The sequence below is a fragment of the Athene noctua genome, chromosome Z (assembly GCF_965140245.1).
Source record: "Athene noctua chromosome Z, bAthNoc1.hap1.1, whole genome shotgun sequence".
In the NCBI taxonomy this organism is placed as follows: domain Eukaryota; kingdom Metazoa; phylum Chordata; class Aves; order Strigiformes; family Strigidae; genus Athene; species Athene noctua.
Window position 1 is genome coordinate 16923227 of NC_134077.1, and position 288358 is coordinate 17211584.

At 40.2% G+C, this 288358-nt stretch overlaps 6 protein-coding genes across 16 annotated transcripts; 2 read left to right on the forward strand and 4 right to left on the reverse strand.

Moving 5' to 3' along the window:
- Positions 1–663: 663 nt before the first annotated feature.
- Positions 664–28305, forward strand: NIM1K (NIM1 serine/threonine protein kinase). Of its 3 annotated transcripts, none has more exons than XM_074933043.1 (4): positions 664–887; positions 19141–20295; positions 25275–25558; positions 27559–28305. In XM_074933043.1, the coding sequence occupies exons 2-4, from the start codon at positions 20004–20006 to the stop codon at positions 28303–28305; spliced, it is 1323 nt and encodes a 440-aa protein (XP_074789144.1). In that variant the 5' UTR covers positions 664–887; positions 19141–20003. The 3 variants fall into 3 exon arrangements, with proteins under 3 accessions (XP_074789144.1, XP_074789143.1, XP_074789145.1); XM_074933042.1 differs by lacking the exon at positions 664–887 and adding an exon at positions 18526–18995; XM_074933044.1 differs by lacking the exon at positions 664–887 and adding an exon at positions 18715–18995 and having other exon boundaries at positions 25290–25558.
- Positions 28306–28455: 150 nt separating this feature from the next.
- Positions 28456–42778, reverse strand: HMGCS1 (3-hydroxy-3-methylglutaryl-CoA synthase 1). Of its 2 annotated transcripts, none has more exons than XM_074933040.1 (10): positions 42677–42778; positions 37565–38022; positions 37053–37178; positions 36374–36538; positions 35489–35657; positions 35207–35377; positions 34274–34380; positions 33801–33926; positions 33368–33531; positions 28456–32970 (listed from the first exon to the last, which is right to left on the reverse strand). In XM_074933040.1, exons 2-10 carry the CDS (start codon positions 38010–38012, stop codon positions 32878–32880), a joined length of 1569 nt encoding a protein of 522 aa, XP_074789141.1. In that variant the 5' UTR covers positions 38013–38022; positions 42677–42778; the 3' UTR covers positions 28456–32877. The 2 variants fall into 2 exon arrangements, with proteins under 2 accessions (XP_074789141.1, XP_074789142.1); XM_074933041.1 differs by lacking the exon at positions 42677–42778 and adding an exon at positions 39409–39513.
- Positions 42779–46734: 3956 nt separating this feature from the next.
- On the reverse strand, positions 46735–92312 carry TMEM267 (transmembrane protein 267). Of its 4 annotated transcripts, none has more exons than XM_074931209.1 (6): positions 92209–92312; positions 89137–89284; positions 86817–87204; positions 62759–62834; positions 50777–50903; positions 46735–49915 (listed from the first exon to the last, which is right to left on the reverse strand). In XM_074931209.1, the coding sequence occupies exons 3-6, from the start codon at positions 87138–87140 to the stop codon at positions 49753–49755; spliced, it is 690 nt and encodes a 229-aa protein (XP_074787310.1). In that variant the 5' UTR covers positions 87141–87204; positions 89137–89284; positions 92209–92312; the 3' UTR covers positions 46735–49752. The 4 variants fall into 4 exon arrangements, with proteins under 4 accessions (XP_074787310.1, XP_074787312.1, XP_074787311.1 ...); XM_074931211.1 differs by lacking the exon at positions 92209–92312 and adding an exon at positions 91808–92020; XM_074931210.1 differs by lacking the exon at positions 92209–92312 and adding an exon at positions 91766–92020.
- A 2412-nt stretch (positions 92313–94724) lies between these two features.
- On the reverse strand, positions 94725–107269 carry CZH5orf34 (chromosome Z C5orf34 homolog). The gene is made up of 12 exons (XM_074931882.1): positions 107054–107269; positions 106656–106745; positions 102709–103325; positions 102005–102100; positions 100587–100710; positions 99655–99746; positions 99375–99444; positions 98900–99070; positions 97813–97901; positions 96986–97078; positions 96159–96199; positions 94725–95394 (listed from the first exon to the last, which is right to left on the reverse strand). Exons 1-12 carry the CDS (start codon positions 107246–107248, stop codon positions 95201–95203), a joined length of 1872 nt encoding a protein of 623 aa, XP_074787983.1. The 5' UTR covers positions 107249–107269; the 3' UTR covers positions 94725–95200.
- Positions 107270–121575: 14306 nt separating this feature from the next.
- On the reverse strand, positions 121576–146463 carry PAIP1 (poly(A) binding protein interacting protein 1). 4 transcript variants are annotated; one of them, XM_074932154.1, is made up of 12 exons: positions 146189–146463; positions 144301–144418; positions 140586–140767; positions 137773–137961; positions 133012–133124; positions 130262–130373; positions 129232–129357; positions 126892–126998; positions 125427–125544; positions 125237–125291; positions 124579–124672; positions 121576–122896 (listed from the first exon to the last, which is right to left on the reverse strand). In XM_074932154.1, the coding sequence occupies exons 2-12, from the start codon at positions 144329–144331 to the stop codon at positions 122803–122805; spliced, it is 1221 nt and encodes a 406-aa protein (XP_074788255.1). In that variant the 5' UTR covers positions 144332–144418; positions 146189–146463; the 3' UTR covers positions 121576–122802. The 4 variants fall into 4 exon arrangements, with proteins under 4 accessions (XP_074788255.1, XP_074788253.1, XP_074788256.1 ...); XM_074932152.1 differs by lacking the exons at positions 144301–144418; positions 146189–146463 and adding an exon at positions 141991–142429; XM_074932155.1 differs by lacking the exons at positions 144301–144418; positions 146189–146463 and adding an exon at positions 141560–141973.
- Positions 146464–146704: 241 nt separating this feature from the next.
- NNT (nicotinamide nucleotide transhydrogenase) lies at positions 146705–205488 on the forward strand. Of its 2 annotated transcripts, none has more exons than XM_074931359.1 (22): positions 146705–146723; positions 147778–147975; positions 166694–166923; positions 168061–168278; positions 169717–169804; positions 170492–170580; positions 172151–172338; positions 173066–173199; positions 174867–175058; positions 176171–176324; positions 177205–177366; positions 178136–178246; positions 179057–179202; positions 180680–180875; positions 181483–181716; positions 183610–183770; positions 184481–184660; positions 188869–189028; positions 190276–190357; positions 200869–200987; positions 201934–202049; positions 203314–205488. In XM_074931359.1, exons 2-22 carry the CDS (start codon positions 147825–147827, stop codon positions 203461–203463), a joined length of 3261 nt encoding a protein of 1086 aa, XP_074787460.1. In that variant the 5' UTR covers positions 146705–146723; positions 147778–147824; the 3' UTR covers positions 203464–205488. The 2 variants fall into 2 exon arrangements, with proteins under 2 accessions (XP_074787460.1, XP_074787459.1); XM_074931358.1 differs by lacking the exon at positions 146705–146723 and adding an exon at positions 146761–146952.
- The last annotated feature ends 82870 nt before the right edge of the window (positions 205489–288358 follow it).

Genomic DNA, 288358 nt, shown 5'->3' on the forward strand with positions numbered 1-288358 from the left:
AGTGTTTAATTTGGTTGCTTATTTTTAAGGGTGGAAGTATCTCTTCTACAGGAACTATCACGAAAATGTAATGTGCAGTTAGATTTTTCTTGTTGTTAAACTGTGTTTGCTGCTAGCAAATAATTAAAAATGAAAGCAACTTGGTTATTATGGAAATACAAATAATTTGTATCTTGTCAAACAAGGGCCAGCTCAGATGCGTACAGCAGAAGCTGCAGCCCTTCCCTGACTCACCAGATCAGACCTAGCGCAGCTTCGGCCACAGCTGGACCCAACTTTGTGAGGGTTGTTTGCACGCCCCCCATGGCTTTGCGCACACGGTGAGAGATGCTGACGCTGCGCCCTGCTATTTTGTGCCCGCCCGCTTTCCCTTCTACCTGGAGCCCTACATCTAGAACGGTCTCTGCTGGAGCTCGTCTTTACCGTTCCTTTAAATGAGGGCTGGCGGCCTTTGGAGGAAATAAATTATACCGCTAAAAGACCTGAAGCTTGGCGTGGGGTGCGGCCTGTAGCTCTAGGGTGCAGGTCTCAAACGTGGGGACGGGAGGAGCCGGAGGGCGTAAGTGCGGTGCGGGGGGCAGTGCCTGCCGGCCCGCCGCCGCCGGAGCTGTCCAGGGTGTGGCGGCGGCGGCGCCCCCAGCCGGGGGTCCGGGAGCCGCGCGGGCCCCGCCGCCGCTCCCGAGGGCAGGCGAGGGCCGCGGTGGGCAGCAGTCCCGTCCGCGCCGCGGCGGGGGAGCGAGGCGGGAAATGGCGGGCCGCCTGGCGGGAGCAAATGGCGGGCGGCGGGCAGGGGCCGCCGTCCGGGGCTGGTCCGCTGGGCGGCGGGAAGGGACGGCGAGGGCCTGCGGAGCCGGGGCCGGAGGCGGCGGGAGGCAGCCGGCTTTCAGGTACCTGCTCCTCAGCGCAGCCGCGTCCGGCAGCCTTGGCCGGGGGTCGGCGGGGCTGCGGGGAGGCTCCCGCCGAGGTGGACGAGCCTCCCCTCCAGCCTCTGCTTGTGCTGCTGGAGGAGTTTTAATAATTCCAGTAATACTCCGTCGCTCCTGTTTTAATTCGTACGTCGATCTGCCTAGAGAAAGCATGCTAGCTAAAAGGGATTATTTCTCCCGGTAAAGCTACTGACATAACGTCCCACATTTTTCTCGTTCTGACTTTTCTTCAAAATACTCTAAACAAAATAAAGTGTAAAACGTTCCAGTTGCAGCTCTACCCTGTGCCGGGCCGCGGGACAGGAGCCGGGGGTCCCACCCGCGGCGCAGGGGTCGAGGGTCGGAGGAGCTCTCACTGCTCGAGCGGCGGTGCCAGTGCCCGTGGGTTTTAAGTTACTTAAATGACGATTATTTGAGACACACGCGTATTGTATCTGATGCCCTCCTCTAATGCTGGGGCTAACTGGAGCCTAAGCAAAAATATTTTCAGTCTAACAAATCCCATATTGTGTTTAACGTACAAAATATATGACTAATTCCATGGAATGAGCAAGGACATGCTTCACTGTTTTCTGGGTTGGGTTATTATTCCTTAAATAGTGTAACCTGTTCATATAGCTTTAGAGCGGCTGGAACAGTTACTGTCAAACGTGTAACAGTGGGCGTCACAAGAAACTTGTTGGTTTGGGATATTCTTGTTTAAGGATGTAGACTGACATTTCAGTTGATTCACACCAAATAGGTTTGTTGACATCGTGGTGCACATGTTTTACAACGTATTCAGATTGTCCCCTGCAACAGTTCAGGAGGAAAACTAAAAACCAGTAGTCATTTTCAGGGAGAGAAGGGTGTTTGTGCATATGTGTAAAAAAAAAAACAACACCCAAACAAACCAAAAAAACCCACCCCACAAAAAAAAAACCAACCACCCAACCTGTACTTAAAAAGATCATTCTATGTAAAAGGATTCTAAATTACATATGTAGTTTGGGGGTTTTTTGCACTGGGTAATTTATTTTAAAATATTTACTGAGATCTAAAGCAGTTCCAGGGGCTGAGCAATCCCATGGCTGTAAATGAGTGAATAATTTGGTGCAGATACAAGGACCTCAGGATTTTAGTTAGTCCTAAGCAGTTGGTCTGTTTGGAAATTAGGAACTAAAGATACCTGAATATGCTGGGTTTACTATTCTTACAGTTACTTGTTTGGGATCTTCTGTGAGTGCTGCTTTAAAAATTGCAGCTTCTGGGGTATTTAAAAAAATGTTGTCCAGCTGTGGGGTCCTTAGCTTTATCATTTGAAGATACTCAAAATCGTTTTGTAAACTAACACAGATTCTACACTATTGTAAATATAAATAGTTCATTATAATACATTCTGATCTAGTGACTCTGTTTTGAAGGCAGTTAAGTTGCACTGGAAAAGAAATCAGTTGCTCATGTTGTAGCCACATTACCATAGACTGATCAATTAGCCCTTTGCTAAAAAGGATTTTTCTCTGGATCCTGTAGGTTGAACTTAATGGGAGGATTTTCTGGACTCCACTGCTGGGGAAATTAGATGCTTTCTGGAATGGAGCTATTGCAAATTCCCACTCCATGCGATATGGAGCGCTGACGCTAGCAGATACGGCATTGCAGCAGCTGTAGTACTTCACCTAGAATATGTTTGCCTAGGTACATATTCAGAAGGTGCTCTTTGTGGGGAGATCTGGAGATTTTGCTCTTTTTTTTGGAGGTGAAGTTACACTGAGGTGGGGAACATAACAAATGAGAGAACATTAATTTGAACCATCCTGACAAGTGATGGGATTAGTTCCTTACAGGTAGAAACACCACACAACTTTTATGTGGCCAGTCTTGGCCTCCAGTATTATTCCAGAGCCTGAGAAGTCAGGAGTAGTTGTTTTTTTCTTCCTGATTTTTACTTCAAGGCAGGGAATAAACTTCAACCTTTGAAACTCTTGGCTAACACTGAGAAAACCTCCAACATGGCTTTTCTGTGTATTTGGAAAAAAAGACAGTTCTCTTTTAGGACACTTGGCAAATGTTAATTAACTCAACCTCTGACTGTTCCTGTAACGTAGGTAAATGGCTTTTCTTTTCTTTTTTTCTTTTTTTTTTTTTCCCCCTCTACTTTATTATGGTTACACAGAGCAAATAATTCTGCAGGTTGGCAGTAGTGGAACTGAAAACACTGTCCAGCTTCCTGACTTCCTTGCCTAAACTAAAACCAAAGAGTCTTATCCTCATTGCAAGGAAAATAAGTTATTGAAAAAGATAACTCCAAAATAGAAATCACTGTGTCTCTTACTTGAAATATGAGAGGGCTCTGTCTAATGTGGGAAGCATGGTGTAGTAGTCACTTTATTTTAAAATATTGTTATAAAATAAATGCATATTTGCATACTCAACACCCTGGAAAATTAATTTGTATAAATTATACATTTCAGATAACATCCAAGGATGTTTCATTGCTTCCAGCATTCATTCATAAACTGAGCCTCTCTTTTCTTCTGTTTGTGAATTGGTATTTTAAACTGCAGAGTTTAGAGATGATACCAGTCTAGATACCTGTGATGAAATCACTGTAAGTATGTCTGTGCTACTGATAAAGCTTGTTAATGCTGCATGGAGACAGATCTGCTTGGAGAGGATTAGTAGGATACATTTTCTGCTGGTTGTCATGACAACCATAAATCCATGCAGCTGTACAGTGGTGTGTTAATCTGTTCAATTTAATCCAGTTTCCAAATTAGATCATCAATACTGAGCTGCTAGATAACAGCTGGTTTAAAAAAAAAAACAACAGTGCCTGGAGTCCAACCGATGCACCTCCAATCTTCTAGGAAAGACACAGCGTTCAATCATGGAGCAATTTGTTGCTGTAATAGCAGTGTATGACTTGGCTCAGTGTTTCAAGCCCGGTATTTGCCAGGTGTTTATAATAAATCATTGTTCTCAGTCTAAATTATTGTGTCATTAATGTTTTAGAGATCGTATCAAAAGTTTAAGGACTCTTTAGTCCCTCATTAAGATAATCTGGTATTACACTGTGCAACAATGAATGCTGATACTATCATGACTTTTAAAGATTTTGTTGCAAAATAAGAAAGTATTTAATCTGGAAGTAAATTAGAAAACGTGAGTATTCTCTGACACATACTTGAAAATTCATCTGGCACTGAACATTTCAGAACTTGTTTGAATTGATCCTTAGTTACAGATCCCTCTTTTATTATTTTGCAATTACCATGTTACTATATTCATAGTTTTTCCTGGAGTTTGCTGAGATGTACTCGTGAAATTCAGTGTTTACAAAAGCTGTAATGAAGTCAAGGTAACCAGGCCCAGTTCATGTGTGTAAGGTGGCCTCTTTGAGATGCTGCATTTGTGTAAATGGACAGCCATCTCCTCCACAATAGGGCCATATATAATGCTGTTTTCTGTACAACACAATGGAAACAATCAACTTTTTTGACTCCTGCAGGAAGTGATTGCACTGGTGGCTGTCTTCTCTGCCCTGTTAGGCCACCATGAATTGAGTTAATTTTGGGCTAGAGGGATAGCATGAAACTGAGCTAATAGGTACAGAGGGAGAGTTCACCAGTGCTTCTCATTTTGGTTTCATTTTTATACATGACAGAGTTGTGTAAGCTGTTTTTTCTTATTGGTTACAGGTTTCACAGAACCCTCATTTAGAAACTTGGTTTTGCAGAATTCAAGTTGCAGAATCTCAGACAGGTCATTCCTACGTCTGATTGATATTCAGAAGAAAAAAAAAAAAATAAAAAAGGCACTGTAGAATTAAGCCTGGGGCTCTGCTCTTAGATAGAGCTCCACTTCTCTGGCCAAGCATGGCATAACTGCGCTGAAGAAGAGCTGATTGCTTACCAGCATCACTAAATGATGGTTTAAATTATTTTAAAATTATTTAAAATGAGTATTCAGTGTTTAAATTCCAATGGCTCATTTCTGATGGCGTTTAATACAGAAGTATTGCTTTTCAAAATGCAATGAAACAAATAAAGAGGAGCAGGAATGAACATTAGGAAGCAGTTTATATGCTTGCTGCCCAGCCTGGTGATAAACCCTGACAGTCCTCTCTCTTTCCACCTCTGTGACTTTCCCTGGGTGTCACGCTGCAGTGTGTATGGGTGGCTTGGGCAGCTCTCTCCAGGCTCCTGAGGCTGCCTCTGTAGACAGCTCTTTCCACTGTGTTTGCCTACAGTGTTTGCTTCACCCACAAAGTGTACAGCTGTCACTGATCTCATACCCATGTTAATTTTATTAATTCATTATTAAATGTAAAATATTTTTATCAATTTTTATTTTGTTGACCTTAAGCATAAGAAAACATTCTTGATGAAGTACTTATTATAGATCTGTAGAATGCCAAAAACCTTCTGCTATCAGCCATTGAAAGCATGTCAGGTTTTCATCTGTAACTTGCTCTTGCTGATGATTTTTTGTCCTTATAGTTTATACCTTCATGCCAAAATAGTATGGGGTTTTTTTACAAACAGATTGTCCATCATTTTGCTCCCAACTCTCCTGCACCATATGGTGGAAATTCCTCTTAGTTTTACGGCTGTGCCCTTGGGCTGGGAGTGGTGCCTGGAATGCTCTGAGGTGAGGCTCAGTCTGTGGATGCCTCCTTAGATCCGTCACCCCGGTAGCTGCCTGGCACCGCGAGGCCGTGGGCCACTCCCTGCAGCACCCAGGCCTGTGTTTGCTCTCCCAGCACCACTATGCAAGTCCAGGATAGGATTTAGCTCTACAGTTTCATCATTTGGGTATTTTATATGTCAAAAAATAGTTATTGCTTCTGTGTCATCACTGTTTCCATCTGGATGCTGGTAGGCTGTGAAATGTTGTAGGCCCCCCAGGGGCCTGCACTTATAATGACAGGTTTTCTTCATTGTAACGTAGTTAGAAATATCTATTCCTTAGGCAACTATTTATGACTCAGTTAAAGTGGTGCTTCTCTTGGAGCACAGTATTTATTGATGATTTAGATACTTTTTATATTTTCAAAGTGTTAGTATTCTCTACATACTTGTTGAAAGAAAAACATTCTATGTTTTTCTTCTATATAACTGGTTGACACTTGGAAATATCCTGAGTGTGCTACTGTAAGCGATTGCCCCTACCCCAGCTTAAGTCAGAGAGGGAGGTGGAGGGTGCGAAGCAATGAGATTGTGCAACGTTTTCTTCTTAAATTCTGGTTTCTAGATTTACAGGACCTTAGTTTTTTCTTTCTAAGAATGGAGTGGAAGGAGGAAACACTTCTCAGTTGTTTTAATCCTCTGCCTGTAGCTCTGATGTGAATTTCTCATGTTTTTTACTAGAGAGTATTTTTGGGAACAAAAGTATTTAAAAAGTTCTAGTAGTCTGGAAGATATAAATGTTGATTTGTGAACACAGTGTCAGCTGCTGTTTCATATTTTCCAATTAGGAGCTTCTCATTGGTGTTACCTTCATAAAGACCATCATTATCAAGACAGCAAAGTGCAAGATTGTAGGTGCTCATAATGTGTGCAGGTTGTCTGGATAAAGAGCTAAAGCTTCAGAGCGAATGGCATCTGCTGTACTTGCTTCTTGTTTAGGCCTCTACTGTACAAATATATCCCCTCTTGAAAAACACAGCCTTAGGATGAGCCAGGCAGTAAATCTCTTGAGCATTACTTATTCTCAGCAGTGCACAAGGCTGTTTGAGCTACCAAAGAGCATGCCACAGGGGCCATGGGGACTTGAGTTTTCCAGGAATGATCAGCCATTTGGAGTGTCATGTGTTCTGCTCTTGTGAAGAGCTGCCTGGAAAAGATGTAAGTCATTTACCAACAGCTCGCTCCTTGCCTCATAGTCCCTCTCTTGTTTATGTGTGGATGCATTGCCCAGCTACACCACCACACTAAACACAAACACTGCAGACCTTTGTGGCTGTATCTGTTGTATTTTTCTGCTTGGAAAGAGTCACATTCAGGTAGGCTTACTTTACCTGTGCTGCTGCAGCAAGGGGAGAGGGCAGCTGCACTCTTGTCCTTAAGGACTTGTGTTTATCACTGGAACTGCATTCCTGCAGGTATCATCTAGAGACTGGGAGTGCACATGGAGGGCTCCCCTGAGGCTGGGGACATTCACCACATCTTGAAAAATGCTTAGATTCTAACAGGATCCGATTTTTTTAAAAATCAGGAAAGAGTTTCAGAAGTATTGCTAATGCAAAATATCAGCTCTTCTACAGTATATTAATGACCGATTTTTATCTTAATTTGAAGTGTAATCAGCTCTATTTGGTGGAGGGGATTTCTCTTGACAGCAGTTCAGTTGTAATTAACATTGACAACTTCTTGCATCAGTAATTAAGATGTTTAAAAGTATTTTATTTCAAAGCCTTCTTGTTTATTCTTCCCTGAGGTTTTTTGTGCTTTGTTTTTATTTGGGTTTTTTTAAACCCCAGTGCTTTTTTCTGTCCCTGACCCCTTTTGGCTACTTGATGCCACTTGAAACAGCTGATATCTTGCTAACTAGAAAAAAAAACATGTGAGTTTCCCTTCAGAATCAAAGTGCTGGAACATCCGTTAGACCTGTGTTTGGCCGCTTTCCCAAATGCAGATTACATTATCCTCTTTGCTGCTCTGGGTCTCTAGTGACCCAGGATTTGATGACCTCCTGAAGACATATCTGGCAGAAAAACAAAAGCTTGAAGTTAAGAAATACCTGGAAACTAGCCTTACACTTAACATGAAAATGTAGTCATCAGGCAAAATATGTTGAATACATATGGGAATATAGATCAGAGTTGCCAAGACTTCTGTATTCAATGGTCAGAACAAACGCATTGTAATGAGGCTTAATTCTTGCTAAACATCACATTACTTCATTTGGGTATCCTGCATAAAGCTATTCCCATAGTCTTGATACCAAGAAACTATTTTTTTTAACTTTTACTCACGTGAGAGGGTGATAGTCTGGTACATAAATTTTATTTTTCTCTGTTCAGTCTGATCTGATGACTTCTTAGTAATAAAAGCATTTGTATGGCTGAATGAGTACGTTATTTTGGATGTGCTGTGCTGCACTGGGCTGCCCACAGTGACAGCAGTATTTAGCTGGAAAGTGCTGCAACTGTTAGCTCTACAACATTTGGGAGTGAATGGGAGAAGCTGTTTCCATTGACCTCCATGCCATGCTTTGCTCTCTTCAGGCAGGTGAGGAACAAGCACTGACAGTTATCTCAGGAGTGAAAAGCCAGTGGTAACAGTAGAGGGTGCTTAGATGGTGGTCAGAGCCAACATGGGAAGAGAAATTCCAGCAACTTCCAGTTCTCTGGTGATTAGTGGTTTTCCTTGGATATTGCACATGTGAGTCTGTGGTGGCCATCTGCCTACAAGTTGTGTCTATGTGATAGACATATTGTAAGATTTAGTTGAATTTGGGACCCAAAGGATGTGAAATGGAAATGTTGAATTCAGGGCTGAAGTACAGGGGAAGAAAGCTAAGCAATAACCCTTGCATCTGACCCCACTTTTGTTTTGCTGGTTCCATTGAAGGAGCATGCGTTTCTCTGACATGTGTCCACACAGTAAGAAAGACTTTCCTCTGATTTAATGTAACTGTTCAGGTCACCTTAGAGCCAAGTGTAATTATCTGAAAATGTGAAAAGAAATGCTGAGAAAAGTTTAAAGTCAAAGCAAGTTTTGGAGAATGCCTTCAGTATGTCTGGTCTTCGAAGTCTTGCAGACTCAACAACAATCTTGATGTTGTGACTGTTAGTTTACACAAAATGGTGCTACAGAAGAGCCTGGTTTCTGACTGCTGCGGCTTAAAAATGAGAATTAATTCCTTGCTCATATCAGAGTTTTATTCCACCAGAGACCTGAGGTTCAGCTGGTAGATACTGAGATATAGGATAGTTCCACAGAAATTTTATCTTTCAGAAGTGCTTTGTGAAGATTCCCTAAATTTGGCAGCTTTAGCACTGGGAGTTCACTTTTGGTTTTGGTGTCTGCTAGTCCTCCCAACAGTAAATACAACATAGCATATGTAAATTACTTCAGTACTGTGAAAAGGCGCTGTCTGCCAAGGCCTCCTGAATTTTAAAGCTGATTTGGACTCTGATCCTGTTTGTATTTATAGGCAAGTTTTACATCTGCTACTGCAATTTTCATATGTGTAAGATGTTCTGCTAATAGAGGGATTAACAAATGTGTCTCAGTACAGAAGGGATATGGAGATGTTCAAAAAATGTGTTTTATCTGAATCTTGAGTGCAAACACTAGGTCATCTGGTGAAACCACTTGAGGAAGGATGAAAAAATGCCTCTATTTTCAATATTTTTTCTGTCTTCCTTGAATTAGTATGTCAGAAACTAAAATTAAAAAATCTAAGTTACTCTGAGACAATAACTGAAAGAAAATTGTGTTACAACTGGAACTCTCATATGGGCTGAAGGAAGAGAACTCAGCTTCATGAGGCCATATTAGAAGTTCTAATATAAATGTTTTTAATCTGCTTCAATAGTATTACAGAACTTTTCAAAATAAGATCAAAATTCTGTCTTTAATTTAGTGTTGTGGTACAAGAAATTCAGAACTGGAAAATGTATTGCCAAGACTCCTCTACATGATGAGAAATTCCACACTGGTAATAAAATAGAAAAGGTGAACAGATTCCATTTTCATTAGAAATGAAACTTCATCATTGCATCTCAACCATCAAGGTCACAGTCTGGTTCCTCCAGCAATCTTTCAAGTTCAGCTCCCACAGCTTATGAAACTTTGTGGTCATCTGTGTCTCTGTTTTAGGCATACAGTAACAGCTCACTAAAGCCATTGGCTTAACCTGTTTACTTCTCAAAAGAAAACTGTACATACAAGCAGTAATTTTGTGCATTTGTTTGTTATAATGGAAAAATATGAGAAACACCTTAAAGGAATATCAGGAGTATCATCATCAGGGGTGGTAAGCAGGAACTGTGACATTGCCTGGAGTGAACAGTAAGTTAGTCTATGTGCACATCTAATTTTATTTTCTTTTCATGAATGAGAGCACAGCATGGAAGGAGGGGTTGTCTTTTTGCATTGCTTTTGGTTTAACAATGCCCACAAATGGCATAAATGTTCAATTTTGTTCTGGAGTTCTATGTGAAGAGTGCAGAGGGTGCAGGATATAGGCTTGATGCTGGCTTTGAGATGGGAGCAGGCTTTCAGAATAATGGTTCTCTGTTTTTAATGCTGAGTACTATGATGATCGCTGTGGTAAATGACTATATCATTGGTTTTTGAGTGGTTAGTGATATCCCCACGTTTAAAAATGAGAGACCAACATGGATTAAGTTCTTTCTTCCAGTAAACAGAGCTGAGAAACTGTTCATTCATGCCAACCAAATGATTTAGAAGTTATGAGAATGTCTTTCCAGTCCTGTTGAGTTCTGCCTGTTGTCACCAGATTAAGTGGTGTGATTATCTGGGTTTGAGTATTAATTTTATGAAGACGATGGAAGAGACATGCATTTTCTTTCTTTTTCTCTCTCACCTAGTGCTGTGGCACTTAGAAATGGTGCTGCTGTGGAGAGACAGGAAGGCAAATATTGTTGATGAAGGTTCAGTCAGAGACCAAGATTTGGAGGAGTCAGAAGAACCTCTTAATCTTTACATTAGAGGCTGAACAGCTTAGTGCCAGCAAAGCAGGCAGTTCCAGCTCAAGGCACTGTTCACTGTGGTACGTCATCAGGCAAAATTAAAGATGGCGTTGTGTCTATTCTGAGCTGCTTGCTGGAGAATGACTTCCAATACACCTCTTTAGGAGCAGATCGTGAGTCTGCTTCCCAAAAGGTTCCAGACTTTTAATGGAACATGCTTTCTAGACTTAGGATATAGGAGATCAAACAGGTTAGAGTCCCCTCTTCGCTGTAAATACTGCTATCTGTTACTGCAAATACTACAACTCTTTGCATGTCTTAACTTCCAGACCTGTTTTCTGCTATTGCTTTGTAGTGCTAAAACGATGTAATGTTATCTGTAAACTGCTGTGAAGAATTAAAGGTTTTGGTCCTGAGTTTACAGTTCTTCATCATACACTTTTTTAATAATCAGGATGTTGGAAGGATGTTCTCCTCAAGAAAAGAGTTGTCATCATGCCTTTGAGCTCAGAGGCAATGCATCTATCATGTGGGAACTTGGCCTTTTATTGCCAGAGGCTCTGGCCATGTGCAGGCTGCCACCCTGTCCAGCACCTGACCGAGTTTGCCCTGAGAGAATGTGACCTGGATTGCCAGCTGCACTTTGTTCCGATTTCAGGGCATTTCTTGTCTCGTTTCGTCTTGTTGGTCTCATGGTGTTAGCATGCTCAGTCTGGAAAATCTGAACAGGCTGTTCTCTGTATCTCTTTTTCCCATTTTCCTCTATTCACAAAAGCTGTCCTAGAAACCTTATCAGGTCTTATAATTTTATATTTTTAAATGTGCAGTCATTTGAACTGCAAGTGACACTGTCATGTGTGTTGTCTTTAGTATTATACAAAAGTATCATTATGGTTTTAAAGCCAGCTCTTTTTTCCTCAATATGTTTTCCTGTGAACATATGATTTCATGTGCATACCACTTAAACAGCAGTTACATTCTTAAGTGCCTTGACAAAACCCCCACCCAATAGATTTTCTGGTTTCCTTATAATGACAAATGGAAGAAGATCTGTTGTATTCAAGCAATTATCACTGTTAAAGTAGTACAGACTCTTCTAATATTTTGACTCTCTACATTTTCTTTCTCTTTTCATTTTCTTAAACACTAATTATGAGCTTGGTCCACTAATCATTTTCCTGTTGGTTTTTTCCCTCTTCACAAAGCGAAATGAAACTAGAGAGTTTTTTCCCTTTCACTGAGTTCTGCTGCACTCAGACAGCTGCCTTTTCCTGTGCTGATAGAAGGCAGTTCTGTTGATAGAAAGGGGTTATAACAAAGCAGTTGTTGATAGAAAGGGGTAGAACATTACGCAAATCCAGGATAGATTAGTCAGTGAAGGAAATGCTAGAAGCATTATATTGTCATCTATTTAAAAATAGATTGCTATTTAGTCTAATATTAATAGCTTATAAATTCTCCTCTGTGTCTGTGTCCTCAAATGCATTTCTGGTTTCTAATCTGAAATTCTCCTGCAGATTTCTTCAAGGAGGAAATTGAGGGAAGGTGAGGGGAACTGAAGTATCTTACCCATAGACTTTTGCATAAATTTGGGATTTTGGATCATGTGATGTGAATGGTGGTTCTGAAAGTATAAATGCCACATAACTGTCTGCATGTTTGCAGGGAAGATTACAATTTAAAGATGTTCTAAAATTGGTTTATTCTCTACTTCTGCATATCTTGGCTTTTTGCTTCATTAATGAACCTATGCTTCTTGAAACCATGGAACATAATTTGTATCTGTGTAATACCATAGAGTTGGACTTATTCTTAATTTCCATTTTTGAAAGTGCGTCAAAAACTGATCCCCAAACTTGAACACTGAATGTGTTATTTTGTTAAAATGTTAACGAGTATCATCTGTCTTAGCTTTTGAATTGGTTTGTGGTCTTCCGTGTGGTAAATTTTACAACCTTTTGTATGACAGTTCAAATGCCACATGATCCATATTTGGCACTTCCAAAAATCTTTGGAACAACAATTCCTTTTCCAGTGGATTTAATTAGAAAAATTAAATGGAAAAAACAGTGACTGTTTTCCTAATGCTGCTGAATACTCAGATTTACACTATTGTCTCTAATGGAACACAGTTTATTTAAGTCTTCAGTTTGACAAAAAAAAAAAATAGTCTGTATTCCAGGGAAGATACTCAACAAATCTCAATGAGATCAGCTAATGAAATTAAATACTAGCCAAATTTAATAACATTAATATTCATTCAAGTCAGGACAGCTTTTGCTGTTCAAATGTGATATGAAAAGCAGGATGGTTTTAGGGATTTGGACCATAGCAACTTTTTAGCATGACCCAGACTTTCAGTGGATCATGAGCAAGCTGTGTATTGCTTGGACCTCTGAAGTGTTCCTCTTCCACACTTTCCCAGCCAGAGGAGTATTTGTCTATGCCTGTTCTCAAACACTTGACAGCCTTCCTTGCCCTCAAACCTTGGCTTCCCTGCTGATCCTTGCAGCAGGACAAGGCAGTTGCCTAAACATGTTGGGGTACAGACTCCTCGGCATACACTACTGTATGTGTATATTTGGTTTGAGAGACAATATTATGAACTTTTCAGGGTTCCAAAACCAGACAGGTTTAAGAGAAAAAAAAAAAAAAAGCAAGCTTATTTTAGTAGGATGCATATCAAAGCATTTAGTTGCAATACTGAAGACAAGGTTGCAAAATAAGAGTAAAATCTAGAGTTGTGCTCTATCTTGAGTTAATATCCCTCACTTAGGATCCTTAATGTGTGCCGCAGCAGCTGTAGCTGAGAAAACAGTTCAATTCACAGCCGGCTGTCTTGAATGTTGCTTGCTGCCATTATACTGTTTCTCTGGATCCCAGTTTCAAAAATACCTGTCCTAATTTAACTTCTGTTCTTACTCCAGTGGAAGGGAAGTCTTTAACGGGCAACATTTCTTTGATATGCAGAGATTAATAACTTATGGTCTGTAGGATGTCAAATAAAATCAGATCGCTTCCTGCTAAGCTTCTTGCCAAGTCTTGAAGACTTACTATGCATTAAGCAGTTTCCAGAGGTTAGTTGAAGCTTCGGCGATTCTGGTAAGCTTATGCTTATTCCCCTACATGGCTCTGTGCCTGCAAAGGTCGAGGAGGACATATGGATGGCAGATCTGGTAGGGTTTCTCAGTACATGGTATCCAAATACAGGTTCAGAGGCAGGAGCTGGTGTGAGTAGCGGGTGGTCTGCATGGTGAGAGGACCACGTTGGTCTGAGAAGGCAGCATGCTCATATATTCTTAGAGAAATACAGCTGGGACTGTTTTCTATTTCAGTGTTATTTTCTGATGGGTTCTAGAGATTTCCAATCTAATTGTCTATTAGATAAACAGTACAAATACATGTCTTTCTATCTAGATTTTTTCCTCTAAATGTTCTAAAAGTCCTCAGTACTGCAGTCAGTTTGGGACATTTTAATTGGCAAGGACAGAGCACTTTCAGTGACACTTTCAGGGGATAGTTCTTCAGCATTTGTAAAATCAAGCAGACAGTCTTTATGGCATCGCTCTGTTTCTGCATGGCTCCTGCTGTTTTTATGTGGTTATTGTACGTCTACATGTACACCTTCTTTTAGTCAAGCTCAGGAATATAATTATTGTAAAGTGGCTCATTAATGCCAATTCAGGATAAATCTCGAGTGTCACAGACATTACTCAAAAAAATAGAAATGCCAGGCAGTATAAAGTACATTTCAAAGCGCAGTGCAGGATTTATAACTTTCCAAACACATCCCTGGAAAATAATAACAACTGCTTATCTTCTGCCCAGATCCATTTAAAATTTTCCTTATGAATACTTAACCTTTTACTACTCAGTGATTTTGAAGAGTACATAAATATTGATGCAGCTAAAGTTGATTGCCTTGTAAGAGGTAACCAGAGTTACTTGTTTTTGCTAGGGCCCATCTAAGAAGTAATGGGAATAGTGAAAGAAAACTGATAGACAATAGAACATTTTCTATTTTCTTCTGCATGGAAACACATTTCATGTTTCTCTTTCCTGCAAATAATGGCAGGGTGATTTTATTGCAGGCCATCTGCTTAGCAATGTACATCTGCCTAAATATACAGTCATTTTGTTAAAATGAGCAAAGACTAATTTCCTGTCCTAATTTCAGTGGGACTCAAAGTATTGCCTACTTCTTGTACTATCACTTGCTTTTTTGAGAGAATTTATTTTCTTTTTACTGAAAGCCTATGAGTCAAATTATTTTTTAGTGAAGTAATTGAATTAGATGCAAATTTTGTCCTGTCATTTGAAAGGCTAATAAAGACATTGTTGGATCTCTGTTTCATGGAAGCTGGTTTTACCTTGGAATAACAATTCTGAGGCAAATTGACCAATTTGCATTATTTCTCAGAAGAAAATAAAGAAGACTGGCCAGGTTAAAGTTTTGAGAGGATAAATTTTATTTCAAAATACAGTCAGACTTCAAATTAATTGCTCCCATGTATTTCAAAGACCTGGGAAATCAATGGCTTCTATTAATTAATTCTTTTTTTGTCTTTGCTTTTAATGCAAGTTTCTGTGTAATTCAAAGACTCATTAATCCTCTAGCTGTTTTTATCATGCAATACTGCAAAAGGATGAAAGGGATTTTTTTCCCCATATTTTAGTTTCTACTTCACAGGTCATAATGTATTAGTTTAGTATAGTTTGTATTATGTTGATTGTTGTGCATTTATTTTCTTTTCAATATACCCCATACAATCTGCAGACCATGGATTTGATGTTAGACTTCACCGGCTGGGCTGTACCCAACCTGTTTTGGTGTCAGCTCAGCTGGGATTGGGGGGGTTGCATCTCAATGCTGAGGGTCTGTGCAGCCTGTCTTCCTTGATGCTCTAGTCCAAGAGTTTATTCCAGTCCATCAGCAGATAACACTTGAGATGGAAAGGTGAGTCTGTGCTACACCCTGATACCAGTGTCGCATGAACTGGCTGTCAGTAGCCCTGCAGGACTGCTCTGAGCTGCTGCTGTCTCGCAGATGCTGGCACAGGTATTGCCTGGCAGAGGAGAGTGTGTATACTGGCCCAGCCTGATGGCCTGTCTACCAGGTGGCTCTCTGTGAGCCAACCTGTAGTGCTCCCTGGACACAGCCAGTGACTGCCTATTGGAGATCACAGGGAGATCTTCTAGGGATGGATCACAGATTAGGGCACACCTGTAGGGTTTTCCTCTATTTCTTCTCACTGTTCTTGGCAAGAAGAAAGTTGGACGAAATGAATGTGGGAGCTTGCTTGGATCTATAATCTTCTGCCACAGTGGCCTGTGCTAGGTGGTGTTCTCCATGCTCCCACCTGTCTCCGGTCAGCAGTTCTGGGAGCCGGCTGGTCAGGTGAGATCCTTGCGCGAGAGCTCATCTTCCATTAGAGAAACATCCATGTTTGTCTTCAGGGGTCCATCACAGCCATCAACCCAAAAGATGAGGATTTCAGTCCTTCTGATGAGGTTGTGGGGGACATTTCATCAAGCATCCACATGTATTCTGCTTCAGTATGCAGGGCTCGGGCTTATTAAACTTCTAAACAGGTTGCAAAGTCCATTGTCTTCTCCTCTTAGTTACAATTGTAGAATAAGCTGTGGGTTAGCATGTTCCAGGGTGGGAGTTTTTTGGTTGGCTTTTTTTCCTTTTTACATCAAGGTTTCTTATTTTGTTGGTTTGGCATCAGCATGTAGACTAGGCCTTTTGTTGTGGTGAAGGATCAGCACAATTTGTTACCTCCTCCTGCTTCCCCTCTTGGTGCCTTGGCCATCCAGTGAGGTTTTGCAAGTGATGAAGCTATTGAAGGTGTTGGTACTGTTTCATCAAGTAATGTGCAGCATGAAAAATAATAGAGTCCATGATCTTTAATAGTATTTTTTCATTAGCCTTCCTTCACTTTGTTGTCTTGGAGGTAGTCTTGCATCTGTGGCCTAAGATGTGCATAGAGGACAGCAGAGTGCTTTGACTTGACTCTAGTTGATGTGCTGGCACAGCTTGTCACCCCATGTCCTCACATTGTTGTATGGCAGCACTGGGAGGTTCATGGAAGAGGTGAAGGTGACTGCCCTTCAGGTGCTGTGTCAGACCATCAGAAGATCTGCTGTTGCAGTGTGACCCATATTTGGTCACTTACATGTTAGTACCATTGTGCCTTGTTGCAACCTAAAATGTGCTAAATGAGGTGATGGATGGAGTGAGCACTGTAACTCACTAAAATGCATGTTACAGTCGTTGTCTTACAATATTGTGTCATATATCTTGTATTAAACAAATAGGCTTCATTTAACTGAAAAAGTAAATACAGCTTATGTATAGTCTGTTGTAGAGGGCCTGGCCCTCTTTTCACTGTCCTAAACAACTCTTATTTCCAGCTGGTACAATGCCCGTGTGGTTGTGCTTGCATGGTTATAAGTGTGTGTACAATGTTTTATATTGCCTTGGCCAGGGATACTGCAATGTGTTAATATTCTGCGTCTGGAAAAACAATGTCATATCTTAGGCAGGGACACTTATAAGGTTAGGAATGATGTTGATCATGTCTGTTTCTCATCAAACAATAATTGGCAAACTGAATGCTATGCTAACTAACAGTAGTATTTCTGGGATGCTCTGAAATGGGTGGCATGTGGGCCTGGACAGGGAGCTCAAGTTGTTTCTGGAGGCTCTCCACAGTCAATGCTGAGCATTTCCTCCTACTTGAGTTGGGAACATACAAGTCTGTGTTCAGCCTGTAATTGTGTGTTTTGAATCTTTTTTTTTTTTTTTTTTTTTTAACAACTCATAAAAAACTCTGGGCTGTGTATTTTATATAGTCCCCCTGGTTTCTGGCATTCACAGAAATAACACTGAGAGCACTTCTTACTCAAATCCAAAAAAAGTGCACATGGCAAACTTTGAACATTGATTTCCTTCAGCCACAACAGCCATACACTCAACCAGTATTACTTGAGCAAAAGTACAAAAGAGGAGCTAGTACTTTCCCTGCATCAATAAACATGGTGTGTGGCTGCACAGGAGACCTTTTGTGTCATGTTCGGTCTCTGGTACTTGTGGTTTGGTCTTATGGACTATTCCGCTGGACTCTCATCTTTTATAAAATATAGGTCTTCTAAACATGGGAGTATACTAGATTGTTGGTATTTTCTTGTCATAACTGAATTTTCTAAGCTATGGTTAAACAAAGGGTCAGTAGTTTTTCTTACAGATGACAGGTTAAAATAGAGAACAACTGTGGGCCAGGATTCAGGCAATCCTGCAAGAAATCTTCCTTTCCCCAAAGGCAGAAGGAGAACAGAGAATGTAAGGTTTAGGTGGGGTTTTGGTTTGCTTGGGGATGGGGCATCCTTCCTCACAGATTTTTCTTCCTTGGTATCAAGTAATAAAGTTAGAGGGAATGTTTGATGCTAAGTAAGGCTGGTTTGATGGGAAAATACTGAAGACTTGTTCAGTTGCCACTCAGTCTCTCCTCTACTAACAAAATTTCAGGATTTGGCCAATAGTTGTTGCACACATACAGTATTTGTCAGGGATTTGATTCTATTTAGATCCAGAGAATAAGATATGATAATTTATTATTATTTTACACTTTTTCTCTGAACATGAAAACAGCCTTTTTCTTCAAACAGGAGTAAAACAAAAAGAGTAACGAGAGTTCAAAGGTGTCAAGGGACAAGTACATTCTCCCTCTGCTCCAGTTATAAACTGTGTCAGCTCTAAGTTTGCAGCACGCACAGTAAGAAGCATCTCTGGCTTGGAGAACTGACAGGGAGAAGTGACGGTCCCTCTTGTACGTGGCCGCAACACAGTGAGGTGAAGCAACTTGCAAAATCACTCACATGTGTCTCAGGGCAAGGAGCAGCTGCACAGAGGCTGGGTCTGTCACTTTGTCCTCTCTGTAGAAGCAGCCAAGCGCTTCCATGCCACTCCAATTCCCATTTAATGAAATTGTCACCAGTTGCCTTTTCTTTGCCCTTATGTGGTGCCTTTGGCCTCTCCTTCTCTTGGTCATGCAGGAGAGTGGGGTTTAGAGGGCAACTTCACCTGGCAGTGTCATATGCCCTCTTCTAGTGCAGCACCTTAGGTGACTGTCTGCCTTCCCTAAGCTCCAGGCATTGAGTTACTGGTCTAATTCTCTCCCTCTCAGTCTGGTGAATCTACACAACGGGAGGGAGGTGTCTCCCGCGTTCATCAGTCGGGTGGTGCTGCAGGCTGAGAGCAGGGGAGGTGAACGTTGCCGCTGCCTGTGCTACCTCAGAGCTTTCCTGCCCAGCTCACTACACTCAGGCATGTGGCTGCATGATTAGCAGTTGCTGATCAACTATTTTTCAAGGTTAAAGAAGAAAGGTAAAGAAGAAAAAAATGCCATACTGCTTTAAAGGTAAGTGATTGCTTGTGTATTTAGAATAAGGACTTCTTCGTCTGCGCTGCCAAACTGATGAAATGGTATGTGGTGTGCTGTCATTTAAAGAAGTGTGTGGCTGTTATGTAAAGGTTTTAATTACTTTCTTCATCTGTCTGCTTAGGAACACCATGCGTCTGGCAAAATTTTGAGAAGGCTCAAGGCGTTAAAGAAAGCTCATCTAAATAAAGGAGGGTTAACGTGACATTGCAGTTACTTAATCCTGTATTGTCCTGCCATGTGACTGCAGGGATACTGAGGCGCAGTGTTTCTTTTGCCTGGTGCACAGATTATGCTTTTCCTGTCGTCTTCCAGGATCAGTTGCTTTGCTAAACCTGTCATGAGGAGGAAACAGAGGAGCCACAAACTTTTTACAGGAAGGCTTCAAGGCACAGTGACATTTCCAAGGCACAGTGACAAGCTCACAGGCTGAAGAACGAATCAAAGGCAAACCCTACGTTCAGCTCTTGGACTGATACCAGAATCAAGGAGAGCTACGCTCTTTAAGTCAGCTATTCAAAATGAACTGGAAGCATCTGGATTTATTCAGAGTAGTTAATCAGCTATTTGTTTAACCTTTATCTATCCAGTTAGTTTTCAAAGCAGCAAGCTAAAACCTGAAAATTCCTGTCAAATGTTTTGCATGTGTCAAATGTAGTGCACAGACTGTGAGCAACTCACTGCTTTCTTGCACAATGTTTACAGTTTTAATTGCAAAGCCTCTTCTACCTTGTAGATGAAAATCCTGACATACTAAATCTGTGAGTGAGAGATGGATGCAAACAGTTTCCAGTTTTAGCTCTGATTTTGAACAAAACTGCAATATGTAGGTACGTAATTTCCAAACTAATCTTTGGACTTTCAGTAAGCCATTTTTGCTAAATTTGTGACAGTGTCCATTATGTATAGGACTGCATATTCATACCAAATTATTTCATTTAAACTCCTTATTGGGACATAAATGGGGAAGTGACTACCCTGTAGACTATGACAACAGAATATGTGAATGGAGGAAGTCTTGGAAAACACCGTTATTCCAAGTGGCATCGTGAGGACAGCAGAGAAGACAATGGGCACCCGGAGTGCTGTGAAGGAGATGAAGAGAACAGGCAGCACAGGCTGACCCCGTTTGAGAAACTAATGCAGGATATGTCCCAGAATGAAAAAGTGGTGAAAGAATTAACCCTGGGAAAGAGAATTGGCTTTTACCGAGTCAGAGGAGAAATAGGAAGTGGGAATTTCTCTCAAGTGAAGCTTGGAATTCATTCCCTAATCAAAGGTAGGCACTGCTGTGTGGGTCACCTGCATGTTGAGTACCCTAGTTCTGTAGGTATACAAATTGCCCTCTTTGGGAAGAAAGATGCTGTGTGAACCTTAAATACACATATAGTTTGTATGTGTCATCTTTTTGTTGAGTGAATCTATAGGTCACAGATAAATGCTAAGGTTTGGATTAGGCTTTAAAGAAACCAAAAACATTTTCTCTAGATGCCAGCTATTACAAGAAAAGTTAATCTCTGCACTTCATTGAGTTAACACGCCTCATCCCATGGCTCAGACACTCCACCCTTTGAAGCACGGTGTTGTGCCTCCGCTCCAACTACTCATCCTGTCCATCTGCCCTCTTCCCTGCCCAGCTCATGGACTGCAGGGCTATAGGTAGTGAACCCCCAGGGCAGCCTGGCTAGGCATGTACCTGACCACAGACAGGCTTGGCAAGGCTTCCTTTGATTCATCACAAATTTTACTAGTATGGACAAAGCTTTTATCTGGTCACAGTAATTTTGGTGAGAAATTTTATGTCTGCTTTAATCATTCATTTGCAGGTGGTTCATTACTGTAAAATGCTGGGACAGGGCTATAGGTGTGGGCTGAGAAGATGCAGGGAAACAAGCTCTGGTACAGCCAACCTGGGGTTTGTCAATTGTTTTTTTAAGTACAGAAAAGCACCCTCTATGCTGCTTCTAGGAAGAAGTAGAAAGGCTAGGTAACTGCAGTGACCACTTCAGTTATAGGTATAACTCACTTCAGTTATAGGTATAACTAAGAACTTCATCTGTCTTGTTTCTTCTTCTACTTCTGACTGACAGTAATAGAAGCTGTTCTTGTCCTTCAGGGATGACTCGTTTTCTCCACATCTTTGTACACTACTATCTTGGTTTTATCTCATAGTCTTTCCAGTTTGATTGACTCTCCTTCCCTCCATCATCTTACAGGTGAGAGAATGAGGCACGCCCCAAAGCCTTCATGCTGTTATTACTTGTGGTTGTTTTCTCTAACCACCTCTTTCAGCTCGGACTGCAGAGATGTGAAAGCTCACATTTATCCCTCATGTGCAGCAGTTTGTGCACTGGGAATGAAAGTGTGGAACTGATGGTATTTATTTTTTCCAAATTTAAGCTTGCTCATTCCTAAGGGTTGCTTTAACTGCGTGTGGATTTTTTGGTTTTGCTTGTTGCAGAAAAGCATCTCTGTTCTTCTTGGCCCACAACTTATTCTTCTTCTGTTCTTCTATTTCTTCCAGACAAAACTGTCTTGAGCTTACTGAGGAAGTGCTGCTCCTGTACTGGGACAGGAGGAATACTAATGAAAGGAGGTTATAAATTTGATCTGGATTAACTTTTTATCTGTTTAACTTCAGAGACAGGTTGCTTTAGCATTTGAATAGAGCTGACTGAAAAATTTGAACTTCAGTGAATACAGTAAGCTTGGACAAACTAGGTACCAAAACCATACATTTTTATCTTGAAAAGGTTCTTTTTCAACAGAAATCTCTCAAACTATTTTTCTTTGTTTTGTTAGTAGCTTTTTTGGTTAAAATTTCACTGGGCAAGGAGTTAATTTCTCAGTACTAAGTTTGCACCTGTCTTGATGAAGGATAAATTTCTTCTGACTCATCTCTGCCTGTGAGCTTATCTGCCCTCATAAAATACACTGTGTGGACAGGAGAACAGGAACACGCATATACACCGCGACCACCCACAAAAAGGATTCTGTTTTTTCCAGTAGATGCACTGTGTTGTGTTGGTAATGAAGTGGTGTTTCTGCATAGTGCTAATGAGTACAAGTCTTTTTGCTGATTATATAAATACAAAGGCCTCATTATTAATGCTGGTTATGTCCCTGTGGTAGGGGGAAGTGTATGGGTTTGGGGCTGTTCAGCTCTTCAGTTATTCTCATAGTGTTAAGTTCTAAGTATGGTCTTTCTCCTCCCATGTCACATCTGTTCTTTACTAAGATGGCTTTTTTTAACAATTACATGTGTGTGCTGTTCTGTAGCCCTTCTGATCTGTTGCAGCAGGGTACCTGAAAAAAGTTTTCTAGAGGGAGAGAGGAAAAAACTGCAGGATCATACTGGATGAAGAACCTTGTTTATCTCACAGGGTCTATCTTGGTTGCTTAGAGGATGCAGGAAAATCTTCGATGCTATGATAAATATTGGGTTATCCTGGAGCATTGCCCACTTTATTAACCTGAATGTTGGCAGAGATTTTCTCCAGAAGCCTGTGGAGTAGCTTGCTAAGGACTGTTAGGTTCCTAAGCTCTGTGTAACCTTTATTTTACATACCTTCCAGCTGACAAATGTAGTGTGAAAAGACAGCTGAATAGATGCAATTAAGAGCATCCAAAATTTACAGCTAGTAAAAAGCCAGTCTAGTGCCAAACATCAATTGGAAAGGCAGGAATGTCCAGGCACCTAGTTTGCTTTTTTTGAAGCAATTTTAACTTGCTTCTGTTTGTATTTTGTTTCCTTTTGCCATCATAGTATACACCACTTCTTCCTGAAATTATTTCTCAACCTTTTCCTAACTTCTCTTATTAAGATTTCAGCTAGCTTTTTTCAAACCTCAACATACACTGTGTATAGTCAATCAAAACCTCTTGCTACTCAGTCTTAATGTTTTGGTAAATAAGCTGCCAGCTAAAAATGTCCTTCCCTCCAGCACTGCTGCCATGCAAGGGTAATACAGGATTTCTAAAGCAAGCATTTTTTGGAAGCAGAGGGAATGAGTTTAAAAAAGAAAGGGAGGGGGTGAGGTTTTTTATACTTTAGGTGGGCTGGTTTTTGCATATCATGCATATGTAACTATAATGATGTAGATTTAAAGGTCCTCAGTCCTGATTTATGGTGGTGTGTGAACAGGAGTGGGGCCTTCAATTCTAAACTTTTTTTTTCCCCCTTTCCTTTTAAAACTTTGCAGGGAAACTGACCCAGAGGAATTGTGAATTCAAGCAAAAGGAAAGGGAAGGAATTTAACCTAGAAGATATTTTTTTTAAAGCCCAAATGCTCCCAACTTTTATGAATCAAGATGTAACAATGCAATTACATAGTTAAGATTGTAAGAATTGTTATCCCTATAGTATCTAAGCATTTAGTTGTGCAAATGCTACCTGCTGCGAGCTGATGTTCTTTTTTCCTCTTGGTTTAGGTGATCAGTACTCTACCAATGTGACAAGGGTTTTAGTCTTTCATCCCTAGGTCAGCAGATCTTTTCCAGGATCGGTGTCTGTGCTGTTACCATTTAATAGCTGCATTTCCTCCCAATTCACCATGCCACCATCAGCACCACACAGGAGTAGGTACCTGCTTTCCTAAGGGGCTCACTAGAAAGCATGGAGCAGGTCAGAGGGAAGCAGCGTGGGGAAGACTGACCTCTACTCAGCACGGGCTCCTTCTGAAAATAGGCACATCAAAGGATAATTCAGCACCTTTCACAAGAATCACATTTGCTTGGAGTATCTGCTGCAATTTAGCAGGGAAATCAACTTATGCACATATGTTACTAAGAAAGGTAAACATACCAAACATGGAGTTTTTTTGGTCTGTGCAGATAGATGCATATGTATCCTTAACACTTCCTTTAGAGATGTTGAAATACTAGAGTTAAATAACTTTATAATATTAAGTAAAAATATTTTGAATGCTTTTATACCAGAAGACATGTACAAATGTGACAGCCTTCTCACTCTTCTCTTAAAGCAACAAGTAAACAATACTTTTAAAATTTAAAAAAAGTTTTTTTCTGAAAGACTTCAAGAAAGTGGTTAATTGTTAAGAACTCTCTGAATGTTTGACTAAGATATTCTTGGGGAAAATACCTTCTTCCCAGGAATAAACTGTTACTTTTATTGCTGTGATCCAGTTTAATTCTACTGTCCTGACAAGGTATACAAAGCCACTGTAAACCTATTTTAACCAGACTAATCCTTCAAATACCAGCTGTATTCAAGAGAGTAAAGACAAAAGCCATAACCTACCAATTAATACAGAAACACAAGGGCAACTGTCATTGACCTATTCATACTGCTCTGAGCTACCCTGGAGATATGGTGCAGCTGCAGAAGTGTACCTGTGTTTTGTGGCCCTTGGTTTCACTGTAGATATGCTCCAGAAACATGTAGAACTTAACAGCAGCTTTACATTACCAGGACAGTGCAAGACAGCTAGATTTGCTGTGTTACAGAATCCCTGCAACTTATTCCACTGGGTTTTTTTTCCCTTCCTCAGAATAAAATCTGTGTGTGATGTGGATTCATGGTGCACTGTGGCATACAGACGTAAAAATGTACTTTTCCTGTATTCTGTACAGTACCAAGAACTACTCACACATGCACATGTTTGAAAAACTGGCACAGCTATCCTGAGGAAGACAAACCTCTACAACACAGATGTTAGTCACTGAGAGTTTGTCAGTGTATGGAATAAGAAGTGACATATGAGTTCTGTATGTTGCACCAACTTAAAAGCACCTCTTCATTATAAACTTGCAGGGTTGTAGCCAGAGCTCCTAAATTACCCCTAAGTTTGTCTGTCTGCTCTGAAACAAAGCACTTAATTTTGGCCACTCCATTAGTCTGCAAGTACCAGGCTCTGGCCTAGCTCATCTAAAGAGCACTAAGCTAACAGAAAGAAAAAGTGCAGAGTTTCTTTACCAGCATTAGACACTGAAAGCAGATGCTGCAGCTGTAGCCATCCGACATGTTATTAGCCTGGCAGCAGCAAAGCACGCTAAGACAGCAGGTGATTTGATTAGCTCTTGCAATACTCTACCAGCATTTAGCTACCTCAGCAGTGTGTAGGATGCCATAGATGGAAAGGGGCATGGGTGTGTGTGAAAGATGGCTGGGTTTAATAGGCCTCTGCAGCTTAGCTCGTACTGATCAGAGGTGAAATTTTATTGCACTTCTATGGCCAAGCATTGTTATAAGTAAATAGTATTACCATTTGTACCTGTGGCATTGACAGCATGGAAAAGTGTTTCTTTTTTCAGAGAAAGTTGCAATTAAGATTTTGGACAAGACGAAGCTAGACCGGAAGACTCAACGTTTGCTATCTCGTGAGATATCCAACATGGAAAAACTGCACCACCCAAATATCATCAGACTATATGAAGTGGTAGAAACACTCTCAAAACTGCACTTGGTGATGGAGTATGCTGGAGGTGGAGAGCTCTTCACTAAAATCAGTACAGAAGGGAAGCTGCTAGAAGCAGAATGTAAAATAATCTTCTCCCAGATTGTGTCAGCTGTGAAGCACATGGTAAGTTGCTCTTCTTTCACAGGCACATTGCCCGTCACTACTCTAGCAGATTTTGTGGATGTATCTTTTGGTTTTCAACTAGTAGGTTTACTGTTACCAGGATTTCGAGCCCACATTTCTGAAGAGCAAAACAGCTACAGAAGAGCTGTCTTACAGGGTATCTGAGAAAGATTTCACATCCACCTCGAGTTACTGCCTCTCTGTTGACAGCTTTTGGGAGGAGACTGAACTGGGAGCACCTGATGGGTGGAACCATCCATTCAGCAACAGCATTCTCCTGGCTGCTTTAAGTTGTTGTAGGCACCACCTAACAAAGCTTAATTTCTTCCCTCCAGCTATTTCAAAACGGGATCAGTCACTCTTCCGCTAGAAGAAAGTGTTCCAAAGAAGAGACTTATTAGGTGTTGCAAACATCCAGCTTGCTTATTAATAAACATGGGAGACTGGCACTTAAGACAGTTAATTCCTGGTCCTTGCTTTGGTGCAAATCTGTGAAGTTAACACCCAGCAAGTCACTTCCCCTTGCCTAGTCTTCAGTATCTGGATTTAGGATGATGCTATTTGTGTAGAGCCCAAAGCATCTCATAAAGGCAGAAGAGGGATAATTAACTATTTCAGCATCATCTTCTCTGAACCTTGCACAGTAACTACAGCTACTTCAGACAACAGCATAAAAACATGGGAAGGCTGTTCTGCAAGCTTGAGAAGTAGTTATTTGCTAAGCTTGGCTCAGGGTGCCCTCGGGTGGCTCACATTCTCCTGCCACCTAACAGCCTCAGGCAAAGTCAAAAGCAAGGGTGCTGTTCCCAGGTCAAACCTGTAGAAACCACATTACAAACTGCTGGTGGCATATATAAACAGTGTGCATTTTTTATATATTTTGACAAAATGATCATATGTCCTGTAACTGATGGATGAGCTTCAACATCTTTTCCATAGGACAGGTACTCTGCAGCTACTGGAACTTACTTTACATTTCAGGATCCCATCTATTTCTTAGCATTAAATCAGACTACAAAACTGATCAACCTCTTCACTTGTACACACAGACTTCTGCAAAACATTTTACTTTTGTCATCAAATCCAGGTTACTTAAATCCCATCTCACTGCTGCCAGTCCATAACAAGGACAGAACATCCCTGCCTGTTATCAGCAGCAGTTCAAAAATCTTAGGATGCCAAAGGGTTTCCTTATTGCCTCCAGATACTGCACCTTGTCACTTCAAACGGTAGGGCAGAGAGTGCTCTAACACCTCCATGCCTCCTAGTTATTTCAAAGATGAAGCTAAACCCTTACCTAAACAAGACCTGTACATCGCCACTAAGCAGAGCGAATTAATTTTCAGTCCTTGGCTACTACTGCCATTTCCAAAGGAAAAAAGTACAAGGTACACCGTATTTTAGACTTCTAAAACTAGAAGACACCATTGAACTTGGTGTCCTGCAACAACACAGTGTACCATGAATCTGTGGTCCTTTTCTCCTGCCACCACAAGATCTTCATAGGATATTAGATCACACAACAGAACTGAAGTAACTTTCTTAATTTAGCTGTGATTATGTTCACTTGGTGAACTAAACACTTTAAATCCACAAGCTTACAGTATCTACAAAAATGGAATTAGTTAAAATTATTTTTGTTACTTAAATCATTACAGAAATGTAGTAACTGCAAAAGCAAGTGTTCTAAACCCTGAAAAAACAGATTTTGCACATGAAGATATCTAGTCTTGTAGGATTCACCACCATGCTATCACAAATCTGCTTCATGAAAATAGCTGCTATTCTTAAAAAAAAAAGCATTCTTTTCCCCATCTTCTCCACCTACTGTATTAGGTTTTTATCAGTAGAGAATTGTTTAATTTTTATTGCAATACTTATCTCTGACTTTGTCCAAGATAACTCCTTTCTCCTGTGTGGCAGTTAATCGATGGTAAGAGCTAGACACTGGAGAATTGCCTATGAACAAGCTAATACCAATTTTTCCTCTTGTTCTACAGCATGAGAATAATATCATTCACCGGGACTTGAAGGCAGAAAACGTCTTCTACACCAGTAACACTTGTGTTAAGGTGGGGGACTTTGGATTCAGCACAATAAGCAGAAGAGATGAAACTTTAAATACTTTCTGTGGCTCTCCTCCTTATGCTGCCCCTGAACTCTTCCGAGATGAAAAGTACGTTGGCATTTATGTAGACATCTGGGCCCTGGGAATCCTGTTATACTTTATGACGACAGGTATCATGCCATTTCGGGCAGATACAGTGGCCAAACTGAAAAAGTGCATTCTTGAAGGGACATACAGTTTGCCTCCCTGCCTCTCAGAAACTTGCCAGAAACTGATAAAAGGAGTCCTTCAGCCAGTACCAACCGAACGATATTCTGTCAAACTTATTATGAACAGTGAATGGATGCAAGGAATACAGTACCCCAGACCTTTACAGCCATTTAAACTGGATCCAAAGTATTTATCAGACATCACTACACTCAAAGAGGAAGAAATCGAAGTGAAGAATATTCTGGAAGATCTGGGAATCACAGAAGAGCACATTCAAAATAACCAGGGAAGAGACACACGCAGCTCAATAACAGGGGTCTACAGAATTGTTTTGCACAAAGTACAGAAGAAAAGGGCACTTGAATGTGTTCCTATCACGTCCCACCCAGACCCCAAAGAAGACATGAGGAGAGGAATCCATTCTTACAGCGGGATGAAGCACGCATCCAAGCTGTGTTCTATTTTATAAATTGCACTGCAGGCTGTATACTCGGCACATTTAACAAAGGGTTTTATTCACTTTTCACAAGTTCTGGTGTTACATTTTTTTGCAATTTTTGAATAAACCAGAAATGCCTCATCTCCTTTGCAGTTCTCAAGTCACAGTGAAGCGCTCAAATACAGAGCTCTCATGCATTTGTTTGTCCCTTGCTCCAGAGACATGGTATAGCCAGTGCAAGAATCCCAGTAAGCAGAACAGGTGAGGGATCACTAGTGGAGGTGATCTTTTAGTAAAAATCAAACAGTACTGCATTTAACACATTGGGAGATTCTGAGTACAGACATGTAACAGCTAACTTCTTGAAAAGTTGTACCTCAGCTTGACACAACTTTACCACTGCAAACCAGGACAGTTTTTGCAGAGAACTAAATTTAAGCAGAAATCAGACTATAATCTAAACAACTGCAAATTCTTCTTTAAAACTTCTTCAGCAAATTAAACATGGTAAAATGCATATCAGAGCTTCTTAATTTTATTTCAAGAAACAGCAGTTCTGCTATTGACCACAGTTCCCAGTTTTTCACAATTCAGAAAGGCAAATTAGGATATGCTGCTTTAACCCTGATGGGTGGTTGCATAACTGGTTGGGCTACCAGCTACTAACCTCCTGACACCTTCCATTACTAGCACAATTCTGACAGTCTAGAACTACTTGGACTCCAGCTGCACACCAAAAAAGAAAGATTTAAGCATACTCCAAACCCCACAGTTTTACATTCTTGCTTTAGCACTAGGCATCAGTAAGCTGAATGAAACAAAATACGCTTATATATTGAGCATTACAGGCTTGTACTATCTCCTGCCCTACTCTGGCAACAAAGGCTGGCACCAAGATAATTTTGACACTCTTAGCCACTGCAAATTAAAAGCTGGATAGCCTTACAACTCCAATTGTTCTGAGCATCACCAAGATGTAGATACTGATTTTCAGCTTTAATTGCTTATTTTATACTTTAATCTTCAACACCATCAGCTCCAAATCATACGATGCAAAACTAAAGTAGCTGTCCTTCTCTGACAGGCAGAGCTGACATGCCTAACCTAAGAGGTAGAGCCTATATGATTTTAGTTAAGGCAAGTAAATGAATACAAGGTTTAGAGAGGTACAGCTGGTTCTTTCAAATTTAAGAGCAGGATGCCTTACCTATTATGGGGACTGATGAGATGATCAGTTGACTTTAAGTAATGTAACTAAGCAACAGAATGACTCTGAAAAGTCACCCATGGGAAATTGGACGCGGTGAGGCTCAGGTAACTACAGAGCAAGAACCAACCTCCCTTCACAATATTTGAGGGGGATAAAACAATACCATCTTTTATAAGACAGTAATAAAGATTGATTGTATTTCATAAGCTGGGAATTAACTCCTCCACTATAAACTGTTTCCATATGAAAGCATGTAAGTTATCTTGAAACATGGCCCTGAAATAATTGTTATGCACCAGCCTAAGCAACCCTTTCTTTCCACTTTTGTAATGGAATGGTAGTAGGAAGAAAGATCCAGAAGGTCCACACAGATTGTGAACTCACAACTTTGGGTTTTCACAGGGCCAGTTCCCTTTTTCTTCCTGAAAACCCAACAAGTCAGCACTATTCTAACAGGTTTCAAATATCTCAAACTTTATTTTAATAAAGGATCAGCCTCACAGACCATGAAGTCCCTGTGGTTAACTTTGTGCCAGTAGCTCACTTCTTGGCTTGTCCACTGCCAGCAATGGACTTTGTTCCATGGCAATCTGTTTTTCTGGTGCCAAGATAAAGTTTCACAAGGGCAACCTAAACCAAAATACTTGCAAATACTATCATCATGCATCATCGCTCCATCATTTCCAGCAGAACAAACAGATTAGTATTCATCAATTTATAATAAACAACTATTTTACCAAGGCTTGACTGTACAAATACAGCAAGTTATCAAATCCTAGTGAATGACATAATACAAACACTTCATTACACACACAAAAAAATTGTAATTTAACAGACAAATCATTTTTTGCTACGTTATATTAGGCAATGTAGCTTTGTAGAATTAGCAAAGAAACAAATTCAACAAAACTTAATTCTGTACATTAGCTCAATTTAAGTATATATTACAAGCTTACAAGGCTCATGTCATAGTTCATTTCCAATCTGGGCTTTAAAAATCTACCAGAATGGACTCCCCATTAGCACTGTATTTCTACTACTTGCAGAATGGGTAGCTTTCAGCTTGCATGTTGGGAAAAAAAAAACCAGAAAAGTAAAAGACTCCACTCCTACAATATTACCAATAGTGAGAAAGACTTCAAAGTACAAAGCCAAATTTAAAGTTAGAAATATTGGGCTGTTCGGAAATTAATTGCCGATTTCAACCTGTATGTTTGAAGTGGCATATCTCAGCTCATAATAAAATTTATTAATTGAAATAAAACCCATTAGAATCAGCACATTTTTGCCAACGAGAAACAAGCATATTTATTCTGGTTGCATAAAATTGGAAGCGATGAAGTCATCGAAGGCAGTTTTGGCCTCCCCTTGGTTTCTGAAGCGTCTCCCGCACAGGAAGCTGTTGAGATGCTTGAAGAAGTGATAGTCGGTGGGCGAGAGGTCTGGTGAGTACGGTGGATGAGGCAGAGTTTCGTAGACCAACTCGTTCAACCATTGCAGCATTGAAAGTGCAACGTGTGGCTGCGCGTTATTGTTGAGAAGGATTGGACCCTTTCTGTTGACCAGCGCCGGGCGCAGCTGTTGAAGTTTCTGGTGCATTTCATTGATTTGCTGGACGTGCTTCTCCGCTGTGATTGTTTCACCCGGATTCAGGAAGCTGTGATGGATTCAACCAGCAGCAGATCACCCAACAGTCAGCATGACCTTCTTTTGGTGCAGATTTGGCTTTGGGAAGTGCTGCGGAGCTTCATCGTTGTCCAACCACTGAGCCGATCGTCACCGGTTATCGTAGGGTATCCATTTCTCGTCGCACATCACAATACAGTCCAGAAACAGGACGTTCTGGTTGCGAAAAAGAAGTGCCGATGACACTTCAGAACGGCGATTTCTGTGATTCTCATTCAGTTCGTGTGGCACCCATATGTCAAGCTTCTTTGACTTTCCAATCTGCTTCAGACACTCAGAAACAGTTGATATGCTTACCCTGAGTTCTTTTGCAAGTTCTCAAACAGTTGTGCGTGTATCTGCTTCCACCAGAGCCTTCAATTCATCATCATCATTAGCAGGACATCTGTGACCTTCTTGACCTTCAAGGTCAAAATCGCCACATCAAAATTTTTGGAACCAAAGTCGCACTGTCCGTTCGTTAACACTTCCCTGGCCATATACCTCATTGATGTTTCGAGCAGCTTGCGCTGCATTACATCTGAGTTTGAACTCGTAGATCTGTCGAAATTGCTGTTTTGACATCTGAACTTCAAACCTCCAAAATTTGTCAAAAATGCAGTTTATATTATAATTATACAGCATGCAAGTTCATAGCACGAGCTTTTCAAAAATATATAACAGTATGCCAGTCGAGAAGGTACTATTCCTGAAACATGTACAATGAAAATCACATTTCAAAACAGAAATTAATTTCCGAACAGCCTAATAGTCTTTCAGAGATGTATTATATAAAGAATAGCGAGAGGCCAGAGCTCCAGACAAAGTGATGTTCCACCCTTCCTTCATTTGCCAATTAAAACAGCTCCATAATATCTAGAAGTTTTATTCTAAAATTCTGCTGCCTTAGATAATTCTACTAAACAGTCCTAAAAGATGCCAAATCAATGAACCCATTTCTTTAAAAAAGAATTTCTATTTCCCTTCTTTTTCCTCCCAAGCTGCTGTGATTTATCATGCAGGTATAAAACACGTAATATGGATGTTAGGAGAAATTATGTATAACTTAGCACAGCAGGTCACAGAGTTTCTTGGAAGAAAACCACCTGTCAGTCTAGTTGCTCTTGATCCAGTCATTTTGACAGGGGAGATTCTATTCCAGCAATGAATGTTACTTAGTTCTATACCTTTCCCAAAGCAATGGGGTGATGGGAGGTAGACTGGGAGAAGAAAGGGAAGGTGATAAAGGGAAAGAGAAGAAGTGCAGCATTGAGAAGATAGACTGCTTACTGTCAAGGCACTGAGAACCCTAACATTAAAAGCTTGGACTATTTTGCCACACACTTGAGTACAAGTAGAAGTTAACAGTGTAGGTTTCAAGTCATTTTACATGGAAAGAGCAAGCAGAAGATTCTTTTTTTCCTCTGTACAAAGACCTTGTAACAGACTACAGCTACTACTCAGAAATTAAAAAAATTCAGACATGTCAGGGAATCCATACAGCCCATGGCAAGTCCTCTATCCCCAGTATATTCAGAATTTTAGTGTTCTGAAAATACTATAAATATCAGCACACCATATTATGACAAATCTTTTCAAGGGGCTTAAACAGTTTTTCCATGCTCCAATGAAGTACTACTGTATACTGAAACTTTAGCACTACTGCAATCCTTTCTCTCTCACCCTACCCTCACACCTCATGTCATTCCCCACCTCACAGAGGTATCTTAATGCTCCCCATTGGAAATGGCAACAGTAACGCCTTCAGATTCTGTTGTTGCAGGGATTCTTGGCACTTTCTTAGCAGGGCTTGGGATGTGCTAAGAAGAAGGGAAAAAAAATCATTAAATACAGTTTTCTAGTTCACAGACATTCATACTTCATGGCTAGTCCAACTCTCAAACAACATACATGCCAAATTGGATGGCTTGGTCTTAGTCAAGCAAACCGCTCATGCCTCATGCAAACTGATTATGTGAAAAGAGCCAGTTTGTTCTTGCATCATTCTTGTGAAGTTTCATTCTTGTTATGATGAAACGTACTTTTTAAAGTCCCACGTTCAATTTTTTACTTCTGGCTTGTATGTTACACGTTAACAAAGTATTTAATGTAACTTGTTAAACCACTTCTTCTTTTAAAATACATGCACATGCTAAGGCAAGCACATAAACTGTTCCACCATTTGTATCAAACTTTAAAAGAGTGCTGAGTGTTCACCTCATGGACAACACCTGGGTGGACAACTTCAACTCCTGCCTCCAGAGGTCCATCACCCATGAGCGGGCGCCTCGCATAAGTTCTCCTGTGTTTTTCATCCACACGCACAAGGTACCATGTTCCCTCGAAAAGATCTTCTACTGAACACTGTGGAATATAGTTGGCTGGAAAAAAAGCCAGTAGCACACTGTTAGTTGGTTCCTGGTAAGAGTTTTACACAACCCAGGCCTTTGCAGTTTAGACACAGTAAGACAGAAAAAACAAGCCTGCATTTTCATTTCAGCCACACTGGGCCAATGAACATGAGCTATTCAAAGTAGAAAGGGTTGGACATTTCCTTCATTCTACACCTTAATCATTTAAAGTCAGGCAAATTAAGTGATGAGCATTTTGCTGTAAGAATAGGAATGATTTATATTTATAAAGTTCTTACCCAAATGATGTGTCTCCTGTCTAATCTTCATGTTTTCAGCAAAGACATCAGGTGCAATACATTTTCTTGAGTCAAGTCTTGTTTTGAGATCAGAAAGACTGGCGGTTATTTTGTCCAGTGCAGAACCTACAATATAAGGCCATCATGTAAGGTAGCACTAGTGCTGAGAACTGCACATGAGCATGTTATCATTTCAAGCCCATTCAAAATATTTTGCATTACGAAAGCTAAACTTTTAGCCATTTAAAAATATTCCCAATTACTCAATCAAAATGTTAACAGAGTTTGATGAATATTATTTATTTGCCTGAGGAGACACTTTTGAACATTCCCTGGAGCTGGGACATCTTCAGTTTAGCACTACTGTCATTAGGCACTGCTCTGCAGGTTTACATATGCTGGCGGGTAGCATAAGGAGGCATTTAGAGGTGAGCTGTGTAAGGGGGTTAATAAGATCTCTTCCCTTCACTCACCAGGAGTGGCATCCTGTGTAACTCTGATAGAATACAGCGTAGCAGCAAAGCCAGAGCCATAAGAGAACACACCAACTCTCTGTCCTGCGAGCTGCTCTGCGGAGTACCTGCAAATTGAGCAACAGTTGTTTTAAAAGAGAACCAAGTCAAGGTGCCAATTTTAAATACCTAGAAAGTGCAGCTAGCTTAGAAAAGGCAGCCAGAAATTATACTGACTACAATACATATTTAGTACGCTGTGTGCATAAATGGTGACTTTCAAAAACAGTTTCAAACACTGTTGCTACGTGATGAGTTCCAAAGCTACCTAACCAAAACAGAGGAAAGAAATGCCCAAAATATGATTATCTAGAAGGCAGACAGTTTTCATTAAGTGACCTAAAGCCCAAAATGAACAACCACATCTTGGAAGGCAAAGTCAGAATAAAGAAAAAAGGATCCAAGAAGAATGGTTTAATTTAAACTTAACGTGATTTTCTAAAGTCCGTCGTAAAAAAAAAAAAAAAAAAAATTTGTTAAGGAAACACTAATTTAATTTGGCTTTGCTTATTATAGTGAAACAGAGAAGGCATTCTGATTCTCTTTTCCACTGCAGGGGGTTGTGGGTTTTGGCTTTTTTTTTTTTTTTTTTCCTCTTGGGGAACAGGAGCAGGGAAGAAGGTTGAGACTGGGAAAAGACACCACCTTACAAATAAGATCCTACTTCAGAAGGCAGTAAGCAGCTGTTTCAGATCAGCTTCCAACACAGAAATTTTGAATCTGCTGGTTACTTTGTGTGCAGAATAATTTTTTTAATTTTAGTCTTTCTGCTTAAGGCAACCTAGTAGGAAAAGGTTTGCTAGATAGTGCTTTTACAAAAGGCTTGCTGAAACAAAAATCTTTTATGACATTATATATAAAAAGCTATGACTTTTTTCTGATTTTTATGCTTACTGTGCTAGAAGAGAGGCAAGGCAACCATAGACTGAAGGGGTATACATATTTCCATTCTGATTGGATACAAGTAATGAAGCTTTGGTTTTCTGACTGAAGAGCTCTGCACTAGCTTTCATAAAAGCTTTTTCCACATCTCTGTCAAAATATGTATCTTCAAGTTTTACATCCCTATTGAAAGAAAAATTCAGAAAGTTACTAAAATAGCAGAAAGTAACAACATACCTTGTATGTGTAACAAATTAAGATTATATGAATAAGGAAGACAGCAGCCATTCTCACCTGAAAGCTTCCAGACCACTGAAAACACCGTTTGCTGTTTCTGGGTTCTGGTCACTGAGAAAGTCATTCAGCAAGAGTCTAGCCACAGATTTCTGCACCAGTTTACAGTAGGGAGAATGAAAGATCATGAATCCAAAGTCATTCAAGGTGAAACGTCTGTCTGTGCCCTCTGGAAGTGGCAGAAATGTTGTGTTACAACTTATGTTTAGTACTCGCTTCAACTATGAAAATAAAATAGGGGAGTGGCAGGATACCACTCATCATAACATGTCAGTGTACAACAGACAACCATTAAGACTAACTATTGCTGTTAAGTTCATTTAAAACACTGCTGCTACTTCTATTTAAAGATTAGTTTCCTGCTGATTTTTTGCACCAACTAACAATGTTCACCTTTCTTCTAGAAGAAAAAGCTAGAAAAGCTTAATAGAATCTCTGTATTTCTACCCAACATTTGACATAATAATCACCCACTTCACTTAACTAGCTAAACTTCATACCTATGTTTCTTAACATGAGTGAAGTAATTACTAAACATATGGGGTGAAAAAAATCAGTATCATTATGTAACATGAAAATATTAACTGCACTATCTTAAGAGCCTGGGTGGATGGAGGAGTAACACGCTTTTAAGCAAGGTATCATACTTAACACTAACAAAAGTGTGTAGAGACTACTGGTTACTATCAGGTACTCAGCCATACCAAAACAGAAATAAGACATTTCTTATGGGGGAGAGCAAACATTTCAATTGCCTCAGAGCACACAAACACGAAGAAAGGGACCCATACATTAGCCTTTCCATGGGATGTTAAAACTTGTCTGTGTAGTTACATGGTCTGGCATCTGACAAATCTTGCAATATCATCAGGTGAGGCTACATACCCTTTTGCCACTGGGCGTGGATTTTGTTTCGATAGACAGTATAGCAGCGATCTAACGCACTGAGGTAGCACTGTATAGATAGTTTGCCATCAACTACAGGATATTCAGAAACCATATCTGGTTTGTAGAAGTCATATGCATGCTGCATGTGAGTTCCCCGCAACCCTGATGGACAGAAATTGACAAAAATAGAAAATTATTTTATTCAGCTGCTTTGAGTCAATTTGAATGCATCACTTAACATATGAGGGGAAACAAGCAATATTTGGCTCCAGTCAAGCAGGCATTCACAGCATTTCAGGCCCTTTAAGGTAACGTTTCACACAATTCTCAACTGCTTGTTCAGTACAGTAGGAACGAACATAACAAACACAAGTAACAAATCATTTTCATCATTTTGCCTTGGAAGTAGAGCACTCTGCTACTCAGCTCTAGTCCACTCTTCGTCAACTTTACCAGAGAATCCCAAGGAAATACATGGATAGGAGCATCTCTACCTATTCTTGCTGCTTCCTACAGCAAGAAGAGGAATTGCCCAGAGCAAGAGGAGACCAAGTACAACTTCTGACATGAGTGGAAGTTAATTCATCTCCCCAGCAATGCACAAGAAACAGGAGACAGGCTTCAGAACAGATCCAGTTATCTGCCTGACTGGTATTAATTTTCTCACAGGACTAACCTCTCTCAAAAATTAATGGAGCATTTGGACCAACAAGCATGGCAACAGCACCAGCTCCACCTGTTGGCCTGGCATTTCCTGTGGCATACACAGCGATGTCTCCAGCAACAACAAGTGCATAGCGCCCTGCGAGAAACAGACAGAAACAATGAGAAACAGACAAGAATCCAGTGCTTTTTAACATCCATCAGCAATTTTTAGACTTTGGTTACAGAAGAGATGACCCCAAGATTAAGGGGGTCTTCAATCCTGACTTTTACCCCACATTTCAATTTCCTGGCAGCCACTAAAATTTACAAGAAAAGACCAGTGATTATTAGCCATGCCATTAGTTTTTGCACTGTAACTGAGCTAGTGGCAAATGTCCACGGCATTCAAGAAAAAGGTTTCAGAAGACAGAAACACTTTACGCTCTGGGTTTTGTATGGTTAAACATGAACACTGTCATTATAAGGCAGACTACTGAAAACCAGAGGATGATGTAACTTTTCAAGAAAATTCCCTGGACTTACCATCCCAAGAACTGGACTCAATCCAATTAATAGCATTAAAAAGAGCAGCAGTGCCTCCATAGCATGCATTGGTGGTGTCAATTCCTTCTACATCAGTATTACCAGATTCTTCAAAAAGCTGCATCAGGACAGTCTTTACGGATTTTGATTTATCAATTATCGTCTCCGTTCCAACTTCTAATCTCCCGATACAATCATAGGAAAGGCTGTTCCTCTCCATGAGCTTCTGAACCACAGTCAAGCAGAGAGAATTGATATCCTCACGGTCGGAGCAGAACCCCATCTTTGACTGGCCTAGCCCAATGGTGTATTTCCCAGCATCCACACCATCGTACTTCTCCAGCTCTGTCTGGTCAACATACTGAGAGGGAAAATATATTTCCAGTGCAACAATCCCCACATCTTTGGGCCAACATGATTCAGCATTCACTGGCAGAGACCCAGGCATCGTGGTAGATCTTAAAGAAAAACAAGAAAAACACAAAACCAGCTGATTTAGTCACATCCATTTTGAGAGACTTACTTTCATTTTCTTTACTTTCATTACAGAAAAAACTAAATTTCAGGTATTCTACAAGGTCATCTGCAAAATGCAGGCCTTGGCCTCCAAGGAGACTTTAGTCTCAGCATACTTTAAACATCATTAGAAGTCTTGCAACGTTTTAGATTAAGTACTTTTAAGTGAAATTACAAATTTTAGCCCTGGAGATGAATAGATGTTAAATTAAGCCCAGGTTATTTCATTGAAGCAAAACACACATTTAACAAGTGTTAAAGTGTCTGAGAAATTAATGCTCATTGTTCTAATTATGCTTATAAGCAAAGTCTCAGTTTTAAACAACCCAGCTAAAAAGATTGGAATTTTTTTTAAATGTTGCTAGTTGAGAAAAGTTTAAAATCTATTCTTACCAGGAAATTTCAGACTTAAAACAGGGCTTTTCAAAATTGTTTTTATTTTTAAACCAAGTGACCTAAGTTGCTCCATTTTGTTTATACTTGCAGCAAAGAATAGCAGAATTGGTGGTGGTGTGTGTTTGTATTTTTGGCTGGGTTTTTTGTTTGTTTGTTTCAAGCATACTGTGTTTTGGCAGTCCAGAACACTGGAACCCCTAACACCAGGCCTGAAGGAATATTTCACAAGCTGAGAAGAACAGGGATTCTCCCTGACAGTCCAAGTTTTTTCATTTCAAGCCCATAACTTTAGAGTCACTACACTTGAGGATATACTATTCTCTAGGACATTCTACATCCTATTACTTTCATCCTGTCCCTACTGCGCAGACAGGCACCACCCTCCCGTGCTTTTGCTTACACGGTGCTCCTCCCTTCTCTTCTGTGCCCAGCTGCAAGTACCATCACACTGACCTTACACAAATTCTTCCATAAAACCACGATGAGCTGTATACGGGAATAAAGCCTTTCTCTGCAGGAATGACGACTTTGCAGGATGCGTATTAAGACGAGTGTTAGGAAAACATTAAGAGTATTTTCTGTAACAACTGTAGTCTTATGTATGACCTAGAGTAAGAGTGCATGGCTCGCCATTCATTTTGATGGCCTCTAACAACGTTTCAACCACACCTATGATGTACCTAAAATAGCTTTTAAGAATTTATCTCGCAGCCTTTGTTCGTATTCCCGTGTAAACGGGAGGAAAGGCTATTTAAAGCTGCTTACTGCGGCGCTGCAGAACAGCCGCACAGCGCACTGCCACGGTTTTAAGAAAAACAACCGGCGCCGCGTTGCTCGCACACTCCGCCGCCAGCACCGCTCGCGCGTCCGCTCCCCCCGTGGCCGACCGGGACCTCTTCTCCCTTCACCCACCCCCCCACGCAGCCCCTCACCTCAGGCGACCGCCGCGCCGCGCCGGCCTCCCCGAGGGCGCCGCGCAGCCCTCTGCCCCGCCTCAAGGTTACCCGTGACCAGGCCGCGGGGACGGCGAGGAGCCGCGGCGCGGAGGCGTCACGCCGCGCGGAGGAAGCCCCGCCCCGCCCCAGCCAGGGCCCGGCCACCGCCCCCCGGCCCCACACGCCGCGGAAGCCCACGGCCGCTACCGGCGCGGAGGGCTGCGCATGCGCGCTGCGGCGCCCGGCTGCGGCAGTGCGCAGGCGCGGAGCGCCGGCCCGGCCCCGCCCCCCGCCCGGGGCGGCGGCAGCGTTGGGAGCCGGCAGCGGCGGGAAACTGAAGCCAACGGCACCAGCACCTCAGGTCCCCGGTGGCCGTTGTTTCGGGTTTCTTTGGGTTTGCTGGGTTTTGAGTGTGGGGGGTTTTTTGTTGGTTTATTTTGTTGGGGTTTTTTTGTGGTTTTTTTTTTTGTTTGTTTTTTTACAATCGCTGGCCCCAGGCTAGCCCATCCCAGTGTCACACTTCTATTTCCATTTTGCTTCTAAAACTTATCGAATGCTGTTAAGCCGCACTATATATGTTGTGGTTTTTTTTTTTCCCATTGCTACTCCACGGTGAGCAATGCCATCTCTTGTTTTAAACTAGCTGGATTGCAAGAAAAGCAATGAAAACGTAGTAATTTCTGCCTCCAGGAAGCTAGAGGGCAGGATTAAGGATTTGCCATGGCACAGCATCAGGTTTATGCATTACAAATGGGACGGCCATCGCTGCTTTCATAAAGCCACGGCCAGAGAAGGGAGCACGGTGGTCCGAAGACTCCTCAGGAGCTGCAGGAGCAAGCTCACGTCCCCTGTTGGCAGCACAACGAGCAAGTCACATCTCCTGGGGACACAGAGCAGTGGCTGGAGTCCAAAGCTTTCTCCAAGAGCTGCGTTTTACTCCAGATCACACAGGCACTGTAGGGGAGGAGGATGCTTTCCAGCTCCCCATAGGAATGCCGGCATACCACTGACAGCAAGATCCCAAGATAGCAGCTGGGAAAGGACTTTGGGATTCAGCTCTCTTTCTGGCATAAAAACACAGAAGGGGACAAAAAGGAAATACAGACCAATGCCAGCCCAGCCGAGTGTCTGGCAGCCACCCCGAGGTTGAGCCTTGCACCCCTTGGTTCTGCTCCAAGAGCCAGAAAGCTGAAAGTTAGAAATTTGTGGAGACTCTTAGATACTTAGTAATACACTAAAATCCAATGCATGCAGCACATAATGAACTTGACCTGTAATAGCCACGGAACAAGTAGCTTTTAACCAGGCAGTGAATTACTTGGAAGCTCATTATGACAAAAGGACTTTCATTATTGGTGAGGGCTGACGATAAAACTGCTCTGTGCTTGCTCCTTACAGAACCTTGAGATCAAAACTGGGATTTAATTCATATTACTCGCTGCAGTTCTCATGATAAAGCTTTTCACAGAAGACAGTTAGAGGGAGGCTCTTTTATTGTATTCTCATGGCTCACCAAACACCCCCCAGATAGTGGTAGTCAGGGCCATTGGGCTGCACCGCAATGAAAAACACTGCTTTATAAGCTTGCTCTGATCACTGAAGGAAATGGGACATATGGCATCTCAGTCATTACAGGAAAAAAATTGTTTACTTGATGTAAAACAAACAGCCTTTTGTCCTCCTGGTCAAATGGCAAACAACATCCTGTCATTGATTTTTTCACCTAAAATGAAACTTTTCTCAAAAGTACGACTTCTTTGAAGAGACTGAGAACCCCAAATGCTTTAATATAAAGAAATGACAAACCTGCTTTGTTTTGTGTCCCCTTAGGATTCTGTAGGGAATGCAGGAGCAGTGTAAAACAGCCACTACTTTCTGCTATTGCTGCCAGATACATGTTCTCCCACAACTGGTGGCTTTCACTGCCTTCGTTAAAAATTTGAGAATATTCTGTCAATAATTCGAGTTTATTATTTCCTGCTTAAGTTTTTAATTCATACAGAACACTTGGCTGAAAGTCGGAAAACAAGCCCCCGGCCCGTTTGCTACAGGCAATGCATTTATTGGGTAACTCCCTGCGGTGGTTTACCTCTGGAGGAGGAGAGCAGACCTTGCTGGTGACAGCAGAGCCACTTTAGGCTGTTTTTCAGCAGTTAAACAGTGATGATCTGGCAGCTTCAGCTATGACATCATCTAGTTATCCCCGCAGAGCTGAAAGGTTTCAGGTACCGAGCGCATGCGAGACAACCGTCACGCCACGAGAGGTCACTGCCTCTACCCGGACCCTGGCGACTCGTCACGGCCGGGCCGTGCGCGAACGTGGCATCCCCGCGACCCTCACCTCTGAGCCGGCGGGGCGTGACTACGTGGGAGACGGGCGAACTGCGTGAAAACACTGAACCGCCGAGACGGTGCCTCGAATTACGTCGTAAGAACCCACCCGCAGCGCCTCCCCCGCGGGGATGCCAAGCACCCTCCCGCCGGGCGCACCCCCGGCCGGGACTCCGCTAGCAACACGGGTGGGTGCCGGGATGCCTCCACCCGTGCCACATACGCCATCACTAGTGAAGGCGACGGCATCCCCGGGGGCAGCACCCGGCTGCTTTTGCCCTGCGCTATGAGGGGGGGTGTCGCGGGCAGGGGGACACGCCCGCCCCACCCTCCTCGGCTTGGGTGGGCGCCTCTATCGCGACATAGAGGACATTAAGGGGCTGCCTTGTGTCCCTCGGTGCGGAGGCAGAGCCCGGCGCAGCCCCGCAGCAGCCGCCCACCACAGCTCTCGCAGCCGGGGGGCTTCCCCCGGGGGCAGGGCGGGCGGCAGCACCCCGGGGCCCGGCAGCGGGGCGCCAGCTCTTGGGAAGGCGTTTGGCCCGGCCGTCTGCCCCGGGCAGGGAGCGCCGCACGCCCCGCCGCGGGGATGGTCCGGGCAGCGTCCGGGCTGACACCTACGGTAAAGAGACACGCAGGCGCGCCTCTGCTCCATTTTTCTTTCTCCCTTTTTTCCCTCTTTCTTCTTTTTTTCCCCCCCATCTTTTTGTCTTGTCCTTCCCACCCCTCCTGCCGCACTGCAGGCACTACTTCAAACGCGCCTGCGTCCACTGGAAACGCCGCTCCCAGCTGTGCCGCTCCATCCCCAAGCCCCGCGGGTGGCTCCGCCGCCCCACGCGTGCTTCCCCCACGCGGCTACGCGGCCCCTGCCGCGGCCGAGCAGAGAGGCAGGGGCCGCCGCCCGGGCCAAGGGCCCCCGGGGCCGAGCCGCCCTCACCTGTCGGAGGCGATGGCTCCCGCTGTCGCTCGCTGATCCGCGCCCTCGCCCGTTCGCACTCACGGAGGAAAATACAGGGCGCCGGCGTGCGGCGCCTTTAAACAGCCCCCGCCGCCCGGGCTCCGGCCCGCGCCCTGAGCGGCAGCTCCCTCCGCCAATCACCGCTGCCACCGCCCAGGTCCCGCCCGCCGGCCGGCCCGCCGCTGGCGGAGAGGGCGGGGGGGATGGTGTGAGACAGTGACGCGGCGTGGCCAGAGGGCGGCGCGCCAATGAGGACGCGGCAGCGGCGGCGGGCGCTCAATGGGAGCCGAGCGCAGCGCGGGGGCAGCCAATGGGAGCGCGCTGCCGACCGCGGGTGAGAGTAGGACGGCTGCCGGGCCCCGGCTAGGCGAGGAGCCGGTTGCCCGGCAACGGGAGGCCCGGCCCGCCCGGCCCCGCCGAGGGCCGCCCGACGTGTCGCCCCGGCCCCGGCCCCGGCCCCGGCCCCGGGGGTCCCGGCCGCGCCCAGGGCTGGGACCGGGCGCGCAGGGCCGCCGGGTGAGGGGCTGAGAGGCCGTGCGGCGCGCGCCGGGGTCTGCGGTGCAGGTAACTCGCCCGGGGAAGCGCAGCCGTACGGCCTAGGCCCGTGACATCGCCCTTGCCCGTGGCGATGGACGGGGCGCTCTCGGCGGCTGTGCCAGCGAGATTGCTTCACGTGGGATATGATGTCCTGCCCTACCTGCCCCAGATCCTCCTGGAACAGTCTCTTCCCAGCTTGTTAAACCCACAGTGTGCCAAGCCGTATGTCATGGCATTATTCTTATTTGGCAAATTGACAATTAGCTAATGGATGGGTTTCACATGCCGACCTCTGTAGCTTTCAGGCCTTGTGATGATTTATATCTAACTAATTATGAGTGTCCCCAGAGGCGTCATCCCTGCCAGTACTGGGAGTACAGACCTTTGTTGCAGATGGGAAACTGCTTGATAAAAATCACACACAGATTTTAATGCCTGGATAATTTGTTGGTAAAACACTGCTCAAGTCAAAGAAATACACTCCCTTAGCAGCTGCGGTCAGGTTCTGTAAGATTGGATTACCACAGCAACAGAAGACACCGCCTTGCTCACCCCACACAGTATCGGGGTGTCAGAACCGTGTTATTTCCACCGTCTAGGGACAGGTGAAAATAATACAAAAGAAAGGGAAACACTGTCATTGAAAGTGTTAATTTCCTATCCTATTTGTTCAGTCTCTTTCAACTGTTCTATCATGTAAAATCATGCATTTATCATATAACTCTGTAGTGCAAGGATTGAGAAATACTACTGAGAAATTTACACAAGTTTTTGTTTGCCCATGTTACCCTGCAGCCTTCTGATAAGCTTATGCCAGTCCATGTACAAGCCAGTTCCATTTGTAATTCTTGAAAAACACGTTGACAAAATGCAGATTCAACAGAGGATGGCATAGTTACATCATGTAGACACACTGTTACCTTCTGTACCTACAGAACAAACGGACTTCTTGTTAGAAAAGTAGGTCTTCTGCTCTGAGAACCTAAAACTTCAGTTCCTCCTTTTTCCCATCCTACCACAAAAAAAACACCCAACAAATGAACGAACAAACAAACAAACAAAAAAAAACCCCACACCAAAAACCTCAACCAGTACAAACCCAGAACTGTGTCCTTGTTCTAGACTTCAAAATGGGTTCCTAGGGCAGACTCTTCATTATATGCTTTGGTGGCCACCAAGTCCAGACTTGGACTGTTGTGGCTTTAAAGAACAGATGGTCAGGAGGAGATGAAGCAGTCCATCTCTCTGAATTTCTGGGAGCTCATGTTAGGGCTTTTGTGTGCACCCTGAGATCTTGCAGCTCCTCCCCTGCTCCCTGGGAGCTTGGCTGCCTGTGTGCAAGGCTGTGTCTGGTACAATGTGCTCGTGTAGCCTGGGATGGGATTGCAGTGAGAAGAGCTGTGTGACAAGGAGCTGCGAGGACACTCTTTGGTGTCCAGAAACCTGTACTCTTGGCTGGCCCTGCCTGCCGCCACTGGCCCTGCTCTGCTTTTTCGTTTGGGCGCTGGGAGAGCATGCCCTTGTCGGTGAGGTCGCTACCCTGCCTGCCTTGTTGTCACGTCCAGCTCCTGGCTCACCCACCCTTGCAGAGCAGCCTGCCCTTGCTGCTCCCTGACACCATGAATCTGCTCACCTGTAAGCCTGCACTTACATGGTGGTGGGGTTTTTTTCTGATAACTTGCAATTGTTTTTTTGGTGTGTAGTCAACAATAAATGCAGATGTAAATAGCAATCTTTTCATCTTTATTACAGATTTGATTAAAAAAAGGTGCCAAAATGACTAAGATTAGCTTGGGGAGACAATCTGTATTACTGCTTTCTTTTCCATGGTCCATGGTGCAAGATAATGAATGAGGTCCCATAGTCTTTGCCATTAACTTTCTGTGTTATAGAAGATAGTTTGACATAGACATGCATGAAATTATTGCTATTAAAGTTGTGTATTTGCAAAAAAACCCAAACACCAAATTAATCTCTTATAGCCAATAAAATTAAAATATTCTCCTCTTGCACCAGTACTGAAGCACATTTAAAGATCACTTCCTGCAGATGACGAAGGAAAGCTACAAGTTAAAATGTGACAGTTGCTGGTTTTTCACAAGTTTAAAACTGAGGTTAAGGACACAATGCATTACCAGTTTTTTAATAATTATCTGAAGTTAAATTCCGAAACCAGGTATCAAATCTGTGTTGCTAAACCTCCTCAGGATGCTTCTGGATCCAGATGCTAATTTAAACTTAAATCAAGTCCAGACATCCCCCGCTTGCAGACTGGTTTGACTAGTTTTATTCTTTATAGCCTAAGATCTACTACTTTTTCTTACTAATCCGTACAACTTCTAATTGTGGCCAATAGCCTTATTCTTTTTATTCAGCTTTATGAGGCTCCTATCTGCTTTACCTGTCACCAAGTATGTTGCAAGGGAATACTTACAAAAAAATTGCTATTATTTCTTCACCAGAAAGAATCTGCCTATACTGCTATTAGGATAGACTACAATTACTTTATATTAATTTCTTGTCTTGTTGGTGAATTTTGCTCCAAACCTCTTATGTAATTAATTATAGTCCTCTAACCAAATTATGCTCCGGATATGTGATTACCACTATTTCTAGACCAGCTTCTGAGAATGCAGATAATTTTCCTTTCATGGCTCTAGAATTTAACCAGTTGGTCCAGCGAGATTTTCAATCGAGGCTGTATTCGGCAGTTTGGACTAATGTACCAAAATGAATGCTGCACCTCAGTAACCTTAGATCTGGAAACCCGAGAAAGCAGAGGTCCATTTAATAAAGATGGTATTACTAAAAAAAGTCAGAGTAACTCAGAATAACCTTGGAGCAGAAACATTCTCAGATGCTGCTAGTGAGAGGACACACAAGCTTCCTTTTTCTCTGTTAAAATCCAGTTTGAATCTTGAGTCTCTCTCACCATTTTTCAGTCCTGTAAAAGAGGGTGGGATTTCCTAATCCAGTACTGTTTTGAAAGAAAAGTGTTTGCTGTCTGATGACTCACATTTACTTCTAGTTTTAAGCCAGTGTATCAAATTTAGGGTGCTGTTTTTTTCTCAAGAGCTTCTTTGCTTCTGTTTAGTAATTCTTAAGCAATTATATCTGTGACTTTTTTCTCCAAAGCCTTCTAGAGAGATGGAGATTGTCACATTAGGTTAATAACTTTTTAAATATATGAAACAGCCAGATTATTAAAACCATTTCTTAAAACGTTTAAGAGTGAATTTATTGCAATTTTCAAGAATATTATTTACAGACCTAATCTGGATTTAATTCAGTGGGAACTACCCTTCTAAGTCACTAAAATACTCACTGGGGTCTTCAGACGCAGACAAGTACAGCTTTAGGCACCTAAACCTATTGAAAAGAGAGATTTAGCCAGCATCTTCAGGGAAAACAAAATCATGTGTCGCAATAATCTCTTCCACAAAACAAAATGTTGAGATTACTTTACTAAAAAATAGTATTGATTTTATTTTGTTGCCAAGTACATAATAGCAAAGGTCAAAAATAATGCTCAGGTACAGAGGGAGTGAGGTCACCCAAGTGAAGGTTTGGGAACTGGAAGGTTTTTCTTTTACATATTAGTGTGTCAGGGTTCAGGGATAAATGAAACTGCATCTTTCAAGTGCTGTTTTGATATTTCATACACCAATATCAGGGAATAAAGTTTTTTAGGTTGAATGACTAGTAGTTTTTTCTAATCCAGTTTCCAAAAGAAGGCACAGGAACCCAAACTTGAAACACAGTTGATAGCTGGGAAAAGACTTCTTTCATGTCATAATGTCTCAATTTGATCTGAATCCAGGACAATGTAATACAAGGTAACATATACTCTGCAGAACTAGGAGATGTAAACAAAACCATCAAAGCCTGTCTTTTAAAGTAGGTCCAGTAAATGCAAATATTTCAATAGCATTAGAGCCTTAAAATATTTGTGACATAACAATTACAGCTTTTAAAGCTATAAAAGTACATCTAGATCATACTTTGCTGCTTTTATACAGTATGTGTAAGAGGAGGAACTGCAGGAGTGTTGTAATTTCAAATACAAAGCAGTAATGGTTGAACAGTTACGAATGGTAAGATATGGGGGCCAGGAAAGCTGACGGTACAAAAAGAGGTCACCAGTAGGAAGCAGATACCACTCGCCAAACCAGAGAGAGAGCCTCAGCTGTGCTGTGTTCTTCTTACAGCTGGCAGCAGACAGGTCTGTAAGCCAGCACTGTACGGAGCTTCCCAGCAGCCCATGCCTAAACCAACAGGGACTTACTGTAACAGACGGAGCATCCAGGAGTTCCCACTATTAATGGCAGCACTGCTGTGCTCTCATCTAGAGCAACAGTTTCACTTTTTCTTAGCCATACTGTCACCTTGATTTTAGTTCCTTCTTTCTCTAATCTCCCAAACTTTCCTGACTTGCCTTACCAAGTGGCAATACTTAATGATCCCGTAAGTGAAACAGTCAGATGGTTCACAGGGGTCTCAGACATGCCTGCATCAGCCTGGAAAATTAGTTGTATACACTAATCCTGTGAAGTGCTGAGTATCTTCTCCAGTAGAACAGGCATGGAAATTAGGGTATGCTCCATACTTCAGTCAGTACTCTAGGGTACACTCTATATGCTCACAAGGGCACTGGAAAATCCATGATGAGCTGAGATGCCATCATGAACCCACCCAGAAATCTGTGAGGGTGCCTCATCCTTGAGAGAGAAGCATGAAGGTAAAATCTGGAATCCAGAGCAGAACATGAGGAATAATAGTACTGCAGAAACAGTAAGACACCAATACTGTAGTGTAATATATTTCAGCAGTTTAGCGTTCCTGGTGCTCTGCTGATCTGGGCCCAGGAACACTGGATTCTGTGAAACACCCATTTGCTATATTTGTGTGGTGTCCAGGCAGTGCAGCCTCAGAGTGCAAATGAAACGGTGTAAAAGATGTGCCATTTCAGCTTGCATCATCCAGGGTCACTTCCTCTGCCTGCCCAGCACACTGAACCCAGCATTTGGGAGGAAGAGCTTGTGTGCATGTTCAGAGTCAGAGAGAGCAATCCCAGGTCCTGCTCCTGGCAGAAGGCTTCCTGCATGTCACTGCAGAAGGCATGGAGCTGTGCCAATGTACATGGTGTACACAATATTCCCTAGAAGCTGAAAGAAGAGTTAGATAAGTTGCCTCATGCCTGGTAGGAGGCTGTTGGCTCATCAGAGAAGATAATTATGTTTCTTGTTTTCTCTTACCTGTTTTGGAAGGAGTCAGTTTCTTTCATTAGATATACCTCTGTGGGATTATGCTACCTATTCTCTAGTGATCTTGCTACAGTTCTTCATCTTTATTTTATTTAGGGAACCTATCAGCAGCTGCTTCATCTGCCTTGCTTTCTCCCATGTTCGCGGCATGTAGTTAGGCATAACAATTAAAAAACAAATACAAGAGACAACTATGAGGAGCTGATTTAAGTCAAAAGCAGTGAAAACAAACTAATTACGAGGGGAAAAGGAGGAAGAACAGAATTATACTGCTATATTACGTATTTTTGGCTCACTAAGTAAATATTTAACATATGCATTCTATGGCACTTACTCTTTTTAAGATGTTCCTTTACCTCATTTGCTGCTTCCCATGTATATGTGTCTGAGCAAAAGTGTCTTTGACTATGATGGCTTTGTGGAAATACTAAATTAGTTTGAAGTTTCCAAGGAAGGAGGGAGGGAATTGGAGACTGTGCCACACTTGAGAAGGCAGCGCTGTGCAGGGGGACGGAAGCTATGGAGTGGGTAGTCAGACTTGGTATAATTGTTAATCTTCAGAGAAAGGCCTGATGGACATGTGCAGTCCTCAATGCTAATTACAAGAAGTTCAGCAAAGAGGGTAGGAAGGACCCAACTGAAGGATTTGAACAGAGAATTTAATTAACAAAAGCTTTAGAGATTATCTTTATTGCACAGCTTCAGATGCTACACTTTGAGCCTGAAATGATATGTCATGATAATAACACCTGGGAGCAGAGGTTGTTTGGAACAGGTAAAAGATACATGGTTTTGGCCAACTGAACTAGTATCTAGAAAGGTATCTGTAAAATTATGTAAGAAGAAAAGAAAGATAAATGACTGGAAGAATAGAAGCAAAACAGGCAACAGCACAAAGATGATTGCAGACAAGGAAGAAAAAAGACCATGAATGGGACTGGGAAAATTAAGCAATGAGAAGGAACTGCATACTGGCATGTTAAAATAGAAATAACAGTGGAGGTTGTCAAGAAAGCAGAGTGTGAGAGAGGAGGATTTAAGTCTACCGACAGATCTAGTAGGTACAGCAAGCATTTACTACAAGACGTTTGGCTGGTAATCTGACCAACATAATTCTTGTGTGCAGGTGATGTTTTCTGCCGCTGCTTTCTCTAGCACACAGACATGTGAAAGGTCATTTTAATGCTACAGTCATACATCATTGATGAAGTCTGTTATCTTTGTTCGCAGTGCCATATGCCACAGGTATCTTCATCATGGGGCTTGCTTCATCATGTTCCCGTTTCTTTTCTTTTTAATAATTCTTCTATGCTTCCTACCATGAGGTTTTTTTCTGGGAATCTTGTGCTTCTTCATCCATTTTTTAAATTTTCTAATCCGTGGGCTCACACAGAACTTTCTGCCTTCTATGTAGAGACTGCCAGAGCAAAAATTAGTTGTCAGTTTTAAAGAAAAAATGTAAAACTCCCAATGATCATACTTATCACTCACCTATGAAGACCACAAAGTTCAAATTGGTTAATCCTAAATTACATTTTATACTATCTCTGTTCACTTTTGTCTGGTTTCAAATATGTAAAAATTAGGATCTAAGGATTACGTGATTACACTTGTCTTCCAACATCTGAAAAAAGCTTTACTACTTCAGTGGGTCTGAAAAGAACTGTGCAAACCAGTACAATTCTATGGCAAATAAACAAGTGGACCTATTATTATTATTATTATTATTATTATTATTATTAGTGTTGTTATTGTTACTATTATTGTTGTGGTTATTGTTGTTATTATTCTCATAATCATCATGCAAATGTCTAGAAATAAAATATGTCCAGAACATTGTCTTAAAAATTTATCAATTTAACCCAAACACTGTGATATTGTACCAGCCAAAATAAAAAAAAAAAAAAATTTGAAATAACTTATGTTCAAAAGTAAAGCTAATTTAATGAGTTTAGGCAAAGTTTGCAGAGGATCAATAGTTGGAAAAAACCAGACAAGTCTTAAAGGTACATGAGTCATTCTTCAGTTCTGAAAATAAAGCAAGTGTGAAAGTTAGTGCAGGCTGAATAACAATCAATATTATTACTGGAAAGGAAATTAATTTTTAGCAGTCAGAATTTTAAGTAGCACAAGGAAGGACAGTTCTTAAATCACACACAATCTTGTTTTTAATTGAATTAGTGTTAGCATTCTAAGATTCTACTGGTTTGAATGGTGCCTAGTAGGTTTTAACTTGACAACACCCTTTTCACAATGAACGACCCAAAACATCTCTTACATAACAGCTTCTAGGTGACACAGACCATCCGCTGTCTGGATTTCAAACCTCTCCACTCTTCGGAGAATTCCTTTGGGAATTTCATCTGAAACTTTTGTGCAACAGTTAAAGGCCCCAGGAAACAAAGCTAAAAAGAGTAATAACAATGTTAGAAACAACATAGATATGAAGGGGACAAGTCATAGCTTGATTTCACAAAATCACAGAATAGGTGAGATTGGAAAGGACCTCTGGAGATCATCTGGCCCAAACCCCCTGCTCAGGTAAGGCCACCTGGAGCGACTTGCCCAGGACCATGTCCAGACATCTATTGAATATTTCCTAGATGGAGACTCCACAACATAGCTGGGCAGCCTGCTCCAGTGTTCGACTATCCTCACAGCAAAAAAACCCAAACCAAACATTCTCCTGTGTTCAGACTGAATTTCATGTGTTTTAATTTGTGCTCATTGCCTCTTGTCCTGTCAGTGGGCACTACTGAGAAAAGCCTGGCTCCCTCTTCTTTCACTCTCATCAGGTATGGGAATGATAAGAACACACCTTGAATGAGAACTCCCGTGAGCTGTCTCTTCTCCAGGCTAAACAACCCCAGCACTCTCAGCCTTTCCTCATACCACAAGATGTTACAGTCCCTTCATCATCTTCGTAGTCTTTCACTGGACTCTCTCCAGCAAGTCCATGTCTTTCTTGAATTGGGGATCCCAGAACTGGACCAGCACTACAGATGTGTCCTCACTGGTGCTGAATAGAGGGGAAGGATCCCCTCCCTTGACCCTGTGACCAGTACCCCCTGCTCCCAACCCCTGGTAATGCGATCACCATAATTAATGCCATTTTATAAGGCAAGCAGCCATTCTCTGTGCCTAAGCAAGTCATGTATTCGTTCTCTTTCCCTCATTAAAAGGCCCTGAAGGTCCTGTGAACCAAGTAAACAAACCAAACAGATTTCTTCTTCCCTTCCCTACCAGGCCGTAGCATGTACTGCTGCCTAGTGTTATTTGTCCCAGATGCAGGACTTCCCATTTCCCCTTGTTGAACTTCATGATATTCCTCTCTGCCCATTTCTACAGCCTGTTGAGATCTATCTGTAAGACAGCAAAACCATGAGTGCATCAGCCACTACTCCAAGTTTTTTATCATCTGCAAACTTCCTAAGGGCACATTCTGTCCTATCCAGATTATTAATGAAGATGTTGAACAGCATTGGCCCTCATACTGACCCCTGGGGAACACCACTGGTGACTTGCTTCCAACTGGACTTTATGTTACTGATCACAACCCTCTGGACCTGGTTGTTTGTCCAGTTTTCAGTCCACCTCACTATTCACTCATCTAACCTGTACTTTGACAGCTTCTCCATGATGATATTAGGGCAGACAGTATAAAAGGCTTTACTGAAGTTGAGGTAAACAACATCCACTGCTCTCTTCAACAACAAGCTAGTCACCTCACTGTAGAAGGCTATCAGCTTAGTCAAGCATGATTTCCCCTTGATAAATCCATGCTGACTAGTCCTGATCACCGTCTTGTCCTTCAGATCTTTGGAAATGCTTTCCAGGAGGATTTCCTCCACCAGCTTCCCAGGGACTGAGGTGAGGTTGACCAGTCTATAGTTCCCTGGATACTCCCTCTTGCCCTTCTTGAAGATAGGAGTTATATTTGCTCTTCTCCAGTGTTGAGGAACCTCTCCCAGTCACCATGACTGCCCAGAGATAAATGACAGTGGCCTCACAGTGACATCAGCCAGCCACCACTCGTGGGTGGTGCATCTCATCTGTCCATGTGGCCTTATGTAGGTCCAGTTTTTAAAGTGCTCCCTAATTTGGTCCTCCTCCACTGATGATAAGTCTTCTTTGATCCAGACTTTTCCTCTGGTCTCAGGGACCTGGGATTCTCAAAGGCCAGTTTGAATGGTAAAGAACAAGGCAAAGAAGGTGTTGAGTACCTCAGCCTTATCCATGTCATTTGTCATCAGTTGCTCTGCTGAATTCAGCAGTGGGTTCACATATTCCCTTCTCTTTTTTTTTTTTTTTTTCTACTTATGTATTTGTAGCATTCCTTCTTGTCGCATGTCACATTCTTTGATAGATTCAACTGTAGCTTAGCCTGGGCTTTCCTAACCACATTCCTGCATGATCAGACAGCAACTCTATATACCACCTGGGCACTTGCTTCCACCCCTTTGTTCCACACTTTGGTGCTATGTTCAGGTTTAGTTAGGAGCTCTGTGCTCATCCATGCAGGCATCCTGACACTTTGCTTGGTTTTCTGTTTGCTGGGACAGACTTTTCTAGAGCTTGGAGAAGGTGATCCTTCAATATTAGCCAGCTGCCCTCTTCTCTCCAGGGTCATATGCCATGGATTCTTCCAAGCAGGTCTCTGAAGAGGTTGTAAAACTAATCTTGTGAAATCCAGGGCTATGATCTTGCTTTTTGCCCTGATCTTCTAGGGTCCTGAACTCCGCCATCTTATGGACACTGCAGCCAATGCTGCCTCTGACTTTCATGTCCCTGACCAGTTCTTCCTTGTTTGCAAGTATCTGGTCCAACTGAGCACTTTTTCTTGTTGGTTCCTTGACTGTGTTGGAAGATGTCATCAATGCACTTAAGAAATCTTGTAGATTGCTTGAGCACTGCTGTATCATCCTTACAGCAAATATCAGGGTAAAGTTCCCCAGAAGGACCAGGGCCTGTGAACTTGAGGCTTTTTCCAGCTGTTTGAAGAAGGCCTCATCTACTTCTTCCTGTTTAGGAGGTCTATAGCAGAAACCCACTACAATGTCACCCATGTTGGTCTGCCCAATAATCCTGACCCTTAAGCTCTCAGTTGGCTTACCATCCACCCCCAGACAGAGCTCCATGCATTCTTGCCACTCTCTTGCATAAAGGGCAACTCCCTCTCCTCGCCTTCCAGCATGTTTTTCCTAAAATCTCATATCCCTCCATTGCAGCACACCAATTACATGAGCCATACCACCATGGCTCCATGATCCCAGTGAGGTCCTAGCCCTGTACCTGCAGACAGACTTCTGACTCCTGCTGCACTCCCATGCTGCACACCCTAGTGGAAGAGCATTTCAGAGAGTTGCCAAGGGTAAGTTATCTTTACAGGTTATGAAATGAGATACCATTCTCTCAGCTTCTCCCACAAGACAGATGGATGTTTTCGTTGCTTAAAGAACAGTTTCTTCCACCTCTCCTTGTGCACACATATGTAAAGACTTGTTACAGTAAAATAAAGATTTTAAAAAATATTTAAGGTTTTATTTAGGAAAAAAGATCACCAACGTTAATGACACAGGGAGCATCAGGAGTATAATTTAAAAGCTCTGCCTTGTGAGGTTGAATCAGGTCCATTATCTTGTCTTTGAAATTATTAATGCTGTTGCTGAGTTTTGTGTTTTCTTTTGCCCCAAGGGCTCTCATGGCTGAATGTATCTCCACTAGGGAATGATCTCCTACAGATCTTTCCCTGCTTGCTAATGCCATCTCGAAAACAAAAAGTCACTGAACCTTAAAAAGCAGATCATAATTCACGATTTTTTGGATGACAAATACTAACATTTTGGTGTTTGATTTTTTACTGCTTTAGCACAGAAATAGATCTTCTGAAAGTGATTCCCTCCATTAGCTCAAGGCCAAGCAAAGCTATGTGGCTCAGGGATGTATCTAGGGTGTGAGGGTCTCAGGATCAAACCCATGCTTCGGAGTGAGCACAGCAAGGACCCTTGTGTCCCAGGCCATGAACTAATCTGGGAGAAGTGGGGGGAAAGTCTTCTTCCTACTTGTTTTGATTCTTCCTGCTTTTTTTCTTCCTAGCCCACAAATCATGCTGTTTCTTAAGTAATCATTTAACCTTGGAGCTCAAGAGTCATAGAGCAAGAAAAAAAGAAGCAGGAGAAAACAATTTCAGTTCCTGTAAACAGGAGGTAAGAAATCTGCTTAAAAATTTTCCTGTGAGCAAGAAGATTGTGTGCTTTGTTCTTTAGAAGAGTGCTCACTGAGCGCTGGAATAACAGATGCCAGCAAAGCTGTAGCAGTGAGTTTAAGCAGCTGGAAATGTAACAAGAGTTGCCAAAGACCTCTATCCACTGCAGATTACAGGGGACTTTCATACCTGTGGGGCTGCTGACAGAACTGGGATTTCACAGTCGGAAAGGAAGGGGCAAGAAAGCAGCTGGCCTAGTAGTTGCCTCCTCAGCAACCCAGAGAGGACTATAAATGATCATATGCAGCAGAAGGAATAATTAAGTGATTGTTACCTGTTTTACTTCTCTGCTGTCCTTTGCTCTTCTCTCTTCAACAGCATGCTGCTTGTAAAGCCAATGAATTGTTTGCAAATGGGAATTCAGCTCACTGAGCACCACTAAGTTTAATCTTTTCTGAGGGCTCAAGACAGCATTGGTGACACTGAAGTATGAACTTTTGTTGATTGTTGCTGGCAGAAGGATTATGTGGGATAAAAACTCAAGGAAGAGTAGTTATACTTTGAACTCTATGTGAGGTTGCCAGCCATGATTTTTGGAAAGGTCTGGTTCTGTGTTTCTTTGGGGTACAGTAAACTAAAATACTTGGCACAGTCAGCACAGCCAGTCTCCTGTGGAATGGATATTACAGGAGGTCTAAGGGTCAACCAGCTGTCTCCTGAACTCTTCCTCACCTGGTTTCTCCAGTGCCTGGCTACCATCTCTTGCCCTCATCCCACTTTATGCACTTGCTTTGATCCTCAGATCTGAACCATCTGTATTGTACATTATGGTTGTCATGGTTTAACCACAGTGAGCAACTAAGCACCACGTAGCCACTCGCTCACTCCCCCCCCTCCCAGTGGGATGGAGAGGTGAATCAAAAAAAGAGTAAAACTCACAGGTTGAGATAAGAACAGTTTAATAACTAAAATAAAATTAAATATAATAATAATAAATATAACAACAATATTTGTAATGAAAAGGAATACAACAAAAACAGAGAGAAAACCCAGGAAAGATGTGTGATGCACAGTGCAGTTACTAACCACGCACTGACCGATGCCCAGCGAGTCCCTGAGCAGCAGCTGGCACCTCCTGGCCAACATTCCCCAGTTTCTGTACTGAGTGTGACATCCTGTGGTATGGAATATCCCTTTGCCTAGTTTGGGTCAGCTGTCCTGGCCATGCTTGCTTGCTGGCAGAGAATGGGAAACTGAAAAATCCTTACCTTAGGATACGCACTACTTAGCAACAACTAAAACATCAGTGTGTTATCAACATTATCTCACACTAAATCCAAAATACAGCACTGTACCAGCTACTAGGAAGAAAATTAACTCTATCCCAGACAAAACCAGGACAATACTGCAATATAGAACACTACACAGCACTAGGCTAGCAATTTGTATGATTTATAACTGAAAATTAAGGAATTAATATTGTTGTATTTTTATAGATTTATAAGGAAAAATATACACAAACTCATATAAGGAAAATAAAGCAAAATTCTTGACACCTCCACATTTATGAGTATCTCATTGGCCACTCGTGACAGACTGCCATTTTGTGAGAAACTTAGCTAGCAGGAACTGCATCTTCTAGAAACTTGTTTTTAATTGCAGCTTTAGATACTACTTTTAGAACTAGAGTGGCAGCTTTAGAGTGAGTTCAATTACCTGATGGTCACTTAGTCTTTGAATTGGAGCATTAAGCCACTGCAATCTAATTCAGGCAGCTATACAAAAATCTGTGCTTCTCAATATGAGAACGTGCAACAGACTGCACGTGAAACTGGTGAATACACCAACGGAAAGCAAATGGAAATTTTGTGTAAAATGTGAATGAGGCAGTGCTTGTGTTCTTGCTAAAGAGACAGAAGCTTTTCTTAAGGAGATTGAAAGCCTGCTGGTAACTTTTTATCTGAGGTGTGTGCCTGAGGAGGCTGTCTTGGTTTCATAGGTTTGTATGGGTGTTTGCCTTGAGGAATTCTGATCTGCACTCTATTTTTCATGAAAAAAAAACTGTCACTTTTTTGTTGTTGTTGTTCTGTGCATGAAAGTACAGCTACAATATGGGAAAAATAATTATCTTTGAATCACAGATGAATACATTGTATCAGGGTCTTTTTGTCAGATAACATGAAAGTGTCATCAGCAATTTTGTGCTGACAGAGACACTTGTGATAACTGGTAGCTTTTTACACGGGAGGCAGTTTTAAAAGCGATTTTTAAATTTTTTTTTTCCTCCTGAGTCTAAAGAATGATCAGGGCAGTGAGCCAAGGAATTCCTGTACTTCTCCAGAGCCTCAGGAGAGGGGATGCTGCTTTCCTGGAGCACTGAGCCATCCTGCAGCTCCATTGCCCAGGCCATTATTACTGTAATTATGCTCTAATCCCACAAGTGGGAAGGAACCAGGAGGTAATAAGCAAAGCTAATGATTTCAGCCCAACCCAATACCATACATTTTCCATGGTTTCAGCAATTAGATTAGGCTTATTAGTAATCATTGGTCTAAACTGTGGTTAAAAGGAAAGAACTGTGGTTTTCCACAAGGATGTTGGCATGGCCTTTCATGTGCCATTTATCACTCAGAGATATTTTTTCTGTGCTGCCATGTCATTTGGCTCAATGGCGCAATCAGAAATCCACAGCTACTTACACCAGAATTATTTAGATCTGTTTTCTGACACTGAGCCTCTAACCAAAAAGCTGAAGTAGCTGCTGAAAGGACCAAGAAGCTTAGAGATGGATCTTGCAACAGGTCCACCCAGGGATTGCTCGGTCATTATTTCAGAATGTGATATTATCTGTTTTGGTGCTTTTTGCCTGGAAAGTCTCACCAGGGGAAGACCTATTTTAAAGGTTTTGTTTGATATTTTTGAGTGGCATCTAAATACTTCAGTCATTCAGAAAACCCCACTGGAGCAAGTTAAGCACCATTGCAGAGGGCAAGCAAGATATTAACTGGAAAAATACCTTCACTCACCCCACCTTCTCTCTCAGAGATGACTAAAAAGGACCTCCTTTTCAGATGCACGTGACTTGTGGAATATAATACTGCCAATCTTTTAATTATACTGGATTTATTTAGCATGCTATGTATAGCTTTATAAATTTCAGAAGAAGTGGAGAGAAAAGAAAGCTTTTCCTTTCTACTGTGAATAAGCTGTTTAGCACATTTGAAAAAAACCTGCTTGATTCTTTTCTTTAATAAAAAGAAAATTCCTGAAATGCTGAATTATTTTGAAACAGTGCTTGTTGTTCAAGGAATGTAGCACAAGAACTTAATTTAAATTTCCCACGGTGGTTTGTTTTCTTGGAAGCCTGTCAAATCTTGGTGGCACAGTAGTCAGTCAATTTCTTAGGGCTGAAAGGATCAAAAGATCTAGGCAACTAGAGATTATTGTTTTCACCTGCATTCAGCTAGACCTGTTAGAAGCTCTTTTAAGTAAAATGTTGCTCCTAAATGGAAAAGATCCCCAAAGTCTGTGAGACTTGATGAGTTTGAATTGATGTAATTGGAGTGCTAGAGATGAAGCACAGCAAAAACAGCAGCTCTGATGGAAAAAGAACTCCATGAGTACTGGTCATTATATCTGTCTTTACACTTCTGTTGGTAAGTATCAAGTCTCTGACTGCCAGAAGTTTCTTTTTCTATTTCTTATCTCTACCTGGTCAAACTCAGTCCACAGAAACTTTTCTTATTCTTTCTGCTTTGCTTTTTTCATCATCATTCTCAAACCTGAGAGCCACATGTTAAACAGCTGAGAAAGGCCATGTCATGTAGGGTTCAGGAGAGAAGTATTAAAAGCAGTTATTGCTGCCTACTCAGTTTCTGGGGCAAAAAAGAACATTGCCCTCCTTCTTCAGTTTCAAGCTGATATTCTTAGATTTGTCTACCTAGTTAGGAAAACTGTCAGGCCTGATGAAGAGCCCTCCTATGGCATACAGTGGGAGTGCCCCATGGCTGTTCTGCTGCTCTCCGCCTGCAGTTCTTAGGCAGGTAGGACTGGGTTAGTGTCTCAATATGGATAGGGCAGACCACTGGCGAGGAGAAACACAGCAGCCAGGTTTCAGCCAGGCTCTTCTTTAGAAAATTTAATACAGCAGGCTAGGTCTTTGCCTCATGAAGTGGGGCCAGGTGGAGAATGTAGAGAAGAACGCAAATAGCTGGTGAGTGATAGACCCATTGTGTTCCCCACCCCTGTGCTTGCTCTTAACTATGCTTGGTTTCATTTTGGCCTCTTGAGTAAACATGATCAGAAAAGCTGAGCTCTAGGTGTGAACAGCGGGAAAGGCATTTCTGGTCCTTGTCTCCATTTCTCTCTGCACCAGCTGCCTTAGGCAGGCCTTGTGCACCTCTTTTCTTGACAGGTTTCACTCCAGCAGTTAGTGTTTTGACCAGGTCTTTGGTGGTCCCTCCTGAATCCTGCTGGCAGCACAGAGGAGGCTGTCAGTACTGCTGATAGAGAACTTAGCTGGCCTTCTTCAACTGGATGTGACCCATGGACTGCTGAGTGAAAGGCCATGGTGCATATGTTCTTCTATGTAACCAAAAAACTAGAAGGACGGCTTTTGCACTTACACAAACTAAGGGAGCCTAGCAGCGATGCGTATATTTATTAAGCAGAAAGGGATCCCCCAACATACTGTGTGGTCTAAGGAACAGATTCTGTTGCACAGTGAGATCCATAAACCTGGGGCACTTTCTATATATATGCTGAAATATGAGACCTGCTGCTAATGTGTGTCAAGTTCACCATGAACAGATTCAGCTTGCACCAGTTGCACAACTTTGGCACACCTGGGGCTATTAGCAGCAGGCATTAGTGTTTCCTAACGCAATTCTTTTGTGGTAACAAAGTAGGCTTTGTACCTCTGGGAAAAAAAAAAAAACAAACAACCAACTTTGCATTGATTAATGGGATTAATGTCTCGCTTAGTCAGAACATGATATGTACTGAAATGCTCTGGTCTCAATACAGCCATTTCGATAGACAGGTTTCAGCTGTTAATCCAGTGTTGGCTTATGAACAGAGAATCCTTGACAGAAATTTACTATCATATCACCTACCCTTTATATTAATTACTGTAAGGCAGCTCAGTACTCATTTGCTCATGAATCTGCCAAAAAATGTTCCTCTCATCTAAACCAAATTTGAAGCTATTTTAAGAGTTCAGTACCTCAAATTAGGTCTTTTAATCTTAACCTAAAGCAAGTCAAAACCTGTATCGTTATGCAGAAGGCTCTTATCCTGGTTGGCAGGTGAACAAAGCAGGATGCTAGAATCTTTGGCAAATGTAGTATAGCTGTACTCTCTAAAAACAAGGAGAGCTGGAGATGAGAGGGGAAGTCATATGCTGAAAAAATGCTCTAATGCACCCTACTATTTTGACTGCACGGTAATACACCCAGTTAAAGCATAATTCTGAGAAAGAGATAAACAAAAGACAGAAGGAATTCTAAGCTACACCTGCTGAAGTGGTGGAAATAACCATAAATAAAGTATAAATCATAATATATAAATATATAAATCATACTACATAATTTTGTGGCCAAGAATAAATACAAAGTAAGTTACGCAGTGATGCTTTTCCTGTTCTGCTATGAGGACTGCTGTTACTATGGACATTTTGAAGGCTGGAAGGCTGTCTGAAGATGGACAGATGGGCATATCATATAGGTCATGATTTTCAAATGGGTCTTCGTCCATCAAATCACTATCAGTTTGCAAGCTGTCTGTACCCATACAACATTCCTGATGCTCTGGGCAACAGAGCATCAAGGACATGCAGCCTGCAAACTGGCAAAACAGCATGTAATATCGATGTGGTCAGACAAACAATAGTATCCAATGCATTATCAGAAGGTGAAATTTCTGCTATTTCTAGCAAGAAAAAAGCACATAGTGTCTTGCACATTAAGATGGAAAAAGAAGTCATGTGAACATACATCTGTTTTTTTCTATAAAGCAACACAATTTGATAAGAGGGAACCCATCTCCCACACTGTGCAGATCACCCTCTCTCTGACCAGACCAGCATTACTGAAATAACTTTACTAGGATAACTCTGGCTAACTCCTTCAGGAAGACCCAGACAGTCTTATTTAGTTGTTATTCCTACCCTGTAGCATTCAACACTTGTTTTGGATGCTTTTACTATATAGGAATTAACAAATTTTTCTCTTCATCTCTTCAAGATGAAATACATGTAGGAGCTTCTGAAACAGAACTTCTGGCTTCTCAAATTGAAATTCAAACCAACCACCTTTGAGGTAAGTTCCCTTACTGAACCTGCTCCATACTGTGTCATGCAGTGCTGCCCACTTCAGTGCAGGTGTGACAGCATCTGGCACTATGTAAATCCCTGGCACTGTTATGGGATGATGGAAGACTACCTTTTTTTTTTTTTTTTTCCCAAGTAAAACTGCAAAAAGTTCTTTTGAATTACATTATATAAAAAAAAAACCCATCCCTTTCATGCTCTTTAAAATAAACTTGATCTCATTTTCTGGCACTGCCTGGCAGGGCCATGTTCCTGCCTGTGGTTGGGTGTAATTCTGGCCACCAGATGGCTTGCCTGGCTTCTGTCAACCAATTCACATCCACAAGCAAAGGAAACTTTTGAAAGTTTGCATGTACCAGCCCAGATCTTAGTTGTGTATCTGTACAGTAACCCTGAAATAAAGGGATGCATAATGGCCAGACTAAGAAGCCTAAACCTAGTTAGGTTAACCCAAAATCTAATTCAGATCAGGGTAGGGTGTGCCAGTACCCAGATAGCTACATTCAGTTCTGCCCATTTTTACTCTGGGTTCTGCCGTTTGAATATTGTTGCTATGCATGTTTGCATGAGGAAAGTTAGGTGGTAAAGTTATTTTTTCCTGTGCCAGATGGTTCAGTATAAAAGAGTGTCTTCTAAGAGTCTCCTAAGAGAACCTTTACTTTGACCTGTACATGCACATGCCAGTTCTATTGTGCAAGACCTTGCTGAGTGGCCAGATCATAAACCTAATGGAAAAGAACTTGCAGAGTCTTTCCCACACCAGCAAGTGCAGTGCCCATTTTAATAGGATAAAATTTATAGACAGATTTTGCTTACATGTTGTCTAAACCCTCTAGGAACTCCACAATTCCTGCTCCTACTGAAGCCAGTGGAGCTTGAGAAAGGAATATCTCAAAGGCTGAAGTGCTCCAAAATTTGAGTTATCTTCCCTGTGAACACAGTTTATTTTACAATAGAAAACTACAAAGAAAAACTATTAATTTAAGTGCAGCACTGGCTAATTTGTTTTGAAAAATTTTAAATTTTGATGAAAATGCAAGAAGCCAAAAGCAAATGTTATTAGATCTCCCAAATCCTTGAGACATGCTGCACCAAATGCAGAGCAAAGCTGCATGCAAACCCACTTTTCTGCTGAAAGAAATCAGTTACATGAAGTTTGGCATAAAAAGCTTTTTAAATCTTTGCCACCCAGGGTGATTTAACTTTAAAGAAAAAAGACCAAGTGATTTTCTAAATATATTTCCTCTCAAGAAGCTTGGAAAGGAGGAAACTGCAGCTGAACTGGAGAGATCCTTCTAAACAAATAGTGAAATTTTATTAGGTCTTCCCACTGGAAATCACTTCTTTAAAGGTCTTATGCCTTCAGCTACAATGTTCTTGATAATGTTTGCTATGACAAATAACCCACTTGGCTTTTCCTTGCTTAAGCCATTTTACAGAATCATAAACTCCCCAGATTTGTTGTGGAAACATTGAGGAAATGATAAAGTGAAGACCTGACTCCCCTGAAAAAAATGCCAATTGTTCCGTGCAGTTTAAGATACCAGGTTTCATTTTTGTAACCTTCCCATGCTATAGCACAGACCCCTAAGCTATCATCTGCGGTCCTGTACGGATCTGCAAAGGTTCAAGCAGACACAATTCCAGGTAGACACCCTTTGGGTCTTTTTTGCTTTTACTTTTAGAAGATTAAAGTATATAAATAGATAAAGTGCAATTTTACTTACTCTCAGACGTCTGACTAACTGCGACTGCTAGAATAGCCAATACAGTGACCAAGTTCACATCCATTTCTCCTAGTACCTGTGGGAGCACAGCCACGGAGCAGACGGTGAGCTGCAGGAAATAACATCTGACCCTACCCCCTGGCTGCTGAGGATGAACGTGACTCAAAGCCCCACCCTGAGCAGTAAGTCGACGTCGGCTGTGTCCTGTGTGGCACTATGGACTTCAGCAGGATTCCTCTTCTCACCTGTAGGCACATGGCTAAGTGTTTTGCCAGATGGGAAAATAGGCTATTTTTCACATACTACCCCCAGATCATACTGCCTTTATGGCTGGATCCTCCCAGCCCTCCTCGTTAATAAGGCTTTTCAACAATAGAAATGCCAAGGGTAGAAATACTTCAGAAACAAATATTTGCAGGATTAAGGCGGAGGAAGAAAACCTCTCTGCTATTGGGTACCATCTCTGTGAAAGCTAAACATGCAACGTCATAGGCCGAATCTGCTGTAGTATAAACAGGCACAATCTCAAGAAGACCCTAGCCTTGCACTAGCTTTGCATTTGACCTATGTGTTTTCAGCCTGTAAAAACCCTGAGCAAGGGCTGTGTTATTTAGTGCATCTTACTCTCTTACTCCCTTTTTGGCCACTGGTAATGCCAGAGTGGAGAGACACTGGCACAGGTTTCCCAGAGCAGCTGTGGCTGCCCCCTCCCTGGCAGTGTTCCAGGCCAGGCTGGACGGGGCTTTGGGCAACCTGGGCTAGTGGAAGGTGTCCCTGCCCATGGCAGGGGGGGTGGGACTGGATGATCTTTAAGGTCCCTTCCAACCCAAACCATCCTATGATTTGGGGGCTGATAATTTCTGTAACGCTTCTGTGAGTGGCATCGGAAAGGTCTTTTTCTGACTCATGCAGGCAATGGGCAAAAAAGTATCTGGGGAAAATAACTCCTCTAATTTCCTGCTACATTTGAGATACTAGTTGAAATCTTCTAAAAACCAGAAAGATTACTGTGCGGTCTCTGTCGGAATTGAACACTATGGCTGTATGGGTAGCAAGCAGTTCTCATATTTTGCTGTACTCCACCACTGCCACGGAAGTGCAAGCTACCTGAGTTGACCTTTTCCAGGGCTGAATGAGAAAAGTCAGTCTGGGAAGTCCCTAGACTGTTCAACCAAGCTCATCTTTGCTTCAGCTCATTACAGACATTCTTACCATTCTCAAATTTCTAGAACGCAAGGTAGAAGAAATTGCTAACCTCAAGAACTTTAATCTATACTTACACTGTCCCAACACCAGTTTTGCAAGTTCATCTAATAATAAATTAATATAGTGCAATCAAACTTTCTGGCTATCACAGTTCTACTTCATAGCTCTTGGTTCCTGCTTGACACAGTTATCTACCTGGATAAGAGAATGAGGCAAATGCAGAGTATTACACTTTCAAATGAAAGTTTACTGTTAAGAGGAGAAAGTGTAGTTGATAATGATGTGTTCTGTTTAAAGTATGATTTCAGGGAAATCACTTATGTTTAAATCAACAAACTGATTCATTGTCACCATTTAATTACAGTGAAAAAACTGTGTTATAAAAACTACCATGGCCCAAACTAAGACAGATCACACCACCTTTATTAACATGAACTTAGATAAGGACAAGACTATTAGCAGAATTAAAGTCCTTCCAAGTAGCACAAAGAGGAATAAACTAGATTAAATGAAATACAGTGAGACAGGTGTTTCTGGAGTAACATGTTAAAGAAACAGCTTCAGTCAGTATTACATTTTGTATTCCAGTGTCTGCTTGACAATGCAAGACAGGGTGCTTTATGTCCTTGCAGATAATTAACCATTTTGTTCTGACCTATGCTTCACATGAGGTCTCCAGATACAGTTTTAAAGGCCTGATACAGGTCTCAAAAATCCCACCATGGTAAGATTATGGAGTATGGGGAGCTGTAGCAGTGTTGGATTGGGGAAGAACCAAAGCACTCCACCTTTTTAAGACCGGTTCCTACAGTGACAAGTCCAAAGTGTTCCCAGGTGGTTGCTCAGACACACAGACATGCAGTGTTCTCAAAAATGCAGAGTAAATACAGATATCTGCAGGTATTTATTTCTCTGTTGCTGGCAACAAACTACAGCATACTAAAAAAACCTTACTTCTTCAGTCATGTTACTTAGTCTGAACTCAAGTTTTACATATTTCCCTCAGAGTTCACGGTGTCATTTATAGGTCCAAAACAAAGTAAGTATCTACCTCAATAGGAAAGCACAGCAAAGAAACTAGGATTATGTCAGACCCGGAACATGCTTTCCACTTTATGGAGGCTATATAATATGTCAGCAATTTAAAATGCTAAATGTATTAGAACAGAACAAAATGTAAACTGAGGAAACAAGTCTGTTTTATGAGATTGAGAAATTAAAACTAAAAATAAAGCCAGGGAACAATGGTAAGCATTGTGCTATGGCTCCACACAAAGGTGCAGACAGCCATTCGTCTTACAAAGGAAGAACAAGTTAGCCAGAAATTATTTTCCAAGAATTGCATTGACATAGTTGACAATGGCATTAGTTACAAGTACAGCTAAAGGAAAGTGAAGAGTTTTATTGACATATTGACTTGGATTGCATTCAAAGCTCAAATGAAAGTGCAAACCTGCACACAGAAAGTGTTGCAAATGAGAAGGCAGCTCTTCTTCTACCCTGAGAAACAAAGCAAGTGCTTGTTTTAATCCTTTTTGAAGTTCTACCTTTTCCTTGTAAACGTAGGACTGCTGGGAAGGCTAAAACTCACAGCTCTTTTAATCAGAGCAATCAATTTTTGAGCAGAGGTTAATGATTGTAACTTCTATGTTAATATGCATTGTAATATAATGCCTTCAGTTATATATACCTTTTTCCAGTTACTCAAGAAGAGGCAAGAAAAAGCTGTCCTTCTTTAACCCACCTGTTGCCCTCTGTCTTCTTTTGCAACAGGAGTGCTGAATAATGAAGAAGACGACTAAACCCACCAACTCTGTTAAAGCAGGATAATTCATGTTAAAACAACTGGATCATTACTGTCTCCAGCAAGACTTAATCTGATGAAGGCTTCTGACATACTGATAGATGCAACAGGCTTATTTGTTACTTCAATTTTCCTATTACTCTGTAAATGATCATAATAATCAACTCACAATAATAATTTTATTTTTCTAAACTAGCTTAAATCATAAATGGACAGAGGACATAATTTACAGTTATACTTTGGACTTGATAGGAATGTCTCCCATTGTTTGTGTGGATGTCAAAATCCCAAACTGTGACCTCTTCAGATGTTCCCCATTTTAGACTGCATCAGCTGGCCCTGTGCCTATCATAAACCCCCGGACTTTAAAATTCTCTGCCTAACTCTCATTTAGCTTTCTGCACACCAGAAATTTATGTGCATAGTTTCGTGCGGGGGGGGGGTGGGGGTGGGGAAGCACCCAGAAGAAAAATATGAGCTGTGAACATTTTAAATGTTTAATGTACTTGGTGAGGAGCAAGCCAGCCAGATTCAGTCCTTTGCTTGAGTGAGAGAGTATAAATACACTCACTTCTCAGGAAAATTTCCCCAACAGCCAGCTAGGGCTTCAGGGCAATCTATCATACATTCAGCACTACATCTCATTGATACATAAAGCAGAGAAGAAACTTGAGGAGTGACTGGAGTGCCCATTGCCCTCCCATCAGGTGAACGTCCCCACGAACAGACAATGCTCTCATGCTTCTGCTGTGCTCAGACTCCCCAAGAATCCTTCACTCTCTGCTGCAGAGTTGCAGCCCTTGCAGGAGGAACTGAAAGGCTTGTGCCAGCCTGTGCCATAGCCTGGCACTTAGGCCACGGACTTCCCAATCCCTGATCATTAAATTATGATACAATAGGATGGCAGTTGAGTTCTTTGGAAGAATGCAAATTTTTGTCATGAAGAAGAGGTTTTGGGCTTTACACACCAAGAAGACAAAGTTGCTAGCTCTGTCTGCCAAAATTGCAGAGAAATACCTAGTATTTTCTTCTGAAGCAGCTGCCTCCATAGACACACACATACACACAGAGGATTTCAGCTCTTACTGTAGCAGTAGTTGTCATCACTGGAAACAGCACAGAGAAAGCCCTTACCACTAGCATACAGCAAAAGGGATTGTTCCTCACAGGGCAGCACTTAGGACACCAAACCACAAAGAGGAGGAGAAGATGCTGTGGCACAGATGCTAACAGAGAGAAGCAGCTGACTGGCATTCAGAAGAGAAGTGAAAATCTTTCTGAAGTGAGAACTAAGGGAAAGTTGAGGCTGATAAAGTTTTGTGACTCCATTCCTCTGTGAAAGCAAGAAACAGGCACAGCAGGGAAAATGGACATGAAAATGTTGCAGGCTAGAGAATGAGAGGCAGACACTCAGAAATGCATCCCTGAAGGAGCAAGGGGTACCACCTGATAGATAGCTATGTTAGGATCATGTTGCAAATGATGAACTGTTCTGTAAAGTCATCCCTGAGCAGAGCCCCAGTATTCACCTCAGGAACTTTCTTCAGGACTGACAACATCATTGCTGGGGAACTGGAAAGCTTAGCTTCCAATGGCATGTTCCCAGCATTTGAAACAGACAAATTCTAACCCTTTCTGTATCTAATATATTTAAAAGTTGACACAGTATTTTGCAGCTTTAGAAAAGGACTTAGCTGATTAAGTGTGCAAGAGGAGAAACTGAAGATCCTTCCCTTCTCCATCTCTATTTAAAAAAAAAATAATCATCATTTAGAGGACCACAAGAGGTGTGCTGAGAGGATCTGCAGGTGCTGAAGAGAAAGAATGACAGATGTTTTCCATAGCTGCCTGGCTCAGGAGAAAACCTGATGCTGAGATGCACAAGTAGAAAATAAGTACATTGGGATTTGTGTTTTTCAATTGAACAAAGACTAGTAACTCTGCATGCTTTCTTATTATTTAAAAATTTTCTTCACTATATAACTTAGGCATTCTTGCAAACCAAGATGTGATGTTTACATCAGTTGTCCAGAGCCTCTTCCCAACTCTGCCTTGCAAAAGACTTCTCAAGACAAAGCTGAGTACTTTGCTGAGACCAGGTTCCCCTAAATTTTGGGATTTTTTTTTTTTTCCTAGGCCTTAACTGACTTTTTGAATGAGCAAGTGAGACTGTTACTTGGATTCCAAAAGGGAAAAAGCAAAATGGGGGATGAACAGAAGGTCTATGCATAAACATATCATCAGTGAAAGCTCATGCCCTACAGAGATAATATCTGACTACACAGATGAGTGGTCTGGTTCAGCATGATGCTTTGTTTCCAACCTGCTTCTCCCAAGTCTTAAAAAGCCTGAAGCTGGTTTTCAGGACAACATGTATTCTAAGCATCTATTCTGATCTCCTTATCTTTTATAAGCCAACATTATATGTACAGGGGGATAACAAAAAGTGACAAATGTTCAATGGAAACTCGTTAAATCAAGTTTTAAAAAACACCAGTTGGTGTTCTTTCCTACCAACATAAATAAATACACAAATGTTCTGGTCTTACAATTCATCTGAAAACATGTTTATGGTCACAAGAGAATTACGCAGGGACAAGTGCAAACATAACCACTGCACAAGGTTATACTAACACAAGGCTGTGTGGAGTACATGCAGCACATTACATCAATCCATGAGGATCAACAGCCCTGCACCAGTTTTACAGGGAACTATGTGATTCTCACTCTTTCCTGATTTGGGTCAGTTTGACTGTTACAGTGGCTTGTGAAGTCATTATTAACCCTGAACTATGATCTCTTGCAGCCCTTGTTTATACCAGGAAATTAACTTCTTTCTTATAACACCATCAGGCCCACATGTAACATTTTTGTTATTTAGCTAGCACAGAGATTTTTTTACAACTTCATATGATCTCACATCTGCCAGGTAACAGGTAGTCCCCTCACAACTCTGAGGCTATAACGTATATTCAGTTTTCACTCTCAGAGTTGAATTCATACTTACTTTATGCCCAGTGTAGGTATGGAAGCTGGGGAAGAGGAATAAGAGCTTCAAGACTTATTTTATGCTTCTCATAACCTGGGCTAAGAAATAAAAGGGTGGCTCTAATGAAGGATCTTTCCTTTCTGAACAGGCCCTGTGGCCCACTGACCACAAAAGAAGAGTGGTGTGTTTTCACCTCAGGTCCTTGCACAAGTTTCCTATCAATGTCCATCACGCTTCAGGAGCTGCCAGGTAGCTTGGCAGAAGTGGGGAAACTCATGATGTAAGGACTGTTCATCCAGAACAGCTTCTTCCCTAAGTCTTTCTGATTTTTTTAGACCTTTTTCCCCAGAAGGGCACAAAAGAACTTCAGTATACAACTCAGTCATGTGTTATGATGACACATAGTAGGCAGGACAGCAGCTGGGCTAATTTCTACTGCCTCATTTATAGAAAATGTGATATGCTCTGCTTTTGAAAAAGGCCATACTTTACCAAAAATGGGAGACATACATAGCAAATTTCTGAACAGTAAAATGATGCATGAATTGGATATAGATCCTCCCTGTCCTCCTCCATGATGTCACTGTCTGTGGAAAACCTACTTAAGAAGTTTTTTAAAGGATAATTAAAAAAAAAAAGTGTGGGGCTAGCCTTGGCAGCATTGTTTTTGGAATACATGATTTTCAAAAGTTCAAGGGGTATGGGAAATGCCAACGTTTGGAAAAAATATGTACTAATTTGCATGTATTATTTCTAATTTGCATTTATAAAATGTTACTTGAAGCTAAACAAGATCAAAATCACTTCGTCTATTTTCATATTTTTATAGTTAAATGTTATCTACACGATATAAACTACATTATTTATATTGTAAGACTACTTGGGCAGGGACTGTCTTACTGTTACACAACAGCTAACATAATGAGTGACTGAAACCTTCCTGCATTACCCAGAACAAATAAATTATTAATAAGAATGTTGTTAATAATATGCCTGCTTCTACAGTTCTCACTCATTAATACCAGGAAGGGCTTTGGTTGCTGGATTTGGCTCGCTTTTCTTTTGAATGCGTCTTAAAGTAATGTGATCACCAAATAGTCCTCATTTGCAATAAAGGTTACACCATGAAACTTGCACAGTGAACCAAGCTCATCTCTCAGCCGCAGACGGAGGCTGCAAAGATGTAGCAGAGTAAAACTGGATCCAGGAAAATACACAGCAACAAATTTGCACTCAAATCCCTTAAATCATGTTAACCACTTGAAACTGAGTAGATAAATATGCCATTTTGTTTCATGCCATCTACATCCAGGTACCACTGTAAGTTGCCAGTTAACAATGGGACACCCTGACTTGTCCACTCCTTCAGGGATCCAGTCTTTGGGCTGCAACAAAACCCAAACAGGAATGAGAGACAAATCTTTGCAGTAAGTGCTGGCTCTCCTTCCCAGGGTTTTTCTGTGCCCTCCAGAGGACATTACAAACACTTGCTGCCATAATCTCTTTCACTGTCTTTTTTTCAAATTATCCAATGGTCTCCAGTCTGTCAAATACTCGGATCTAAGGCCTGCACATTTGTGTTTATTGACTAACCTGGGACAGGGAGGTAATTTACTTTGGCAAGTGAATTTGGTGTCTAAGTTCCTCATCCCTGTTTCAAACCCTATTTCCTGGCACTGGAAAGTTGTTTGCAATAACCTGCTCTCTTTTTGTAGTTTTAAAACCCAAACTATTTCATCACTTTAAGTCAGCTAACAGGAAATGACTGATATATATCATTTAATCATGAAACTCTTGAGCTAGTAATTACAGAGTTTGAAACAAGCTCCTCTCTAGAGCAGTCTTCTTCTTGAAAAAACTACATTTCATCATTCCATCCTAACATTCCGCAGTCAGCTTTACTTGTTCAGCTTTGAAGAATTTATCTTTGAACACACCTATCTGGCCCAGCTTACCCATTTGTTCACGTAAGACAATAAAACTTTTTTTTTTTTTTTTTTCCTGTAAATGAATTAGGGACCTTATGAGATTGGGTAACGCTTATAAAGCACTTTGGAGATAAATGTGAAATGCTACCATGAGGAGAGTCATGAAGACAGGAATACTAGAGCAAAGAAAAGTGGCAGTTAAGAAGTCCTAATTTGATAAATTATGAAGGGATATAACATTCAACAGCATTAAAATATATTTTATGCATGTCACAGAACACCTCTGTTCAACTGTTTTGATTTTGAAAGCCTAGCAGTTGCTTCCTCCAGAAGGTGGGTAAATCATTTTCTCTCTTTTGTGTACCTCTGCAAGTCCTTTCCTTCTCCATGAAGTAGGCAATTTAATTATTTTAAAAGACCTGCAAGTGTGGGTTACTTTGGGATAGAAAGTAAGCAGAAATAGCAAATACCCTTTGTAAACATAACAGAGAGTGTTTTCAAACAATGTCTTCAACACAAAGTATTCTGCTGATTTTTTTTTTCAAGTCTGGATATAGTACAAACTTGGAAAATTTTAGTAGAAGCTGTTCTCATTACACAGAGAAAAATCAATGTTTTTTACCTCTGTAGATATAATTATGTTGGTGTGCCAAATCAGCTGGAATCTCAACTGAAAACTAAAGCTTTTATCTCTGTCAATAAAGTAACTCCTGCCAGGGAAGCTGGAGTGATAGCCTGCATAAGGAAATATGACTAGTGCCAGGGAAGTAACGTGTTCCCTACCTTTAATCAATACTACTCCTTTTGAGAGATGCTCTCCCCGCATTGGTATCACATACCATCAACAACTCAGGAACAGAGCATTTTGCTCATGTAACTCACCTTCACCAGTGCACTTGAAACCTTTCATCTTTCATGTAAGCTTAGAGTATGTGTACACTATGTGGCAATGCGAACGAACTCACTAAAAGGCCAGTCCTTCTGCAAGCTAGGGAGGTAGAATAACCAGATGAAGAAAAAAGCAGAGCAAAGCAACTCTGTCTTCAATGCTTTGTTTTTCAATAGCCTGTTTTATGACATCAAGTACTTTCTTCCAGAGGAGATGCATCTACAGCCTGTTGTATAAGCAGTTTGGATGAAATGCTCAGTGTATGCCTAGTCCAAAGCATTTTCCACCTTTTATTGTATACCTTTTGCAACTATAATAAGTGAATGCGTGTGAACACGTGCCAAAAGCAAAAAAGTTGTATTCAACTTTTCCAAACCTTTGTATCTGTTCACTACAAATAGGGAAAATGCTCACACTCTTGATGACAACACTGTCTTTTTTGCAGAGCTAATCCAGGCAACAAAGAACCAAAGAAATGTGCCAACATTCATCTCTTTGAAAGAGACAGCAAAAATATACTTTCTTGTAAATCTAGTCACAGCCAAACTGGTTTTCTTATCTGAAACAAGTTTTAAAGAAATTTGATCATTCAACAAGACTTTCAGTAGCAGAAATTAATTAGGAAAAAACCTTTTTTTGAAAGGATTTTCTTTTTAACAGAAGCAGGTTTTAACACCCATGGAAACTGCTGAAGCATGATGCCTCCGTACACCACACACTCAAGCATTGGTTTCCTTAACTAACACTGCAGCACACCTTGGCACTGAGTGTGCATGTGGAAGCAGCAAGTACAACCCAGAACTCCTTGGATCTCCAGTACTGGAGAGCAGTATCGGAAGTTTCTAACTGCAATAAATATTTATCATGACAATAAACAGGTGTTCAGCTTTTATATACTGACATTAAGAGAGACTGACATTACCTAGTACAAGCTCTGCTGTAGGATACACAAGTAGAGACTCTAAGTCAACTTTCAAGGAACAAAAAGGTGCAATACTTTCACAAATTTCATGTTCCAAGTCCCCACACGCTGGCACTACATCAAATCATTTTTTTCAGAGAAATGTAAACTGAAGCAAAGACTTAGCACTGAAAATTTCAGGCATGATCACTAAGTGCAACTATTAAATCTTTTAAAGAGAAACTCCTGGCTTTGGACAGATTTTGCTTTTGAGAAATAAAATCTGTCTAATTTTAGAATAAATGTTCTGCATTTCAGAAGTTACAATTAATTTTAAAAAGCTGATCATCCCTCTACTGAAACATGTCACTCTACAAGTGATGTTAAGTGCCTCGTAAGAACTGCCTTTAGTTGCACTACTTTTTCATGTTTTGCTACATGTCAAAGAATCTCCTGGATAAAATACTCCCTGAAGAGATAGGTCCCTTCTCCAGCAACAGGAGATCATGGTGAATGATATGAAGACAAACCCAATCTACAGTCCCAATTTTAGTCAGCTACCATCTAGTTAGTACAATTTGTGGTGAGTAGAATACACCAGAAGTAGACATCTTTTTAAAGGGATAAATCACGTTTAAGCAGCACTGAGCAGACTGGTTCACTATCCGGACACTAGCTACACACTAAATACAAAAAGACTCTAGAATGGTTTGCTATGAGATAGATGTCTACCATTTAGTCTGCTGAACCCAGCTGAGGTATCTGGGTCATGTACATTGAAGTAGAAGCATACTTTCTATCCAACCTGAGGTAAGTCAAGCACCAGGAGAGTACACGAAACACTACTGATGTCTCTGTAGCCATATAAAATTACTAGAAATACACTTTGTCAGTATTTATATAGACTTGTAAATTTATAAATAAATCATGTGCATACAGTTTTATGGTATGAAGTTGTAAGTGCATTTGCTTTGCTTATTTGTTTGATCTACATGGTATACAGAACATTTACCCCAAAGATACTGGCAAATCACTCCAAAGCACAAAGCACACCTAGAAGAAAGGAAGATGTCTTCCCAGGGACTAATGAAACAAAAAATTACTTGTGCTAAAAGGTTTTGCTAGCTAGAGTAGTCTGCATCAAAACTCTCCAAGCCCCAACCATACTTCCACAGTAAGACTAGGAAATAACTGGGTGCTTGTGTCTACACATTATATAAAGTTAAATAAACAAAAAGACATAAAAGATTTTGTTGAAAATACATTAATAAAGCCTTATTACTTGAATCTTACAGTATGCATTTGGCCCTTAATATTAATATTTTTAGAGCAGTCATCGTACAATTTGATTCTAAATTGTTGGCAGTAATATATAAAAAGAAGTTTGTTTTGTTTGACTATCAGCAATTTAAATTGAAATGCAAAAGTGAAACTAGTACTATAACTTTGTAAATCCTTATGCCATTGTTACGTCTGCTATCTTTGGCTTCATTTTTTTCCCATAGCTCCTGTACCAGAGATCAGAGCTCCCAGCTTCTTTGACTCATCTGTAAAAACTGTTGTGAAAGAGTGGACAACAGTTCAAGCCAACTACCCTACACCAGTCCAGGAACCCTCACTCAATGTTATGCAATTTTTAAGGGGAAAATCGACTAAGACCAAAGTAAGATTGACTTTCCTTTGGCAACATGAGGAAGGCTTCAGGGACATTAGTAACATTCCTTAGACAAAGAAGTTGTTTCTGTGGCAGATATGGCAACAGTTCTGACTTGGTCAATTACTCCTGCAAAAGTTTCAGTATACAAATCCATTTTCACACATATTGTTCACCCATATTTACTAATACAAATTTTTTCAGTCAATTAATTTTGATTAAACAAATCTGCTTTTACAAACTGCCTAGAAATCTACTTAACATTCCCATCAAATGGAATATAGAATATTTTCTTTTCTAGTTTTCAATACTCTGAAGATTTCCTTAACATTGCATTAAAATGTTTCTGCTAAGTAGTAGCATACCTGGGTTTCCTAGTCATTGAGAGAAACACTCTCCCTTACCCCCAGAAAATTCAATACAAAATTAGGTTAAGCAAATAGAAAATTATGATATGACATAGAAGGAAAAAATCAGTGTGTGATATACATATATCTAAAAATAAAAGTACTGTTTATCTTTAATAGAGTTTATGTTGTAAGTAACAGAAATCAGTTCAACAATGAAGCACTCAAATCTGTAATTCAATGTAGAGGACATAAAATATGGGGAATTTTAAGAAAGAACTGAAGGCACCAATTTATTATTTTGAGAAAAGGTATTACTACTGTTTTTTTGTCATGAACGCAAAGGGTACTTTAACCTGACAGCTCTTCCTTTGTTTCTGTGCAAGGTCACCTGTAGCACGGAAATAAAACCTAGTTTATGGACTCAAAATTACCAGTTGTAACACTTACAGTACATAACACAATACAAAACTTCTTCTGCCCTGAATAACTGACAGAATTTAGATTGGCTCAATTAAACAGAAAAGTACTCTTCTGATGCATTTCATCACTTAACTTCATAGTGATAGTATCTGATGGAATAAAAATGCATATGTTCAAAATTAACTGTACTAACGTTTCCTTTACGTTGAATTTTAACCCCTTCCTTTTCTCTTTCTGGAATTTTATTTCCACAAGCAAAGGAAATGCTTGGCTGATAATAAGCTAATAGCAATGGCCTGGCTGTTAAAATTATTTCAGTTTAATTCAAACTCACCAGCATTTTCACTGGAGCATTGGCATCAGTTATGAAAAATTCACTTATCACAGAATCACAAAATCATCTAGGTTGGAAAGGACCTTGAAGATCATCCAGTCCAATCATTAATCTCATACTGACAGTTCTCAACTACACCATATCCCTCAGCACTGTGTCAACCCAACTCTTAAAACACCTCCAGGGATGGGGACTCCAAATCAATAACCAATTAAAGGCACATGATACAATATACTTCACTGTAGAAAAAAGTGGTACCAATAGTCATGTGAAAATACAGATCACATTCTGAACTAGAATATAAACTGATAGGAGATAGTGCTTAGGGATATGGTGTAGTTGGGAACTGTCAGTGCTAGGTTAATGGTTGGACTGGATGATCTTCAAGGTCCTTTCCAACCTAGATGATTCTGTGATTCTGTGAGATGTGTTCACTCTTTCTGTTAAGGCCATTAGGGAACTAGAAGAAATTTTATCTTATTTCTAGAGGACTGGGGAAGAATAAACATTCTAACATTTTTAACTTGGCAATTATTAGTACCTACTTCTTAAGACAGCAACCCATTAAATCAGGAAAAAAAAAAAAAAAAAAAGCAGCACAGTTCTAACAAAAAAGTAAGAAAAAACCTCACACTTTCTCCAAGTTTGTAACTACAACTTGAAAATATATGGAAAAAGTTTAGATTAGCATATTAAATGAACCACTAAAATAACTAATATTTTAGTGATATGTATCACACATTGTGCATGAAATTATTAGCTTGAGTTTGTTAACCAGTTTGTGTAATTCACATGCTTTTTGTACTTCACATTTACTGTTCATTGTAACACATGCAGTAAAGCACAAATTAACTATGTTTTTACTATCTTCCTTTATTTCTGCCATGGTTTTGCTATACATGGCAGGTATCAATGCATAGTTGGAAATATCAATGAATTTGATATGTATGTGAAATACACCTGCCTATTATGAATGAATTGCCTAACAATTCTTTACGAGTATTTCCTAGGTGACACAGGCCGAAATAAATATTTAACTTCTCCTTTGTTCTCTAATCTGGCTACCCACAAATTACAGCATTACATACAACGTGTCAGTTTACCTTGAAAAGTTGCAATGGCCTGAGCTAAAGGTACCTAAATATCAGGAGGTGGCACGAGACTGTCATGTCTCTCTGGAGAGAGAAAGAGATTATATGTCACAAGTGCTTGCTACCTCCCTTAATACATTTCTAAGTGGTGTTCACCTATGGCTGTCACAGAACTGGTATAAGAACATGACCAGAAAAATAACATTTTGAAATACAGATGAAAATTATTGTAAAAAACCTCACGAAAATTGCTAGAAATACAGAAAATGAAAATATGTGCTCTTAAACTACTGAAGATGTACCCATTAACTGATCCTTAAACAGAGCTAGAACAGTACAGTACCACTCTTAAAGGATTGTTGGTGGACATAGTCACCAAAAATGGTACAGCTACAATAAAAAATAAGGAAGTGTAATTGTTCACTTTGCAACAAATTTGGATAAATCACAAAATCATACAAATATTATACCATGAAACAAAAACACAGAAAATTTTCTACATGATTTAAGTGTTCACTTCTTGCACAAATTATTTTCATTATTAGCATTTCATATCCTAGTTTAAAATACAGGTTAGAAGTAAATGATCAGCGCTTCTCCACTACTAACCCATCGTGCTCCAAGGGCTCCAAGGACATTTGTGATGTTGTTTCTGGGAAACTTTTACATATAAAAGCAGAAATCCACAGTATGAGGATAATCCTTTAAGGAATGTTCTGCTTTTCCAATCTTCTTTCCAATGAAAAAAACTTTTATTCATCTTATAATAAATGCTAAACAGCCTACTGTACTGTCAGACAAGTTTCCATAAGCATACATTTCTAACATGAAAAACAAATAGGGCAGAGACTATTCTTTTTGTGTGAAGGCACACTGTAAAAGGGTGAAACACTTTCCATAATGAGCTTAGTGGGCTTGCAGAGAGCTTTTAGTACTTTAAAGACACAGATGATATCTGGTACCCATTAAGCCAGCCAGTTAACACTTTCAGTAGTTTTTCTGTACTTTATGCTAACACACATTTACTAACATAAATGTAATATGAACGTATCACCTAATCTTTGCATTCTTTCATAACTTAAGTTCAGCACATGCTACCCCATATATGGTCTTCCATAAAAATATTAATTTTGTCAGCCATTCGTCACAAAATGTAGTAATTAAGCCCCCATCTCCTTAATAGGCAACGGAGTTCAATGAGTAAAAAATTAACAAAACAATTATTAATAGACAGTTCTCAGCTTGTACACTGTAAACTAGATAGTTTTTTTACTGTTAATTTTTACTTGGGGATTTTTTCTCAGAAATTTCAGAAATGAAAACTGTTACTTTGAACAGTCCACAGTGTAAATTACTACATTATGAACCTGCAACATAATAACATTTTTCCTTAAGTTCCTTAAGGAACTTATTATGAGGAAATTTCTATTTCAATATAATAATAATGCATTTTATTTTACAATAATAATGATGATATTGCAACTTAATGGAAAATACTGGTTACAAGTACCATAGTAAGGTCACATTTCGGGCAATGTTGATTTTCTTGTATGTTCCTGAATCTTCCCTAAAGCTTATGTTTTACTGTAATAAATAAGTTTGCCTTTACACAATCCTCAAATATTTACTAAAATTCGCTAGTTCCAAATTAAATAATATTCCTAATTAGTATATTTTTAAAATTAAACAATTTGGCCAACATACATAATACTGTAACCAAATTGTCTTCTCCTTTCTAACCACAAATAATAGTTAATAGTTATCTGCAAATTGAGTACCAAGCAACTACATAGGAAGAGAATTTAGTAGAAACACTACAGGATAGCAGTGTTCAGAGAAGTGCAGATACACAGTTGCATTTTGTGACAGCATTTCTTTTAAAACAGTCGAATAAAAGAGTCCAGCAGGAAAACAAATAAATTCAAAAGGCTAACTGATGTTTTTTTAGAAGTGCCATACACTACTAAATTCTCACTAATACTTAGCATTTATATAGTGCTTTTCATTTTTAAAATGCTATGCAAATGCTATCTAGATGAAATGTATTGTCTAATGGCAGAATACAAATCCAAAGTGAATGGTGATTAGATGAATGTTACCATGACAGTAAAGTGTAATGTCTACTACAGAGAGAGACTAAGTATTTTATAAGTCAGGTAGCTGTGCATGAACTATAATGGAAGACCACATATTTACAAGGGGAATGTATAGATACAAAATTATTACCATTCATTAAATAGGTTTCTATGACCACAAGTAATCGACACAGGAGCTGTAACTGGCTCCCCAGGCTTAAAACGCCTAACTCTGAAGTCATAGGAACCATAAGGAAACCACTTCAGTGATAAATTGACAGCTTATTTCAAGTGCTAATACAAACAACCTTTAAGAGCTGTCATTCTTATACATCAATGTGGATTCCATGTTTTATAGACATTAATTCTCTAGTGCCTGTTAAATACATGATAAATGAACACAGATGAGGTAAAGATGCTGTAATTGCCACATACAGCCAATATGGCAAAGGAGGAGTTTTTCCAAATGGGCAGATCCAGAGGCCATGACGAATCCCGTCACGGACATGATGAGAAGTCCAGGATATGAACAACATCCAGGGAAGAAAGCACCATGAATCCTTAAGCCTGAAAAGGTGCATAATAAACTTTAATGTCAGAGCCACAACAGGAATCACAGTAGAACAATGAAGAAGTGGTCTCTGTGGAAGAGTCAGAGCAGCCTGCAGAAGAGAAAAATATAATTGGCAATGGCTACAACTGTGACAAGAAAAGGAACTTTTTGTGGATATTAACAGGTGTATTATCAAGTGGCTAAGTGGAAGTACAAAGAAAAACCTACTGTTCCTTTCCACTGTAGTTGATCAGAATCAACAATATGACTATTTAAACGTACAAGAGCTGTGTGTGGTTCTGTCTCTCTATTGCATGATATGAATCATGCATCCTACTAAGCATTACCAATGGCAAAACAGGGAGGGAGGGGGATGAGGTATGCTATTTGTCATATAGTCATGTGGTATGCAGGAACCTGTATAGTCTGCTGCACTGATTATATGTATTTAATTTCAAGATAATTAAAAGGAAAACAAGCATACAATACACTTGAAATATTTAATATGCCTTAATGGCATTTATTTTTCAAAAATACATTCTGTAATATACTACAGTTAGCATCCACGAAGTTGTTTTCACTGGACAATATCTAAACCAGAACAGTAACTTCTGATACAACAAAATTATGATCTAAGTTGCACGTACTATGATTGCCTTGAGAGAGTATTATTTACAGACAGGTAGAAGACGAATTCAGAAGTCAGCATCTGAATCATCTGTGACTGGGGTTTTCATATCAACAACTTGTTTAATGTTAACTCAGTTGAAAGCCTGATATTTGATTTCAATTAAGGTGAATGCCTAGCGAGATTAAATTTAGCCATTTTAAGAAGCAATAATTATCAATTTGATATACATACTTGAGAAAATATTCCAGATGTACTTGCTAGCAACAGCTAGAACTACCTATCTTCACAAATTCAAAGATAGTAAAAAAAAAAACCCAAACATTTTTGGATTTCTAAGCAACAAACAAGTAGATTCTTGTTTCTGTAAGCACAGAAGAAATGATAACACATTACTAAAAGACCTATACAAGTGCTGATGTAATATTAATTGGTTCAATTCAGATACTGGTAAACATTTGAAAAGACTGTAACAGGCACCAGAGTTGTACTCATACTCCTGTACTCTTTGCACATGACAGTGCATTTCATTGTTATGTTGCACATCCCTCACTGCATCTACTGCAGGAAGCAATCAAAGCATGCTACAAGACACTAGCCAGTAACCCATTAATGCTTCAGTTGTGTTAAATGTTGCAGGATTCAACAGCTACTATACCTTGCAGCGGGACTCTGGAATAGTTACATCAAGTTTTCATGGATATTTTTGACAATTGCTTGGAACCCTGTCTTCTCTATAAGAAGACTTTGATGTAGCCTTAGCTAAGAAATAGAGAGATGGAAATTTATGGATTACCTTGGAATATAACAGTCTGTGCTTTAAACCAAAGTCAACATTAAAAGGCTTGCAGAAAGCTTTGCTCTATTAGCTTCCCACTACATGCTTGTCCACAACGCTCTTCATCAGGTGATAGGATTAAAAAGCTCAAAAACTGTCTCAACAACTTTTAACATTAATGGTATAGACTCAAGTCCTTAAAGCTGGTGCAAAGGTTGTATCTTCCACAACTTCATTTCTGTTTCATGTAAGAAGATTGTTCCCAGATTAAAGTAGAAAAATCTTGTGATGGTGAAATTGTTTACCACCTACCCTACAAAGATAGTCAGATTTTTGTAACTGTCAGGCCTAAAAACTCCATACTAGCCTAATTTTGAAAAACCACCCTAAATGGTGATACATTTTAGCAGGTATCTTGTCAACTGGTCGCTATTTCTGCACTTTTTAAAAAATCAGTGGCAAAGTCTAAATGACTCTTTTCCCTCTGCTCTATGGAGGTTAGCTGCCGACATCAACACAGTGAGTAAGGAGAATCTGATTATTAATTACATACGCCACTTATCAGTATTAGTGCCAATCTTTACCCAGTTTTGGGGAGCTGTTGCTTAATTTTTTTTCATACAAATTTTGGCTGGCAGGGTTGTTTATATAGCAAACCTGAGCGCTCACTTTTAGCAAAGAAAGCCCTATTTTGTAATTGTCAGTATATTCATTGGGCTTCTGCTGTTACCCAAGTTTAGGAGAACAGTCTGCTTTCTCTTTTACGTTCTGTAACATTTACATCCTCGAGTTGCCAAACCCAAGAGACACCTAGTTCATTTGGCAATATAAGCTGTTATACTGTTTCTCCTAACAAGCAAATTTGTTCACCTTTAGCAAATTTGTTCACCTTTAGAAATCACCAGATCTTAACACACACACTCCCCCACCCAAATAGTACAAGCTTTCCAAATAGTACAAGCTTTTTCTGTCTTAAACCTCTTGAAAAAAAAAAAAAAAGATCATGGTTTGGGTAGATTTAGCGGTACATCGACCAGGAGAGAGATTAGGCTGCAGTTGCAAACAGAATTTATTCAAAACCCAAATTACTTTTCCATTTGTTTACGTCTTCAATTAGGTGCAAGATTTTCCTGAAGTTCCTGCTCTTCCATCCCCTCTCACACACTACAATGAGCAGCTGGAGACAGGAGACAACAACTGCATGCAGGAGAACCCAAACAAACTGTTTGCTTTAATTCTCAGTGACAACATGGAATGTGGCGCTCTCACTTATATTGTGTGATGTTTCACAAGGCTGAAGTCCTTTCAGTTTTGAGGCTGATCTATAAAATCAATGTTAAATTAATTGTGTGTGCAAATCTTACTCTCCAATTCCAGAAATGCTCCTGTGAGCCCAGGTTGGTCAGCAGTGGCACATTAACTAGCTGCGTTATGTGTTACATATGTTTGCCGGTACAACCTGGTTTGCCACTAACTGTATTCTCTACACTTTTAGAAGCTGGTGAGTCTTAGGTAGCAAGCTAGCAATTTTTGCATGTCTGCTCTCCAACATGAGTGTTTGGGCTACAATCCTGGGGGACACTGGGAGTAGCCCATCATGCTGTTCCTGTTTATCAGCAATGCTGAGCATGATGGCAGGCTGCACTAACTTTCACCTACAGTGCTAGTCAATGAGACAGATTCTTCAAACACAGATTCTTCTACACTTGTGTGCATACAATATGCAGTAGGAACTACAAGGAATATAAAGAACTACACATTCTAAGTAGCAAAGTCTTTGTAGACTTTATACTTGTTGCAAAAATAATGTGGGCAAAAGGGCAGATCACATGCTACTTTGTACACAAGTATTTATCAGAGTAAAAATATAAATACCACAAGTGACTATTTACCCTGAATACTCCAGAAAAATAATGATGACACCATGAAAAACAGCCCAATAGCCAAATAATCCAAGCAAGCTGTGTCAGCAGGAACAGGAGTAGTGTGAAGGTAGCAACTGGAGGTAGCAGGCAATACTGCCTTGTGCTGCATAGAAGGGTTACTTCAAAAAAGTAACCCGTCATCAGATTTAAGAGTGATGATGAAAAGCTTTATAGATAATTGTGTAGAGTAATGTGATAAATACTATTGTTACAAATTAGTAATAGTGGTGTGGTTAGTTAATTAGATTTCTTAATTTATTAGTTACTTAGTAATGTATTGCATAAGCAGTAAACATTGTAGTCTCTTAAACTGGTTAGTCTCAATCCTGCAACCCGAAAAGGAAGAATGGGACTGGAACTAACAAATAGGTAGTAAGAAAGTATCTCACAAAGTAATAAATTACATAGGCAACAGCCTGAAATAGCAACATGAAACTGAAAGGTGCATCATATTAAACTGTGCAAACAAAAATCGTGTATTATAATCAGGTCTAGCTAGCCAGGCAACAACAAAACAGAAAAGTTTATGGGGATTATATTGTATCACAAACTAGAAAGACTCCAATGGCCTTGCAAGAGACATAAAACCTGTAACAGATTTTTTTTTTTCTTTTGAAAGAGACAGAAGTGTTGCATACATGTGACATTTAAACGAATTAATCAATGCTATTTGGCTCAAGTGAAGTCTCACCTAAAATACAATAAACAGTTTGGAACACTGTTACCCTGAGCAACATGCCTTGTTCAGAGTTACTCAAATTTTATGTGCTTGCTATCCATGGGAAAGAATGTATTGTTTACTGGGGAATCCTAAACCACACAACTGTTTCTCATTGCACCCGAGGATACGTAGTATGTATTATTGTCCATGTAAATGTTCCTCATCAAACACAAGGACAGACTGGACACATCAGTTAGGTCAGTCTGCTGTTCTCACCATCAACAATAATTAGTAAGGAACTTCTAATCAGGAGCTACCATTCTTGAAGAAGAGAAAACATCCTGGAACATGAAAGCTTGTTAAAATTGTTTTATGTAAATTAGTTTAATTAGAGATTAGAGTGTCCTTTGGAAGAACTATCCTCATTATAATAGTAAAAATAACACTTACTGCTTCAAAGACCCCTGCCTGAATAAATAACCTCAGCTTTTGAGCTTGTGCAGAAAATTAAAAACCCACTGTAACTTTAAAATGGAGGGGGTATATTAGTAAACAATGAAGGATCAAAGTGATAAGTAATTAACCAATAATCACCATAGTAAATACATAATCATGTAGCTTGGAGTGTATCAATATTTTAAAACTCTTTTGCTTAGGACGCTTCATGCTTTCCACCTACCACCCTTCTCAGAATAAAGCAGCATCTCCTCTCTAAGCCAATACTGGTTTCAAGAGTCTTTACTTCAGGTAACAACAGGACCCTTTAAAGATAATTTAGGCAAAAGGCAATCCAGAGGAGATGAGAAAAATTGTAAGAGATTTAGAAAACATAAATCCAGGCCTTCAGATTTTTTTTGCAAGTGACTGAAGAAGAAAATTTTTGCACAGCATAACAGTTTTGCAAGTTGTTAAGAGTAATGCTGTTACTGCTTTAAGGGTCAAGACCTACAAAGGATATGGTTTACAGATAAAACCCCTTTATTAGCCCAGTTAAAGTATGGAAGGGGGAGGAGTCTGTAGTCAAATGACTCTGGAAAAGCCTTTGGGCATCTTGCCTTCTTACCTCAACTAAGTAAGTTTGGCTACTAAAGGGCTATTGTTCTACCTGCAACATCTTGTACTTCTGATCTGGAGAACAGTTTTGGGGAGAGCGCAGCAATCAGCTGTCTTTTGCAGAGAGGCCTCAAAGAACAAGAAAACAAGATCTAAGTGTCAACAGCAATACTTTGGATGGATATTAGAAAAACAGTTGCTAGCTGCTTGGGAACTGAAACAACATAGGAACAATTTAAGTCACAAAATCGCAAAAGTTTACTTTGTTTGGGATACTAGGGATAGGCTATGCAAACATTCTCCATCATGGAAAGTGTAAGCTTATTTACCCTTGCCTCACTGAAGGCAGTAAAGACAGGTCACCTTCCAATCCTGATACAATACTCAGCTTTCTACACAGACATTGGTGAAGAGTGTCATCTAGTGGTCATAATTAAGAAAAAATACTGGTATAAATCTCAAATGCAAGAAAAAGTAGCAACAAAATTTTAATAACTAGCCATTCAATCATTACTTGCATTAATTGATTTTAAAATAAGAAAATATATATGAGAATAATTATAGATTTAAATGCTATACCAAAATGTTAATATTATAGGACTCATTAATCAACCAAACTAACTTTCCTCTTCTTCATATAATTCTATATTTTTAGAGTATTTCCATATGCAAAAAGTACAGAAAAGGAGAGAACTAGGGACTCCAGGGAGGAACAACATCGTTCCAGCAAGTGTTGCCAGCAGGTCAAAGGATGTGATCCTTCCCTTTTGCCTCAGCGCTGGTAAGGCTGTCTCTGGAGTGCTGAGTCCAGTTCTGGGCTCCTCACTATGACAGAGACACAGAGCTACTGAAGGTAAGTCTAGAGAAGGGCCACTAAGACTGGAGCATCTTGCATATGGGGAAAGGATGAGAGCTGTGACTGTGCAGACTGGAGAAAAGAAGGCTCAGGGTAGATGTCATCAATGTGCACCGATATCTGAAGGGAGGGCGTGAAGAGAACAGAGCCAGGCTCTTTCCAGTGGTGCCCACTGACAGGACAAGAGGCAATGGGCACAGACTAAAACACAGGAGATTCCTCCTGAATGTAAGGAAACATTTTCACTGTGATGGTGGCTGCTCATGGAAACAGGTTGCCCAGAGCAGTTGTGGAGTCTACATCCATGAAGATATTCTGAAGTTGTCTGGACATGGTCCTGAGCAACAGCTGCAGGCACCCTGCTTCAGCAGGGGCAGCTGAGAAGATGACCTTCCAACTACAACCCCTCCGTGATTCTGTGAAAGCGTACTCTTTGTTGAAAACGAATATGAGGGGGAAACTGACCAAATGCACAAATAGGAAAACATCTTTCCTTGACAACAAAGTGATGTTGTACACAAACAAAAAACTGTTTTCCCTTTGGAAGTCTGATTTTTACATTTCAACCATAAGCAATAATGCTTCTTGCATATAGCTGCTTCCAGTGTATTTTTAAAAAAAATTGGTAAACCATTTTGAACTGTTGTTCTTTAATTAAAGGATTACAAACACAAAGAACAGCAGTTTTCCCTCCACCTCTTTCCTTCCTCTGCTTCCTAGGAGCTATCTCCTCTGTCATTCATATGAAGGGTGTAGCACTACTATGAGCAAACTGGAGGACAAGAAAGGTGGCAAGATGGTGAAACAACTCAGTTATGCTCTGGTTGAATGAATAAAGATCAGTATCCTCCCCTTCTTCTATGCAGGTCTATCTGTAGGTGGGGGTGTACATTTTTGGGGAGGGGAGACTAAGTAGCATGTATGTGTATGTATGCTAGAATAATCAAACTGTGAGGACTTGTGTTGCTGAGCAGAGCAAATTCCTGATAACAAGCAGGGTGGCAGGGCTCTAGCTATGGGGACCAGGAGCTTGCTGAGTGTGAGGAGTGTCTGTCTGCCTGAGGTATGAGATGTGGATGTCAGTTTTAAGAGAATTGTGGCTGCAGCTGGCACAGCTAGAGCTTACAGAAGGTGCAAATGTTTTGGAGAGTATACAGAAGAGACTGTTATAGTCAGCCAAAGAATATGTATGTTTCGAGCAGGCAAGAAGACACAGATATATGCATTTGTGTGAATGGAGAAGAGGGAACAGGACACATCTAAAGAACTGCAGAACCACTGAAAAAGAATGCCATAACCCGATAGTACTAACCCTATTGAGAAATTCTGTCCTAACAAGCAATTCTGCAAATGGATAATGATCACATATATTCCTTAACAGGAGTCTATTCACCTTATTACTTTTGTTAACAAGTTTGACACTTGTTTTATGTTTTTATTTATTTATTTTTAAAACAAACTATATTTAAGGGTATACTTTAAAGCTGACAGCTCGTATATAGCTTGTTTGTGGGAGAAATATTTAGGGCTGGCTAAAACCAAATGTACTACTGACTGAATGAAATCAAACAGCAGATGGATTATTTACCTTCCAGATATTTCTACCCCTTATTGTAAACAGAAATGGAATAATTCACTTTATACACAAAGTGTGCATGGCAGCACTTAACTGTTTAACTTGTATAACAAAGCAACCATGTGATACACATAGGTTATTAGGTACCTATCAGGCTTTCAGAATTCTTTTTTCAGAGCCTTGTAAGGAGCAGAACTTAACAGGAGATGTAAAATACTTTTAGGGCTTTCAAAAGAATAACAACTGCATACAAATATAATTCCCATATATCTATTAAAAATGTATCTAAGGTATCATTGGAACTTTTTGTTTAGGATATGGTAGAAGAACAATAAAATAAACAGTGATGAAGAAAGAAAATAAACAATCATTGATCTTTTGACTTACCTTTAATGACAGAGAACCAGCAAGAAAGAAGTGGTCCACATCAATGACAGAAGCGAGGAAGCCAGCCAGAGTGACCTCAGTGAAGTCACTTTTTTTCCTGAGTCCGATCACTATTGCCCAGGACCACATTCCTAGTATACCATGTACCGCATTATCAGACAAGGCTCTGAGCCAGTCATTTTGCTGAATGAAGGAAAACTGCAGAATTCTGTCTGCTACAAAGCAGAATATTCCCAAACCTAGACTAGAAATAACCGAAGCTGTGCTGAAAGTCTGAAGAAGAGCATGGGCCTTTTCAGTCTCAGATGCCATGGCAAAAACCATGCCACAGTACACAAAATGTCATCAGGATATACACTGTACATTGTCCTTTGTATCATCAGTTGCTCTGTAAATGTCAGAGAACAAAAAGAAAATTATTAAAGGAAAAAAACCATTAGCACAAAGCATTTGCTATTACAGCTACAACAAAGCATAAAAAAATGTAAATTCAATGGTTGCACTTAATAGTCCTAGGGTATTTTTAATTTCAGTTAATTTGTTGACTTGAACACTACAACTCTGAATTAAAACACTTGCCCTGTTTTAATTAGGACAAGCACTTCTGTAACATGAAAAGCTCTAACTCCACTTTCTGAAATCTTAAATTTTACAAAATAATCTGAAACATGTCTATGATAATACATTAAATATGTTTCAAGATTCCTCCTGGTACTAGATACATGATATTCATAAAATTAAATCCTTTACACTGTAACAACAAAAAAAGATTCTATTTGGAGGATTCTTAGGACTGATGATCAAAAACCTCAGATCCCTCTATGCAACAACTGTTAAAACCAAGTTTCTAAACTGTAATACAAAACTATTTCCATTTACATCCTTTGCAAACGTAAGTATTATCACCCTGGTGCCTCTTTCTGACCAACTCCTTGTTTAGCCTGGAAATTGGCACATAGAATAAGCATTAAGAAAACCACAAGCACTAAAATATCTGTGCATTTATCATAAACAGAAAGACAATAGCCATTCAGCCAAGCAGACATAATCAAAACTCCTTACAGAGCAAAACTACCTATGTTTTTCCTCAGTATGTGCTCCAGCAGAAAACTCTACTGTTACTTCTAGGACTTGTCTAGGGTCCACCACATTACCTTTATAGCAGCTCTTTTGGCAGAAAAAAATAAAATTAACTATTCTCAGTCATTTTCCTTTTCAAAAATTGACAGTTGTAATTTGAAAATAAAGGCATTGCTATTAGCATTAATATTAACTTATAACTTACAAGTCCTTAAAACTATTTATGGTCTGTAACTGTTATGAAAACCTCTCATACAAGGTGATTTCTTGGGAATAATTATTGTCCTTACATAACTGCTTGACATCTCAAAAAAATTTCCCAAAGGAATTCAAGTTCTTCGAGACACCCCCACCCCACTCCCAAGAAGTGATTATAGGAATCCCAGATTATAAAGACAGAGTGTTCATTTCTGTGGTATCATTACAAGGAACACTTTTGAAATAAAAATCCTCATATAAACGATGTATTCCCTAGCTTTGTTACATTAAATGCACCGAAAAGCAGTCTTTGAAGGACAGCATAAATTCTAACAGTCCCAAACATTACACTCTCTGTCTTTTTGGGGAGCCACGGGGATTGATCACCGTTTCAAAGGCTACATCCTATCTAAAAACGGATTCTTCCCAAGAGGTTGCTATTTCTGTGCAACACATTAAATCCTGGTAATCTTTTATTCTAAATAGGCTTTTAATGAGTGTATTAGATTTCCTTTAAAAATTAATACCTCTAACAATGTTGACACATAATAGTTTATGATTTTAAACACCTTTTGGATTTTAAGCTCCAGAAAATATGTTTCTTACAGATGATTTACATGTCTGTTTATTGTAGAACTATCCACAAGACATGACTACTGTCATTGATCTTTATAGAAAAAAAGCCTATGGAATAATTTATTTGGAAAATGTTAAAAAAAGAGAGCATGAATGATACATGGACTTTGCACACAGATGAAAAAAGTGGGTCAAGTTTAGCATCTGTTAACCATGACTGTCTCTTCTGAATGAACATGTAGACACAAAGTGTTTCTTGAAACACTGGAACTGATGTTTTCTGGTGGGTGACTCCACAATATACAGTACATTTCTGAATAAATTCCATTTTAAGGAACAAATGGTGATTGCGCAAATGTTTCTCCTATGTAACCATAAAATCTGTATGAGAATCCAATCTATGAAGAGCTGATGTAGCTAGCAACTTACCTTTAAAAAGCACACTAGTATTCAGAATCAAACTTACCCTAGGACAATAAGAACACATTTTTTCCACTGCAGTTGCCTTGTTCCAGTAGGAAATGTGGTCAATCCCTCAGTGTGGAGCCTTGCTGCTTGCTGAATCCAGTCTGCCCAGTCCAGTGCAGGCAAGACCAAACACCGTTTGTTCCATCCTAAACAAATAGAACCAGACAGCATAAGCACTGATACTACACAAATCTCTTCAAACTCTTTACAAAACATACATGAAAACTGAACAATAGTCAAGAATACAGAAAGAAGCAACATCTTTTTAATGGATTCCTGAACAAATGCTAAAAGCAACTTTAGGTAGGGCTTAGAAGCTCTGTTAAAGAAAGAAGGGAAAAAAGACCATAAAACAAGAGGGCACAAATAAAGATGGAAACAGATAATAATGAAAAGATAATAACCTCCAGTGTCAAAGTCAGAAAAGGCCTTCTGTTTCAAGTAACTCAATTTCAAGATATGCAGAGATCTATTTTAACAGACTTTTCCTTGTAACTGTGTGCCTGAAAGATCCTCACCTAATGAAACATTTCTAAGTCACATTCCAGGATCCCATTTTTTTTTTCATCCCATTTTTTATTTTCATCCCATCAATTATTGACCTTGGAATAAATAAATAGAGACCTATGAACTCAAATAGCAATAGAGGTCTGTGTCAGTTCTGTGGTAGGCTTACACTGCTTTGGTATGGGTATTACCAACATGTGCATAAAGTACACAAGGGAAAGCATCTCTACAGACTTAAAAACCCAACATTATTATGATTTGACAATTATGTATCATGAAATAAAGGTAACAATGCCAAAAGGAAAACAAAGAAAATATGTGAATGGCTGTCTTTGAGCCAGAATGAAGAACAGGAAGCAAAAATGTGGCTTCAGATTGCACTTAGTCAAGAGCCAAGTTCATGGCATAACTGTTCTTTGTAACCAGTCTGCCTCTGCCATCTTTTATAGACAAAAGTGACTGCTGTGTAAAAATCACCACATTCCTAAGTATAAATATTCTACAGATCAAGAGTAAAATCAGACTAGGAAGAGCAAAACTGTTCAGACAAAATAATCTCCAAAATCACAATTTATTATATAAAAGGAGAAACTGTATATTTTGTCTGAAAAATGATTTTCAGATTGCTTACAAAATATCACAATAAAGTGTCATAGGGTTTTTTATCCTATAAATCTCAGAAAGCATAGTTGTAAAGCTTACATTCTTGTTAAAAGAGAACATTGGTAAACAGATGTATTACACAGGAATGCTTAGAAACCTATGGGTGGTCAGACCAGTTAACACACTGAAGAAAAGATTTAGGTTGGGTTTATACAGAACACATGCACACAACAGCTGATAGAGTAACACTGCTTAGAGTTGTGACTTGTCATGACATTTTTATATGAGATAAATCATTATGTATAATCTCTGTCTATACTCACAAAATGTAATTCTGTTGATATATTTAATTCCATTTAAGCAAATTATAAAAATCATTTTAACATACGCACAGTTAACATTGTAAATTACTGACACAAGAAAGTATTTAGATCAAAGCTGTAAATGTTCACTGGGGGAACGAGGTGACCTCTCAACTCATGGTGTAAGACTGAAACAAAAATACAATGGCTAAAATTGTAATTTAGAAATTTTGCTCTCCAAAATTTTCACGCCACTTTTTCAAGAAGTTATTTGGTACATGAATACATATAAGAATTTAGGGCATAAAGTTAGTAGAATGAAGCACTTCATGCAAGAAGTCAAAAAGACTGCAGTAGTCCCTTAAAATTCTACAATCTCATAAAAAGCCACTATTTTATTTCGGATGTTAATTTATATGAAAAACTCCATCAAGTACAATTACCATTTAAGATACAAGCTCATACCCTTAATGTATTATCTCATGGAAAAGCCGATCAGAACCTAAGCAACCTGTGATGGACTGGTAACGAAGACATTTTTGAGCCAGATAATTATAATGCATTATTGAGGTTGGAAGGAGGATGAAGAGGAAAGAGGACAAAAGCACCCAAGAAATTGGTAGGATTTTACCAAGATACTGAGGAACAAATTGAATTAAGCCCGTAAGAAAGTAAGAAAAACAAAGAAACAAAAAAATCCCCCATAAAATCAGGATTTAATTAAATTGCTTATTTTACGGACCATAAATTAAGGTGTTTCAAATGAGACAGCAAGACATCAAAAGGCAGACCCTCTCCTTAATGAGTACTTTGGAACTGAGATGTACCTGAAAGAGTTGAAAGGATATCCTAGAAATATTTAGTAACTAGAAACAGACCACAGTACTATACCGTGGAAGAAAATAATTTGTCATGCTACAGAAAAAAAAAAAAAAAAAAAGGCAGGAGCAGTTTATGTACTACCTTCATTAACTACAACAGTATTCAGATCGTAAACAGCTAATTCAATTTAAGATTAAAATACAACCAGTATGTGTAGCTAAAGACAGGGACGAAGGGAAGACAGGCTTGTGACAGACAGTCATTAAGAATTACAGAGATCAGCAACAACAGTTTTATGTCTGGAGGAAGGGGTATGCTTTGTCTCAACAATCAGCACCAAAGCTCCTCATCAGCCATCTCCTCGGTCATTAAGAAATAAAAAAGTACTGTCACCTTTACTGCAAAAACGGAGCCAAGAGTGTCGGGGAGCCTTACATGTAAGCGACATGCCCGGCCTCGGGTGAAGTACCGCATTACCGTTCCTTATCTAAGACCCGACAGGACGTACGGGTCCCTCTATCAATAAAACAGGAATCCGGCGCTGGCTCCTGCCAGACAGCTACGACAGTCTCCCCCCGCTTTAGCTCCTTCGCTGTAAGGCCACTGCGCTGCGAACACCCCGGGGTACCCCCACCAACGGACCCTCGAAGCCCCAACCCCGCGGCCTGCAGCCCGGAGCCATGAGGAGAAGCCCGCGACGACCCGGCCCGGCGAGGGCGGGCGGCTTCCCGCCTCGGCGAGTGAGGGCGCCGCCGCTCGGCACCCCGCGGAGACGGGAATCCGGCGGCGGCCGCCGCGCCCGGTGCCCAGCCCGCCCCGCCGCCCTCCGCGCCCACCTGAAGCGCGGCCGCCGCCAGCCGCCCCCTTCGCCCCCCGAGGTGAGGCGCAGCCGCCCGCCCCGAGACCCGCCGGCGCGGGGCTGGCGGCGGCCGCGGAGCACGCTGGGAGCGCGGCCCGCCCGCCGCGGCGCAGGGAGCCGCCTATCCCCGCCCCTCCGCGGCGGGAGTCGGCTGCGGCGCGGCTGTGCGGTCGGTGCTGAGCAAGAAATGCTTCTAGAAAGAGTAAAAAGAGCGGTTATGTATTCACAACAAGGTGCAGAGTGCACGCTACTCAGCGAGTTCATCGACGACACCGCGGTCCACGCGCTGGAGGGAAGGGCTGTGCCACCCAGAGGGACCTGGACAGGCTGGGGAGGTGGGACCGTGTGAACCTCATGGAGTTCAGCAAGGCCAAACGCCAGGTCCCTGCACATGGGTCGGGGCAATCCCTAGAATCACTACAGGCCGAGGGGTGAAGAGAATGAGAGCTGCCCCGAGGAGGAGGAGTTGAGGGCAATGATGGATGGAAAACTGACTATGAGCCAACAATGTGCGATTGCAGCACAGAAAGCCAACCCTATCCTGGGCTGCACCAAGAGAAGTGTGACCTGCAGGCACAGGGAGATGTTTTGCCAATTATCAGGCCTAGCATAAAGGACACAACCAACATAAAGATGAACCAATAACCAAATTGTATTTATACAAAAGGGTCAGTACATGGGTGAGCACTGGGGGTACAAACAAGTCAGTCAGATTATACATAATCACCATCAGTCCCACTGACCCCAACAACGACACCACACAATCAACAATGGGTGGAATAAATGGTGAAATGCAGTTTCCCATAGAAGGGACAGGAGACAACTGAGTCAACAAACCAAACACATAAGGCCAAGGAAGCCACATACTGAATCTCTACACAGCCCGCATTTACAAAGGCCAGACCTGACTGGAGCCCAGTCCCAGGGAAGCAGGAGGCCCTTCCCCAACAAAAAAACTCTGAACAGGGCATCCACCTCACAGACAGACACTGCCCTTCCTGCAAGTGGTCCCAGCTTTTATCCCTCAGTGGCACACCTGACCTTGGGTTGCTCGATGCAGACACCTGGGGCTCATTTACCCAGTGGCTCTCCCTGCAAGGCCGCCGCACCCTGGAGGGAAGCCTAAAGGCAAACTCACCTCCTCTTTGTGAAGGGCTGTGGGAATCACCCATACGTCAACCTTAATTTGGGGCTTGGGGTTGAAACCCCAGCATTTCAGGACGGGATTCTCCCCCTCTACTCTGCTCTTGTGAGACCCCACATAAAGCTCTGTGTCCAGCTCTGGGGCCCCCATCATAAGGACATTGACCTGCTTGAGTGGTTCCAGAGGAGGCTGCAGCACCTTCCTCATGAGGACAGGCTGAGAGCATTGAGTTTCTTCAGCCTGGAAAAGGCTCCAGGGAGACCTTATAGTGGCCTTCCAGTACTTAAAGGGGGCTATAGGAAAGATGGGGAGGGACTCATTATGAGGGGGTGTAGGGATAGTGTTACCCTGAACAAGAGGTCTTGCTCAGAGCTGCTTAAATTTTATGTGCTTGCTACCCATAGGAAAGAATGTATTGTTTACTGGGAATCATAGGCTGAAAAACTGTTTCTCATCACACATTGCAGTCCCCACAAATGCTTCTCATGGCACCCAAGGACACACGGTATGTATTATCTATACAAATGTTTCTCATCAATACAAGGACAAGCTGGATGTATCAGATGGGTCAGTCTGTTCTTCAAATCATCAACAATAATTACTAAGGAACTTCTAATCAGGAGCTACCATCCTTGAAGAAGAGAAAGATCTTGGCACATGGAAACTTGTTCAAATTGTTTTACATATATAAGAACCCCGCCCCCCAAAAAATCCTCAAACTTTGAGCTTGTGCAGAACCCAGAAAACTCACTGTAACTTTAAATTGGAGCAAGCATGTTACTAACAAATGAGGGATAGAAGGGATAAGTAATTAACCAATAATCACTACAGTAAATGTGTAATCATGTAGTTTGGAGCATGTAAAAACTTTGAAGTTCTTCAGTGTGGTGCTTGATTTGTGGATGTTTTCCACCTAACACCCTGTGCAGAATAAAGCAGTATCTCCTCTAAACTGATCTTGGTTTTCAGTCTTTATTTTAGGTAATAATAGGATGAGGGGTAATGGTTTTAAGCTGAAAGATGGTAGATTTAGATTAGATACAAGAAATAAATTCTTCACTGTGAGGGTGGTGAGACACTGGCACAGGTTTCCCAGAGAAGCTGTGGCTGCCCCCTCCCTGGCAGTGTTCCAGGCCAGGCTGGACGGGGCTTTGGGCAACCTGGGCTAGTGGAAGGTGTCCCTGCACATGGCAGGGGGGTTGGAACTAGATGGTCTTTAAGGTCCCTTCCAACCCAAAACATCCTATGATTCAATAAAGTGCTGGAAGAGGAACCAATGGTAAAAGGCTAGCATTTTTTTCACTAAAGGTATGATGTACCACCAAGTTGACAGACCACAGACCAGAAAGGGCTGAAGACGCTTTAAATATTTGTTTATTACAGTAAAGTAGAAGGAATTTGGGAAACTTTTTACTCAGTACTGGTCTACTTGTGTAAGCTTCTGAATAAAAGCACATTTTTACAGTTAAAACTGCTTATCCCTACCCTAGTCACATAAGCAGTTAATCAAGTTGCTTGCACAATCTTCTATAAAATAAAATTATTCAAACAAACATTCATACATTTAAAAGCAGCACTGTCAACCCTGATGTATTTATACAGCTGTGCTCTATTGTTTCACTTGTTCTTTTTGCCCACCCACAATATACAACTACAGCATTATAATGGCAACTGATGAACTCTGCTGATCTGCTGTGGTATTACAATGGCAACTGATCACTCTGCCTTCAGTCTTTAGTCCTCTTGCACCTCAAAGTCTCCTCAGACATAGCTGGGACAGCTCATATGAAGATACAGAACACAGGTCTTCACATGCTAAGAGGTTTCACTTTGCAAAAGCTGCAAGCAGAGATTCAATATCCTGAATTCCTTTAGAGGTTTCTTCCAAAGCCTTCAAGACACATGCTTCACTGATTCCTTCCAACTCACTCTCTTTTTTTGTTTTTCTGGCAGTAATACCAGACGGATTGTTTTTTACAGCAGATGTCCTTTCCAGAACATTGCTATTATCCAATAAAACTAGTGTTACTTTGTTAAGAAAAAATATCAAACTCTTCCTCTTAGTGAGAAAAATACTTCTCCATATTTGTATTCATCATTCTGGACTGCAAAGTCTTAAATTTCATAGCATGGTAATTACATAAAGCTAAAAAATAAAAAACTGTATTATTGAAAATGTTTACAACATTTACAGAAATTGTCTTTAACTAAGGCTTCAATTTATTTTACTTTAAAAAGGAAACTATCTGATGTCACACTGCAGTTTAACAGCATGCACTTTTCATACTAATAAAACTGAACTGTGGCTTAAAGACAATTATAGAGTGGCTTTAAGCACATGCAGCGCAGCACACTTTCTGGAGCTGGCTGAACACAATGGAACAATACTGAGGTAGTTGATAAACAGAAAGGTATTGTACTGCAACAACAAGCCCAAAGGCAACTGCATCATCCCGCTTTCAGGAACAGATCAGCAGATGAGTGTTAACAAAACTAATTCAATACCCACTAAAGGGCTTCCTTTTTTGGTCATTTTTTATTTTAGTTTGTACTCTGCCACTGTTACTGTTTCTGGTGCTGTGATGCAGAAGTTGGACAAGATAAAAGATAAAACAAAAAATATAAGAAAACAGAAAATGGCTTTAAAAGGTAATTTTAAGAAGCGTTAAGACAGTAAAAGAAGGTGGTACCAGGATAGAGAGCCTCTGATGATCTAAAGTGCAGATTTGAATATGCAGATGAACAACAGAAGTGAAAAACCTTTACAGCTTTCAAAAGGATACAGTTAAATCTCTGTATTTTTTTGAGCTCAGCATCAGCAGACCTGTCCAAGAAAATAACATTATTACATGATTTAATATCATAAAAGTTTCTCAAATGTATTTTTTACTTCAGATTTTAATTTTTAATAGTTTGCAGCAATACTGAAAATCAGAAGAGCAAAATCCAAGTAAAAAAAATGCTTTATTTTGTCTTTCATACCACTAGTCAATGGCTGCCATTTGACAATCATTGTTTCCAAAAAGCAGGGCTCTGCTCTAAGATGAGTCTCTTTGCTGTATACATGTATAAATATAGATATAATTTTCATACAATTTGAATAACAAGTGCAAATGTAATTTATTTCAGTTAACACATTTTTAATACCTGAACTTGTTTGTATATGATGTCAGTAGACCTTTAGTCAGTAGTGTGTACTAAAAAGGACAAATATATTAGCAAGAGATGCAAGTGTGATTTAGCAGATCAAAGTACTATTCTGAGCTGCTTGGTGTTCTGTTAAAAGATGCCTTTCTTACCCTAGTTTCTCTTTTTCACCTTCCAAGATTCTATCTCTGTAACATTAATCCTTTTTGGCAAAGTCACTGTAATTCTGATTTTTAAGTAAGGCAGGCAGAAATGCAATGAAACAAGTTTCACCTAAAACTCAACTCACCTAACATTTTAAACACTGAAAGAAAAACGTGAAACCACACGAAATGAATGGACCTGCGATTTTAATTTTCGACCCTTATGAAATGTAGTCTATAAAATTCACAGTTTATAGTCTTTTTTTTAGTTTTATTTTCAACATTATCTTTAGTCAATTACTTAGGATAAAAATGAATACCAATTTTCTTCAGTTACAGAATGTGCAGTATATTCAGGAATGTCCCTCCTTTTGTTCAAACTTCTGCACCATTCTATTGCTGTTCTGATGTACCTATGTTAACAGGAAAATTCACAAAAAGTCATTATTTATATAAGAAATACACTGTATTAATTCAAGCAAAAAACTGAAGGCATTAAGCAATACACCTGGATCTGAAAGAAAAAGCAGTGATTCAAAATCTAGTTTTTTCTCTAGGTGTCCTTGCCATTATTTGATTACCACATTTTGTCTAGAATCTCCTCCATATTTAAATCCATGCAGTTATAGCAAATTATAACAAAGCTGTATGATTAGTAATGAATGGTGTACAAGTGTTAATTTTTATCTTGAATGTCTGCTTGCTAAAATGCAGCACAGTAAGCTTCTGATAACTGCCACAATAAGGCTGTAATTAGAGCAAGCAGATTACGGAAAGCAATCTGCAGGCAGAGGTCAATATCTGTAATAAAGCAAAAACTGGATTAAGTGCTATCCAATTCTAGGTACCAGCTATATATAGGATAAAGTTTTAGGTTTTCTTCTTGTCCACTGATGTAAGTGCCAAGTTGCAGCTCTAGTTATTTTTCTAAAAAGACATTACTGTAACAGTTATAATTAAGTGACAGTATGGAGTGGTCCCAAGTCATACAGCTCCTCAATCTTTCCCACATGTAAGACGGAGCTTTTATCATTATGTATTTGGTTTCCTCCCCCAATATATTTTCAGTAAATACAATTTCTTCATGTAAAAGGATTTGTACAGAATTCTATTATATTTAACTTTAAACTGTTTCAATTACTTATACCTTTCATAGATTCCAGGATGACTTATTTTTATTAGCTGCTGTACCCCATCAGGAGTAGTTAACTTACACCAGCCTACATCTTCATTTACCTTCAAGGAAAAACAATTACAAGCATTAATTTTCTGCTGCAGTCTAGAAAAAAAAAAAAAAAGGTATAATATGCCAATTTAACAGTTAAGTATCTATGAATATTTCGCTTCAAACAAATATCCTTAAAAGCCGAAGGATAGAATTTAATATAGTCTGCTATGACAAATGCATGGAGGAAAAAAAGAACACCTGGCACAGCTCCAACACCTGTTTTGTGCTATTCAAGAATAAATTATTTCTAAAAGTGTGTAGAGAGGTTTCCAAACTTGTGGATTTCTCAGTTCTTACTTTTATCATGAGTGAGCATACAGATTTGAGCTAGCTCACACCAGGAAGTTATACTGCATCTTTTGACACACTAGCTAACATATTTATACTGTTTATAGAGATATCCTCAGACACTTCAACATCTCGTTTCTTGTCACCTTAGGGTAATACATAAGACACACAAGACTAAAGTCCCAGCAGTCAACCTTAAATCCCACACTCACATGATTTTCTTTGTCGTGCCATTTTGCAAAAACCAATATAATCTACATTACCTAGATTTAAAAATGTGTATGGAATACCACAAGAGCACAGCTACTTTTCCGAGTAATTTTTCACTATCCATTTGCTCAATTATAGGTAATTTGAAATAAAAACCAAATACTCCCTTCTTTGATCAATGTGAGTGACTTCTTAAAAGGTTAAAGTTTTATTTGCCTCTTTAGGCATCAGTTATGCACTAAAATATTCTTCCTCCTCACTTCTGACTAAAATATTGTCAATACATTAACAGTGGCATTTGCAGAGAGTTTGTATTTTCACTTAGACTACTATACAAGCTCAAGAGTAAGCCACAGCAGTGAACTTCTGTGAGTTACAAATCTCTCAAAAGACTTCAGTTTGTATTTTATAGGTATAAAAACTTTTGTTTTGTTTCCTCATTAGTTTCCTAGTAACACTTTTTCATGAAGAGTTTTAAGAATGGTTATTCCTCTAATTCCCGGGTTACCTGGATCATACTACTGGAGGAGCTGAAATCCCAGACCATATTCAAGGTCATTCCATCCCAAAAAGCAGCATGGACTTTATGATCTGAGTACACAACTAGTCTTCCCATGTTGGGAATAATCTTTTCATACAGCAAAATCGGCAACATTTCTCGTCCATCTGTCTCGGGTACCTAGAATCAAACAAATACATTAAAAACTTGTGGAAAGGTTACTTACATCATTACAGCTGTTTCTGTCTCTCCCAGATTTTCAATCTAATTGTTTTTCCAGATCACAGCCAGCTCTCTTTATCATGCAATCGCTTTCTGTTTCACAAATACACTTTTACACTGCATGCTTTTGGTTCCCAAATATACACCTTCTGATCTTTGAGGATATAATCACCATTCTTCCCTCTAGTTTAGGTCCTATTCCCTATAGCCTGTATAATCATTCTTAGAACACTGAAAGATTTATAATTTTTCAGCTACATACCATTTTCCAGCAGCAGAGATAACAGTTATGTGTTAATGATAGTTTAGCCTTGTAGCAGAACTGAAGTATTCTGAGGAGAAAAAACCAAAGTATTAAGCATTTCATACTTACTATGTCTTCTAAACTCTTGCAACCTTTATTCTGTAAGTTTATAGACATCTTCAGTGATAATATAAATTTCTTTAATTTTTATACTTGATGTCATAATAAGTATTATGTGTAATTTCAACTACTGTCCTTTCAAAGTCAGAGGAATTAATGTAACAAAGATTAAAGTTACTTGGTTGCCTGAGTAATAATGGAGGATACAGAGTATGGAGTTCCTGGTACATCAGGAGGTAGGCTGTTTACCGAATACATCTTTTCTTCTCTCTGCAGTAAAGAGCACAAAGGAAATGAGTTAGTTACAGGTACTGTAGCATGAAAACAGTACTAAGAGCTTGCAAGATAGGAAATTTCTGACCTCCCACAAAGCAACTATAATCACATTTAAATTTGTCCCAGAACACAGGTAAGTATCTCACTGAAAGTAAAAAACTGCAGTCATACCCTTTAAGTCTACTTCACAGTTTCCATGTATGAAGTATGGACCAGGAAGTTCTTTTATCAGAAGGTAGACTGCAGTTCATTACTAAAGGTTAGGTTTGAAGGATATAAAGTTGACCCTTAATTCTGCTTTAAAAATACAAAGCACTGCATAAGCACTTCAGAGGATCTCTACTCTGGGGAAACTTCACAACAGACAGACACAGAGACGCAAAATTGTTTCTCCAGCGCTGAGCAGCTGATCTGTGGCAAAGCCAGAGCAGAACCTGTATCTTCTAGGTTCTGTCTCCATAGAGTAAAAAAGAAAACACTTCCAAGTACATAAAGAGTAAACTCTAATCAATATATTAGTTTAAAGACTGAACTTCTTCTCCTAAATTAGTGAGAAATGACTATTGTAGAATCTTACTGTAGTACAGACTTGAGCTTGTAAAATAAATGTTACAATGAGTAAGATTTTTCTTATTGCGTCTATAATTTACAAAAATACATTCTGAAACAGAAGGAATAATCTCATTTTTTGTAAGATTGATTGCTTGATTCCGACATGATAGTAATTACCAATGTAGGGACTTAACTACAGACCGCATAGCTAATAAATTTCTTAAAACTAAGACAACTGCTAACTTGAAGGAATTTGGAACATATTTTTAAAAAGTTCTATACCTTTTTTGTTCCTTTTTGTATTGCATAATGTATGAAATAGTTTCCCAGAAATGCTCCCTCTGACTTCAAAAATGAGTCATCACCAGGATAAATTTCTGTGATGTTTGTCTTACCATGGATAAATCTAAGAGAAATAAGAGTATTTTTAACAAGTATTTAAAATGTTGTGTCACTCAACAAGCAAAACAGGTTAGTAAACTTGAAGAAAGTGCTAAGGACAAATTATTTTCAACATAACTCTCACATGAAGAACTTCTGCCTGTTTCACAAACAGCAGACTGTACCAATTATTTCTTTTAACATAAAAGACCAGTGTTACCAGGCTCTTTGTTTGCATGTGTATATGGGGGATGGGAGTTAAACGAGCTAGTAAAGTGTTTTCATGTTGAGGTAAATGTCTCACAAGAGCTGCTCATTTCACTGTCCACAAAATATCGTGGTTCTAAACAGCAGAAAAATCCAGTTCTCTTAGTGGACCAGCCCTTCCTAGAGTACACAGAAACTCAGACTGAACAATTCCTAACAACCTGAAGGTCTTCATTTCCACTGCAGCTATGTGTTTTTCACTAAAATCAATTAACTTTTACTCATGATCATACAGCATCTTGGAGACTAAAATCCATTTAATGACCCAATTCTGTAACTCTGTGGTTAGATGCCTGGACTTTGCTAATGGGACTTAGAAGACAAAGTGTGGCTACTCACCACACTTCCAAAGAAATGAGTTATGTTACTGAAGAGATGCTAAACATTTTGCTCAGATGAGATGAAAATTTAGGAATTACACTGAGAAAAATTAAGAACACTAGGCAGAAAGATTAAAACTTTAAAGACTGATTATGCTTTTATTAAAAACTTTTAGATGCTGATAGTAACTGTAGCATTTTCAAAGTCTGTATAACAGATTTGAATGGACTATTTAAAAAAAAAGTTGTGGGTTTTTTTAAACCATATGGATAATGTGATTTGCCAGGAAAACCCACGGTTTAGCTGCCTGCAACATGCAAATTATGTAGGTCACAAAGACAAATATTTCTAAAGCATGACATCTTCAGCATCAAAAGGAACAATGTAATTTGCAAAGAAAGCAAGCACCATAATTGGCAGTGAAATCTGTGGAAGCTCCAGCTGTCCAGCAAACATTTAAGAAATCAGATAATCAGATCACTTCTTTAAAAGCCTTAAATGTGATTCCAGATTGTTTATTTCAGACATACCCACTTTCAGATCTGGAAATATAATGTATTAGAAATCTAAAGTCCAATGAACAAACAAGAGAAGTGAACAGACAATTACATGAAGATTGTGTACAGTTTCTCAAAGAGTGAGAAAGGGACAATGTAAGACATTTGAACTTAAAGCTTAATTCCCATGCAATTGAGGTCTTCCAAAGATGAAACACGTGATCTCCGACATACCTATAAAACACATCCTGGCACCATACAATTTGAATTAGCTGAGGGCATGAATACTCTTCAGTATTTTGTTTCTGAAAGAAGTCACAGAAAGTCCACCTGTATAAAATACAATACAAGCCTCAGTAAGTCAGAAGGTCAGGGGTTTGTTTTTTGGTGTGCAGGTAATCATTTCTGTAGCAAGAACAGATGCATGCAAGCCTATTCAAATGAAAAGAGGCCACATTTTTCAGAGCACTCTGATTCTTTAGTTATCCACATTAGTTACCAAATTGGTTTTCTCAAACCCGCAACCTTTTTTTTTTCTTATTTTTAGTGGTGCTGACAGAGAATGTATGTCACTGGTCCACCTGAGAAGTACCATGTTCTCAAAAACAAAAAAAACCCCAAACCAACAAAAAACCTGTGTTTTTTTAGTATTCTCTTTTTCATTTTCATATTTATACAGCATGTCAGAAAATAAAATTTGTTTTTCTGTGGAGTAATTACTATATAGTCATTACAGTAGGATACAGAATGTTGATTTTACAGATTACATGTTTCAAGAAGTTCCTAAAAAAAACCCCCAAAACATTACAGTAATTTTAAAATTTTTTATAGCTAGATTTCAGTAATTTTTGTAGAGGTTGAAGTTCCAAATTGCAGAATTGTAAAACATATGTTAAAAACTACAAAGTAAACAGCTTAAAGTAAACAGCTTAAATTACCTATGTAAATGTGGTGCTCTGCAGCTGAGTGGCAAAGCTGTAGGCAAAGGAGAAACTGTTTCATGTGTTTCAGAGTCTGTTAAAACCTCAGCTTCTATAGATGAATGGTTGTTTTTCTCACACGTCTTCCTTACATTCTTAACAGTATGTAAGTTATAGCACATTTGTGCCAATGACAAAGGGTATTTCCATTCTTCTGGGTAAGAGGAAACAGACCAACACTGTGTAACCCATGTATATTCAGAAGAACAATTTGAGCGAAACAAAGGAACTCCATCTCTGCCTTTTTGGTCCTTTGGTTTGGTTGGTTCATTCTTCTTATTCTCTATTCTTGCTTGTTTTGATAATGTGTCTGCAACAGAACTTTTACTTAATTTTTCATGCTGATCTCCAGTTTGATAGTTGCTGTTCTTTTGAGAGGAGCAAAAGGATGCTGCAGATGACTGGCTGACTTTGCATAAGAACTCCACTGTAAATTCCTGCTGCAATTCTGACAGGTAAAGGTGAGCATAACCATCTACTGATGAGATCCTCACACTGCCATTGTTTATACATCTTGTCAGATTAGCCGTAGCAGGGTCAGGCCATCTAATTTCTAAGACATCACTGAAAAGAATCTAATACAACAAAAAGGATTGGAATGTGAGGCAAGATAAGAATTACCTGCTTCCCAGAAACTACAATGGAGGATTTACATTTAAAAGAATTCAGTCCTTCTGCAAGGACCTATGGAAAAAAACTTCACTCAAGAGGCAGCAAGATCTCTAACCTTCACATCTGCTTCCTCATGTTCTAACAGAGTTCTATCTAGCAATAATGTTTTAATTTAATATGCATTCATAAACTAGCAAGATACATGACCAACTGACAAGGCACAGTAGATATTTGTGCTTCCAACTGCTTCTTAACAAACACTGAAGAGAAAGACTAAATTATCTTGACGTATCAGTTACGAGTAGACTTCATGCAAAACCCACATTAAAACTGTGTATTATGTACATTAAAAATTCACGTGCTCTGAAATCTTCTCTTTATTTACAAAATCAAAATAAGCCTGTAAAATGGCATGTAACATGTACTTATGTGTTCTTACCAAACCAGAAATTTATTGAAAATGTTTTGCAGCTATGTGGGTAATCTTACTTAATCCTGCAGCACCACAGTTTTAAGTTACACAGCTATAGCTGTGATGTGGATAAAACATATTTCTGAAGAAGAACTTAAAATTTAATAAAGATTTCAAACTTTTACAATACAACATTTGGAAAGTCTCAGAATAGCCTCATTTTACTGCTGTGAAATTCAAGTACAGATTGTTGCTTCAATTAGCACTTTTGTTCAAAACAAACAAAAAACATTCTCATAGCATATGCCCTTGTGCTACGCCTTCTACAAAAATGAAGCAGATGATTCTCAACAAATTATCCAAACAAGCACTACATCTACCTCATACCCCAGATGAAACATAGCAGCACTAGCGTATTAGTATTAGTAAGGTGGGAAAGTCTGCTGAAGGCATTTAGGGCAATAAAGATGAAAATTTACCATAAAGAATTGCAAAAGGACCCTAAACAAAAATAATCAAGTGACCAGACAATGACACTACAGACAAAAATTCAGTGAAGACAAATATAATGTGATATAAATGGGGAAAGCAATCCTAGTTGTCTATGATGTATATGTATAAAAGCATGGGCTCTTGACTACCAGCACCCACAATTAAGATTTTGGTGTTATGATTGACAGTCCCATGAAAACAGACTCTGTTCAGCAGCAGTTTAAGCAGTGTATCGAATGTTTGAAAATTCTAGGAAAGGAACATCAACAAACAGAAGATACAACCACACCAGTGAACATATTCATGGTTAACCTGCATTTTAAATACTATTTGCAGTTCTGAACTGGCCACACCACTGACAAGATCCCCTTTGTCAAGCTGTCTAGACATGTGGATGGTTAGTGTGGCCAAATCAGAGCCTAAGAAAACTGCTATATTAGGTTGGTTTGAATTCAAGCACAAGCCAAGTAATACAGTATAACTGTAGAAGGGGTTTTGTACCCAGTGGCCTGGTGAAAGTATTGTCACTGCTAGTAACAGGCCACAGGCCTTAGGCTAGCTATGTCTTACACTAACTCTGCAAAGCCCTCGGCTAGCCTCTTAGGCTCATTACCAAATTGTTATGAGAACATGGTGACTGAACTGGAGCTTGGTAACGGATACCTCCTTGTAATATACTGCTGAAGTGTGAGACATAGCAAAGGCCTGGAAAATATGAGCACTGGTTGAAAATAGAGAACTGTAAATTGATAGTGAATTACTGAAGAAGTACAATCTATCTTGTGAATTACAGAAAGACTGGTTTTGCTTTATGCAAAGCAGCTGCTGGTAAGTGGAGGGCGGGATGAAAAAAAAACAAAAAAAAAAAGAAAAAAGCCAACCCAAAGGATAAGGTACTTGCTGTGGCCTGGGAAGGTTATCCCTCAACATCCTGAAGCAGGTAGTCACAGTGGGAGCTGTGTTAGAAACTGTCGATGAACCCAGCCATCTACCAGAAGAACAAGATCCTGGCCTTGGGGGAGGGTTGCATACTAGTTCTAAGGACAGAGCATCAGCTCTGTACTGCCGTACCTTGCAGTCATGTACAGTATGGGTGTGAAGGAATGACTGCTGCTGAGTATGTTGTGATACTGATTGACAGTGCTTTCAGCAACTGAAAATCAGTGTGAAGTTTGTTACTAATGATCAGTCTAAAAAGTTTTAAAACTTAAAACTTGCCTGATTTATCAGTCATCTTAGGACTGCCACCACAGTCTGCACACACCTGCAAGCATTTAGTGGGAACACCAGAGGGAAGCCAATGAGTTTACAAAGAAATGGTAAATAGGGTCTCTCGATGGACCTTCAGTCTGATCTGGAGTAGCTGTTCCCACAGTGCCACTGTGCCCCAGCCCTCTGTAACAGACCCACTGTCCTGGTTTTGGCTGGGATAGAGCTAATTTTTCTTCTTAGTAGCTAGAACAGTGCAGGGTTTGGGATTCAGTATGGTATTCTGTACGAGAGGATTGTTGATAATACACATAGTTTAAGTCATTGCTAGGAGATTAAGGACTTTTCCATCTCCCATGATCTGCTAGCATGCAGATACACAAGAAGCTGGGAATGAGCATAGCCAGAGCAAATGGACCGAAACTGGGCAATGGAGTATTTCATATCGTATAACATCCAGCCCAGTATAGAGGAGGGTTGGCCGGGATGCTGTGTTTCTCACTTTCAGGATTCCAGCTTTGGGATTTTCTCTTCTTTGGGATTGCTAGCTGGGAACAGGCTGGGCATTGGTTGGTGGCTGGTAACCATTGTGCATTACCTATTTGTATTTTCTATTATTATAATAACAACATTTTATTTCAATTATTAAGCTGTTTCTATCTTAACCTATGAGTCTCCTTACCTTTACCTCTGCAATTTTTTCCCCATCCCCTGGGTGGGGGAGGGTGAGTGAGCAGCTCTGTGGTGCTTGGCTGCTGGCTGGGTTTAAACGACTCTCACACAGGTAATGGGCAAACAATGGGATTCTGAACCTGAGAGCCTCTCAGAAAACACTGTCCTACTTCACTGACTCTTCCCTGAAAGTTTTCACATGCACAAGAGTGATGATATATAAAATCACTTGTTCTGTATGTACAAAATCCTAGGTTTTAGTCTTAGTAAACTAACTCTTTAGTGTCTGGCTACAAAGATACGCATAAATCGAGGACTAAGTGACAGTTAAAACTGTAATTTAAAATGGCATTATTCTAATCAAGCTGACAAATGCATTAGCCAAACTGTACTCTGCAGATCTTCAAGGCCTGTACTCATGTACGTGCATGTAAAGTTATGCACACCCTCTCTGTCAAGACTACTGGGGAAGTTTATTTCGCAAAAGCATTACATGTGTGTCTCTCACCTTTCTTCTTTCTGGAGGTATGAGACTTGAAGGTAAGTACGGGCGAGAAGAAAACTTGTTTCGGAAATCTAGAGCTCGCAGAACTTGTTCCTAAAAAGCGAAAGACCACAGCGCTGTCATATCACGTGTTCCTCCATGCAGTGGCAACACTTTAAGCCGATTTCACCCTCTTTTTTCAGCAGAGGCTCCATTTTACACACGAGCAACGATTTCGTGTTGGCGGGCCAGGGCCCCCCCGCCGGCCCCGCCTGACGAGAACGCGGCGGCCGCTCGCTCCCCGCCTCCCTCCCAGCGGCAGCGCCGGCCTCTCCCTGCAGGCGGCCCCCCGGGCCCGCGGCTAACGGCGGGCGCGGCCCCCCCGCCCGCCCCGGGCCCGGCGGCGCTTGCCCGCCGCCTACCCTGTGCGCCCTGACGGCGAAGGCCACCCGGTGGCGGACGGTCTCCGCCCGCTGCAGGGGGTGGGCGGCGGCGGGGAGCGCCGCTTCGAACAGGTACTCGCAGCCGCAGGGGGCCAGGAGCAAGCGAGCCCCCCCCGCGTAGTGCACCTCCACCGAGCCGCCCTCGTACAGCGCCATCAGCCGCTCCGCCGCCATGCCCCCACCGGCCCGGCCGCGCCCGCCTCCGCCCGGCGGGAAGCGCGGGGCGGGGCGGCTCCCTTTGCAGGCCGCACCCCTGGTGAACTTGGCATTCCCCCCTCGCTGCCAGGGAACAGATAGGAAATGCGGCATCATTTATATGCACGTTTGTAAAACAAGCTGGATGGAAATACACACCCTGTCTTTTTACTTTTATCTGCTGGAAACAGGGATGCCTTTTTTTGCTGCTCCAGAGGTGTAAATCAGCATTACAAAGGCCTAGACTATAGGACAAAAAGCCTTTTTGCCTGTAACTGTGCTTCTTGTAAGAGACCCCTCGTTTGGCAGGTGCCCTTGATACGCAGAAACAAACCCTACAACTCAGAGAGTTACAAAGCAGGTATGTTTATTCAGGCGCCGGGTGCTTGTGTTTTGGAGGAGCGATCCCCCACGCACTCGGCACCGGAATAAACATACCTGCTTTGTAACTCTCTCCCGAGTTGTAGGGTTTGTTTCTGCATATCAGTTTGGGGACCCAGGTGGGACCCTCTCTGTCCTGCTGCAGGACCGCCTGAGAGGGGGATGTTCTAGGCACGCCCCGAGGTTTCTTTCTCAGAGAACGTCCCTCTCTTTCCCGAAAGTCGTGAGGAGATGTCCTACACGAGGTAAAGAGCGTTGGTGCTTGCCCCTGGAGGGGTTGGGGTTTGAGTCCCCATTAGGAGGTGGTAGCGTAAATTCTGTACCCTGACCAATGGTAACTTGGGTTCTCCTGGCCACAGTGGCGCAAGTAGTATGTGACATAACTATCATTATTGTCTTCTGTTGTAAAGCTCTGGTACTGTGTATTGTGTGATGTGTTTTATTGTGCTGTTAATACTTCATACTACTGTCTGAAGTAAGTTTAAAATCCTAGGTGAGTGCTTGAGTGAGACGCAGTCAAACAGCAGAGTGAGTGTGCAGTCCTGATCCGCGGTTCTGTGTTCTCCAGGAGGAGAGCAGCCAGAGAGAGAGACGGATGAAGCGTATGACAGACTCTGTGACTGGTAGTCTAACCGATTGTTAACCCATATTGTCCTGTACACGGAGATCAGGATGTTTTATGTAACCCAGTATATGTTTTTGAATGCTTTAGTTGTAAAAAGAACACGGGTACAGTTTGGGGATGATTTTTGGTGCGGTTAATGTCAAGGAAACTGATCTGACTGGGATAGGATTGAATGTTCAGGCCATCTTAAGCAGATGTTTTGCGGGAACTTAGAAGGTGTAAGGAATCAGTAAGAATGCTGCTGGTATAGGGGGGGCATGAAGCACAGACGAGTGCCTGCCCACTTTGTCATGAGTGTTGCTTGTTTGGTGTGTCGTAAGTACATTATTTCTTTTAATGGTAGACAGGATTTTCGTCTCGACAATTGTCTTGAATTTAGATGCATTCATTGTGGAGCAAGCATGCCCTTGAATCTTTTGCCTTGCATAAGATATTATTGTTGTCAATTTAATCAGGTTGTATTTATAGGCTAAAGAACAACCCTCTGCAAGGTATATATTATGGAAGATAAACAAAGTAGCAGAATATTGAAAAAGAGCCCGTTAGGCTGAATTTTAGCTCACTGGAAGGATATAGGAGAGCTGCCACGGGAAAGTGTAAACAGAAAGACTTAAATAAAATATTGTAATTAATGGTGGCCTTTATATAAATTAGATGAAGAAGAAAAATGGCCCTTTAATGGAACATTGAATTATAATACCTTGATGCAATTGATGTCGTTCTTAAGGAGAGAAAGGAAATGGGATGAGGTCTCGTATGCAGATGTTTTTTGCCCTCAGAAATCATCCTGAATATCAAACGTATGGTGGATTAATGCCCCCACAGGACCCAAGGGTGATGGCTTTGGAGAGGGAAAATTGGAAAGAGGGAACAGGAAAGATGAAAAGGTGTTGTTAGGCATGCAGCATAGGGCAGAGATGTAGAAAGCTAGGGAAAATAGGGGATCTTGGGATGTGAGACCTGCCAGAACATTATAAACCACCAGTAGGAGCACAACAAGAAGAAAGTGAAGATTTTGAATCAAAAGTTCCTCCAGATAGTCCAGTATCCTCTTGCACCTGAAATAAGAAAGAAAAGATAGTGGTGCAAGCACTCCTGAGGGAGGCGGAGGGGCCAGAGGGAGGCCGTGTTTTAATATAGGTGCCCTTCTCCTCATTTGATCTTGAAACATGGAAAGTGGTAGCTAAAGGCTACCAAAGTGATTCTGTTGGGGTAACTAAACATTTCCAGTTTCTATTAAAACAACATATAATTCCAGTTGGAGTGATATCCTATTGCTGTTAGACCACATGACAGAAACTGAGAAACAACTGATAATAAAGATGGCCCAGGACTTAGCTAGTGACCAACTTAGGAACATGGGAGAGGATATAAAGGATGACTTTCCCTTAAAAGACCCACATTGGGACCCTAATAGAAAGGCTTATGTAGAATTACTGAATTAATACAGGAATTGGGTCACAAGAGGAATGGAATGGGCCATGACAATTCATTGGTCAGCCTCATACACTGTTCAGCAGGGCCCAAAGGAGACCCCCTTGGAATTTTTGGATAAATTATGAGACACTATGAGGTGGTACACTGCTCTGAACCCAGGATTGGAAATAGGAATACATCAGTTAGTGTCTCTATTCATAGGACAATCAGTGAGTGATATTTGGAGGAAGTTGCAGAAATTTAGACTGACAGAAAGCAGAAATTTGGAGACTCTGCTAGGTGAAGCATGGACAGTGTTTAGCAATAGAGAAGAGGAGGATCAGAGGAAGGATAAACGGGTATTGGCAGTAGTGCTACAAGAGAGTGAGGGACCCGGAGGTATGGGACCTAAGACGTATTTGGGAAGAGACCAGTGTGCATGGTGTAAACAAAGGGGACACTGGAAAAATTAGTGTCCAGAGAAATGGCAAGGAAGAATACAGGCCCACATCAAAGAAGATTGATGGGGATCTGGGGAATCTACCCTAGCAGATCCACTGGTTATATTGAGGCTAGGGAAACAACAACGGAGTTGTAGAATTGTAGTTGACACCTGGGCCACGTTTTCAATTTTAAACCAAACTTTAACACCTACAGATGATTGTTTTGTAACTTAGAGAAGCTACTGGCCAAACTGAAAAGGCGTACTTTTTGAGATCTCTTAAATTTAAATTAGGAAAATGATTGGAAATACACAAATTTTTATATATGCCTAACTCGCCAGAACCTCTATTAGGGTGAGACTTTTTGGAGCAACTAAAAGTGGAAATAAAATTTGAAAAAGGGAAAGTAGAATTTTCAGTGGGAGATGACCAGCTAATTAAACTTTTGAGTCTAGCCCTCATAGATACACCTGTCAGCTCAGGACTGTCTGAGGAAGTACAGAACCAACTATATCCGGGGGTATGGGCCTCAGAAATACCAGTAAAAGCTAAAAATGCCTTCCCTATAATAGTCAGACTCAAACCAGGAGCAAGGCCTGTAAGAATCAGGCAATATTCTCTTAAAACAGAAGATAGGGAAGGAATCCAGCCAATAACTGACCGATTTATCAAATATGGGCTGTTAACAGAATGTGAATTGGAATATAATACTCCCATTCTACTGGTCAAGAAGTCAGATGGTAGTTATAGAATAGTGCAGGATCTCAGAGCTATTAATAGAATAGTTGAAGCTCTGCATCCTGTTGTAGCAAACTCATACATATTATTAACTAGATTGGCACTTGAATTGACTCGATTTACCATATTGGACCTGAAAGACACCTTCTTTTGCCTACCCTTGAGCCCAGAAAGCCAACTGCTGTTTGCATTTGAGTGGGAAAACCCCGACTCTGGAAGAAAGGCACAGCTAACATGGGCTGTGTTACCACAAGGGTTTAAGAATAGCCCCACTCTTTTTGGAAATCAATTAGCCAAAGACTTGGAATGGTGGGAGTGACAACCTGGAGTTGGAGTAATATTACAATATGTGGACTATCTGTTGATAGCCACTGAAATGAAAGAACTATGCACAGTATGGACAGTTAGTCTGCTAAATTTCCTTGGACTTAATGGCTATTGAGTCTCTCCACAGAAAGCCCAAGTAGCTCAGTGGCAGGTAATTTACCTCGGATATGAGGTAACTGCTGGCCAAAGGACAGCAGGAAAGGAAGTAATCTGTCAGACTCCTCAACCACAGACAGCTAAAGAACTCCGCATGTTCTTAGAAATGACTAGATGGTGCTGCTTATGCTTATATAACTATGGACTCTTGGTAAGGCCACTCTATGAATTGTTGAAATCTAATCCAAAGGACCTCACCCGGAATGGGGAAGCAGAAAGAGCTTTACAGCAACTGAAAAGGAAACTAATGGACGCCCCTGCCTTGAGGTTACCAGATACTACTAAAGCCATTCTGGCTGTTCTCCCATGAGAAGCAGGGAATAGCCCTGGGAATCCTAGCCAAAAGCTTGGGACCATACAGAAGGCAGTGGCATAGTTCTCCAAACAACTTGATGAAGTAAGTAAAGGTTGGACTAGCTGCCTAAGAGTGATAGCAATATTGGTGCTAAATATTCAAGAAGCACATAAATTTACATTGGGCCAAAAGATTACAGTGTTGATATCTCAAACTGTATCTACAGTATTAGAGGTAAAAGGAGGGTACTGGCTCTCACCACAAAGATTCCTTAATATCAGGCATTCTGGTGGAACAGGATGATGTGGAAATAGTGGTTACTAACATTGTCAGTCCAGCATCTTTCCTCAGAAGGACCACAGGAGAACCAGTATCACATGATTGCCTGGAAACAATTGAAGCAGTCTATTCCAGCCAACTTGACCTAAAAGAGGAGCAGCTGAAAGATGCTGAAGACTTCTGGTACACAAATGGAAGTAGCTTTGTTCAACAAGGCGTCCGCAAAGCAGGGTATGTGGTACCCACTATGCATCAGGTAACAGAATCTGTAGCCCTGGCGCCAAATACCTTGGCACAAAAGGCAGAAATAATAGCTTTAACCCAAGTGCTGGATCTAGCCAAAAGCAAGAAGATTAATATAAGGACGGACTCCAAATACGCTTTTGGGGCAGTCCATTCCCATGGAGCCATATGGAAAGAAAGGGGACTCCTATCTACCCAAGGGAAACATATAAAACCTGCTGAAGAAATTCTTAGGCTCCTGGTAGCAGTGCAGCTACCCATAAAGGTGGCTATCATGTATTGCAAGTCTCATCAGAAAGGAGATACTGCTCAAGAACTGGGTAATGCTATGGGGGATCATGAAGCCAAAAGCATGGCTGAAGGGGGTGAATTAGAGGCGCAGTCTTTGGTCCCAGATGGTAAAATACAAATTGATTGCGAACCCAAGTATTCCAGAGAGAAATAGAAGACGAAAGAAATAGAGAAGTTGAAGACTTAGGTGGAGAAAATAAGCAGGGTAGGTGGGCAAAGACTCCGCAAGGCAAAATAATAATCACATTTGCATTATTGTGGGCCATAGTTATAGCAGAGCATAGAAAATCTCACTGGGGAGCTGAAGCGTTGTATAAATGCTTGAACCAGCGTAAAGGTGCCTGGAACCTCTACACCACTGTTAAGCAAGTGACACAGCAGTGTGAAATATGTTTGCAGAATAATCCTAAAACAAGCCCTAAAGCCCAACTTGGACAAATAGGGAAAGGAAACTATCCAGGGCAACAGTGGCAAACTGATTTCTCAGAACTACCTAGAAAACGAGGGTTCTGATATCTGTTGGTCCTATTGGGCACCTTTTCAGGCTGGCTGGAAGCATTCCCTTGCCAAACCAATAAAGCTAGGGAGGTAGCTAAAGTGCTACTACAAGAAATAGTACCGAGACCTGTGATTCCTGCAACAATCTCTTCAGATAGAGGACTGCATTTTATTACAAAAATTATTCAGCCAGTTAGTAAGATCTTGGGAATAGATTGACAATTACACACCTCATATAGGCCACAACTGAGTGGTCAAGTGGAAAAAATGAATCATTTAAAATTAAGATACTGGTTGTAAACTAGGGTGGGAGGCCAGATTATCTTGGCCACAATCATTACTTTTGGTACTCCTGAGGGTTAGAACTAAACCCAGAACTAAAGAGAGGCTGGGCCCTTTTGAAATACTTTATGGGAGGCCTTATATCGTACAAGCGGGAATACCAACTCAGATAGGAGATGAAACATTTTCTGATCATGTAATAAGCCTGCAGAAACAATTACAGGAAATAGAGAGACTGGTTTTGCGAACCAGAGCCCAAGGTCTTGATGGAACAGTGCATGATATTAAGCCTGGTGATTATGTGTATGTGAAATCCTTTACAGATTCACCTCTGGAACCGAAGTGGGAGGGCCCCTTCCAGGTGCTGCTGACATCCCATACAGTGATCAAGATTAAGGAACAGATCTTGTGGGTATATCACACCAGAGTGAAAAAAGCTCCTAAGCCACGATGCGTATCGACACCTATGGGACCGTTGAAGCTTTGCATCCAAAACGATGATATGGGTTCTTATGACTCTGCTGACTGTAACATAGTGCATGCTTGGGAGTGGCCTTGGACAGATGCTTATTTTGGATATATGGGCATCATGGGAAAGAACCTATTAGGAATGAATTTGGCAACAGTTGTAATACATGGCAGCATGACATTCTGACCAAATAAATGGGCAAAGATAAATTCAGTCCATATCTGGACGGTTGAAAAAGGAAAGGATGTCCAGATAGGTTGTAGGGTTTTCAATGCAAGTGGTATAAAAGATCCACCTCCCCCGACCCATATTACTATTCGGAAAATTTCCAGTGGGAAAATGGGACCCAAAATAGGTCAAGAACAATGTGTGGCCGATGTTTGTTGGTATGCCTTTACTGTAGCCCAACCAGTATCCACAGTTTGTTTAGGGGGAGCTGGACTAGGGGACCGAGCTATATCTTTCAAGTTTAGATTTAATATAACACAGAAGGAAACCACCACTCCTCCTGTTTATACTACTCTGACTCAGGTTACTGAATCAAGTCATGTAGAGATTGAGTGATTGGGGCCATATATGTGTATCCAACAGGACCATATGTAATTAAGTCTGTTGGTCAACAACAAGTAATATTTAATCCAATACGCTCTCTTAAACGAGTTGAACTATTGGAAGAGGGGGCCAGTCATGAAGACTATAAAGATGTAGTGAAGCTATGCAGGGAGAACATTAGGAGAGCCAAAGCACAGCTAGAGCTCAACTTAGGTACAGCTGTTAAGGATAACAAAATATGTTTCTACAAATTCATTAACAGCAAAAGGACAATTAGGGAAAATCTCCCTCCTTTACTGGATGCAGAGGGAAACACGGTAACTAAGGATGAGGAAAAGGCTGAGGTGCTCAACGCCTACTTTGCCTTTAACAGGCAGTTTAACGAACTGTCTGTTCCCTGGACACCCAAACTCATGAGCTGGGAGATGGGGAGTGGAAGCAGATTGAGGTCAGCACAGTTGAAGAGGAGTTGGTCAGAGACCTGCTGCACCACTTGGGTGCACACAAGTCTGTGGGACCAGATGGGTTACACCAAAGGGTGCTGAAAGAGTTGGCAGATGTGCTTGCCAAGCCGCTGTCCATGATTTACCTGAAGTCATGGCTAACCGGGGAGGTCCCATTGGACTGGAGCGTGGCAAATGTGACACTCATCTACAGGAGAGTCAGAAAGGATGATCCATGAAACTGTAGACCTGTCAGTCTGACCTTGGTACTGGGGAAGGTCATGGAGCAGGTCATCTTGGGTGCCATTAAAAGTCATATAATGGGCAGCCAGGGGATCAGGCCCAGTCAGCATGGGGTTATGAAAGGCAGGTCCTGCTTGACAAACCTGATCTCCTTCTGTGACAGAGTGACCTGCTTACTGGATGAGGGAAAGGCTGTGGATGTTGTTTACCTTGACTTCAGTAAGGCCTTTGACACCATTTCCCACAGCATTCTTCTGGAGAAACTGGCCGCTCACAGCTTGGATGGGCACACGCTTCGCTGGGTAAAAAACTGGCTGGATGGCCAGGCTCAAAGAGTTGTGGTGGACGGAGTTAAATCCAGTTGGAGGTCGGTCATGAGTGGTCTCCCCCAGGGCTGGGTTTTGCGGCCACTCCTGTTTAACATCTTTATTGATGATCTAGACGAGGGGATCGAGTGCACCCTCAGTCAGTTTGCAGATGACACCCAGTTGGGTGGGAGTGTTGATGTGCTCGAGGGTAGGGAGGCTCTGCAGAGAGACCTGGACAGGCTGGAGCCATGGGCTGAGGCCAACTGGAGGAGTTTCAGTGAGGGCAAATGCCGGGGGCTGCCCTTGGGCCACAACAACCCCCAGCAGTGCTACAGGCTTGGGGAGGAGTGGCTGGAGAGCTGCCAGTCAGAGAGGGACCTGGGGGTGTTGATTGACAGCCAGCTGAACAGGAGCCAGCAGTGTGCCCGGGTGGCCAAGAAGGCCAATGGCATCCTGGCTTGTGTCAGCAATAGCGTGGCCAGCAGGGACAGGGAAGGGATCTGACCCCTGTACTCGGCACTGAGGAGGCCGCCCCTCGATTCCTGTGTTCAGTTTTGGGCCCCTCCCTACAAAAAGGACATTGAATGACTCGAGCGTGTCCAGAGAAGGGCAACGGAGCTGGTGCAGGGTCTGGAGCACAGGTCGTACGAGGAGCGGCTGAGGGAACTGGGGGTGTTTAGTCTGGAGAAGAGGAGGCTGAGGGGAGACCTCATCACCCTCTACAGCTCCCTGAAAGGAGGGTGCAGAGAGCTGGGGATGAGTCTCTTTAACCAAGTAACAAGCGATAGGCCAAGAGGGAATGGCCTCAAGTTGTGCCAGTGAAGGTTTAGACTGGATATTAGGAAGCATTTCTTTCCAGAAGGGGTTGTTGGGTGTTGAATGGGCTGCCCAGGGCAGTGGTGGAGTCCCCACCTCTGGAGGTGTTTAAGAGTAGAGTCAACATAGTGCTGAGGGATATGGTGTAGTTGGGAACTGTTAATGTTGGGTTAATGGTTGGACTGGGTGATCTTCAAGGTCTTTTCCAACGCAGATGATTCTGTGATTCTGTTTGATTGATGCAGAATGACATGTCCTTCAACCAGCTTGTTCATCGTTCCTGAAATTGTTCACATGTGGGCTGGATGACAAGGTTACATAAAAACATTTCCTCCCCAAATGAGGACTGAGATATAACTGGTACAACAGGAACAGGATTGAGAGTTCTAAATAGTATAGATACTGAGATAATAATGAACAAACTTACTATGGCAACCAGTGACCTGAACAAAATACAGTGCCCTCTAAGATCTTCCCTCTTAACCTTAAGAAATAGTCTATGGCTTACGGCAGATGCATTACCAAAATGGGAAGAGATAAATTAAAAACACAACGAACTGATTATTGAGGCACTAGGTGCAGTCCAAACTAATGTTTCTGTAGCACTTAGCTGTATCTAAGCTCAATTACGTATACAGTCAATAGCAGCTGCAGTCATCAGGGAAGGTGAGGACAGGACCCTGCCAAGAGAAATCCAAAAGGTGGTCTGGGATAATGCAACTGAATTTGAAAGAAAATTCTAATCTTGGTGGCATTTAATTAATTTTACCTTTGACTCTGTAACACAGTCACAGCTTTTTTACTAACAATAGCCTTGGTGTATAATATACACCCAATTGTTGCGTTAGGATTAAATCATCACAGAACTGTACTTGATCCTTTAGAGCACAGGGTAAGGGCTAGGAAAAATGGAGAAAACTGGCAAACTATTGATGTCGAGGCATGTGTTTCATGAGAATAGCAAGGATTTATTTGTGAAGGTAACACCCGCAAAGCTCAAGATACCTGTCTTGACATCAAACAAATTGTTTGTCATTTTGAAATACATCCCAATGCAACCCTAGAAACTGTAATAATTTACATGGGTATGGGATGTGTTTGCTTAAGAACCCTATGTGATTCTGTACAAGCAGATGACCTTATAGTGGACACAAGCAACCATTTGAATATTTGTATCTGCAGTTTCACTGGTCTTACAGAATATGATTTTAATTATACTGTTCCTGTCACCACTTAGCAATTGTTACAATCTAGTTATAAGGTGATTCAAGATTGGCAACCCCTCCTTATTGGAATGAATCTGGCCCTAGTTAGGAAACTACTACTACATCACAAAAATCTAAATGAATTGATACAAGTTCAGGAAAAGTGGACAAAAGACTCTAATCACTATTCAACATGATGCAGAAAGGATACATCAAGTAATGGAACGAGTGAAGTCAGATGGAGAACACTATTGGTGGGATGTGCTCGTGGGCCATTCTCAGTCAGCTGCCAAAGTTTTGAACATATATTGATATTACTAATAGTCACGGCAATATTGACGATAGTAAATCTTATCTTTTGGTGTAAACTGAAAAGGCTTACTGAACAAATATGGGCCTTAAAGATAGAAATGAAATATAATGAAACATTTTTTTACTGCAAAAGAATTTGCTTTGAAGAAAGAAAAGGGGGGAATTGATACAGGGAACTAACTACTTACAGCAATTTATTTACTTATAATGTCTTATAATGATTTCTAAATATTGTTTGCCTTGATTGTTTCCTTGAAACTCTTTACCAAGGACTGGTGTTTGTCAAGGATTAAGCTTGTCAGGGACTGGTATTTGTCATAACAAAGGAAACAAAGCAGTTGTCAAGATGTGCCGTAACAAACATGTCCTTGTGAAACAGATGTGTTCTACCAAGTTAGTCCTTGCAGAGTGCAGATAACCATATAGAGACAATATAGAAGCTAGAGTGCTAATGCTTTTAGATAAGATAGAGGGAGTGAGCCGGTAAGGACAACTCTTAAGGTTTAGGAAACTATTTAGGAGAGTCTGCCCGCGCTCCGAAGAACGGGGTGAGAAGTCCAACGTGAGAAGCTCAACGTGAGGAAGATGATGATTTTCTCTCCTCAAGACCCCTAAAGCGACCACGAGGAGGCAATATGCAGGCGCAAAGATGTCATAAACATTTTTAGAACTGCGAACACCAGCCTTTTGAACTAACTCCGACTTGCTTATGCATATGTATGTTTGTATTGTGTAACTCTGTGAATATGTGTATCCACACTGTAAATTTCTGGTAAAATGTGCTGTTGCTGTGCGTGTGTTTTGGAGGAGCGATCCCCCACGCACCCGGCGCCGGAATAAACATACCCGTTTTGTAACTCTCTCCCTGACACTGAGCGCGGCCACCCCGAGAGCTGTGCCCGCAGCCCCCACCGCCTCCCCGGCCCCGAGGCAGGACGGCCCCGGCTGCGCCGGAGGGAGCTCGTCCCTCGCCTCCTCACCCAGCTCCTCCGGGAAAGCAGGCGGAGGGCTGGCGGGCAGCGCCGGGAAGGCAGAGCCCGCGGACAGACTACCGGTAAATAATTCTCTTGTGACTGCTGCTTTACGTTCACGCATTCGCAGGGCAAGGAAATCTAACCGGTATCTCTGTACTTGGAACTGGGTCGTGGAAGCCCTAGCTGAATAGACTGAAAGGTTGGTTTCACAAAGGCCAATTTAGTAATTATGCCCAGTTGCCTTTCTGGAAGGTATATATGCTGTTGTGTCTGCCTGCCCATCCCCCCATATTTACAGTTTAATCAAAGCTGTTATAAGTGGAATTGATGAAAGCAAAACCAAAAAGAAACATTCCACAGGACAAGGCCTTGGGAGGATGTAATAGGCTCAAAGACAGTAGAGTCTTGCAGAACAGATATAAAAGGACAGAACGTTGAATGGAGGAACAAGGAAACCTCACTTGGTCGGGTGCTCAGAGATACCAGCCTTTAGGCTGCCCAAGCTGTGTTCTTTAGATGAATTTTGCTCATTTTAATGTGAAAATCACGCTTCTTGATGAGAAGCCCCCTACTCTGATAAGACCCCCCCACCCTTTGAATTTGCACAGAATAATAAAAGGACACCATAACTTTAAAACGAGAGGAGGCATGTTGTTAACCAATGAGGGACAAAGTGGTAAGAAACTAACCAGTGGTCATCACCCAGTTTGGAGTGTCTGTCACTTGCCTGCGTGCCGTGTGCTGGCTTAGTGGAATTACCACTCAGCACCCATCTCTGCATAGATAGAGATTAAACAAATATCCCGACTGTTTTTCAGCTCATGGCATACAGGGTAAAAGAACCCAGATTTTGGGAAAACAGATTGACAATTTACAGATAAGTGACAATTTATTACAATTCCTGCTAAAAGCACTAACTGTAATTTAAGAGCCTTTGCTATACAGGCCACACTAGATCATGTGGTCTCATCTGGCTGTAACAGTTGTTCTTACCTGTGGAGGTGCAGGTTTCTCAGATCAGTATGCAATCACATAGGAAGTGCATTCCATACGCCTTTCCATTCTCTACAACTACTTTCTCAGTAAAGTACAGAGTAACATTCAGCCAATTGGCTGCCGTCACAGCCACACATCAAAAGAAATCCGGTTCTACTTGCAATACACTTTTAAATAAGTATTATTCTGCATAGTACTTGCCTGAAGCAAGTATGTATTTAAATTATGAATCACTTAGTAGTTTTTATTATTTATGGATGATGCATAGTATTTTGCTGGCAACTTCACTGCTATGGCTAGAACTGTCAGTGTAGGAACTGTGGAAGGGGGTCACATAGGCTGAAGTAGAGGTGGCAATTCAGCAGCTCAGTGCAGTATCTCCCCTGACTTTTAGCTGGAATATCATTTTATGTTCCTGTATCAACTATTAGGATCCATAGGCATAAACTGGGTGATTAGAACTATAATTCAGTCAGAGAGAAGTTGTGAACCTGAGCTAACAATAATTGAATGAGTTCTGTGCTGTGGGAAGGAAAAGCAAAACGTGATAAGGAAGTACTGTCCCCGAGAGAAATAAAAATGTTACAAATCAGTAACACCACTAATACTCAGTGCCATCACTAAATGTTCTATTTTAAAAAAAATCCCAGCTATTGCAGCCCAGTTTGAAATTAAGCAAAGTGCGATTTTCAAACACTAAACATTTTTGTTATATCACAATTGTTCTGTCAAGAATGGCAAATACTGTGCATACTTTTTCTGATGTGTGAAGCTTGGTCATGTGCTTGAATTCATATGCAAAGTATGTTTTTCAGAACCAGTGCCGAAGAAGTTTGCTTCACTTTTCCCCCCAAGTTTCTTTTCCATGCTTCTGTGCTGCACCGTTATGTCACAAAGAAAGTAAATCTTTTTAAAGGGTTGTTTATCTGGAAGGTATCATTCAGAAACTTGTAGATGAGACATTTCTACACAGTGCACTTGAAATTTGTAAATGCTAAAAATCAGATGAAATAATTTTTAAACCTCTCAAGACTATCATACACAAAACTACTGTTAAGTTAAAAGCAGGCGGACAAGCAGCAAATGTTCATCACGATGGTGCAAAACCTGCTGCTTGCTTTTGTTCTCTCACATCTCATTCCACCATCACTGATTTGTATGAGACTCCTCTGAGATTTAAGACAAACAGGAAAGATGTATAAGGCAACGATTATCCTGTCCTACTTAGTAGGACAGAGTTAAAACCATTTTTTCCTTACTGCAGAGCTGAAAGCTCTTACAAAGCTGTGTACATACAGGGGACCACAAACTACTCCACTACTTTGAATAAAAGTCTCAATTTATGACTTCTCAGTATGGAGAAGGCAAAGGACAAAGCTTATTTTGGCAAACCTTGATCTGAATTACTTCATATATACAATTACTAGTTCCCAACATTTTTGTACAGAAGTTAGCATATTTCTTACCTACATGTAAGAATACTGTCTCCACAAGCTGACAGAATATACATCTGGAGTCTGACAGCTACTTTACAGAAAAAAAAGACACACTACAAAACACGGAAAACTAAACCAGGTAAAGTGGAATACCTTGAAGACACTATTACCTTACTATAATGCATATATGAATGCTTCGTCCTTGGGACTTTGAGTAAATATGTTTTCCACAAGACACCTGCTTGTAAAGTCAGCAGGAAGTCTGACCTGTATTTGGATTACAAGTTTTGTATGAATAATATGCCTAACGTTAGAGAATGTGTGTGTGAAAATCTGATTTTCACTTTTCTAATTTCTGAATTTTAGTCTAGAGACTTTGAACTGCTAATAGAGTTCTTATGATCATACTGTCCTTTGATAAATTTTATTTTTCCAGTGAGCATTAAAAGGTAATACTCCCTGCAACTGTGTAAAGAAAAAAAAAAGAGGAGTGTTAAATGAAGGGTAGATAGAAGGACCAAAAATTATTTTTTTTTTTAAAGCAAAGAGACAAGGTAGTGAAATTATACCAAAGGAAACAAAGCTAGTTAAATTTTATTTTCCAAAACTCCAACCTAAGTAAGTATGTTAAATAAACATCCAGAAAACAGTCACTCTTATTAGCAGATGCACAAGTTATTTAACCAAACAAGTAACAGTGAAATATTAACAGAATTATTTACATGCATATTTACAACGCGTTCTTTATAGTAAGTAACTTTTGGGAAATAGTTCCAATTGTTTTTGGTAAGGAGTTCTACTCAGTCTAACCAGTAACAGTTAACAGTACAACTGAGTTTGGCAACAACAATGGAGTAATCTAGGAAAACTAGAATGATTATATAGGGTCAAAATAGAGCAGTTGGCTTCAGAATGTTAACATTTATGAAATACATGAATTTACACCAACTACAAAATTAAACTACATAAAATTAGAAGAACGGAGAAAGTTACAAGGGTTGCTGGAAGGTTAGACATGTTAGGTACATTAAAAAAACAAATCCAAAAAAATCCCCAAACCTCAAGCACTGCACATACCCTTGAGAAGCATGGATTAAACATAACTATTCATATACTCTTGAAGAACACAACAACTTAAAGGATAGTTTTTGCTTGTAGAATTTGAAAATAAGCTTATATGAACCAAAGATCTTGAAAGCACACCAATTCTGAAATACTGCTTGTTTTTTCACATATCAACATACAACATATTTATTCCAGAAAAGAAGTCCGGACCCTCACTTGGGATCTACAGAAAAGAAAAATTCCTATCACTGTCTGGACCATACTCTCCTTAGCAAAAAAAAAAAAAACCCAAACCAAAAAACAAAAAACAAACTCCAGGTATCTTGATATCTTGTATATGGTAAAAAGGATGAGTAAGTTCCAATATAAACCAAAACAAGCAAGCAAGCAATTAAATTTAGATCAAATTATTCTTCCCTTTTGTCCCTCAAAGGAAATTTTATGGGACAGTTCCCCATTAAATTTTAATTTCAATTATGATTAATTTTTAAATAATTTTAATTGCAGCCAAAACATTGTTCATATACCTGTACATAAAATAAACTATGATATATACACGACATTTTAAGTTACAGGGTATAAGTTTACAATTTTTGGCAGATTCTGTTAAACAAAATGGAAATTGTATAGCTTTAGTACTTTCAGACACTCAAGTTCCTTATTTTGGTACAAACATTGTGTCCCCCTGTATTCTAACCATGCCTAAACTGGCTTCAAAAACTAACATTAAGTATAACATCTCACTGTTTTCTCTTATGTTCAGATTCTAGACAGAATTTTTCATATGCTTCTTCAATTTCTGGATCCATCTCATCGTCGATGTCATCAAAATACCTTTAAAAAAAAAAATCACCAAAGATGTTAAGTTTATGTACAGATTTTCAGAAACATTTATGTAGATATCAAGAATAAAACAAGAGCTTTATAAATATCAGAAAAAAATAATGAGTTTTAGGAAAACAAAACAGAAACCTCAAAGCAGCACAGATATATAAAAATAGCTACAGTGTTTGTCACCATTTTAGATCATCTTATTCTGTCCAGTTTAAAAGACAGAAATAGTACCTGAGATGATAGAAAATACAATAATACAATCCAAGCTTCCCAAAATTTAATAATGCATCTGTATGGATATATTTGCAAAAAACGTAATTAGCATCATATTGGCATAATTTGTGGTTCATCAACTGTCTTGGATGCAAACTACTCAAAGAATATATTTGTATAGAAAACCTGCATTCCTATTTGTTGTTATATGAAAGAAGGCAATCTTTATTCATCTCCCAACTGTACCTGCATTATATTACCTTCTATTATATAGTAACCAGTCTTTTGGAAAACATCTGTCTTATTTAGGCCATAGAAAAGTCTGGATCCCATTAATGATAGTAAGTATTGCATGTAGTGGAGACTAGAGTTTCAAAATAAAGCTGGGAAGTGATGGGGATCACTTCAGCATGCTTTCTCCCCACAGATATTGGGAAGTAACTTGAGTAACTGATGTCAGTCATGAGAAATAGCTGACAAGAGGATCAGCATACATTTGTCTAAGCTTTTCTTAAGCCTTCAACAAAGGAGGTTCCACAGTCACCTTGCAAGAAGGTTGACTCCAGTCTTCCACATGGCACTCTTTGGATTTGCTGGGTTTTTTAATGGCTGGCTGTCTCCATTTTGCTCCATTTAATTCAATCTCCTAAAGAGGTTCACATGGGTCTTTTTCTCCCCTTGGTATGAACTTGTTGATATCTCATGACATCTCTGATTTATTTTTCAAAATTCTTGCCACCCCCCTCAGCCAGGCATGAGCTAAAAGTTTTCTAATTTACTAACAAAAATATTGATCTAGACCAGCACTGTAATCACACATAAACACAACACTGAAAATGTTCTTAGCTATCAAATCATGATCTGAAAGTCCTCCTTCAAGGTGGGTACAAAGCTCAGAGCAATTTATTTTAGACAACATTTCTTTTACTGGTTTCCTATTGAATTCTTATAAACTGGTGTCAGAAAGTCAGACTACATGCCCATATATTGCTTCCCCCTTTGCCATTAAGGTTGCTTTTCCTGTTCTATGCCATTTAATTGAGGGAATACTACTTATCCTGAGGAGAGAAACTTAACAACCTCCTCTCTTAGAAAGACTCTGAAAATTTTGTAATTGTCTCTAGCTGGGATGTGTATGTGCATCAGTCAAATGAATTCAGGTTTCCCCACTATGAACACTTGAAACGTCTGGTGCTTCACTCTGCTTGCAATTTTTTTTTTTTAAATACTGAAGAGAGTTGTTTGTACATGTTCATAATTTAATTACCTTACTCAGCTGCATAAATATAAAATGTATTTCACACTTGTGTGATTACAAACCAGCTTACAGTCAAACAAATACATAACTTCCATTGTACAGCTAAATAATCATTATATTATTTAGATTCATTTTGGTCAGGATTGGATTCCTAAGTCTGCAGTAAAAATAACTAGTATTAAAAAAACTATCACTCAAGAAGAAAACATACAGATCTCCAGGTCCTGATAGGTCTGTTCCATTTTCTTCATAATCTGGAAACAAATCCTCTCTTTCAAGCAGCTCTTGGTATTTTTCTTGGTAATCTGGCAGAGTGAAAGAGACTGAATAAGACTAGCCCTTTGAATTAACATACATCTATACAGTTTGAAAATAGCCTATTTAATAAAACCATAAATGGCATGAAACATATTATAGAAAAAAAATCCTGCTACATTGTTTTCTCAGGACATCAATTGACCTCTAAGAATTATACTGAACTTCCCAGAGAACTGTAGTCACAGATGTCTTTACCTCAAATGATGTCATGGCACATTGTGCTCAGATGACAGAAAACAAGGAAACCAAGGAAGAAACAAACCCTTTTGTAACTGACAATAGAGAAGCAAAAGAAGCCTTAAAGATTTCTGGGTTACTGGAAACACCGAGTGCTGAGGACTATGGCACAAATTCTTCTGAACCACTTTAACTGAAATACATATTCTGCATTTGAAGTATTTACCTTCTTTTAATGCAGAATAAGGCACGTGTGACACAAACCTGGGCATTCAGATATAATTTTGGTTTTTTAAGTTGTACAAGTTTAAGATGTTGAAGAACAACTTTTTAAAGAACACTGAGAAGGCAGTTACACTAAGCATGTGACGTACCTGGATCTGCTGCAGTGAAAGGAACACCATCAGAAGTGTAAAATGTTGGCTCATTCTGAGAATAAAGTTATACAGAAAATTATATGCATTCAAGAGACACAGCTGTTTGTAGTTTTCAGCAATATGATTACCTATGAATCAAATTAAATTCACATTAAATTAAGGAACTGAAGTGTCTGTAAATTCTTACCATAAAATAGTTTGGGTCATTTTCAGGGGTAGCTTCTGTATGTGGAGAAGTTCCATGAACTCTACCCCAGTTACTTGATCGCAGCTCTACTAGTTTCAGAAGCGTATGTTTCACGTCTCTGAAATAAAGAGAAGCACCACAAAAGTTACAATGTTTTGTGCTAAGCAAGATATTGGGCTTCTCTTATTTTACAAATATTAAGTTAAATTGTCCCCAAAAAGCTTCAAACAGATAAAAATTGGTCCATTCTGCAGATAATTTTGGTTATTTTTTTCCCCTGCAAGTCTAGGTGCTTTATGTATCAATTATGAGATATTCACTCTTTCCATCTCCTCTGTGGTAAACGAAGAAGCCTGTGCAAAACTGAAATTGCTACAGTTTTTATCAAGATACCAAACCTGCAGCAGAGGTTGAGGAACAAATCCTTTCCTGATGAAAAGGACAGTACTGGGAAAACAGGGGATGACCTTCAAATTGTTTTTTAATAATCTGATTTATGCTCCTAACTTTAGCCCTCTTAAATTTTGTGTTCAACAGAGAGACATGTCTCCAATACAGTGGATACCACCACACATTTCATCCTTAAAGTAAGAGAAATTGCTTTCTTCTTTTAAGCAAGTCCGTGAAGAAGAGTCTTATCAAGGAATAAATAAAATCTTCAGTTGTTTTCTCTATTAAAATAAGTTTGTGCTTCTGTGTCTTTGAAGCCTCAGTTTGCACTACCAATTTTCTCTGGTTTTTGAAGGAAAATTTTCCACATCATCCCTGGGGGCAGCTCAATTACAACCCACAGATGCTATGAGCTACCTGTTGGCCTCCTCCTGTATGGCAAGAGATCAGGTCACAGTGTCTGAACCCTTTCTATAGGTTTTTACTAAATTTGCAAGAAGCTGAGAATGAAGTACAGAAGTATCAGACAACCTCATGCAATCAGTTGATTGCAAACTGAGAAGCAGAATACATTAGCCAACCTCTCATTTTCTTCCAGACTGCAGTAAGATCCTTGCCAAAAAGGAATGCTCTCCAGAAAAAACAAACCGCCACAAAGAATATTCCATTTTGCTTTTACATTTATAATGATTTGTATACATTTAATACTATTACATATTTAATACTGTTAAATTCAGGTTTAAAAGTATAAACTATGAGATAATGTCACTATTGTCTCTTTGTGTACTTGCTCTTAGAGCCTAAAGCACTTACAGAAGATTAAGACCTAAAAGGCTAAAAACCCCCAATAAATTAATGCAGAACATGCATCTGTATTAAAAGATAAAATATAAAAAAGTGAAAAAAACAAAACAAACCACCCTCAAAACCTCTTTAACTGAAAAACACTTTTCTTTTAACATGGGAAGTGACTCAAATATCACCTTACTTTTCATAAACAGAACTTCTAAAGATAATGTTTTGGATATGTTCACTGTTCTGAAGATTTTTAAGACAGATAAATTTATCTTCTCACCTGCTACAGTTTGCATCCAATACAACATTTTCAATTCTCTGAATCATCTCCTCCATATCATTCTTTCCTTTTTCTTTCCAGGCATCTTCTAAAACTGAGCCTGTCAACTAAAGACAAGGGATTAGTTTGAGGTGTTTTTTTTTTTTTTTTTTTTTTTGTTTGTTTTTGTTTGTTTGTTTTGTTTTTAAAGACAATTACAAAACTTTAATAAACTGTCAGTAGAAGAGATTCTGTAACAATTCATAACATTTAGATACACTGTGTGACTACCTAAGGGCTGAAGCTCCCAAGTACCTACATCTTTTTGCTATTTAAGAATAACATTTAACAGACTTTAAGATTTTAAGATGTAACAGACTTTGTAAATCGTTTATTTTAGACTGCAGAAAGTATGGTAGCTCTGTGTCCAGTTTTTGTTACGTAGAAGTTCACAGCCACTTCTCACCTTTCAGTCTTGAAATATGATTTTGAAACAACTCTTCAGTGACATCTGTCAGATCTTACTTAAGTACATGCTACAAAAAAAGAGACCTTATTTTTGCAGACGATGCCACCAGCATGCCTAACAAATAGTTTAATAAACTTTAGAAACACTTCAGTTAACTTAGCTAGCATCTGACATACCAGAGAATTTAATCTGGGTATATATGAGGAGTCAAGAATTACGTGACCAAGCCAGCCTGAATTTTAATACATAAAATCTGAGAGGCTGAAGCTGCTGCTGAGAAAGCTTTAGCAGCAGTCTAGAACTGCTTTTGTCAAGAATAGGTACTTCACTGCACAGCAGGAATTAATTCAGAAAAAAGTAGTTTGCTATTATGATCAGTCAATAGCAATTCCTGATCTACTCAGCATAAATAGTACATGATCCAAGATGCTTGGAATGGCACCCGATGATACAAAGGTAGAAAATGCAAACACAAAAGCAAGCATCTTAGTCAGCACTTGTTTGGTATTCCCAGTTTTGTACGGCAGTCCTACCTTTATCCTAGATGATTAGATAACAGCACCAAGAAGATTTAATTAAAAATAAACATACTGCAAAGAAAACAGATGAAGAACCTGTATCTATCACTATATTAAATGGAAGAGACAACAGGAGACATTTATTACTTCAGTAGTGAAACCAAGGATTCATGAGGTAGCCCAATGTAGCTATAGATATACTCCGACATTTGAACATACTGTAAGACATCGGAAAACATTTGCATTCAAAAAAAACCCCATCTGTTTTGTAACACCTTTTAGATTGATCAACATGACAAAATAATTTAGATCGCTGTCTTATTTTAGAATGGACACTGTGAAGACAATAAGTATTCCAAGAATATCCACAGAAACAGTGATACCTCTATCTTCTTTGGAGAATGATTATAAAAAACAGCAGAACAGCAGTCCTGGAAACTTTCCTGATTTGTGTACTCCCTTTCTGAAAGGTCCTTCAGTGGACCTTGCCTCAGGGAAGCACTGCCAACATAAGGACTGACCACAGGAGTGAATGTGCTCATTGAACACAACTTCACAGTTGCTATAAAGCAACCTGCTGAAATATCCAGACTTCAAATAAAGGGAAGTTGGAAGATGTAAAACCTCTTCTCTGTTCCCTATTTACCATATCAAAAGAAGCTGCCAGAACTGGAATTCAAGGTAAAAGAGTCTTAAAAATAGTGGAGTGGGAGGAAGTGGGAAGAATGAGGGAAAACAAACCAACCAACCACAAAAAAACAGAAACAAACCAGAAAAATACTGCTTAGTTTTAAACCTTCACTCCTAAAATAATCTGTGTTCCCAACTACGAGTATAACTGTGACTAGTGAAGATAAGTTTCTCCCTGCACAGAGGCTAACAATTTTTCAAAGAGAAAGTAAAACTTAAGAGCAAAGAAGTTTTTCATTATGAAAGAGAAATACATATTTTTCTACAGTAGTAATGATGCAGACAATAAAGTATGAAATAACTGAGATCAAGAACCTTTTGCTGCAAGAAGTTGTCCTTCAGAACAAACACCATGTCCAAACCTCACAATTCATTCAAGTTGGTTAGTTTTCTCCCACACCAGAAGCAGCAAAAGGAGACCTGAATGGACTGCTTATTCCTTTGCACCATGGCTTCAGTATATGTACGTAAATGGTCTCACATACTACTTTTAGAGTAGTACATTACTTTTTTGTTGGATCAATTTCATAATGGTACTAAGGAAAAGTACAGCTTACTCTGCTGCTGATGTAATGGATAAAACCCTATAAACACTTCCTCATTTGCAGTTTCCCCCACTCCTCCCAAAGGCAGGAAGGTTAAAAAAACTGGTTATTTTTTTTCCTTTGAAAACTACTGTCTCACCTTCAGCAGTTTCACTGCACATATCAAATTACTGTCCACAGGATTAGAGAAAAGAGCGTTTAATAATTCCCGAAGGCCTTCCTGAAGGATTTCTGCTCGCATTACTTGTCCCTTTGTTCCTTTAATCTGCAAAATATAAATTAAAAAAAATCTAAGAGTTTTAGAAATTTAGTCACATTTTCTCTTTTGAATGCTGTATGATTTGGTTTGTGATCAACACAGTTGAGCTCTTTATTTAGAAGAATATGCCAAATACTGTAAAAAACTACTTGTTTTAGAACACAGACTTTGAGTAGTAAGATCTTTACAATTATTATATCTACATAACAATGCATGTCTAGCACTTTATAGTGTTTGCTTAAATTGAACCATTGCAATAATCCAGTCAAAAATATGTTTTTAAGTACACTACAGCAGTTAGTGAACTTACTGAACTCACAAGAGTCAAAGAAGTTTTACATGTACATACACACTTCTGTACATACCAGATATGAAAACCCAATTTAAAATACAAAATTTCAAGCTTCATGCATAAACCAAGGACTCAACCTCCAGATGAAGTATCTTTAAAAGTCTGCATTTTTAATTGCTCATTTTGAGCATTTCCAGATCTTCCTGAAGGGTTTGATAATAGCTCCTATTAGTGGCTGAATACTGAATTACATGGGTTATTGATCCTGACCTGCTTCTGTTAGGTTGTAACATTACCTATGTTCGTTAAGTGTAGTCATCTGGGAGTTTTGCCAATCAAAACAAAAGATGAAAAGCTTAATTCCAAAGGTGATTTATGGTTGGTTCATTTTATCAATTCTTACACTCTTTTTAAAATCTTTATACACTTCTAACAATCTCATCCCTTTTTTGTTTCTGTTTCTTGGACATATATTACAATAAAACTGTTCTAAAGTTCTTTTACTTTATTCCCCTCTCCCTTTAGAAATGCACCTCAAATTATATTCCATTTCAGTGTTTACCTAAACACAACAAAAAAATTAATGAAGAACCACCTGACATGCAACTTTCTTCTTACCTCTAGGTTAAGGTAAAGTTCAGCTAAGAACAGAACAAAGGCATGAAATTGTTTTCGAGTAGTCTCATCTCCTTTGGTAGCTTCATCTCTGTTTTCATACTCTGTTCGACACCTGTAAATATTAAAATAAAACCATATAACCTGTAGACATCCCGGCATATGTAACATGCTACTTAATTAGTAGAATGCTAAGAACTTATGAACTGCATTAAAACTGTTAAATGCTGAAAGCTGGGAAGTATGATTTGTGAAGGAAATGAGAGGACTTCAAAGACACTGTGGATTTGTGTCCTTTTGGATGAATACATACAATTACATGATTATGTTTTCAAGCACTGAGATATCTAAGAAAGCAAAATGAAACAGAGCAAATTACAAGTAAAAGTTGTAAAAGTCAGGCACAGAGTTTATGTATTAGAGTCCAGAAAGTTTAACACAGGCAGCCAAACATCCACAGCAATAAACTAGAAATACTCTGGAAGACATTTTCCCTCATTCAGGGTGTTGCCCACATTGTCTTAGATGGCTTGTTCGATAAATTCTTTCCCTCACTATTTTAAGTGACAGTGATGCATAATTCATGACAGCAAGCTGTGTGGTCCAGTCGATACTCTAGAGGGAAGGGATAGCAATAGGCCTCTATGAACCTCTCAAAACTCCACAGGGCCAAATGTAAGGTCCTGCACATGGGTCAGGGCAATCCCAAGCACAAATACAGGCTGGGTGATGAGTGGATTGAGAGTAGCCCTGAGGAGAAGGACTTGGGAGTATTGGTGGATGGAAAACTGACTACAAACTAGCAATGTGCGATTGGTGCCCAGAAAGCCAGCTGTATCCTGGGCTGCACCAAGAGAAGTGTGACCAGCAGGCACAGGGAGTGGATTCTCCCCTGCTATTCTGCTCTCATGAGACCCCACCTGCAGTGCTGTGTCCAGCTCTGGGCCCCCAACATAAGGACATGGACCTGCTTGAGCACATGCAGAGGGGGCCACGAAGATGATCAGTTGGCTGGAACACCTCCCCTATGAGGACAGGCTGAGGGAGTTGGGGTTGTTCAGCCTGGAGAAGAGAAGGCTCTGGGGAGACCTTATAGTGGCCTTCCAGTACTTAAAGGGGCTACAGGAAAGATGGGGAGGGACTCTTTATCAGGGAGTATAGTGACAACATGAGGGGCAGTGGTTTTAAGCTGAAGGACAGTAGATTTAGATTAGATATAGGGAAGAAATTCTTCACTGTGGGGGTGGTGAGACACTGGCACAGGTTTCCCAGAGCAGCTGTGGCTGCCCCCTCCCTGGCAGTGTTCCAGGCCAGGCTGGACGGGGCTTTGAGCAACCTGGTCTAGTGGAAGGTGTCCCTGCACATGGCTGGGGGGTTGGAACTAGATGGTCTTTAAGGTCCCTTCCAACCCAAACCATTCTATGAGTCTATGATTCTATAATTTAGATATAAATACAGATAACTGAGGCTTAAGATAACCTGGCAGTGAGGTAATTTTTCTAGTATTCAACAACTGCGCCAAAAATACAGAAGTTTACATAGCAGGTCAAAAACATAATTAAAAAAATATTTGAAATAAAAGAAAAGCCAGACAACTTCTAATATATTGTCAATGGTTATGTAATGGATTAAGAAACACCAGAGAGACTGAAAAATCTAAGGAGCTGAAATACAAAATTCAAGGTAGAAATCTGGGCTGAGAAACAGAAAGAGGATGTCTCTGTGGTCATATTGTTAGGCTGTTTATTCCATATTAGCAATAAAAATATAAGCAACTTTAAATTCATGGCTTTAGAGTACTAAAAGGAATTTTATCTATTGGTTTGGCTTTAAAAACAAGGAACCAGATAATCCAACATTAACAGGGATTCCCTTCATGTTCAAGTAATATGCATAGTTAAAAAACCAGAAGAGTGGTAATTTTGAAGGCAAAAAGGCTCATCTGCTTTGGGAGAACGGGAAAAAATAAGTATTTTCAGCTTCTCCATAAGGTACCACTCTTGATAAAAGATCATCAGAATACACTGCAGTTAAGGTTTATCATGCTTTTACTCCTAAACATAGGTGGACAAAGTGAAACTTTCAAAATAAGAAGGAAGCCTGAAGCTTAGAAATCCAGAAATCCTTAGAGAAAAAAAAGGCTAATTCTGAAAGAATTCTGAAGTATTAAAGTGTACTACTACTTCAAATATCATGCGGTAAGATTTGAAAGGAAGTATACCTATTTAAGAAATGCTGCATTTTCATGAACTGCAAAGTCTAATCATGATTAAACCATAAACCAAGAGAATTCTGTAGTAACTGAAAGCTGAAGAAATTTATGTTTCTGGATTTTATGCACCTACTTCATACGTTAGCTGACCAGTGAATGAACCTTATACAGCAACTCCAGCCAGAAAAGTAAGTAAAAGAAAAAACCACAACGAAGTAAGTCCTAACAATGGACAAGTACAGTACATATATGTACATTCAGTACTTTTTAAAGTTGACTAGCTTTCAAATTTACCATGTAATTTTAGATCACTCTAAGGTACTTAGTTCAAAAGATCCTACAGAACTTCAAAGAGAGTCCTATTTTCATATTTAAAACCATACATGTTTGATATCCAGTACCTGTGCTCTTCAATAATCCTCAGTCTAAACTTCTTTTTTTAAATATATATGTCTTTTCACATGAGGTTAAGAGTTACATACGAAATACGAAGACATGTAACCTGAAAAAGTCAGACTTAAAATGACATACTGATACTGACCTTTGAAGTAACAACTGTCGGAAGTTCCCACTTTGTGGACTAATGGTTAGATGGTGAGATAGATAGTTACACAACCGTGCTCCCATGTAGGAAAAGTTTGGGACAGATGTGGCCTTCCAAAATAAAAGTGGAAAAATAGATTATTCATAAAACTTATAATTAGGCTATCAGGAAAGATCTTTAAAAGCATCATTGAAAACTTTAACAACAATTGATGAGACAACTGAAGAGCAGAACATTAATAATTATTATTTGTCATATTAATTTCTTTATCTCATCAACACTTTGCTATATGCATTTCAGTACTTAAAAGTTCATTACACTGTGATTTGTGGCTTTAAGAAAACAACCACCATTATGCCACATGTCCTCAACTCTACTTCTCCATTATGACCTACAACTAAAGAATGTCTGAAAGTCACTTACAAACTGTTCATACAAAAAAATCAACAGTGAACGTTAAGACACTTTTTCAAGGACATGCACTCTCTCAAGGAGCAATGAGTACATTAAAACATACAAAAAAGTCATCTTCGTTCAGTCTATGAGCTATTTATCTGAGAATCTATTTTTGGCAGTACTGAATGCCCAGGGAAAGAGTACAAGAACAGGGCAAGAAAAGATAAATACTTTCTCCTGTACATGGTCCAGCGATCTGCAGAAAAACAAACTCCTGATTCAGAGGTTAAAACTATTGTTACAGTTAATAGCTTTCAATGGGTCCTTTTTTCTACAACAAGTCCTGTTACTGTCGAAGATTTACATTTTTAAAATCTAAAAACAGGTAGTAGGAATGAAATTCCATAACATAGGTTATACACTGTGTGAAAAATACTTTGCTTAAAATCTGATATTTCAAGAGGTAGAAAAAAGTAATTGGGAATTCAACAGTGTCTACATGCAACCTCTCCTAGATCTTAACGCAGAACACCCTCTTATTCTGGCAATTTATTGCTGTTCACTTATTTTAAACTCTCTTCTAACAACACTTGAATTTGACATTATTTCTCAGATACAATTTCAGGGAAAAGAGGTTCTCGTGTAAGTAACTCCATCAGCTCTGCCAAAAAGAAAACAGGGATAATAAGGATTCATTAAACTTCTCCTATGGCTTTATCTTCAAACATTCCTTTTACATCTTGATCATCTATCAGCACTACAGATGTGTTTGCACGCTTCTGCTACCAATATGTTTGAAAAAAAGCCTCTTTCCATTAGCATGTCAATGCATTATATCTAGTTACCTTCTACAAGCAGAGAAATATATCCACTTAATGTAACTGCACTGTGTGTATGAAGTTGATGGAAAAAAATGGAAGTGTCTTTGGAAGACACAAGTTGAAGTAATTGAGATAGTCAAATACATTTAATTTCCAATAAGAGACATGTGAAATAGCTAACAATCTTTTTTGAGCTTTGGTTCAGTCAGTTGCTTGGACTAGAAGAGATGTCCCTTTTTTATAAGGCAAAATACATCACTTAGATTACACTTCCCTTTCCTAACAAAAAACCGAAAGCCAAAACCCAAACACACACACACAAATTCTTCAAACCTCATCTCTATTTTGCAAACATTATCTTCCTAATTAGTTGGTCTGTATTTGTGGTTGCGTCAAACACTGAAACAATTAAATTTCAGATATTAATGAACTCAGCACACAGACCAAAACCCCCACCTTAAATCTTCTTAATAACAATCACTACAGTGCAGTATCACCTTCCCTGAATCACTGTTGCTGGTAATCCCAGTTTATTGCTGACTCAAGTCATAATCTAAGCATGAAGGCTAATCTACCAATATATATCTTGAGAAATTTTAGTTGCTGTAACAGGAACAATCCACAGTATTAACTGTACAACAGTCAAGATTCCCAAGCTATGAAGGCAATAGTGTCCAACTTTTGGAAATCAAGAGAACTGGCACTTCACTCTGTCCAGGGACATAAATGGATTAGGAAGAACAGGGTGTATTAAGACAGGCTAAGACACCTGACACACAGATGAAGGGAAGCCTCTACATGACTTGCATTTCCTTTATTTCAGTCTTTTCCCTTCACAACCTAGCATCTGTAAATCTGGCTCAACTGGGTTAAATTAACATCACTGAAGCAGATGCTTATAAATACACTTCAGTGATTTTAATTGTTTTGTGATGTCTGGAAACACAAATACTTGAACCTCTGCCGAGAACAGAAGAATAAGTGTAGTTGACTTACACTTGAACGCTATCCTATCCTGACATACACAACTGTAGTCAGATGCTTTTGAATACCAGCACAGCATTTTTGTATTGTTTTATTTCTTGCATTTCAGACTAGTAACACTCAATGCTTCTCAATCGAGGAAAGCACAGAAAACCTTAACACTGGACTTGTTTTTAAGCAAGGAGAGAAAGGAAGAAGTGACATGATGAATTTGGTGGCCTTCTACAATGGGGTTATAGTGCTGGTGGACAAGGGAAAAGCAACTGACATCATCTACCTGGATTAGTGCAAAGCATTTGACACTGTCCCACGTGACATTCTTGTCTCTAAACTGGAGAGATGTGGATTTGATGGATGGACCACTCAACTCAGTGGATAAGGAACTGGCTGGCTGGTTGCACTCAAAGAGTTGTGGACAATGGCTCAATGTCCAAGTGGAGAGCAGTGACAAATGGTGCTCCTCAGGGGCTGGTGTTGGGACCAGTGCTGTTTGACATCTTTGTTGGTGACATGAACAGTGGGATTGAGTGCACCCTCAGCAAGTTCACTGATGACATCAAGCTGTGTCAACACACTGGAGGGAAGGGATGTGCCATCCAGAGGGACCTGGACAGGCTGGAGGGATGGGTCCTTGCAAACATCATGAAGTTCAACAAGGCCAAACGCCAGGTCCCTGCACATGGGTCGGGGCAATCCCTAGAATCACTACAGGCCGAGGGGTGAAGAGAATGAGAGCTGCCCCGAGGAGGAGGAGTTGAGGGCAATGATGGATGGAAAACTGACTATGAGCCAACAATGTGCGATTGCAGCACAGAAAGCCAACCCTATCCTGGGCTGCACCAAGAGAAGTGTGACCATCAGGCACAGGGAGGGGATTCTCCCCCCGTACTCTGCTCTTGTGAGACCCCACTTGCAGTGCTGTGTCCAGCTCTGGGGCCCCCAACATAAGGACACGGACCTGCCTGAGCACGTCCAGAGGAGGCCATGAAGATGATCACGGGGCTGGAGCACCTCCCTTATGAGAACAGGCTGAGTTGGGGTTGTTGAGCATGGAGAAGAGAAGGCTCTGGGGAGCCCTTATAGTGGCCTTCCAGTACTTAAAGGGGCCACAGGAAAGATGGGGAGGGACTCTTTATCAGGGAGTGTAGTGACAGCACGAGGGGCAGTGGTTTTAGGCTGGAAGAGGGTTGATTTAGATTAGATATAGGGAAGAAATTCTTCACTGTGAGGATGGTGAGACACTGGCACAGGTTTCCCAGAGAAGCTGTGGCTGCCCCCTCCCTGGCAGTGTTCCAGGCCAGGCTGGACGGGGCTTTGGGCAACCTGGGCTAGTGGAAGGTGTCCCTGCCCATGGCAGGGGGGGTGGAACTAGATGATCTTTAAGGTCCCTTCCAACCCAAACCTCTCTATGAGTCTATGATAACATTAGAAGACTCACATTAAATAAGAATCCATGTATTTAACAAATATGAAGTTAAAAATAGGATAAATTCCTCTTTTTTTTTCTTCCAATAAAGTTATATGGAATATGTTCCACTATTTTTAACTACCTCCTGTGCGTTCAAATAAAGGATGGGAAAATGATCCTTCCAAACACAGCACAGGTAATCTTAATGTCTAACTAAACTGTTCTGAATTAGTTACAATAGTAACAAACTTAAGACCACAGTTTTGTACAAGCAGCCAGGCAGCTTCCACATCCCCCAGATAAAAATATTCTGCAAGTATCTGCACAGAAAAGGTTAGTAAGAGTTTGCATTCTTCAAGGAAGATTTGGAGGCAACCAGCCTTGGAAATTGAGAGACATGCAATGTAATGAACAGCAAGCAAAAGTGTGACTTCATTCTCTACAGTAAGCCCAAAAGACAGTAACAGCAGCTCGTTTGCTAAGCAACACATATTAAGCTGTTCTTTCCAATGGCTCCCCCAATTAGTACAGAGTTCAGCTCAAGGTCTCTGTCCTCATTTTCATGGTCATAAATGGGACTGCACCTAGTTACCATTAGATGAGCTTTCCTTTCTTGTAATTATGCTGTTCTGAAATAGGTATATTTCAAATGAAGAAAGACATCCTGCCAGTAAAGGAGCATTTCCAAAACAGTGATGTGTACAATAGGTAATTTTTTTTTTAAATACCTTTAATTCTTTGCTATCTTATTATAATTTTTTTTTCCAGGATAGAATAAAACTATACAACACTGACATTGCTTAAGAGTTTCTTCAATCTGTACTATATAAATACAAATTCAAATATAAATCCCTTTAAGTGCTGTAATTTCAACTCCCGCATGTGACCCAGGAGATCCTAATACACAACAAAGGAAACAGAAGAAATTGGGGAAAATTAATCAACCATCCAGGTACCCCACACTTGAGCTACTATTTCAATTTACTAAGCAAAATCTTCCCCTGTATGTTTCAGTCTAAAAAGAAAAATTTGAACCATTAAAAGACTATGTAGATACAATTATATAACAAATAATACTGGTATGCCTATCTTGGACACTAGTTAAGAGAAGCATAATATCCAAGTTATAAGACAGAATACACAGGTTACCTGCTGATAGATGAGTTCAACAAGTTCTTGTAAAGCTTCATCTGCAGTGACCCAGCCATTCAGCGTTTCAGCAAACTGCTCTATTTCCATTTCAAAGCAACCTGGTTGCTCAGTGAGGTGATTTAGGAAGTCTTGTACATATTCTGCCAAAGTCAGATAGCCATCATATCTATCTTCAAAGGAAGAATCCTATGACAGTGAAAGAATACACAGGCTCTTTAAAAGGAACCTAAAATAATGTTACAGTTACTATCTCCAGAAATAACCGTGTAGCCCTCAGTCTTGAGTGTCTGCATACTTCATAGTGATCTTTACTACACAGTTCACTTCAACATTTTTAGACAGCACAGACCTCAATGCATCTGAAAACTCAAGTAACCCTATGATCTGAAGAACTAGGTAACATATTTTTATAGATTAGGGTCTCCCAGCACAACACATCAAAAGAGAGACTAGAAGGAAATCAAACAGTTTGCCAAATTGGGTGAAAGATCAAATAACAAACTAGTAAGGAAGTATTATCTGTTAAGAATAAATCTACTGAAATGAGGCTCAACACCCATTCTTGGTCCTGATGCACACACGAATTGTGGTGGCAGATACACAAACTGCAGAAGGAAAATAACTGAAAATTTGTGTCAAAGTATTTTAGGTTTACATAGCAGGTACAGTTCTCCAAAATACACAGAAGGGGGAGAAATACAAGCCAGCAGTGTGCACTCGCAGCCCAGAAAGCCAACCGTATCCTGGGCTGCACCAAGAGAAGTGTGGCCAGCAGGCACAGGGAGGGGATTCTGCCCCTCTGCTCTGCTCTTGTTAGACCCCACCTGCAGTGCTGTGTCCAGCTCTGGGGCCCCTGACACAAGAAGGACATGGACCCGCTTGAGCGCGTCCAGAGGAGACCATGAAGATGATCGGGGGCTGGAGCACCTCCCTTACGTCGACAGGCTGAGGGAGTTGGGGTTGTTGAGCATGGAGAAGAGAAGGTTCTGGGGAGACATTACAGTGGCATTCCAGTACTTAAAGGGGCTACAGGAAAGATAGGAAGGGAGTCCTTATCAGGGAGTATAGTGACAACACAAGGGGTAATGGTTTTAAGCTGAAAGAGTGTAGATGTAGATGTGGTATAAGGAAGAAATTCTTTCCTGTGAGGGTGGTGAGACACTGGCACAGGTTTCCCAGAGAAGCTGTGGCTGCCCCCTCCCTGGCAGTGTTCCAGGCCAGGCTGGACGGGGCTTGGAGCAACCTGGGCTAGTGGAAGGTGTCCCTGCCCATGGCAGGGGGGTTGGGACTAGATGGTCTTTAAGGTCTCTCCCAACCCAAACCATTCTGTGATTGCAAGTGAGCCCAGTTTATGAAATTATTTCAGTCATTAAAGTAACAAACACCAAACTTCATTATAGTGGAAGCAGGAAAGTTGGAAGCACCACTGTTCCAGTATGATCTGATGAAATTAATATCCCTGCAACATACTTCCAAACAAGTGTCCTAGGTTTTGCTAGCATTTTAAGAGGTATTTTTATTAATAGATGAGTCACATTCAGAGTATACTCCTATAACATAGCAACCAGGAACTCCCACATGCTTGTGAGATTTTGCAAAACAGCTGAAAAGCAACATTGCTGGCCTCAAAACTTTGTAATTATAGGTATGCATTAGGTATGCCATTCCAAATGGTGGGGTTTTTTGGTCTTGAAATTGAAATCTTTTCATTTATAGAAAGTATGTACTGGGGCACAGTAGTTATTTTTCCCAAAGGTCATCCATTCACTGAAGCATGTTCATGTTGCCATTTTGTTAACAGTTGGCTATGGGCTTTTATGATCCAGAACAGCAATTCTATTCAGTAAGCTGGTAACATTAAGATTACATCAATTTTACTGGTGAGGAAAAGACTTCAGAACACCAAACCACCATATTTAGCATTCAAATCAAGTATTTTTCTGTAAGTTATTAAAATTTTTTTTGTTTCAGTATAATTGCTTTCTATCACTTGATGGTACTTGTAAAAGTAATATTCCCACCTGTTTATATATAGTACCAGAGTTTGGCTGCTTGCATAACAAAAGGATATTCCAAGAATTCACACATCTTCCCTGGAGTAGAATTACTGAAGCAATAACATAGAAGACAATGGAGTACAAAATAAGAAGTACCAACTTCTATTACATGATGCATCTACAATATTTATCTGAGATCATCCTTAGTTTGGCTGCAAATATGTTTTGTATTAGGTGTGTGGGTAGGTAACTGTGAGGAATGATCATCACCCTACTTATTTTTCCCTCTGATGATACACCACTACTGAACGAATTCAGACACATGACTGTGCATTAAGTTAGGCAGTCATGACCAATTATACCATGACACAGTGAACCTGGGAAAGGTAAATACTGTGCTCAGAAAAGCTATGAAATTCAACCTCTCTCCCACACTTGCTTCAAAAACCTGTGAAATCTGCGTAAAAGTGCAACTAAGCCTTTACTTAAAATGCAGTGTAGGTATAACTACAACAGAGGCAGTCATCAAAAAGACAGCTTACTCTGATGTTGGGTGTAATCAACAATGAATATGGTTATCTGCAACAAGCTTTAGCAAAATATCCCATGCTAAAGGCCCTCAGGTAGACCCTAATATTCACCCATTATCACTTAACATTCTGACTGTGACTCTGGAGGTTACCATCGGAATTTTTGGTATCTCTTTAGCAAATGCAGCATTCAAGGTACCTCATATACAAGAGCTCAAGGAAGCACTGCTAATTTGAATATAAATAAATTGGCATATACCAAAAAGAGAAGATAAACACTCACTGTGAAGTTCTGATTGAAGTTCTGGTTGTATCCTGATGGATAAAACTCAGGTGCTTTAACAGACAACCTTGATGTTACTACAGGAGCCACAGTCACCTGAGGTTCAGCCATTTCTTGTCCAGAATCTGGAACTGAAACTTTATCTTGTGATCCAGATGAAATTCCTGTCTGTTGCACGTGGTCTGAAAAGATTTTGGTAACAGCTTTTCTTAGGAATCGCTAAACTAGTATGCATTCGCACAGTGTACACACATAATTTTTTTTACTTTAAATATATGTTTACTATAAATACACTTTCAAGTTTACTTCAAATATATTATCTTTATTGTTCATGGATAAAGTTCTCACGAGCAAACTCTAGAGGTCCTTCTACATGACAGAAAGAAAACACAACGTTCAAGTGAATGTGACCATAAGAAAGGGAGAGGAAGGAAAAAAGAGCTCTCTTCTCCCATCAAAATGTGTTTTCTAAAAGAGCTAACCTGAGAAACTAGTAAACCTGCTCACGGTACACATAGTCATCTTGTGGGTTTTTCATAGATTTCAGATACAAACGCAAGACTTTGAAGGTCAATAAATGGAAGAGATCACTAACTTTCAACAACACTAATTTTAAACATAATCCTCAAAAACGCTTAACCATCATTGTTGTCGTACGCCATCTGCCAAAAAATTCAATGAAACAGTGTTTTTAAAACTTTCCACATTTTCCAAATGTATTGTTATAGATTAGTTCCCAAGTTCGTTGAAAAAAGAAACTGATACCTACCTGCAAAAGCTAACCAACAAACAATGCTTTGTATTTATTTTTTGTCAAACCTTCAGGCTGGAGTTCTTCAACAAGGGGAAGGCTGAGACCATCTGCGGTCAGATTAACAGATGGATAAAACGCACACACGTATGTGAGGGCACAGAAAGGGGGGAACGGACGGAGAGGTGCTGCGAGCCGCTGCAATACAACATCACACCTTTACCTGGCCACAGACCCATAACCCAGAAACACGGCCACTCTTCCGAGGAAAGGTGCAGGTGCCCCTGCGCGACTCATGTCCGTGCAGTGCCGAGGAGACAGGCAGGTGCCCGGGGTGCGCAGAGTGTGGCCTTCAGGCCGCGGTAACCTCTCTGCCCCTAGGTGCGGGGGTGGGAGAAAGAACGCGTCCCCGTGGCCAGGCCGGAGGCAGGTGGGGGGAAGCCCCACGCCTCCAGTCTCAGTGGGAGCACGGCGAAGCCGGGGGAAAGGGGGAGGGGGGCCGCAGGGAGTCAGAGCGACAGCCGAAGCAGGAGCAGCGCGGTGCGGGCAAGCGAGCGGAGCACGGCAGGTTTCAGGAGGTTCCTCCCCGACATCTTCAACACCGGGGGCCTCCGGAGGGGGGCGGCGAAGGGGCCGCTGCGCGGCGGCCCGTACCTGCGATTCCGGTGCCCAGCGGCGCCGTCTTCGGAGGCCGCAATGGTTCCTGCTGCGGGAAGAGGCCGCCCGTTTGCTGCTGCTGCTGCTCCTCGGCCGAGCCGGAGCTGTGGGAACTGCTGCCCCCGAGGCAGGCCCAGTCCCCGCTCTGCGCCGCGCCCGTGCCGCTGAGGGGAGCGGCACCTCCTCGGCCCCGGCCCCGGCCTCGTCCGGCCCCCGGAGCTCGGTCGAAACTCTCCGACATGCTCAGGCCGGGGCGGCTCATCCACTCATGGGAGGGCGCCGGCGACCGCGCGGGGTGCGGACTGGGGCCCAGGGGTAGGCTGGGGCCCGCAGGGGCCGGGCGCGGCGCGGCAGCTCGGCCCCGCCTCGCCGCGGCCCGAGCCCTTCACTTTCAGTTTCACCCCCCCACACGCACCGCCACGATGGTCGCGGCCCGGCCCGGCGGACAGCGCCCCCTCGCGGCTTGGCCGCGCCCGTCGCCATAGCAACCTCGGCGCGGAGCCGCCGCCGGGGGGGGGGAGGAGAGCGCCCCGGGCCGCCCCGCCGCGGGCGGGGGGTCGGCGGGCCCTGCCGCGGCCGGCCCGGCTGCCGCGGGTTAAAGGCTCTCGCCCGGATGTCGGGCCGCGTCGTCAACCTCGCATATTCAGAACTGATTAGTCAGCGTTCCCCTCCCCCCAGCACGGGATCGACTTCTGGCGACCGGCCAGCGCGGGGCTCGTCTGCCCCAGCAGCCGGTGCGGGGCCCGCGGGTGTACACCTGCCTCAAACCCACGGCAGCTGCGAAACGCCATTTTCGAAGCGCCAGGATTCCCGTTGTTGCTTCCCCATAGGGACAAGCAGCACAAGGCGACCGTAACAGGCCCGAGACCGCAGCTGCGCCCAGCCGAGACCGGCAGCTACAGGTGCGCCAGGCGGCACTGTGCGTGTGCTGCTGCTTCCACGTGAACGGGGCCTGTGTGGAAACGCTGCACACCTGATTCTAAATTTAAGCCCACGAAGTTAAGCCTCCAACGTGACAGTATTACTGCACTGTTAGGGCTATCTAATATAAATGTGTTTGTTCAGAACAATGTATTTTCACATACAATTTACACATGACACGGTAAGAAACGCTCTTCTGATTTAATTTTTAAAACCTTCCATGCTGATAGGAACTAACTGAGGGAGCCTGGCCACGTAATGTGTTTTGCTAATATTACCTCATTAACCACAAATTACTCAATTCACAATTCACCAATTTTTATTCAATTTCAAAGCTCTACTTGCTCTGCAAACTCCCGATCACCATCAGTTTTCAATGTGAGGATGGTAACAGAGATCTGGGGTGCCCTGAGCACACCTCAGCTGATCCTCTGCTGGGGACATTTGTATTTCATCTCCCTCATCACCTGCTCCTTCCATAGCCAAAGCCACAGCTTGTGTGGTGGTGGGTCAAACTCTGTTCATCACTCAAGAGGGGATGAAAAATATGCAAGTATATATTATTGAAACATAAAAAAATGAGAATAGCACTGTCTCAAAAAGAATCCAATTGCATTGTAAAGTGGTGCCTTTAGAAGTAATGTTCCTCTTCGGGTTATTATTACATTTTACCATTTCTAATTAATAAGGGGGGGTAATGTTTGTTATTTCCCCAAGGCGTGAATTGGACTGATTTTTGGTGCTATACAAAGTTGGCCAGACAGTAAGTGTGACACAGTTAAAATTAATTAGGCATATGGGAAAAGTATTCCCAGGCAACGCTTACTGAAAGTGAGGAGTGATAAATTAATAAACCTATACTCTCCAACTGAAATGGGAGTGTAGATTTTGATGAGTCTTCAAAAAAAAAAATCAGAAGACTTCTCTTGTGTAAACAGTTGTCAAAACTAGATTTAAGCAGTACTGCCAACCCTTTAAAGATCACAAATAATTTACTAAAATAACTATATTAAAAATCTTCAGTGTTTCTATGTTATTTCAGACCCAGATTGAAAGCCTCTGCTCACATCTGTTGACTTTACCTTACCAACAGGAGAATGAAAAGTTTACACTAATGTGAAAAAGGAAGTTTGAATTCTCAAATCACTGGTCTCAGGATCCTAGGCTTTAAGAAAATCTCTGCTGTATGCTGGTATCACTTTTCAGCATGCCAGTTTTTCAAGGAAGCAAATCTCATTCTTGAAGGTATACTCCTACTAGGAATTAAATGCTTCAAGTTATCATTATTGAACCAGATAACTTTTAACCCTTGGTGATAAATGTGAATTCTCACTTAGCAGATATTCCATATTATCTCAATTTAACGATTGTTTGGCAACTACTTACCATTTAGAGAGGAATGTGATTCCATATCCATCTTTTCATTACAGATGCCCTACTGAAGTCTGCATGAGAGCAGCTGTGTTTGATTGAGAACCCAATTTCTCCTCCCCAGTTTAGACACCTAAAACAAAAATTTAAAAAAGAATCAGGCAGTTAAATCCAAAATTACAATCTCCAAATACTATGTACAATAGTCAACCCCTTTAGGCAACGCCTAAAATTGTGCTTAGAGTTCCAGCCCAAATACCAGAAGCACTGTCAATTACTTCAATCCTCCCAGACCAAATAGCAGAAAACCTGAGATGCTATGCTAGCAAAACACATCCTAAACACCCAATGACTGGATCAGAACTTCCACCAAATGCAGTTATGACCACTTATAAGTATCCACTAGGGGAGTTACCTGTTTTGTCTTAAGCGTGTTACCTTATGTGATAGGTGGTAAACCGTCTGTTCATCAAATTCAGCGAACTGTAATATGAACTATTGCATATTGTGTAATACTAACGGCAAATGCTTAATTGAACTAACATGACAGTGTGAAAAAAAAAAGTGACAGGAAAGGGGGGGGGGGGGACACAACAAGAGAGGAAGCATCTGTACCTCAGAAGATGTGGAGAATTGCAGGCACATAATTGAATAAAACAGGAGGATGTTCACGACCATGAATCTCATTATGCAAAGAGATTACTGGGCCTAGACTGATAAGAACTCTGCAAACTCAGAGGATCATCACATTCCAAGCGAGAGGTGAAACGTACACTGTGAGGAGGACCTACGGCCTTCCTCCCAGAAGACCGCCCCCCACGATTTGAAGACCCCTGACCGTAGTTTTAACAACTTCTGTGCAAGCGTAAAGGACTGATAAGCTAATTACCATACGAAGAGGGAGTAGGCGGGTTCAAGTAATGAATATGTATAGGTGTATAATGACTATGTAATACTTTGTAGTATAAGATTGAAACAGAGTGCCCTGAAGGGTGCGGTCCGTTGTTGGAGCAGGAGACTCCCCGGCCGCCCAGCGCTGTTTTGCTTGTTGCCGCTTGCTAAATAAAGAAATTGGGAACTCTGACTCAGCCAAATTTAAGAATTCAGTTTATAACACCTTATAGCCTAAAATTTAATTAAGAAGCAACACTGTACACATCAGCAGCGCCTGGTGCTGAGAAACCACCAGCTGCTACTTTGTCCACTCAGACCACAAGTGCTTTTACGTGTTTTTTTTTCTTTTTATGCTGAAAACATATTTCTAACTAGAAAAATGGAGAGGGCTGGTTCTATCATTTAAAACTGAACGTGTTTTTAATAATTGCAATTATGCTGATCCCTATCATACCGACAAGGCATGTCATTGCACTAGTCAATGGTTATTAAGCCAAAAACATAAGGCACATATATTATTAGCACATAAGCTGTAACTCTAAACAGAACCTTTCCCACAAATTTATTTAAGAGCACAGTAGTCTCCCAAACATCTAGTAGTGGAGTATCCTATTAATTGCTCTCAGAGACTCATGTCTTCAGTGCTCAACTTCACCGGTAGTCATAATCAACGAGTGGTGAGACTGAAAGCTGTGTGACATCTCTGACAATTTTGTGTAAGCAATTATACAGATGTCAATCAACTAATCAAAGTCATACCTAGAAACTACAGAGCATGTGAAACAAGATAAGATATAAAGGCAATAGGCAACCTAGCAAGTTGTCCTTGGTAAGCTGTCTCTTTAATAGCACGTTCTCTACGGATTCATACATTATTTATACAGTTGCTAGAGTTCCTCTTGTGCTACCCCCTTGTATTATATCTACCACTCTAAGTCCAACACTCACACCAGATCACTGCTTTACTACACATTTCAAGCAATAACGACAGTAATACAGAAGATACCACCTATATGCTGTGGCGTTTCCCCACGCTAAACCGCCACGATTCGAGAAGCCTCTTCTCAAGCCGGCCGCCTCGTCCTTCGCCTCCTCGCCTCGGTCACTGGCGGCCCGCAACGGCTGCGACGACTGCAGCCCCGGCAGCGACACCTCCGCTTCCCGCGGGAAGCCCCCCGCCGGCGCCGCGGCACCGGGCAGGGCGCAGGAGCCGCGGGGGGAGCCGCCCGGCCGCCCCTCAGCCGCACGCGGGCGCCCGAGGCGCGAGCTGCCGGCAGCACCCGGGGGCCACGTGACAGGGGCCACGTGACAGCCGCCCCCCCACCCCCGCCGCCCTCTTGTAGAGCGGGGAACAGGGGCGCCACGTGACGCCGCGGCGCCGGCCTCCGCCTTCCGCTCACTCCTTCCGGGTTGGCGGGAGGCAACCCCGCCCCCGCCGCGTCCCGTCTCGCCCCGCCCCTCCCCGCCCCGCGGCGGGACTCTCGCGCCGCCTCGCCCCAAGGTCGGTCAGTGCCGCGGCGGGGCCGGCGCCGGCGGCGCGACTGGTGGGTGCGGCGGGCGGGGGGGGGTGTGCGGCGGCAGCGGCACCACCGGCAACAGCACCACCAGCAACAGCACCTCCGCTGTGTTCCCGCGCGGGCGGGGGGCGGACGTTGCTGAGGAGAAGGCTGCGGTGTCCCGCTCTCGCAGCGCCCGGGAGGAAGGGCGGGCGGGAGGAAGGACGTGTGGGAGGAAGGACGGGCGCGCGTCTGGGAGGAAGGACGTGCGGAGAAGGCAGGTGGCGCGGGAAGGGGCTCTCGGGAGCGCTCCCGGGTGGGGAGTGGAGAGGTGGCGGCTGCGGGGCTTCCCCCCGCGCGGGCGCGATGGCTGTCGGCCCTTGTGGCGGCGGGGGGCGGCGGGCCCGGGCGGCGGGCCCGGGCGGCGGAGGGCGAGCCCGCTGCCCAAGGTCAGTCGGTGGCTGCGGGCTATAAATAGCGGCGGGAGCGAAACGGGGCCCCTGCCTTGTAGGCCGGGCCGGCGCGGAGCGGGGAGCCGCCGCCGTGAGTGGGGCCGGGCCGGGCCGGCGCCTTAGCGCCCGGCGGACGACGGGATTCAGAGCGAAGAGCCTTCCCTCCGTCGGCAGCCACCTGCTAGCGAGGGCGTCCCGGCTCCCCTGCCCGCTCCCCTCCGCTCCGCTCGTCCCGCCGCGAGTGCCGGCTTTGGTAGGTCTCCTGGGCGCTCGCAGGCGGTGGTCCCGCTCGGGTAACTCCTTTGGGAGCTCTGCCTGGGATTGGAAGTGTTTGGTTCCTTGGGGCGCAGAAGGTTTTCCCTTGTCAGAATTGCTTGTTTAAAGCAACGGTGCAAAGAGAATGTCATCCTGAGTCACGGAAATATGACCTCTAGGTCAGCTTGTAATGTCAGCCCTCCCATGGGCTTGTTACTTCAGTTTGATAATTGTCTAAGTTTGAAAAAGCGTTGTTTGTTTTCTAGCTAGAAAGAAAAGGTGGGGAGAAATTATCATCTTATGTCTACTGGCAGTCGACCAGGCTTAAGCTGCAGAGTTTACATACTTTCTGTCTAGTATCATTAACAATTCTTGCTTTGTTTTCACGTGTGCAGCAGAGATTCCATCCGTGTCAAGGAGTCTGGTGTGAGGTCTGGGAGAAATGGCAAGCCTTCTGCATATTGCTGTTAGTGGGTGCTTAACCCCTGTTTTTGGCAATGTGTTACCACCTAAGATGCGTTCTGCAAGGATGCTGTGTTTGCGAATGTTTAGAACCCACCAGATGCTCACGTCTCAGGCAGCTCCAAAGCCAGGTAAATTGATTACACTATTGTAAATAATATTTTCTTTCAAAACATGAGGATAGCTTGAATTTTTCTTTCAGATAGGGATTGGTACAGAAAAGACTTAAAAAGAATGTTAAATTATGTCAACAACATACTTGGGTCAGTTGCAGTATAATTTTACACTGGTTTTAAAGGGCTTATGCAGAAGGTGTTTGTGTTTATTATGAATGTTTTGGATTCAAATAGCTTTTATGGGTGGGGGATCAAAGCTCCTGCTGGCACCTTGATTGAGGGAAGTATTTAAACAAATGTTTTTCCTAGTTAAAAGCTGGAGTTCCCCATGAGTTTTGACAGTGGAAGTCTTTGTGTACATGCAGGGGAAAGTACAGCCCTCACCAAGACAGCATCTGTAAACATGGCTATATGTAGGTGTAATTATCCCATCTGAAAAAAAATCTGTTAACTTTGTTCAGGAAACTCTTATGTTGTACCGCCTTGATGAACTTTTGATATGCATCTTCATGTGTAGGGTTTGTTGGTATATTTGCACTAATTACATTTTAGTGCAGATAATGGACAGGTTCAGGTATTTCTAGGAAAAAAAGGAGGGAGGAATGGGGGCTTCCTTAGTTCAAATTTATGATGTGAGGCTGGTGTATGAGAATCAGAGTTGACCTTTACTGTTTCTTTACTCTGAGGGATCCTGATAATCTGTGTCTCATAGGTGTTTACCACAGTTGCATGTTGAAACCTGAATTTCTTTGCTCTGAATGACAGCTGAGGGAGCAGGGGTCTATCAGAACTGATGAGATCATAGTTTTGTCATGCCATAAATTTGTGCTCCAAATTTTTTATCTGAATGAAAGAGACATTTGTCTGTATCGATAAGGCAAATTGTCCCTTGGTTGGGAGTGTTAACCTGGGATGTAGGACACTAGGTTCAAAGTTCTTGCTCAAATGTCCCAGGGAAGTGCCCTTGTTGTTTGAGTTTGGAATCAATCTTTGTATTTGACTTTGACCACAAATTTGATCATGAAATTGAAAGATCTCTTCAGGTTTACTGAAATTAGTATGCTTAGCTCTGTGTGTATGTGTGCATTTTCTTGCTTTTCTGAATCACTTTTCAGAAATTTTTCCACAAGGACAGAGAATTCTTATTAATGGCATGTGTTTAAGCATTGAGTGCTGTCCCTTCAGATCTGTTGTGTGGAAGCCCTTATTTAAGGGCGAGTAGTATTCACACAGTGCCGTTATTTAATGCTGAGAATTGTGAGTTTGGCAAGTCTTTTGGTTGATAATTAAGCTGTCCTTGTAGTCCATTTTGGTAACATGAGATTTGTCATTCAGTAGAGGACAAATCAAGGATAGAATAGCCATTGAATGACAAATCAGCAGCAGTAGTATTGCCTACGTACATTTTCTAAGTGCTCTTGAATCAAAATTTAACAGCATATAAAGTAACTACATTTTATTCTTACTTTTAGAAATTATCTTTGATTATAGGGACATTTGGTAAAATCGCTGTAATACAAGGAAGAGTTAAGTTTTCTGAAAAGACTAGTGTCATAGTAGTTCTTCTTAAGACTAGTTATTACTTAAATTCTCACAGATTAGTTTTCATTTAGTTCAGGATATGTTATGTACAAGAATAACAGCTGCTTGAGGAGTGAAGAGATTTGGAGTCTGTTGAAAAGTAAACTTGGAGGATGGATACTTGTTGCTATTTATTTTGCTGCTATGTTCTTTGTTACTTAGAAACACAGGAATTTTCATACAGGAGTAAACAAGTATTCCTGTAACCTGTCTCAAATAGTCACTAGCATGAGATGCTTCAGAAACAGATGCAAAACTTTCGCAAGACGTGAGAAAGGTACTTACGAAGTGACTGACTCGGAGGTTTTCAGTGTACTTCCAGACTGGTTTATCTTGCAGCTCTGTGACTTTTACCACTCTCTGTCTTGGAACTTTTAATGACCTTTTTATTTTGATGCTTCTTTCTTAAAATTTCCTTTTTTTTTTTTTTTTTCTGAAATCTTGAAGAACTTTTAAACCTCTGTAACAGCTTATTGTCAATTAAATTCTCTAGATAAGCTATACATTATTTATAAACCATAGACATTGTCCTTTAATTTCCTTGGGTTTTTTGTATCTCCTTGCTTGTATAAGAAGAGGCATCAGGTGTTTGTTTAATCTTCTATACCATTCTTTTTCTTTTTTTTCTTTTTGCCAACATCATATTGCTGTTCTTCGGAATATGTCCTCATCCTCAGAACAGGTGAGATGTTTGTTTAAAGCTACTACTAGAGTAAGTTAGAAATTAGACAGGTTACTTATCCTGTTTTTCCATCCCAGAACATGTGGCATATAGGAAAAATTTCTCTTTTCTCTTTTCTCCAAGTCAGTCTCTAATATTTGTTGATACTGTTTTGCTACAGACTACTTCCCGAAATCAGATTAAGGAGATAAAAACCTGTATTCTTCTCTATTTCTCTACATACAGCACTCTTAAGTTTTCATGATAATTTTAACTTAGGATCTTCTTTAAACTCTCCATTTGTATATGGAAGTTAAATGGAGAAAATCACTTTTATAGTTATTTTTAATTGTTTGAAGCTTGGAGAGGTAGACTACGTGCTTCTTTTTGATGTTTGATACTGTGCTCTGAATATGCCATCATTACATAGTTGAGACTAAAGGGATGAGAAAGGGTGGCTTCTTACTAGTTTTCCTAAATTCTGATTTATTTATGTTCCGTACTGAGATTCTAAGTCCTGTGAAGTTTAATGATTCTTCTGATAGCGGCAGAATCCTTCTGGTGTTGATTCTTTGTATAAAAAAAAGTACTGTGTATCTCCTACTCAGTGAAAAATACACACAAAATCTTCATGTAACTCAAAAAGGCACTCAAGGTATGTCTATGTCGGTGTGTTTTTGAAAAATGTTCTTGATGTCATAAAGCAGAAAGTTAGCTACTAAAACATTCTCAAGGCACTTTTTAAAGTATCTGACATGCAAGCTTTAGAAAGGCAACTTGGAAGCTTCACACTCTCATGCAATTTTGAACCCCATGGCAAGGATAACAGTTGTGCTTTCTCAATATAAAACCTAAATCAAGATCCTGAGTTTATAATTCTAGATTTCAACCTTTCAAAACTAATCACTTAGATGAAATTGCTGAGTTCAGCAAACCAAATCTGTGTTCATACTATAACTTTCTTCAAACAGTATTTATCATACCCTGTGAAGTTTTAACATAGATCTTTGGTTCTCAGTTGTAGACATCTCTCTGTTTTAGTGCTGAATGATGTGACAGCTCAGGGTAGTATGCTTGAAAAGTGTCTGATACCTGGTCTAGCTAAAGGCTGACAAACCGACATCAGTTTGGTTCTATATTCATTTGCTTATGTATTCTTTGGTTGCTAGAAATGAGTTAGTGGTACAAAGGAGAAAAGAAAGTGAGAGGCAAATGAGACCTGTCGAATGTTTGTCTTAGATTTGATGTCCCAAAGCATTGGAGGAGGGCATAGTCCTCAGTATTGGTCTTTGATCATTCTGCTTCCTAAATAAGGTGCAAATACTTCCAATATGAAAATGTTCTACCTGGTTTTATTGTGTGCAAGATCTCAGAATGTGAAAGAAAGAAATGAGGAAACACATTTCACATGTAGCAAGTATATATTCCTGTCCCATCCCTCCAACCCATTTACTCTTCTACTCAGGTACCCCAGAAAATCAAGTGAACAAAAAAGAAATCAGAAGCATCGATTGTAATTTTGTTTGCCTTTGAGTGGGGTCGTTTCCCCAGTGTGCAATACGCCAATATATATACACACAGAGCAGAGGTATGTATTTATTCCATGTCTGTGCAGAGTAGGGTGCTAGGTGGCAATTCCACAAAGCTTGCACACCGCACAAAAGAACTTCAGTGTATTTATACACTTCAGATTACATGAATACACATTTACTGTAATGACCACTGTTTAGTTTCTTATCGCTTTGTCCGTCATTGGTTAAGAACATGTCTCGTCTCAATTTAAAGTTACAGTGTCTTTTAATTCTTCTGCATAAACTCAAGGTGGAGGGGGGGGGCACATCTTCTTGATCTTAAATTGAGTCAGTGGTTGCAGTCTTCCCCCACCCCTGCCATCTTTATCTTTTCTTCAGTTACTGCTGATTTTCTTCTCAGACAACCATCCATCTTGTGGTGGCTCTTGGGGCAGGATGATTCCCTCCTGTCAGTCTTTTTAACGTTAACCAGACATGCATTGTTTAGACAAAGTTGGAGCAACTTACTCCCTTATCTCCACGTTCCTTCTTTTGATCACAACACTTCTAAATTAGTGATTTAACCCGTCATTGTTCTATTTACAAGTTTAGAATGAACAGAGTAGAAAATTTCCTAGAGACATCAATTTGAGACTTGGGAGCTAATTAAATATATAATTTAATTTATAATTTATAAATTAATATAATTAAACTTTTTGCTTTAGAAGTGTACAAGCTTTAGTCAAGTGTCTGTGCACCTTTACACATTCAGTCATCCTTCTTTCCCTGTATGCTATAATTTATTCCTTTCTTCTTTTGTATTTGTGTTCTGCAAAAACTTTCAAAAGAAGGAGGAAGTAGCACTCCAGTTCTTATTTTCTCAGTGCTTCTTGAAAAACTTTTCTGCTTTCTGTCCTAGAACTACTTGCTTTCTGAAACTGATTGGTCTCTGTTACTCTTAACAAATCTCAGTATCTAGGTTTCATTTCTGCTTCTAAAAGACAAGAGACCCATTTCCACTGGGTTGATTTAGTGAAAATCAGAAGCAGGAGTTTATTGTATAGTAATTAGGAGAAGAGATGAGGAGAAAGTTCTTTTCAAATGAAAAGGGTAATTTGTATAAGTGATAGCATACAATTTGTATGAGTGATAGCAACAGTTACCATAGCTTTCAAGTGGTTAGAGCTGCTGTGAGAGGGCTGCCATGAGTTATGTGGTGATGGGGCGACGCTCCTGAAGCGAATCTTTGCAAGGCATTGTTACCTTTGTGTGTCAGTTAGATGTGCATTCTTGCTCCTGTTGTGACTTTATGTTCCTTTGAAGCATGTTTTTCTGAATTTGATTTTTGTCTTGTAATCTAAGGAATTTTAAATGTTATTCAAAATATAAAATATCAAAACACTTCTGTCTTTAAATTTTTTGTTACTGTTTTATTAGTTTAATTTCAAAGAGAAAGCTGAAATAATGAAAAAAAGTAAAAATAAGTAGAAGTAGTGCACTTCTTTGTCTTGTGATCTTTCATTCTGTCCTCTTGTGGTGTTAAATCATTTTTTTTTTAAATGAGTTAGAAGACTGACAAGTACAGGTAGATATTCATGTCCTGTTGGGAGATAATGGACATGTGAACAGTCCTGCATGTGTGCATGCCTCTGCAAGGACATGACAAGGACATAGAACAAAGAACTCAGCAAACAAACAACTCCAGGAGATGGGTTGGGCGGAGAAAGACATTGAGTGTGGCCCTTATTGTCCAATCGCAAGAAGGCTTGAAGTGTGTGGACAAAGCTTTGTCCAGTCATAAGGATTGCACCATGTACCGTTCGCGTGTACAGGAGAAACCTATAAAAGGGCTTGCTTACCTTCAGTAGATTGGCATTGCTTGATCATACTGGCCGTGTGCGTGTCCATAGCTCCTGCATCTGGCGTCCGAACAGGGACCCTCAAGTTTGGCACAAGTCTTCACTGAGGACTCGACGGAGGTGCAATCGAGGGTGGAAAGCCGGTCGAAACTGATCCAGGCTCTGCCCTGGAGCCTGAAGGTGAGAAGCAGCACACTGTAATTTGGGTTGAAGATCTGTGAAAAGAAGCGGCGGCCGGGGAGGAATGGGGTCTGCTCTTGACAGGGACGAGCAAGCAGTGGTGAAAGTCTTCCAAAATATCCTCTTCATGAGAGGGATAAAATACGATAAGCCCACCCTGAAAGGCTTGGTGAAATGGAGCTGATAAAGAGGACTTATCTCCAGTGCAGGTCTCATATTTGAGATATCTACCTGGGAATCCATAGGAAAAAAGCTTTGGGACGTGATCAGTGAGGGGGGAAGGTTAGCAGAAGAAGTGAGCGACTATCCCATGCTCTGGAAGCTGATCCGCGAGACAATAGAGGAGCTGAGCGACGACCGCGTTGCTAGTGACCGCGTGGCTGGCGGCCGCGTGGCTGGCACTTCCGCCTTTGCAGCGGTAGAAGCGTCTTCTGGCTCTGATACGCCGCCTCCGGTGCCTGCGCCGCTGGCAGATCCCATCGTGTTATGTCAGCCGAAAAACCCGTTTGCTTCATCGGTCGCGCTGGCGGGGCCGCGCCGAGCAGCAGGGGTTAGACCGGGAGCTGCGCAGGCCGGAGCGGGAGATGCCAGAAGCGCGCCTGGGCCGTGAGAGAGGAGAGTGAGGAGAGAACGGGGGAGCCGCCGGAGCCCAGCAGTGGGCGGGGCGCGATGGGAACGTGGGTGGAACCGACGTATCGCCGCCTGCGTCTTCCTCGCAGGGAGAGAAAACCCCGGCCTCACGAGTCGGCGTTTCAGACAAAGAGACTCCACTCTTGCAACTTATAGACAAGCTTGAAAAACTGGCTGCAACACGGGAGGAGAAGATGGAGCACAGATCATATACCTTTTCATCTGGCAAGCAACTGCAACCGTCTGCCCCTGACCCGCCACCTGAGTATTCAGTTCCAGTACCTGCTTCTAATCCATTCATGTTATCATCACAGGCAGAGGCTGCGCTTCCTTCGTCTCACCCCACAACTTCACATTTTTTTTCTTCACAGGTGCAGGGTGCCTCTGTGGCCACACGCCGATGGAAAGGGAGTATTAGAGATGCTATAGTGGAGGGGTCTTTTATGCCTGAAAGCGTACAAGCGCTTCCTGTCGTGGTAGAGATGGACATGACAAATGAATGTTGCAAGCAAAATGTCTAATAATCTTTATTTTCCAAACCCTTCTTTTATATCTGCTTTACCAAACCGTGTGTTCATTTGATTGGTTACGTAGTGGTCTTTTAACATTAGCATTGCTATCGGTTAATCTGTACTCTTCTAATCTGCTCCTCCATGGGTGTGAGACTGCAGCTCTTGCATCCTGCTTCCTTGCTCATTGTTTCTCTTACCTTGATTATTCAGCAGACATTCCTTCTTTTCGAGGGTACACTGGAATCTTGTCAAGGTGGAACTCTTCTTCCATCAGGCTGGTGGCAGACCCGCTGCCTCCCCCAACAATTCCCCCTTTTTGTATTTGTACTAAAAATATTGTGTGAGCAGTCCTCTGCAGGGCCCTTTGCAGAAGACTGAGAAGACAAGGCAACATTAAAAGCACAGTCACAATTACCAAGATCATTACCCCCACAGTTTTTACCAAAGATATTAACCATCCAGACAGACCCCAACCTTTAAACATCATTGTTAGCCAGTCTAAGCCATCATCATCTGTTAAACGCTTAACACCATCTTTTAGCTGTTGTATGGTTTTGAAAACAGATTCTGAGTGGTCAGATAAATTCATACAACACATTCCATCAAAATCTTCACACCGATGTCCTTGTGCTAAAAGTAAAATTCAATGGCAACTCTTTTCTGCAGGGTAGCATGTCTAACACTATCAACATCAGTTAAAAGACCACTAAGGGCTAGTGAGGTAGCATTAGTTTGTTTGCTAAGCCAACACCCTAATTTCTTTGTTTGTTAAAGCATTTGCAATGCCAACTCCTGGTGCAAGAATGGAGGATGCAATAATTTCACCTGGGTTCCAAAATGTTATTGGTCATTACATTCAGAGGTAAACTGTTGTACAATCCTCCGGACTAATTTCTGACGCCTGGCAACATTCAGTATCATTGTGTCATTTGGTGTCAAAAGGGTGAGACGGCCGAGGCTGCATGGCCCTCCATTTAATTTGGAGGGAATACTTCCCCATGCTCGATCTCCACAAATTAAAAATATATCAGGAGGTAATGCAAGAGGAACAGTAAAAGACTGTGAAACATTAGGTGAGGTGTAATCGCACCAAGCAGTTGAGTTATGATAAACAGCATTAGTTGCATTAACATTTTGCCCTCTCCATGTGGAGTTATTATAAGAATAATTAAAAAACACACAAGCATCCATTATAACAGAGCCTAACAATTCTAGTTCTTGGGGTTCTTGCGTAACCTGTGGAAGGTGACTGTATATACCATCCCAATTATCTGTACAATTTTTTGGAGAATTGCAAAGAAAAAACGGCTGAAGTTTTTGTGGGTTTGGCCATGTGTCTACTGGCAATCCCACCAAACACGTGGAGAATGGATTTTCAGGGCTCGCAGTAGAGAGGCACAAGGCTTCTTGATGTGTCATGTTTGCCAAAGTTACCCATACATTCTGCTTGGGTTGTGGAACTACCCATCCTTCACCCTGATGTAGGTTCCAGCACAGGCCAAACACACCGAACAGGAACCCAGTGAGGGCCAGCATCTGTGGAGACACAAGCATAACCCCTCCCCCAGGTTAATAGCTCACATGGTCCACTCCACTGGCCAGTAACTAAACCTTTAACATGTACTTTGACACCCTTTTGCAAATCCTGTTTTGAAAAAAGAGAAGAAAAATATAGAAAAAGAGGAGGTAGGGAAGAATTATCCGCATAATGTAGAAGGTTAAGAACATAAACTGCTTTATCTAAACATGCCTGTGGTGGTTCACCAATCATTCCCCCTTTTTGTTTTTGAAGCTGCCACTTCAGTGTGCCATGTGCACACTCAACAATTGCTTGTCCTCTTGGGGAATGGGGAATTCCTGTAACATGAGTAACACCCCACAAATTAAAAAATGTTTGAACTCGCTGTGAAACATATGCTGGGCCATTGTCCATTTTAATTTGGCGTGGCACCCCAAGCCTAGAAAAAGCCTTCTGCAAATGTCGAATCACATCTTTTCCTGTTTCTCTGTTATGTGCTGTTGCTACCAAAGCATGGGAATAAGTATCAATAGAAACATGAACATATTTCTGTCTGCCAAACTCATTTATATGAGTAACATCAGTTTGCCAAATCTATAAAGCCTGCATACATCTGGGATTAGTACCAAAATACACTGGAGTGTGAGTTCCTTGGCAATCAGGGCAGGCAGCTACAACAGAGCGAGCTTCAGTATGGGACAAACCAAACTGCTGTTATAAAGCTCGAAAACCTTGATGAAAAAATTTATGTGATAATACAGCTTGTTGCTTCATGTTAGGAACAGTACTCGGGGCCATAGCAGAAACAAGAGCATCCGTTCTGGCATCACCTTCTGTATAAAACCCTGGTAAAGTAGTATGACTACGAATGTGCATGATAAAATAAGGTTCTGTTCGTCATTGAATACTTTTCCAGAGTTCCAAGAGCACATCAATAATTGATTGTCTGACATGGTCAAAACCACTTTGTCTAGTCGTAAGTGATGATACATATGCTGAATCAGTTGCAATATTTACAGGAGTAGAAAAAATAGAAAAACAATAGCTATTGCATGTAACTCTACTACTTGTGGAGAACCATTTTGTTATACTACTTTGTTGTTCCAGTTGCTGTTTTCATACCATACTACTGCTGCTTTACGCATTTTCCCCGAACCATCTATAAAGACAGTGGGACCTTTCACAGGTTCTGGCTCGCTTAAATTTTTCTGACCAAATGGTATTTCTCAAGCAAATTTCAGTAGTGGGTGCAATGGTAGATGATATGATATATGCCCTTGAAAAGCTGCCATGGCTGCTTGCAGCTCATAATTATTTGCCAGACACCATTCCAAATACCAATTTTGAACAGGTAAAACAATCGTAGCTGGATCACGCCCTGTTAGTTCTAAACATCATTTTCTGGCTTTTATGATTACATCAGCAATAAATTCAAACAATCCAGGAGCAGTTTTTCGTGGTCGGAATGATAAAAACATCCATTCTAAAATATGCAATGGGTCATCCCACTCAGGATTCCACTGCACCAAAGCACCAAATGGCACAGTTCTGTCAGTTAGTACAAAGAATTGTACCAATTGAGACAGATCTATTCAAGAAACAGATTTCTTGTGTATAGATTGTTCCACAATGTGAATTACATTTAATGCTTCCTTATTTAATATTCTGGGTTCTGTTGGATCATTGGAATTGTTTTAATAATTCCAGTAATTGTTGCAACTGCGAATTGGTCAGTCCAGGATAGGGCCTGATCCAATTCAAGGATCCCATCAGTTTCTGTACATCATTGAGTGTTTTAACCTCAAGGTTGAGTTTCACAGGTTGGGGCACAACCTGCTTGCTTGTGACTGTCATTCCCAAATATTTCCTGGATTCTATTTTTTGTATCTTTTTAGGGGCAATAATTAATCTATATTGTTGTAATGAATCTCTGGCCAAATTCTCCATGTCATTCAACTGCTCCTTGCTGTTTGACGCTAACAGGATGTCATCCATGTAATGGTAACAATAACTAGTAGGAAATTTTTCCCTTACAGGTGAAAAAGCTTGTGCTACAAACTACTGACAAATTGTTGGCAAATTTTTCATGCATTGTGGTAAAACCTTCCATTGATACCTGTTTGAAGGTTCTGCATGATTTAAAGAAGGCACAGAAAATGCAAATTTTTCTTTATCTTGAGAGGCCAATGGGATAGTAAAAAACCAGTCTTAAATCCATCACAGTGATTTTCCAATCTACAGGTATCATTGCAGGTGAGGGTAGGCCCGGTTGTAGGGCTCCCATTGTAGCCATGACAGCATTAATTTGCCGTAGGTCGTGTAAAAATCACCATTTTCCTGATTTCTTTTTGATTACAAACACTGTGGTATTCCATGGGCTATGAGAAGGTTCAATATATCCAGCAACTAGCTGTTCTGCCACCAATTCCTGCAGGGCCTTTAATTTCTCAATTGGCAGGGGCCACTGATCCACCCACACAGGGTTATTTGTTAACCAGGTCAATGCAAGTGTGGGTTGTTTAACATCCTGCAGCACAGTGGCCCCTGTTAAAAATCCGTAGTGATTTTAACTCCCCACTGTGGCAAGCAGTCTCTTCCCCACAGATTCAGGGGGACTGTCGTTATATAAGGTTTAATGGTAGCTTGTTGACCCTCAGGGTTGGTGATCAGAATTGGCGTAGCTGCTACGCTTGCTTGCGTTGACCCTCCCAGTCCTGTCACTCCCATTTTCATATTTTCTGTTGGCCAGGTGGATGGCCAGGAATAATGTGATATAATAGTTACATCAGCTCCTGTGTCCCGAAGTCCAGTGAGTGTTACTATCGCTGGCGATTGTCCTCTGTTGGATAGTGTACAGGCCATCTGTGGTCTTGATGATGAAACAGTCTGTGACCAGAGGACTTGTGAAGGTCCCGTGGAGCTGATTCCTCCATCATGTCGCAACCTTTGTTCTGTCTTAGGAACACAACTCAAAAAAGGTACAAATTGAGCAATGCGAGTGCCTTTTGGAATGGTTACTGGTGGGTAAGGAGTAGAAACCATAGCGCAAATTTGTCCAGTAAAATCGGCATCAATAATTCCCACATGCACAATTAATCCATTCAAAGTGCTGCTAGATCTCCCGGTTAGTAGCATGCTCAATCCTTGTCCTGTAGGGTCCTTTCACATCAAGTGGGACCTTAACAATGTCTTTTTGTTTATACTTGTGCTTGGAGGTCCCCTTATCTTCTTCCAGTGTTCTAAAATACAGCCTAGGGGACTCTTTTTGACTGTTCTCCCAGTCTGGCTGCTTCCTATTTTGTCTACTTTACCTTAAAACACTACTTAAGTAAGTTGACAATATTCAGATAGTACAAAGGTGCACTCTCCCCATAGACTACGCACTGAAATTTAAGACAATGAACACAGAATTACTGCCTCCTGCTAGAGGAGATATTTCACTTGTGACACTTAAAACACTGAGCCCCAACAAACAGGCAACACCAGTGACCCAGCAGGCGGGCACTAGGGCTCTGCACTAAGGAATATTCACTTGAACTCCACAGCTGGGCTGCGTCTCACACACGCAAAACAATCACACAACCGCACAAAGAGGCCTCTTACACTTGTTACTCACACAACATAAAATGACAAATACTACAAACAGCAAAACACCATTAAGAATATGTAAAGCCATTGCTTATTGATTATGTGGTGTTGACAGACAAGGGACAGTGCATCACAGTGTCAGCATCTGCTGTAAAAAGCTGCCACTTTTGGCGTGTGGCGGGGGGGCAGGCGCGGGCTGAGAGCGTGGTGCCAGAGGCCGCAGGCAGCCGCCCTGTGGCAGGGGGGCTCGGGGAGGCCCCGGGGCTGCTACAGCCAACTTCGTGCCTGCAGGTGGGGGGCGCGAATGCTGAGTACAGCCGTGAGCGATCGCCTCCAGTATAGCTGCTGTGAATGAGTTTTTATGTCCGTCCTCATTAATGCTTTTCTGTAGTTCTTCAATAACAGGAAAATGCAGACCTTATCAGCAGGTAGTGGACATGTGGAAGGGGCTGGCGGCTTTTCTGGAGGTGTTTCAGCCACAACTGTAGGATCCATCTGAGAATTGGACCCACTAGGTGACCTGGCATTGGCTGCAGCTGCTGTGGCAGTCCCATCACTTTTTAACTGTTTCAGGAGTTGATGTACCAGTTGCCATGCAGTTGAAGATGACACAGCGATGGCATTCTTCCTTATGGCCACCTCGAATAAGGCGATCCCTGTCTCTTTCCATGTTTTGAGATCAAGAGCAGACAGTGCATCTGCAGGGACCCCATTCCTTTTGCACCAAATAAGCAAAGCGCGCAGGGCTTTCTCCTCATCAGAGGGAGGTGGTGGAGCAGAGTGCTCCACGATGGGAGGTGAAGGGGTGGCTGCCTGAGGGACTTTCTGCTCATTCGGACTTTGTGGAGGAAACAACTCATCTTGTGCTTCTTCATCAGAGTCCTCATACAATCCCCTCACCCTCAACCGCAGTCTATGTTTAGGACTGGCTCCCCCTGCTAGGTTTATATCTTGACTTCTCATTGCTGAGACCGGGACCGTGGACATCCAAGGGGTTTCCCCTGAGCTTTCTTTCTTTGCCTTAAAGTCCTTTAAAGTCTCTTTTAACAACCTCCAGGTTGTAAGAAGGTCAGTTGCGTTCTTATTACCCTGAGAGGCACACTTAAGCAATTTCTCTCCTAATTCTTCCCATTTGTTTGCACTAAATGCAGTAACGATGCTAGCATCTTACTCCATATCAGCATTCTCCTTGGTTGGTGGTTTTGAAACCTCTTTTTTCTAATAGGGCCTTCCAAGTAGACAATATTGTTTCTTCCTCTTTCATTATTTGTTGGCCCATAACTAAAGTTTTGTTCCCGGTGGCTCACCTAATTAGGTGTCGAAGTTCAGGTCCAGACCAGGCAGATTCCCACTGCTCTCAGCTTCACCAGGCTCCATCTCCGCTGCAAGTCGTCATGCATCCCACACAGAATTTCTCAAATTTTGTGCCAAAATCACGTCGGATTCTTATTACGTCCCCTTTGTTGCAATTACGTCGCCTTCAAATTATCACATCGGGGTCACCATTTGTTGCGGTAGAGATGGACATGACAAATGAATGTTGCAGGCAAAATGTCTAATAATCTTGATTTTCCAAACCCTTTTTTTATATCTGCTTTACCAAACCGTGTGTTCATTTGATTGGTTATGTAGTTGTCTTTTAACATTAGCATTGCTATCGGTTAATCTGTACTCTTCTAATCTGCTCCTCCAAGGGTGTGAGACTGCAGCTCTTGCATCCTGCTTCCTTGCTCATTGTTCCTCTTATCTTGACTATTCAGCAGACATATCCTTCTTCTCAAGGGTACACTGAAATCTTATCAAGGTGAAACTCTTCTTCAATCAGGCTGGTGGCAGACCTGCTGCCTCCCCCAACAGTTTCCTGTTTCTATTAATGGTGTTAGCGGTATTAATGAATGGGATCCTTTAGATTGGAAATTGCTTGAAAAGGCTAGAGCTTCAGTAATGCAAAATGGTCTTCATCATCAATTAACAAAACAAATTATTAATTATATTTTGTCATCATCGCTGTTAATTCCAAAATATATTGATCAAATAGCGGCAGTTATATTAACTCCATCTCAAAAAATGTTTGAAAGTGCATGGACTAAATTAGCTAATAATAAGCAAGCTCAGCCGCAGCCACAAGGCGATCCACTTTATCTCATTCAAGCGCAAATGTTGTTAGGTACAGGACCCTTTGCAGCAGTAGATATGCAAGTCAACTTCTCTAATGAAGTGTTGTGACTATCACAGTCAATAGCTTGTCAAGCCCTAATGTCTGTGCCTGATACAGAAGGGAAATAGCAAGATAAATTTTTAACAGTAAAACAAGGTCTTAATGAGCCTTCTTCTAAATTTGTAGATCGCCTCTATGACTCTCTTGAACAGCAATATGACATGACCGTAGAAATGAAGGAAAACAGGTTTAAATTAAAGGCCTTTGAGAATGCTAACCCATCCACCAAGCAATAGTTACCCTCCAGCAAGGAGCGTCTGTAGCTGACATGATTGAATTAACCAATAGAGGGATGCAGCAAGCTAATGTTACAGCTTATGTGGCTGCTGTGTGTGAGGTGGTTGCACCGTTTTTTCATGAGGATGATGGGGAGAAGTTTGCATTCTCTGTACCATCTATAAATAAAGCTGAGCCGGCAAAATGGTATCATTGGGTGGTGTTACCTCAAGGGATGAAGAATTCTCCCACTACGTGTCAAATCTTTGTTGCCTGGGCATTGGAACCAGTCAGAAAAAGGTTTCCCCAACTAATTATTTACTATTACATGGATGATATATTAATAGGCAGGGAACACATGCAATCAGAAGTTATATTAGGTCATTTGCAAAAGGAACTGTCCAACAGAGGTTTGAAAATAGCCCCTGAAAAGGTACAGTCTACCTCTCCTTGGAAGTATTTAGGGTGGACAATAACCAATGCCACTATTCGTCCACAGAAATTAAAAATTAACACAGAGGTTCACACATTAAATGATGTCCAAAAAATGATTGGAGATATCCAGTGGGTTAGAAATTTATGTGGTATTACCAATGATGATTTAAAGCCATTAATGCCATTATTGAACACGACTGTTCAAGCTGATAGTAAATGAACCTTGACACAGGAACATAAAATTGCTTTGCAGAAAATTACAGATAAGATAGAGTCGTGTCATGCACAACGAATACAATTAGAACTCCCAGTGCAACTGATGATTATCAATAGTGGAGGAAATAGACAATATCCATTAGCCATCATTATGCAATGGAACTCAGAACAAAGACAACCATTATGAATCCTAGAGTGGGTTTTTACTGCACATACCCCTAAGAAAACCATAACTGCAAGAGCAGAATTAGTATCACAGTTAATTATGAAAGGCAGACACAGAATTATTGAAATTACAGGCACTGATCCTCAAACTATTACTGTCCCACTAATACAAGAATATTTAGAATGGCTGCTTAGACATTGTGAGGCATTACAAGTTGCCCTTGAAGATTATACTGGCCAACTGTCTAATGTTTATCCAGCACATCGATTACTACCGTTGTTAATGAACCAAGTAATTGAAAATTTTCCAATGCAATCGGAAGTACCAGTTCAAGGGTTAACAGTTTTTACAGATGCAGGGAAAAAAATCAAAGCAAGCTGCATGTACTGGGTTAGAAGGAGAGGAATGGAAATATCACCTCATTCAAGGCCAAAGAGAAGATTCCTTGCAGACATTAGAACTCCAAGCAGTTTTGTGGGCATTTTTGTCGTGGCCAGATTTGGGATTAAATGTAGTGTCTGATTCACTAGTAGGAGTAGTAAAAAGGATTGAACGAGGACAAGTAAAAGAAATAAAAAATAAACACTTAGGGAAACTGTTGCAACAACTAGTTCACACTCTTGATCTGAGAAGCCATGTCTACTTTATTACTCACATCAGAAGTCACCAATCCAAAGAAGGATTAGGGTATGGAAATGAACTAGCTGATCAATTGGTTGCTCCAGCCTGGTCTGGGCCCTCTCCAAATTTGTTTGCACAAGCTAGGGAATCTCACAGTTTTTTACATCAGTCAGCAAAAATGTTGCATAAACAGCTTAAAATTTCTTTTGCGGATGCGAAGGGCATTGTTGCCTCTTGCCCATCCTGTAAAAAAATAGGGTTTGGCCTGGAAACAGGAGTTAACCCACGGGGCCTATCACCTTTGCAATTATGGCAAATGGATGTTACTCACATAGCAGAATTTGTAGGTTAAAATATGTACACGTTGTTATTGATACCTTCTCCATGACTATTTGGGCTACAGCTCAAACTGGAGAGACAGCTAAACACTGTGAAAAACACTTATATAGTTCTTTTGCTGTACTTGGGGTGCCAAGAAAGATCAAAACAGACAATGGTCCAGCATATATTTCTGAACGCTTCCAACGCTTCTGTATCTTATGGGGCATCAAACACTGCACAGGAATTCCACTCTCCCACTGGACAGGTGATCATCGAACGAGCTCATCAAACTCTGAAGCAAATGCTTCAAAAACAAAAAGTGGGAATGTCAGGTATGATGCCAGCTGAAAGATTAAATAAAGTTTTATATGTTTTGAATTTTTTGAGGCTTACAGGAGAACGTCAGGAACCACCAATGGTGATTGACAGTTTAGCAATAAAGGGTGATGCTGAACAATCTATGGGCACACAGCAACCGTTAGTTATGTTCAGAAACTTGAATACTGGGCAATGGGAAGGACCTGTTAAAGTACAATTAACAGGCAGAGGTTATATGTGTGTGCTTACAGATCATGGCTTACGGTGGGATCCATCTCACTGGGTGCGGCCTTGGAAGGAAAGTCAAGCTCACAATCCTAAGCCTTGCAATGGTTCTGACAGTGATTAATGCTCATACATTCTGAATGTGTTTATTGAAATCCCTTCCAAACCAGTAGGGGCCCAAGTTACATAGGAAAGTTAACTATGTTCACAGGATAGATAAAGAAGTTGTTACAAGGGGGAATTGTTGTAATTGTTTCAATTGTTGTAATTGTTACGTTTGATATTATTTTGCCATGCTTAGTTTGTTGTATTAACAATCGTTGCAAAAAAGCCCGCAAGGAATGTGGATTGCTCAAAACCAAAAAGAGGGATATGTTGGGAGATAACAGACATGTGAGTAATCCTACACATGGGCACGCCTCGGACATGACAAGGACATAGAACAAAGAACTCAGCAAACAAACAACTCCAGGAGATGGGTTGGGCGGAGAAAGACATTGAGTGTGGCGCTTATTGTCCAATCGCAAGAAGGCTTGAAGTGTGTGGACAAAGCTCTGTCCAGTCACAAGGATTGCACCACGTACCGTTCGTGTGCACAGGAGAAACCTATAAAAGGGCTTGCTTACCTTCAGTAGATTGGCATTGCTTGATCATACTGGTCGTGTGCGTGTCCATAGCTCCCGCAGTGTACCAGTTCTTAGCAACTCTGTATTGTATTTTCAGAATGTTCGAAGTTGATAGTATCTTGACAGTTGTTAATCTAACAGCTTTAAGCACCTTACAGACCCACTTTTATTTCATAGATTTGGATTTAAAATAATTCAGTTCCTCAAAGCTCTTACAGTGTAGTATGTTTTTGTCTTTGTTTTGCCTGTTTCTAAATTAAGCAGCAAAACAAAAGTGAAAAGGAGGCTTTCCTAAAATGTGCAAATTGTTGCTAGTCTGGTACAATTTTTGTAGTGCATTACATAGTATTGGTGGCCAAATTAAAAGCAGATTTGTAATTTAAAACAAGTCTTTCACCCTCCTTTTTTTTTTTTTTTTTTTTTTTTTTTTGCTTGAACTCTTAATATGCATGACTGCTTAGGCTGCTCAAGTTATATTTCATTAATATGTATGTGGTGTAAGTATCTTGTGTATAAATGTCTCCATCCCTGTTTAAAATCTGAATAGACATCGCTGAAAGCTGGTGCAGAACTGGGCCTGTGTGCTGGACTGCATGCTGTCTAGTGTAACTGAAGCAATGTGGTAGTTTGATAAATGATTATTCTGCTTGAGTCTGTGTATTTATAAATAATGTATTCAAACAGGTGCTTGGGTCAAAGAGGTTTAACTGTCAGTTATTAGACTGGAAGCCCTCAAATTGTATATGAACAAAGTTGGATTGTTTGTAATTTGAAATATTAAGCTAAAACTGATAAATTGCAGCTTCAGTGGTTTCCTGGTGTTCTTTAGTAGAGCTTTGAACAAGTTAGGACAAGGAGAGAACATTGAAGAGAAGTGTAACTGAACAAACTAGTAGATGGATATTCCATTATTCTTCGTCTGCTCCTGAATGCGTATTTTTCATTTCTGTAGCAACTCTGAGTACCTAATGAATTAGTTGTGCCTTTGAATGTACTTCGTGGCATGTAAGTTACATTCATTAATAGTGATCTGAGACAACTGTAATTTGATAGACATTAAAAACATGTTCGATTAAAATACAGTTCAGCTGTTCAAGCTCATTTGTTGATTTCTTCATAACGTTGAAGTGACTAGAGAGGGATTTAAGACGGTATAATTTAGGGAAATACAAACTACGATGCTAGAAAATACCCTTCTTCCTCTTTCTTTAGGAGGGAGAATTGCTGAGTGTGACATGTCTGCATGTGTCTGTACAACACTGAAGAGTGCCATTAATATAAATTCATTAATCTTCAGTGCGACTAATGCTGTCTTATCTGCCACTTACAGGAATTCCTTATAAACACCTGACTGTAGGTGTCCCCAAGGAGATATTTGAGAATGAGAAGAGAGTGGCTCTATCACCGGCTGGAGTTCAAGCCTTGGTTAAACAAGGCTTCAGTGTTGTGGTGGAATCTGGTGCTGGAGAAGCTTCCAAATTTTCTGATGACCATTACAGGGAAGTTGGAGCAAAGATCCAGGGGACCAAGGAAGTCCTGGCTTCTGATTTGATTGTCAAAGTAATTGTTTTATTAATATATATCCTATTATATTATTTTTGGAGAAACATATAGGTAATTTTTTTCTAATAGTCTGCTGGAGGTTCAGTAAGTAAGCTTTAAATTTGTAATGTAAATTATAAGGTCTGATTCAATCTTAGTCTGTCTCTAGGTGTGCACCTACATTAATAAATTAGTAAATGACAGCACTGAAAAAATTGAGGATAATTTCTTATCAGGTTTTAGCTACCTTGGAGAAGTTGTGTTTTCTAGAGCAAGGTAAACTAGTTCTGGACTGTAAACAGATGAAATCCCTGCTCTTAGAAGCTTTTGCTTCAAAATTAGTAACATAAAACTTAAGTTAGTTTTTAGAGAGAGTTGCTTGGAATTTTGACGATGCAAGTTTCTAACTTTTCTCAATCAGACATCCAACAATTCCATACCAATAGTATCTTTCAAAAGTGTTTGTAACTAGATGAGTTGCAGCTGATGTGGGAAGACTGCTAAAAGTGAAGTTGCTTGAGAGATATTAGGTTGTGCAGAGTCCTGAAGAAAAAAAGAAAAAGACCTTACAGTTGATGCTGAGGGTTCCTTTAACTGCTCCATTTGAAGTTATCCTGCCAGGATTGAACCCAAAATTTCTTTGAGCTAGTTTGTGGGCACCCTTTTTAACTAAGTTTCTTATGAGAAAAGTAAGAAACTCAAAAGAAGGGAATACAGATCAAGATGAGTGTTTGCTGGACTTCATGCTTGAAATTGCCTTTATGTAATGGTACATTGCAACCTAATTAGTGATTATTAGCCTGTTGGGCTTGATTGGCACACCTGTTCAGTAGTCATTTTGCTTAAGTGGCGGCTTTTGAGGTAGCTCTCTGTCATAAAAGCCAGCAGCTGCTGGGTAGAAACTGTCAGATCTTTCCTAAGGTATGTGCTGACTATTACTGCCCTGTCACCAATTCACCTAGAGCTAATTCTACTATGTGGACTGCAGTTATGCGGTGCAGTTGCTCTGTTCAGTTGTGTAAACAGCATTTGGTTCAATTTCTCCCTTTTGTACTTCCTGGATGGGAATGGGCAGACTGCAAGCTGGGAGAAAGGAAGTGAGGTGTGTTCTGACTACTTCCTCTGATTAATTTGGAAACTTCTCTCTTTCTTCAGGTGAGGGCTCCTATATATAACTCGGCTCTAGGTGTTCATGAGGCAGATCTTTTTAAGACGGCGGCTACCCTGATTAGTTTTATCTACCCAGCACAAAATCCAGACCTCCTGAAAAAGCTTGCAGAAAAAAAGACTACTGTCTTGGCTATGGATCAGGTTCCACGGGTCACCATTGCTCAGGGATATGATGCACTTAGCTCTATGGCCAACATCGCTGGGTATGAATCTTACTTCTTCTGTTTTTTCTTTTTTTCAGCTTGAGTAAGCATAGCTGGATTAAAAGATACTTGCTTTGATATTAGTTATATGTAAAACAATTCTGCGCCTCTATTTTCATACAGCTGTTTCAAGCAGGATGACACCATTGGAGGTGCCAAACAACTTAAGTTTCTTACGGTTAGCTTTGCAGCAGATCAGATCAAGGCTTTTAAAAAAAAAAATTAAAAAATTGAAGGCAGTTCTAATTTCTTGACTGCTTTATCTTGTGCCTTTTTGATCTGAATTAGATCAGAGCAGGCTCAAATAAATCCTTAAGACAGCTTGATCACAGATTGTCTGTTGTGGGGATTGAATTTTTTTGGGAGCTAACTAACCCAAGCAGCACTCAGTATGAATGCAATTGCCATGGCAAATATAAACAAAAGACCAAATACTCTTGGACATCTTCATGCTTTGTGCTTGGTATTGTAGTGAATTAAAAGGTAGTTGTCATCAAGCTGATTTCTATTATTAGGTTCTTTATTGCTTTTTAATTTTTTTTTTTACTTAGATGATGTCTGTGAGGCATAATAAGCCAAATTTTATGAACACCAGCAGTATACTTCTGTGTACATTTGGTTACTTCTCTGTGTTTTCATTCTGTGTAAATTTTACTACAATATAGAAATTCATAGCATATTTAAAGGTATAAAATCTACAAGCTGATTCCATATTGGAGCTAATTTTAAGGCATACAGAATTCCATATTTTCCTGCTAGAGATAGGACGGTGTGGAATGAGGCTGTCCACAACACTGTCAGTAAAAATGCAAGAAAATGTACAGTGTTAAGAAGAGACATAGTCACATGTTAATCTGCATTTTCAGTTAGCTCTACTGGTGTTAACTTGGCATCAAGGCACCCATTCTGGGATGGTTACAAAGCAGATGGGGCAAAAGAAGCAGCAAGGTTAAGCTATTTGCCCTAAGTCTCTGCAGAGTTAGGGTCAGAGTATCTTTTTTGAATGTATGCTTACACGTCTGAGTGAGCTTAGTGCAAGATAAGCCTGGGTTTTGCAATTGCTTGTTCATGTTCCCTTCCCTAACAAACCTCAGGTTACAGCCTTTGAAAGTAGCTTCGAAGACCACGAAGTAAACTTCTGGTAAGTTATCTGTATATTGTTCAGGTAAACTTTTATTTGAAAGAGTAAACAGTTGTGGACACTCAAGATTGCAATCCAAAAATGCTGTCTGAAAATGCATTCCATGATGTGAAAAAAAAATAAAGGCAATAAATATGAGCCAAGACAGACTACTAAACTTGTGGTCAATAGTAAAATATTAAACTTACTTTATCCTATGCGTGCTATCATCAAATGTTCATCTTTTTGATTACTGTCACGAATGGGATTGTACTGAGACTGAGAAAATACTGATATGTGTTTGTCCTTAATTGACAGTTACAAGGCTGTTGTACTGGCAGCAAATCACTTTGGTCGATTTTTCACGGGTCAGATCACAGCTGCTGGTAAAGTTCCTCCAGCAAAGGTATGTGCAATTAAACAGATACTGTAGCAGAAGACTATGTGAGTTCCTGAGCGCAGCTAATCAGTGCTGAAACTGTGTTTAAAGGCTTTTTCCTGCCTTGGGGCTGGTTCTAGAGACTTTACATATCCCTACAGTTATTCCCATACCAATTTTTGTTTGCTACCTGTAGTGTCTTTTGGGGGGAATAATAGAATAATATGAGTTTTATTTAAGTTTGCTTAGTTTAAAACATCGGACTAGCTATACATGTAGGGATTTTATTTTATTTCCAGATAGAGTAGGCAAGGAAGCAGTTAAGGAAAGTCGGAGATGTTTGGATTTCTGGTGCACTGAAGGTTGTGATGGAGAGGATTGCTTGAGTGTAATTGTAGGTGGATTGGGCTGAAGAGAATTAAAGTAGAATTAGGGAAGGAAAAAAAAGAATATAAAAGGAGAAAACTTATAAATTGTTAGTTACAGATGAGGTGACTTTCAGGTAAGTGAAGTTAGGAGTTACAGCTTTTAAACTGTTAGATTTACAGGGCAGCTTAACTGAAGTAATTTTGGGTTCTGTGTCCTAAGGTAACTTGGTTAAATGGCTGGTTAATGAGATGTATCTGCAGTTGTGAAAGCAGTACAGTGCTGCTGCTTTTCTAACCAGCTCTAGTTTTAGTTTCTGCTCCAAGCATGATGGTGGTATCATTCTAGGTCTTGATCATAGGAGGAGGAGTTGCTGGCCTGGCTTCTGCAGGAGCAGCTAAATCAATGGGTGCAGTGGTTCGTGGATTTGACACTAGGTAGGTGTGTGAAAATGGTAATAGTAATCTTCAGTTATTTTAAGATTAAGTAGTTTGTGGCTGTATTACAATGAAAGCACTTGTACTGCACTGAATCACAATTCCTTTCTTACCATTTTTATTCCATTGTTGTAACTCTGTTTGTTATACCTTGAATAACTAAGCCTTCCAAAGAGCCCTTCCCATTAAATCATTCAGAACTATAGGAATAAAAAAAATCATTGCTTTTTGAAAATAAGAAAGTTGGACTGCTTTTTATGCAGAATTTCATGTGTCTGTTCTTCTTGAGGACACAGGGAAAATAGTAAAGAAATAATCCTTACATCCTTATTTATAGTTTGCTTTGATCTGGGTTCATAGTTGCATACTCTCATTCGCCTCTACTGTCCTGATCCCAGAGATGGTGTCTAGAATCTCTTTGGAGAGGCTTTCTTTCAGTCTGCTAAAGGAGAGAAAAAGATCAAGTTATTTTGTGTATGAAACTCAAGATGAAAGAACAGAAACTACAACTGAAGCTTCTTTAAATGCTGCTTCCCTCTGGTCTTTTCTTTATGTTCGGAAGGATTATTTTGTCCCATGGCCGTTTTTTAGAGCAGTAGACTGGGAAGATTACAAAGCACAAGTGTTTTTCTTCTTATAGCTACTGGCACTGCAAACTTCTTTTTTTAATTATTAAATGGCCTTATATTGAATTTATATGTGCTTGATACTGTGTTTGGACTAAAATTACTTATATGTGTTTGGTTTTATGCAGAAATGGCATCTAGTGCTACTTTATCTAGAAGAATAAAGAGGCATATATCTCCAGATTTATGATGTGCAGTATGAAAAAACCTTCACTCTGCATATGCCTTAAAAAAAAGCTGAAAAATTTTAGGCAGATTTTGATCATGCTTTTATGAACAATAAACTCTTTACAGTTTATTTTAATTCCCTTCTTAAGCATCCTGTATACTTTTATTCTGGTGTGCAAGAATGTTGTGTTAAATCCTTTTATGTTGTGAATGTTCGCATAACACTGAAATTTAGTTTCATTATTTACTGTGATATCATGAGATGCAAAATAAACTACAGATTTACAGGATAACTGGAAAAAAACAAACCCCAAAACACCACCACCACCCCCAAACCCACCCCAAACCAATTTTCCCTGTGAAAATAAGACTTCTGTTTCACAGATTAGACAGGGTCACAGGTTGTGTATTTATCATGTATTTTAAGCATCTGAGTTTGGGCTTTAGGTTTACCTAGTCATAACAACAGAAATAGGTGAGCAGAGTTTGTCAACATTAAGCTCCTAGTTTTGAGACTTCTTGGAGCAACTCTGCTGACTATACCAGAAATCGCAGGCTGCCTTCATTCTTTATCCAAGTATCTACATTAGGGACCTAAAGTTAGTGATGCAGTTGCTTTTTTCACTAAATACAGAAAGTTGATTATTTTAGTTGTGATCTCCTTAATCCTAGAATACATTTTAGATCTCTTGTCTGAAGACTGCTACTAAAAAGACTTGAAAAAGTCATGGTAGACTTTAATGGTTGTTTCTGCTCCTGCAATTTTCTTTTCCTAGAGCTGCAGCTCTGGAACAGTTTAAGTCTCTTGGTGCCGAGCCTTTGGAAGTAGACTTAAAGGAATCTGGAGAGGGACAAGGTGGTTATGCTAAAGAAATGTCCAAAGAATTTATTGAAGCTGAAATGAAACTTTTTGCTAAGCAGTGCCAAGATGTTGATATTATCATCACTACAGCGCTTATTCCAGGTATGTTTTACGTTCAAGATGCTAATTTTCATTTATCTTGTGTTAAGTTGGCATGTTTTGAAGCTGTGCCTGCAGTGAAAACAGGTGTTAATGATTTTTGTCTGTGTGAGCGTGTACCTTTTCCCTTTCCTAATAAATGCCTGTTCTTAAAAGTTTGTGCCTTTTACAACTTTTGTTTTCACAAACTAGAAGCCTTTGACTCGTTTAAATAAGAAAATATGGTGATATCAAGGAGTACATAGTAATAAAGTAAGAATATGTAATTCCCGAGTATATTAATTCTGTTGTCCAGCTTGTGCACTGAAACAGGTCCAGTTGAAATAGTACTGTCTTCTGTAGTTGAAATGTGGTAAGGTAGACCTTAAGTTTTAGTGTTTTGTATTGCACAACACCTGTATTTTAATAATTTATGATGTGGCATATCTTTATTTTGTTATGACTTGAATTGTAAGATTGGTTGTTGTCCATTTAGTGAGGACAAAATCGGTCTTGCCAGCATCTTTAAGGGTAGACTGCCCATGCATACCTTTTTTTATATGCTTGGGAGCAAGATGTTCTAGCATCTCTTCTCTGTGCCTGTATAAACTTCTGTGACATTTTATTCTAGGTACCAATTACTTGAAAATTTTGCTTACAAAAATACATAGAGAGAAGGGGAAAATTCACCTCCTGAGCTCTACAGATAAAATCTATTTTGTGTTTAACTTACTATGCCTTTTCTTGTTAGGCAAAAAAGCTCCCATCTTGTTTAAAAGAGACATGATTGAATCAATGAAGGAAGGTTCAGTTGTTGTGGATTTAGCTGCAGAAGCAGGGGGAAACATTGAGACTACAAAGCCTGGAGAAATGTATGTTCATAAGGTGAGCATTCTACTCAACAGATCATTCTCAGTTTGCATGAATTCACATTGTATTTTGTAAACTGTATGCTGAAAGTGGGTAGCTGATTTTGCTATCTGGTCTTAAGTAATCCTTTAGATTTGCAATTGGTCACTAGTCATCTCTATAACAATTTGAAGATTTTTAAAGAAACAAATACTTCTGTACAGTGTTAATTTAATAGTGTTAAGTGAATTAGACTTTCAAGTCCAGTGATTTGTCTGCTGAGTTGAGGGTGTGGTTTGATGTCTATGTCTTGGTCTGCCTAAAGAGACAGTAGTAGAATCTTTTCTGACTTGATAATCATCTTCCATAACAGGTTAACAGTCCTTGTCATAGGTAAACTAAACAGGTTCAGACTGTGCCATTGTTTACTTCGGTGCAAAGTCTCTGGCTTAGCTCAGTATATTTTCAGCTTCAGGAGGGTGCTGTCTTTGTAATATGTCTTTATCTTCGCCAATATGAGTGTGTCTGCCCTAGAGTATCCAAACTAGGAGTAACATGAATTGGCTCATTGAAGTTAGCAGTTTTTCTCTGGACTGAACCAACTACTTTGGGTTTGATCCAGTGTTCATTGGCTTAGTTGAGAGCTTGTTTTTCTCCTTTTTGGGTTTTATTTCTGGTAGTTGTGAGAAATCTACTAGCAGTTAGAGAAATTTGGGTGATTAGTTATTTGGTACTGTAAGGACATAATGCTGTTACTAGGGAAGCCTGTAAAACATATTGCTGTCATGATTTTCATTAATACAAACAAGACTCTGTGTGTATATATAATGAGTCATGCATTGTATTTGGCTTTGTGGTTTTCTAGGGCTTTTGATGTCATTGCTTAAAAACTGAAATTAGTGTATGTAGGACAGAAATAAGGTATTTGCAGGATGAATTTATATGGAGCTCTTCTAATCAGAGTATTACCCCTGAATGTAGCATGCTGACACTGAGCTGTGGAAAAGAGCAGCAGTGCAGATATATTAGCAGTATAGCAGAGCACTGCATTAAGAAGCCAGAGCTCCTGAAAGCATGTGTGGATCTTACCTGTAGGTTGAGGGAACAGTGTTAACCAAGTCCACTTGAACATGCAGAGTGTATGGCATCCTCAGCTTCCCATACTTCCAAAAGCATGATAGCCAGGTATACTCACTCACATTTGCTCTTTAAACAGTGTGGATATATTATATTACTTATTTACATAAGCATGAACTGAGCATATTACTTGTACAGGTAGTTAGCTCTGAGGAAACTCCCTTCACTCCTTTGTCATAGAGAAGGTTGCCTCCAGTGCATGCCCTCCAGAAGGACTGAGAAGATGCCAAGCATTGGGCAGGATAATCTGTTACCTGGTTGCATTAAGAAGCTAAGTTCTGAGGCAGTGGTAGGATTTGGAGAGCACAAGCTCTTGGACCAATACATCTCTGTGTAGGCTTGTTGCTAGTAGCATTTAAGGTGTTGGGTTTGATCGTGTTGAATTCTGTAACTGCTGTGAGTAATCCTCTTACAGCTTAATAATGTTAGAGCTGCAGGTAACAGTTTTAGCTGGGGTTAAACATGGAAATAAGTGAAACAGGATATATATTTACAGAAGGATATATTGGAAGAGATGCTTCTTCTGAGATTGTACTAATCCTTAATATTGTATATTTTTTTTTCAGGGTGTTACACACATTGGCTACACAGATCTGCCTAGCAGAATGGCTACTCAGGCCAGTACTCTGTATTCCAATAATATTATCAAACTCCTAAAGGCTATTAGTCCTGACAAAGAGAACTTCTACTTTGATCCAAAAGATGAATTTGATTATGGAACTCTGGATCATGTTGTTAGAGGAACTGTAGTAATGAAGGTAAATCAATAAATATTCTCTTCTTAATTTGTGATTACATACTTCTACATTTATCAGTGTTGTCTCTTCAAAATGCATTCAAAGATACTGCATGCCAATAGACTTTAGATGGAGTTTGATGAACACTGGGGTCAATTGTGTTTTGTATTCAGATATTCCTCTGTCTGGGTTTGTGAAGGAAAACCTCTTTGCTTTTGTCATCTTGTCATGGTTAAACAAATGCATAGTGTCTATTATTGAAAAACAGGAAAAAGATTTAATTTACATGTATTCATGTGATAAAAACGTAGTTATTTAAAACATGTTTGAACCACCACTACAACATCCTTCCTTTATTGTTTTTTAAATACGTACATGTTTCTGTTCTCAGAAACTTCAGAAGAAAAATGTGGAACTAGGATGTGCAGGATACTTTAAGCTCTGTTAAGAAATAATAAAATAGAAATTAGGGCATAGGCCAGTATGGACTCTCTTCTGCAGCTATTAGGAAATAATAATTTGCAGTTTAGGTAAGAGGCATTAATTTCTGATGAGTTTTTCTGCATAATTTTGCCAACATTTTGTAATGCTTATGATAGCTACTCTGGAGGAGTCTGATGTTGACTTCAGCTCTCCCAGACCACTGAAATGGTATGTACAGCTCAGGTCTGACAGCTCCACCACTTATTCCTCCAGAGGCCTGGAAAACAGCAACAGTATGAGACATCATACTTGGTACCTAGCTGAGGTCTGGGCAGGCTATGATTACAGTTCAGATCTGTAGCAGATTTTGCTATTTCCAAGACCCTGTTTTATTTTGCATAAATGTTTTCCTTTAAGGAACTTTATATTTTTGTTTTGTCATCTGTTTTCAAGCCTTGTGGTGTGTTTCCATCAGGTGCTCTTGGACATTGATAATAAATCTTGTGCAAAAAATGTGTAAACCCATATGGTTAACTTGGTCAGGCTGTACTTATCCAGATTTGCAAACTTTTGCTAAGGCATAAAAGGTGTTCCTGGGTCATGGCTGTAGGATACTAAGACTTACCTGAGCTGCAGGTTTAAGAAGAGTAGGCTCCTCTAACTATAAAGTGTCTGCCATGTTAGGTATAACTGTACATATCTCTTGTCAGGATGGCAAAGTGATTTTCCCAGCACCTCCACCAAATAACATTCCTCAAGGAGCCCCTGTGAAGCAGAAGACTGTAGCAGAGCTGGAAGCGGAAAAAGCAGCTACTATTACACCCTTTAGAAAAACTATGACTAGTGCATCTGTATACACAGCAGGTAGGCAACTTCCAGAGTTGGGAGTATCAGTGTAGAGCACTTCTCATTTGGCTAATATTTTAAAATTGCTCCTCATCTTACTCATTCAATTTAATAACTGTTTGGGAGAGCAGATGATTGGCTGGTGTACTCTAGTGCAAAATCAGTGTAGTGTAATAATTACTTTTGAGAGGGAAAATAAAATTTTAGAAATTTAACCAGATTATTAACATTTCAAACAGTGCTGACTCATGCTGTGTGAATGTATGTGTATTTGGCTTTATTAAAGGCCTGAGTTCTGAAGGACTCCTGCTAGGGACTGTGCGTACTTTGCAGCAGAATCAGTTCAGTGTCATTGCTTTCTTCAAACTTCAGTGTATTGTATGAGACTTAAATGCCCACAATCTACTGAAGTACTAAGAATAAGACACTTGTCTTGACAAATAAATATTATCTCTTCTTGTCATTTGTTATTCTGTGTGCATCAGAACTTCTGCATGAGGAAATTAATAAATTGAGTATTATTAATTTTAACTGCTGTTCTTCATATGCCTGCTTTGAGTCTCACGAGTAGTATCTCAACATGACTGTGACTCATCTACATTTTTGCTGTAGAACAGGAGACTGACAGGATTCAGTGTAGAAATGTATCTTTGCTGCTTTGTGTACATGTGTAACAAAGATGTGCATATCATATTTATGGTGTTATTTTCTATTGTAAAAGAAACACTAGCACTGAAAGAGTGTGGTAGTTGACAAATATGATCCACCTGATCTTGAAACAAGCCAATGCACAAAACTGTTTTGCTATTAGCTCAATACTGGACTCCTGTTGTACAGAGTTTAAATGTAAGAAATCACTGAGAAGTTATAGAAGAGTTTTGCTGTGGATTTCTTCCAGGTTTAGCTGGCATGCTAGGACTGGGCATTGCGGCTCCTAATACTGCTTTCACGCAAATGGTGACGACGTTCGGACTAGCTGGAATAGTGGGGTACCATACAGTATGGGGTGTGACTCCTGCTCTTCACTCTCCGCTCATGTCAGTAACTAATGCTATCTCAGGTAAGTAGCCATCATGCAACTGCTTATTTTCTATTTGAAGTAGGCACAGATCATTTTACCCAAACTTTAGACAGAAGTCTCCTAATACGCCTTTTAAAATGCTGAAGAGCCTAGTATTACTTTGCATGTCTGAGTAGGACACCCAAAGCATACTTTTTCTGAGAGTATTTATTTTCAAAAGAAGGGCAAATGTAGTGCTATGTACTTTTAATTTTATAAGTAATTTTTCACTCCTAACCTCTTTGCTTTAAAGTTTGTTTTACTTTGAGTGTTGCAGTCTCTCCTTTCATAGAACACATCTTTCGTCCCATCTCTCAAAAATGTTGACCTGAAAATAACTTGTTTTTCATATTTTCTTTTTGCCTCTCTTCAAACTATGTGTTTTGAAAGGGGAAAAAGAAAAAAATTCATAAGTGAACCATAAGATTCATAACTATAAATATGTTCTATATCTGTGTGCGTACATATGTGACAGGTTGAGTCTGATCTACTTTGTTAAAAACAAAATTTCTTTTGTTGAACAAGTAGTCAGAGGTTGACTCCGTGCTTGGGGTACTGTACATCAAAGCTGTATTCATATACTATTTTTTTTCTTTTAAAACATGTTTGTATTGCTGAAAAAGACCATGGTAGTCTTTGTTTAAAAAATAATGTGTAAAGCAGGGGTCAAAATTAGAGTTGACTGTTATCTGTTTGACAGCTGAAGGGAAGCTTTCTGTAGGTGTAGAGCCTTTTAAGGTTCAGTAACACTTTTTTCCCTTTTAAACAGGGCTGACTGCAGTTGGTGGGCTGGTATTGATGGGAGGAAGCTATCTCCCTGAAAACACTCCTCAAAGTCTAGCAGTGCTTTCTGCCTTTATCTCTTCAGTCAATATTGCAGGTATGAATGTTAGATTTTCTCTTGAGGGTAACTTTAAAGCACTTGTATAATTATTTTATTTATTTTATCTCTTTAATTGTATAGATACCGGAAATAGTCTTCTGGGAGTAGAATTTGAGACCACCCATCAATAAAGAACAGCTCCTCCCTTCCCAGTTTCCCCCCCCCCCCCCCCCCCCCCCCCCCCCGGCTCCCCTGCCTTCGATTTTCATAGTAGTTACTGTATCTAGTTTGCACACCCTGTGGAATAGCCCTTTTTTTTGGAAACATTTAAATGTACATTTTTCTTTTACAGTATTGTTTGGGTGATGGTTATATGAAATATATTTTCCTGTATATCCCAAGATGGTACTCATTTGTCCTTGTATTCTTTTTCCTACTTGAAAAATATACTAATGGCATAGAACAAAATTCTGCTTCCTTGGGTTTCAGAAGTCCCAGCTTCATGAACAAAGATGAAAAAGTGGGCAATGTGACTTATAAATACTGCTTTTTGCTAGAAGAGATAGGGAAAAGGACATAGTCATAAACTAACCTGTATCCTACAGTCAGTGTAGAGCCAGAGCAAGTCCTCCAGGCTTTCCACCTCCTCCTTTTATGAATTTCCTCAAAAAGTTAAAGACAACAGGATCTCACCCTGATTACACCTTTATTTTCTGGTGGTTTTCCAGACTACTAGATTTTCAGAGGCTTTGTTGGTGTCAGTTGCTAACTTTCTGTGGTAATACGATGTAACCAAGTATTTCTCTTATACTTTGGTGTATATAGTTTCAGATTTTATCTTTGTAAAATTGCTTTTTTTTTGGCCAGGTGGATTTCTAGTTACACAGAGAATGCTGGATATGTTCAAACGTCCCACAGATCCTCCTGAGTACAACTACTTGTACTTCCTTCCTGGTGCTGTATTTGTAGGAGGCTATGCAGCTGCACTCAGTGGTGGTTATAATATTGAACAGGTAAGAAGATAACTTTGTGGCTCAGCCCACTGTTCACAGCATGGTATGCTTCTTCTCTGCCTTACTCTGTTGAGGAATAAATAGCAAATTAGCCATGGTTTTTCATCTGCTACGTATTCCCACAAGGCCAGTCTGAAGTTGGTTAAGTTTAAAATCGTACCCCGGATGCTGAATCTGCAAATTTTAAAACTTTTCAGCACAGAGGGATGTACAGGAATTGTACTTATAGCATCTTTTACAGCAAACTTTTGTTTTCATTTATTTTAACAGTAAGAAAAATCAATGTGCTTTGCTCTCTGTGTTTGGAAAAAGTGAATCCAAACATACCTTTATTCCAGGGGCTTGTATTATATTTTTTCAGTTATCCAGACATGTACAGATCAGTTCATTTAAGTTTGTTTATGCTTTTTGAAAACAGGGGTTCACATGTGCCATAAGCAAATTTTGAAACTGTTCCGATAATGAACGGGACTGTTTAGCTTTGGGTTTGTACTAAAGAAAAACTTTATTCTGAACTTGTCATGCTTTGAAGTCAGCCAGCAGCCAAACACCACCCAGTGCGTTGCTCACCCTTCCACTCTTGGTGAATGGGGAAGGAGACTGAAGGAACACAAGAGAAATCTGTGGGTTGAAAGAAAAAAGTTTAATCAAAACAATAACAATAATGGAAAGTACAGAGAGCTAATGCACAATGCAATTGTCCACCACCTGCCGACCAATACCCAGCCTGCTCTTGACCAGCTGTCAGAGGCCCCAGTGGAGAGAGAATCCGCCTCCTTTATGTACTGAGCATAATGTCACATGATACAGAATACTCCAGTGGCCAATCCGGGTCCGGCACTCTGTCTGTGCCCCCTCCTAGCTCAAGAAAATGTAACTGTTATGTGAAATCCAGGTTGGGTACTCTGTGTTCCCTCCCAGCTCAAGAAAATTAACTGTCCCAGCCAAAACCAGGACAGTCTCCATCCCTTATTCCACACCATTTATGTTGTGCTCAGGTTCCTGATACACTCTAATAACCACCCCTTTCCCTGGTCTCACAGGTACCATTCTCTTAGTCTATGTGTCATCCTTCCAGAATGTCAACTGAGTTCATTTAGTCCGTACTTTGGGTTTGCTCTGTCATGACAGTCTTTTAAGACTAGAGGAATAAGGCAGAGTTGGCCCAGTTGGTGGGGCAGGTGACCTTGAATGTGGCTGGAGGATAGCGTATAGTCTCTGCTACAATTGGAGCTCATGGTACAGATAAACCAAGGTCATAAAGTGGGAAGAAGTTTTAATAGATACCACGTTTTAGTTGGCCAAACACATCCTATACAACATTTTCTCACAGTCAAGAGTTTTGACTTCAATTAAGTAATGTGACTTACATTCTGGAGACATCAGTCCTTTTGTGTAATAATCAGAAATATTTTTATAATGATTTTTCAGTTTGTCTACTTCATAGATGCATGTTGATGTTTTCCTTATTTTAAAGATGATGTACCTGGGCTCAGGCTTATGCTGTGTTGGTGCCTTAGCTGGTCTGTCCACCCAAGGAACGGCTCGTCTTGGAAATGCTTTGGGTATGATTGGTGTTGCAGGAGGTTTAGCGGCAACTCTTGGAGGCCTTAAACCCTCACCTGAATTGTTGGCACAGATGTCAGGTGCAATGGCACTTGGTGGTACCATAGGTATGTGTATGATATTATAAAATAACAATATATTCTCTATACATGGATTTATGCAAGCTGTATTTACACAAAATACTGTAGAGCTAGAGGTGAATTGACTTGTATGGCTTGTGTATGTTGTTTTACAAATATGTGAACAAAGAATCACAAGTTCCAGGGCTTTCTAATGTATCAGGATGTGGTAAAGAATGGGGAGACTAGTGAAAGAGCAGGAACATATCTCTGTTAGGGAAACTAGGTATGCAGAAGTGAATGAACTTGCCCAACTTGATACTTCAGTTCTTGGCTGAATGCTGCAAAATTGCTTTTTTTACATTGTGCTTTCATGACAGAAAATGTTGAATTTCTCAATATTTAGTGAAGCATCTAAGAACATGATATGCTTAAATCTTCTGTCTAATTTCCATGATATCCTCACTGCACAAAATACACATATGCATCTGTCAGTTAAATGCCATAGAAATTTCTACTGTAGAACAAACTTTTCCATTGGAACAGGCATGGTGTGCATATATTCATTGCACACTGAACCATGATACATTAATTTCTAGCTGCACAGATTCGTTGTGTTTTGTAAGACTTACCTTCTGTCTCCAACTCTCAATAGGTTTGACAATTGCTAAACGCATCCAGATTACAGATCTGCCTCAGCTGGTGGCTGCTTTCCATAGTTTGGTTGGTTTGGCTGCTGTGCTCACCTGTGTAGCAGAATACCTGATTGAATACCCTCACTTTGCTACTGACCCAGCTGCAAACCTCACCAAGATTGTGGCCTACCTTGGCACGTACATTGGTGGAGTGACTTTCAGTGGCTCTCTCGTTGCTTATGGAAAACTGCAAGGTGAGACCTTCCATTCAGAATTAAGCATTTGTTAAAGGTTTTGGTGTCATCCTTGTCTCCCCCCACCGCCTCCCTCTGAATTTAGCTCTGCCTTTTAGACTACTCTGTGATTGGAAAGAAACCTTGTATTTTGCATCAGGTAACAGTTTATATGTTTTAATTCTTATATGTACTTCTGTCTTTTTTATTCTATTTAATTTGTGTACAGCTTTAGTTATGAAAGGTTTGTTTTCAGTGTTTGGACATACTACTGCTATTAATTGCCAAGTCATGTAAGCTTCCCTCAGTTCATCTTGTTTAGAAATGTGTAGCTTTAGTGTTGTTAAGACACTGTTTCTTTAACTGATTTTACTGAACTTTTATGTTCACAACTCTGTATTCCTGAGCAGACAACTTAATTGAAAATTTAACTGCTGGACTCGGTGAGCACCGCTAATATTTATGGGGTTTTGTTCTTAATATTGAAGGCTTCATTTAGGTAGGCAGCTTGCAATACTAGTTGAGAGTGCCTCACTTTAAACCATTCAGTTCACTGTTTACCTATTGTGCAAATTCCATGTGCCATACCTCTTACCGTTTTAGTAAATACACCTTCTAAATTAAATACTCACTAATTCCTGTTTCTTTTGCACCTGAAGGTTTCTTATTGCATTTATTTTTGGTTTTGTAAGCATACAGCTTTTGAGAAACTGAGGTAATATCTGTACTAAGAAGTTTCAGCTAAGAGCTTCCTATTACTAATCCTGTTATTAGCCTTGCAATAGTTCCTTTGGGAAACATCTGTTTGCTTTCTTCAGTGTTTATGAGACCAGCCATTGAAGGAGGAAGCATGACATGGATGGAAAGCTGTCTTCTCTAATAATCTTTTGAAGGATTTGTCAGTAGTATGTATTTCTGATGTGTTTCTGCTAAGTAGTTACTCATTTATCTTTTCTTTTTTTTTTTTTCCTCTTCTCCATCTTACGCCTGCCATCACCTCCATCATTTGTGCGCATGTCCCTGGTGAACTTCACTGCCTGTCTCAGCCCACTTCCCTGGTGGTTTTTGTTGTGTTTTTTTTTTCTCCCCCTTGCATTTTCATATCAGCATGATATGCAATAATAAGCTTGTCTATACTATTGAACTGGAGGTAGTAGGTCACACAATTTGACTCCCAAGACTATCAGTTCACCCTTTCCCTTGAATTCAGGTAAATTTAAATGAGGCACTCAGTGAGTAGTTACATGAAAGGTAACAGATAAACTTGCATTATGTTTACTCTTTGCTGTGTTGTTGGGGAGAAAAAAGCCAACCAACCAAACAGCCCTAGGGTGAAAATAAATATGTAATTGTCTTTTAAAAGTGAATCGCACAAATACCAAACCCTCTTTTGCCCTCAAGTCTCTGCCAATGTGGGAAACTGTGGGAAGTCAGAGTAAGCTGTGGGAAGTGACTTAAAACATTTGAAAGCATTTTGGGGTTGTCTGCACAGTCATTTTTTTCTAAGCACACATCTGTACAAGGAAGTTCCAGCTAAAAGCTTTGTATTGCAAAGCATCATATACAATATGCAAAGACTTGGGGCCAGAATGAAAGTATGTGGGTTGTTTTTTTTTTTTTAAAAAAAAGGCTTCTCAAGTGAAGAGATATTTGTGATTATTCTGAAGCACTTCAGCAAGATTAAGAAGTAAAATGAGTTTAAACAGGAGTATTTGAGAACCTAGAATAAGTTTGAATGTCTTGCAATACTGAGTCAGCGCAAGGTCTCAGTTTCAACTAACTTGTTTTATCTTCTGCTCCTTCTTTTTGCTTTTTTAAATTTTTCTTTTGCTAAGGTATTCAGTGTTCTCTGAAGGCAAGAGTCAGGCTTTCCTGCATGTATGTGTCAGTCTCTGAATATGCATTTGATTGCAGGTATCCTGAATTCTGCGCCACTGCTCTTGCCTGGTCGACATGCATTGAATGCAGGATTGCTGGCTGCCAGTGCTGTCGGAATGATTCCATATATGATTGATCCTAGTTACACAACGGGAATTACTTGCTTAGGTTCTGTGTCAGCTCTCTCAGCCATAATGGTAAGTTGGGGAATTGTAGGATGTGAAACAAATTAAACAAGCAGTTTGTTCTTAAGCTTTGCAGACTTCCACGTAATGATTGTATTTTACCATCCTCAGTCACAGCTGTCATAGTGCCTGTATGCTAACTTGCAGTAGCAAGTAGCAACTGATTTTCCTAAATCTAGCTGTAAATTAGAACTCTTCCAGAGAGCAGGTGTGTATTTATAGAATTACCTTTTGCAGCTGTAACTCAATGGAGTCTTTTATGTGACAAACTGATATTTTAAAAGACTTTTTGGAAAGTTTTCCGTGAAGTACTTAAGAGGTCTGGATTATTCCTATGTGTAACTTCCCCCAGTCACTCATACGAGCTGTTGCAAAGTTTACCCTGAATATTATCATTCTGTAAACTGAGTCTTGTGAAGACTGCTCAGTATGAATCCTTTAATGGTATGAACAGTTCCATGAAGTTGGGAAGATATTTTTGCACTAAAAATGTGACTTAAGTGCAGCATGAGGACAGTGGAGTGCCTTCCTGTCCTCTCTCAAAAGGCAGAATTGGCAATTCCAATCCTCGGGCCACAGCTGGATGGTCTCCTACATTGAAAATACTTGAATACATTATTAAGTAACTTGGTATTTATTTTTCAGTGCTGCAGGCATACTGTCTTCTCTGCATATTCTCCTTAGTTGTAGCTTATACTGAAGTATTTTCTTTCCTTTTCCAGGGTGTCACTTTAACAGCAGCTATTGGAGGTGCTGACATGCCTGTAGTTATTACTGTTCTCAACAGCTATTCTGGATGGGCTTTGTGTGCTGAGGGCTTCCTACTGAACAACAACTTGTTGACCATTGTTGGTGCGCTCATTGGCTCCTCTGGGGCCATCCTCTCTTACATCATGTGTGTGGTAAGAAGTCAGCAGTTGTGCTTCTTTTCCAAGTAATGAAAAACCTTACTTAGCATGATTGCTAGGAAGATAAGCAAAGAAGACTGAACTTCTAGTCTGTGAACACCTAGCAGATTCTTGACTGAAACGGTCAGTTTAGATGTCAGTCATCTGTCTTTGGTTTGGAGAGATACATACTTCAAAACTGAGGAAAGCTTTTGCATTGACTTGGGCATTGAGGGTTTGAATCTGGGCTCAAATAGATATGATTGCAGTGCTAAGCTGGTTTTTTTTTTTTGTCATATCACTCTGCAGTGTTGTTAAATTTAAGCTAAGTTTAAAATTTGTCAGTAGGAGATACTTTTGGTAAGCAAACAAAAATATTTGGTTCAGTTAGTAATTTAAAGTTTGTTTTTTGCAGTGTAGGGGTGTGATACTTTCTTCAGAGCACCTACTTTGAAGTACCACGAGGTGGCAGCATGCTTTCATTAATTATCGCTGATACTAATGACTGTGTCAGAGCAAACCTGAGCTTCAACTCTTGTAAATCATATTGCATTATTAGTAACGGTCGTCTCTTCTCTGGAACATTTGTACAGAAGTCTCTTGTTTTCCCATGTCTCTCTCCTTTTCGTTTTCAGAGTTGGAGCAGTAATGACTTAAAATGTCACAATGCAACAGCCACCAACCTCCTGATTCTCTGTTGTGTAATTGTTTCGCTTCTGATCTTGTGTTCTTGTATGACCAGTGTTTCTGTTCTGTTGTGATTGTTTTGCTTTGGTCAGCTCTGGCTGTCTTCTTTTACTTTGTCTCTGCTGATAAATAGTGGTGTAACCATGTTAGGAATGTTCAGTATCATTCATTTTCATCTCTCTCAAGGAAAAATTTCATAAAAACTTAGAAAAATTATTTTTGTGCAGCTTTGTAGAGGTGAGTTCAAATGAACAATCCCGGGTATGAATTTCAAAGAATTTTTCTTGAACATTTTGTATTTCCTTATCAAAAGGAAATCAAGTTATATTGCTCCTGGGACATCTTTTTATATATAAATATATATATATATATTTGTATACAGTCAGCTATTTAGTCCATATGAGTAGAAAGATGATGCTTATGGGCAACACAGGTATGAAAAGTATGTTCTTTAAAGATCAAATTCTTGTAAGTGTTTGTGAAGGTATGATCTGTTGGGTATGTATTTACCAGTAGGCACAGTCACTCTATACCTTCAGATTTCTTTTACTCTCCCCTTCATTTTTAAAAAAAAATTTTTTATTACTAGCTTCTCTCAGCACTCAGAAGAGGGTTTTGAGATACTTGAATCTGTTGGTTGGAGGAATCTAGGTAAATAAGAAGCCTGGAGAATAATTAGCAAAATACTTACACAGTGACAGAGTGGCTCTCCTTTATGTATTTTTTCAAGTTTCAGGAAGTTTAGTTTCTGAGGTAGTATTCTAGAAATCTTGTGCTGCTTTACATAAGCTTAGACAATTAATCAGCCATAAAAATAAAAATTATTTTATATAATTTCTGCACAATAAGCAGAATAACTTATTTCTAGCCCAGAATTTTTCTTTTCTGCTTTAATTCATTTAATGGAAAACATTACTTTTAAAAGGATTGTTATAGTCAGGAGATTCAGTATCATTGTCTTAAAGTTGCATTTCAGGAGAAAAAGTGCTCAAGAGTTTAAGTAAACTCTGCTTTAGGCTGTTGCAATCTGTGCTAATGAAGCAACAGTTTCCCCTCCCTTCTTTTTCTTTCCCTCCCGGTAGTATCACTTCCATCCAAAGCAGTATATTGAAGCTTATCTAGTACAGGTGAGAAGGTGTTTGTGGAAACATATTAATAGTTGAAACCATTTTACTTTTTCAGTTACTTTTTGTGATAAAGCAGTAATCATCCAAAACCTATCCAGATAATCTCTTAATTCTTGAATTGATAAAACTGACCAACATGTATTCAGATAACCACTTAGTTTTTGCACTTGTATCTTGATTTTCCACCTATCCCTCCTTGGTAGGGTGAGTGTTTTTATTTTTCCACTAATCCGTATTAGTAGAGTGGGTTAAGGACTAAGAATTTAACTTCAAAACAAAAGAGCAAGAGCCTGTAATGTTCACTCATCTTACGAATTTTGACTTATTTTAAAACACTAACACAACGTGTCTTCTTCAGTACACTTGATTGTATTAGCATGTCCTTCTCGCTTTTTTTTTTTTTTTGATACTTGACAATTGTAACTGTAGTATTAGAATCAGTATGCTTAGGGATGGGGAAAATGCTTCGGGCCAAAGAGGAACCTTTAACTGGGGTGATCAAATAGAGCAAGGGAAGGTACAAATTGTGTCTTGTAAATTGTATGCTGGCCCATCACCTGTGTTAGCCTTGCAGTTTCTGGGGCACAGTGGAAGGACTTGGAGTTCTCAGGAGTTGAGAGTTTGATTTTCCATGGGCTGTAAGCTCCTGGCCAGTATCACAGCACAGCATAGAGGGCTTTTTCCTGGTGGTTTGATTATTTGTGAATGGTGATGACTCCACTTTATTTGTACATGTTTGTGGTCTGTAGTAGTACAGAAGGTGAAACAGGCTATAGAAGAGTTTCCACACTGTCCCTGTGTTGAGTAGTTGTATTGGTTTATTGTTGCTTGATGAGGTCTCGTCTCATTCTGAAGCACTCTCTGCTACCCTCTTTTTTTTTTCTTGTTTTTTTTTCTTCCCCTCACAGGATTCTCACCTCTTTCCTTGGCTCTTTGGTTCGGAGCCAGGCAAGAGTGCCTCAGTCTCATGCTTGCTTTGTGGAAATTATACATTTTTTTAAAAATTTTGGAACTTCTTTTCCTTTGATCTGGTCATACTGTTGTCTTTTGGTTTAGATAGGTGTAGAAGGTGCTTTGCTTCTTGTATGCACAACATCTTAAAAGGGTCTAGGCTGTCTTACCTGACACTGCTGTAATATACGAAGTAGTCTGTTTTTCCATTTGACAATTTAATATTGTGATACATGTCAAAGTCATTGTGTTCTTAGAGGGTGTGAATTACTGTCTACATCAGACGCTAGAAAGATGCTGATTGCACTACGTTTGTGTGCCTTCCTTACGGTGTATGAAACAGTGATGATTTATCAGGTTAACCAAAGGTTCTAACATCTTCATTGTGCTTCCTAGATGATGAATTTCACAGAATGGCATGTCTTCTCAGGCTATAGCAAAAAACCTGTGAAGTTGCATCATTTGAAATGTCAGCAGAAAATGGACACTTGGAAGCATACTTTTGTGTGGGTGTTTCACTTGTATGTGTCCTTCTGCAGATCCATTCTTAAATTTTGCTGTGGTTTCTGGGATAGCACAGCAGATGTATGACACGGGTTTAATTAAAGAAGCAATTTATCCTGTTGCTTTCCTGCTTCTGAAGTTTTGTTTACTGCAATTACAAGTTTTGCCTACTTCCAGATATCACCAGATTCTGCTTTGGGACCACACTCACAAGAAGACATGCCAGTGAAAACATAGAGCCACTGGCTTTTCCTGGCTATGTATCTAAACAGAGCCAAATTTTCAGGATGTGTTTTCCTCTTAAAGATCCTAGTTTAAGATCTCTTGTTCCCCTTTGCTGCTCAGCCAGTAAGTTAATGGCCCCCTTCAGTTCATTACAATTTGTTTTGCGTTAGCATTAGCTTAATTTTGTGTCGCTTCTTAGTATTGTTGTGTTCTTCCCAGTCTTGCTGCTGTAGGAACTTTGCTTCTGTGCTACCTGTAAGCTATATGATTTCTGTGCTGCCATATAGCAGTTCTATAGCGTACATGTGGAATTGCTCAAGAATTTAAGAGAATATTTTACAGAAATGGTCTGTATGTGTGTATATATATGTTTTTTAAAAACCCTCATAAAATATGCATTCTTTTATATCCTCTCTTTTGAGAACAAAATGAGACCAATATTTGCTCTTCGCATTGTTTTTTTCCTTTGTCTTGGGGAAATGCTGATGCTCTTGTCATTACATGCATAATGTAATTCTTTAAAAGCTGATGTTTGGCTATTGTGTTAATCTGTGTCTCTGTTTTAAGGACCCTCTTTTAAGATGTTTTGAGTTGTAAGCAGGCAAAACCAGCAGATAAATACTATTGTTATGAGGGCTTTAATATTTTCACAAGTTTCTTTTGTGGACATCTTGTTTCCTTTTTTTTTTGATTTCATCTTTAGCTGATCACAAACCTTCTGTCTTTCAGGCTATGAACCGTTCCCTTGCAAATGTGATTCTAGGGGGCTATGGCACCACATCAACAGCTGGTGGGAAGCCGATGGAAATTACTGGAACCCACACAGAAATCAATGTGGACAATGCAATTGAAATGATAAAGGAAGCCAATAATATTATTATTACTCCAGGTAAGACACTCTTGACTTATGCAGCAAGATGTTCAGAGGATGTATTAATAAAAAACCCTAAACAACCAAACAAAAATCCCAAACAAAAAACTGTAGCCTGTCTTGCAATTGCAACAGAGCAGCAGCATGTCAAATGTTGACTGGGTCTGTGGGATCTGTTTTTGTTCTCAGGTCAGTCATCATTCCTCTGTGTAGACAGGTGTATGCCACTTCAGTTTTCCTTGTGTGTGTCTCTTCAAACTTTCTCCTACTTATTTAGATTTTAAATTCTTCAGGACAAAGACTGTCTTTTGTAAATTATGTTTATAGGTAATTTTGTGTGCAGCTGTTGTGGTGTGAGTTTCCAAGCACTACCACATTACCAGTAGTACCAGTAACAAAATACCTGTCAAGTTACTGAGGGGATTTTGTTTATGCTTCTTGTCTACCTGCTCAACTCTGATTTGTTTTGTTAAAAACATGACAGAAAAACATCTACAACTTAGTTAGCATACAATAAATACTAGAATTAAAGTAGATAAAATCCTGAAAACCAAAGCTGTGAGTTTGCTGTAGGCTCATATGATTCAATAGCACATTCCCTGTTAGGAGAGGTCAGATAGTGAATACCTTAAGACTTGTTTTTCTTAAACTGAATGGTACAACTATGGTGTTAAATTTATTTTAGCATTAGAATGTGAACAGTCTTTTTACTTCATATTAAATCAAAACATCACTGAGGTAGAGTTTAAATTTGAGAAGTTACCTTTGTTTCCAACAAAGCTTCCAAACATCTGCAGGGAGTTTGCTTCTTGCTCCTGTGGTCAAACCTCGAGGACATTGTTAATAACTTACACTCCGTTGTCTTCCTGGGCAATGTTGCTCTGATGAATTAATTCAGACAAAGACTGAAAATATTATTTGTGGCTGAAAGCCGTAATTAATTACTAGGTTTGCAGTATGCAAATCCAAAATTTTGTGAGGATAGTAGTGGTGATGTAACCTGATAGTAGCCTCATGATAATTTTTCATCATACCTGTCTGAAACTTTTTCTGATGAAGTAACACTTTTTTTGTGAAGCTGAAATAAGTTATGTAGTTTGACTGGTCAAACCATTACACTGTTGGTGGTCAGAAGGCTGGGAATACATAAGTATCTGGGGTGTGTGTGTGTATATATATATATATATAAATTTTTTTGTTTAATTATGAGACCTTCTGTCTGCACTGAAACAGAAAAATAGTTTACAATTTGGAAATTCTTTCAGGTTATGGTTTGTGTGCAGCAAAAGCTCAGTACCCCATAGCTGATTTGGTGAAGATGCTGAGAGAACAAGGGAAAAATGTCAGGTAAGTACTTTCCTTGATGAAAAGAATTACAGGTTCTTTGTTTTGTTTGTTTGTTTGTTTGTTTGGTTTTTTTTATTCATTCCATTAAAATCCCTTACAAGTCTTTGTTTGGCTTAAGGTTTTTTTATGTCATGCTGATCTCTCTCTCAAAAATACCAGCAGGAGGAGTGCTCTAGTCTTACTAACCTATATCTGAATATCTAGAAATTTCATGGAAATTTCATGCTTTATTGTAAAAGATGCCTTATTCCCTTACACCTTTGTTAAATTTGGGGTTTGGAAGTAGCCCCAGCAGTTGGAGAATAATTTTTTTTGTTGTTGTTTTGGTTTGGTGTCATGCTGAAGTTCAGTTGAAAAGAATGGCTTTAAAATGTAATACTACTTTATTGTAGCAACAAAATCTTGATTAGCTCCTTTAGATACGTATGCTCTGCCTTTGAATATAGTAGTATTTTTCTACAAAACAATGAAGTTTATTGTAAAATAAAACTTTAGTATAGCTTTTTGTATTGTATTCAAGAGAGAGCGGACTTTTCTAAAGTTGAGGAGGTTGGACAGCTCTGTCAAAGCAACCACTTTGTGCGAATATGTTACTGTGAGAAGTAATCACAATAGCTGATTTCAGTGCAGGGAGAATAGTTTTAATTCATGCTTGTAGTCAATAGGGAGAGAGCACAGGCCCAACTTAAGTGCTTTGTATTGCCTCTAGGGAAACCTCCATTAAAGGGGATTGTTTACTCGGCTAAAACACCTTTAACATTTTTTTTTTAAAAGTTCTAATTTCCTAAGGAAATAGACCCCTCTGTTTGGGGAATAGTTAAAGGGGTGCAATGGGAGTAATTGGATACAAATCAGGAAATGAGACCCTCCTTCAGTATGGAAGAGTGTTTGCTGGGGTTGGTCTGGTATGAACTGGAAGAGTAGATAGGGTAGCAGTCTCTGCACCAATAACATGGGACTGACTTCTTTCCTGGGATAAGTGACTTGTGTTAATAGAAATAATGCTTACTACTACACAGCAACGTTTGTATATATATATAAAAAAATGTGGACAGTAGCATCCAGTTTTGGTTGGCATGTTTGAAACAGTGCTGAAAACAATTAATCACACTACAGTGTTAGATGTCCTTCTCAGGTTAAAGATCCACAGTCCACCCTGCCCTTTTATTCTTCTGCTAACCCTTTCTGCACTCTGGAATAGCTGAAGACAGTGTGTATTGATGAGAGATGTCTTGCAGATGCTCAAGAGCTCCTGGTTTTGGACTGATGTGCTACAGATAGTGCCTCTGTTAAAAGTAGATCTGTCTGATACATTCCTCGAAATTCTTTTAAGTCAATCCATGTGATGTTACGGTAGCAGCAGGACTTTAGCTTCCACAGGATGTACTATCTGATTTCCCTTTGCCCTTCCAAGCATTAGGGCTGTGGCATGTTCTCTCACACCATGCTTTGAAGGTTTCTACAGTCTAATTTGTTCAGCAATTAGTGAACATAGGAAGGTCTAAGGATGTAAACTTCTGTCACTATTTTAGTGTAACCTGAATCTTCACAGTATAAGTTAGAGGTCTCTGGAGATTGTCTCGTTCAGCCAGCCCCCTTGCTCAAATCAGAGTCAGGTGGAGCAGGTTGCTTAGGGTTTTGTTCAGTTGGATTTTGAATATCTGGTCTCCAGAGATGGAGACTTGACAGCCTCTCTGGGCAATCAGTTCCAATGTCCAATCACCCTTAGAGTAAGGGTGTATTTAATTTTGCGACCATTGCCTCTTGTCTGTTCACTGTATACCACTGGGAAGAATTTGGCTGTGTCTGTCTTGCTCACCTCCATCAGTATTTATACACAGTGATAAGATTCCCTTGAGTCTTTTCTCTTCTGCAGGCTGAAGAATCCTGGATCTCAGCCTCTCCTCTTGTGGCAGATACTTCAATCTGTTAAGCAACTTAAACCTACTCTTACTGGGTTCCCGTAAGTTTTTGCTATTGAGAGCAAGGCTGCTGTTAGAGTTCTTGGAGTATTGTGTGGAAGGATTATTCGAGTGCATGTGTCCAGTCCCATGGATTTATTTTTTCTGGAGTGCTGCTCCAAAAAGCAGAGATAAATTTTAGGTGCCAGTATAGGCCTCGAGTCCATTCCTCCTTCAATTTTTCATAGACCTTATAGATATTAAAAGTCCTGGAGAGCAAACATGGTGCCTCCCTTGCTGATTGTTTGGGAAACTAACTATGGTAACTTAAAATTAGTCAAGGCTTGGTTTTCATTTAAAACAAGATATTTGGGCAGATGCTGGTTAGCCAGACTCATTCTCTGATTTCCATGTGTTTGTTTCAACTAGATGGTGTCTTTTCTTTGGAATCAGTACTCTAGCAGTTAGTGGTTTTTGTTTTTGTTATTTTCTTCCACTATTTTACCAAGCTTAATGAAAAGTAGCATACAAGTTTTTGCAGTGTTCCACGTCATGTGTTATGATGGATAACAGCATGGTGGTTGTAGAGTTTAGCAGCAATTACTTGTTAGTTTACCCAGAATGTTGCAATTTTGCAAATGAAATTGCTTTATAGATGTATTTGCTCATGCATACATCAGAAATGAGGGTGTGTGCTGGTGTATCTGCTTCCTGGACCAGTTTTCTTCACACCGTACTTCTCTGTGTTTAGCAAAAGCTCTGTGTGAGTCCAAATTGCATTCAAAATCTTGAAGACCTGTTAGCTGTGCAACAAAAGAACCTTCCCTGACTGATGCGATGACAATGTTGCGTGCTTTTGGCTTTCCTTTCAGTGCTTCTGTGGGGGCAAGCTTTATTTTTTATCAACACTAGTGAAATAAAAAATCATTGGTTTTGCCTCTTATGTTGGCTTTGCAGGGGAGAAATGTGAATGAATCCTTGAAATGACTGGCTTATACTTGAAATGAGTAAATTTCAGGAAGGCATCACTGCAGTGGTTACCTAGTATTTTAATGAAATAAATCTGTATTTACAGTTTGTGGTAATTCAGGCCTTTCATCACTTTGCGGAGCTCCCACGGTGTTCATTGAGTGCAGCTGCTGTCCCTCTGGTTTCAGTAGGCCTGGAGTGCCTCGGGACCCTACTTTGCTCACCATCCAGATGTAGTGACACTCTCACACATCCGCTGTGGAGGGGTGCCAGCATGGACATACGATTGTCATCAATTTGTAATGCCCATACTGTGCCAAAAAAATTGTGTCTTGTCATATGGTCTTTTCTTGCTTCATGGCTTACGGTTGATCCAGAGGAGCTATTGTTTTCATTTACTTATAGCCATAACACTTCAGTGAAGAGAGAGGATTATGTAACATGATGCATAACCTTTGACTAGGGCTTAAATCTAGAAGTGCAGGACAGTTTGGAAACTTCAGTCTGTTTTAGTTACTAAATTGTATAGCTAACATCATTGCTTACTTAAGATGGTCTTGCAGAAGATCACATCTTTATTGCATTAGTAGTATCATATAGAAAGCTGGATGTTGCTGAGCCTTCATTATAAATGCTTTCCCTTGTTATGGATGGGTAAAACAACAAAACTTTTCATAGACTAAATCCTGTGGTCCCCAGAATCCATAGGCCTTGGAGAGGAAATGCCACTTTTGCAACTGGTGTCATATTTCTGTGAAGTTACAACTGAGTAAATTGCAGGAAGTTCTTGCCTGACCAGAGTTCTTCAGCCACATGCTGTGTTGTTTGTAGGCCCCTAGTTGTGAAATTCTTATTTTTTCTATATAATTAAATTACATGCTATAATAATTCTATATATAGATACAGAATTATTCTATAGTATTATAGTACAGTTTAAAACTATACGTTCTCATATGTGCATGGATAGTTGACACTGTCCATGTCCACATCAAGTTAACTATCTTGCCTTTTGCCACAGTATGGCTTTCCTAAGACATTTTCTATCAAGGTGTTTTGTTTTTCCACATAGTGAGAAATTCTTGATAACACAAATGTATAGCAGGGTGAAATGACTCTTAAAATTGTGCTTTGTATAGACTTTCTAAATCTAACTCATAATTAAATATAGTTTTCTAGTGGCTGTCATGGTTGAGAGAAATGCTTGTTACTGCTGTTACTTGCAAATTAGTTGCTAATACATTAGTGTTTCAGTTTGCATTTTTTTTGACCTAATTTTTATAGGTGGATATCTTGAAGGACTTGGATTTTTGTCTTCTGATGCTGGAGAATCCAGTTACTTTTGAGTGCATGGAAACATGGGCTTCTTATATTTTTTTAAAATGTGATAGCATGGATTTAGTGTTGGACCTGCATTTTTTGACTTTTATTGTTACCTCTGTGGCTGAGCTCTAATCAGATGTGTTTAAGGTTGTGGGTTTTTTCTCGATTTTTCTAATTGCTGTTGAGTAATAGAACATGTGGATGGGTACCACTTACACATTTATTTACAAATCAATAAATAAAACTGATTAATTGTATCAATTTACAGTCATCATTCTTTGTTGGTCTACAGGAAAATCTAGAAGAATTTTAAATGAGTGGTTAAAATGCTGTCCCAACCAGCATAATATACTGCATAGCTCAGGTGTGCATATGGTGGAAATTACTGTCACTGCTGAATGGCAGCCTGAGAACAGTGTGTGTTAGCACGAGTTTCTAGGAAGCTGAAATATGCTTACTGGGAACACAGTAAGTGTGTCCATGTGTGTCAGTTCTAAGTTTGTTTCTTACAGTCAGATTAACTGCATGGGTTCTGAATTGTTAATGCTGCAGATGAAGGGACAAATGGAGTCCAACAGATCTTTTAGCTCAAGGGCTGTATCGGTGTAGCTAGAGAGGTCTAGCAAACCTTGCTGTACTTGATCCGCTTCTGCAGGGATGCAGCTATAGCTCTGTTGTATTGTAGGTATGCCATTGATTCTATATGGATCAGGTGAGCTCTGCATGACTGTACTAGGTTGGTTTGTGATGCTTTGTGGAGGCAGGCTCTTACTTCCCTGCAGTTGGGTACTTGGGAAGGTTATTGCATTGAGCAAAGGTATTTGGCTCTTGCCTCTGCTGTGATAAACCATAGTGGTTGGAAATAGGGAACCAGTACCAACCCTCACTTAAGTATGCTTAATTCAACTAATTTAATCCAGTTTAAATTTAACTGGCCTGACCCCAGCGGAGTCTCTGAGCTTGGTCCGTGCTGAAGTACTGTTTCTGGAGAAATGTTATTTCCTCAAGTGTGACACCAGGGCTAAGCAGCTATGTGCTTTGATGCTGGTAATCTACATAGTCACCTGTAATATGTGATGAGAGCATTATACTGTGGTATTTAAAAGTTCTGCTACACTGCAACTGTTGTTATATGGCAGGATTCAAGCTGTCGAATATCTGAATGATGCAATTCTCAGTTCATCTGGTTGGCTTTTTTTTTTCTTTCCTCTTGTTACCTTGAATAACAGATTATTGTTTGTACTGGAAACAGAAATGGAGAGGTGTCAAAACACAAATAGTGTAAAAAGTGGGAGGAAAAGGAGGTGAGGCAAAACCCTTCGGCAAATTATTCTCTGTGTATATAGCATCTAAAGTGTTGAGTAAGCGACATTAGGCATCAGCCAGATGTTACTTACATCACTTTGTCCAGCTTTGGCACAATGGCAGGAATCCTATATTTACATGGATGAAGTGATCTTGAAACACTTCTGCATTGGGTTAGGTATGTGCTAACCTTCAGTATTGATTGAAAGAATGTTATCTAGCCAGTTGTAATAAAGATAGATGCTGACTTTTTGAACTGTATGGGAAGTAATTGAAACTCTGAGATTTTTTCAGTAATTTTGCATGCAATAGTTGCCTTTTTCATAGTACCATAATGAACCTCATACTTGTAACTCCCCCCCCTTGCCTCCCCAAGTGCTTTCTGTGCTGAAAGTGTGAAAGTGCTGTCCTAGGTATGATGTGTAAGTTATGACTTTTAGATTTCTAGTCTAAATTTAAAAGAAAATGATGCACTCTTTGTATTACAAGAAAAGGTTCAAAATATGAACTCATTCTTCAGTGTGCTGTGTTGTCTTTCTAAGGCTAAAAAGTATCCAAAAGAGAATGATTAAGAAGACTGAACATCCTTTCCTGGTACTGATGCTGTTCAGGTCTGAAGTCTTAGTAGCAAGGAGGTGTGTGGTCACTTCAATATATTTGACAACTGGTGGTGATAAGCAGGCCCCATGTTACATGGTCAGGGTCAAGAGAAAAAATTCCTGGTGAATTCTGTGTTTCAGTGAACTATCAGAATAATGTTTCAGGTCAGACACAGCATGATTGTAAATCTTTGTTATGAGTAAAGTGTATGTACACTGAAAACTTGATGTCATGTAAACAAAGTCAAAAAGAGTGTCAAATTTTCTCTTGATTTAAAAACAAACCAACCAACCTTAGGGAGTTCATGCTTAAGTGATGTTAAAAGCATATCAAAGGAACCTGGCAATTTTTCCCTTTAAAACTTTTTTGCTATAAAGCATGTTTCTCAAAATTTTTGTGTTGATTTTTTGAATATGAATGATGTTCATATTTTGAACATTTGGGAACACATATGTGACAAAATGTTTCTGCCATAATGCACACAGCATTGAAGAATGGCTGCTGTTGTGAGTCAAGAGATTTTATGGGACAAGTAGTGAGCCATCAAGGTTTTTAGGTATTTCTTTTCCATGCTTACCTGAATTCTGTTTTCTGTTGGAAAGGCTATTGTCACTCCAAATATGTGTAGATCATACCTTGTGAAAAAATGGAAGCCTTAGAGAAACACATATTTTTAATGATTTCTTCTAGCACATTTGCCCATCCAGTTTCAAGATGTACTGGCAGGCTACTCTCATATTTGGTTAACAGGCTCTTAAAAAGCAGTCTTCTGGGAGTCACTTCAATATTTGTCTAAAAAGCTTTTGTATGAGCAGCTTTCTCAAACTTTGTGAATACACAGTATGTGGTTTCAAGCAGAATCTGTCAGAAGTCTCTAACTACTGATGGTTGATGCCATAACTCTTCCTGAATGAAGATAATTTGTCCCTTTCTTTTCTTCTTTCTTTGCCTTTTGCCAGGAATGGTGAAGTCAAAGGTGAATCTCTTGGCAGCTTAAGTTTTGTATAAGATTGTATGTGTATACAGTATTTAATAGAAACCTCACAAGCATTTTGTTTTGTATATTGCCAAAGCAGCTTTTGGTCACAAAGACGCTCAAATAATTTAATTAGAAACAAAAGAGAATTTTGTTGGAAAATCTGTTTTCACTGCCAGAGGAGTGATGGGTTTTCTCAAGTGTACTTCAGAATAAGAGTTGTCCTACTGTACTGTGATTGAATTTGGTACGCTTAAGGACTGGCTGTGTACTACTCATGGCTTACATGTGAAATATAAGTTGTTAATTTTTTGTCTTGTATATTTGCTCTCCCTTTTCTGATTCTAGCTATTATCCTTTGCAACAAGATCCCAAATGTTAACTAGCTGAATACAAACGCTTCGCTGAGTAAAAATCTGGCTGGATGGCCAGGCCCAAAGAGTTGTGGTGAACAGAGTTAAACCCAGTTGGTGGCCGGTCACGAGCGGTGTCCCCCAGGGCTCGGTTTTGGGGCCACTCCTGTTTAACATCTTTATTGATGATCTGGACAAGGGGATCGAGTGCACCCTCAGTCAGTTTGCAGATGACACCCAGTTGGGTGGGAGTGTTGATGTGCTCGAGGGTAGGGAGGCTCTGCAGAGAGACCTGGACAGGCTGGAGCCATGGGCTGAGGCCAACTGGAGGAGTTTCAGTGAGGGCAAATGCCGGGGGCTGCCCTTGGGCCACAACAACCCCCAGCAGCGCTACAGGCTTGGGGAGGAGTGGCTGGAGAGCTGCCAGTCAGAGAGGGACCTGGGGGTGTTGATTGACAGCCGGCTGAACAGGAGCCAGCAGTGTGCCCAGGTGGCCAAGAAGGCCAATGGCATCCTGGCTTGTGTCAGCAATAGCGTGGCCAGCAGGGACAGGGAAGGGATCTGACCCCTGTACTCGGCACTGGGGAGGCCGCCCCTCGATTCCTGTGTTCAGTTTTGGGCCCCTCCCTACAAAAAGGACATTGAATGACTCGAGCGTGTCCAGAGAAGGGCAATGGAGCTGGTGCAGGGTCTAGAGCACAGGTCGTAGGAGGAGCGGCTGAGGGAACTGGGGGTGTTTAGTCTGGAGCAGAGGAGGCTGAGGGGAGACCTCATCGCCCTCTACAGCTCCCTGAAAGGAGGGTGCAGAGAGCTGGGGATGAGGCTCTTTAACCAAGTAATAAGCGATAGGCAAAGAGGGAATGGCCTCAAGTTGCACCAGTGAAGGTTTAGACTGGATATCAGGAAGCATTTCTTTCCAGAAGGAGTTGTCAGGCGTTGGAATGGGCTGCCCAGGGCAGTGGTGGAGTCCCCATCCCTGGAAGTGTTTAAGAGTTGGGTTGACACAGTGCTGAGGGATCTGGTGTAGTTGGGAACTGTCAGTATTAGGTTAATGGTTGGACTGGATAATCTGCAAGGTCTTTTCCAACGCAGATGATTCTGTGATTCTGTAATCTGTTATCTTTATTTCTTTAAAAGCAGTCCTTTTAAAACGAGCTTTTATCCTACTGTTTGACCTAGAACTTAAAACTGTAGTATATCTAGTATTATGTGGATTAGTCATATGTCCTTAATTTTGTTGCTGGAGTTCCAGTTGTCTCATCTTTGAATTGTCTTAATGTTTTGTTGATGGAGCACTCAGTTGCCCTTTTAAGGACGTATTTCTACAGTGTTAAATTCACAAGTAATCGGTGTTGACTGCACTATGACTTGTGGACTGTCACTCATGTGTTACCCACTTCCATTGCAATGACATTGAAAACACAAATATGTAACAATCCATCATCTGTCATGGCGAGTTGATTTATCAGTCTTTCCCTCCTTTCTGAAAAAGTCTGCAGTCATTTTATTGCATTCCTGACTCCCTTGGATTTCTGCGCAGAAATTCAAGCATTTATAGTTTTCTCTTGGGTATTTTCTGTCTCTTCCAAAATACATGTAGGCTTCCTCATTAAACATGTAACTTCAGCCATATATGACTTTCATCTGAAGTATTTCTGGTGTGCTTGAGTCAGTACTACATTTTATGATAGCTCCAGAGCTGGAAAGACAGAAAATGCCAAGGACAGTAGACATTGATATTCCTAGTTTATGCAGGGCCTGTAGATGAGCAGAAGAGTACAATCTGCCCACAAGAAATAGATTTGTATCTAACCAAAAGATGTCTTTGGGATTTGCAGATAAACCAGTTTAACATCTGAATTTTGTCAGTATTTTACTCTCACAGAACTGCATGCATGCCTTAGCATGCTGCCACCCTGTGTGTCTGTCTGAGTTTTTAGTAATTCATAAGCAGTGTATTTTCTCTAAGTTGGTTTTGAGCTGTTCTGAAAATATTTCTTATATTGTTATGCTTAAACTGCTATAGCTTCTTAGTTTTCCACCTTCTCACTCCCATTCCTTTTTTTTTTTTTCTTTTCCCTTCTAAGACCAGTTATGAGAAGTGTTAATTCAGCAAAGCATTTTCTTGTGATTGAGGTGGAATCCCTGCTAATTTTTCTGTTGGATTGGAGTGTTAGACCCTGCATACTCTAGAGATACCTGAATCAATAAGGTCATTTGCCAAGGGTTTTTCTGGGTTTAGGAGTGGTTTTTACTTCAGGAAGGCTGCACAGTCTTTTGGGATTTTCATGAAGAGTGTTACATTGTTGCAAATTCATTTTCTCTGTCATGCTTTCACTTTTCAGTGATGTAAGGGATCTCCAATGTATATTAATGTGGGTGGTGGTTTTGCAGCCAAAAAACTTACCTATAGTTTTTCATGAGTATCTGTCACATGGTTTTAAATACTGTACTGCTTGGAAGGTGGATGCAAATACTTAGTGTGTGATGTGGCTCAGAGAGATGATTGTGGTCAGACAAAATGATAAAATAGTCCTATTACTTTCAAAAGTAATCGAAGAAAAGTTTATTGGTATAAGCTATTGCTGGGTGGAAAATTTACTCTATTGGTCTGTTTGCAGTGATGTGTTCCAGGCATTTCTGGCCATGAGTTCCATCTGTGTTGTTACTAGAAATATCCAGCAGGCTCTCCAAAGCCACTTCGCAGGTGCAACAACTTTCTGAGAGAGTCGTCTTATTATGGATTGAAAATATATTCCTACTTCTTTAGTTTTACTGGGAAATGAACATACTCTTTTGCGTACCTGCTGTGTCAGTCATACTTTTAACTTTTCAGGAAAGGAACAGCTGCCCTCCAGGTGAAGTCAAGTCTATGGGCTTTCTTCCCTTTCACACTCACTCCGTTCCCTGCAACACTGAAAAAGTAATTAAGATATTCTTAAGGTTTAACCATTTCATTTTATTAATTTACATGTGAGCTTATACTTAAGAACTTCTCAGCCTTGTAGATCACAGGTGGCAATTTTAGTGTATAAAACAGAGTGGTCAGTACTTATTAAAGGGGTTGGACTTTCTTTCCTGGTTTAGGTTTGGTATTCACCCTGTTGCTGGCCGTATGCCTGGTCAACTGAACGTACTGCTAGCGGAGGCTGGTGTTCCCTATGATATTGTACTGGAAATGGATGAGATCAACGAAGACTTTCCAGGTTAGTATGTGAGCTATAAGTTTCCAGTAGATCGGATTTGATCTTGTCAGCATTTTTTTGATTCTGTTTTTACATTACACAAGGATTTTAAAAATAGAAAATCTCAGTCAGGCTATTTAGTTTTAGGTAAGTAAAAGTCTTTTTTTTTGCACTTCTAAGTGCTCTCCCAGCTAATAGCAAGTGAGCACAGAGGAATATGAGAAATAGCTTGACTCAGAAGCAGAAAACTGAGAAGCAGAGAGTACAGACAGGGAACTGTAGGAAACAGAAAATACTGGATGCAGGGGTACAGAAAACAGCAGATATTGAAGGGTGGTTAAACAAGCTTGTAAAACTTGTTTTCACCAGAACCAAGAGAACAGGTTGGGTTTTTAACTTCTTGTAGCTGTGAAATAAATTACAAATGCTATGTCTTTTTTGTCCCTGTTACTGCTCCATATATGGAAGATCTCTGTTACTTATTTAGGTCAGATGTTAGGATGATTTGATCATGCGAACTAGTATAGCATTGTACAGACAACTTCTTGCTTTCTCCCATCTTTAGTTAAAAATCAGAAAGGTACTGGTAAAAGGTGTTTTGAAAAAAAAAAAAAAAGCCAGACACAAATAAATTTGAAAGTGATGATACTATGTGTGCATGAAACAACAATTATATATCAAAGGATGTAACTTTTGTGTGGCACAGCGGTCTAACCACTTAGAGTGGGGTTGTGGATGCTTGCAGTTTGCTGGAGCTAGTTGGTAGCACACTTGGACTCTCACATACAAGTTGTCTGATAAATTTGTGAAGTATTTGTGAATGAAATCCCCATAAATGTTTATAGAGTGCTTACCATAAGGGGTGGTTCTGCCTGTAAAGATGAGATTTAACACAAATGTGGATCAGCCTCACTGTTCAGATTTCAGATAATTTTTCATCAGTTTTATTTTCTATATCTTGCTGCAGAAACTGACTTGGTCCTTGTAATTGGTGCAAATGATACAGTTAATTCAGCAGCTCAAGAAGATCCAAACTCTATCATAGCTGGAATGCCAGTCCTTGAGGTCTGGAAGTCAAAACAGGTGAGGTTAACAGCGTTGTGTTAAGCACCTACCTTAGGTAGCATGCTTTTAAAAACATGGTTTACAGGGTAAGCTAACAAGATTCTCCTACTCTTCTGGTTTCCACGAGAAACTTTTCTGCAAGTTGTCCAACAAAACAGTCAATACTTTGCAAGTGTTACGCACTGTTCGTGATTTTATAATCATCAACAAGTGCTTTAGTGAGACTAGTGATGACTGCAGTAAAAAAAACTAGTGAAAGTGCTTCTGCTAAAAAATGCCATTAGAATAAATTATGTTCTGCTCACATCTGCGGCCCACAAGCATTTCTGTACAAATACCTGCTTTTTAAAATTTATAGGAAAATGATTGAGAACTGTAAAATTAAGGTGAAAATACAAAAACTTAACATGCTTAAAAAAAAAAAAGTGACTGGGTTGACTAGAGAGCTTAGTCTGTCCAGATGGAATTGGCCATTTAGTTACCTCACCACTTTTACTCTTTGAAAGCAACATTGTCTGATCTAAAGTACATATACTTCCTTGATGTAGAATCTTTGATATCTTGTTCTGAACCCAGTCATAGCCTCAGTTCTTCTGTGGGTTAGGCATTCAAGTACTCAAGAGCCATAGGCACGTACATGTATCAGTGTTTGTGCATAGCTGTGTTGCTGTTTGAGAAATACAGATGTACATGTTAAAGTTGGTAAAGCTTCACGGTTTCTCTGCTGAAGGTGCCATGGTTAACAACGTGACATTTAATACCTAAAACTGGCTGAAATGTATTTTAGGATTTTTTTTTCAAATCCCATGTATGAAGTAATACAGAATAATAAATAGTCTGGAGAAATACCAGAGAGCATTGCACCAAGTATTGATGTGAATGCTCATATGAATTGTGATGCTGTCAGGGAATTGGGTTCTTAAAACAGTTCAAAAATAAAAAACCTCAAAAACCTTATAAGTTATAATCATCAGTGCCCATCTTGCTTTGACTTTATTACATGGAATAAAGTAAGAGCATATGTATGTGTAGTGTCTATGGTCTCTTCATCTGACATGTAATATGTGCTGAACAATAAAATGCTTCTGAAACTGGTCCAGATACCAGATTGTCTGCTATATTAAAAATTGACATACAGTTTTGTTGCATTGAGCACCCTTTTTTTGCCAGGGATCTCTCTTCCTTTCCTTTAATTTATTGAGGTTGGTTGTGTGTTGACTTTCTTTCAGGGGGGATGGTGGTTAGTTTTTGCTATTTCAAACATGAGCTCTTTTATGTGCAGGTCATTGTAATGAAGAGATCTTTGGGAGTTGGTTATGCAGCGGTGGACAATCCGATCTTCTACAAACCCAATACTGCCATGTTGTTGGGAGATGCTAAGAAGACTTGTGATGCCCTACAGGCCAAAGTCAGGGAGTCGTATCAAAGCTAAATACTGAATTATGTTCCAGCCATGATTGCGACTACAGTTTTGTTACAGAAGTCATGGAAAACAAGAGTTAGAAGAATCTGTCGCTGTCATAATGCAGCTGACATTTGGAGAAGACCGCATTGACTCCTAGGAGATGTAGTTCAGTCAGAGAATGTAGGCTTTTATGAAAGGATGGGCACATTAGCCCTTCAGACTAAATCTCCCATGAGGCAATGCATTAAAGAATGAAAATGCGCTTTTTAAGGTTAACATTACACTGTTAAAAGCAGGAACTAATAACTCATGGTCATCTTTAAGTAGTTATTGGTTTCCTACTCCTTACTGTCTGTACTGTCATGGAAATTCACTAAAAAATACTGTGCCAAAATTCTATCTTATCATTAAAGTTGTTCTTTGGCCAGTATGGACAAAAAAAATTTACAGTAAGATTACAATAGATGCAAGCAGATGCAGATAGATGCTTATATGACTTGAGATTCTAAACATAATGTTCTGTTTCTTTTATGGATTGTATAGATGCTGCAAATAATCAGGAACATTTAGGAAAGTTACTTCTCTTTAAAATACAGTTCCACTTTTTTGTAGTGCCCACTTATATTGTATAAAACAAAACATAAGATTTCAGGGACCTACCAAGTGATCTTCAAGCCTGACAAGGACTTGCACTGCTTAATCATTTTAAGCAGCTGCTAAATTCTTTGTCTTTTTCAGTTATTGCCTTTTTACGTGTCTGAGGAAAATATGGTCCAATTCTGTACTGACAAAACATCTTACATACCTGATGTGTTCACGGAATTTGGACCACAGTGTTTCAGTTTATATTCACTTAGACTTTTAACTATATTTGCTACTTTAAAGTTTAGTGATGCTTTCTTAATTAACATTTATGTGATGCTGGAAAAGGCACTTTTGAGCATATTTAAGATGCTGGAGTTTATTAGAATGTTTCTAAATAAATAAGCTATTGTTTGGACAGGACAGAAGCATACCAAACTTAAAATCCAGTGTTTAGATTATTTGACTTCTCCCTAACCTAATTAAAAGCACTGCTAAATTTCCATAATAAGTTCAGCAAAGAATTAAATTACAACACAGATTGCTGTTTTGTTTTTATTAAGTGTACTTCAGTGGAACTAAAATATTTTCCTAATAAAATGAATTTATCATGTTGCTATAAGGATGTAGCAACTGTCCATAGTGATGAAGGCTAGATAGAAATAGCTGTACTTGTATTAGAAAGCATTCATATCTGGGGAGGACAAACTATTATGAAGTCTTGAAATTAATCCACGTTGATTGGTAGAACAAACATTTTTCATTACATCATGTATAGACACCTCATAAAATAAAGTATTTCTACTTAGCTACCTCTGTTTTTATGTGAAGATCACTTAAAACACAGACTTTTTGAACAAGTAATGCATTAAGAAATAAGTGTATGAAAAGCTACACTTTCTGCAAATCTCTTTCATATAATTTGAAATAAAAATTATCATGTAAGCATTAATATGTTGTACACTGCAGGAAAATACTTGTAACTAAATTTTAAAACATCGTGGCAGCTATATTTGAATGTAGCATGTATGGCCTCTTGATTTCATTGTATTCAGCTTTTCTTTTAGGTCTGCAAAAAATAGGAGGGAAATGGGAGAAGGGGAAGGAAAAGGAAATAATTCTCTCTCTCCCTCCCAACTAAACAAAAAGGGGATTTGAAGGGATTTAGTATCCCAAAGCATTAATTTTTGTCTTGTCAGACTTGAAGTATCTAATAAGGTATGCAACGTGTTCTCTGCTTATAAGTAGCTAATATAAGACTTAGCTTTTCTTAAAAAAAACAAAAACAAAAACAGAACAAACAATGGGGATATGGAACAGTTTTCTTTTTTCCTTTGTATATGGGGAAAAAAACCCATACTGTCATGTTGGATCAGAGGTACCAGTGTTATCTTTAAAACTGTGCTTTACCATGGAACACCAGGCAATTGTTGAAGTGCTAATAAAAAGTCGATTATTTTTCTTTATGGATCACCGTTTCTTTTCTCTCCTGTTGTGTTTCGTGAGGAGGTAAGTAGTCTGAGCTTCTTTCTGGGAAAGAACCTGACCCTGCCAACTTCACTATGAGCTTTTCTAGTAAGTTAGACAACTGAGAGCAGCTGATCCCAGTGTGTGTTGCCTTTTTGACTTAAAAAAAAAATAAAAAATTTCTCACCGCTTTTTCTTTTCCTTGCCTAACTTGGCTGAGTACTTAATTTTCCATTGGCTGAGGTGTGAGATGAATCCTATCCCTTTGAGCCTGATACCATGTAAGTTTGCTTCAGTTCTTAGTTACTTAGTTCTACAATATGGTCAGGCTGATAGTTGTGATGATTTCAGTTTCTACCTGCAAAGTTAATGATAAATGAATAATTTTTGTCATCTGATGGTCTATTCAATTGTATCATTGCACAAGTCTGACATGCAACTTTCATATTTTCTTCAAGCTTTGGTCAAGCTGAGAGCTGTGGTCTCTTTTCAGAGGCTGCAGGCTGGTGTTGATTCATGAGGTAACCTCTCATCCCTCATGATTGAGCAGCCCACCTGGAAAGCATATACCCACAGTGTATGGATTATAGTCTGACAAAACCAACTGAACAGAGATTAGCATCCTTCATCCTCTCCTTCTTTTCTGCACTGCTTTGCCTCACCCAAGAGGTATTTTACTCCAGCCTGCTTCAAGCAGGCTATGAAAATCTGATCAGATCATGGCAAAGCAGTGCAGCAAGAACAAAAGGAGAGGATGAAATACACTGATGTCTGTTCAGTTGGTGGAATTCCTCAGTTTTGCAGTGTGTGTTCATGGCTGTGAGACATCTTGGATCTTTGTTTTTAGTAAAAGTTGTTACACTACTGTAGTTACGGAGGAATTTAGTTGGAAGAGATGGTTTGGTCCAGTCCCCTGCTGAGAATAGATCCAGTTTGACCTGATTGCTACAGGCTTTGATTTCAGCATTGACTGGCTGGAGATTCCACAGCCTCTCTGTTCCTCTATTCCAGTGCTTGATTCTTCCCTTTGTGAACAATTTTTTTAAAATATCTGATTGCAATTTCCTTTGTTGCAGCTTGTGTGCATTACCTAGCTTAATCCTGTTGCTGTGTTCCTCTGAGAAGAATGTTTCCACTACTGTCTCATGGAAAACAACAGGAAGATTCTGCCCTTAGAAGGATAAGGCTGACAAATCCAGTTCTTTCTGTTTCTCCTTGTATGCCATGTGTGAATGGTGGCTCCCTCTTTAGCTCACTGCAGTATGTCAATGGCTTCTTGTACTGGACACACTCATCCAGATGCAGGGGAATCATCACTTCCCTTAACTGCCGGTGATGTGTTTACTGATGCAGCCCAATACACAGTTGACATTTGCTGGAAGGTTGTGCTGCTGTTTCATGTTCCATGATGGTCTAGTAGGACCATCTTCTTGTTTTCTGCAGAGCTGTTTTTCTAGCTAGTCAGCTCCCTCTTGGTACTGTTGTATGGGGTTATTCCCTCCTGAGTAATGGTCTTCACATTTGCCTTGGAACTTAATGATATTCCTGTCAACCTGTTTCTTAGCCTGCTGAGGTCCTTCTGGCAGTCATGCTCTACAGGATATAATTTGTTTCTGTGATTGATTAAAATCTGTGAGCTTGTTGTGAGTGCTTTCCTTCTAATTGTCCAGGCCAGTAATAAGGACATTAAAGAGTGTTGACTTCAGCACTGATGCTCTCAGGAATGCTGCTGGTACTTCACCAGTAGCTGGGTGTCGTGCTGCGATCACAGCCATTTGAGTCTGGTTAATACTTTGCCTAGTTGATACTTTGCCTGTGCAAACTGTATGTCACTAATGTGCCCAGATACTGTGGGAAATGTTGTCAAAGGCCTTGCTAAAAATCAAGTATGCAACATTAATTGCTCTTCCTGTGTCCACAGGGTCAGCCATCTCACTGTAGAAGGGAGGTTGGTCAGGCTTGATTTGCCTTTGGTAAAATTGTGCTGCCTGTTCCGAGTCACTTTGTCTGTAATGAAGTTTCTGGGGGAGTTGGTGACATAACCTTCCTAGGGTCATGGTTAGGCTGCCTGGCCTATTGTTTCCTTGTCCTCCCACTTGCTCTTCTTGAGCCAGTGACTTACCATTGAGATCAGAAATTAAATTAGAACTTTGTAAAAGCCGCTGTTTCTAGCAAATACACTTTAATTTCTATCATGAGAAGTATGAAGTTTTGTGCTGGTAAATTTGCTTTATAATTTTTTGTAAGTGGGAGAATTTCACTTATTGCGAAATGATGAGTTTGCAGTCATGTGATATATTAATCCCTCAATCTGTTTCTCACACTTGCTTTAGTCTGGAATTGCAGAAACCATGTCATAACCTAAAGAGTCATACATGTCCTGCTATGTTGGTTCCTTGTAGCAAGCATGTAATTCTTGTCCATTCAAGTAGGTAAATCGAGGACTTGTACCTACTTTTGTGTTATAGTTTGAATAAAAAAATGGGTTTTGCAGTGAATCACAGTTTTCTTCTCCTTGCTAAGTTTTGGTTTCTCTTGCAGAGCAGCCTTGCAGCACAAAAACTTGGATTCTTTCGTAACTAAACTAGAAGATGCATTAGAGCTGTGAACAAACATTCAGTCTCTAGGACCAGATTAGAGATAGTCTGCATTAAAATCCCTCAGACATACAGCAGTGGATTTCATATCTTCAGCACCGAGTACCTTGTTTGATTCTGTTGTGCTGAAATAATTGCTAAGGTAGACTTCCAGATCTCCAGAGTGTAAGAGAGAATGAGAGGCTGTAGTTCACTTCATTCCATTCTAAGGCTTAATTATTTGTAATTAAGTGAAAATTTAAGTTCAAAACAAAAAAGCTTTTTTCTCCTCTAGCACATGTATACTTCTGTGTAAGCTTTCAAATTCAGTAGGAAAACTTTACAAGAATTTGAATACTGCAAGATCTGGCACTGTTCTGTGCCTAAGCAGGGCAGTTCAAGTACTCATTTCATAAGACTTGCAGTCAGTGTTGTTCTAACAATATCACTAATGTGGTGGTTTGTGGTGGGTTTTTTTTGTTTGTTTGTTTGGGGTTTTTTTGTTAGTTTGTTTTTTTTTACATACAAAGGGTCATGAAGGCCAATGGCATCCGGGCTTGTGTCAGCAATAGCGTGGCCAGCAGGGACAGGGAAGGGATCTGACCCCTGTACTCGGCACTGGGGAGGCCGCCCCTCGATTCCTGTGTTCAGTTTTGGGCCCCTCACTACAAAAAGGACATTGAATGACTCGAGCGTGTCCAGAGAAGGGCAACGGAGCTGGTGCAGGGTCTGGAGCACAGGTCGTACGAGGAGCGGCTGAGGGAACTGGGGGTGTTTAGTCTGGAGAAGAGGAGGCTGAGGGGAGACCTCATCGCCCTCTACAGCTCCCTGAAAGGAGGGTGCAGAGAGCTGGGGATGAGTCTCTTTAACCAAGTAACAAGTGATAGGACAAGAGGTAATGGCCTCAAGTTGTGCCAGGGAAGGTTTAGACTGGATATTAGGAAGCATTTCTTTACAGAAGGGGTTGTTAGGGGTTGGAATGGGCTGCCCAGGGCAGTGGTGGAGTCCCCATCCCTGGAGGTGTTTAAGAGTTGACATAGTGCTGAGGGATATGGTGTAGCTGGGAACTGTCAGGTTAAGGATTGGACTGGATGATCTTCAAGGTCTTTTCCAACGCAGATGATTCTGTGACACTTGCATAATACATCTACTCTGTAGCTGCCCAGAGGATATATTCTATTAACTGTTAGACTAATGTGATACATTATAATACATATATCCTGAGTGGAACGTACGTACTTGCACTTTTTCATAAATGGGCTTAGAAACATTCAAAGCTCCAAGTTCTGAAAAGGTGATGGTTTGAAGTAGAAAAAAACAGTACTAAAACATTAATTTAAAGTATTACTTGAGGAATTAGGGGTCTGATTTGTAGTCTTTATTCAATGTGATCATCATATAACTTTTAAGGAAAGAACTTTTTCTCCTGTTGCAAGTAGAATGAGAAATGTTAGCTAATAAGAGAGTGAATGGAAAGAAGTGTTAAAGGAAACATAACTATTCTGCTTTCTTTGTCACACTTTTACCTGGAGACATTTTCCCTGAGAATGAGAGGGATCATATGTTCTTTAATTGCACATATGCATAAGTAGTTTGTGTTCTTCCGTTAATGACAGTTGATCAGTTTTATTTTTCCCTATAGACTCCCAAGACTGCATGAAGTCCTGTACATCACTGAAACCTGGCAGTCCACAGTCCAATTTTCTGCACAGCATATATAAATTAATACCTGTTTTACTTATCTGTTGGAGAAATGGCTCTCTGAATTCTACATTGCTGATTTTTTAATTCACAACTCTTGACACTTTTTTGAACTCTGCAGGTTGTACTTCTGCAAAGCAATTTCAGTTAGACAAGGAACTATTAATCCTTATTTACCAACTACCACTGTGTTTGGAATATTATGTGAGCAAGAGTTACAAAATATGTCTGTTACACTGTTTGAATATAGGGTCAAAGTGGGTCAGACAATATGGGGAAGAAATTATACGTCAGAAGTAAAGTAATCATGCTGCAAAAATCAGACCTTTACTTCATATGTCAGTATAGCTTTGAAAAGGAGGTTATACTTGATGCAGTTAGATGTGCTGAATATGACATTTACTAATTGTGTGATATTTTGCAATTAGGCATGTGACCAGGAAAAGGCCCTGTGTGTCTCTTGACCACCTTTCCTGTTCCTTGCTGACAAAACCCATAAAACTGGTTATTATCCAAACCTCCCTATTGAAGGAAGGAGGCAACAAAGGAACTGGAGGACAAAAGGGCTGAGGGGGCTTCACACTCAGTAAGAAGTGTCTTCTGAAAGAAGGTTGTGGTTGAACTCCAGCCCAGCATGAAATTAAGTTATTCTATTACATGGTCAGTCTAACCCATAATTTAAAAAATCCCTAGCAGAATGGAAACTAACAGCTAGTGAACATAAAATGCTCAAGCAGATGTTAAAGCTGTCTCATGTAGTAATAACTAGCAGTTGCCCATACTCCCTATTAAAATATTACAGATGTGGATAGAAAAAAACATTTGGTTTTCTGATTTTACATTCTCAGAAGCTCATTATTGTCATAGTCCATGGTACAATGAACTTTTCAAGTGTTTTATGGTGGATTTGTTAATGTGTGGACACAACACAGGAAGTTGTCCCTTGAATTTATAGGCACATCAACAATCCTTATTTTTCATCAGCATTCTGTCCTCAAATGTATCCACTGAATGTTAGTTTAGCAAACCATATAATATGAGGTCATCTAATTATATTTGATTTTTAAAACCATAGAAGTGTAATCAACTTAGTGCGATGTGCTAAGTATTGACATAATTTTCATGTTAGATTCCTGATGTAACTGACATCTTTTTTTTAAACTTTCAGAGATATCATAAACTACATTTTCTACCTGGTCAATTTGATCTGCGAACAGTGTTAAAGTTACCCATGGAGCTGCTGAATTTTGTCTGTAGACCTCAGAATCAATTTTTTTTCTGCAGGGTGACAACAAGAAGTATATGTTACCTTTTAACCTACTTGTGTCGTTTTTGGTTTGTGAAATCATTATAGCATTTGGTATTTGACAGCTAACTCTGGGGGATCTAATTTCTGTTGTCCTCCTCCAGAGGTAGTCACCTTTGCATTTTTTGTGGAGTTGATTTATAGGAAACCATACAGTAGCCCACCTTACTCTCCTGTATCACTAACTCTGTTGCCACACTAGAAAAAAGCTTTCCATCTCTGCTGTAGACTGACCATTGTGGTTGGTCCTAAAATTTTACTTGCTGTTCTAATATTTATTTTCAAATATAAACATGCTCAATTTTCTTTCCTGTGAGGGTGGTGAGACACTGGCACAGGTTTCCCAGAGCAGCTGTGGCTGCCCCCTCCCTGGCAGTGTTCCAGGCCAGGCTGGACGGGGCTTTGAGCAACCTGGGCTAGTGGAAGGTGTCCCTGCCCATGGCAGGGGGGTTGGGACTAGGTGATCTTTAAGGTCCCTCCCAACCCAAACCATTCTGTGACTCTGTGATTCATTTGGTCTTTAAGGAAGCTGTAAATCCCTCATGTTCATGTTGAATGGGAGGTATTACAAAAGAAACTTCAGTTTTAGTTCGAAAACATACCCTATTGTATTACCTTGAGATTACCATAGTCCTCGTGTTTGACACTCATTGAGATTCCTCAGACTTACTAAAATGCATTTTATTAAAAGGTTAAGCAAAACAATGTTGGGATGAAGCTGAGGTGACAGTGAAGACCAAAATACAGTTTGAAGAGCTCAGTGTTAGTGTAACATTGGAGGTAAAAAGACTTGTGTTGGTTGTCCTGTAGTTGTGCTGGATTGGCCTCCCAGATCAATTACAGTGTATCCCTCTGGATAAGGAGGAGGCATCTGAAATTTTATGTCCTTTGTTGATGACATAGCAAATGAGAAAATTTTCAAGAGGGGGTGAGTTTGGCTTCTGTAACAATCAATTCTCTTTCATTCTATTCAGGGACCAGCTCTGTCACTGTGGGCTGAACAGATCAGTCTCAGTGTTTGAATGGGTATGATATCCTTCCATCTAAGAACATGTACAGTGGCTTACAAACAGCAATTCTTCAATAAAATAATTAGTAATCTTACAACACATTGTTTCTGTGCATACATTCTTCTCAAAATGGGCCACAACAACCCCCAGCAGCGCTACAGGCTTGGGGAGGAGTGGCTGGAGAGCTGCCAGTCAGAGAGGGACCTGGGGGTGTGGATTGACAGCCGGCTGAACAGGAGCCAGCAGTGTGCCCAGGTGGCCAAGAAGGCCAATGGCATCCTGGCTTGTGTCAGCAATAGCGTGGCCAGCAGGGACAGGGAAGGGATCTGACCCCTGTACTCGGCACTGGGGAGGCCGCCCCTCGATTCCTGTGTTCAGTTTTGGGCCCCTCACTACAAAAAGGACATTGAATGACTCGAGCGTGTCCAGAGAAGGGCAACGGAGCTGGTGCAGGGTCTGGAGCACAGGTCGTATGGGGAGCGTCTGAAGGAACTGGGGGGGTTTAGTCTGGAGAAGAGGAGACTGAGGGGAGACCTCATCGCCCTCTACAGCTCCCTGAAAGGAGGGTGCAGAGAGCTGGGGATGAGCCTCTTTAAGCAAGTAACAAGCGATAGGCCAAGAGGGAATGGCCTCAAGTTGAGCCAGAAAAGGTTTAGACTGAATATTAGGAAGCATTTTTTACAGAACATGTTGTCAGGTGTTGGAATGGGCTGCCGAGGGAGGTGGTGGAGTCCCCATCCCTGGAGGTGTTTAAGAGTTGGGTTGACACAGTGCTGAGGGATCTGGTGTAGTTGGGAACTGTCAGGTTAATGGTTGGACTGGATGGTCTTCAAGGTCTTTTCCAATCTACATGATTCTGTGATTCTGTGAAAATAATTGTCTTCAAAATTGTCATCTCTTAAAAAGAAAGATGGATTTTTTTTATCAACCAGAACCTGGAACATATATAGCCTCCAGACTTCTCCTGTGTTGTTTTGTTTGTTAGATGGTGTTCTGCCGTTAGTTTTCAATAAACACAACAAATCCTTCCATGAATAAGATAACCTCATTTTTATCTGTAAATAGTTTTAAAAGCATTTTAACCTGCTTGTTTCTTTAATTCAGAAATAAGTTACAGTATTTGGAAGACATTTCTTTGAGAAGATGTTCTATTAGAATTGTTCCTGCAAGCAATGCTTTTTTTTTTTCCTCAAAAAAAAGTGTGTTGGTGAGGTGCAAAAGACAGTATTTGAACCTTAGTTTTCAACCAGTATCTCTTTTATTTTATCTTCAAAATATACTGATTTGACTCTCAGCCAGACTTACCAAAAAATATATTAGGTTATAACAGGGAAGAAGCTCAGGTTTTGATCAGTTTGACATTGTTTACTGTACCTGAAGACTTATGTTCTTTGCAGGAAATACCGAAGCATTCTGCCAGAGTTTAAATACATTAATGTTTTTCCATTTCCAAGCAGAGGTAGTATCAACTCCCTTTTGTCTATTTAGCTCCAAAAATTGCTTTCCTTATGGCTTTTACTTTTAAGAATAGTTGTAACTGGTATGGGAATTACTCTAATGAACTTGAATTATAACTTATATTGGGTTCATTTTGTCAGTGAAAATTAGTTTCAGTTACTTTCTTAATTTTCTGCATTTTGTGTGGGAGGTGGTTAATGGGAATGGAAACACAAAAATGAATTACCATGGTTTGCAAGCATTAAATTGTGTTAAATACAAAGATAATAGGAAGGGAGCAGAGACAAACAGGAGTTGGGCACCTAAAGCAGCTTTAAAAAAAAAAAAAAATTTAGGTTTTGTGTATGAAAGTTTCATCAAAATAAGGACAGAAGTTGATAATTAATGTAGTCTGCATCTGATGTTCTATCCACAAATTTCAGTGCTCCTAATAGGAATTATTTGTGATTTATGTCAGTATTCACAAGCTGTCAAAATAGAAGCATTTAAGAAAAGTAAATGTTGAGATTTTTATCTTTGAAATACAAAATTCATGGGTTTTGATTAAAGTATAGATAAAACAGACCATTATCCCCTTACTGGATTGTATTTCTTGTGTTTAAAATATTTTTGGGCAGTCCAAAATAGGAATGGTTGAAAAGAAAGACCAGTATGATTCAGACCACTGTGCTCCAGGGAAGGTTTGATACTCTGAGGAGTCCCAGTTTGCCTCACGCCTACCATGTGCCAGTGATACCCCTACTTTACAAGAGTAGTTGCGATCTTTGTCACCCCAAGCAGTACGGAAGTGTTCAGATTGTGGAATATGAGTTGCCATAAAATAAGCACATCTTTTAAGGCTAGTGTTTTGCCATAATTTATTAAAAATCCTGTAGGGAATAAATACTGTTGTGGTCCAAACAATAGGGGTAAAGCTCTGTTTGTATGTGTTGATGTATATAAATGTCAGTTTTCAAAATGTAGGTTTCTGCTGATACTTATCTATACAGACACATTTTGCTTGAACACTTAAGACTTCTATGTACACTGCTACCTGGTTGCACATTTAGAGATATTTTTTTTGAAAGCTTGTTCCAGAAATGTCAAAGTTAGCTAGTTCTCTGGCTTAGTTTGTGTTCCCATTACCATTAAGAAATAGTCCTCATGCAGAATGTGTAATGGAGCAGCTATGACATCGTCTTCTGAAATAGACCTTTCCTTCTTTGGAAGTTGGTTGTTGCTATTGTTTGGTGGCCTGTTGTTGTCATAACAGACTAGAAATGAAAGGGAGAGTTGTCATCTTTTATTAGGCAACTGATGTAGTTGGGAAAAGAATAGACACATTTTTCAGACCTCATATTCTTCTAGTCGGAAATGGCCTTGTACTCAGCTCTGAAGGCTGCGTTAGCCTGAAAGCTTGTCCTGTTATTTTCCCAGATACATTGTTTTGTTTTACATTATTGCTTCTCACAAGACTTGTTTTCTGTGGTATTAAAGCTATCTGATCTGTTTTTCTGGCATTTATTATTAAATGTCATTGCCCATTTTCATTTTTCTATACCAGCAGTTTGTTAACTTCTTTTTAAATGCTTAAATCTTGAAAATTCTTAGATAAGAACTTAAAATAGAATGCACATGTGTTTTGCCAATTATTAGGCCTAGCATAAAGGACACAGCCAGCATAAAGATGATCCAATAACTAAATTGTATTTGATATAAAAGGGTCAGTACGTGGGTGAGCACTGGGGGTACAAACAAGTCAGTCAGATTATACACAATGGACATCAATCCCACTGACCCCAACAACGACACCACACGACCAACAATGGGTGGAATAAATGGTGAAATGCAGTCTCCCATAGAGGGGACGGGAGACAACTGAGTCAACAAACCAAATATGTAAGACCAAGGAAGCCACATACTGAATCTCTACACAGCCCACATCTACAAAAGCCAGACCTGACTGGAGCCCAGTCCCAGGGAGGCAGAAGCTCCTTTCCCAACAGGGAACTCTGCAAAGTGCATCCACCTCACAGACAGACACTGCCCTTCCTGCAAGTGGTCCCAGCTTTTATCCCTCAGTGGCACACCTGACCTTGGGTTACTCAATGCAGACACCTGGGGCTCATTTACCCAGTGGCTCTCCCTGCAAGGCCGCCGCACCCTGGAGGGAAGCCTAAAGGCAAACTCACCTCCTCTTTGTGAAGGGCTGTGGGAATCACCCATACATCAACCTTAATTTGGGGCTTGGGGTTGAAACCCCAACATTTCAACATGGTATTATTAACACAGCATAAGAATTAAGCATTTTATTGTAAGTAACCTATAGCAAATAAAAGTTGTGCATACATGGTAATAGGTACTCAGGAGGTTTCAAGATAGGAAAAAAAGAGAAAAGTTTTAAAAATACTATATTGTGTTTTCTATTATTTGATGTCTTTCAGAGCAGAGTACTTGAATATGTTATCAAATAATTCTTTAAAATTAACTAAAATACTTCAGTCTGTTACAGAATTACATAGTTAATAGCATTCGCTTACTATTTAACTGGACTCCAGTCTGTGTCTTGCTCACTGATAATTAAATAATGTAAAATAAAATGCCTGCTATCCCAAAGCTGTTTGGTAATCATGCAATGTATTCATTATAGCAGTTTTCATGACACAAATGATCAGTGGCTCCCTTTTGATGGGACTCCAGCTTCTTTTTTGTGCTGTGTCCTTTTTTAGTAGAGTTCTGGTATCAGTAGTAAGAACAGCATCAAGATCTGTGAAGTCCCTGATGCTGTGACTGGGCCTTATGTTTGAGACTGTTGTAGGGGATCTCCCATTTTCTTGTGTTCATTCTAGAGTGTCCAGGTTGGAGATCTACCCAGCCCCATTTTCCCTGGTGTATAAAGTCTGCCCATATGATGTTTTTGTGAGAAGCGTTCAGTAAAGACAGATTAAAGAGATGATTTCCTAGGTCTTTTTGTGACATCATCTGTGCTGAGCCAGTTAGTTTGGAAAGTTATGAGCTTATAAAAATGAGGTTCAATATAGTTTGTAAGTATGAAAGTACCTTTGGATATCAGATATTTGTAACAGTTATTACTCACACAAAATGTCTAATGCTGCTTCTGTGTTCCCTTTACCAGTCCTAGCAGAGTCTTAATGGGATTTTTCAGAAACAATTTCTAAATACACCTACTCAATTCAGCTGTTAATATATGCTTTTTGAGAGTATTCTGTGTAGCACTTTAAGATTTGCTGTGTATCACAGATAGGTAGCATGTTTCATTGGCGTATCTTTAGGAAATCAATTTTCATCTTGCTTTTTTGAGGATTAAAACAAGCTGCAACATAAATGGCTTTACAATCAAATGTCAGTGCAAACCTCAGCATCAAAATTCTCATTTAAATGTGATCTGGGCTTCCTGTCTACCTCCCTAATCCTTGTTCTATTCTCCCTGTGATTTTTTTCAGTGAGGGACAGAAAAACTGGTTGACTTGCTATGGACACTTGGAGTAAACAGGAAACAGAAGGGAGGGAGAAAGAAACTGGATGCTGGAGCACCTGTCTTGAGAGTTGAATAGTAATTGACTGTACCAGCCACTGGATGTCACTTGTTCCACATAAATATCTGTAAGAAGTTAATAGTCTGACATCAGAAGAAATAGTTTGCACGTCTGTTATGAACATGGAAATGGTGGTTAGGTGAGCAGAGCCAGCAGAATTTTTCTTTCTCTGCCTTGTCTTTTTTGCATCTGAAAATCAAGAGAGGTTATTTTGAAGTGACATCTTGTTACTTTGGATCACAAGATGCTTGCAGCTGTATCTTTGCCTATGTTACCCTATAATGCTTCTTAAGTGAGGTTTAGATATTGGGTTTTCCTATAACATATAACCATGAGACAGTGATCAGGAAGGTCCTATTTCTGCCACTACTATGCCGATTTTCATCCCCTCTGTAGCATTAGCACATTAGTCTGAGTCAACAGGAATGTGGTTTTCACAACAGTGCTTTTGATCTGTGCATCGGTAGGCTTGTCTTAAAGACAAAAATATGGATGCAGAGAAAGATACAAGAGGAAAGATGCTGCCAGAAAAAAAAAAAAAAAAGAAAAAAAAGAGAAAAACCAGAAAGGAACAAAACCCAAGAGGAAGTATCCTCTTCTTGGGGTAGTGACCACTCAGTGCAGAATATCTAGCTAAGGAAGTTCACATCTTGAAAAAATGTGTGGGCAACGTCAACATCAGTCAAATTCTAACTGGTGTTCTGTGTACTGACATAGGTAGTTACACTTGATTTGGTCATGTGTTGTGCAAAAAGAATTGTGCCTATATATACAGCCCGTCTGTTATGTCAGTCCTAAGGGCAGCATCTGACAGCAGCATCAAAAGCCTGGAATAAACGGAAGAAGGGTCTTCTCTTGACTAATCCACAGAGAACTGTGGAAGTCTTTTTCACTTATGAGTCAATGCCTATACAGGCAACCCACAGCCAGAGCACACTGTGCCATCACTTATTTTCTGTTTGGGGCTAAATTTTCATCTTCTAGTAAGTATGTAAAATAAAATATAACTAATATTCTAAAATAAATTTAAATATAATATAAAATATGTAAAATAAATACATAACATATAAAATGCATAAGCAATATATATGCTAAATATCCCATAATTAATGAGTTAATATCATTGTCTTCTTTACAATATTAATCATACAGACTTTCTGTAGTGTCACAATGTTCTTTTCTACTGAAATGATTCCTGTCTTGGTGTCAGCTCTTAAAAATCTTACTGGTAATTAGGATGTAGAATGACATGTTGTCCTTATTGAAGTGAGGTGTACTTCTTTCAACGACTTTGTGTTGAGACCTTTTTTCCCATGTCTACTTAGTTGTTCTGAGGAGCTATGGCATTCTGACCAAAAAAGAAAAAAAAGAAAAAAAGAGCCCAGACAATGTTCTCTGTCATCTGAGAAACAACATTTAAAAAATCATCCAATGAAAAATCAGTTTTGATTTTTATTTCGAACGAAAATTTTTTGTTCAAAATTAAAATACATGTTGTTTCATCTTACAAAATTCTGTATATTTACGTTTGAAGAACAGAAGTTCAGGCATGGATCCAATGTAAAAAACAGCAATTATTGTTAACAATTTTCTCCTACTTGTCATTCCCCTGAAACTTATGGCATAAACACTTAAGTGATAGCATCTTTGCAGGGAACATTTATACATTTTTAAAATAAGTTTGTATTCGTAAATTTTTATTATGTTTCACTTATTTGTAGTAAATTACTGTCTTAAAGTTTTATTTAGTGCTCTGGAAAACTTTTTACAGTAATATCTCGTTAGTGTGCTTAAAACTGAAATGGTCTTTTTTTCCCTTTTAGTTGCATTTTCATCATCAGATATCATCTGCTATTAAAACTCAAGTAAAGGTCACTACCTGGTAGGGTCTGAGGTGCCTGCTGGTTACCAACTCTACAGGCTTTTTTGTTAAAGAATGGTCTCTTTCCAAGGATCTTTTAGTCAATCCAAGTGTTTTCATGTCTGGTTTTTGATCTCATCTTTTTTACAAAGACATTTTTGTCTGTTCAGTTTTTTTTATATCTTAAAACTCTACAGTGAAGTTTTCAGTCCCAGTTTTTCACTACTCTATATAGTATTAATTTGCCAACAGGATAGGCTGCCTCTGGTTATTATAAAACCATATTAGATACCAATGGAGACTACAGAGCTTGTTTACTCTTAATTATATACAATTCAAGCAGTGTATAAATACAAACCTTTGCTAATTTTGTTTTAACAGTTAAACGTATTGGTCAAATTTGGTAAATGATGCCCCAAAGGACTGTGATACAGATTACATGAACTGAAGCAGTTTGTCAAAAGTATGAGTGGAGCTTTTGTAATCATACACATATGAGGAATGGAAAAATGAAAAGAAATTAAAAATTCACCTTTAACTTATTGTGCACTTCACATCCTGTTTTCCCCATTTACCTTCTCTCCTTTGAGCTGTGTGTATTTCACCACAATCAAGCCATTTCAAGTAGTTGTATTTTAGGGTTTTTTTTCCACTTTTTGCTTCACATGATGAGGATTTCAAGAAGAAGAATAGAGGTGGTGTCAGGGTTAGTGTGGTGTGGAGACTTTACCTTTCTCTTGCTTTGCTGGATAACTAAGTGAGGGAGACCTTGCTGGTTGTTTTTATTCATATGTGTGTCTGGGAGTCCTGTGTTCTTTTTTGTTCTGGGGAATTATCTAGTTCTAAATTACATATGAGTAGACACAAGCAGATTAATGTTAGGCTACTTCCTTAGCTTGAATTGTATCAGCTTCTTCCAAAGGAGCTCTTCTACAAATTTCATAGAATGTCTCCTATGTCTGATATATAAGGTTAAAAACATACTCTAAGGAAACATTTGCTAGCTTTAAATTCATGATATGTGAAGTCACAAAGAATAGTATCCAAGAGAAACCTGTGTGTATAATGGTACCAAAAGTATAGCAGATTCTCAGGGCAGTAGTATTATTAATCATACAAGACCCCAGTGCTGTAAATTTTACTGCAGTCAGGTTGCAGGCACTGAAAGTGATGAAATGAAACAGTACCTACTAGAGTTCCTCTTCCTGCAAACATTTCAAACAAGCTGAGGCACAATGAATAATGCATGCATTAGTGTTCTGTAGGGTGATACATTCATTAATTCTTTTAAAATGTATGGTGGATCTAGTTGTGAATCATGAGAAAAGATTAAGTAGTTCCAACCTCCTGAGTGTCAAAACTACCTAAAAATGGTAGAAAAAGTTTTGGGTGTTGGTTTTTTTTTGTTTGTTTGTTTGTTTTGTTTTGTTTTTAAAAACTTGTGTATCTGTATACTTTATGCTTCTGTTAGGCTATAAACTATTTTTTTTTTTTTCTTTTTTGGTACAGCAAACAATGAAACAGTCCTGCCACTGACAACTCACAAAATAAGAAGAGAGAAAAAAAATCCAGGTAAAATAGTGTAGATAGAAGTAATTTTATTCAAAGAAAATAGGCAAGAAGATGTGGCTTTTCTGCTGAGTTCTAGCAAGTGGCAAAATGACTCATGGTTTAACATGGTACATTTGTGCTCCATGCTCACAGCCAGGAGAAGCCCTGGGTTCCATGCTCTGATAGACTCACCATTAAATTAAAAAAAAAGTATTTGGAGTATAAGCAACCACTCTCTGAGTCTTAAAATGATCCAGGGTGGTGAGATGATCACAGTGTAAAAGGGCAACATGTTGCCTGAGCCGAGCTGAGTTCTCCCCACCCTTCTCCCTCAATGAGAGGTTTTGGCATCAACTCTATGATGTTTGTATGACGGACCCTTTCCAGTAGAAAATATTTATGACTCTGGGCTCAACAGAGCAGGTCCAACTGAGAGCTTCAACCTGGCATTAACATACAATATTAACATGGGCAGTGTGCTACTGCATGGAGTTAGTCCATAGCTGAACAGCATCTCAGAAGCACAGACATCCTGTGCTTTGATCTCAAGAGGAATTTCTGTACAAATAGCTGCTACGATTTGGAGAGGCTTCATTCCTCCCCAGGTCAGCCAATAGGGAAGGACCTGTCTGCTCACAGTTTGCGAAAGGCAGGCATTCCTTCTAGTGAAACTGCGTAACAAGACACTCAAATGAAGACATTTCAATAGGCAAGTCATGTGTAGTGTTTTCTGTAATTAGAAAATATTTACATGACTAATTTCTTAGGAAAATGGGGAAAAAACTATCAATTTTCCCACACTTCAAACTCTAAAATTGTGACCTCAATAGGAGAGTTACCTTTGCCAGCAGATTTCTTTTCATGAGCAATACTCTGGTTTGACATTTGAAACTTGTGCCGAAACCATTGAGGTCAAAAGGTAGAATTAAAAATCTCACCCCCTTTTTTTTTTTTTTTTTTTTTTTAATAAAGGTACAGGTATGTGTGTCTATACAGAAGGTAGAGAGATGGAGTCTTGCCTTTCGAAAAGGTACTTATTCACTTGAAGTTTTACAGAAGAAAAAGTTATTTACACGCTGGTCAAATATGTTCTGTTTATCTGCCAAGACAATTCTTGCACCACAGTAATTCCTTTCTGAAGAAACAAATGTCCCCTTTCACATTACAGCTATGGACAGTTTACATGAATTTTTCCAGGACTCCGCTTTAGAAAAACTGCGGTAACACTTACATGTTTTTCTTTTCCCTCGTGTAAGCTGTGACCTTTTTAGCATGGCCCCATGCTTATACAAGCCAAGGCACTAGTAGGTGACAACCTGTAGGTGTTATGAAAAGTACTCTGCTAAACTGGAGGGCTGCAAGTTTTGTCAAGGAAAATAAAGTTTTACAACATCCGTGTTAGAAGGGCAGACCAGAAGAGGATTTAGGAGCTCAGGCTTGATGTGAATGTGGGACTGTCTGATCCATGAAACACATCCAGCCTTGATTGTTTCCCTTCTTTTGGGTCTCAAAATATTTGAGAAAAAAATAGTTTCATGTTTGTTGTGCCAAGAATTCTATTATTGCCTACCAATAAATTCTTTAAATAGAATAATTTTTAAAGCTCACCCACCTCAGCTAAAAAAAAACCCAAACCACCAAATCAAAAAGCACCAGCTCCTGCTGAACAGGGGTTATAACACTTCTGTAGATTCCTTTACCTTGGTGGCATATCTGAGGGTTACCAGGAAGATGTGGAGGTAGGTATAGATTCAGAGTTACAGAGCATCCTCTGACCTAACAGTTGATGGTATTGTTAATTATATTACAATACCTGGAATGGACTCTTTGTGCTGTTGTCCCTCATTTAGAGACGCAAAACTAGCAACAGGGAATCAAATTTGAAGGTAGTCCAAGCTAAATCCTAAATAACCCTATTTAGCTGCTACCTAGTACTAGCAATTCCTAATGTCATAAGAGACTGCATTTTTTAAACATAAAAATCTGACCTTTTTTTTTTAAAAAAAAAAAAAAAAAATCAGTGTGAAAATTAGGACCTATCTCCTTCTGAGGGGTCTTGAGCCTGGACTGAGTGATGCCTGATTCCCCTTGGATGCCAGTCCACTGGGAAGTCTCCCAGGGCACTTAACCCCAGGGGCCCAATGAAACCAGATACCTCTGGAAATACAGTTATACAGATGCTGTGTTTGAAAACAAGTTCAGCACAGAGAATGTCAGCAAATAGCCTGCATAAAATAATCTGCTGCTTGGAGCACAAGCTCTGGAAGTAGAGGCTGTAAGCCATGAGGAGACATCTTCCTCCTCGGAAGACTAAGGCATGTCTCCAAGGAATTTCCTAAACCATGGACTTAAGAAAATCTTATACTTTTTTCTGTTTTACTTAATTTTGACTCTATAACAGCAGCAGGCACAGATTTCTAGAAAAGAGGTGGAAAAGTTTGAGTTGTGAGGAGGGAATTGGATCTTCTTCTCCTTTGGTGAATGTAGTGCTGTAATCACATTTATTGCTTCTGCTGGCCACGTCTGGAGATATCCCAGACTGATTCAGCACAAATAAATATCTAGACGGGCAGAGTCTCTAAAGGGACTAGGCTAGAGAAACACCAGTCTGGAAGTCAGACTTTTAATTTTTAAGTACTTTTTAACCATATAGGTACCTGTAAGTATAAATCCATCCAGAGACAGACTGGATTCAGTGCCATAAAAACCTTCCTTGAAGATCTAAATTGAAGCCGTTTGCCTGAGGTAACTCAGTGTGTGGTGCAGCAGCGGAGAGGGCTTCCTTAGGCTATGTCCTCCATGGGTGTCTTGCACTAGGACCCTATAGGTCTCCAACCATTCTCCTTTAATACCTTGCTGTGCAGAGCTCCAGGCAGGAGGTCTATTTATTACTGCTGGTTGCCTAAAGGGACAACGTTCATTTCCTCCTAGAAGAACAGAACCCTCCTGCCAATTTCGACGGTTGCAGTGGGTGCTGAAGGCAGTTTCTGAGGCTGCAGCACATGACCAAGGAAAGCACCTCAAGCTGCCCCTGCTACCCATTCTTCCAGGGGTCAGACCTCTCTGGCCATGATGAGTGGTTGCAATAAAGTTGTTATTGCTGGACTAACATCCCACAGGTGCATCACTTCCACCAAGAATTCTCAATAAAATCCAAGAAGCATTTTTTCAAAAACTCATAACTGCTCAGATATTCACAATGGCAAATCTTTAAAATATTTTGCATATCACTGGGATTAAGTGTTTTTTGCTTTGAGTTACCCATGCCTTGGAGGTTAACAGTTACAGGTTTGCTTGTACTCTTGACAGAGCCTTTATTGAAAAACTGTGGGTTTTTTGCTAGCAAGTTCCTCTTCTGTTGGAACTGATGTATCATGTCATTCACAAAAGACCTGTGACATTATTTATGTGATATATAAGACATCATTCACAGAAAACCTTTATAGGTGTTAGCTGTGTAGCATAATATTATCTTGATAAACTGCATTTTCTAAACACCTTGTGGAATTTGTAACTTTCTTATGTTGTCCTATGTTTTAAAAGCAAGCTAAACATAAACAGAAATTAAATGCACAACACAAGTTTTATGCAGTGAGTTCAAATGGAGATATTTCCTGTAAGAAATATGTGCCATTTTATAAACATATTTCCCTTTTTCCTGGAGAAGAATTTGGTCAGTATTTCCTGTATTTTAAGACTCTTGATGTATTTGCTATGATTGGTCATAGGAAAAGTAGTTAGACCTTTGGCTAGTGGAAATGGAAGGTATATTACTGTTTTCATTACCAATTGTAACTTGTTAGGACAAAGGCATATATTTTCTTTTAAAGGGCTGTTGGTTACCAGGTTTTAAGTGCTGTAATAAAAACTGATATCTGTATGGTGTATGATTAATATATGATAAAGCATTAAAAATGAAAATTCCAAATATATTTTAGGGTTTTTTTTCCTTTGCATTTTTCTCTGCTTAGGCAGTGAGACCAGGCCAAAGTGTTGGACTTTAAAAAAATCTATTCAGCTTCACTTACTAGCTTTTATAGAGTGAGACATTTCTTAGAAATGCAACAACATTAGGGGCCTCTTAAAATATGAACTGCTCTTTTTGCTGAGACAGTTTAAAATCATCTTAAATTTTGTATTAACTTTATGTTTTTGTTTAAAAGTTTTTATTAAATCCAGAATTTAGGCCTAAGTTATTCTGACACCATCCCTTTAAGAAAATGTCAGCATATAGTAAGCACTCTGGGTGCACTTCAAATTTTATTATTGTAGAGGTTTTTTGGGGGGGAGGGGGAGGCAGGGGGGATGTTGGACAATTCAGAGCAAAGGGGAAGAAAACCTAACAAATTCTTGGGTAGTGTCCAATTCCTGAGCTAAGCCATGAACTCCATATTTGGCTTGAAATAAGGAATTTTGTCCTCAACAGCTGTCCCTGGAGTCAATATAAACTGTTCTAAAATATTTAGTTACCAGCAGAGAGGTACTACAGGAGACACTAAAACAAACTGTTTTGAAGCACTGGCCATTGTAAGGGAGCCCTGATTCATAGACTGTACTGTACATTGCATAATGGTGCAGCTATTCCCCTACATGTTTTCAGTGTTACAGCACGTTACATAATGAGAGGGCTTCCAAGGCACCAAAGTAGCTCTTTCAGGAGGAATGGCACAAAGGTCAATAATGCTGTTTTTTGTGAGGAAGGAATGCAGATCCAGGCATGACGGTAGAGGCTGAATTACCTTTCCTTTATTCCTTATAAGACTTTTAGAAAGAACATAGTGTTCAATTCTTTGCCCGTCCTTTGTACTTTTTAAACACTTACTGCTCTAATAAATGATGATTTTGGAAACAATACTTCCTGACAATGGAAGAAAGCCAAAACCCCCTTAAAACCTAACTGGAGCATTAGAAATAAAAGTACCCTTTGAGTAAAATTTTACCATTTTGAATGAACTATGTATTCAATCAAAGTCTTGAGATGCTACTTAAAATGAAGCCTTATGAAAGACATTACTTTTCTTCTTTCATTTATAAATCATCATAAAAGCAGGATAAAAAGTTCTTTGTACAATGCTGCTTGACTCCTCAGCTGCTGAACTGAAATCCTATGATAATCCAGTGTATGCAACTGAATAATGAACAGAGACTGAGATTACCTTCTCTAGGTTGTATACTTATACTCCTACAAAAGCGGCAATCTTACTGTATATTTAAACAATGTATAAAAGAGATTGCATGCAAATAAAGAATGTCAGGTAGATATAAAACAGAACTGGCTAGAGTAAGGGGGCTGTGGTGCTATATATTTTCTTATAGAACATTTTGCAGTCTGCTAAGGACCCTGTGTGTTTTATCATCATCATGGATGATGACTGTTGTTGAAATCTGAAGTATCAACATAGAAAGTTTGGATGTAACTTCTGCAGAGAAAGTACTACCAGACTGCATCACAGTTCAGAATGGTCTTTGCAAGATTTCTTCCGTCAAGGAAGTGGTAACCTCTAAATGAAGTCCATTCTATGGAGACAAATCAACTTTTTGAGTGCATGTTCTTCCAGTGAAGCACGGATATTTGCTGCGTGTTCTTGCATGATCTGCTTCCTTCTAAGAATCTATGTAGCATGAGAATATCCAACATTTTGACTGAAGTCTCCTTGAGGAGTAGATTGTCTTCAAGTTTTATTTTGCATAATTCAAAACAGGTTGTTAAGACTTGACAAATAATAAAAATACTAATTTAAATATCCTGATAACTTTACTAAAAATTATTAATAAAGTTCAGTTCTGAGAAGTTTTGAATTCAGGAGTTTAATTTAAATATATCACTTTATATATCATTTAACTTTTCTGTGCAAAGTTTAAAATTAATAATGTGTGGTTTTCAAGTTTCAGACAATTGCTTATTAGTTTCCTTATGGAACCTCTGCAGTGAAAGCAGTCGTTTAAAGCTGTCAATCTGCAGTCTCCAGTAAATTAGATCTTATTTCTGTGAATTTTACTGAACATACCCTTACAAATAAAAATTAACTCACAGCTGTCAAATGTTGATAATTCATATCTGCTGAAATAACTGATTTTATAAAAATGTTCAGTAGAATGTATACTTAGCAGTTGGGCACAATCTGTACTCAATATGAAAACAGATTTATAAGTTTTAATGTAATAAAATTTATGATGCCCATAACTTTTCATTTCTGTGAGTGTAAAAACTTGAGTTTTAAAATTGTTTGCTGTTAGGAACAAAATGATCTGGAAGGAATTTGGTTTCAGACTCAGAAAAAGGTTTTATGGGATGGTTAGGGGGATTTTTTATCTCACTCTAAGGAGGACAGTAGTGTGTCCACAAGGTCTTGAGTAGATCTGGTTACCTTCATTTGCTCCAAGCTTGCTCTAAGCGGCTATGGCTATATTAATAGGATATACAGCTGTATTAGTAAAACTAGTCTCATATTCCTGGCTGTGCCCCAAGTCAGGTGGTACATTGACAGAGGACACCTGGCCATGAGATTACCCAGGGGCTGTTTAATTGACAACTCTTTGTTATCAGAGAAATCTCTGGGCAATAACAATTTGTCTATACCTTCTGGAAATACCCCGAATGGTAAATTTTGTTATGCCCCAGAAAAAAATGTGCACAGTGCTTTAGCAGAGAAATGTTCAGCAGAGATCTGCTCCTTAGCAGCCTGTCTTCTCACTGCTCTGCTCAAAGCCTTCTCTCTTAGAAAGTGCAATGTATCTATCTTCTGGGCCTTATTTCACCACCGATGTGAGTTGGAACTGTTTCTTTGCTGATTGTGGAGACTTAACATACCCCAACATATTACCCTGCAGAGTTTCCCCATAAACATGGGTGGACAGACTGCTCCATTTATCTCTCCAGCAGACATACTGTCTCTTCAGTAGCTCATCCTAGTGAAAACATGGTTTCTCACCCACTTTTTATCTCTTTCAGAAGAAAGAGGGAACAAAACATTCCTGAAATCCTATGACAGCAGTACTGTGGCTAGAAAAAATAATGTATAACCATGAATTTAGCCCATTAAATATTTAAGGTGAACTCTTAAGATTCTTTCCCCTGGGCTTGATTTCATATTAATGTGTGCCAATATCAGGTCCTGCAGCAAGGTCTACTGATGAATTTAGTCTCCCAGAGAGGTGGGTCCCCAGGGCACCGATTATTTGAGTTAATATATTTGGCATCCAGTACATCCATCTGAAATTCATAATCTCCAGGACTAAGAGGTCAAAAAAACATTTGGAAACAACTGACAAAGGCATTTTCTCGTTAATCCCAGAAGCAATAACAACACAGAGGCATTTGTCTTCTTGCAAACATTAGTTCAAAGTGTTCTGCAATTACATCTCTAGTGCAAAACCTTTTGTGAAGTAATTAGTATCACTTGCCTAGACCTTAAAGTGGAGACTACCTGTGGCCATACCACCTTCTTGCCAGATCTGACAGGTTAAATAGGGTAGGGCGTGTTGGGAATCTTCTGAGGAGAGTTTGCAGTTGAACCTACTGGCAATCCGCAAGTCAGCTTTTGTCATAGGTTTCCTGGCCTCACACGCAGTTTTTCATGTGACTTCTTGTTTCTCAGTATGAGTGAAGCAGCGTCTGGCCATGTGCCCAGCTTCAGCTGCCAATTTTTTGGGGCACTCAGTGATGTGGCAGAATGGTTTGGGCCCACACTACCCTTGTCCTTACCACAGCATCATATGGTAGACATTGTGTAAGTAAGTGGGTTGTGAGGCTTTCAGTGAGTGGATCCCCAAATTATGGGGCCCAGGACTATCCTGAGCTGTTGCCTAATGGTGTGGTTGTGTGTCACTGAGGTATGTATGCTTTGGTTCCAGGAACCTGCACAGGGAGCACAGTTGGAGAACACAAGTGTGTTCATCACCCCCTTGCTTGCACTCCTGTGGGCTGCAAAGGCAGCTTTATGGGACTTCTCTCCCTTTGGCATAGAAGTGAAGGGCAAACATGTGTCTCCATTGTGTCTGCAAAGTTAAGTATCTTTCCAAATCTGTTGCTTTGTGCATCAGTTTCCCACTGATTAAAAATATCATGTCTTGTCTCAGAGAGAAGTTCTGAGAACAAATGTATGAATGTGATATTCTAGGGTACCACTGCAATAGATGCTGTCAGTGTGTTTTCTTTTTTCCTGTGGCAAGTGTAAGATTTCAGATGTCCTTTATTAATTTCCTGGCTTTTAAGTGTTTCACTTTGTAAATGATGTGGTAAGTAAGTACACTGCCATTTAGCAGTATTCACTCTTTTTACGTAAAATTCATTTTCCCTGTTAATAAAAACATCAATTTGGACCTACTAAGATACTATGGAAGGCCTAGTTAGTTCTTGTATTTTTTGTATGTTAGCCATCAAATGACATCTGTCTACAATACAAGTAGTTTTCCAGTTTTTGAAATAATGTTTTTTTGTTTTTTTGGTTTTTTTTTTTTCCCCACCACCAATATGGCCTAAATTTTGTTAAACAAAAGTTTTGAGTCTGTCTGTGTTTGTATTTTCCCAGGCTCTTTTAATGCCTGAGGGGGTAATTTATAGGGCTATAATTTTGTGGGTTACTGTGCTGTGACCAGTTATAAATGGCTCCTTAGGGCACTAAAGGGCCAAGAAAATGTAAATACAAACACAAAACAGAAACAAATACCTGCAATGTGAAGAAAACGACAAGGACTGAGACCATATGGCTTAAAAATTCACCTCTACTTAATGACTCCATTCACCTCCTATTGAAGTAAAAGCACATTTTACTACTACTACCATAGTGAAAGAACAATCAAATGTTAAAACCTCACCTGTAACATGACAGTCACCTAACTCCGTGTTTAATAATATACATACTCATTTATTTATTATTTTAAAATATTGGGCTGCTGTTCTTTACTACCAAATATAACTCCTTATTCTCCCTTCCCTCCAAATTTAATAATGAATAATTTAAAATACTCCTGTAGCTTTAGGCTTGGCTGATTAATAAGCTCTTTATAACTTTTTATGTTGCAGTAGTTAAAGGGAATTGTTGCCTAGGACACCTGATGGGAGCCAGGCACTGTGGGTCCTGGTCAGTTTTTACTGGAGGCAGACATGTGCTCCCATGAGGAGGAATGGGAGCTTTTCAAGGTTGAGCTGCACTATGGAAACACACATCTTATTGTCAAGAGCATCTGAGCGTCTGTCATGGGCAAAACATCTCTACTCAGGTTATTTTTCCTGAATTTATGTCCAGTTAACATCAACTTCTGGTCACTGATTTGGTATAGAGAAAAAACCCATCAGCAATTAAAAAAATCACTTGAGCAAAACAACTTTTGCTCCCTCTTTCCCAGGCTCGACTTCCTGTGTGTTTACTGGGAGATTAACTCAGTCTATCTCCCTTACTCTGGTCAGGTGATGAGATGATGCAGGAGGTCTGTAGTTGTGTGCATAACTTTTTTCTGCTGGTTTGTTGTGTTTTTTTTTTTTTTTTTTTTCCTGTTCTGCTGCATTTTGCTTCTTACTGCTTTTCCTCTGCTGCTCTTTACTTCTTCAGATTTTCTTGCTATGCTGTTTCTTAGTGCTTTTCCTCTGATGTGGGTTGCCTGTGGGCCATAATCACTCAGAGGTGTCCCTGCCTCAGTGTGGGTCCCCTGTGGGCTGCGGTCCCACAGGGGTGTCCCTGCTGCAGCGTGGGTCATCTGTGGGCCACCGTCCCTTACGGGACTGTAGGGTATTTACAATACTGTGCTGGCTTTGTGTGTGTGTGGTTGGGGGTTTTGGTATCGGGGGAGAGGGCTACAGCAGTGGCTGGCCCTTGGAGAAGCTTCATGAAGCTCCCCCGGCTCCAAGATGGACTGCCCTGGCCAGGGCCGAGCCAATTAGTGATGGTGGCTGCACCTCTGTGATAATGTATTTAAGAAGCAGAATCTGGAAGGAAGAGTGGGAGGTGTGAGGAAGGGCTGAGAGGAGAACGCCTACACAAACACTGATGTTGGTGGAAGAAAGGAGGAGGAAGGGAGGGAGGTGCGCAGAGCAGGTACCCTTGCTCTGTATCCTGCGGTGAGACAGCAGGGCTGCCCCCACTGCCATCCATGGAGGTCTGCAGTGGAGCAGATACCAACCAGCAGGCCATGGAGGGCCCCATGCTGGAGCACATGACTCTGCCTGAAGAAGGCTGGGACTCTGTGGGGAGAAGCCCCTGCTGTCGTAGTTCAGTGCTGGGAGGACGGCAACATGTGGAAGGGACCCTCTCTGGAGCATCTTGAGAAGAATATATCCCTTGGGAAGGACTCACATGAGAGAAAGTTCATGGAGGATTGTCTCCTGTGATAGGGACTCCATGCTGGAGCAGGTGAAGAATGCGAGGAGTTCTCCCCCCAAGAAGGAAGGAGCAGTGGACTGACCATACCCTCTTCCCTGCCCTCTGCACTGCTGTGGGGACAGGTGGTAGAGAAGTCATCAGCAAAACTGAGCCAGGGAAGAAGGGAGGGGTGGGAGAAGGTGTTTTTAAGGTATGACAATGCTTCTCACTGTCCTACCCTGCTTGTTAAGCATTATTGTTAGTGTCTGAACTAAACTGATGTTCTTTTTCACATAGAATCACACAGAATCATCTAGGTTGGAAAAGACCCTGGAGATCATCTAGTCCAACCGTTCTCCCAGCACAGTTCCCACCTACAGCATATCCTTAAACTCTAAATCGACTCTACTCTTAAACACCTCCAGGGATGGGGACTTCACCACCTCCCTGGGCAGCCCATTCCAACGCCTAACAACCCCTTCTGTACAGAAATGCTTCCTAATATCCAGTCTAAACCTTCCCTGGTGCAACTTGAGGCCATTCCCTCTTGTCCTGTCACTTGTTACTTGGTTAAAGAGACTCATCCCCAGCTCTCTGCACCCTCCTTTCAGGGAGCTGTAGAGGGTGATGAGGTCTCCCCTCAGCCTCCTCTTCTCCAGACTAAACACCCCCAGTTCCCTCAGCCGCTCCTCGTACGACCTGTGCTCCAGACCCTGCACCAGCTCCGTTGCCCTTCTCTGGACACGCTCGAGTCATTCAATGTCCTTTTTGTAGTGAGGGGCCCAAAACTGAACACAGGAATCGAGGGGCGGCCTCACCAGTGCCGAGTACAGGGGTCAGATCCCTTCCCTGTCCCTGCTGGCCACGCTATTGCTGACACAAACCAGGATGCCATTGGCCTTCTTGGCCCCCTGGGCACACTGCTGGCTCCTGTTCAGCCGTCTGTCAATCAACACCCCCAGGTCCCTTTCTTCCCCTAATGAGTCTGTATTTTGCCCATGACCATAATGGGTGAGTCATCCCTTCCTGTCTTTATCTTGATTCCTGAGCCTTTTACTTTAATTTTTCCTTCCCATTCCTGAGGAAAAGGGCTGAGCGAGTGGCTCCATGATGCTCAGTTCCTCTCTGGGCTCAAACCACAACAAATATCTAAGTGAGCCTCTTCCTCTGCATCATGCTTTGTGAAACTCATTTCTCTCCTCTGTGAAGTGAGAATTTCTGTGCTTCTAATTCCTCTGAAATTAGGTCCCTGAATATATCTGAAAAGGTATTCCTTTGCTTTTTAATTCTCCACTGTTAAGAATGAGTACGCTACATATACATACAATGTACATACACACCCCACAGACCTTGAGGAACTCTGAGAGTGCAGCTGTAAGGACAAATGTCTCATTTTGAAGAGGTCTTTTCCTTTATTGTGTGACAGATTTTTGTGAATAGCCACCTGCATAGGAATTATGGGCCAAATCATGGGCAGTAATCCTGCACAGGAGAGCTTCCTGGCTTCATAGAGACAAATACTGCACAAGCTAAGCTCTGTGATTTAGTGATTTAAGACAGTGTTTTCTACAAGGAGTCTGTAAAAAACAGCTAATGAAATCAAGGTTTTGCTCAGCTTATGTTTGCTGTACATGCCTTCCACCTCCCCTGCAGAAATGTTGAAAAACCAGAAATAGAAAAAGCCAAAAAAATCACTGGTTTGGGCCATTATTCCTCACATTAAATCTATTATGAGTTTTGCCAATAAATCTATTCGAATTGGGACAGGAGGCTGTGTGAGAACATCTAATATGGCTGAAACAAGAAATCCTACCTTTTTCCCACCAGAGGAAACTTTTACTAAATGGTAAGAAAACGAAAAGACTTGATGTGATCAGGAAGTTTTTTCAGCCACACTGATGGTTTCCAGAAGGGTGCCATACGAACAATGCTGCATGAGCCTTGAAACCTCCTGGCAGGAAAGTCAGTTCTGAATGAAAAATCCTTGCCAAATGTACCCTGTCATGTTTTCCATCAGTAGAGCTGGATATTTGTGTATAATTCCTGTGGAACTGGAGGATGGTAATGTATACAGACAGAAAAAGTTCAATTTCAAGTAGCTGCTAACATCCAGTAAACAATATGTTCCAAATTCCTTTCAAGGCTCCTAGCACACTGATTTTTTTTTCTAAACGCTGCCATTCTTTGTGATTTTCAAGACTGTTGGTGAGAATCTTTGTAACTATAAAAAGAAAAGTATCAGAAACAAAATATTTTGTATTGAAGCTGCAACAGACCACGTGCCTTCCTCCTAGCCACAGTCCTCTGTTTTCTCTGTGGCCATCACCATGACGTTTCAGCAAAAGAAGATTCCAGGCTACTTCAAACCTATGTGCCTCGTTATCGTATTTGATAATACTAGATGGCATTGTGACAGTTCGTTTTTATCATCAGAAAATGAGGAGATTCTAGGCCCTTATACCGTGGAATTTTATGACAGAGGCAGACAAAACACACAAAGCTTCTGTTAGTACTAAAAAGGCGTTGAGTGGCAGAGACACTCTCATGCACCTGTGAGTTCACTGACTTTTTAAAAGGAAATAAAATCCCTGCTTGGGGCCTTTAAAAAGCATCACATGCATGTATTTGTGTTTGTGTGTCCTTGTAATATGCAGAACCTTTGCTCAGGCACATGGCAGCATTGCAATCCCTATCATCAACACTGAGGTTACAAAAGAAAACTCCTCTGTGTTTAACCCACAGTTTGTTTCTTCACACAGCACAGGCCATAAACATCAGCCACTGTAGCTCATTCAAACACTGAACCGCCTTTCAGCTTGAAGAGTGCATGGATGCATGCATACAGCCCTTGTTACTCTCAGACCGCCTCTTGCACACTTGCCATTAATGCCATCAGGCAAAGGAAGCTGCTTGGGCTTCGTTTAAAGAGGAAAACATGCTTATGCAGTGCTTCCAGATATAAAATAAACAGACTTAAAAAATCGTGACTTAGCATGTCACAAAATGTACAATGCTTTGTGCTTGGACTTTGAACTTTTAAACATGAGGAATGTTCATCTTTAAACCTTAGCACAAGAAACTTCCTTTGGTATCCAGGCCACCCTAACCTGTGGCTTCATTTTAACCACATCTGGACACTCCTCTAGGATCCTGTTTTCATCAAGGGAGAGAAGGAAGTGTCTTTGGAAGCCTGTAGAGGGAGATCCTGTCTGCTTAAATTATGCAGAAAGGATGTATTCTTTGAGTCCTTTAGGGTTTCCATGCAAGTTGAGTGCCGAAGGTAAACACCAAACGCTCCTGCTTGAAAGCCACAAACTGAGATTCTTCATGTACTGGGTTTTAAAGAAAAATACATGTACTGGAATATTCTTGATAAAATCCTGTAAGCTGATAAATGCAAGAGCAGATGAAAACAAAAATACAGTTTTGTTTGGATTACTTAGGGTCATTAAATCCCTACAACTGCAAATAGAATTTCCTTACCTTCTCCTTGCTTTCTTTCTTAACCACAAATGATGATTAAAAGTTTTGTTATATTATGATGAAATACTACTAATTTTCAAGCCACAAACTACACTCCAGAGTAGTTTCATACATGGCTAGCATGTGATTATAAGTTGGTTTTCCAATATATTCTCAAAGTGCTAATGATGAACGGGTTTGGAGCATTGCACTGTTTCTGTAGAGAAGCAAGATGGTTACTGACCGCATCCATCACACTGGATGGACACACTACATTCTGCGTGTTCACCTGCATTTGGATAATCTTGTGAGTCTTATGGAGACCTTGCTAAGAATTTGCAATGCAGTTGTTTCCAGTCCTCAGAAGCTTATCACGCCCTTATGCAAATAAAACAGGAACTCAGCCTTCTGACTCCTATCAGCTAACATCACTAGGTACTTCTACCCCCTGCCTGGAGGCTAAATGGTCTTTTTAAGAGTCAATATGTGATTATGAGGTGAATATGTGTGACAGAGGTATTTAGCTAGCAACAGACAGTAAAGATAAGAAAGGAAATGTTCCCATCAGTTATAACAGAAATGATTCAACCTTGAGGTCTGTGAGTGTAAATCAATATATATTTATTTTTTGTTTCTTTGGTAGGAATTTTCACAGGTTGAAAATTAATCATTTGCATTGCATTACTGCTTTCAGTCCCTGACTGTCTGGGCAATGCTGGAGTCAAGCATCTTCAGCTATTAGTCTCTATCTTTCAAATAGGAAATGATTTCCGTAAAGGGGATACAGTTTGCCTTGTAAAAGCTGTCATTGTAATGCTAGCTACTATATCACTGCTAACATTGTATACTCTCCCATGAACAGCTAAAGCCCATAACATTTTTCCTACATGTCACACCTCCAATGACTTAATCCTTTGACTTTGTGCAGGACTTCAAACACAGAAGTAAAAAGGAGGATCCAAAAAGGGTGACATTACACTAAGTGGGAGAAAAACGTATTTTGAACTTTACTAGTAAAATCTGAATTTCTGTCCTAACAGAGGAAAGGCATTGCCTTGCCCTCAGTAAACTGTGAACTGAAAGAAAGAAAAATTGCCACATTTTAAAATACGGAATCAATCTTTATGACCTGTGAGCAGGAGGGCTCATCAATCTGGTAGGTTTGTATGTTGTGCAAGAAGTCTAACTTCTATTGACAAGATAACAAAAGTGCCTAATCATGATTCCATCACAAGATATAGCATAATGGTGATTTGTGAAGCAGCTTTAATAGGTGTGATAATACTTGGGATTTCAGCGGTGCCTGTTATCTAAACCAGAAGACGTGTAAATATTAATTGAACTTTACAAAATTCTTGCGAATTAAATATAGTAAATAGAGTGATATTAAGTTTAGAAGAAAGATTATCTGAAATGTTAAGCAACTTGCCAGAAGTCATATAGTAACCCAGTGCCTGACCTAGGAATACAGCTATGAGTCATTAGGCTGCACTATACTGCAGTTCACTGGAACTATAATTTAAGTTGGAACAGTCCTAACACACACAGGAAAGATGCCTTAATGTCTTCTGTCAGCAAATTACAAGTCAGCAAGTCAGCTACACTGGAACTTTCCAGAGAATTTGATGCTGGAGCAGTTGGATTCAATAACCTAACTAATTATAAGTGATGTGGCATTATGTGAGAGGGTTCTCCAGCACAGACAGAAATTATATGTTTGTTTTGAGAGTAGGAGAATCCCATCTTGGGAAAGTCAGTTGAGTATTCTGGCTTGACTTTGAAGCCTTTGATGAGAGAAGCATATCTGGTCTAATCTTTGGTGACAGGTTCATAAACGCACACACTACAGTTGATACGCTAATGACTGTATTATGCTCTGCTGATTTTCTTTGCCCTGCTCATCCAATTTCTTTAGAGACATCCTTTAGAGATGAAAGAGAATAATGCCCAGTATGTTGTAAAGACCAAAAAGAGTTTTTGTTTGCAAACTCTCTTGTCATCAAACAAAGCATTAGAAGTGTACAGCAGCTCCTGTAACTTAAAGAGGCCATGTAGTATGAAAGAATGCCAGTCTTTTAGATTAAATCCTGCCAGTGTCCATGGGAGGTATATGTAGATTAGTGAAGATACAATGTCACTAAGAACTGCAGGCTTCTGTCCTAGCTCACTTTGATGGTCACATCTGTGGAAATCATTTACTATCAGTTATGACTCCCTCTCCTGCTTTATGTCAACTGGCTTCACTTCTTACTAGAGAATTCTTCCAGGGTAGAATGAAGGAAGTCTTCAACAAGTTCAAACTGATGGTGAAAACAAGGATTGCTATGATCTGTATCTCTTACTGGTAGCTGCCACAGCTGCACTGAAGCTCTGGGCAGCTGGGACAAAACTCAGGGTAGTCTATGAGCTGTGTGAATATGAGCAGTGCTTTTGACTGGCTCTCTTTGAGTGAAGCCTGCTGATTTTCTGTGCATTCAGCAGACTAGAAAACTGTCTCTGTAGTGAAGCAGGGTAGAAAACTGTATCTCTGTAGCCATAAACAGCAGTTAGTACAGAACATCAAGTGCATCACAAAAAATGTTTGGAATCTTTGTTTATTCTGCTTCAAAATCAAGTAATTTTGTAATGATAGTTTCACGTCCCATCAGAAAATCATCTGTCTTTAAGATCTCTAAGTTTATTCTTGGTGTATGTTTTCCTCTTACAAAAGATAAAGTAAAAATATTAAGTCTTGCATTCATAGGCAAGATGTTCTTGTCAGTTTCATAGATATAAAAACGTTAATCTTTCCATTAATGATTAAAAAAAAATTAATGCATTAGAGCCTGGGTTGCAAGAAAATTTTATATAGCTTTTGTAGCTCTATTTTCTCACTTTAAAATGTCCTCTCGTGTCAAAAACTTAACTGCATTAATTCAGGTATATGTCATGGAAAAGGGCACTGAGCTGGGATGCTGGGTTTTATCCTCAGCAGTGACACTCTCCTGTTCGGTGGCCTGTGGTGAGTGACCTCCTGTGACATGTACAGCATAGTATGTCTGAATGCTCCCTCCCCTTTGCCCACTCAGAGACAATGCACTCTCTCCCTCGTGCTGGAAAAAATGGGATTCTATCCTGATTAGGCATTAAGAGGCATTAAAAAAATGAACAATAATGTTTATTTGTGCATGTTGATAGTGAAAAGTAAGACAATAGGTAGGAATCCACTTTATGCTCTAAGCTCCCCTCTCTCACTCCATGCTCCTATTCTCTCTCTTCCTCCTCTCACTCCTGCCAGAGTGTAAAAGGGACCAGAAAGACTCCGAACAGCAGCTCTGCTCTGCCCTGTGACCTCAGTGGGAACTGAAAAACTGAAAATCCAGCTTACAGCTGATAATGAGTTTGGAAGCTGACTCCTGTTACTGAAAACACGCTGCTCCTCCTCAGCCCTTTCTTCAGTTTGGATGTATCTTTTAATTGCCCAAGGGAGCTGCATTCTTCTCTGATGTCTTGAAAACCTTCATCTTAGTGTAATACTGCATGACTATGAGATTTGCAGCCTGTTCTTTTATTATATGCTGTTGTGCCCATAAATGCTCATTGAATATTTGCTCTTTGCTGTCTTTTGTAACTGTCCCCAAAAGTTATAAATCTAAAGGATTATTACAGCACTATAAAATTGCCTTCAGCTGACTAGGTCAGAGAAGTATATAAGTTGTGATCATTTTTACATGTATTCTCTGTTTGACAACTGTATGCCTCGGATTCTTGTTGCAGAGTCTAGACACAGAGAGAAAAAAATGCATATGGATTAGTTAATATTTGTGTGATCCCTTTGTGCTGTTTCATCCACCTGTTTAGGTGATTACATGCATGGTGTGGTCCTAATGATGTGTAAGGTACTCTATTCTTCAGTGCAGACTGTCCTTATATGCACTCTGTCTTGATGATCTGCTTTTGCATCTATCTTGCTAGCAAAACATTTGTTCCATTTCTTCGTGCTCTTTGGAAGTCAGCTAGATAACAAACAGCTTGTGTTGCCTGATGGTCCTGCCCCCTCAGTGAACTTGACGCCTCAGCCAAGTGACATTTCATTTCCAGTCAGTGTGGAACAGTGAGAGATGGACACAGGACACCACACAGTTTTGTTCTCATCCTCAGGCTCACTCTGGTCTCTAGGTCAGTAGATACCGAGACTGAAGTGAAACTGGTGTATGTCATGTGCAGGGCCTCAGAGACCTTCTTGGCAACCTAAGGAATGGATCATCCTAATGGACTTTGGAGATCCTTGTAATCATTAGTAGGCAGTGTATGATGACTGTTAAAAATTGTTTTGTGGATGGGGTATGAGAAAACAGAATAGCTTTCTCAGAGCTCTGATTATCCCAAGTAATTATTCACTGAACTCTTATAACTGGAAGTGTTTAGTAATTCGACCTAATTTGCATAATAGTAATAAATTAACATAGTAAGTTATAAAAAAGAATAAGACACTTACTACTCCAAACTACTTTTTTCAGGCAAATATTTTATTGATGAAGCTGCGTTTGTAAATTAAAATAATGTAACATCTTCTTCTCATGTTGTAGTCACAAAAATTGCATCAATAGCAAAGAAAGTAAAAAAATGATGTTCAAGCTCAGACAGATGAACACCTTTGTGGAGATGGATGGAACCCTGAAAGAAAGAGATCAAGAAATAGCATTCAGAAAGAAAATATCTTTTAGTTGTATATACTTGCTTTATAGGAGACTAGGCAAGGAAACAGAAAGATAGAAATCCTAAATCCTGCTGTGTAGATGTCTCTAAGTTTGCAGTCTTCAAAGCCATAATTACAAGGCCTACAGTGATCTTAATACACTGCATTATCAAAGAACGTGTAGTAACAACTTAGAAAATAAAGGAATAGAGAGGTTTCAGAAGGTTATTTCTTCCAAACAAAGCAAGATAAAGGGTTTGCTTACAAAACAGGTGATGTGAAATTTGTTTCAATTGATCATTGTCTTGCTTTTGTGATATAGGTTTATAACTGAAGTGAGAAGCATGTCTAATAAGAGAGAGTACAAGAGTGCTTTGTTTTTAGAACTTAGACATAATTAAGCCATCAGTGAGACAAATAATAAAAGAAAAAAGAGTATTACATTGTACCAGAGGAAAGTTTATGAGCATGAAAGAAAAGTTTACAAGATGGAATAAAATGTTTGAAGGGATAAACAGAAGATATAGAATAAAGAAATAATGAGTATCTAGAGGATTGGCATTGTCATCAGTGCATGCTGTCCCTCATACTCTGAACAGAGTGTCACAGCTTGCCATTGATAATAAGCAGAATGGAGGCTGAGTCCTTCATGGGAGCTGACTGCAAAAACTAACAAACTAGAAGGCCCTGTGAAACAGAGAATCAGGAAAAATAATGCAGAGCAAAGAGGAGATACAGCCATGGAATCAAACTTTAAATGCAGAGGAGAAATGGAACGATTATATAGCAAAGTCGAGAGTGTAAAAGATAAGAAAAGCAATAATGGCAATTGAAATGAGTACTCTGAGATTAAGGTAATAGAATTTCCATGCGAGCAGATAGCACATGAGAGATGAGAAGTCAGTAAAGGAAGAAGAGCCTCTAAGAGCAGTCTAGATTAATTTACTAGCAGAAAAGTTATAATTGCTAAAATCTCTTCTAAAGCCTGTGCCCCTGCAAAAGGAATTCGGCATGAATAAAGAATGTAGCAAACAGTGCCCCACTTGAAATGTAAAAATGCTCCTGACACTTAGAGTGAAATAATAGTTAGCCTGTATGTTCACTGAGAGAGAGGAGTTGACTTCCTTTGAATGAAGGCCTAGATTGGAAGCAGGATGCTATGACAAAGCCCTTTACTCCCTCTGAGAGTGGACCTTCAATGACCAAATCAGTTTGATTGAACTTCTGAGTTTTGGGGACTGAGTGGTCTAGTTGTGTGCCTCAGGATTCTGAGGCAGCCTGCACAGAGAGGCTGGGTCTTCCAGAGACTTTGCTGATAATAGGTTTTCCCAGCACCATGCTGCTCAGATGCATTTCCAGAGAGACTACCTGGTGGGGGAGCTCTTGTTTCTACTCTTTAGGGATAAGTAGTGGGCAGACAAGGAGCTTGGGTTTAGCCAAGCCACAATCACTTTTACTGAGGAAAACACTAGATGGTTACAAAACAATATCCTGTATGTACCCTCTTCCCCCGCTTAGTGTGATCTCATCTCTCCTGGGAGTCCTGGTTTGGACAATATCTTTCCTGCCTTTTCATGAGGCATGTGGTAGTGGTTTGGCCTTTTTACTCACACGATCAACTTTTATCATGGTCTCTGTCATGCTTTTGTTCACATACTTCAACTGGGAGCAGCCTAGTTTGCATACTCCCCACCCTTCACTGGCTTCTTTATACTGTCTCTCAAAGCAATGACCTTACTGGTGGAAAACCCCCTTTCCAACAAAGAAAGATTATCAGACACCAATGGGCTTTGAGTGCTCTCTCATTGTTAATCCCCTCTGAGGTCTCAATATGCCAGCACGAGTGTCGTCAATATTGAAAAGAGTGGACTTGAGGCCTAGCTGGTCAGTGGAGATATTGCAAAGCATGGATCTGTGTAGAAGGTATGGCAAAATGACATTTCCCAAAGGAGGAGTCATCCTGGGATAATGTGGACAGTTCCCAGTGCAGAAGTCCACTTCTTTTCTGTATATTGAAAGAGGAAGAACCTCACCATTTCAGTACAGGTATTGCACAGTGGTACAGCATAAAGATTTGCCCACACAACCCACCTGTTTTACCCTTTTCAAACAATAAAATTAGTTTTCACATTTTGTCAACTTCTTGATATATTTACAAATGGTGCTAGTCAAATGCTAACCCGCTTTACACCATTCAGGTGCTTTCCAAGTCACCGAACAGGCTGATGGGCTCTCAGGTTTTCCAGAGAACATGTTTTTGCTTGCAGTGACCGTATTATAATTCTTTCCTCTATTTTTTTTTTTTCATCTTGGTTTGACTTGTTTTCTTTCAAAATGTTAATTTTTGTAGGTAACTGAAAATCTCTTAGATTGTCTTGATCCAGATCATTGTGAAGATGATTTTGCATCACAGAGAAACACTGCTACTGTGTTTGGTTTTAACCGAGATCCTTGCTAGCTGTTTGAAGGGAGAGGCCAAGGATTTAATCTTTCAAGGGAATGAATTTTTTTGTACCTCTCCCATGATTTGGTCTCTACTCAGTGGAGGACTCCATCCAATGCTAAGTCTGGCATTGTTTTCAAGCAGCATAACACTTGCGTCAAAGAAGAAAGGGAGGAAAAAATGCACTTAAAATGTTCTTTCACCTTTTACTTGTAAACACTCCCATGGGAGTAATTTACTGTGATGATCCAAACATGTTATTTTGCAGTAGTATTATAGAACTCTACTGCAGAACTGGTAAACAGAGGATTAAACTTTCCTAAATTGAGATGAATGGACCAAGGCTGGAAATCCGGAACAGGTCAGTGCAGATGAAGGTGATGGAGAGTGTGACAGGTGAACATCTTTCCCCTATAGTGTTAGTTTACCTACCTACTGCTGTGCTTACACAGAGAAATGTTTAGTAAAAAAATTATTCCAGTGGGAAAAAAAAATCCCAATACTGTTTTGCCACTTTTATTTTTTGGCTTTATGGAGAGTGCTGACTGCTAGAAGGGACACAGGAATTGTTGAACTGTGCTGTCTCAGTATACAGAAAACGTTGCCTTTTTTTCTGCTCAGCTAGTGAAAAGACTACAGTAATGTTGGTCATGTCTGGTAGAAAAAACATAAACAGGTACTTATTTCATATTTGGAGAGCTATCTATATTTTTGTATTCTAATACCTGAGAATTTTTTTCTCCATGTCTTTTCAAACAAACAATGGAGGCTTCTTTTAGCTGCATGCCACATTACAGATATTTGAGATTAAAGTGACTGCAGTGGAAACAGCCGATACTGGGGAAAGAGTATTATAAATAATTCCTGTCTCTAAATCAGTTTTGTCTCAGACATATTTTTGCCTCTATCAAATTGATTCTAGTGCCATTCATGACTATCTCCTGAGTTTGGTAGTTTTCTGTGGTGAAAGCTAAGATGGATAACTTTTTAATAGCTGTAAGAAAACAAAACTGACTCCACTGCACACATCTGGATGAACTGAAATCCAGCTTTCCAGGCAATCCATTCTCTCTACTGCTATTTTGAGAAATAATCATGCTGTCTCATTTAGGATTATTTTAAATACTCGGGGCTTATTTGTAAGAAATATTATTTCCTGATTTATAACTCTTGCAGCCCTATTGACTTATATGGAGAGAGAGACAGTGTCAGACTCACTGCAATTCTCAAAGGTATGTAAATAGCAGCTGTCAGTACAAACAAGACTGCAAAGGACCTTCCTTTGGATGCCATACATGAAGTATGGCTGTTTACTTACTGTTGGAAGGAAAGTAGCTAATGTGTGTTCCCATCAGGCACTGATCCAAAGCTGGTCTGTCACGACAAAGCATCTCTCTCTCAGAGCATTTGGAGGGATGTTTGGTCCAGGAGTGCATTTTACTGTCTTTATAGAGTATAAACTCATGCCTGGAATAACCCTGCTGTAGGCAACAGAGCTTCCTGGGAAGCTGAGCTCTTTTTGCCATATGCACAGTCTTTGTTGTGTGTGGTATGTAGATAGTAGAGAGTTGGAAACCAGAGGATCACAGTCTGCTTGTGTGGTACACTGTAAAAATTGTAATTCTGTGATAAATGGTATTGGACCCAATTTCTGACTAGAAAGCAGAACTGAATTACTTCATTTGAAAATATAGCTCAGCATTTGGTCTTATAGAATCTCTTGTAAAGTTGTTGTTTCATTTTGAGGTGAATTGCATACTTTAATTAACCAGATAGGAGATGGGAGCATTGCGTAAGCAACAGTATCAAACCATGGCAGTGCTGTGTAAAGGAAAGGAGACGATACTGATGTCTTACCCAGGAAGACATGTGTGAAACAGATCTGGTGGAGTCAGAAAGCATAGAAGACACTTGAGGAGGCAGTGAAATCTGGCTTTTATTCACAGCTCCTTTGGCAGAAAGCAGAGAATTAAAAGTTTTCTTTTTTTTTTTTTTTTTTTTTTAAAAAGAAAACTTCTTATTGGCAAAAAAATATGATAGAAATTGACTAGTTATTCAGAGGAGAGATAAAATGACGGAAAGAAAAAAAACTGACTTATGTAAATGTGAAATTATTTTAGTTACCCATTTGATGCACACACTTGTAAAAAAATCACCGTAACACTAGTAGTAGCTCCCAGTATCTACAACAGTTTGTGTATTTGTAACATATTTTATATAGTGCATAGTATTGGTAGGAGACCAATGGTCCAAGATATATCACAGAATCACAGAATCGTCTAGGTTGAAGAAGACCTCGCAGATCACCCAGTCCAAAACTTAACCTAACTTTGACTGTTCTTAACTACACCATATCCCTCAGCGTTGTGTCAGCTTGACTCAATGGATGGGGACTCCACCACTGCCCTGGGCAGCTCATTCCAACGCCTAACAGCACGTTCTGTAAAGAAATACTTCCTTATATCCAGTCTAAACCTTCCCTGGTGCAACTTGAGGCCATTCCCTCTTGGCCTATCGCTTGTTACTTGCTTAAAGAGTCTCATCCCCAGCTCTCTGCACCCTCCTTTCAGGGAGCTGTAGAGGGTGATGAGGTCTCCCCTCAGCCTTCTCTTCTCCAGACTAAACACCCCCAGTTCCCTCAGCCGCTCCTCGTACGACCTGTGCTCCAGACCCTGCACCAGCTCTGTTGCCCTTCTCTGGACACGCTCGAGTCACTCAATGTCCTTTTTGTAGTGAGGGGCCCAAAACTGAACACAGGAATCGAGGGGCGGCCTCCCCAGTGCCGAGTACAGGGGTCAGATCCCTTCCCTGTCCCTGCTGGCCACGCTATTGCTGACACAAGCCAGGATGCCATTGGCCTTCTTGGCCACCTGGGCACACTGCTGGCTCCTGTTCAGCCGGCTGCCAATCAACCCCCCCAGGTCCCTCTCTGACTGGCAGCTCTCCAGCCACTCCTCCCCAAGCCTGTAGCGCTGCTGGGGGTTGTTGTGGCCCAAGGGCGGCCCCCGGCATTTGCCCTCAGTGAAACTCCTCCAGTTGGCCTCAGCCCATGGCTCCAGCCTGTCCAGGTCTCTCTGCAGAGCCTCCCTACCCTCGAGCAGATCAACACTCCCACCCAACTTGGGGTCATCTGCAAACTGACTGAGGGTGCACTCGATCCCCTCGTCCAGATCATCAATAAAGATGTTAAACAGGAGTGGCCCCAAAACCCAGCCCTGGGGGACACCACTCGTGACCGGCCACCAACTGGATTTAACTCCGTTCACCACAACTCTTTGGGCCCGGTCATCCAGACAGTTTTTTTACCCAGCGAAGCGTGTGCCCATACAAGCCATGAGCAGCCAGTTTTGCCAGAAGAATGCTGTGGGAAACGGTGTCAAAGGCCTTACTAAAGTCAAGGTAAACAACATCCACAGCCTTTCCCTCATCCAATAAGCAGGTCGTCCTGTTGTAGAAGCTGGATACAGCCACATGCTGCTAGAGGGAAACAGGTGATGTATGACGTAGTGTTGCAAAAGGTGACAGTCCAACTCCTGAATAGACGAGAATCACTGTTGAGAGGAAAACGGTTGCTCTTGCAAAGTAATCCACAAACCTGCATGTGAGACTTCAGAATTATAGTGCTTTGTTTCATCTTCTTTTTCATATGTTGCCAGGATTTGCTTTCTTGTTCCAAAGCACTCTGCTTGGCGAGCCTCCTGTTTGGATTTTGGCAGGGTGTTTCTTCCTCAGGGCTTCTACCAGAATCAGAAGATTCACTCTTTGCTATTTTTCCTACCCTTATATACAGAAGTTCCAGCTAGATTAAAGGCAAGCTGTAAAGTAAATCACATGTACACTTTTTACTTAAAGGGCAATCATACCACAAGGTAGGTACAAGCTAGTACACAAATGCAGACATCTGTGCCAATATGCTTCTGACCAGGTGAAGGTTTTCTAGAATAAATCTTCTTTACATCTCTGCCTATTGTTAGTCCTGAAAATGCTTTGCAACATTACAGAATCAACAAGGTATCAGGTAAAGATGTGGCAGGGAAACTACAGATGTTGCTGAATTCTTTCATTTTGGAATCTCTCTCAAATTGCCTCCAAACCTTGTATGTTTATTTTCTGCCATTTGCAAGTCGCCATCATTGTTATTACCAATTTATCTGTAGGTGAAACAGAGCCGTGAGTTTTCCTCTTTTTTCTCCTTGTGCAGTTGAAGGCAGTCCTCCTAGGGGATGTGTGTTCTTCACTGTATGTCTTTCATTCTTCATCATCTGCTGGGTGAGTTATTCTGCAGAATATGCAGAGGTACACATTGTATAGTTTCCTTTTTCTTTTAGAATTGAGCATCTAAATAGCCTTAATACCTGATCTCTCCACACCTGTAAATTTCCATGAATTCTTTTATTTTATTGATTTTTTTTTCCTTTTTCTGGCATAAAATTATCTTTATGTTGTACATTCTGTGTATAAAAGGATTAACAAAAGTCTCCATGGACCATTCTTTTCCACATACATAAGCCACTTCTCAAACAATTTTAGTGTGCTTTATTTGATGACAACATTTTTAAGAAGGAAGAAATATGTAAGGATTGAAAGAGGAAAAGATGTGGGCATCAGTGTGGATCAGGATGAGGAAAACAGTTGGAAAATAAAGAGGTCATAAAGGAATTCATTTGGAAAAAGAAGTATATTAAAATACTTTTTAAAAGTAGATGAAGTTAAAGACAGAGCTTTATAAGAAGATAAGGGGGTTTGCAGAGAAAGACTGGCAAAACCTCACAGCATTATTCTAAATTAGATTTAGGGACTAAAACGAAATCTTTTTCAGAGTCATGATCTGCAGGATACATATTTAGTTCTTCATAGTTTTCCTTTCAAACTGTTACATGAGTTATTCTTACCAAAGTAAATTCTGTTAGCTTCAGTTGGGCTGTATGAGTGAATAAAGGGCTTGCAAGATCAGATACATGTCTGTGGAACTGGAAGAAATGTTTCCTCATTAAACTTCTACCAAGTAGTTTTGCACCCTGTTCTATAATTAAATGAAACTTAAGGCTGCTTTTCAGTCTTCAGTGTAGATTTAGGAACAGGATCAGGCTATAGTGGTGTGGTAGGACTAAAGCTGTAGCTATCTTTTAGATAGTTTTTGCTGTGGCTTCTCTAAATTTTAGGTTCCTGTTCTCATGAGGGGTTCCCTAACATACTTTCAGCTGCATATTGTTTTTAGATCCAAATTCTTAAAGCTGCTCTTTGTCCTGTCTTCTGTAAAAGCAATGGGTTAATTATGATTTTAAATGATTCTTAGCCAAAGGCAGGCTCTTCCTAGACATATACAAAGCTCCTAGATGGAGTAGCAAGGAAAGAGGTTGAACGAGTAGCAAGGAAAGAAGTTGAACAACATTCATATAGAGGGAGTTGAAGTTGGAATATTTTCTAGGTTTTCAGTAAAAATTCACTCTGGGTTGTTGAAATCTGAAATTGTTGCTATGAATGTGAATGAGAACTCACTGGGGTCATACAGGAGTTGCACTATGCCACTCTATTTAGAGGCCAAATTAGAGAATAGACCTTGTGTTGTCAGTTCAGTGTATTTATGATGTCCTGTGTTTGCTCCATGGATAAAGATGACATTCCATCCTTTTAATGGGTACCTATGTTGCAAAGTAGCTTTAGGTCATGAAGAGAATCTTGACAACTGTATCACTCACAGACTGAGAAGAGGAAAGTGATGTGTGGCTCTTCATTTCTCTCTGAAATAGTGTCATCACAAAGATACACCATAGCCGCAATATAAGCATCTTTTTCAAAGGGGTTTGAAAGTGTGCCACAAAGAGGACAATAAACTATTGCAGGGTAACTGGAAGCAATGAGTTTACCTGTCCAAAATGTAATTGGAAAACAGAGATAGCAGCAGCAGTGGTGACCCTGTCATTATAAAAAAATATTTATTGGTGTAGATTATGGCTTTCGTTTTAGCATGTCTCTTTAGTGATAGTGCCAACAGAGTGCTGTCTCAGTAAATTAAAGCTTGCTCTTAAATGCGTAGTCCAGAACTAAGGACCTCTGGAATTCGTTAATAATGGTTTGGACTCCTCTATCAGTTCCTTAAAATGTGTCAAAAAAGATTTCCAAGTTAAACTTAATTTTAGGATCAGGTCAGGACCTGCGATCAGATTTTTTCATCATTCATGTTTAATTAAATTTAGTATAGATTATAAATGAGTGTGCTCATCATGACCTACCTGCTCTGGTTTACTTTATAAAATCTGAACAAATCAAACACAAGGTAGTCAAGGTGTAATTGTAATCTTTCAGTGATAATCATCTTCCATGTCCATTCCATTTATTAACAGAAGTTTTCTCTTAAAAGAAACAAGCAAACAAGCTGCAATTTTGAATCATTACCTCAATGTTAATAAAAGTCCTGATGTACTGCATGTGCAACCCTTAAATATCGGTCAACTAAGTGTTCACCATCTGTTCTGTTACCCTTACAGTAAATAATCTCTGTTGCAGCTTTTAAATCAAAAACATGCTTAGAAATCTCTGTGCTCATTATCAGACAGAGTTCAGTTCAGCTCATCACACTGTTTTGAAATAGGTCTTCATTATTTTCCACCTGGGAATATTACAAGCAAGCAATAAAACAAGTGTGTACACTCTTGGGGCATCTGAGAACATTTTTAAAACTCAAGTATTTCTGCTTATGCTAGTTAGACTTTCTGTAGTATTTTTTATCCAACCAGTAATGATGAACCATTTGGTAATTGTGCCAGTGCCAGAAAGAAAAGCAACAGCCTTTCAATGGATTGCACAGGGACTCAGTTCAGCTTAGCCAGCTCAGCCTGAAAGCCACACAGTTTATACTGGGCGCATTTAGTGGTTTAGTATAGGTATTAGCTTAGTCACTGCCATCCTAATATGACTTCATTATCTCACTGGTACAGTCCTGCCAGTAACTGGATATCTAACCGTATACTGGAGAAGACAGAAATGATTTCTTTAAACCCACTTCCAATTTTCCAGTAATTTTGATTTTTGGCCAGTTTGCAATATTAGGAATATGTAATTGGAAATGAATGGTTAAGATTATAAAATAATTGTGCTTTCAGTGCTGCAGCGTTTTTAGTGAATTAGCCTCAGTGTTTACAAGAGACTCACAAAGTTAATCCTACAAAGCTTCAAAGAAAATTGCACAGTTTGTATAATTCTCTGAGGAAAAAGTTTTTGCAAGGTTCTTGGCACAACTTTCTTTGAAGTTGTTAGAGCCTTTTATTTACAAAACAGTGTACATAGAAGTAAAACTTCCCCTGTGCTCTAATTTTTGGCCCAGTTAATCCTTCAGGAGTGCTGAAAATGGGGCTTTAATTAGCAAGTTAACCCAGTCACTCATCCCAGTGCTTATCAGATATCTTGTCCATGCAGGCACCTGAGGACATCAGAAAAAGGCCAACTTGTCAGTGGGCCAGTTGAGAAGACCTCAGTGGCAGGGGGAAAAAAAGAGACCACAGAAATGAATGGCTTTAAATGTAATTTGATACAAATCCAAAAGACCACAGAAGCCTAGGACAGGTGTGGATTTCTCTTGTATTTCTCCCTGATCTTCACTGGAGTGTCACCCACAGGAAGAGAGGGAAAGCCAGTGGTCTCTTGCCATGTGAACATAGGGTCCGGTGTGATTAAAGTCCTTCACTGTGGAGGTGCTGACTGAGCTGAGAATAAAACCACACTGATGCTGTCTTCGCAGGAGCAACTCGCTTAAGCCAGCATGGGGCTCTTGGCCAAGACACTCATTAAGGTCTTTTGCTGTCTTCAGCAGCAAAGATTTAGTGAAAAATCTCCTCTCCCTATTGCCTCTAGTTTTTCTGGTTTTTGTTTAAGGGAAAGAGGGTGTGTGTATATATGAGTGCAGTTGAAGGGGTGACGTTGGTGTTAGAGAGAGTGGACCGAATATCATACACGCTTGCCTGTAAAGGGAACTGGGAACAGTAATGGATGAAGACTTTCTGGTGGATGGCCAGAGCAGAGGAAACCCATGCTGATTTGTCTTGGAGACAAAAAGGGAAGACATCTTGTTTCCTTAGGGTGAGCCTGTCATCACAGAACTCTCCTAGCAGAAAGAGGCTTGTGCTCCAGTTCATGAAGCACTCAATCATTAGCAGTAATTTTCGTGAGAGTACTTCAGTCTGTGCCTGGTGAACTCTCTGACCAGTCAGGCAGGGCTTATCCTTAGAGGCTGTGTCTGGTCCTCTGAAACAATTACATAACTATACCCAGGGATTTAGGGGGAAGACAAACCAAATCAAAAGAACTTAGATGATCTACATGAGGTACTCCTGCTCAGTAATAAACATGGAGATCAAAAAAGAAAAAAAGAAAATAAACGTGGAAATATAAATTGCAAAGAACGAAGGCTATTTAGAAAAAAAAAAGAATGGGGGAGAGCTGGGTTTTCATTTTATTCTTCACTTTATTTCATTTGCATTGTTGAAGTGGTCTGTAATGCTTCTTGCACTCAGTTTAGTCTTTCAAATGGTATAATTTCTGGTTCAGAATTCTTACTCACCTCATTTTTTTCCCTAAACAAAGATGTACCATTCATGTAGTTCTAAAACTGTTTTGTCAGCAAAAAATCTATAGCTGTCACCAATGCAAGGAAGTCTGATATTAGAAACATGCATTGCTTTGCTATCTTAAGATGAACCCATTAGCATGTGGCTGAAAAGTAGGTTCGAGAGAAAGAAATCGCGTTAAGAGGACAGAGTGACTACCTGGTGCCAAGAAGATATTTTATGCTTGCTCAAGCAGTTCTGATGAGTTGATAGCTGAAATGTTTATGCTTTTATTCACATAGATAGCATACTAAAGACGTCTATTTTAAACAACAGATAATCCGAGTTCTGCATTTAGTTTGTGATGTAAGTGTGGCTCATGTTTTAAGGCTTGTAGGGTTTGCTCCTGCTCTTATTGACTTCTAGCTGGGACCAGAAAAACTAGGCCCTTGACTTCTTTCCAACCTGAAAACAAAGACAGAAAACAAGAAAAACAGGAAGACATGTACTGACTGTAAATTTTCTGTTCCTGGTGATGCAGAATACAAATGCAAAGCATTGTAATAATTTTCATTCCACAGCTAAAATGTGTGAAGTCACAAAGAGTTCTGTTTATAAATAGAAAATCTGGGTCTCAGGAATGTCTAAGTGTGTACCTCTGTGATATACAGGATTTAATGAAGTCCAGTTCCAAATTGCTGTTTGATTTGATGCAAGAATTTAAATGTCATCAGCAACTTCACTCTGGGGGATCCTTCGGACCTAATTTCTTAATTTTTCTTATACACTGTCACCTCCTTCAAACTGCCCTCCTAGCTACCTTTGATTGCTAGTTTTGTCCAACAGCACTTTTCTTGTTTTTCTTGTTCTCTCTTTGGAAAAAAAGAATAGTCTTCCCACAACATTATCCTTTAAAAAAAACCCTACATTTTTTTTTCCCCTGCCTGGATCACTTACTATCCTCAGTATCATATCCTGGCTGCCTATTGAGACCAGTGGTTTATGTGTCCAGTCTTACATTCTTAGTCTTTTTCTTCACTTTATCATAATCCTAGAATGTGTAAGGAACTTTTTAACATGGAGCCTACATAAAAAGAGCCTAGATACTTCTTGCAGGCTCTAGGCATTATCAGCTTTTTGTGGGGGGATATTTATTTTGATATAGCTTCTGAGACGTTCAGAAGGTATGGTAAACCAGAGTAGTCAGAATAAAACAAGCAGAAAAGGAACATTAAAATATTTATTTGACAACTGTTTATCCTACCTTAACCACCTTTTCCCTGTCTTACAAATCCTCTCCACCTGGTAATCGTTAAGTTAGTAGGCCTTTATAATAATTTCTAGGTGTATGTAACTGTCCAGACTATTCCAAAAATACAAGAATCTGGTCCAGCTTCTTGTATTTGCTGCAACTGGAGGAAACTTTCCCAAGCAAACAAATTCAAAGTGTCTTTATAGAAAATCTAGTCGAAAAATTAAGTTGTGTAAATTTTTCACTTTTTTTCTGCAAAGTGGTGACATTTTACCAAGCCACTTGATAGTTTCTGTGATAGATTAGCTAGCTAATGTTATGACAGCTTCTCAGTTTGTATCATATATGTCTGCTCATTGCTATTATATCTGTCAAAGGCTGCCCAACAGTGACTGCCATGTGCCATGTCTATTGAGGATTGCTCATGATGTCCTAGGACTTTGGCTTCTTGGTGCTCTGGGTCTAGGACTTGCTCTGAGTATTTTTCAATTTGATGTCTCCTGTGACACAGAGCTGCAGCCATTTTTTACTCTCTCCCATTCAGAGACCTACTGTTGAAATTCTAAGGAGTGGGTGTTTATTAACAGTGATGGCACACTCAAAGCGGGGGAAGGGAAAGAAGTCATTCAGTCCATTCCTGGTTTATGTCATTCATGAAAGATATTTGACTAAACTGTTCTTAAATGCCTCTGTGGTCCTAATACCACAATTTTTCCAGGCAACTGATTGACAGTGGGTAGTACTAGAAGATTTATCCTAATGCCTTCTCAAATATCCCTCGTGGTATATCTTTTCCTACTAACCATCTTAACAACAGCCTAGATGCCAGATGATTGTTATTCTGTTTTCCACAAGTTTCCTCTTACCTAAGCTGAACAGTCCAGGGTCTTTCAACCACTTCTTCCAGGTCATGTTTTTAGATGTCTCTTTACCCTTGCAGAATTCCTCTGGATTTTTCCTTCATCTGGCCCATATATCTCTGCAAGTGACTGAGGCAGTATTCCAGTTGAGGCCTTACCACAATGGAAAAACTATACTTTGTGTCTTCTGCAGGGTAAACTGCTCTATAAATGCCTTGAATTGGAATTGTTTTTTTCTTAGCATGACATTTTTGACTGGTGTGCAGTTTGTGATCTGCTACCTGTTGTTCAGATTCTTTACCCCTTCCTAAGACCACTGTCATTCCCTTGTCTGTTATATATATTTTTTTAATATAATTTCTCCAAATTGCAAAGATCATACTGAATTCTGTCATATCCCTCAACGTAGATCTTAACCATAAATTAGAAAGAGGGTTTCTTTCATCCTCCATGTCAATATTTGTAGTATCAGCCCCAGGATAGACTCCTTCATAAAGCTCAATCCAGTCTTTCCTATTTATTGTTAGCTTTTTGATGTCAGTTGCCTGTGCACATTTTTCTTAGTAGTTGTGCTCCCATATTTTAGTCACTTTTTTCAGACTAGGCTTGATCAAATGGTGATCTGTGACCGTGTCAATTCTGTTAGGATTTATTAGATTGAGCATAACATTTTGAAAACTAGTCTGTGTTGGTCCAGTGGACTATATGGCTGGAAACTAAGGTGACAGATGACTTCATTTTGTCCCAGAACATCATTGGAAGCAGTGTCAGCAAACAGCCTTACTGAAGTCAAGACAGACAGCACTTCTGCTTTTTCCACATCTAAACAATCTCTTACTCATCACAGAAGAAAATTAGATGGGAACTTGAGTGATCCGCCTTAGCTGTTACTTGTCTCCTTATTTCTTTCAGGTGCTTGCAAACTGTTACCTTTATGATGTTTGGAAGGTTTCTTTTTGGTTTTTTTTTCTTTCTTTTTCTTTTTTTTTTTTTTTTGGAAAGTGAAGTTAAGCTGCCTAGTGTAATGTTCTTAGATTCCCTTTGTCCCTGTATTTTAAGGATAAACATAATATTTCCCATTCCTGGAAACTCACTGATCCCTGCAGTCTTTAAAAGATTATTGGAAACTGTGATGAGTGCTCCAGACAGGTCTTCAAGTTTTCTAGGACTGGATTTAAAATCCAGATTATTTTAAATAATCAGTCTAATGACTCTCTGCTATTCTGATAATGTAAGCATGACTGAGCCTTTTCGAAGAATGTGAAACAAAGTAAATATTACTTGCCATGATCTATACTACATTCAGTGTATTCTGTCTTTCTCATTAGGCAGCAAACCAATTTTTTTTTCTGGTTATCCTCTGACTTCTAATAGATTTGTAGAACCAGTTGAGATAGCTTCCTTTCAGCCCACATTTGAGCTGTAGTTGTACTTCATTTTGTATGTGTACCATAGTGCCTTGTCCATTCCTCTCAAATACTCCTTTACATTCCTCTCAAATACTCCCAGTTTTCACTTTCTATAGACTTCTCTTTGTGTGAAGTTTTTATTTGAAGTCAGTAAATACCTTCTGCTTCACTTTTTTTTTGACAATTCCTTGAAATCTATTACTAGATTTTGCTATTTTCAATGAAAGAGAATCATGAAAATAATCTGATACTTTACGACATATTGTTAGACTTCATGACTTTATTGCCACAGCCCTTCATCCAAGTGTAGCATCTACACTACTTTGCTCCATACACACTCACCCACCTCCCCACCTTTAATACAGAGGGGTTGCGGTGGTGGGTGTTGGCTTTGTTTTCCCCTGTGCAGGAAATATTATACAGTCAGTCTTCATATAACAAACTTTGTCACTGAATTTCTGGTTTTCAGAAATTCTTTATACTTAATATTTTTTTATATTAAGAAAATAGAATGCACTAATTTCTTTTTAAGTGAAGCATAAAAAATTGATATTACTTTATGAGTGAAACTAGAACAGCGAATATATTATCCAATCTTATATTGTATTTTGAGTGCTAATCAAAGTCTTAATCTCTTTTGACTCTGATCATAGGTTTATTGAGATAAAAATTAGTTTTCATCTTTACTCCAGCAATGCCAAGATTCACCTGGAAGTGTATTCTCACTATCTTTTCACACTGTGGATCCTAGCTGAGAATGATCCCACCTGTCGTGATTCTAGCAACAGAAATTGCTGCATTTTCACTTTGGCCAGAGAACACTTTGCTGTTGTTATGTTGGTAAATAATTCATGTTGCTCACCTCTGAAGACAATGGTTTATATGAAAGCCACAAGGGTAAAATAGCCTCTCTCACTGTACCATCAAATATGTCACAGACCTTCCATTTTCAGTGTAGCACAGACACTGTGTGAATAAACTTAAATATGTAGCAGTGAAAAACAGAATGAGGAGAAGTATATGGAAAAATACATAGGGAGCAGAACCAGACAGACAATAAAGCAGGGTAGAAAGATTTTTATTCCAGGTTATTGTAGACAATGTCCTATTCTGTCAGATAAACTCTCAAGAATAGCTCCTGGAAAGAGGAAGCTTTTGTCTTAGAAATGGCAATACAGTCAGTAACTGTGTGGACTCCAAGCAGTCTCACAAGCCAACAAGTTTTCATTTTGGCAGACTGGTGCTCTTAAAACTTTGGGTGAATGTGGAATGTAGTGGTTTTATCTGCTTCTGATGCAACACTTACTTGTGTGTCTCTCCCAGACGTACAGCATTGCAAGTGGAATTATTTAGGGCTTCATCAGATGTGATTAATTCTTCTGGGCTTTCCTGTCTAACCACATGGAGGTTATTACCCATGTATCCTTTTTTCAAAAACCATCTACATATAATCTTTTTATAGAATAAGAACAAAAGAGAGCATAGTCTCATAGTGCTTTTCTTCTTTTTTTCTTATGAATACAAGATATTTGATAATTCTTTTCTATGTACATTACATTTTTATCTACTTCTTGGTGCCAAGTCCCAAGGGCTTGTGACCAGCTCTGTAGACTGGGTTTCCACAGGATGCAGAGAAACAAAGTCGCATGGCAGAATATCATTCTAGAATATCTAGTGCTTGAAGTAATCTCCTGTGGGATGGTACTTCTGAATACAAAGAAAGAAAAGTTACCAATCTTGATTCTACTGGAAATTCTTCCCAGTAGAAATTTTTGACACCTACTTATTCTTTCTTACCTTTGTCTCATACAAGTTCTTCTAGAACAGAGCAGTGAAAACATTAGTGTAAGGATACAGTTGTAAAAGATAATGTGCCGTTATGTTTTTTTAACAAATAGGTTACTAGGAGTGACCTGGAAACTGGAGGCTATGTGAAATTCATGTGCCCAAAGAAAATGTGTGGCAGATGCCTCAAGACCATGGCATGAATATTTGCACATTGATTATTTTGGTGCTGGAAACTGTACCAAATATAGCTGTGAAGTGGTATGAAATCCTCCAAAAAGCAAATTTAACTTGAAAACTTGAAGTCATCTTGAAAGACTTGGCTCATGATTAACAGCTCAAAAACCCCCATCTGATCATTACTGAGAGACAAATACTTAAGACAGTTCAGTCAATTCTATATATAATCCTGATCATCAGGCCTCCTGGGACATCTAAGGCAAGAAGGGAGAGAACATTGTTAGGCTGCCATCTGAAAAATACACATATCTTCTCCTTACTAAGAGCCCTTGGATTACAATTATTGTTTTTTCTCACTGAACGCTGAATTTAGACTGTTTTGGGTTATACTTATGTCTCTTTTGGGAGTGATGGTCATTGCAGAACTCCAATCTTCTTTTCCAAAATACTTCTGACTTGCATAAAAACATGTGTCCCATCAAGGATGCCAGTATTTTCAGACACTTTCCATGGTTTTATGTCTTTCCTTGCAAAACCAGATTTTTTTTTTGCGTTCACTGAAGTGCGTACACTGGGTCAAGTGCATTGCTATAACATCATATCTTCAGCATCTAAATGATTATTACTTTTATCATCAGCTAGATGAGAAAAGAAAAAAAGCCCTACAATTTTTCTGTATCTGGGTGATATTATAAATAATTAAAAATGTCTACTTCATTTCTTACAAAGGTAATATCAGATTCTAGGAGTGAAATTCCAGTTTTCTTTTCTTATCTTGTGGTTCAGTGCAAAATAAGGCAAATGAATCACCTTTTCGGAGGATATTTAGGACGTCCAAGAGGCACTAGACTACTGTGCCTTGGCAGCTTCTTTCTGTTCAATACATGTATAAATATATAGTCTGCTGTGTAAGTTAGAGTGCTCCCTTCCCATCCTGACACATTCCTTCTTTTCCTGCTCTGAACTACCTGAGACACTTTTATGAATCATGTATCTTAACATTTAAAACAGCCTTTCAACTGATTGCGATTAAGAATTGGGTAATAAGGTGCAGATTTTTCTAGGTAGTTTATTGTATGCATTTGAATCATTTACTGGCAAAAAACATTTAGATGTGCATGCAGAAAATGCGTGGTAGAAATTCTTGAGTTCCTTTTCAAGCAGAAAATAGATCAGACCAACATGTGTTTTGATTGGACGTGATCTGTGTTTTCAAGCACATCACATGCTTGGTTACTCATCTAACTGATCATAACTCAGTAGTATAGCTCAGATCTCATGTATAGAAAAATACTTGATTGGATTTGAACTAAGCAAGTGTCTAAATTCAGTGAATATGAACTAAGTTCAGTGAAAATTATCTATATTATGTCTATGTAAGTGTAAAATGTGGAATGGAGTCAATTCATTGGTCATTCTATTACAACAAAATAAAATCCTCTCTGAACATATTAAAGTTTAGACAAAGTCCCATGTTTAATTTAGGGGAAAGCCAGTGCCAATTTCGGTCTTTCAAGATGCACTGAAGTTAAATAAAAAGACAAAGTAAGTTTGGAACAGACTGACATTCCCTAAATGGCCCCTCTACCTTTATGGCAGTCCTTAAGATTAATCATAAAGGCTCTGTTTACATCAATGGGCTGGAGCAGCCCAAAGGTTGAACTGGAGACTAAATTCACCACCTGTCATAGTATTTTCCAGTAGGAGCAAGAATAGGCAGTAGATTTGTCTCTGAAATAAATTCAGAATAAATTCTATGGAAAAGTCTTATCAGATGAACAGGAAGGCCAAATCCCTTCAAAAAATAAATACAATAGTTAGCACATACACAAAGTGATGTGCAGGTATTCAGAAGATAATTTCATGCCTGCGTCAGTCTTCATTGAAATGGTGCTTTTTTGTCCAGTTTCAGTGCGTTTTGATAAGTGTACTATTTTATCAAGCTAATATTGTTTCAAGTATGAAACTGGGTTTCTGTTTATCCAGCTGCATTTGATGTTGACCATGGCATGTCTCCAGATACACAGGAGGATGGTTTTCTCCTCAGCAGTGCATTAGTGCACCTTAGGGGATAAAAGGGATCCTCTTCAATGTGCATTGGTGAGGCTTTTCTTTGCCTTTGAGGTTTTGACTTATACCTGCAAGTGCCCCTTGGCTGTGAACATGACAAATCAAACAGGCTCCTGAATCTTGCCTGATACGAAACATGCTGTGTGTATGGGTGCCCAGGCTACAAATGCAGCTTCTGTGGCTCTGACAGACTCTGGGGTGACAGACTGAAGATCAGCATTTGAAAATAAGTTTCTTAGTGTCCTTACATTTCAACTCTTACCTGTGACAAACTACCTGCTTGAGTGGCAAGCAGCAATATGATTTGAAAAGGGAAGCAAGAGACTGTGCTTGCACATCTGACCTTCCTCCACTGAAATCATGGTTCAAGCATATAGATGTGCCCATATGGTAATTGTTTTTCATGTCCTGCCTGCTTGGAGGCAGAAGGCACACAAACTTGGAGAGAGCTCTGGCTCCCACTCTGGGTCTGTAAAACAGCCTATGTAGCTATTTCATGAGCAAGTCGTATGACACCTAATTCACAAATGTGAAAAAAGCATAGAAGTTCAGGGAATGGAGAAAGCTTTTAGGAAGGGAAAACAGCAAAGATAGATCACATAACAGCCTAAATATGTGACATATCCTTAGATAAAGTTGAAACTACAGCCAACAACTGCTGCTGGAGTCTGCCAGGGAGTAGGTGCCATGACTAGCAGATATGCTTCCTCTGCTTGGTGTCTCAGTAGTGCTGACTGTTGAGACCAGAAGTGCTTGAGAGGACCAGGAGAAATGGGTCAATAAGGCCAAAGACATAATATTTCATTGTTGAGAAGAGTGCTTATTGATGCTATTTTACTTCAAAAACCCTGTTAGAATCACGTTTTCAGCTCTGACTGCACCAGACTTCCACATTAGCAAGTGCAAGTGATGATCATCCCCAGCTCAGCAGAGCACTCAGGCACAGCTGAACCTCAGTTATTAACACAACTGAGTTTAATACCACCTAACTAAATTCTCTAAGTAGTTTGTTGAAGCGTGTCTTTGTCTTATGTACACAGTGCATCCCAAATCATGTTTTTCATAGACTTTAGAAATATAAATTTAGTTGTTTAAAATTTAGATATTTAGATTTCAGAATATCCACAAAATATCAGTCATTGGTGATGTTTAATTATTCAGCTGTTTACAGTAAGTGACCTAAATGCCCTTTCTTGCTCTTGCAGTTAGTTGTGCCTGGGGCTACACTACTCTAAAAACTAAAAAAGAAATTGATTTTAAGGTAAACAAACTCCTGATGCCCAATTAGAATATACAGATCCAGTTATTTATAGGAACTGTTAGTTTTCTTTATTTTTTTTGTAAATTAAAATGTGATAAACTAGTAGGAAAATGTCTGGCTATTAAACAAATGTGATCTTGACATTACGTCTTGACAAATATATTTCAAATTATTAGTTTGGTAACAGATGAAGACTACTTTGATTATCTCATGTCCTAAGCTATTGAATAAGTGTTAAAACAATTACTCAGCAATGTTTATGTCTGGTATATAGTTTTTGATCACTATTCTTTCGTTATAAGCACTACGAAAATATTAAATAATTTCGAAAAAACTTGAAACTACACAATTAATGTTAGTTATATCACTTGCTTTGTTGAACTGTTGAACAATATATGCCTGTGGAACCTCACCGAATTATACTGATAAGTAGTTGGAGTGCAGACCTTGGGTATGGATGAAACCTTTTACATCCAAGAATCTCAAGTACCGTTAAATGAAATCAGACCTGTGAATCAATTCCTTTTGATGCAAATGGTAACATTCCTATGTTACAGGTAGATAAGACAACATATCTATAGATATAAGCTGTCTGCTGAAAGTCACAAAGCAAATAACTGGATAGGAACCAGGAATGTAGGTCTTGGGGCTTCACTATATAAGTATCCACCATATCCAAGATCCAGAGTTCAAAACATCAGCCTCTTACTTTTATTAAAATGATTTAAAATAAAATGGGGATTCTTACAGATTTATTACTTATATCTCATCAGTGCTGATACATTTTTATGGGCATTGTGTACCTAAAAAACAATACAATCTCTGTGCTGAGGGGAGACATAATAAAGATATGCTGTGTCTTTTGCGGTGCAGTGCAAGGTCATTACTCTGATCTTTTTACTTTTTAAACCTTGAAATCATACTATTTTGAACTGAATAATGATTACATGAGCAAAGTAACACAACATGCATATGTTATATTTGCAAGGTGCCTTATCTAGGAATAATCCTCTTACATTTTTCCTCCAGTGCCAGGACACCATAACACACAAGCAATGTACTATAAATATATCTTTTGCTGGGCTCCCTTCATTCTTTTGTTTAACAAAGAGTGGTTTCCATCATTTGCAAGGTAAACTATAAAAACTCCCTGCTAATGCTATCTGACGCAATACTGAAAGGTGAGCTGCAATATTTCAGCAGAGGGCTCTTGCTTTATACATTTGTATCAGAGAATCCCAAAACACTAATGGGATCTTTACAAGGAGCGAAAAAAAAGTAGTAGCTGACAACTCAAAGACATACCTTATCTGAATAGTGTTATTGTGAAGAGAATAGACTTGTGAACAAAAGATGGAAATTACAGAAACAGGAATCGGATGTCACGGGTCCAGAATAAGAATGGTGAATAGAATATGGGGCAAAAGACTCAAAGCCTGAGTGACAGCTCAAAGACAAGATGGGATTTCATACTTTTCTAAACACTGCTTCTGTGCTTCCTTCAAAGAAATTTTCAAATCCCAGCTGGCTTTCCTAATTAAAGAACAGTGAGTGTTCTATAGATAGGAAATGTGTGTGTGTGTGTAAGTAGGAAGGGGTTGGATTCTATTTACCCTTTTTTCACTATGATAATTTCTATTTAAAAGTATGTGAATCTTTGGGGATGTAAATGTATACTAACTTGAAACTGAATAGCTTAAGCATTGCAGATTTTTTTTTTTTTTTTTTTTGGGGGGGTGGGGGTGGGGTGGTGGAGAGAGACCAAGAGGAAGGAAAAAAAGCAAATACGTGTGGAAATAGGTTGAGGCCTTGCAAATTAATGACATAACTCTTGTCTGATACTATAGTCCAGTATAGATGCTTTGAGGCACGTTTTCTTATGTTACTTCCTCTCAGGGTTTAGTCCCTTGTAACGATACTCTCTTTGAGCAGGGACAGAAATATTTTAGGTGAGTTTCCATTGAGTTAGTATTCATTTGACAAAACTTAGGTCAGTCATCCCTGAAAGAGTTGTATGTTTTGCACAGGACATTTTTTAAAAGAAAATCTCTCAGTTGCTCATTTAATTATTATTAATTTGGACTGTTTATTCAGATTTACACAACATTACAGACAAGTGGTGACTGGCAAGTTATGAAAGTTGAGGAAACAGGCTGAGAACAAGAACTACATGAACAAAACATACAGGATTTGTACCCAGAAAAGAGATATTAATTTCCATTCATAATGGAAAAAAGTAGTGTAATAGATTAAATCTGTTTTGTGTCACAATATATTGTTGCATTATGTCATCTATGTCCTCCTATGAAACTCAGAATATCTAAAAAGTGATATCCCAAAGCATTTTCAGACTTAAAAACAAAAGCAGACAATGAGGCAGGGAGAAACAAATAAACTTTTCAAGATGGCAGGTTCTGGTATGAGTAGTAGCAAGACAACAGATAATAAACTAGTTGTAGAAAGTGGTGGAGCAAAATTATATGGAGGAATAAGGACATGTAGGACATACACGTAGGATGCAACAAATCTATGAAAGTGGCTTAAAACTATTGTAAATACTGCTAAACAGAAAGTGGAATTGTCTGATCCAGGGGAAGACATGTTCACAATTATTTCTGTGAAAACCAGCATGTCAAAATAGGCAGTGACATTCCTCATGTGCTGCTATCTGGTGAACTATGACTGGAGAAAATACTTTCATGGTTAAGACAGTGGGAGGTTATATGCTGAGGAACAGTTTAGAATCAGAAAGTCAAACACTGAAAAGATTCAAGGTTAAGGGTGAATCAAAAATGGTAGAAACAAATGCCTGGCTTTCACAAGCAGCATTCATTAGAAGGGTTCGTTAGAAGAATATGTGGCAATGAATCTGAAAAAGGGAAAGTAACAAAGAGAAAGAGTTGTGGAAGGTTCTCTCACTTTATTATATTGTTCCTCTATTTTCAGACCTGATCTGAAAATATTTTCCCTAGTTATTTTTTTATTTCTCTCTCTTCTTAGCTACTGCAAGATTTACAGTTGTTTTATTTATCTTTTAATGCATTTGGAATGATATTATATATGTAACGTGTTATCTAAAAAAAAGATATACAACATATTTATAACTTCTTTGATGACACAAAGCCAAATTCTGCCAATATATAAACAGGTGCAACTCAGTTTGAGGACTACAGTATTCATACTCATTTATATCAAGACTGAAATTGGTCCAGACCATATCTGTAAAAATCTATGCCTCTTATCTTGTGGACCCAGTCCTCATGCATCATTAACCTAATATATTTCTATTTTTACAACGATTATAAAAATTTCTGCTTCATTTTAACAAAAGCTTGGGGGTAGGAAATAGACCATAGAGCCTAATAAAATCCAACTTTCAGGCAAACTCTTTTGTATATAAAATTGAAGAGTACAAAGTGCCAAGGGCTTGTATTAGTACCATCCATTTTGTTAGCATTTTTCCAATTTATCTTGCATTACGAACCCTCAGAGTACTATGTCTATTGTAAATATTTAAGCATTACTGTTGACATAAAGATAATACTGACAAATTGAGTTAACATTTCTGCTAGGGATTACTGACCATGTGTAGTGTAGAACAACTTTAACACCCACACCAAACCATGTGCTCATGCCAAACTCTGTTTAGTCTACAATACGGCAGTGTCCCTCATGAATTTTTAGCTTTGATTTACACAAAACATGAAGCAACCTTTCTTGGATCAATTAATTGTTTGACTTTCCTAATACATTTCCATTTTAACTAGATTATGTCTGTATCACAGGACAAGTAATGGGTGCAAGTTGCTAGTGCTCTCACATGGGTGGGTGTCTGTGTACACGTGTGCGTGGTGCCATTGCTCCTGCTCCAAGTTAGTATCTTCTGTCTTTTGAATATCAGCCTACAGTGTAGTTGATTACTCATATCTGCCTTCACTTGCAATAACACCTAGATGTACATAGTTAAAAACATGGAGATGCTCTTTGATCTGTTGCTTTGTCTTCCAAGTACAAAGCTTCTGTGGCATCTTCTTCCTTCTGAAAAAGCACATACAGTGCAGAATCAAGGCAGAAGTTCGAAATTATTTACTCCAGTAGTGTGGTATTTACATGCTGTATTTAGAAATTTGCTTTTGGCACTTGGAACCAGGAGTGTTCCAAAATTTCAAGAAATTTTTGTTCTTGCCCTTGCATGTTACATGTTACATATATACATGTTACTTGCCCTCACATAATTTGCATTCTGGACATCATCAACATATTTTGATTTGAAGAGAGTTAAAAAGTATTCATTTGTAACCTTAATTTACAAAAAACTTGAAGCCTGAGCCATTTTCTGCTTTGCAATAGTCAAGGATGGTGCATGTTAAAATTTCTCTACTTGAGGAATTGGCTGGGCACATTATGAGATGAATTATTTCTTAGGTGTAGTTATGATTCAAGCATGAGTTAATACCAAGCCCTGTTTTCTTAATTCTGGACTGTGGAAAAACTAACAGAACTGATGTGGATCAGGATGCCATGTTGTAGTCTGGTTACACAGCATCATTCTTACTTGCCTCAGTATCAAATCCCCCACATTGCTTCATTATGTTGATGAGAGATTTCCAAAATGTGTTTTACTATGAGGCAACTAAAACAATCCTTTTCACATGACTTCCTTTCTTCAACCGACAGGCAATATTTTCCACTCTTACAATGTCTCCAATTATGGCAATAACAGTACTCCTAATAGCTAAAAGATGTTTTACAGGGTGTGGGTAAAACCCTTTTCTTAGCTTTATAGGTGAGGAGACCCAGGCACAAGTAAGGAATTGACCTGCTAGGTTGTCTGCCTCTCTAGCTAGTGGCTTAACAAGGACACAGGTCTTCTCCAGCTTCTTCCTAGTCATAATCCTAAACCCAGAGAGAAGTAAATCCTATAATATGAAACCAGGAGAAACCTGAGACTGAAACCGCTGTGGTTTCTTGAGCAATGAAAGCCAACTGAAATTCTGAGGATACAGGCATTGGTAAACATGGTATCTGACATGCTTGTCCTAGGAAAATAATGTCACTGTTGTTAAAACAAAGTTGAAAGACCCAACCAAGCCATTGTCATATTCAGCTGTATTCGTACATAGGACTTCTCTTCATGTAAACTTGGAGGCAGCCTTAGAGCTTGAATCAGAAAGGTTTTGGCCACTGATCTAGTGAGATGAGTGCTTATGGGACCATAATACTAATACTCAAGGCTTAACATAAGTTGCAAGGTGAAAATTCCTGTGCCAGTCCAGAAATCAGAAGTAATTCAGAAAGAGTATGTAAAGACCTACTGTGGTAGTTGTAGCTAGCTCATGTGATTTAAACAAGTTTCTATATATTGTATTATTCAGTATCAGCAATGGAGATTTCACAACTTTTAACCTTAATTTGCTTGGCCACCTGATTCTTCTGGTTCCTCTGGAAATCATAGCCTCATTTGGAAAGGACTGTGGTGCTGAAGAGGCCTTAGCACAAGACTGAGAACAAATAATATTTGTATTCAGGCCTGAAGAATGAAGAATATCTCTGCAACATAGAAGGCAGCAGTCCCGATTAGGATAATTTTACTCTAACAATATAAAGACAATGGTTTGTCAGAGCTAGTGATAACTAAGTTGATCTGGAAATCAGTTTGCAAGAGCAGTATGTTTCTCTACATTTAGCAAAGAAAGGGAGGAATAGAGCTTAAGTGTAATAGAGCAACTGCCTGTCAGAAGTAAATACCTGGAATTTAGGCATTTTACATCCTACCTCAATCTCTGCCTAGGGAACTATTATAGCACCTGAGCTCTTTACAACCTTAATGTGTGTCTGTTCTCAGTACAGCCCTGAAAAGTTGGCAAATAAAGAACTAAACACACACTAGAAGAAATGAGATATCCTTAGTCCTGCAAAGGATCAATGGTATGGCAAGATCTAACTGCCATCTTTTACAGGAAATATTAAAAACTAACATTAGCCTAAGAGACCAGTTTTATAGCTTCTTTACTTCAACCATCTTTTGTTTCAGTTAATTGTCTCTTGTCATGTGTTCCTGTCCCTTCTGCTCTTACTTTTCTCCCCTTCCTTTGCAATTCCATTGCCTCCCTCCCTTAAAACATTTTACCCTTCCTTTTTTTCTTCATCTGGGTGGAATGGGCTTCTAACTACTCACACATGACTCAGTTTGCAGACAAGCCCTGATAAAATGATCAGCTGTAATTTCTTTATAAGATGTTTTTCTGCTATAGCCTTTGCCCTTGTGATGTTAATGAAAGGGAAATTATTTGATGTGGCATCAGATGGGAAGTCTCATTGGCTAATTCACCTGCTTACAGGGAAAACTCAGACCAGGTCATGAAAACCCATGTTTAGACAGCTTTATATAGGGACAGGTGTAATACAGACAAAGGTTTGTTGTTTTTGTACTAAATTCTTTATGTGTGTTTGGCTACAGATTAGTGTATAATGAGTGCATTCACTTTCTGGTTGAGTCTTTGCAGAACTTTCTCTTTAGAGGTCTTATCTTACAGTGGTAGCTTCTAACTTAGAATGAATCAAGCTCTCAAGATCCATTTCTTCTTTTTTTTTCTGAAATGACTGCTTAAAACTGTGGGAAACTTATCCTAGCTAGGAGTCCTAGGGATCTTTTCATATCTAGTTAAAGACTTTCAGAGATATTTGCATCCCCTTAAGATTATACAAAATGAAACATATTTTTAGATGTGTCATCCTTTCCCACATGTCATGGTTCTTCTCTTGGAAAAGAGCTGGCTAGGAAATCTTGCATCTCTGACAATGTCCTTTCCTGTGGGGAGGCAAAAGCAAAGGTTATGGCTTCTGGAAAAATACTGTAGGGGGAGGTGTCTTTAATCATCTTTACTAGGATCAAGGATTATTGTGGGTTCAAATTGGTACTGTAATTGGTGACTGAAGAGGAGAAGTAATGAGCTTGGTATCAACATTTATGAGTAATACTTAAGTGTGTGGGAGGAACTGAGTGCATAGTGAGACTACAGAACTACTGCAGCAGAAGGTGGAGAGACTGAAAAAAAATTCTTAGGAAAAAATGCAAACCACTTAACAATGTGGAAAGATAGCCTGAAACATTTATCCAGTCAGAGGGGGGGAGCTAGAGTGGGTGTTGGTCCAGAGTTAGCTAGTTGTGTAATGTGAATTAGACTTTTCCACGAAAGTTTTGTCATGTCTTTTGTTGCCTAAATGACAAAATGCATATAAAGGAGCCTCTGTGCTGAGTCTCAAAGAATTGTTTACAGGCATGGAAGAGACTGTTACCTACTGCTGTTCTGTTGAGGCTTACAACAGCATCTAACAAACAAACAACAGAGAACTCTTTTTCAACATTCAAAGATTGTCTTATTACTTAGTTTGTGGTTATCATACATTTACCTATGCATAAAAACACGCTGGTGAAATAGGACTGAGTACAGACTCATGTCAAAAAGGGAGGCAGTAATAACCCCTCTGACAGTAAGATGCTACAATGGCACCTGAAGTATGATCTGGGCAATGCTGTGAACAAAATGGTACTGACAGGAGTGGGAATTCAGCATTAAGGAAGGCTGCTGTGGAAATGGAGCACAGATAATTTTATCGAAGGGTTTTTAAACTTTTTAAAATACAACTTAACTGTTGAAGGAGGAGAAACTGTGGTGAGCTTACACATGCATATATGTAGAGATGGACTCATCAACAGTACAGAGGGGTTACTTACAATGGGCTAGCAATAGGAGAGTTAGCTAAGAATAGTAGGAGAGATTTTAGAGGAGGAAACCTCTTGGCCATGAGAGCTATTAGTTTTGGAATAATCTCCCTGGGGAGGGGCAGATACTCCATCCCATGGAACATGAAAAGCCAGACCGGATAAAATGCTGGTGGAAATATAAAAGGGGTCAGTGCTTCTGCACTGAAAGAACAGAGGAGCCTGTAGGTTATTATTTGCAGATCCTATGATTACTGAAAGGATTGATAGCTCTCCCCTACCCCTGCAAAATGGCACCCTGCAGCTCTTTTTGGACAGTGGGATAAAACTGATCCTTTCTGCACAGGAGGGAGGCTCAGATGTGTACAATCAGTCACTCCACCTGGATTAATGCCCAATATTTTTGTTGGTGGTAGAATTTGTTTGTTTTTAAGCCTGAAGGCAGACCTCTGCTTCCTCTACCCTGTCTACTGCAGCTTAACTAGATGGGTTGTACATTTCAGAGGTTTACAGCTTGGTGTTGCTATTCAGACTCAAAGCTTTTGACTAGATCTGTCATATTTTCAGAGAAATGATGGCTTTCAGGCATCTTCCTCAAGCAATTCAACAAATTCTGGATCTAACCACGCCATTCTGAGAACTGAGTGGTTATAAATCAGGTCAGAACTTGCCAGAATGCTTTGAGACTCAGCAGGGGGAAAAAAAGATGTTTCAATAAACGGAGCATCTTATTTGATTTGAAACAGAATTAACACTCTCTAATTCTGTAAAACTTGCTAGCAAATATATGGACAATGTTAAAATTTACTGACCCAGAGGACAAATTCTATACAGCCTTGTGTTTTCTGCATTTTATAATTCTCAATGCATGGACATAAGGCATATGCTTTATTCTTTAGAAAGGTGTAAGTCTATGAAAATGGAACAGAGGCTTCCTCATAACTGATTGATAAATGTATAAACCAACAGTTGTGTGAATTTTTTAAATTAACATAATTTTAGATACTATAAAGGATCAGTAACTACCCCTATATATAGGGTAGGAATAAAACAACACTTGCATCCTGGTAAATCTTCTCTTTCTGGATCGGAAAGTTTCTATGTGAAACCTCACACACATTCCCAGCAAGTAATCCACCTGCAGGAAGAGTAAGTTCTCTTCAGAGATTCACTTTTAGTGTAATTCTTGATTGAGAGGGTTCCTGTAGGCTCGTTTCCACTGAAAATGAGATGATCATGCATTCACGGTGTTTTCAGAGCATATAGCAAATGTTTAAAATGGACTTGTATGCTTCAACAAATGGGAAACTCCAGAACCGCACCTTATTGATATATACATCTTAAAAGAAATTAGTTTGGAGTAGCTCAAATTGTCACTGTGACTTCTCTGTTTCACACAATGAAGACTTCCCTTCACCCCTGTTATTGTAAAATTATGCTAGTAGGCAGAGTGTGCTCTTTGCAGTTCAGGAATCATTGAAGAAAGGAGAAGGATGAAGGGAAATAACTTCTCTGTCACTTGGGAGAACATAAATGGTTGTCTATAATCTTAAAAAAATTCATTAAAAATAAAGAAGGAAGGTGAAACCATCTTTTCAACCTAGCATATTTGTGAGTTCCCAGCTCTTTCTGTAGATGAATAAAATTTTAAGCCAGGACCAGAAACAAAGGCAAAACTGCAAGGGCTAGGTTACAGTTTTTGAATGCACAAAAGCCAGGTTAATCTACTTTTCATAGCTGATATGAGAGTTCTCCATGACTCAACTTCCTTCTGTTGCCTCATGAAAATAAGCACTAGGGGAAAACTTTGGAGACCTACAGTCAAACACAGTCAGTGGAATGTCAAGAGAATAAAATTAGCAAGAACTCTGCAAGCTAAAAGTCCCAGAATCTAAACCCACATCACGCCTGTCAGCCCTGTGTGCTTTCACTAGGGGTGTGAGAGTCGCTAGGGATTAAAGGAGGAACATTTTGGCAAGCAGGGAAATACCTACAGTAAGTGAAAATGAGGATGATGCTCAGTGTTCCAGTCTGCCAAACAGGTTGTTCCTTTTCCTCCTTTTTGGACTGTATTTGATGAGATGCAGTCTCCTTTCAGTTCTGAGAGAAGAGGTGCAGTTCCAAGCTGTAGGCCATGGAGTAGTCACTGTCAGACCTCTCCCTTCCCTGCTTAGCACCTGGGGCATTATTGCATGTGACATACCAACAATAAGCAATAGGAAGATATGTGGCTGTACAGGCTACTTCCAGGATGTGCTAGTTTGAAAACAAACTAGTGGGAGACACCAAGTCAGAATAACAATTTAATGAGGGAGAAAAAAAAAATTATAAAGGCAGATAGCACGGGGTTAAACTAACAGAGTCAGGATACAACCTGACACCCTGTTAATCAGGGTGGTGGTAGCAGTCCGGTAGAATGGTGGCTGCAGTCCCCCCGAAGCAGTGATCCTGTAGAAAAAAAAAGAAGATCTGCTCTTCCTCAGAAAAGTCCAGTGGTGGCTAAGTAGCTCCTGTCCTCTGGAAATCCAGTGGAAAAGAGAGCGTCTCTGGTATTCAGAATCTCAGGTGATAGCCAGGATGGAATGCTGGTTTTCTCCCTCTGGGTGGAGCGTCTCACAATGGGATAACGAGTCATGCTGCATGGCATTGATGGGCCGTTAACAGAAAGATAGTCTGGAGGAGGGGGGAGGCAAGGAAACACTGCCCCACCTGATTTTGACAGCTCATGAGGATGGTAATAGAATACACAGCAACCCAGGACATAATCCACCCCTTATTCTATTATCATCTACATCATCCCAAATCAATACCTTCCTTAAACTCTATGCACGCCCCCCCCCCCCCAATATATACAATGAAACCCTAGACACAGTTCTCACCTAAGATTAGGTCTCCTTGTGGTACACAATGGGTTTCCCCATCTTTCTGCATTACCCACCAAGTGTAACCAGGTCCTTGAGCAAAGACAATCCCATGGATGGGTTTGCTTTTACCTGAGGTGGGATTAATCCAAACAGTCTTTCCTAAAATACCTCTCAGGTGTACCACAGGGACTCTATCTCCATCCACTGTGTGCAAGGGTTCAGACTTGGCGGGACCAGCTCGATTGATGGACCCTCGGGTATTGACCATCCAGGTGGCCTTTGCTAAGTTCACTTCCCAATTTTTGAAGGTCCCCCCACCAAGTGCCTTTAGGGTGGTTTTAAGTAGTCCATTGCAGCGTTCAACTTTCCTGGCAGCTGGTGCATGATAAGGGATATGATATATCCATTCGATACTGTGTTCTCTGGCCCAGGTGTTGATGAGGCTGTTCTTAAAATGAGTCCCGTTGTCTGACTCGATCCTCTCAGGGGTGCCATGTCTCCATGGGACTTGCTTTTCCAGGCCCAGGATGGTGTTCCGGGCAGTAGCATGAGGCACAGGGTAGGTCTCCAGCCATCCAGTGGTTACTTCCACCATGGTCAACACATTGCGCTTGCCTTGGCGGGTTTGGGGAAGGGTGATGCAGTCAACTTGCCAGGCTTCCCCATACCTGTACTTTGACCATCGTCCACCGTACCACAGAGGCTTCACCCGTTTGGCCTGTTTGATTACAGCAGAGGTCTCACAACTGTGGATGACCTGTGAGATGCTGTCCATGGTAAGGTCCACCCCTCGGTCACGGGCCCATCGGTAGGTTGCATCTCTCCCCTGATGACCAGAAGCATCATGGGCCCAACGAGCTAGGAATAATTCTCCCTTGTGCTGCCAGTCCAGATCCACCTGAGATACTTTCACCTTGGCAGCTCGGTCCACCTCCTCGTTGTTGTGATGCTCTTCATTCGCCCGACTCTTGGGTACATGCGCATCCACGTGTCGAACCTTCACGGTTGCCTTCTCTACTTGGGTGGCGATGTCCTGCCAAATCTCAGCGGCCCAGATGGGTTCCCCTCTGCGTTGCCAGTTGGCCTTTCTCCAGCGATCCAGCCATCCCCACAGAGCATTAGCTACTATCCATGAGTTGGTGTAGAGATAGAGCCTCGGCCACTTCTCTTGTCCAGCAATATCCAAAGCCAGCTGAACGGCTTTAAGCTCTGCAACATGACTCGATCCACCTTGTCCCTCAGTAGCTTGTGCAGCTCGTCATGTGGGGCTCCATATTGCAGCTTTCCACTTCTGGTTAGGGCCTACAATTTGGCAGGAACCATCAGTGAAGAAGGCGTAGCGTCTTTCAGTCTCCGGTAGCTCATTATATGGTGGGGCTTCCTCATCACGAGTCACTTGCTCTTCCTCTTCTTCAGAAGATAATCCAAAAGTCTCACCTTCAGGCCAGTTCATTATAATTTCCAGAATTCCAGGGCGATTCGGGTTTCCAATACAGGCACGCTGTGTGATGAGAGCAATCCATTTGCTCCATGTGGTGTCAGTGGCGTGATGCGTGGAAGGAACCTTTCCCTTGAACATCCAACCCAGCACCGGTAGTCGGGGTGCCAGGAGGAGTTGTGCTTCTGTACCAATTACCTCTGAGGCAGCTTGAACTCCTTCATAGGCGGCCAAGATTTCCTTCTCTGTGGGAGTGTAGTTGGCTTCAGACCCTCTGTAGCTTCGGCTCCAGAATCCCAGTGGCTGACCCTGAGCCTCACCAGGCACCTTCTGCCAGAGGCTCCAGGACAGACCATTGTTCCCGGCTGCAGAGTAGAGCACATTCTTCACCTCTGGTCCTGTCCTGACTGGGCCAAGGGCTACTGCATGAGCACTTTCCTGCTTGATCTGAGCGAAGGCTTGCTGCTGTTCAGGGCCCCAGTGGAAATCGTTCTTCTTGCGGGTAACCAGGTAGAGAGGGCTCACGATCTGGCTGTACTCGGGAATGTGCATTCTCCAAAAACCTATGGTGCCTAGGAAAGCTTGTGTTTCCTTCTTGCTTGTCGGTGGAGACATCGCAGTGATCTTATTAATGACCTCCGTGGGAATCTGACGTCGTCCATCTTGCCGCTTTACTCCCAGGAACTGGATCTCTCGGGCAGGTCCCTTGACTTTGCTCCTTTTGATGGCAAAGCCAGCTTCCAGGAGAATCTGGATGATTCTCTGTCCTTTCTCAAATACTTCCTTTGCTGTGTTCTCCCACACGATGATGTCGTCGATGTATTGCAGATGTTCTGGAGCCTCACCCTTTTCCAGTGCAGTCTGGATCAGTCCATGGCAAATGGTGGGACTGTGCTTCCACCCCTGGGGCAGTCGGTTCCAGGTGTATTGCACACCCCTCCAGGTGAAAGCAAACTGGGGCCTGCATTCTGCTGCCAAAGGAATGGAGAAGAAGGCATTGGCAATGTCAGTAGTGGAGTACCACTTTGCGGCTTTGGACTCCAGCTCGTACTGAAGTTCCAACATGTCTGGCACGGCAGCGCTCAATGGTGGCGTGACCTTATTCCGGCCACGGTAATCCACTGTCAGTCTCCATTCTCCACTGGACTTATGCACAGGCCATATAGGGCAGTTGAAAGGTGAACGGGCCCTGCTGACCACCCCTTGGCTCTCCAGTTTACGAATCATCTCATGGACGGGAACCACAGAGTCTCTGTCGGTGCGGTATTGCCGACGGTGCACTGTTGCTGTGGCGATTGGCACCTGTTGTTCTTCAACTCTTAGCAGTCCCACGGCAGAGGGGTCATCTGAGAGGCCAGACAATGTGCTCAGTTGTCTGATATCTTCTGTCTCCACAGCAGCTATTCCAAAAGCCCAACGATGTCCTTTTGGGTCTTTGAAATATCCATTTCTGAGATAGTCTATGCTGAGAATGCACAGGGCCTCTGGGCCAGTCACAGTGGGGTGTTTCTGCCACTCATTCCCAGTTAAACTCACTTCAGCTTCCAGTACAGTCAGCTGCTGGGATCCTCCTGTTACCCCAGAAATAGAAATTGGTTCTGCTCCCACATACCTTGATGGTATCGGAGTACATTGAGCACCAGTGTCAACCAAAGCTGTGTATTTTTGTGGGTCAGATGTGCCAGGCCATCGCATCCACATAGTCCAAAAGATCCGATTATTCCTTTCCTCTACCTGGCTAGAGGCAGGGCCCCTCTATTCCTGGTCATGGTACATGTTGCTTCCCTCCGGTGAATATGCTCCTGAGGTCCCTTCAAGAGGATCGGTCATATTATCATTCCCGTACCGTCTGGAATTCTGTGTGCGAGAGACTGAAGCAGTGTTGACTCTAGATGAGCTTCTTGTGGTAGTTGTCCCTCTTTTTAGTTCATGTACCCAGGCTGCTAAAGAGGAGGTGAGTTTTCCATCCCCCTTACTCATGTCTTCTCCATGTTCCTGAAGGAAAAACCAGAGATTACCTTGTGGGGTGTATCCTCTCTCCCTGGTTGGGGGACGCCTTCTCCTAATGGCAGAGACTCTTGTTGGTTCTGGCGAGATGTGGTAAATCTCTTCCTTAAGTTCCTTTTTCAGTTTCTGATGGCCCTCTTCAATCAAGCTTTGGACTTGCTCAGCCAGCCTTGTTTCTACGGAGAAGACATGGGTGCGAAACGGGGCTGTGACAGTATCCTCGTAAATTCTCAGTTTGTTGACCAAGACGCCCACCCTGTCCTCTCCTTCCCTCCATTGCAGCGTTGCCAGGTAACGGGAGTATATCTCTGGTCCAAGGCGTGCGAACCTCAACCACATCTGTGACGTGCACTGGGCACCATCTGGGCTCTTAGGAAATCTCTCATCTTCTGAGAAAATTATTTCCAGCACAGCCAATTCCCTCAGGCACCGGATACCTTGTTCCATTGTGCTCCATTTTCCTTGGTGCACCTGGAGGTCTTCTTTACAAAGGTACCTGTCCCTTACACTTGTCAGCAGTCGCTGCCAGAGGCTGAGAGTTTCTTGGCTTCTCCCGGTCCCCTGGTCAATGACCATATCCTGGGACAGAGATCCCAGTTGCCTGGCCTCACTTCCATCCAGAATGGTGTCATTGGCTGCAGCGTCCCAGATGCGGAGCAGCCAGGACAGGATAGACGCGTTTGTCTGGCGGATGAATTCCCCCCGCAAGTCACCCAGCTCACCCAGGGATAGTGACCGAGTGATGATCTCTGGCTCTGCCTCTTCTGCTGGGTGCAAAGGTCCTGCTGCATCCTTGTCAGTCACTATTGGACTGATTTGCTTTTTGATTTCTTCTTCTGCACGGGGGCAACTGCAATCGGTTTAGGATGTTCTGGTTCAGTGACGGTTTGTGTGGAGATGCTTTCAGTGCCTTTGGTTTTTTCCTCCTCTGTGTCAGTCTGCATAGACATGGACGCTGTTGTCTTGCGTCTGGTTTCTTTCTCCTCTGTGACAGTCTGTGTAGACATGGTGCTTGTTGCTTTGCTCTTTTTTTCCCTCTCATCCTGAGGATGCTGTGCCATAGCTCTGATCCTAAGCATGGTGTACACAGTGCAGGTCATAGAGAAAAAAGAAAAAAGAACTGACAAGAAGATTATGCCATCCTTAACATCCACAGAGAACTCAATATTTCCGAAAACTGCTGTGTCTTGCTTGAAAAGTTGGAAAAACACCTCTTTAATCCTCCCCCCAGGAGCTGGGTATGATTGTTGAGGCCCCAGATGTAGCAGCCTAAAGTAGGACATGCAGACAAAGCTGAGTATATATTCTGAATTATGTTCACTGCCTTGGAGGTTATCATGCAGTAGGCATAATAAACTAATAAAGCAAATTTTATACCATACCCTGGTCTACACAAGAGCATTAAAATCGGCAGATGGTTCCCCATGTGCGGAAAAATATAGAGAGCTAGGTACAAGACCCATGTAAGCATGTTGAACATCATAGTGAGTAGGTGGCTTTTACAATACAAAATTGTAATTCTGACTTTTCTCAACAGCCAGGCCCCACGTTGGACGCCAAAATATGTGCTCGTTTGAAAACAAACTAGTGGGAGACACCAAGTCAGAATAACAATTTAATAAGGGAGAAAAAAAAAAATTATAAAGGCAGATAGCACGGGGTTAAACTAACAGAGTCAGGATACAACCTGACACCCTGTTAATCAGGGTGGTGGTAGCAGTCTGGTAGAATGGTGGCTGCAGTCCCCCCGAAGCAGTGATCCTGTAGAAAAAAAATAAAAGATCTGCTCTTCCTCAGAAAAGTCCAGTGGTGGCTAAGTAGCTCCTGTCCTCTGGAAATCCAGTGGAAAAGAGAGCGTCTCTGGTATTCAGAATCTCAGGTGATACCCAGGATGGAATGCCGGTTTTCTCCCTCTGGGTGGAGCGTCTCACAATGGGATAACGAGTCATGCTGCATGGCATTGATAGGCCGTTAACAGAAAGATAGTCTGGAGGAGGGGGGAGGCAAGGAAACACTGCCCCACCTGATTTCGACAGCTCATGAGGATGGTAATAGAATACACAGCAACCCAGGACACAGGAATTGATGAATCCTCCATTGTCCTGAGTTAAAGGCTCATAAGAAGTTCAGAACAAAAGAAGCTACTCTGACCAGTCAATTGCCTGAGATGTGACCCTTGGAACTGTAGACATCCTAGATGTAATTTATTTCATTTGCTGTAATCTGCATGCTTTGTGCATAAAAACAAATGCACAAAGTACTATAAAATCACTGCAAGCCCAAACAACTTCAAAAAAAGACCCTCACATAATTAAGCTGCACACAGACAAGGGTCCTAAAGAGAGAGGGATATTGGATCTTCAGAAGATTTATGACTGTCAGGAAGCATCTGGGGGGGGAACCATAGAGTTGTTTGTGGGAAGTCTGGGAACATGTGCCTTGTGCGTGTAAGAGCAGCTGAGGGCAGCAGCAGAGTGGGGAGAGGAGAATGTCTTCATGCAGCATGTATGGGCAGGAACCACACTGTAGCAAGGGTGAGTGAGTGGGCAGCATCAGACCCATCTGCCCAGGTCCTGCCTGCTCCATGCCTGCAGAGATGGAGGCTCCTACAGGGCTGTGATGTGGTCCAGAGATTTTAGTAGCAGTGGTGTTTTGAAGCTGGGCAGGCTGGGATGGATATCAAATGGGGTTAAGCTAAATGCTTCAGGGCTTGGCAAGTCCAGTGTGAAGATCGCCTGCCAGTCTAAGAGGCAGGTATGGGTCTTATCAAAGTATAAAGCTAATTAGAAAGACCCAAAGTACCACTTGGGAAAAAGTGAAGGGACTCTAATACCTGAGAAGTACAGAGAGTGCCAGAAAGTCCACAAGTAAGGTTTGATGGAAAACAGATACCAAGATGGAAAAGTAGTGACAAAAAAAAAAAAAAAAAAAAAGGGTGAAGAAGAAATATTGAAAAAACAGCAAACATTCAGAAAATTGTCACTTTCCTCATAAGCAAAAATCCCCATGCGTATACCCTTACAAATATTTTTTGTTCTTTTTTTTCCTGCTCCCATAGTTACCAGAATATGGACCAGAAGCTTTGCTAGAGCAAAGAACCTTCTTTTTGTACTTAAAAGATTTGTAGGTTCTGACTCAGAACAGACACTTGCAGATTTTAGGGAGGATCCTAGAAAAATGCCTGTAAAATATGGAAGTAAAACAAAGGCCATGTGAAAAGTACTTACAAGCCAACAGAGGGTTTCTCAGTGCTGAATAGGTTTTGTTTCTAAAAACCATTACAACAAGGTCCTCTGTCCTATGCAGAGTTAAATCTCCTTTGTTCCTTCAGTTGTTTGTTTGTTCATTCATTCCTTCCTTAACTATAAAGTTGAAATGAAACCACTATAATTTATATTTAAAACAGGAACTTCATCTTGGGCTTTAGGGTTGTCTGGGCTTGAATAGAATCTTATTTCTGCCTTAGAGCCGAAGAACTCCTAAGGTAAAATATAAAGGGAAAATAATAGACAAACTTGGTTCTGTGGTTATGTATTTACTAGTAAATGCAGTCACCTTTTGTTTGGGAATGGACAGGAGTCAAAATTACAGACCTTTAAGTCATAGGCTGCAGAAACAAAAATGTGTCTACTCATATACTTTTTACATGAGCTCACTTCAGTGGCACTTTGCGAATCACTGTGGGTTATGTCCTCATCTCTGTCCAATCACAGCTGTTGTGAGTGTTAAGTTGCTGACTCAAACTAGCAGTTTGTTAAGGAGTTATGTTTTCCAGTGTGGAGGCTACATTTGAGGACCAGGTGAAGACTTGTGTGAAAACTTGTAATAGTGTCCTTGCTGTGAAGGTAGTGCTGCCCATGCTGTTGCCCTTCTCTTTGCGATCATATCTGGCTCTTGGGTTACGTCTGTCCTCAAAGGAAAAGATTTTCCTTAAGATTAGAAAATATTGCCGTATTCATCTGTAGTAATCAGCAGAGTGAAATGCAGGTCATACAGCCTGATTTACTTTATTTCTTACTGTTATTTATCTCCGGTAATAGCAAAAATGTTTTCCCCTTGCAAACATAGTAGTCCACAAAGATAATACCAGCAAAATAAGAAAAAAAAGAGCAGTGAACCTTAAGCAAACATAGATTCTGAGTACTTACTTATGTCCTCCATCTAAAAATGTTAAATATAACTGAATAAAAGTGAAAAAGAAGCGTAAATGTAATTTCTGGGTTTAAAGTGTAACAACTTTTTCATAAATATTCATTTACACATTCTTTTCCAGTGAACATTATAACTCCTCTGAAATATCCATTTCACCTTCCCCTCTTTTGTTTCTTCTACTCCCTTGTTGTAACTACCGTAACTTCCCAATATCTTTGTCTCTGTTTTTTTTTTTTTTTTTTCTGAACTCTAATAGTCTTACTATTTATGAACACAGCTGTGTGAATGTATATTATCAAATGCAGTCAGGGGGTGAGTTAGTCAAAGCTAGAGAACTGACTGATTATTCAAAGCTGGAAATTTTGCTAAAGAAATTAATACTTGGATAAAAGGAAATCTAGTATTATGAGAATATATCTTGGGGCTCTATCTTATTGCCTGCTGATTATTAGCTTGATATATATTATTACTATAAAAATAAGTGTAGCTTCTTTCTAAACTGCTTTCAGATCACATTTGCTCAGAATCAAAAGATATTTTTTCCCTACTGCCAATCCTTCATGTCCAAGCTGACATCTAAGACCCAGGCTGCCTCTTATATCCTTGCCAGTCATAATTGTTCTGTGTTTGCAAATTAAGTGACAGTACTGTTGCTGATGCACAAGGATGGCTGGAGTCCAGCTCCCTGTTCCACACTGTAATTGGCTTTGCAGTGCTAACAGAAGTGAAACATTCCTTTTGTCAGAAAAAGCAGGAGCTACTTCTCAAAGACACACAAGGAGCAGGCAGATTTTGGAGGAATGTGACATTTCTACAGAGTTGGGTTTTTTGACCGTAATTCCCATGTTAAAGAAACCGAGGGTAAAGTTCAGACCAACTCTGCCTTAAAGGACACATTATACAGGGACTATTTTTATAAAAAACCCCAAAACCTGCAAACAAATTTAATTCTTTCACTTGAGAGACATCTGTTGGAGTATACTGTTTTTCCCTGAAGTGTAAACTGCATTTTATAGTGAACACAAAGAATTATCTCTAAAATTGTTTACAGAATTGTTTCTTCACGTTTATAATTTAGTGTCCCCTGGAGTGCATGGGGGGGGAGTAGAGAGAGTGGCATTGGGTGGGCTTGCAGTCACACCTCAGGACGTACTATTTGGAAGAGATGGGGGTATGAATGAGGTTTTCAGCTTCAGGTTAATGACCAAAGCGGACACTAAAAGCCTTGGTAGCTCTCTCACCTTGGTGACTGTCTCACCCTGTTCACTGGCAGTGACCCCCTCTGCTGGGGGATGGGGACACAGAGATGACAACTTTATCTCAGCCTTCAATAAGCCTATAGCCATTGAATTTCTCTCTGTTATTGCAGCCAATAATTTCCGTGAGAACAAAACGATCTTTATGGATTTAGAAGGTGTTGTGACTTGGACAGTCAACCACTCTTTTTAATATGATTAGTAACCCTAGCTGTCTTAGCACTATTTCTAATCTAAACCTCAATATGAAGTTTGGGAGCCTGGCGTGATTTGAGCTCAGACAGAACAGAGCACCACACAGCTGCTTCCTTCTGCCTTCCCATGCAGCACTGAGAAGGAAAAATAAAGCTGAAGAATCTGTGGTTTGAGCTCAGAGGGCAACTAAACACCACACAGAGACCCACTCCCCTCTTCCCCCCCACCACTGAGAAGGAAAAATTAAAGCAGAAAGCTCAGGAATTGAGGTAAGGACAGTGAGGGATGACTCACCCATTATGGTCACAGACAAAAGACTCGATAGGGGAAGAAACAAAGAACATAAATTTAATGCAGACACTAACAACAACACTACTTAAGAGACAGAGTAGGGCCATGAGAAGCATTACCATGTCTTTAAAACACCTTCCCCCACCCCTCCCTCCTTCCCGAGCTCAGCTTTGCTCCCGATATCTCTACCTCCTTCTCCCCCAGCAGCGCAGGGGACAGGGAACGGGGGTGCAGCCATCCTGCTGCTTCTTTCACCTTGCCAGAGCGGGAAACCTTCTGTCATTCCTCCCCTGTTCCAGTGCGGTTCCGCTCTTACAGGAGACAGTCCTCCGCAAACTCCCTCTGACGTGAGTCACTCCCACAGGCTGCAGTGTTTCCCTAGCTGCTCCGGCACGGGTCACCCCTGTGTGTTGCCGTCCTCCCAGCGCTGAACTACAGTAGCAGGGATGTCTTCTCCCCACAGAGCCCTGTCCTACTCAGGCTCAGTCACCTGTCCCGGTGTGAGGCCCCGCACAGGCTGCTGGTGGGCATCTGCTCCACTGTGGACCTCCGTGGGTGACAGGTGGGGGTGGCCCTGCAGTCTCACCATGGGATACAGGGGAGTCTCTGCTCCGGCTCTGCACCTCCCAACCCTCACCTCCTTCCTTCCACCGACCTCGGTGTTCTCACACATGTTCTCCTCGCAATTCCTCCTCCCACGTTCCCCTTCTTAAATAGGCTATTGCAGAGGCGCAGCTAATTGCCTTGGCCTTGGTGCAAAGGCAGACTTGGAGCTGGGGGAGCTTTAAGAACCTTCTCACAGGGAACCACAATTGTAGCCCTCTTTTCCCACTACCAAAACCCCCTCCACTCACCCAGACTCAGTACAACACCTTCCCTGGTATTTTCCTTCTGTCCTGTTTAATACATTCCCATCAGTATTATGGTTTTATTACCCATTATTCTCTCCTCACGATGACACCATAGTCGAATCCCTCCTCCTTTTTAAGTCTCTTGATGCAAGATAACCAACTGCTCCTCTCATCTCCTGATAAGTATTTCCATCACTCAGATCTATAGCCTCTCACTCATCCTTCTGAAAACTGACAGATTTCATTCCATTCTTTACCAAATTGTACTTCAGTTCACTCTTGTTATTTCTTTGTTTAGACTTTATGAGACATGTCTTTAGTGCTGTGAACTCTTCCTCTGCTTTCTGGTCCTCAAAAAAGAGGTCTTTCTCTGTGTTTCCCAGGGAAGATTGTCCCCATAATCCTGCACCTGGACATTGTCAATCTGCCAGAAAGCCTTGCGGCAGTGTGAGGGGCACACCCCAGTCTCTAGGTTCCTCAGACATCATGGTGTGCAATTGCATGGGGACTACAAGCATACACTATTTGCTTTGGACATGTTACATGGAGTGATGATACATCCCCTTTATTTCGACATTCCTCTGATACCAAACTTTGGGGCCAAAATAATACAAGATTTATTCTGACAAAGCAGAAGGTAAAGCTGTTCCTTTACAAAATTATAGCAAGGTTCTAAAAAAAGATACTGTTCTGTAATGCAGACAGTAAAATGCAATTCTAAGTCATGATTTATGGCAAAGCTCCTTCTCAGTTTTTCTGCTATACTTTACTTTAAAGTATGTGCAGGATATGAGACCCAAAGGGTTACTTAAAGGTAAGCATCCTGATGTTTTCCTTCAGTATCAGACACTGGACTACTGTAGGTGACCAGCAGTCTTGCCTTCTTTCTTGGTCTGTGGACAGCCCTCCCTAAACTCATGTTTCTCCATTCAGTGACATGGATTATGAGAAATCTTTTTCCACTCGTTGTAGTGCTTTTAGTACTTACATCAGATGTTTGTCTTATGTGAAGTGTTGATTTTGTTCAAAATAGTATTTTTTCTTATTCTAGTTAGCACATTTATTTAAATATTTGCTGTCATTTTTTAAACAGAATATCTCAATGCTTTAATAATAGCCAAAATTTTTAATGTTTAATCTTACCATTTTCAGATATTTTGGTCTTTTGTAAGAATGAAATTTAGTTTGCTTTTCAAGGTCCATTTTCCTACAACAGTATTGACTGTGTGATATTTTTCTCTTTCAATTTTTTTTTTAAACATTGACTCATATGTAACTTAGAATCATAGAATCATCTAGGTTGGAAAAGATCTTAAAGGTCGTCACGTCCAACCATAAACCTAACACTGCCAAATCCAGCAGTAAATCATGTCCTTAAGTGCCACATCTACACATCTTTTGAATACCTCCAGGGATGGTGAATCAAATACTTCATTGGGCAGCCTGTTTCAATGTTTGACAACCCTTTCAGTAAAGAAGTTTTCCTAATAACCAATGTAAACCTCCCCTGGTGCAACTTAAGGCCATTTCCTCTTGTCCCATCACTTGTTACTTGAGAAAAGAGACCGACACTCATCTCATTACATCGTCCATTCAGGTAGTTGTAGACTGTGATAAGGTCTCCCCTCAGCCTCCTTCTCTGCAGGCTAAATAAACCCAGTTCCCTCAGCCACTTCTCGTAAGGCTTGTCCTCTAGATGCTTCACCAGCTTTGCTGCTCTTTGGCTGCAGTCCAGCACCTCGATACCTTTCTTGTAGTGAGGGACCCAAAACTGAACACTATTCAAGATGCAGCCTCACCAGTGCCGAGTACAGGGAGACAATCCATTCCCTAGTCTTCAAGGTCACACTATTTTTGATACAAGTCAGGACAGTCTTGGCTTTCTTGGCCACCTGGGCACACTGCTGGCTCACAGTCAGCTGGCTGTTGACCAACGACCCCAAGTCCTTCTCTGCCAGGCACCTTTCCACCCACTCTTCCCCAAGCCTGTAGCATTGCAGGGGGTTGTTGTGACCCAAATGCAGGACCCAACACTGAGCCTTGTTAAATCTCATATGATTGGCCTTGGCCCATTGCTCCAGCCTGTCCAGATCCCTCTGTGAAGCCTTCCCACCCTCGAGCAGATCAACGCTCCCACCCAATGTGGTGTCATCTGCAAACTGACTGAGGGTGCACTCAATCCCCTTGTCCAGGTCATTGATAAAGGTATTAAACAGAACTGCCTCAGTACTGATCCCTGAGGAACACGACTTTTGACTGGCTGCCAACTGGATTTAATTCCACCTAACACCACTCTTTGGCCCCAGGCATCCAGCCAGTCAGCTAAGAGTACATGAATCCAATCCATGAGCAGTCAGTTTCTCCAGGAGAATGCTGTGGGAAATGGGGTCAAAGGCCTTAGTAAATCCTAGTTAAACAACATCCACAGCCTTTCCCTCATCCACTGAGTGGGTCATCTTGTCATAGAAGGGAATAAGGTTATTCAAGCAGGACCTGTCTTTCATAACCCTATGCTGACTGGGCCTGATCACCTCATTGTCTTGTACGTGCTGCACAATGGCACTCAAGATGATCTGCTCCATAACCTTCCCCAGCACTGAGGTCAGACTGACAGGCCTGTAGTTCCCCAGATCCTCCCTCCAGCCCTTATTGCAGACGGATGTCACATTTGCTAAACTCCAGTCAACTGGGACCTCCCTGGTTTGCCAGGACTGCTGATAAATGATGGGAAGTGGCTTGGTGAGCACCTCCACCAGCTCCCTCAGTACCCTTGGGTGGATCCCTTCTGGCCCCCTAGACTTATGTGTGTCTAAGTGGTGTAGCAGGTCACTAATGATTTCTCCTTGAATTATTGGGACTTCATTTTGCTCTTTGTCCCTGCCTTCCAGCTCAGGGGGCTAGGTACACCAAGAAGAAATCAAAGAAGGCATTAAGTACCTCAGCCTCATCATTTTTCATGATGTTTCCCTCACATCCACTAAAGGATGGAAACTCTCCATAGCCCTTCTTTTGTTGCTAATGTATTTATAAAAAGATTTTTTATTGTTTTTTACTGCAGTGGCCAAATTATCTTCTAGCTGGGCTTTGGCCCTTCTAATTTTCTCCCTGCATAACCTCATGACAGCCTTGTAGTCCACATGAGTTTCCTGCCCCTTCTTCCAAATGTCATATACTCTTTCTTTTCCTGAGTTCCAGCCAAAGCTCTCTGTTCTGCCAGGCTGGTCTTATTCCCTGCCAGCTCATCTTTCAGCACATGGGGACAGCCTGTTCTTGCACCTTTAAGATTTCCAGACTTCCTGGACTCCTTTGTCCTTCATGACTGCCTCCCAAGAGACACTGTCAACTAGGCTCCTAAGCAGGCCAGCATCTTCCCTCCAGAAGCTCAACAAAGTAGTTCTACTAACCCCCCTCCTTACTTCTCCAAGAATTGAATACATTATCATTTCATGATCATTGTGCCCAAGACAGCCTTCAACCACCACATCACCCACAAGTCCTTCTCTGTTCACAAACAACAGGTCCAGTGGGACATCAGCTGTGTCAGGAAGTTGTCTTCCAGGAACCTCTGAGACTGTTTCCTCTCCACTGTATTGTATGTTCAGCAGGAGAACAAGGCCTAGTGATCATGAGACTTCTCCCAGCTGCTTAGAGAATATTTCATCTGTCTCCTCATCCTAGTGGGGTGGTCTATAAAAGAATCCCACCAAGATATCTTCATTGTTGATCTTCCTTCTAATTCTTACCCATAAACTTTCAACCCTTTCATCACCACCATCAAACTCCAGACAGTCAAAACACTCCCTAAAATACAGTGCTCTCCCATTGCCTGTCCTTTCTTGCCTATCCTGTCTGAAGAATTTATAGACATCCATTGCAGCACTCCAATTGTGTGAGCCCCCTCCCACGTTTCTGTGATTGCAGTTACATCATAGTTTCTCAGCTGCACAATGACTTCCAACTTCTCCAGTTTGTTGCCCATGCTGTGTGCATTGGTGTAGAAGCACTACAGTTAGGCTATTGATTGCACCACCTTTCTGGGGGTAGAAGCTCTAATTCCTATGTGACCATTCCCAGGTGCTTCCATGGTTTTTAACACATCAATAACCCTTGCATCTTTGCTGCTGCATGGAGCTCCATCCCCTGCCTCCACTGAGATGACAGACTGAAGGACCTCACAAAAACACCACCCTTCAGACATTGGCATGTTGCTCCATGGCCTATCTGTAGAAAGCCTGGTTTAATCCTTTTCTCCTTTCAAATCTAGTTTAAAGCTCTTTCAATGAGCCTTGCTAACTCCTGTGCAAAGATCCTTTTCCCACTTTGCGACAGGTATACCCTGTCTGTTGCCAGCGGGTCTGACATCGTGTAAACCAACCCATGATCAAATTCTGCCAGTAGCACTGGGCTAGGAGCCAGATATTGATCAGCTGGGTCTTTGTGTTTCTTCCCTCATCATTCCTTGTAACTAGAGGATAGAGGACAACTCTACTTGTGCTTCTCATCCCTTAAACTGTTGTTCCAAGGCTCTGAAATTTCTACTGATTGCACTTAGATTTCTTATTTCAACTTCATTGCTGCCTACATGAAAAATCAATAATGGATAATAATCCATGGGCCATGCCAGGCTAGGAAGTTTCTCATCATATATTTAACCCAGGCCCCACGGAGGCAGCAGACCTGAAATAGCTTTGAAATAACTTAGAATTAAAGTGATTTTACTTGAGCTAGGAGTGATTCATTATACTGCACAACCTTTCTAATATTTACAGCATCTTAGCACTCCTGTATTTGAACATCTGAGCCAGCACTCCTAGGACACTCATACCCAAATTATGCATGCCTATGGATTTCAAGGTATTTACTTCTAACAGACATTGTGTTTGACATTTCCCATTGTTACTTTTAGAAAGTCCACTGTCAGTCTCATGGCATATAAGTATATAAACACATTTCCTTCCAAATGCAGTAAGATTTATTATCTAGATTTGCATTTGTTGATTCTTCATCATACTTATTAATTACTTTATCATTTGCTTCTATTAAAGAGCTAAACTATTGTTATATTTTTGAACTGCAGTGTTAAATAACAGCCCACCAAATCTCCTCATTATCCTTGTTACTCCAGACAGAAGTGTTTATAATATTTCTCATGAGTCTCCTAGATCTGCTATATACTCAAGACTAGCTATTTATTCTTCTAACTTCTTTTTACTATTTTCACTTTACTGATATAGAGACTTTTTAGACAAATATGCCCTTTGTGAAAAATGATCCTTCTTTCTTTATAGTAAGTTAGTCTTTCAAGCATTGTGATGCTAACTCATGTTTTTCTGTTTAAGTATCTTCTTATCACTGTTTTCCAAAATTCTCCTAGTTTGGAAAATAAGCTTTTTGTGGCAGAATATGTGTAACAGATATTAACTAAATTTTATTCCTCTCAAAACAATCTTTTATTTATCCTACTGAACATGATCAGTTATGTCTTTGGTTCCATGATAATCAGGAGCTGTTCCCAGTATGTAGGGTAGAAAAGGCCTCCCTGTCTCATGAGTAGAGAATAATGGTTTACTGTGTGAACTCAAGATCTCATCCAAGGCCCATGTTTCTGCTAACCTCTCTGTCTAGGTTCACAAATGTAGAAGGGGGATAACGCTGTATATCTTCATTACAAGCCTTCGGTGAATATATGCTGAAGAATGAGACAGCTGTTTAGTTAGGCCAACATATACAGAACAGTGACAACCTCAGCATAGTAATTCTATGAATTTCTAATTGAAAAATATTTGAATGTGAAGAGCATTTTCTGTTGTTTGTGTTATCCTGAGAAAATAACTGTATAGTTGTATCAAGTTTTTGTCTTACATGGCTTGTTATGTATGTGAAAGTTCCTTGTTTGGATATATTATTGGTTTACTTTGTTCTTGAGCTTATACTTTAATAAATCAAGTATATAAAGAGATATTTGGAGATCAACAGGATGATCAGTGAGTGGTAGCCTGACTCTCCTCTCCTGTTCATTTAAATTGGAAAAAACTTCACTGAAACACATGCAATTTAACCCATGTAAAAATCATGCTTCATAGGAAAATGAAGCTCTCCAGTGTTTTTATTACTATTTGCAAAGCAAGCATCTCTGCTTTACTCCCACATGCTAGTTTGTTTCTTTTTTTGTAGGACTAAAATGGAAAATGCAGGGAATTATCTGATTACAAGATCAACTGGAGTACATGAAGTGTAGTGCCATTATAGAGGTTTGAATATAAAAACTTAAGGACTTGCCAGTGAAATGGATGAACATTTAGGAGACATTATTAGTCAGCTCTTGGAAAGTCCTGCAGAGACATCACAGGTCTCTTAGCAGAGGTAGCTCCCAACATGTCTCAGTGTGGAACAGTCTGGTGTTTTCTCTCACCCACTCTATCTTGCTCTATTATTTTCTTTATACTTTCAAGACGACTGTAATTGCAGTTAATTTGTTGTACAAAATGTGCTATTTGGGGATGGGATTGTTTCCATTTTGGGCACTGTGCATTGCTAACTCGTCATTTATTTGCAGTTAATCCAAAAATCCTCTCACCCCACCCATATTTTGATGAAGTAATGACTGTTCAGATGTCCTCAGTGGGCAAAATGAGTCTGTGATACATAAATTCAGAATGATGACTTTTGTTTGTGTTTATAGAAATGTCTGAAAGGACAATGGGAAGAAAAGACTGAAGTGTTACTGTTGAAGTGGAGGGAGCAAGAGGGAGGGAGGTAGTTATCACTTCTGCTGGATTCAAACCTCTGTTCTTTTTTACTATCCTACTGATGGGCTGTAGTGCGATTGAGGTCTTTCTTACCCTATGAATGGGTAAGACCTTGTCCCCTGGCACTTTTGTGTGTTGATTGTCTTGAAGAAAAATAATCCTTCAGTGCTTCTGTGTATGAAGGAAGTTTGATTTCGAAAAGTGTTGAACACTACTTGAGTTTTCAGGGAGCTTGCGACTGGAAGAGACAAGCTCTCTGTGTAATTTGAGACAAATATATTGTCATTTGAAGCTTTTTATGCATTCTAGTTTGCTACAGGATGCTACAAGAAATTTCCTTCAGTGACTAGAGGCACATTCAAGACACAGCCAGGCCTTAGCAGGTGTTTGCCACATGCTGTTATGATGGCTAGGATTAGTTGGGTAACAGTGAGCAAACATCTGTCTTGTATTATTCATACAGATTTCATTTCAATTCATATCAATGTTCCTATCAGTATGTGACGGTTGATTTGGTTCTCCAAAGTTCATTACGAGGGCTGGTGGTAATGTATCCAGTAAATGTCTCTTTCCATGAAGGGACACAGTTTCTTCCCAACAGTGATGACAGGACTTCCCAGGTCATCTGAAAATGAAGAAGGGGAAACTTTCCCAATCAGCATGTGTGAGAGTTTTTTCCTAACAATTTTTTATTCTGGCTATAAAAAACAAATAAATCTTCAAAACATATCTTGCCCAAAAGCAAAGTTTACCATAGTAAACTCCAGTGGGAAATTAAAGTATCAGGAAACAACGTTTATTTTTTAGTGTTTTTCCAGCTGTGGAACAGAGTCCAATAAGTAGAACAGTCCTGGACTGTTTGGTTGTTTCTTCTCTTGTGTGGCCAGATTTCTCTTGTTAGTTGTCTCCCAGTCCTCTTTTAGGATATTTATTCTCCCCTACATACTGACTGGCAAACAGAAATCCAGGCAATGAAAATATGTAGGAGACATTTCTTAATGTGTCATTGGCCTTTAGAAATGAAAAACTAGTTGAGGTTACAAAGAGTATAAACCTGTTATTTATGTAGTAAAGAACAGTGTGATGGAGAAAAGGTACTTAACCCTGCAGGAAAGTTGATATGAGAAAAAAATGAGGCCACTGTGAGGACATAAACCCATTTTTATAGACTTTCTTCTCTGGATCTTTCTATGACTTAGTTCCTTTCAGGGAACTGCTCTGTAGCTTGTTCTTCAAGATGTGTTGAGAAAACAAAGGACATTGACTGTTGGGCTTTTGTTTACTTAACTGGGTTTTTTTGTCCTGGGACGTGACTCAAGATTTAAAAATAAACTTGTTGATCTGAATTAAGATAAAGGGTAAAATCTAAAAAGCATACGAAGCCAGTCAGAAAAAATTACTGTTATCAGTCAAAACATTTCTGTAATTTTAGAGCATTTTGTACATTTTGTCTTACCACCCAACCAGTGTGAGGAAGTAAAAAAAATCTTCTCTAAGCAGCTGGAGAAAGCCTCTATATCACAAAGCTTGTATACTAGGGAGAAATTTAAGTTCCTTAACATCTGCTGAAAGGGCAACATGGGAAGATGCAACCAGTTGAGAAGACTTCTGGATGATCTAAAGGGTAACTTCTTGATAAAGATAATGTATTGGCACAGTTGGATCTCCTGTTACGTAACAGAGAAGATGTGGTTGGGAACATGATGATCATAGTCATTCTTGGTGGTAGCAACCATGAACTAGTTGAGGTGAAGAATCTGAAAGGAGTGAGGAAGGCGAACAGCAGACTTCATCTCATTCAGAAGATTGGTAGCTGGGATACTATGAAACAGCTCTGAAGGCAAAGGAAATAAACTTTCAGATCTTTAAGCACAGTATCACCCAAGCTATTTTTCTTATACTCAGGAAAAAACACAGGCATATCAGGAGCAAAATGCAAAGTCACATGTTGCCAGTCACACCTGGGAAGGCAGACTTCCTACCCTTTGCAGCAGTCCAGGCAGAGTACTGGTTGCCTAGTCCGCAGCTCTGCAGATAAGTCCCTAGGGTTTTGAGAATGACAGCGTGCTGCACAGGAGTGGGCCACCTGTGGGGCTGGCCACAG

What these genes read in the sequence shown, in the direction of transcription:
- NIM1K (XM_074933043.1), top strand. Translation starts at nt 20,004, where the DNA reads ATGACAACAGAATATGTGAATGGAGGAAGTCTTGGAAAACACCGTTAT. An exon ending in AATTCATTCCCTAATCAAAG is followed by an intron (nt 20,296 to 25,274) that starts GTAGGCACTGCT and finishes AGCATGGAAAAG; the next exon opens with TGTTTCTTTTTTCAGAGAAA. An exon ending in TGTCAGCTGTGAAGCACATG is followed by an intron (nt 25,559 to 27,558) that starts GTAAGTTGCTCT and finishes CTTGTTCTACAG; the next exon opens with CATGAGAATAATATCATTCA.
- HMGCS1 (XM_074933040.1), bottom strand. Translation starts at nt 38,012, where the DNA reads ATGCCTGGGTCTCTGCCAGTGAATGCTGAATCATGTTGGCCCAAAGAT. An exon ending in TGAGTCCAGTTCTTGGGATG is followed by an intron (nt 37,179 to 37,564) that starts GTAAGTCCAGGG and finishes TGTTTCTCGCAG; the next exon opens with GGCGCTATGCACTTGTTGTT. An exon ending in ACAGGAGACACATCATTTGG is followed by an intron (nt 33,532 to 33,800) that starts GTAAGAACTTTA and finishes CTTTTTTTCCAG; the next exon opens with CCAACTATATTCCACAGTGT.
- TMEM267 (XM_074931209.1), bottom strand. Translation starts at nt 87,140, where the DNA reads ATGGTTTTTGCCATGGCATCTGAGACTGAAAAGGCCCATGCTCTTCTT. An exon ending in CTGGTTCTCTGTCATTAAAG is followed by an intron (nt 62,835 to 86,816) that starts GTAAGTCAAAAG and finishes GTGCTCCCACAG; the next exon opens with GTACTAGGAGAAATGGATGT. An exon ending in AGTTAGTCAGACGTCTGAGA is followed by an intron (nt 50,904 to 62,758) that starts GTAAGTAAAATT and finishes TACTCTTTTTAG; the next exon opens with CTTTGTTTCCTGGGGCCTTT.
- CZH5orf34 (XM_074931882.1), bottom strand. Translation starts at nt 107,248, where the DNA reads ATGGCGGCGGAGCGGCTGATGGCGCTGTACGAGGGCGGCTCGGTGGAG. An exon ending in TCGCCGTCAGGGCGCACAGG is followed by an intron (nt 106,746 to 107,053) that starts GTAGGCGGCGGG and finishes TTCGCTTTTTAG; the next exon opens with GAACAAGTTCTGCGAGCTCT. An exon ending in ATCTCTGCTGCTGGAAAATG is followed by an intron (nt 99,071 to 99,374) that starts GTATGTAGCTGA and finishes GTTTGATTCTAG; the next exon opens with GTACCCGAGACAGATGGACG.
- PAIP1 (XM_074932152.1), bottom strand. Translation starts at nt 142,255, where the DNA reads ATGAGCCGCCCCGGCCTGAGCATGTCGGAGAGTTTCGACCGAGCTCCG. An exon ending in CGACAGTTGTTACTTCAAAG is followed by an intron (nt 130,374 to 133,011) that starts GTCAGTATCAGT and finishes TAATATTTACAG; the next exon opens with GTGTCGAACAGAGTATGAAA. An exon ending in CTATCAGGACCTGGAGATCT is followed by an intron (nt 122,897 to 124,578) that starts GTATGTTTTCTT and finishes TTTTTTTTAAAG; the next exon opens with GTATTTTGATGACATCGACG.
- NNT (XM_074931359.1), top strand. Translation starts at nt 147,825, where the DNA reads ATGGCAAGCCTTCTGCATATTGCTGTTAGTGGGTGCTTAACCCCTGTT. An exon ending in GTAAAGTTCCTCCAGCAAAG is followed by an intron (nt 169,805 to 170,491) that starts GTATGTGCAATT and finishes GTATCATTCTAG; the next exon opens with GTCTTGATCATAGGAGGAGG. An exon ending in GTGGTTATAATATTGAACAG is followed by an intron (nt 179,203 to 180,679) that starts GTAAGAAGATAA and finishes CTTATTTTAAAG; the next exon opens with ATGATGTACCTGGGCTCAGG.